Here is a 262,122-nt window from a genome sequence, read left to right on the forward strand (position 1 = left end):
ATTGGGGATCTGGCAAGGGCTGTGCTGTGGCACCCAAGATGAGAGTTTTGGAAGGAATATCTGAAGGACTGCTACCACCAAAGGGTTAGGACCTCTCTCTGCCTAATAGAAGCTGTTATCTTCCCAAAATTTGGTGTCGCTTATAGGAGCATATCACATCCCCTGACTTCTCATCATTATTTAGAGCTTGATGGGTGAGCTTCTTCTATTATGTTTGAGATACAATAGAAACTCCTTATCTATGGGGTCAGTCTCTACAGTTTCACTTACCCACAGTCAAAAATGTTTTACTCTCCACAGAATTGGGCCTGTGTTAAGTCCTTCAATAGTGATTCTATGTTATTCTTATGGCCTAGATCAGTGTTTCACAAATTGCTCCTCCAGGTGTTTTCAGCTCCCAGAAATCCCAGCAATCTTACCAGCTGTTAGGAATTCTGGGAGCCAAAGTCCGAAACATCGAGGAGCACAGTTTGAGAAACTCTGTCCTAGATATACCATTGAAACGCACTGAAGGACCTAGGAAAGCCCATTAAAAGAAGTGTTTATGGGCCTCTCTAGGTCATTCAGTGCAATTCTGTAGTATTCTTCAAGCCTAAATATAGTCAAAATATACAATTCACTGTTAACAACAATTTCAAGTACCCACATGGGGTCCTGGAACATCTTCCTTGGGGATACAGGGGCTGTACTGTATTACGAAGGAATCATTAAGTACTTTTTTGCATACACGTGTCTGTAATGCTTAAGTAACTAAATTCTTGCATGTGCAAACTGGGTCAGCGTTGGTTTCTCTTCTCCCTCCTGCAGGCTATTCATAAATACCGTGAGACAGAAAAATCACATTGGAGCAAGGAGAGCCATGAAATCTTGCAAAGGGTTCGGGATGCAGCTTTGCCACCAGGAGTACCACAACTCAGTCAAGTTCATGTTCTTGATTTGGCTAAAACTGGTTACATCAAGCCACATGTGGACAGTGTCAAGGTAACATAGCTGATAAGCGCTGCGTGTGTTTCTTACAGAATAGGGACCTCATAATGAGAATGGGATGGGGATGGAAATTGCATTAAAATACTCAACAGTTTTTGCACAACAATTCTTTTGTTGTTTGTGGAATTCACATGAAGAAAAACAAAATATCTTTTGTTTTAAAACACAGCTTTGTAATGCAAAATTAAGAAATAAAAATTATAAGAGGCAGTGTTTTATAGATCCTGCAGGATAACAATGGGATGACACAGTTGTTGATTTTCTTGCTATCAGCTCTCCTTTTGACTTAAATGTTTTAACATTATTAAGGGTGTGGGATAAAGTGGGTCTTTTTCTCCCGAGCAGATGTTTACAATAGGAATAATTTGGTTTCGCAATCTTGAGGCTGTGGTATAAAAGACTTCACTAATTTCCTTTCCTGATGCCCAGTTGCCTTTCTCATGAAATCTACCTGCCTTTTCATTGCTATTCATTTATAAGCAAAATATCCTTGGCCCTTATAAATTTAGATCTAGTTCTAGATCTAGTTGTGTGTGTGAACTTCGCTGTTTCAGAGTGCAGACAAAACCCTTCTTTAGTACAAAATTTTCCCCTGCAAACAGATTACAGTATGACCCCCATATCCATGGAACAGTACCCATGATTTTATTTATCCACGTCTGACAAAAATAACCTCTCAGGGCATTTTCTAGGTCCTTCAACATGATTCTATAGTATTTCTGGACCAGAAGTCCTTAATTTCCATAGGGTTTGCTATTATTTACAGTTTTGCATAACCATATGAACTCTGGGAATGTATGCCCCATGGATGTGGGGGTTGTACTGTATTAACACATGTGAGCTTTTGTCCAACCTTTTCTCTGACATTCTCATATTTGACCATTTGCTTCTTCCATTTCTCTGATGAGGCTTCAGTATACTTGATGTCCTCATTTTAGGACCATTGTTCCCTGTCATTCTTTCCTCCATAAGTTTTTCCCATTTCCATTTGCTAGTTCTGTGGCTGCGCCATTGCAGGCCTTTCCCTGTTGTCCTCAAGTGTGATGCGCCTGGTTCATGAACAGAATCCTCAGGACTGTCTGGATCTGCTGCTTGAACGCCGCTCTCTCTACATCCTCAGGTATTAAGAAACGTATAGATTACATGGTTGGGTCACATGAAGATTATGTCTATCAAGCTCAGCATCCTGGATCCAACATTGGCTAGTGAGAAAATAAGAGCATGGCATGTTGTTTTTTTCCCCTCTGTAACATTTCAATTACTTACCATATCTGGAAGTTTGATCTGTCTTCCGTGATAGACCCTTTTCTCCATTGCCACCTATGAGAGAGCTAGGCAAAATGCAGTCTTTAGCTGTTGTTAGACTGCAGCTCTCTATATCACTGGCTGTGTTGAGACAGGACAGAAGGGAATAGCAGTCTAGAAACACCCAGACCGTTCTCCATTTACCTTAATAAACATATATGTCCTGGCTTCCCAAATTATGCACTCTTGTGTTCTAACTGTTGCAGACTGAATTTGAACTTTCTGGAAGATCAGAATAGAAATGCACCTGATAACGATTGTGTCTGTGGTAATTGCTATCCTCCCCCTTTTATTTGTTTGTTTTCATGTCACGGGATGCAAAGGTTCCATTTGAGCATTATGGTCAAGAGTCCCAAGTAGACATCTCTCTTTCTGTGTATATAGTTAACGTTTTTTGCCTGTGACTTGATTTGTGACTGTCAATTTCACTGTGTTAGACTTTATACAATTGACAATCTCTTGTTAATCTTAAGACTATATATCCTACTATCTCTGACCATATTTGCAGAGATTTTGCAATTAACAAAATTTGAAAGATACCACAGTAGGATGGGTTAACATATTTTAGCCTCCCAGCTATTGTATGAAGAAGTTGCAGACTGCTTCGACTTTAAGACAAAATAGTGGCCTCCTTCTGCTTTCTTAAGCTTGTGCTTCATGAACTTCTCTCCTCAGATCTTCTTTTATGGATGCAGATTCACTAGTAAATCCAAACTTGGGAAACTGGTTGGCTTATCAGAATGAAACTTTGGTTTGAAATCCTGACTTGTTTTAACACCTTGCTTTTCTGTAATGTCTTTGATATAAATGGGGGCACCAGTTTGATTGAAAGTGGAAGCTTCCAGTCTCCTTGCAGGAATTAAGAGGAAAAGAGAGGAAGAATACATAAGCTCAAACCTTGTTCATGAAGTAGAAATGTATGGTTGTTTGCAGTGTTTTAGCCTATCCAGTGCCTTATAAATATTTGTGAGAAGCCATCATATATGTGAAATCATGCAAGATATGAAGTTGTATAAGATAGACCAGAGCTTAGATATAACAACTCCCAAGACCTTTCACTACAGCTTCCCAAAATATTTCCAAGCTCTGACATAACTATGGACTATATTTTGAACCTTCTCTGTATGTCTATGTACATGTATGTGTGTGTGTATGTATATATGTATGTATGTATGTATATTGAATTGAGATTTCCCTTAGGACTGCTGAAGAAAGGTAAATATGAAATGTCTGAATTTTAATATAGAGGTACAAGGCTTTTTTCTGCCTGAGTGTGTGTGTTATGATATATTTCTAATACTTGGAGCAAAATTCCTTCTGGATTATAGCAATATATTGACATCTTGTGTAATTCTTTCTTTGTGTGAAGAGGGCCAGCTCGTTATGAATACACCCATGAGATCCTTAAAGATGAGGATTCCTTTTTTAATGGAAGGAAGGTCCCCCGGGAACGAAGGATCTCTGTCATTTGCCGAAACCTACCGTTATCATCAGATCCATCATAACTTTGGGATTGACATTTCAGAGACTGAACATTGTCTCCAGCTGAAGTGTAACCTACTGATCCAGTGGAAGTGGAGCTGCCTCTGAATGTTAGCTGTGACTTTTTATATGTGGGACTCAGCTTTGTAACCAACAATAAATGAAAAGACTACCTCTCCATGAACTAGAAGGAACCTGAGGATGTCTGAGATTTCAGGAGATTGTGGCTCATTTGCTGTTGAGAAAGTTAAGGAAATTGATTGGTTTGTCAGAAACTAAAATACTGTTGCTCACAGGACAATTTTTTATGCTTGTTCTTTGGCGTGTGTTAATGCTGAAGTTAATATACATTGAACTTGGTTGCTGGGAAAAATCAGTTTAAGTCTTCTTGGTCTCTTTATTGTTGATGTTGTTGTGTGTCTTCAGAATCATTTCTGAGTTATGTCAACTCTGTCTTGAGTTTTCTGGGATTGAGAGTCTGCATTGCTCCCAAAGTTACCCAGTGAGTTTCATAGCCAAGCAAGGATTCCAACCTTGGTGTTCTGAGTTGTTGTCCAACACTCAAACCTCTACATCATACTGGTTCCTTGTGGGTCTTTTACCTCTGCTTTCTGTTACAGGCTTACCTCAAAGTAGTGAGACTGAATGGTATTCTTAAATGAAGAGCTGCAGCCTTCCCCACATGTTGTTCTTCAAGTTAGTTGGATGACAGCTCCCAGCATCCCCATCCAGCTTCAGGGGTGTTTGGGGATGTTGGAGATTGTCAAATAACCCATCTGGAGGATGTGGGTTGGGAAATGTTGCTCTTACCAGAGATGAATTATGGAGGAAAATCATATACTGGATCCATTGTAGCTACATTTGTGAACAGAATCTAAACTTTGTGCAGTGCTGCATGTCTGAATGTTCAAGCAGTTTTCTGGGGTGGTTTTTCCTAATCCAAGATAAGAGGCTTTGAATTTTATCTTTTTTTGCAACTTGTCTATATAATGTTTTTTCTATTTTGTGAATAATGTACTTCAGAAGAATCTTGTATCCATCTCAACAACAGCCTTAGTATTTATATATTCTGAAAATAATTCATTGGCTAATTCATTATGTCCTAACATGAGGTCTTGCCTGAACAGTAATGCAAACGTTAATAATAAAGCTAGTCTTCCACATTTACTTAGGTTAAAGCCATAGGATCTCCATGAAAGTGGGGAGAAAGTGAATAAACATCTTTTTTTAACACGAGAAAACATTTTGCTAGAAATATCTAGGCTCTTTAGTATGATCATAGTCACATTGGTGGATTTAGAGATTTCTAGGAAGACTATATTGATCAAATCTGTGAATAATCAATTCCACTAAACTGTAGATGAAGAAATGTCTACTGACCTGCAGCATCAAAATATGAAGACAGTTTTCAAAGGGAAGAGGAGCAAAAGGCAAGGGGTTCATTTATATGAGAAAATTGCACCGAGGAATGGGGCAACAGATAAAGCTCACCAAATTCTTGGTTAACTTGGGGTGGGGAAGAATTTGGAGAAAAGGTAGATCTAGACTAGCCATTTGCTTCCATTTCAGAGCAGGTGCCCATCTTTAATTCCAACCAGCAACAAATAATCTGCTTTTCATGATTTACTATATATGGTCATTTTTCCTTCTCTGTGTCTTATTTTCAGGGTTTTTTCCTTCTTAAAAAAACAAGAAAGACCTCACTTAAACCTTTGAAGGGTTCTTAACTGAGAATGTATGCAATGCGCACATTTTTTGTGAAACCAAAAGAGCTTGTACTGTTGGGATATCTGAAAAACACTTTACATTTTTTCTCAGTGTATGTCTTTTGCTTAGTATGTAGGCTTGTGACCAGAGCCTGTTTCTGATTTTTATCTGTAGAGAATGTCTAGTATGATTTAGGTGCTGAATAATAGCATTACTATTTATAAAGTATTGCTTTTCTTTCTTTGGAATTGTCTGGGTTACATTGCAACACTATTATTTGGGGCATTCAGTGGGGAGAGCTGTTTAGCCCTCATTACTATGAAACTATCAGAGATATTCTGTTCCCAAGAGGAAGCTCATAATCACAGAACTCTTTTGTATATTGCTTAGCATTTATTGTACTGAAACTAACTTGTACATATTTAGTCATTCTTAAAACAATTGTGGGGCTAATAATCTCAGCCCTCTAAAAAAATGAGCAAAAATAAATTAGGAAAAAGGGAGAGCTAAAATTTGAGAGAGAATTAGCACAAATGCTAGTTCCTCCTCAAATATATGGAAGAAATAAATTAAATAACTTAGAAATAATCCATAAATATCTCAGGTTGCTAAGCTCTCAGAGTGCTACCTCAGCATCCCAGGCCTAATGCATACAAGGTTCAGTCAAATCAGCAGCATGTTAGTTTGTAAAGTGATGCGGAGGAGGAGGGAGGATTAGACATGGCAGTCTCTTTTTCCGTTTTGTGAGTTGTGTACTTCAGAAGGACTTGGGCATTGTCTTGAGGTTTGGCTATGTACCTGCACTGACAAGATGCAGGAGGCCATGGTGGGCAACTCCTGTTAAAAGCGCACATGAGAGCCATGGCTTTGACGGATACAATGTAAGGATTGCTTATTCTACAGCTAGGACTATGAGTGCATTCCAAGTGTCTGCTTCCATTCCTCCTGCCTCCCACACCCAGAGGGCTTTGGCTCTCAGCCCACACAACTGCAGGCAGAAGCAGAGAGCTTCTCCACCTTGTGCCACTGGTGGTTGTCATCCAGGAAGGCCACATCCTCATAATATGTGGGGCGGCAGCAGAGGTCTCCCAACGCCAGAATCTCACTCTTCTGCAGGAGGCTCAAGAGGGTCAGATCATGGTTGCTGCGGGCCTTGGGGCAGCTCCCGCTGCAGTACTTGAAGAGGATGGTCTCCTCAGAGTTGTAGCCTAAGCCCAGGTCCTTGATCCGAACCAGCAGGCTCCGTAGCCGGCACCCTGGATCCTCAGGTCTCTCCCATGTGTGACGCTTGGGTCGTTTCTTTACCTGCATGGGAAATGGTCCAGATGGGTAGTTGAAGGGGCTGCTCTGGAGGCCTGCACCATTCATAGATGCTCCTTTGGCGGTCCATGCTTTTGTAATAAGAGCAAGAGAAAGAATGGTTGCAAGAATTAGCAACTTTATATTCTTACCTTCTCTTGGCACAACAATGGATTGGGATAGCCATTCGTAAGGTCAGGACCTAAACTAAACATGGTTCACACTGCTTCTCTCTGAGACAGGCAAGATCATTTATTCTGTCTGCAGGGATACCAGGTAAAGAGCAGCAAGTGATATTAGCTTTGCTTGGAATCTGCATAGAATAAACATGTGAGCAACATATGACCCCCAAAAGTTTTTGGTCTAGCAGCGCCCATTAACCCAATCCAGCATAGTTTATGGTGAGAGATGCTGAGACTGTAGTCCAAAAACATCCAGAGAATCCTAAATTCCTGTCATTTGATGTAAGTATTTTGCCAAACAATCTGAAGAGAAATCAGAGTATACATAACCATTGCTTGGTTACATTTGGATGTTTAAAACCATTCCATTTAGCTCGAGAGACATAGCCAAAAGACAATAATGTAATGCCTGCATAAGTGCCTGTTCGCTTGTCTACATGTTGCACAATTGCCTGTGACACTTTCCAACTGATTTAGATAGTTATAGTAGTCATCCTACTTTTTAATTGACATAGATACTTGTTTAGATAGTAGATATCACCAGATAAAACAGACAAGAAAGGGAATATCTGTTGGTCGATATTTTATGCTCACTAAAGTAGAGAGCAAAAGGCTAAGTGCACTAACAGTTCGGCTCTGTATGTGGTAGCATTATTACCAAAAGAAGAACCTCTCAGTTGGTGGTTCCCAATATGGTGCTTGTACTTTGTGACTTAATATTATTTCAGATCAGATAACTGAAATGCCCTTGTGATGTGCAGCCTGTCTGCATCAAAAAATGAATGACCTGGCTTTCTGCTTGTATAGCAGCAGAAATTCAATTTTTGCTGAGGTTAGTGGTGCTGAACCCCTGCAAAAGGAGACAATCCGTGAATATAGAGCTGCAATATTTTTTACTTGCAAGAACATCTCTCTAGGAATCTTTTGGTGTGACTATGGTCACGTTCTGGTGGATGTTGACTACAGAGTTGTGCTTAAGGACCTAGAGTTTCTTTGAGGTGTTCTTATAGGCCCTCTACCACAACTCTCTGATCAACTTCTACTACAGTTTTCCAAATAATCTGATTTCCTGGGATTGTAGTTCAGCAAAGTAGCTTTTTCCAAGCTCTGCCCTCAGTTCCTCTGCCCTTGTTGCTTTTAAATCAGACTCACCCCACCAGTCTGCAGACCTGCACAAATTACACAAGGTCATTAGTACCACTGGTAAAGCCAACTGTAAAGTTGAGAGCAGCTTCAAGCCCAGAGTGGGGGAAATACAGCCTATGAGTACATGTAGGCCTCACCCACCCTCGTTTCTAGTCTTCCAAAATCCCAGATCCTTACAACTAGAACAAATATTGACTTGACCGTATGGCCATATTTGTAATGTACAACCACACACACCCTGCATAAGAGGCCGAAAATTATCAGAAAATAAAGTATATAAAAACTGAATATAAAGGAGCAAAACATGGCAGAAAGTGCATCAAGCTGTCCCTGTAAGGTGGCATGAAGGGGCAAACGCTAGTGCGAGTTGAGTATCCTATATCTGGAATTTTAAATACTCTAGAATTGACCACATGGGTGGCTGAAATAGTGACATTTATGCTTTCTGATGGTTCAGTGTACATAAACTTTGATTCATGCACAAAATTATTGAAATATTCATAAAATGTTTACAAAGTCTATATGACATTCATTTTTAAACTCGAGTCCCATCTTAAAGATAACTTGTTATGTATATGCAGGTATTCCAAAATTTGGAATCAAATTGTGTACATGGCTTAAATATCATGAAGCACTTCTTAAATTTAAAATAATAGAAAAATAGAGTTGGAAGATCAGAGCCATTACTCATAATTCAATCATAGAGTTAGAAGAAATCCCAATGACCATCTAGTCCAACATTCTTCCACTATGCTTGAATTCACAATCAAAGCGTTCCCACCAGATGGTCACTCAGCCTCTGTTTAAATAAATATCATGTTTTTCTCCAAAGCAGCTCAAGCAGCACACAATTTTTTAATCCAGTCATCCACCATAAAAGTGAGTTAAATGTTGCAGTGCGAAAATGGTAGCCCTCAGATGTCACATCCATCATGGGCAGTGGTACAGAAGTATAAAATTTCATAGTAAAAAAACAACTGGAGAGCCAGAGCTTCTCCACCCATAATTTAAACCTTGTGGTTTTTAGTTTTGTCCATAACTCACCCAGACTTTGCTGATGCTCCATTTCGCTGTCTTTTCTCCCGCATCTAAGCTAGAGAGATAGGATGGTGCTAACCTTTGATATTTGAAGGATTGTGCATCCTTCATCACAATGTTTGTGGAGCTGTTTTGACTACAGGTTTGGCATAGTATATGTTGATTCAAAGACTTGTATCACGTACTGTTGTATGTGACCCAACCATTGCAACTCTGTGTAGCTCCTATGATATTGGAGTAGAGAGGATGGATTTCATTTTGTTTTTTCTATTTTCCAAAACTCCACCTGCTCCTTCCTGCAGCTATTATGCTCAACCCAGTGCTTTGAGGGACTGCATCTCCCAGAATTACCCATCAACATATGCACTGTGAAAGCTATAGTAAAAAAAAAAAAAACAACAACAACCCTACATTCCCAAGCATTAGTACAGTTCAAGTCACAATTGACAGGTTTCACATCATGTAGGCATTTCTGCCTAGGTTACTGAATTCAAGCATCACACTTTGGACTCTTAGCCTGCAATAACCTTTCTTCCACCATCCTCAATCTGTGACAGGACCAATTTCTTAGGGAGGAATACAAGTTAGGAGGACTCTTTTCCAGGGAGTTGTCCTACCTAGCAGCATCTGTAGCATGTTTCTGGTCCCGGTCCTTGCCTCCTGCATCATCAGGCTATGGCCTTCTTCAGTGGTCCATGCAGAAACTATCTGGATCATCAGGAAGAGAGAGAAGCCAGAGAAAAGCTGGGGTGCACCCATTCCTTCCTTAGTTAGCGGGGCCAGATTCTATAGGGAGGAAGACTCCCTTCTCTTGTTTATATCTTCTTTGGGATAGCAGATGGGAGGGGGAAATACCATGTACACCAGCAGGAGGGGTTGGAAGTGTTAACCCTTGTGTTTTAAAACGGTTCCAGATCCCACAAGTGGTTTTTCCTACATGGAGGGCTTAAAGGCTCAATTGAGTAAGTGCTCATAAATCATAAGTTGCTTTGATGAGATCCCCAGGTGCAAGATGCAGACTTCTCTCTTGCTTTTAACAGCCTATTAACCAAGACTTGAGATTGCACTTGTATCTTTCCCACCTTGAAATGTGGCAGAGAATGGTAGCTGCTCCTGGAGATGGCAGACATCTATTTCACTCCATTCTCTATCAATGGCAAAAGTAACCCAAATCATATTCTGAGGATACAGTGAAGCAAAGAGGATGCTGCATGTAGTAAAACATCCACTTGGCTAATTTATAGTCCTGCACATTTAGAGTATCTGGTTAATAGGATTCCTGATGTCACGCACCTGGATCGCATGATGTGTTTCCTTCAGGGCAGGTAAAGAATTCAAGCCATCACTGATACAGTATCAATACAGGAATCATGGGACTTGCCCTTGCCTCCTCATTTGAAGTGGTTAAAACTTTTAAGACAGCCCAGAATCCCTGAATGGAAATTCCTGCAGTTGATAATGCCCAGACTGTCTGTGACTGAAATGCTTTTGAAAGGATTTGATGATGGTGCAGGGGAAAAGAGGAAACTGGCCAATTCCATAAATTTCCATCTTGTGGAACATGCCGAACCGACTGGCTTGGCCTGAGCTTCAGAGATAATCCTCGCCAGCAGCTAATCTAACAAGATGTCCAGAAAAGGGGGACTCCCATTTTCAGCAATGAAGGATGGCTCAGATATGTAGCCAGGCAGCATTGGAAAAAGAGAGACTTGGAAGGTGTGTGAGAGTTTCTCTTTGTAAATATACTAGGATGTGTCACACAGGTCACTTCTAATCAAAGAGCTAAAGGGACCACAGCAGACAGTAGAGTCCTATGTTGGAAGCTGACTCTAGAATTGTGCTGGAAGACCTACAGATGCTTATAGAAGTGTTCTCTTGAGGAATCTGGGTCCTACAGCATGGCTCTATGGTCAACATCCAGCAGATGAATAGATTAGATTTCTAAACTCTGATGGAGAGGGATTATTTTCTTCTGCTTGCTGAGTAGCTAGGAGTAAGGTTAAGAGTGTTCTTAAGGCATTTGGAAATTTTAATTTAATCTGTTTTGATCCCAAACACTTGTGTGCATTCCAATAATTTGCGACATATTACCCTAGGGTAAATCTATCATAGCAACATGAGTTGAGAGGGGTTTGCCTCTCTGAGGCTGAGAATGTAACTTGCCCAATGACACCCAGTAAATCTTTGTGGACAAGCAAAGATTTGAACTCCAGTCTCTTATAGTCATAGCTCAATGCTCAAACCATTATACCATGCTGGGTCTTACACAAAACACAATTTCTTCAAAAAAATTAAATAAATAACCCTCCACTGCCAGCCATTGGTGATCTGTGTCTGTAGGATGTGGTGATGCACAATCCCATTGCTTCTACGGTTCTTGCCCTTTCTGTGTTCTGTGCTGCTTGGACTGGTGTGTGAATTACTCTGGCTTTGTAGTCCTCATATCTGCTTAGCGTTTTTGGAATGCTAAAGGAAAGGTCAGCAAAGGGGGGAAAGGAATTTGGGCAGGCAGGCCGCCATCGTCTGACAGTCTGTCGGCTTAGTTCTGTGGCTAATTCAACATCTTTTTGAACCTCCAAGAAGCTGGGAGGGGTTGCCTGTGGGATGACAGGGCTGATAAATCACCATTAAACTGTCCCAAGGGGGATCTCTGCTGTCTGTGCTCCATCTCTCCAAGCACATTCTTTCTACTTGGCTTCAGGAACAGCACAATAGGACCTGATGGGGGCTTAGCAGGAGAGGAAACTGTCTGGAGGACAGCAAGGTGGTGGAGGAGGAAAGTAACAGGCTGGTGGAAAAGCGAAGGATTGCCAGTGGGTAGCATCAGAGTAGGAAACCTTTGGCCTTCAAATTGTTTTCTACATTATACAATTCCACTTTAGTTGCTGTGGCATCCTAGGATTAAGGGAAGTTCAGGGAGGGTTGCTTAGAATCCTCAACCAGAGAGCTTCTCTAGTACTCCTGATCAAACTATAAGTCCCAGGATTCCATTGGATAGAGCCAGAAAAATTAGATTGCCAGTATAGTGCTATGCAGTTGACCCTCCACGTTCATAGGTTTAACTATTGATTATTCGTGTATTTGATTAATATATTATCCCTAGGAGTCTCCTAAGTCTTTTCACACTATAAAATTACATAGTTCGCCATCCACATTTTTGCAGGTTTTACTTCTGTGTACTTGATTATTAATACAGTATGTTATTCCTAGAAATATCTAGGTTCCTCCACTGTGTTTCGTCTAGCAGAAGATGACCATTAAATTATCCTACAGGATCAGCCCTGGTTAATACTTGGATGGGAGACCACTAATGAATACCAGGTGTTGGAGACTATACAGTAGAGTCTCACTTATCCAACACTCGCTTATCCAACGTTCTGGATTATCCAATGCATTTTTGTAGTCAATGTTTTAATATATTGTGATATTTTGTTGCTAAATTCGTAAATACAGTAATTACTACATAGCATTACTGTGTATTGAACTACTTTTTCTGTCAAATTTGTTGTATAACATGATGTTATGTTGCTTAATTTGTAAAATCATAACCTAATTTAATGTTTAATAGGCATTTTCCTTAATCTCTCCTTATTATCCAACATATTTGCTTATCCAACATTCTGCCGGCCCGTTTACATTGGATAAGCGAGACTCAACTGTATTTCAGAGGAAAGAACTTCCAAACCACCTCTGAGTATTTTTCACCTAAGAATATCCTGTGAAATTCATGGAGTCTCCATATGTTTTTTTTCATGTCAGGAGCAACTTGAGAAACTGCAAGTCACTTCTGGTGTGAGAGAATTGGCCGTTGGCAAAGACGTTGCCCAGGGGATAATAATAATAATAATAATCTTTATTTTTATATCCCGCCCCATCTCCCCGAAGGGACTCGGGGTGGCTCACAACAGGGACAAGCCCGAACAACAACAACATATTTAACATAAACTTAAAACATTCCAACAATACACTAAATAAAATAATGGACAAATACAATAAAATCCAAGCAGATAAAATCAGAGTAATTAAAAGCAACCCAGTGGGGGCAGGTTTCATAAAGTGCTGTATCATGGAAATAAGTAGCAGTGGTAAAGTGCCATATGCTTTCAAAACAGAAAGAAGTATTCTAATAACAGCTCTATTGGGCCTGTTCATTTAAACGCGCTCTGGAACAACCATGTTTTCAATTCCCGACGGAAAATGGGCAGAGAAGGAGCTAACCTGATCTCCTTAGGGAGAGAGTTCCAGAGCCGGGGGGCCACTGCCGAGAAGGCCCTCTCCCTCGTCCCCACAAGCCGCATTTGACACAAAGGCGGGAGCGAGAGGAGCGCCTCCCCGGTTGATCTTAGGGTTCGCGTTGGTTCGTAGGAGAGGAGGCGATCACGGAGATAGGCAGGTCCTGAACCGTTTAAGGCTTTATAGGTAACTAGCTGTGCCCGGCCACGCATTGCTGTGGCGAAGTCTGGTGGTATGGGAAATAAAGTATTGAGGAATTGGTGGCAGTTAAGGTAAAGGGTAAACATTTTCCCCTGACATTAAGTCCAGTCATGTCTGATTCTGGGGGTTGGTGCTCATCTCCATTTCTAAGCCGAAGAGCCAGCGTTGTCCGTAGACTCCTCCAAAGTCATGTGGGATGACTGCATGGAGCGGCGTTACCTTCCCGCCGGAGCAGTACCTATTGATGCACTCACATTTACATGTTTTTGAACTTCTGGGTTGGCAGAAGCTGGGGCTAACAGTGGGGGCTCTCTCCGCTCCCCCAATTCAAACCTGCGGCCTTTCGGTCCAGAAGTTCAGCAGCTCAGCGCTTTAACACGCTGCGCCATCAGGGGATATTATTTCCTAAAGGTTGTGAATATACAATATTTCTGATTGTTTTGGTTTTTTTTTTGTCTGTTGGAGGCAAGTATGAATGCTGCAATTAGGAAAAATGATTAGGATGTAATGGCCTTGCAGATTTAAAGCCTGGCTGTTTCCTCTCCGAGTAAATTTTTTGTTGGGAGGTGTTAGCTGGCCCTGATTGTTTCCTGTCTGGAATTCCCTTGTTTTCAGAGTGGTGTTGTTTGCGATATTTTATGTGCTTCTATTGTCTGTGGCCCTGAGAAAACAGAGGATTGGCCAGACTTTGATTATGGGAATCCTTTGTTGGGAGGTGTTAGCTGGCCCTGATTGTTTTCTGTGTGGAATTCCCCTATTTTCAGAGTGTTGTTCTTTATTTAGTGTTCTGATTTTAGTGTTTTTGAATACTTGGAGCGAGATTGTATTCATTTTCCCGGTTGACGGCAACACAATAATAATAATAATAATAATAATAATAGTAATGATAGTAATGATAGTAATGATAGTAATAATAATGACTTTGGTAATACACAGTGCTTCACTACCTTCTCAGCTTCCTTTCTGGAAGAATCCTTTCTTGGGAGGTGTTAGCTGGCCCTGATTGTTTCCTTTGTGTAATTTCCAATTTCCTTGCTTTATTTACTTTCTTTATTTCTTTATTTACTGCCCTGGTTTTAGAGATTATATTGTTCTGCATTATTCTATCCCAGAAATTATTTCATATCAAAGTAGAATCTCATTTATTCAACATTCGCTTATACAATGTTCTGGATTATCCAACACAGTCTGCCTTTTCATAATCAATGTTTTTGTCGTCAGTGTTTTAAATTCATTGTGATATTTTACTGGTAAATTTGTAACTACAGTACAGTAGAGTCTCACTTATCCAACATAAACGGGCTGGCAGAATGTTGGATAAGCGAATATGTTGGATAATAAGGAGGCGTTAAGGAAAAGCGTATTAAATATCAAATTAGGTTATGATTTTACAAATGAAACACCAAAACATCATGTTAGACAACAAATTTGGCAGAAAAAGTAGTTCAATACGCAGTAATGCTATGTAGTAATTACTGTATTTATGAATTTAGCACCAAAATATCACGATATATTGAAAACATTGACTACAAAAATGCGTTGGATAATCCAGAACGTTGGATAAGCGAGTGTTGGATAAGTGAGACTCTACTGTAATTACTACATAGCATTACTGCGCGTGGAACTACCTTTTCTGTCAAATTTGTTGTATAATATGATGTTTTGGTGCTTAATTTGTATAATGATTACCTAATTTGATGTTTAATCAGCTTTTCCTGAATCCCTTCTTATTATCCAATATATTTACTTATCCTGCCAGCCTGTTTATGTTGGATAAGTGAGACTCTACTGTATATTGATAATCTTATATTATCTGCTTAGAACTGGATTATATGAGGCTCCTTCTTCACATTTGTATAAAATGCACACTGAAGTGGATTATATGGTAGTGTGGAGTCAAGATAATCCAGTGCAAAGCAGATAATATAAGATTATAAATGGGTTATATAGCTGTGTGGAAGGGCCTTGAGTCTACACTGCCATATAATCCAGTGCAAATTAGATAATCTGTGGAAGAAGCCTAAGTGAGGCCTAAATTTGCCTGTCCCCTAACTGAACCCTGGCTGCCCTTTGGCTGAATTGGTTGCTAGGCGACGAAGTGGGCAGAGATTAGCCCTCTAAACTGGCAGCAATTGGATAAAAACAATTATTGCTCTCCCTCTAATTAGGACTTTATTTTTCTTTTCTTTTTGTTGTATCAACCCTGAGGCATGGGTGATGGGTTGTGTTGTCAAATTTCGAGGTTGGGGGGCCTGTACTTTTGTTGTTTTGTGGGTTGCCGTGATGCCATCACTCTTTTATATATATAGATAACCTGCACCTTGAATTGGGCCCGGAAACTTATTGGTAGCCAGTGGAGCTGTTTAAACAAAGGAGTTGACTGTTCTCTGTAACTAGCTCCTGTTATTAATCTGGCTGCTGATCTCTGAACCAACTGAAGTTTCCGAACCGTCTTCAGGGGCAGCCCCACGTAGAGTGCATTGCAGTAGTCCAACCTGGAGGTGACTAAGGCATGGACCACTATGACCAAGTCAGACTTCACGAGGTATGGTCGCAGCTGGCGCACAAGCTTTAACTGTGTGAAGGCCCTCCCGGCCATCGCTGACACCTGAGCATCAAGTGTCAGCGCTGAGTCCAGGAGGACCCCCAGACTGCGGACCTGCGTCTTAAGGGGGAGTGCGACCCCGTCGAGCGCAGGTTGCCACCCTATGCCCCGATCGGCCGCACGACTGACCTGGAGGACCTCTGTCTTGTCAGGATTAAGTTTCATCTTATTCACCCTCATCCAGTCCATCACAGCGGCCAGGCACCGGTCAAGGATCTGAGGGGCTTCCTTGGAGTTTGGTGGAAAGGAGTAGTAGAGTTGAGTGTCATCTGCATAGAGATGGCACCCAACTCCAAAACTCCGGATGACCTCCCCCTGCGGTTTCATGTAGATGTTAAAAAGCATGGGAGACAGAATAGAACCTTGCGGGACCCCACAGGTCAATGGCCAGGGGTCCGAGCAGGAGTCCCCCAGCTTCACCAACTGGGAACGGCCCTCCAGGAAGGAGCGGAGCCATTGCAAAGCAACACCCCCAATACCCATTCCGGAGAGCCGTCCCAGAAGGATACCATGGTCGATGGTATTGAAAGCCGCTGAGATGTCCAAGAGAACCCACAGGGTCACACTCCCCCTGTCAAGTTCTCTGCGGAGGTCATCCACCAAGGCGACCAAAGCCGTCTCCGTACCATGACCGGGTCTGAACCCAGACTGTGATGGATCCAGATAGTCTGTCTCTGTCAGGAACCCCTGGAGCTGCGAGGTGACCACTCGCTCCAGAACCTTGCCTGAAAAGGGTAGTTGTTAAGAACCGACGGGTCAAGGGATGCCTTTTTCAGGATCGGTTTAACCAATGCCTGCTTTAAGGTAGATGGAGAAAGTCCCTGATCCAGTGAGGCATTTATTATCCCCACGAACCAATTTGCCAACCCCCCACTGGCAAGTTTTATTAGCCAAGATGGGCAAGGGTCTGAAGCGCATGTGGTCGCTCTCATAGCTCCAAGGATCCCCTCGACGTCATCAGGGTGAACAATCTGAAATGAATCCATTAACACTGGACAAGAAGGTGCCTCGGTCACCTCCACAGGTACTGCATTAAGGCTGGTGTCTAAGTCAGAACGTATCCGAGCGACTTTGTCTGCAAAGTGATGGGCGAACTCGCCACATCGAGTTGTCAGGTGGCAAGGGGCAGCCCCCCCGTCCCAGGGGTGGAGGAGCTCCCCCACCACCCGAAACAACTCAGCTGGTCTGTTTGTTGCAGACGCAATGCGGGCAGTCGAGAAAACTTTCCTGGCTGCCCGCAAGGCCGTAAGAGAGGCTTTAGCCCGTGCTGGGTCGGATACGTCCTGAGATCTGCGCCAGATGCACTCCAGTCTCCGTCTCGTCCGCTTCATCACAGCCAGCTCCTCAGAAAACCAAGGAGCTGACCTGACTCTGCGAGACGATAGGGGACGTTCAGGGGCGATCGTGTCTACAGCCCTGGCCATCTCGGTGTCATAGAGGTCAACCAAGACTTCGAAAGGATCACCAGCCGCCGTGACGGGAAAATCACTGGAACATCGCCATTGTCCACCATTGCAGGAATTTTGATGTGGCCTTTAAGAACAGCTTACAATCGCTGTTGGCAGCCTTGTGGTTTGCTGCCCACCTTCTACATTGCCTATCCCCCTAAAGGACCTCCATTATTGGCTGATGCAAGGCCTTGTTGCCAGCTTGTCGTTCGGACGCACTGTGCACCTTTGCCCAACATCCAGGGGATGCCTGGATGTTTTGATGTTTTTACTATCCTTGTGGGAGTCTTCTCTCATGTCCCCGCATGGAGCTGGAGCTGATAGAGGGAGCTAATTCACGCTCTCCCTGGGTTGGATTCGAATCGGCAACCTTCAGGTCAGCAACCCAACCTTCAAGTTAGCTGTCCTGCCAGCACAAGGGTTTAACCCACTGCACCACCAGGGGCTCTGTCTCTATAAGTGAAGAGGTAATTTGAAGGCAGGTTCACACACACACACACACACACACACACACACACGGCATCTGTAAATGAAATGCTCTATTAGTTTGCTGACTTGATTCCAAAGCGAGGTCTGTGCCCCCACACAGGTGATATCTGAAGCAAGTTATTTTTAGCCAGGACATCTAAATGCTCTCCATGGATAGTGGCATGCAAACAACAATTTGAGAAATGCTGGGGCTGCTCCAGATTGGGTAGAGTGAAAATAATTTGCTGAAGATAAATCACGCCTGAATTTTCCTTGATGCTCCTGAATGGGTGATGGATGAGCACAAAGTATCAAAAGGGAAGGAAGCAATGGCTAGGTGATCTGAGAGAATACTGTAAAGAGATCATTTAAACTCACATTGTCTTCTTATGCCAAAGGCAAGAAGAGGGTTCTTTAGAAATGAATCCTCTGATGCTCAAGAGAGCTACCATTCCCCCTTGGTACAATCACTCCACCCTTCTTCTATTTGTGGCATATTCCTTAGAACCATACGTATTTTGGCCAACATCACTTTTACAAATTGAATTTTATATAACTGCCTGTTTGCTGTAGTGATTTCTGCACTGGACTATGACTCTGGAAGCAGGAATCTGAATCGCCTCTCAGCCGTGGAAACCCATTGAGTGATCTTGGGCAAGTCACACTCTCTAGGCCTCGGAGGACAACAAAGGCAAGCTCCCTCAGACCATGTCAAGCCAAGAAAGTCCCATGAGAGGTTGGCATTAAAGTTGCCATAAGTTGGAAACCACTTGCATGCACACAGCAGCAACAACAAAACACTATTGGCCCTGAGTCACCGGGGAAGATAGGACAGAATACAAATAAAGTTTTATTATTATACTATATATCCAATGAATCACTCTATTGGTTTGCCAAATTTATTACATGCCTTTCTATTGTACACTTCAAATGAGCTCTGGAGGTTTCGAAAAGTATCGAGAGCAAAGTTTGAACTTCACACAGGTCTGCAGTGGCAGAAGAAGAAAAGTCACAGTTCTGATGGTGCCAGATATATAATTATACCACTAGTTATACATCAATTCTTAAAATGTTCTCACACATACCTATTTACTGTGTCATTATGTCACTCCAAGCATTGTAATACATTCAAAATAATCATAACAAAGGTAGGCTCTTGAGGTATATTGGTGATTTTAGTAGATGCAGAGGACATTCTAGGCCTTTTTACACCATGCTGATTCCAATTAACTGCCATGGCATCATCCTGGGATTTGAGGTTTAGGGAGGGTTACCTAAAATTCACAACCAGAGGTTTTATTTGGTGCCTCTGATCAAGCTACAAATCCCAGGATCCAGAGGATGAAATTATGGCCATTAAAATGGAAACATGGAGCTACAATTGAGTTGTGAAAGGATCCTTTGTATTTGGAATCTCTGAATGTCAAGGTCCCAAGGATTTTAGATAAAGGGTGCTCAACCTGTTGTGCTTTATTTACCCTGTTGGTGCTCTTCATCTTTATGAATGGCATAGATAGAATCAAATTTTGCTGTAACCTTTTGAGGCTATGGAACAATAGTTTGAACAGGGCAGCCATGCGTATTCAGTACATAAATATCCATTACTGTTGATTTTGTCTGCTGATGCTTGTGAAAGTATTAAAAGGAAAGCAGTAAACCAAAGCAGCCAAGATTATGCATCTTTCTCCTTTTTCCCCCTGAGTGTTTTGGGTGAATTCATCCTAAAGTATTTTTCATATTCCCATAGAAGGTGATGATTGTCAGAGAGGGACTGGGAAGAGTACTTTCATCCCTTCCTCCCTCAAGAACCCAGAGGAGACGAGTTTGGGATGCTTGGCAGACAAGTCAGAGAATTTTTAGAAAAGTAGTCACAACATGTCATGAATCACATATGCAAATGTTAGAACAAGAGTAGAAGGAAACAGGCTGATTCTATGGTGTCTATGGTGGGAGTCAGGCTGATTCTATGGTGCATTTTGTGATCAAACAGCATTATATGGAAGTGTAGATCCAGCCTGATATTTCAGGACTCTTTTAGCTCACATACAACTTAATACATTCATTTGGCTCACATCCAACATAATCTATTCATGAAATGATGCCCATAAAAGCAGGTGTTCATAAACACAGGTATCAGCACCATAACAACACTTGTAAAAAACCAGTTGGTCCTCCACATGTACTAATTTATGTTTTGTGGATAATTGATTTAATTAATACGTTCTCTCTGTAAAAGTTGATCATAGAGGCATGCAGAGGACCTAGAGATTCCTATAGGAAATTTTCTAGGAATCTTAGGGTTTTTTAGTGCAATTCTGTGGTCAACATCCAGGAGGAGTTGACTATAAAATCCCTGTTGAGGACCTAGAGGTGTTATTTAGGGTAAAGAAATACAGTAGTTGTTTAATTCTCAGTTTTTCTATTCTCATCCCTAACCCTCGCAAAAGTGGAAGGCCAAGTATATATGGCCCATGGTGTCAAAAAGATGTTTGGAATCTAAATGTACATCCTTTAACTATTTTAAATAGTTGCATGGCACTTAATCCTTGCTTTGTATTTTTTTTGTTTATTTTATTAAATTCTTTCAATTCATATTACAAAAAAGGTTTTCATTTTCCTCAATCTTAGCAAAGGTATGATAACACAGCAACAAAGTTAAAATATATCCAGTCTCATCAGATCTCACACACAGTAATTTAACACACAAAAGGAATTCCTACAAAGCAGGGAAAGCAGGGGACTACAGTGAGGCCTCTTGGTAAATATAAAATGATGCTAAACCAAATTGTTCAAGATTATGCTTTGCCTTCATTTCTCTGGCTCACCTCAAATTGTAAGTTTCACAGACAGTGCGAATATCCAGACTGTCCAACTAGGAACATGTGGATAAGTTGATAGGTATCTTCTAGCTCTTGGCAATTTCCATGTGTGCTGCCAAAAGCAGAAAGGATATTACCTCCTTTTGGTGCAAGTTTGTGTTTTCTCTCTGCAAGCTGGATAACACTATGTAACAAAATTCTGTCCCTGTTTTGACATTGTTATTCTTGTTTAATTGGTCAGTAGTTACTTTGAAAGTACAGTAGTTGTTATACTCTGGAAACTTTGTTTTTGTGGCTGCTACAAATTATATTAAATTGGTTGAGACATATTCATTGAAAAACTGTAGCAAAATGTACTGCAGGATGTCCTGCAAAAATAAAACTTTTGCAGTTTAATAAACTTTTGCCATGTTTTTGATAGGAAATGACATTTATAACCCAGGAACAAAAATTGTGTTACATAGCATTATAGGAGTAAAGTGCTACTACACCACTGGCCATTTTGATAGATTACATTAGCAATTACCTACATGACCTCATTTCAGAATTTGCTAAGCTTTGAGCACTCCAGCCAAAAGTGTTTTGGTGTAGCTTTGTTGCTACATCCTCTCTAGCACAAAGGAGAGACATCAGGAATGATATTAATATGCTTAATGGCTCAATGCCATCTATGGGATAATTTCAGTATATAGTCCTTGCTGGTGGAGGAGATGAAGCATTTAGAGGCATCAGGACCACATTTTAGACCGTTCTTCATCTGTGATTGCTATATTGAGATTCACTTACTTCCAGGTGAGTTTTGCAATAGTTGGATTGCCAAACTTTGTTATAAGCTTAAGAATCAGAGAGGCTATACTCTTAACACAATCACCATCTCTAACACAAATCTGTTCAAAGTGAATCTGTTTCAAATGTGGCAAAGCAGTATATGGGTTTGCTAGGAATAGTAATATGCGATCTGCAGACATTTTAATCAAATGTCCTCCCATGGAATGCTTTCATTGAATCTGGGGATAATCATGGTAACGGGTATTAGTAGTATTTGATTATATTATAAAAATTGCACACACACACAACCTGACATTTGCCTGCCTGGCGCAAAACCAAACTGATCTGTGAAGATATACTTTGCTAGTATTCATGTCTGAGGCACTGAATCCCATGAACTGAGGATGCATTTCCCTTCTAAGGAGGGCCCAGAGATTTATCATTTTTATTACACTAGTGACCTCTTCTAGAGCAGTGCTTTTTAAACTGCATGTCCCGACCCCAAATGGGACTCCAACATCTCAGTGTTGGGAGTCCCAAAAAAATTGGCTACAGTAATAATTTCCTGAATGTCAGCTCGTGGCTCTTTTAGACACTGTACAAAGGCTAGCTTGGTGTTACTGTTTTCATGTTGTTTGAATAAATGATAAATTTCAGCCATTTGCATCTCTTCCCCCCTGTGTTTACTGATGCATATGGGTTCACTTGCTTTTAAGGTCTCGCATTAAAAACATTGCTTATAACAGGTTGTGTGTTGTCTATAAAATAATTACTAAGATCTTTATAGTTGGAAGCAAGTGTCTGGTTTGTTGGCAAGTTTCTTTTCAGTCTCCCCACATGTTTACATTCCACCATGTGCCACTTCCAATTTAGTAAGAGAGGAGCGCGGTATGGTAACAAGAGCATTCCTAATTTTTTCCACTTGTACACATATTGAGGGGAGAAGCCAGAGAATGATTTATCTGGGAATATGAATTGAATATTGCTAAACAAATTAGTGTAGTCCTTCTCCAGCAGATGCTTATCCCTCCAAATATTCAAGAGACATCCCAGACAGATCAAATTGTTACCATGTGTGGAATGTGTTGCCATTCTGTCTTATCTACCATCCATTAACATATTTGAGTCACCACCCAACAATAGTATGGCATTTAAACTGTATTTACAATTTTAATGTTTCTGTTATTTGGGATTTTTGTGGATGCTGCTCCGAAATGCTTGTCTGGATGAAGGCATGATCTGTAGCAACTACGAATGGAGTGAAGAAGTACAGAAGCCCTCAGCCAATGTATAGACATGTTTATGCCCATTTGGATCTGTCCAGAGCTCTGTCCAATGATGACACCGTTGCTGTAACCAGGTCAACCACAGGCCTAACACTCTGCACTATAACATAAAAGTATGTTACAAATAAGACTGCAATGGAGAAAAGCTGAATAAATTGTTTTCCCCACTACCCCAGCAATTACACCCAAAAGAAAATCAAAAAAGCAATTCCTCAGCTATTTTCATCCAAAAACTATCAAATGTTCACAAAGCACAAAAATGCATCTACATAGTTTGCATAATTTGTTTCCTCCATCGTGGTCAACTGTGAAATACGCACATATGGTATCCCTCAGCCTATGCTGACAGTTCACGGAATCTTCTAGAGCTCTCCTAGCGGAAGCCCCGCCCACTCTACCCCATGACCTATATATAGCCAGTCTGAGGGGCTGCCGCCCAGTTCCCTTTTTTCCGCTTGACAGTTAAGAGAAATTCAAAAATTCAACGACTATAACGGCCCCCCAAAATGGCGGCGGACGTCAGGATGGCTCAACTTTACCTCAGATAAATAAAGATAAGAATCGGCAATCCTCAGCACCATTGCTAGTCGTGGCTGCTAATGAGGATCAACAAATTAAGCCCTCTCTGACGCTCCCGGAAGAGGTGCTTGCACCCCAGCCTCAGACTGTTGAAAACCAGGAGGAAACAGAGGCTTCCCCGGGGGCAAAAGCCGAATCCCAGGAGCAAGTACAGGCTTCGGGCTCGACGCCCGCAATGCCAATCCTGGAAGGGCCTGAAGACCAAGTATCAAAATGGAATGGAGCAATGCAGGCTCCCTCCTTACCTATTGGGCTCCATAGCCCAGGAATGGAAGTTTCTCGCCTCCGCAAAAGGCATCGGAGCCGAAGCCCATCCCGAGGCTCCAAACGCCTGCGCAGAGGCCATAGCCACTCCCGACGCAAGCATAGGAGTCGTAGCCACTCCCACCGCTCCCATCAGCATCGACGTAGAAGGCCTAGCCCCTCCTCCTCCAGCAGCCACTCCTCGGATTCGAGCACTGGAGGCTTGTCATCGAGCTCAAGCAGCTCAGGAAGGGCTCGAAACCGAGGCAGGAAGAATTCAAGAAGGGAAAGGGACGAGCGTCCCCTTTCAAATCAATGGAGAGGAGTTCAATATGAATACCAGGGTCAACAGGCAAATCTGTGGCATATCTCCCCAGATGGACAATACTATTATTTTGGACCACCTGGCTCAAATGTGCCTCTTCCCCAAGGATTAGCCAATTGTAATCCTATACAAATGTATGAGGTTAACCCCTTAATTGACTCAGTCCCAAAAGAGGGCTCTCTAGAGCATTCCTTAGCAACAAGAGAACTGCAGAATGCTGGGGTCTCAAAGGAAAACACCAATAAAACTATAACTCATCAAAAATTACTTGCTCCCTCCTCTAATATTGAGAATAATGCAGCTACAATATCTAACCAAAATTTAAATATAGCTACATCAGTAGCAATGTCTGGATTAGGACTACCACAGCCACCAATACAAGCTATACCCAAGATATCAAGACTATTTCACTCACAACAAACAGAGATCTTGGAATCGGATTCAAGTGATAATACAGAACAATTACAAAGCATCCTTGTGGACAATGATGAGTCATTAACAACTTCTGAGGAGCTACATAGTTTCTCATCTCTGATGATCAGAATGTCTAAAGCACTAGCTTTACCTACCCCTAAAATACCTACCACTGTGGATGATCCTCTCTTTCCAGCGGCTCAACAAAGACCACCAGCACCAACAACATTACCTGCACTACCGTTTTTCCTTCAGCTGGCAGGTGCAATACCAACCGCGCCAGCAGCAGTACCAGCCATACCTAGATATGTAGACAACATGTATAAACTAGACACTTCCTCAGCAGAATGGCTGGCACGTCCACCTAAACCAAATTCAGTAGTTGCAGACGCAACTCATGCCAAGCGCCATAGAAGGCAAATGCCAACACCACCAGACAAAGAAGGACGCAAAATTGACGCCCTGGGTAGAAGAGTGCATACCTCTGCGGCATTATTTACAAGACTAGCCCACTATGGTGCATATATGGGGGCTTATCAAACCCTTTTATGGTCAAAAATTGAGCCTTTTATTAGTCTCTTGCCTCATGATCAACAAAGACTGGCCAGAGCATTCCACCTTGAGGCTATTTCTTTGGCTAAGCTGCAGAAAGACTTAGGGAAACATATGGCAGACTCTGCTGGGAAACTATTCGCTACAGCTACTTCGATTCGCCGGCATGGCTGGCTACGTGCATCAGGACTCTCGGAAGAAGGTCGTGCTGTTGCAGAGGACCTCCCTATGGACAATACAGGTCTTTTTAACTCAGAAACTGATGCCAATCTGAAACATGGCCAAGAAATGAGACAAACAATGTTTAAATACGGTTACCAGCCACCAGGGCCGGCCCCACCATAGAGGCCAGTGACGCCGCCGCCTCGGGCGCAGGTCCCGGGGGGCGCCGTCAGGCTGGGAGGGAGGCGGGGCACCGCTCTGACGGTGCCCCGCCGCCCGACCAGTGCGCCCTGGCCTTGTGGCTCCCTCTTTCGCCGCCCGGGGAGGGGAGGAGGGATCGCCTCCTCCCCTCCCCGGGCGGCGAAGCCTGCTTCTTTCGCCGCCCGGGAAGGGGAGGAGGGATCGCCTCCTCCCCTCCCCGGGCGGCGAAGCCTGCTTCTTTCGCCGCCCGGGGAGGGGAGGAGGGATCGCCTCCTTCCCTCCCCGGGCGGCGAAGCCTGCTTCTTTCGCCGCCCGGGGAGGGGAGGAGGGATCGCCTCCTTCCCTCCCCGGGCGGCGAAGCCTGCTTCTTTCGCCGCCCGGGAAGGGGAGGAGGGATCGCCTCCTTCCCTCCCCGGGCGGCGAAGCCTGCTTCTTTCGCCGCCCGGGAAGGGGAGGAGGGATCGCCTCCTCCCCTCCCCGGGCGGCGAAGCCTCCCTCTTTCCAACCCTGGCCGCGCCTCCCACGCTGCGTGGGAGGCGGGGCCAGAGCGAATAGCATGGGAGGCGGGGCCAACCCTGGCCCCGCCTTCCACCCAACGTGCCCTGGCCCCGCCTCCCACGCAGCGCAGGAGGCGGGGCCAGGGCACGCTGGTTGGGAGGCGGGGCCAGGGCGCAGGAGGCGGGGCCGGCGGGGGCGCTTTTCAGCGCCCCCACTTAATATTTAAATTTATCTCCGACCGGCCCTGCCAGCCACCATATCAACAGAGGGGACGCTGGCAGCCAATCATGCAACCCTTTTACAGGAGATCAGATAGACAACAAGGTGCAGGTTATAATAAATTCAAAGGGGCATCACAATTTAGATACAATTCTCAGAGAAAACAATCTTATCAGGCAAGAGGTCGAGGCACTGGTAAAATGAGGAATCTAGGTGGCCCAAAGCGTCGGCTTTAGCGACTCGCCAAAAATAAAAAACCAAGTTGACATTTCCTCATCCCGCCCATTGGCGGATTGTTTACCATTAGTTACAAAACCTATAGAAAATACATTTAAATTACCTGTTTTTGGTTCTAGACTGGCACCATTTATCTCAGTTTGGCGTGGGATCACGTCTGATAGCTGGGTGCTCAACATTATAGAGTTTGGTTATTTTATAGAGTTTTCTAAACTTCCACCAGTTGGTGTGGTTCGTTTAACTCCCCCCTCTCCTGCATTATGGGAAGAGATCCAAGCACTCCTAAATAAAGGTGCTATCAAACACCTTAACCAAGATATGTTACCAAATTGTTTCTTCTCACATTACTTCTTGGTGCCTAAAAGGGGAGGGGGACGTAGACCAATTCTGGATTTAAGGGAAGTAAATACTTTCATTATTTCAAAAAAGTTCAGAATGATTACTTTGTCATTGATTCTTCCACTACTAAATAAAGGAGATTGGTTTGCTACCATTGATTTGAAAGATGCTTATTTCCATATATCGATACACAAAGACCATCGCAAATACCTAGCATTTATGATTGGAAATCATGCATTTTGTTTTAATGTCCTTCCCTTTGGATTGACCACAGCCCCAAGAGTGTTTACGAAATGCATGGCCGTAGTTGCAGCTGCCCTCCGTTTACGAGGCATAACTGTTTACCCCTATATTGATGATTGGTTGATCGTATCTAATTCTCCTTCACAGTTACAAACTGATATTGACTCAACGTTATCCCTTCTCCAGTCTTTAGGTCTTATCGTGAACCTAGAGAAGTCACATCTCCAACCAACACAATCAATTCAATATATTGGGGCCGTCATAGATTCAATACAACAAAAAGCTTATCTACCGAAGGACCGTTTCCTAACCCTAAAAAATGCTGTGCAAATGGCAATCCAACAACCGAACATCTCTGCCAAACAGATTCAAGTAATTCTAGGTTACATGGCCTCTACCACGAACGTAACACCTCATGCTCGCCTGCGTATGCGAATCTTACAGGCATGGTTCCTCAATACTTTCAACCCCTTGGTGGACAATCCCAATATGCGATTGTACCTTCCACTGGAGGTGCGCAAATCAATGTTATGGTGGACCGTCCACAACAATGTCTGCGCTGGTCTCCCTTTCAAGCAGTCCGAACCAACTATATTTTTAACAACGGACTCATCCTTACGCGGTTGGGCGGCCCACACAGGGGAATTAAAAGTACAAGGCATTTGGTCAAAGGAAGAAGCAGGCGAGCACATAAACTACTTAGAACTTCTCGCAGTACAAAAAGCACTGAAAGCTTTCGAACCAGCTCTCACAGGACATGTCGTTCAAGTCATCACCGACAATACGACTACAAAGTACTATCTAAACAGACAAGGAGGAACGAGATCAAAGCGACTTCTTCAACTCTCTCTTCAATTGTGGAATTGGTGCATCGACAAGGAAATAGAACTAACGGCGATACATCTGCCGGGAGAAGAAAATGTCCTTGCAGACCAACTAAGCAGGACATCTTTTGCGAACCACGAATGGTCACTCCACGAGGAAGTAGTGAAGATGTTATTCAATTACTGGGGAGTCCCGAACATAGACCTATTTCCTTCACCACAAAATTCGAAATGCCCTCTGTACTGTGCTCGCCAACCTGCCAATCTGAGACCAGGATGTCTAGGGGATGCGTTCCTTCAACAGTGGAACGGCAAATTTCTATATCTGTTTCCACCAATTCCCCTTATCACGAAGGTGATTTCCAAAATACAGGACAAAACAAATTGCATTCTAATCACCCCGTGGTGGCCTCGACAGCCATGGTTTGCGAGCCTCTTACTTCTGTCCAAGAGGGAGTACATTCGCCTACCAAGCCGCCCGAATTTGTTATCAACCCAGGGAGGTATGGTCTGGCATCCGGATGTGCATCAGCTCAAGTTGACAGCGTGGCGAATTCGTTAAATGCAGTGACTCCAACATTATCTGCTTCAGTGCAAAAGATACTGTCAGCAGCACATAGAACGTCCACAAAGAGATCATACATGTATAAATGGACTCGATTTAAAACATTCGCTCAACATAAGGGAGTTCAACCAGAATCAGCTCCGTCTGCCATAGTACTAGACTTCTTGGGCTCACTTGTAGATGCAGGATTATCATTATCATCGCTGAAATGTTATCTTGCTGCAATATCCTGGTATAGGAGGAAAGCTGGTTTACCATCATGTTTCACAGACCCATTAATTGCACTATTTCTTCGAGGTTTTAAGAATCTGAGACCATCAGTCGCTCCTATAGTTCCATGCTGGAGTTTGGAATTAGTACTGTCGTCTTTAATGAAGCCTCCATTCGAACCCCTGGCTACTGCGGATTTAGCTTACCTGTCTTGGAAAACAGCGTTTTTAGTAGCAATTACGTCTGCTAGACGAGCGAGCGAACTGTGTGCTCTTCGGGCGGATGCCCCATATATAAGATTTCATAAAGATAAAGTGGTGTTGCGCACTGATGTCTCGTTCCTCCCAAAAGTAGTATCTGTGTTTCATACTTCCCAGGAAATAGTCCTTCCAGCCTTTTTCAAAAATCCATCAACAGCACTAGAAAGGAATTTACACATGCTAGATGTTCGAAGAGCGCTGGCTTTTTACATTGACAGAACAGCTGATTTTCGTAAATCTCCAAGATTATTTCTGAAATATCGTGAAGATACTAAGGGTGCACCAGTTTCCACACAACGGCTGTCGGCATGGATTGTAGCTACGATTCGATACGCGTACAAGCTAGCTGGCCGAGAGTTGCCAGAACATGTTAGAGGCCATTCAACGAGATCTATGTCCACCTCAATGGCCTTTATGAAAGGTGTGCCCATGGATGCCGTTTGCCGTGCAGCTGCTTGGTCCAATCCATCAACATTCATCAGACATTACAAGGTTGATGCAGTGTCTCGAGAGGATGCTGCGTTTGGAAGAGCAGTACTTTTTTCTACGGTGGCATGACTCCCACCAGCCAAGGTTAGTAGCTCGCTAATCTACCATATGTGCGTATTTCACAGTTGACCACGATGGAGGAAAGAAAAGGTTGCTTACCTGTAACCGTGTTTGTCCGAGTGGTCACCTGTGAAATTCGCACATCCCCGCCCATCCTCCCCACTATGTCATGCCTCTTACCTTGCTACTATCGCGGCAGGGAACTGGGCGGCAGCCCCTCAGACTGGCTATATATAGGTCATGGGGTAGAGTGGGCGGGGCTTCCGCTAGGAGAGCTCTAGAAGATTCCGTGAACTGTCAGCATAGGCTGAGGGATACCATATGTGCGAATTTCACAGGTGACCACTCGGAGAAACACGGTTACAGGTAAGCAACCTTTTCTTTCCATCTTTTCCGGAGACTAAAATTTGCAGCTTATTTTAAAAAAACTATAAATAAGCCAACATTTCTATGTTATTCTTATTGTAAATATATAAGTGAGCCAAGACTTCAGTTATTGCAGATGAAAAATAACTATGTGAATCCAGCCAAAGGAAACCATCCAACAGCAGGGTATTCAGAGACAAAGCTTTCCTCTGTTGGCCAGAATGTGCAGAAAATAACATTATGTGGAAATAAACTGTGAGCCAGCTTTTTCTGAATCTTTGCACTTCAGACTAACAGTAACAAGGGGAGAACAGCAGGTTGTAAACAGCTTCTGGAAGACAACAATTTTCCTACTGAGCTCTTCTAGGACAGGAATTAATGCAGGAAAAATATTATAAAAGACATCTTCGTATTTATTTCTAAAAATGGTAGTATGTCATTTCTGTGTTCTGAAAATTATCCTCCAGTCAAAGAGGCCATGTTTTTCAGACCCCACTATAGGCTCAGTCAATATCCTGACCGTCCACTGCACACAGCCTCGAGAGGACTCACAGGCTTTGTTCCTAGACCCACAGCTTCCAGGCAGACACAAGGGACTGAGAGCTGCCTGGGCAGACGGCAGGAGCTAAAGGCCAGTTTGTATTTGGACTCAAGTGTCAACCCTTCTCACTCTTTGAGGAAAAAGTGCATCTTATCATTGATGTTCTTGCGCTCGGGGTTGAGACGCTTAAGTATCTGGGCCAAAACGTTGACTGTCTGGTCACTGCTTAGCCCTGTCTTCTTGGTTTGGAACTTCTTCAGGAGATCCTTGGTAGTCATGGGTTTGCGGGTCAAGTAACGGCGGACAGCATCTTCTGTCAGCTGTACATCACTGCAAGGAAAGAAGAAAGGTTGAGAGACTGCAACATCACACCAAAAGCATGAGGAAAGACTTCAAAGGAGGACAGTTATATCTTTCCCTCAACCAGGCAGTTGGCAAATGCCTGTAATGTCCTAACACTCTTCCTTGGTGTCTATAACCACATATGATAAATACACATTTGAGAAGCATGGATGTTTATTTCTCAGCCTTGCCAAAAGCTCTTGTTGGTGGACCGCTACTCCTATCATTTCTCAGTGTTGACTATGCAAGCCCTAAACGATTCCAGTCCAGTTTATCTATCTGAACTTATCTTCCTCTATGAACCATCTCAGAGATTAAGATAGTCTGGGGAGGCCCTGCTATTGGTCCTGCCTCTCTTGCAGGTGTGGTTGGTGGGGACAAGAGACAAGGCCTTCTCAGTGGTGGAACTCCCTCCCTAGTGATCAGCACCTTCCCTCCTGATTTTTAGGAAAAGACTGAAAACATGGATGTGGGACCAAGCTTTAGGTTAATCTATCAGAGTGCAATATGTGAATTTGGAATGGTGCAATAATAACTGGAATAGCCTGGACTACGATATTGGATTATGTGATTTTAATAATTTTAATGTTGAAATATTTTTAGCGGTTGTTGTAATGTATATCTTTTATGTGCCAGATATGTGTTGTATGGCATCGAATTGTGCCTTTATGTGCACCTCTCTGAGTCCCCTTCGGGGTGAGAAGGGTGAGATATAAATATGGCAAATAAATAAGTTGGACCAGATGGGAGTTGCAGTCCACTGATGTCTAGAGGGCTACAGGTTTCTTGCCATAGGCTTTGCAAAGAACAAGCATGGTGTACTGGTTTGGGTGCTGGACTTTGAAGACCAGAGTCTGAATCCCGGAATGGCCATGGAAATCCACTGGGTGACCTTGGGGAAGTCACATTCTCTCAGCCTCAGAGGAAGACAATGGGTACCTCCATCTGAACAAATCTTATCAAGAGAACTCCATGATAAGTTCACCTTGGAGTCACCTTAAGTCAAAAATTACTTGGAGGCATACAACAACAACAAAGCTTTACAGCCCTTGGCTCCTGGATAACAATTAGCCATTTACGTTGCTTATTGCTTTATTGAGTTGTTGTATGTCTTTCGGGCTGTGTGGCCATGTTCCAGAAGTATTCTCTCCTGACGTTTCGCCCACATCTATGGAAGGCATCATCTGTCAAATAGGCAGGATATAACTATAACTATAATTTTTAAAAGAATCAGCACAGCGCCTGTGGTGCATTCAGAAATCCATATGCTATCAGGAATCCTTATAAACTTTTATGTGTTTCTGTTACCTTGAAGTTGATCCTAACTTATGGTGATTCTACTACCAGGTTTTCTTGGCCAGATTGATTTTGCCATTGTCTTTCTCTTAAGAATTGAGAGAATGTGACTTGCTCAAGGTCACACAGTCATGTTAAAAGCTTCCTTCTTTGAAGGCTTTCAAATAGGCTGGATAACCATCTGTCAGGGTTGCTTTGACTGTGTGCTCGTTCATGGCAGGGGCTTGGACTGGGTGCCCTGTGGTCTCTTCCAATTCTGTTATTCAAATATTCTCTCATATTGCAGATTGGGCGTGATGGCTTAGGCAGACCAAAAGAGTGGCACAAGTCAGGTTGGGATATGAATTGAGAAATTCCTCTCCACAACTAGGAGCCACTATATTAACTTCAAGCCAGACTTATAGAACGTTTTCTCAAACTCACATTAAGGACCCCCTGACCAATGCCAGTCTCCCACCACCAAGAGCTAAATTTGCCCTGTTCAACTCACCATGGGGCTATGAGAGCTACTATTTCCAGTACTTACCCACTGTTGGGAGTTGACTTGCCCGACTGTGGTTGGGGGGTAGATTTCCCAGAGGTTGTAGCAGCCTGGTTTCCACTTTCCAGTTTCAGCCGTTTGGCAGCAGGGAACTCACCAGAACCTCCTTGCCGCTTACCTGTTGCAAGGAAACAAAGCCAGTCAACTTCAGGAATCTAATCCCCAAGTGATTTGCTGTTCCATCTCTAGGGTTCAGGCTCAGCCTCTTCTTTATTAGCAGTCAAAACCAAGAAAACAGAACCCCACTCACAGGAAGTTGGAAGTTGCCCTATATCTGTCAGATTCAATGGCTCACACTGCTCAACACTCTCAACATAGGCTACAGGTTTTTGAGCAGGACTATCCCTAACCCTACTAGGATTAAACCTGGAACCTTTTGCATGCAAAGTATGTGCTTTGTCACAGAGCTACAGTCCTTATCAGTGGGGCTGACTGAAGCAGAAACTGAACTCTTCCATTCTTATCAAATGTCACCCCAAACAAATTTCACTTCTATGCAGAGACAAATAAGTCACACCTCCATATTTGCTGGTTGAAGTTTTGTGGATTTGATTGTTCACAGATTTGATTAATAAGTTGTTTCCAGGAATCCCCAGATCCTGTGCTGGAAGGTGACTATAGTCACCATAAAAAGTCTAGAGATTGTTAGAAAGAAAACCTCTCTAGCAATTTTTGGATGCTCCAAGGCAATCCTACAGTTAATGTCCAGGAGAAGGGGACCAGAGAGTGACCCTTGAGAATCTAGAGATTCCTAGAGGTGTTTTCTTAGGTAAAAACATAGCAGGTTTTTTTATTTGTGGCTTTTCCACTTTTGCAGAAGTCCTGCACCCCTAATTGCCACACAAACAGAGGACATTATATACTGATTTTTCTCAATGTTTGAATGTTCACAGGATTTGGAATTTCTTTTTAAATTGATACTAAGATGTACTGAAAGTAAGACGGAATGAACTAAAGATCAAAAAGAGGCAGTGGTCAGGAGATGTCCTTACCAAACCCTCTACAACAGTGGGGCCAAACTTGTGGACCTCCAGATGTTTTGGTCTTCAGCTCCCAGAATTCCAGGTCAATGGATATGCTGGCTAGGGCTTTTGGGACTTGGAGGGCACAAGTTTGACACCTCTGCTCTACAACAGGAGTGAGCAACCTTTTGGCTATAAACCCACAGTCCCCTCTTACTGATCATGCAGGTTAGGACAGACAGCAGCTGAAATCCAAAATGTCTGGTAAGCCAAAGTTTCTGCACGAATGCCCCCAATTCCTTTTGAAGGTGCAGCTTAATTTATCTCCACAGACATCTCTGTTGGCATGGGTTTAAAACATAAATGCCACACCGCACTTTTGAAGAATACATTCGTTTCAGAAATCACAATCCTAAAAGGTAAAGAATGTCAAGCCTTGGCAGACTTCTACACTTGGCCATACCTTGCTCCAGTTTGTTGGCTGCAGCCCGCAATGTGGAAGAGGTGCTGCTGGCATCCACCAAGGGAGTCCCTGGGCGGCTGTTCCCTTGTGAGCTGCTAGCAGAGCCCTTGCGCTCCTTCTTGGGAGGGGTCTTCTTTTTCTGTAAGGACAGGGGGGCAGGTTCAGTTGAGAATCACATTGCCTCTTAGGCTCCACTGTTCTAATGAGAGGAGGTCTCTTTTAAGCATGTTCAAAACCACCTACTGAGCATTAGTAACAAGAGCACAGGAATTGGTTGCCAGTTTCAGGATACAGTATAGAAAATAATTATTTTCTGTTTTCTGCTTATAGTCCAGGAAACAAAAAATAGTACAGTATGGCCACGTTTTCACTCATCTACGCTCAAAAAACTACCTCCAACCCCCAGAAAATGTTACTGGGCCTTTCTAGCTTTCCCAGTGCAAGTCTATGTTGGCTTCCAGCCTAACTACAGTCAAAATATAGAAGTATCCATAGTTTCAGGTATCCATGGGGGAACATATCTCCTGTGGTGTGAGGATCATACTGTCACCAGGCAGACTATGAATGTTTCATGGGCTTATAGATATTGCAAACCAATTCCTAAGGCTGTCTAAGTAAGTCAACAGAAAGGCTGCTGATAAAGTCAACAGAAAACGAGGGCAGTGGTCTAACAACAAAAAGATAGCTGAGATACAGACAATAAATGTCAAGAAAATGCAAATCTGCAGACTCCCCAAAAGCAGAGTCATGCTCAACACTGCAATATCAGGTTGCCCAATCTCATTAGGTTACGTACTGGTGGTCATCTTACAAACAGAAGTAATGTTTGTCAAGAAAGTTCCATCCACGGAAACCTGTCCAGACTGCAACCACACTTGTGAATGATTTGTGGACTCTCTTGCATTTCTCATTTGCCCTTTAATGGCAACTTAGAACTATAAAGGAGAAACTGGGATGGGACATAGGTTTTGCTGGTAAGTAGCAGCCTAATGCAGGGACTGGCATTTAATGGAAGGTGCTGGATATGGAGATGATGATGGTATCTCTCCTCTAACTTCAGTCCAGAGAACATTTAATAGAAACCAGGTCTATTGAAAAGACAATTGCTATGACTTGAGGCGTTTGGTTAGGAATGCTTCGAATCATAACATGACTATGCCCAAAATAAACTCCCCCAAAGAGATGTGTTTAATTAGAACTTCCACAGAGAAATCACTATAGAGCAGGGGCAGGAATCATGTAACCATTTAGATATTGAACAGAAACTTTCAGTAATCCTAGGCAGAATAATCAGCAATGAGAGGTGTAATTCATCAATATCTGGAGAGCTGCATGATACCTACCCCTGCTATAGAAAGTTGTTGATCAGTTGCATACAACACAATTGAAGACAGTGACCAAGGCTGTACTTTGATGGGAGTTGTTTGATGAGACATCAGCACTCTTTGGCAGAGAAAGCTGAAAATCTTGTGAAACTACAACTCCCATTAATCTGGAGCCAAATGCAGAGAGATCTCAAACACCCAAGGTAGAACTCCAACAGGACACTTCACATGTATAAAACAAAACACCGCCCAAAGTCCTGGTTAAGAAAGAATAGGAAGTGTAAGGGGAGAGCAAGAGCCCTAGTGATTATGGTGAAGATTTGCCACGCATCTTCATCCCTAGGAGGAGTAAAAGAGGCAAGAAAGAGCCAGAATTCTTTTGTGGTGCCTCAAGCAAAAGTGTACATGGTAGTTGGAAGTAAAAGTACTGAGAAAATATGTCCCGAGAAAGAGCAAGAAAGTCTAAATGTGAGATAGGATGAGGATGTGCTCACAAGACAAGCTCAGTGGTGGAAATGACAGTGTTTGGAGTAGAAAGGCCTAGGAACCAGAGTGTGGTCAAAAATGAATGGATCTGTGAGAAAAAGTGTTTGTCTGGTAGTAAGGAAGTGCAGTCAGCCAGAGGTTGGAATGTTCAACAGAAGTTTCCAGAAGAGTATGGCAGAGGCATGTGTGAATATCAGAAACACAGAAAGATAATGCAAGGAACCTGGAAGAAGTGTGACAAAAGAACATGCATGTCTGAATGCCAAAAGCACAAACATTGGATGTGTGGAGTTGGAGTTTGTGAGAAAGGAAAGAAACCTTTCAGTGACTGGAAAGTTCTTAAAAGAACAAAACTCCCACATGCTTAGCCAAGGGTTCAAAGGAAAATTTTGACATGGCTTAGGCCAGAATCTGAAGGATAAATTCTGTGCGTTGATGCATGTAAATAAAAATGTGTAATTGTAATAAAGATGCTTTAAAAGTGTGGGAAACTACAAGGAAACAGCAGACAGACAAAAGGTAGAAACAACACTGGCAGGATTCTTTGACATGAGAAGTCTGTTGGGAATTGAAACTGACAAAATGTTTCATACTGTAAAAGGTGACACATGTTTTCAGAAGCAGTTTTGGAGGGGATTGTGAGTCAGACAATGTTGTATTAATAAAAATGCAACTCCATGTGATTTAATGTGTATGTGAAAAAAATCTTTCTGAACATGTCACTGAAATCCACTGAAGGGTTAAGTAAGTGGTGATTTGTAACAAGTAGGACTGGCTAAAGAAGCTGTGTCATGGCCATGTGACAGGAATGAAAAGGTTTGCATCATTTCCTTTGACCCTGGGCATAATGGTTAACCAGTGTGGGTATATAAAGAGTGGAGACCCATGTGCTCTTCTCTCTGCATGTCTGATGCCTCCATGAAGGAGGGCCTGTCACCATGTTGATGGCTATGTGTTCATGAGTATCATGAAGCCTGAAAATAGACTGTACAAATGCAACAAGCTGAAAATAAAGCCTTCAAAGTACTTTTGGATGAACCTGAAAGTTTCAGTGCTTCAATAAAAGATAAGGTTCGGGAACTGCATAATATTTCACTCTGCTAATCACTAAGCTGCTGATAAAGAACTCTGCTGATGTTTGGCTATTTGGATCTGCTTGCTTTAGTACATTATGTATAAGCGCAACGTTAAGGTGATAATAATTGGAAGGTTACAAATTACATGCCTACCTGGTGGAGTTGTTGTGATTATTGATCCTAACCCATGCAAACAGAATCTGGGGCATTGACCCATGACAGTTAAAATGATGTAAAACTGCATTCATTCTACAGTCAGTACACGCCTAACCCTTCAAAACAAAAGGAAAGGATAGGTGGAGGAAGATACAAGAGTATTTTGAGGTACAATTGGGTGGGGAAGAGGAAGAATATAAAGCTCTTTTGACATACTAAATAATCCCTTGTAAATACAAAGGGAGAAAAGTTACCATTCCAACTACTTTTTGTTGTGTGCTCACTCTGAAGGAAGTGAAAACTGAAGAGTATTTTTAAAATTCCCCACACAGTGATCATAAATTTACAGTCTATGCTAGTAACTCATAAAGACCAAGCTTGAGTTAGGAATAATGAGGGAACTCCATAACAAAGCTCCAGATGATCCAGCCATCCACCATTCAAACTATCTGGAATTACCGTCATAAAGAGTGCTGAAGAGGCTTCGCTGTCAATGTCGCTGTCCTCAGATGTCTCAGATTCATCACTGCTATCTGTAACACAGTGTCAACAAATCAATCTAGGCTTTAGTACCTTCATGGCTCCCTGTTGTTTGGATCACTAGTAACCTGTTATCAGAAGTTCATACTTCTCTTACATCACCTGCTCAAGAGATCCTTCTTAGGTAACATCTCGCCATATCAGCTACTTCAAGATTGCTCTTGCTACAAATTACAGACAGGCTAGATACATCACTTCAGTATGTGAGATACCTAACTTGTGCAATAAGTGAAGTTGGAATATATGCAGTCATGATTGGAACGGCCTTCGGATCATGATTTCAGATTGTGTTGTTTTTAGTAATTGTTTTTAATGTTTATATGTTTACTTTTCTGTTTTAATGCATATGTTATTTTATGTTTATTTTTGTGGCATTGAATTATTGCCTATTGTAAGGCCGCTCTGAGTCCCCTTCGGGCTGAGTAGGGCGGTGTATAAATACCATAAATAAATAAACATTCAGCTCTGATTGATAGTTATGTGACTTGCCAGAAACTCTCAAAGCATTAAGAGCCTGCAAATATGCATGATTTCAATAAAAAAAACAATCTTGTTATGCTAGCCACAAAAAGAAGCTAACAGGACATGAGACCCTTCATCAAACAGGCACTGTCCAGACACACATTATTATTCATTACTGTAGCCATAAGAATGAGAACCTTTTCTCTTTAAACTGAAATTTTAGGAAAGATGAAGTGTGTAACCTAAATCCACAATCCGCACTTCTGTGAAATTGTACCCCAGGGCGCCTTGCCCTAGGCCTGATTTACATATCTCTTTCCTAACATTCTGTCATATTTGCTTCAGCATCCTAACTGTACTCACCTTTCTTCTTCTTCTTGTCCTGTGGAGTGGGGACCTTCTTCTCCTCCTCTTCCTCTTCTTTTTCTTCTGCAGGCTTTTCCTCCTCGCTCTCTTCACTACTTTCGCTTGCTTCATCTATACCTGCAAGAGATAAAATAAAGGAAGGCAAGCCATTAGCCACTGATATCTGAGCAAAGATTGCTCAGCAGCTTGCATGATGTAACCAGATAGAAAATAATGGAGCAGTCACTTAGCAACAATGCCTATCAATTTCCCAAACAGACCCTTTGCCAATGCTACTAAAACCGAAATCACTAGTTTCTGTGCCTTGCTGTTCCATTCTGCTGTATCTGGAAGGATAAGGCTAGGATTCTTTAATAAAGAATGATCACCATCCTCAACAAGCTACAGTTTCTACAATTCTTTTTATGTCTTAAGAAATATGGGATGTTTCAAAATGATGGACCCAATTTCAAAGCAGCATATTTCACAATGGCAACACGTTATGATTACACAAAAGGTTGCAAATTGTTGAATGAATTATCAAGTGTTACTAACCAATTTACAAATGCTCTATGCGCTCTCCACCTGCTGTATGTTTTCTGAACTGCAGAACACAATACGTCTTATGTTACAGCAGTGGTTCTCAACCTGGGGGCCCAAGATGTTTTTGGCCTTCAATTCCCAGAAATCCTAACAGCTGGTAAACTCGCTGGGATTTCTGGGAGTTGTAGCCCAAAAACATCTGGGAACCCCAGGTTGAGAACCACTGTGTTACAAGGTCACCATCCTGAAAATGACTGAGACTACAGGCTATTTGTGCACTAAGAGAGGCATCTAGTCCTTTGAAACTCTTTGCCTCACCCTTTCAAGGGGTAAGAGTTTCATTCATGGGCAGTTCATGGTTGCAGATACAGCGATTTTCCTTTCAAAACAACCTTTACACTAGGGTGTATTGTGGGGGGAATGGCAAATTAAAATATGTTTTATTTAAATCCAAGAGAACACTTTTATAGGAATATCTTTAGGTCCTCCAGTGTAACTCTGCTGGAGATTGATCATATTGTCGCTCTGGAAGACCTAGAGATTCCTAGAGAGACCAAAGTTAAACTCGCAAATGTAGAGGGCCAACAGTATACAGTTGCAGTATACAATTACATCAAATGAGAATAAGGTAGAACATGAACAGCTGATTTTGAATCTCAAAAACTTCTAAATCAAACACAAGTGCATGTCCTACAAATAATTCAGGCAAAGTAAATATTAAGGACACTAATTTAATATATATATCTATATATACCCCCAAGCTTTTGGATGGGTCTTCAGCCTGGTTGTTCTCTCAAAATTAGATTTGTTTATTCATATGAGTGCTGCTACTTCAGTTTAACCACATACCTTTGGGGATGTCTTCTTCATTGGTCGTCTTGGGCTTTCCCACCACTTCCTCTACTGAGCTACTGCAAGAAGATAAAAGGCAACCCAAATATGAGCGATATAAGACAACAGGGCAATCAGTGGAGAGAAGCAGCCCCCTATGGACATAGATACTAAGAAGCAGGAAGCTGGCAGTGTTGTGTGTGTCACATAGTTAATCTCACTTTAGCTAAGTCACCTTGCTTCCCTCACATGCACAGCAAACTGTCTTTTCACCACTGCTGAGAGAAACTCAGCTCCGGTCGCAACTTGATGGACTTGATGAGGGCAAACAAATTAAACTTAATCCAGACAAGACAGAGGTACTTCTGGTCAATTGGAAGGCAGACCAGGGAATAGGGACCCAGACTGTGCTGGATGAGGTTACAATCCCCCTGAAAACACAGGTCTGCAGTTTGGGGGTCCTCCTGGATTCAGCGCTGAATCTGGAGGCCCAGGTATCTGTGGTGGTCAGGAGGGTCTTTTCACAATTAAAACCTGTGTGCCAACTGCGCTCATTTCTTCAGAAGCCAGACCTGGCCACAGTGGTACATGCCTTCGTTACATCCCGTTGGGATTACCGTAACATGCTTTATGTGGGGCTGCCTTTGAAGAGTGCTCGGAAACTTCAGCTGGTTCAAAGAGCCTCAGCCAGGTTGCTCACTGGGACTGACTACAGGGAGCTGACAATCCTCCTGTTGCACAGCTCCTCTGGCTTGTTTCCAGGCACAATTCAAAGTGCTGGTTATGACTTTTAAGGCCCTAGACTGCTAAGGTCCAGGCTATTTGGCTGACCACATCTCCCTGTATGAACCTGGCTGGGCACCGAGATCCTCAGGAAAGGTCCTTCTCTCAGTCCCACCTCCATCTCAAGCTTGCTTGGTGGGAATGAGGGCCTTCTCGGTGGCTGCCTCACCACTCTGGAACTCCCTTCTTCCCAGGGAAGGCAGAATGGACCCCCTCCCTGCTGTCCTTCAGGTGGCAAGCTAAAACCTTTTTATTCAAGCAGGCTTTTAAACAAGAAGGTTTTTAGCTTTGAATATGTATTTACTGCCATTTTTAAAAATACCATTGATATTTAATTCTGTTTTAATGCTTGCATTTTTGTAGATTTTAAATTGTATTGAAATGCTTTTAATGTAAGCCACTTGGAATCTTCTTGCAGAGAATAATAATAATAATAATAATAATAATAATAATAATGCTTTCCCCAGCTGAGAAGAAACTATTCCCAATCTCTGGCAGAGCTCACCTAGAGCCATCAGACATATAGTCCACCTCCTGACCCTCAAAGTCCCCATCATCACTGTCTTCGAAGGCTTCATCATCAGATCCCTTCTTTTTCTTCTTCTTCTTGGTGAGAGGGGCTTTCTTCTTGGGTTTAGTTGGCTTTTCACCTAATAAGAAACAAAAGGCAAATAATTTCAAGGCATTCCACTGAAAATGGAGAACCACTGGTTTTATAACTGTGGGGACATTTTAGCCCAGAATCCTATAGAATTGAAATGCGGAGGTCTGCCTCAGAGATGACCACTCCGGGCAGCAAATTTGAGGTGTCACCAAAAGGCAGTAAACTGAAAACGTATATAATGATCATTATATGCAGAACATTGTGGATTGGAAAAACGTGCTTGTGGAATTTAACCCCATGTACTGAAATGATTTTGCTGACTTTAGGCACTCAGGTGAATGAGAGATGGGACACCACTGCATTGCTCCATCTCAGGGCCCAATACAGTCTGTTCTAAAGCAAGCCATTGAAAAGAGCCCTCTAAAAGAGCTTCCTGGTGGTAAGATCTGTTTGGCAGTGGAATATGCTGCTTCCTTGGGCTGTGGTAGAGTCTCTGAAGGTTTTTAAACAGTGGGTGGATGGACATCTGTCAGGAGTACCTTGAGCATATATTTCTGCCTGGCAGAATGGGGTTGGACTAGATGATCCCTGGGGTCTCTTCCAAATGTATGTTTCTATGATAAGCTGTCACACCCACCACTCTTTCATTCAACTTTCCATACCATCAGCATCACTGAATTCGCTGTCATCTGAGCTCATTTCCAGATCATCTTCCAAATCATGGATTTTCAAATCACTTCCTTTCTTTTTGCCTTTCTTCTCTTTCTCCTCCTCTTCCTCTTCCCCTTGGTCCTTCAGCCGCCGCTGTTGCATGATGCTAAAATGGTTCAGCACTTTGTTCCGTCTGCAGAGGAAGAAAACGGGTCACACTCAGCCACCAGAGGCACACGCAAGAAAGCTGGCTGAAACCTTCAGACTGGAGGCACATATACTACAACATTTCCATCTTTCTGGAACACTCTTTGAATTGGAGGTGCAAATAAAAGAGCTAAAATCAAACAGATGAGAATAGGCAACTTCAAACATTTTAGTTTATTTTAGGGCTCCGGCAGGTGAAGCTATGAACTACAATTGAAAAGATCTGACTGCAAAGACTGGGTGCAGCACAGTAGACAAATAGCAATCTCATATCTGCCATGAACTCACAGGTATCTTTGGCCCCATAAAAGATGACACTGATGTACCTTCCAAAATTCTTGTACAGATTAATAAGACAATTAATGTGAAGTGCTTTCTAAAGTGCTATCCAAATGTATACATCTTTACTGCTCTAGTTATATATACCTAAACCAGTGGTTCTCAACCTGTGGGTCCTTAGGTGTTTTGGCCTACAACTCCCAGAAATCCCAGACAGTTTACCAGCTGTTAGTATTTCTGGGAGTTGAAGACTAAAACATCTGGGGACCCACAGGTTGAGAACCACTGACCTTAAGTAGCCTCTCCCTCCATGCCAACTGTTTGGAGAAGAATGATACAACATGGGAGTCCTAGCTCCATCATGTACCAGCCTTCAGGCCTATATGGCATATCACCATACAATATCTTGGGAAGATATTAAGGCTCTGTACTCTCACCTCTCCCATTCCTCCTCAGCTTCCTCTGCCGTCAATGTACGGTGCTTGGCAATGGGAGTAAAGTTATACCAGTTATTAACTGGAAAGGCTTCAAAGGCACCATCTGGACACTGAGTGAAGATGTAGTAAGATGTGTTTTCTGTCACGCCACCCTTTTTCACACCTTTGAACCTGGGTGAAAAGAAACAGGAGATATGTTCAGAATTTAAAACAGAAGGACCTAGCATGGCATAGTGGTTTGAGCATTGGACTATGACTCCGCTCAGCTCTGGAAGCCCACTGATTAACCTTGGACAAATCACACTTTCTCTCAGCCTCAGATAAAAGCAACAGCAAGCCCCCTCTGAACAAATGTTGTTAAATGAACCCTTTAGGGCTGCCATAAGTCAGAAATGAGTTGACAGCAAAAAAACAATAAATCATTTGAAGACCGGGATTGAAAATTTTTGGCTATAGATCCAGAAAAGACACAAAGTGTGAGTTCATTGAATCATCAAAAAGCAAAGGTGTTACAATTTTGGATTTGGGGAGTATTTCAGATTTCTACATAGGGGAATATGCAACCTATTTTAATGGAAGCATTTATCAACATTCATATTTTCAGAAAGCTTTGACAGAAATAAGAGGTAAAAAAGCAGTTAATGCAAGTTTTGTTTACAGCATTGGTTCTCAACTTGGGGTCTCCAGATGTTTTAGGCCTATAACTCCCAGAAATCCCAGCCAGTTTACCAGCTGTTAGGATTTCTAAGTGTTGAAGGCCCAAAACACCTGGGGACCCCAGTTTGAGGACCATTGATTTACAGTATTTGATTTTTTTTTATTTCAACTTAAGAAGCATTTGTTTAGAAATCTATCTGATCTAGCAGACAAACTTTTTTTACTTCCATGTATTAGAGCCGAGTACCACTCTTGGACCCTATTACTGATTAAAATGGTAAATGTTTCTCCTTGACATTAAGTCTAGTCATGTTCGACTCTAGGGGGTGGTGCTCATCTCTATTTCTAAGCTGAAGAGCCCGCGTTGTCCGTCCGTAGATACCTGCAAGATCATGTGGCCAGCATGACTGCATGGAGCACTATTACCTTCCAGCTGGAGCGGTACCTATTGATCTACTCACATTTGCATGTTTTCGAACTGCTAGGTGGCAGAAGCTGGGGAAAACAATGGGAGCTCACCCTGCCCCATGGATTCAAACTGCCGATCATCTGATCAACAAATTCAGCAGCTCAGCAGTTTAACCCACTGCGCCACCGCGGCCTATGGTGTATTGATTACATCCACATAATTCCCAGAAACTTGCTACAATCTGGCAGCTAATGGCTCACAGAGCTGCAGGGTCTTTGGGCAGCAATTTCCTAGAGACAACCATGAAGATGTGTTTCTTTCCTCTCTCACATTATTAATGACCCAGGATCATCTGAGGAAACTGAATTATATGTGATTGAGCACAGACAGAAGTCCTTATTCATACAAAGCACAACTTAAAACTATGAAATTGGTTCCACAAGATAGAATGATAACTGCTAACCTGGTCAGTTTTAAAGGAGATTCGACAAAGTCTTGGAGGATAACGCTATCAGTGGCTACTTGGTGTTGTTATTGTTGCTATTATTATTTATCACCTCTATTGTCAGATGTAATAAGCCTCTGCATATGGTTTCTGGTAGCACAAGCAGGAAAATGCTGTTGCTCTGATGTCTTGTGAACTTCCAATTGGCATCTGTTTGGTTGCTCTGGGAGCAGGAGAATGAATTACGTAAGTCTCTGGTCTGATGCAGTCCAAGTTATGATCTTACATCTCTCATGAGTAAATAGTTCAACCCCCATATCAGGAGAACCAATATTTATGGTTTCATTGATCCGGTTCTCCTTATTCATTTAGGATATCCTGTACATGCCACACTCTCTTTTCAGTATCTCCATTATTTGGCCCACTGAAAATAATAGGTTTCTCTATTATTAATAATTTCAGGTATTAATGTGAAGTCTGGGAACGTATCCCCACAGATATGAGGGTTGTGCTGCATCTCATTCTGCACTTGAGAAATGTTTGTATCTCTCCCTACATGCTCCCACTCTAGCCAAGGTGGAAGAATAATGTCAATCATCCTCCAAAATCAAGACCTCTTCTTGACAAAAGAGACCACCATCAACTGCTTACTTGCGTCCAGCTTTGCCGTTGACTTTCAGGATCCAGGGCTGGTCTTCTGGCTTGAACTCCTTTAAGATGATACCATATTTCTTCCGCCGTGCCTCTTCTCGTAGCTTGCGGTTGAACTCACTCCCAGCTCCTGATTCAGGCATTTCTTCTTCCTGGTAGATCTTCTTATTGCTGAGATCTCGCTCCATCTTTGCCTATGGAGAAGCAGGAAAGAAAATGCTAAGGCAGTGGTTCTCAACCTGTGGGTCCCCAGATGTTTTGGCCTTCAACTCCCAGAAATCATAACAGCTGGTAAACTGGCTGGGATTTCTGGGAGTCTTGGGCCAAAAGACCTGGAGCACACAGGTTGAAAACCACTGTGCTAAGCCTGGTATGTTCCCTGATAAGCAGGGAATAACAGTTTCCTAAGCAGCCCAATACAGTGGTTTGGTAAAGTATTCTTTCCAACATCATTTTGGGCCTTCTTTTTGATCCAGTGGCTGTTATACCATGGTGACAACCAGGAATAACATTTAATTGAATGAATATTTAAGTCAACAAGGACTAAAGCAGAAGCACCACAGCTTGGCTGTGCAGAGATGTGAAAACACAGGATCTCTCTACGGCTGAAAAGTTTGTGTTTGACACTGAACGAACTTTTGGTGCTTAAGCCTGTGTTCCTCCTTGCACATTTCCTTCACACTGAGATAACCTGGTTGTAAGTCTAGCAGAAAAAAATAAACAAGGAATAGGACTGGCAAGATTTGAGTTTTGGCCTAAGATGCTAGAAACTAGGGTTCCAATCCCTACTTGGCCATGAAAACTTTGGGGATGTTGCATTGTCTGTCTCAGGGTAAGGCAATGGCAAACCTCCTCTGAAGAAATCTTATCAAGAAAACCCCATTATAGGTTTGCCTGAAAGTTTCCATGAGTTGTTATATTTGCTAATTTTGGATTGTTTCCCCTCATATGAACACAGGTTGCTATTGCCCAGATAGTCAGCATGTAGGATTCAATCAACTACTGGGTATAACCTGAACTCAAGTGTCCTACCTGGTGCCAAGTGGCAAAGTTGACTTTGTCGGCAGCATTGAAGGCCATAATATTATATTTTTTGGAGGTATTTCTATGGAAAGAGAAGAAAGGCAACCATGACTTACAATTTAATATCACACTGAGAAATAACCAAACATAACGTTGAGCAACACCTGCTTTAAGAAGAAAATTACAAATGGCACTTACTTGGGAACACGCACCACATATTCAGTTGCCGCCTGGCTGCTGGTTCCCTAAAAATAAAAAAGGCATTTCCACAGGTTAAGAAAGAAAGTGGAATGGAAGGAGTGGATTACTTTGCAAAGCATATAAGGAAATATATATTGTCTATTTTAACTAACACACTCCCTGCAGGAAAAGAAAGATGATAATAATAATAATAATAATAATAATAATAATAATAATAATAATAATAATACTTTATTTATATATTGCCCTATCTCTTTGAGAGGACTCAGGGCAATTTCCAACATAGCAAAAGAAACCATACAACAAATTAAACATAATAAAGAATAATAAACATGAAACAAGAACATACATTTCAAAACAAACACAAAAATTAAAAAAAAAACAGTTACGAAATGCTCCATCAGCAGAGCCAGATATAATGACCAGGGCTTCAGAGTGGGCAAGGCCAAGTATAAAGTGCTAGGCCAAAAGACCAAAGAAACAGTGACACTACAAAGAAGAATGAATTCCTAGTACAATCCAGTCCATCTTCCAGTATACTTCTTATAAACTGTAAGTCTAGCTTTGGTTGATCTACACATATTTTTACCAATGTACAAAATGTGAAGACCAAGGTATGGCTGCTTTTCCAATAAGGTGTTTCTGAAATATTTTGGACTTTCATTCAATGTGTATCTCACTGAGGTAGTTAAATACTCGAGTTTCTCTATCACTGCTGTAGAGAAAAAAACTGGACACAGAGAACTTTTTTCATCAAGCGTTGTTATAATATGCAAGGTGCCAGACGTTGGCTCCAAATCAAACCTCCAAAAAGTGTAACACAGGCCATTAGTTTGAGAGCAACTTTGCCAAAACAGGTCAGATGGGATTTCCAGGGATAATTGAGACTAGTGGTCTCAATTTGGGGCAATGTATTACGGCGGAAAATAGTGGCCTACTAGTGTATATACTGGGTGTTGCCTGGGTGTTGTTTACAGTAATTGGGATGCTCTTGATTAAGATGACACATGAATTTCAGACAACCTCAAGATTATAACAACTCACCAAGGAAGTCATTTCTGGATATGCTGTACAGGCATTCAGCAGCGACTCGGTAAAATACTAGCCTGAAGAAGAAAGAATGAAATAATCAGGTTTAACAGGATGAACGAAAGCTCTGTGAGTAAAGAAAGTCAGCAGAGGCACTGCAGAAAATGATGGCGGAGGGAGGGAGGACTGAAAATACCATATGGGAAAAGAGAAACAAGGAAAAACTTCAAGGACTGCCACATTTTGCTGCCTCAAATTCTGGCTCTCCGAGAGTATCTCTAGAAAAGTGCAGAGTGCGTTTCATCAAAGCAGATTTTTCTTTTAAAGGACAAAATGTCTCCAGGAAGTAAAGGCCGAAATGTCTAGGAGCAGAAGTGTTTTAGATTTTGGACACATCTTGGAGATGGAGCCCAAGCCTAAACACATAATTTATTTGTGCTTCCTAGATACGCATATAAATGTTTTAAGGGACTTTAACTTTGAATTTTTAAATACTGTTTATATTTAATTCTGTTTTAATGTTTGCATATTTGTATATTTTAAATTGTAAGCTAATGCTTTTGTGTTAAGTTGCTTTGAGTTTCCTGCGGGAGAGACCAAGTGGGGTATAAATAAATATAATAACAATAATAATAGTAATAATATAGCCTGAAAGGAATTATATATACGATATTTTTAAGGCAAACCTTATAAACATTGAACCATCAGAAAGCAAAGGTGTCACTCTCAGCCACACAATTTGAACTGTGGTGCCCAGAACTGGACACAGTCTTCCAGATGAGGTCTAATCAAAGCGGAATACAAAGGCACCATGACTTCCCTCAATCTAGACCAGTGGTTCTCAACCTTAAAACATATACAGTAGAGTCTCACTTATCCAACATTCTGGATTATCCAACACATTTTTTTAGTCAATGTTTTCAATATACAGTAGAGTCTCACTTATCCAACATAAATGGGCCGGCAGAACGTTGGATAAGCGAATATGTTGGATAATAAGGAGAGATTAAGGAGAAGCCTATTAAACATCAAATTAGGTTATGGTTTTACAAATTAAGCACCAAAACATCATGTTATACAACAAATTTGATAGAAAAAGTAGTTCAATATGCAGTAATGCTATGTAGTAATTACTGTATTTACGAATTTAGCACCAAAATATCACAATGTATTGAAAACATTGACTACAAAAATGTGTTGGATAATCCAGAACGTTGGATAAGTGAATGTTGGATAAGTGAGACTCTACTGTATTGTGATATTTTGGTGCTAAATTCGTAAATACAGTAATTACTACATAGCATTAATGTGTAATGAACTACATTTTCTGTCAAATTTGTTGTATAACATGATGTTTTGGTGCTTAATTTGTAAAATCATAATCTATTTTGATGTTTAATAGACTTTTTCTTAATCTCTCCTTATTATCCAACATAATCTCTCCTTATTATCCAACATAGATTTCCCTAGCCTAAAATGATACATTTTAATATATTGGTTTTATGATTCCCGTCCCCTTGATCTGGTCATGTAAGTGTGACTTATTGTTATAACTGTATTATTTTACTTTGTTTAATAATGTGTATTATGTTGTTATGTAATGTTTGTGTTGCTTTTATGACTGTAAACCACCCTGAGTCCCATCCGGGAGATAGGGCGGTATATAAATAAAGTTTTTATTATTATTATTATTATTATTATTCGCTTATCCAATGTTCTGCCGGCCCGTTTATGTTAGATAAGTGAGACTCTACTGTATATGCGTATCTTTGTTGTTTATTCATTAATTCGCTGCCGACTCTTTGTGACCTCATGGACCAGCCCATGCCAGAACTCCCTGTCAGCTGTATCTCTAGGAAACACAAATAAATTATGAGTTAAGCTTTGGCCCTATCTCCAACAGTGGAACTCTCCGCCTCGGGGTGTGGTGAAGTCTCCTTCTTTGGAAGCTTTTAAACAGAGGCTGGATGGCCATCTGCCCGGGGTGCTTTGACTGTGCTTTTCCTGCATGGCCCATTCAACTCTATTATTCTAGTCTATGATTCTAACTCCCACGATTCCATCGCCTTGGGCCATGGCAGGTAAAGGAGAGTCAACCCACATTACTATTATACTGTAGGTTTGGTTGGCCAGAGAGAGAGCCAAATCCCTGGTTTAAAGGCCAGCCTTGAGGCGAAAGAAAGGAGAAGGGGAGCCTCCCAAACGCAATCGCTGGCTGTCCTTAATGCCCCTTTCTTTGCCCCAGGCTGGGATGCCTGACTTCAGAATGGAAGGGAGGGAAAGGGAGGTTGGGAACAACCAAATCCACAAAAGAAAGCAGCACCATTCAAGACTCACCCTCTTCCAGGCAGCTTCAGCCTCCTCTAGTTCCGCCGCCACTACGCATGCGTTGAAACCCGGCGGCCGTCTTTACGTCTCTTTCTCCAAACTTCCGGTAGCCGTGTGTTTCTGTTCTAATCCTCCCTGCGAGAGGCGTTGGTGGCCGGCAGGGGTCGCCCTCGAGCTCTGGAATCAATCAACCCAACAGAGCGTTTGTCTCTATGTAGACATGCTTTTCAATGGCAGTTGTTCCAGGTTTCAGTGCGTCCAGAGTCGATGTTGCAATGTTTGGCGACTCCTGCAAAAAGGTACACAAGGGAAAACCGCTCTTCGGACAATAATTCCCAACATCCAACAAGCATGGGCACATTTCCAAGGAGAATCCAGTTTGTAAGATGGCACTGTTTCGGGAATGACTAAACCAGTTGGGTGACTTTAGGGTCAGTCACACTCTCTCAGCCTCAGGGCCCTTCCACACAGCCATATATCCCAGCATACCAAGGCAGACAATCCCACAATATCTGCTTTGGATTGGGTTGCCTGAGTCCACACTGCCATATAACTCAATTTAAAGCACATAACTTTAATAATAATAATAACTTTGTGTTGTCGAAGGCTTTCATGGCCGGGATCACAGGGTTGTTGTATGTCTTTCGGGCTGTGTGGCCATGTTCCAGAAGCATTCTCTCCTGACGTTTCGCCCACATCTATGGCAGGCATCCTCAGAGGCATCCTTACCTCACAACCTCTGAGGATGCCTGCCATAGATGTGAGCGAAACGTCAGGAGAGAATGCTTCTGGAACATGGCCACACAGCCCGAAAGACATACAACAACCCAATAATAACTTTATTTTTATACCCCGCCCCATCTCCCCGAAGGGACTTGGGGCGGCTTACATGGGGCCTTGCCCGATACAACAATATAATAACAACAACAAAACAATAAAACAAATATCCCAACAATAAAAACATTAGCATCAATAAAACAGTCATTAAAATCAACATACAGCATAAAATGTTAAAAACAGGAGACTAATACACAGATCTAGGCCAAAGTGCAGAATATTCCGAAATGGGGAGAGGTAGTTTTACAGCTAAAATGGACAATAAAGTGCAATGTAATAATGCAATGTAATAATAATGGACAATAAAGTGCAATGTAATAATGTGAGATTTTATACAGCTGTGTGGAAGAGGTCATAGACACTAAATATTTCAAATTTGGTTTTTTTTTTCGTGTCAGGAGCAACCGGAGTTGCTTCTGGAGTGAGAGAATTGGCCGTCTGCAAGGACGTTGTCCAGGGGACGCCCGGATGTTTTGATGTTTTTACCATCCTTGTGGGAGGCTTCTCTCATGTCCCCGCATGGAGCTGGAGCTGATAGAGGGAGCTCATCCACACTCTCCCCAGGTGGGATTCGAACCTGGCAGCTTTCAGGTCAGCAACCCAACCTTCAAGTCACTTAGTCCACTACGCCATCTGGGGGCTCCAACATTTCAAATGTACAGTAGTCTCTCACTTATCCAACGTTCTGGATTATCCAACATATTTTGTAGTCAATGTTTTCAATGTATTGTGATATTTTGGTGCTAAATTCGTAAATTGTCAGGACCCAGGCTGCAGGGCACCAATAACCATACACAGAGGCCAGAATCTATCTAATATCTTTATTGAAGGAGTATATAAAGTTAATAAAAACAAGTGTAGAAAATAGTCCAGAATTAGACCTTTCAGGAAAGGTCAAAATTAGTCCAAAGAAACAATGTCCAATATGAAATATTAAGGTCCAAAGTTGTAATCCAATAACCGAAACACTCACTTTGCCAGTCAAAGTGAGGGGAGATGACAAGGTCCTTTAGTCCATGAACTTGAACGAGGCTAGGAAGTAACTTGACTCTCGGAATAACAAGGCTTGAATACAAGGCAGCAAGGAACGAGGAACAAGAACAAGATCCGTGGTATTTACTTGGCAAAATCCGGGAAACAAGGCAAGGCTGGGTCTTGGAAAGCAAGGCAAAATCCGTGGAAGAACAAGGCTGGAAAACGAAGGCTTGAATCAGGAACAAAGGCTTGGAAGCGGAGTAGCTGTCCACACACACTACTCCAGTTGCTGACGAATTGACTCCGCAAGATCCCTAAATAGGCCTTGTTTTCTCCACCAGAGAACACTTCTCTGGGGAACCAGAAACGAAAGTCAATCTCTGTGTCCAGATGTATGACTCCCTAAATTTTCTCATGGGAACAGGCTTAATCATCTGAATGCTTTGCTGCTATTCTCAAACTCCTGCGATTAGCCTGTTGCACTCCTTTCTGCTGGAGAATGTAATTACGGCGCGAAAAAGGGGGAGAACTCGACTCCGGGCTTGTTTGGGAGATTTCTGGAAGACAAGCCTCCTGCAGGTGCAAAGGCTCAATTTCTGGCTGAAATGGTTCCCTTTTTGGCTGAAATGGAGGAAAACCCAAGTTCTCCTCTTCGTCAGTCACAACAGCACTAGGAATGGGACTACATGGCCCATGAGTCATCACACTATCCCCCTCCTCAAGCCCCCTCTCAAACCGGGACTCTCTCCCCGAGGCGCGAGGCCGCGGCTTGGCGGGATAGGTCTGATGGAAGCGGCGGGTTAGATCAGGAGCATGAACCGTGGAAGCGTCTTCCCAAGAGCGCTCTTCGGGGCCAAAACCCACCCAGTCAATGAGATATTGTAGGCGGCGGCGGTGAAAGCGAGAATCCAAAATGTCCTGAACCTCGAACTCTTCTTCTCCGTCCACCAAAACAGGGGCGGGGGCCGGCCGGTCTGCATCAGGGCGCACACCATCCGCCGGAAGGAGCAGGGAGCGATGGAACACTGGATGAATGCGCATAGAGCGCGGAAGTTGGAGTTTGAAAGTCACGGGGTTAAGTTGCGCCACCACTGGATAGGGACCAATGAAACGGGCATCTAGCTTCCGGCAGGGACGGTGGGAGGGCAAAAAGCGAGTGGACAGAAGAACCCGGTCTCCTACCTTGATTTCGGGGCCCGGCTGGCGATGCTTGTCAGCGTGGCGTTTATAGTCCTCCTTGGCTTGGTCCAGTTGCTGGAGCAAAAGTTGCTGCACTGCTGTGAGTTCCTGCAGCCAGTCCTCTGCTGCGGGAACTTCTGAGGTTTCAATGACAGGAGGAAAGAAACGTGGATGGAAGCCATAGTTTGCAAAGAACGGGGTTTCCTTAATTGAAGCCTGGACCCCATTATTGTAGGCAAACTCCGACAGTGGTAACAGAGAAGCCCAATTGTCCTGTTGGTAGTTTACATAACAGCGAAGGTACTGTTCCAAAGTGGCATTGGTGCGCTCAGTTTGCCCATCTGTTTGAGGATGATGAGCCGAAGATAAACGAGAGTCTATGCCCAATAGTTTTTGTAGTGCCTTCCAGAAGCGAGAGGTGAATTGGGACCCACGGTCAGTGACCAAACTCTTGGGCAATCCATGCAATCTGAAAACATGTTGGAGAAATAGATCTGCAGTCTCTTTGGCCGTGGGAAGGCCATCACAGGGAATAAAATGGGCTAACTTGGTAAAAAGGTCCACCACCACTAGGATCGTGGTGAATCCACAGGAAGGTGGTAGATCAGTTATAAAATCCGCAGAGATTATTTCCCATGGGCGAGATGGGGTAGGAAGGGGATGCAGAAGCCCTGAGGGCTTTTCCCTTCTTGTCTTGGAGCGCTGGCATACTGGGCAGGTGTTGACATATTTTTCTACATCCTTGCGGATCTTGGGCCACCAGAAATCTCTTAGGATCAAATGCATAGTTTTGAATAGCCCGAAATGCCCTGCTGGCTTGCAGTCATGACACAAACGAAGTGCCTTTTCCCTGCCCGGTCCTGGGGGGATGTAAACATGATTTCTATAGCAAAGCAGCCCATCCTTAAGCGAAAAGGGGAAATGTAGTCCTTGGCGAAGTTGATCCTGCGCCCAGGCATCTGCTTGCTGACTAGCCCTGATTTCTTGAGCACAAAGGGGCCCTGGAGTAGAGGGAGTTGATTCAATGGGAGTGGATTTGGTGTTCCCCACTGTGAGCGTGGCAAAGTTCCCGGGTTGTAGCAGCTGGGACTCAAAGGTCTCCTTGCGTCCTGCAGCGTATTCTGGTTTCCGTGACAGAGCATCTGCTTGCTTGGTCTGGGCTGGGGTTACATAATGAATTTGGAAGTTAAAACGTTCAAAGAATAAGGCCCAGCGTTGTTGTCTCTGATTTAGCTTGCGGGCAGTTCTTAGATGCTCTAGATTCCGATGATCAGTATGGACTTCAATGGGAAATTTGGCCCCTTCTAACCAATGTCTCCAAGTTTCAAAGGCTGCCTTTATGGCCAATAGTTCCTTTTCCCAAATGGTGTAGTTTCTCTCTGGTGCGGTCAATTGACGGGAATAAAAGGCACAAGGATGAAGATGATCTCCCACCGGTTGTAGGAGTACAGCCCCAATTGCTACATCGGAGGCGTCCGCCTGCACAACAAAAGGGGTTTCAGGATCTGGGTGCTGAAGGATTGGCTGGGACGTGAATAATTTCTTTAGTTGCTGGAACCCTTTCTCTGCTTGATCTGTCCAGCGGAAGGGCTGTTTCCCACGGATGCAGCTGGTGATTGGATCAGACCAGCGGGCAAAATCTGGAATGAACTTGCGGTAATAGTTCGCGAACCCCAAGAATCGTTGCACCTCTTTTTTGTTGGTTGGCGCCCGCCATTCCAATACTGCTGAAACCTTTGCCGGGTCCATGGAGAGCCCTAGTGGCGAGACGCGGTACCCCAGGAAATCTACCTCTTGTAGATCAAAAGCACATTTTTCCAGCTTGGCATAAAGTCCATGATCCCGCAATCGTTGTAACACCATTCTGACGTGGTTCTCATGTTCTGATTGTGATCTAGAAAACACCAAAAAATCGTCCAGGTAGATGATCAAGAACCGATCTAGATAATCCTGAAAGATGTCATTGACAAAATGCTGGAACGTTGCGGGAGCTCCACATAATCCATAATTCATAACTCGGGACTCGAATAATCCGAATTTAGTCTGGAAGGCGGTCTTCCACTCGTCCCCTTCTCTGATGCGAACTAGATTATACGCTCCCCGAAGATCCAGCTTGGTGTAGACCTTGGCTCCTCGAAGTCGGTCTAGTAGGTCCGAGATTAAGGGCAGGGGATAGCTGTTCCGCTTAGTGATATTGTTCAATGCTCTATAGTCCACCACCAAGCGTAATTCCCCTGACTTCTTTTTCACAAACATCACTGGGGAAGCGGCTGGGGATTGAGAGGGTCTGATGAATCCCTTGCGAAGGTTTGACTCTATGAACTCCCTGAGAGCTTCTTGCTCCGGTTCAGTCAGGGAGTAGAGATGTCCTCGCGGGATCGGGGCCCCCTCCACCAAGTCAATGGCACAGTCATAAGGTCTATGTGGGGGTAATCTCTTGGCCTCTTTTTCATTGAATACATCCCAATATTCTGAGTACTTCTTGGGCAAGGTGATAATGGGTTCAGTGTCTGTGGCATGGCAGATCTTGGCTACAAGGCAATGGTTTTGGCAATATTTTGAAGCAAACTGCAGTTCTCTGTTGGACCAGGAGATGCTTGGGTCGTGAAGTGTCAGCCATGGAATACCCAAAATCACAGGGAAATGGGGAACCTCGGTAACAAAGAAGGAAATCTCTTCCATATGTTCCCTTATCCACATTCTGGTGGGTTCCGACCACTGACTTACGGGACCCGTCTTGAGGGGGCGGCCATCGATGGCTTGCACCACACGGGCGTTCTTGAAGTCATGATATTGTAATCCCAGAGAGTCGGCATACTCTCTATCAATGAAATTGTTTGTGGCTCCTGAGTCTATCATGGCATGGACCATGACGGGTCCTTTTTTTGCTGACCACAAGGTGACCACTAGGAGAAACAGGACCCCAGTTGGTGGCTCTTGAGTGGGTTTTTTGACCGGGTTGGCGAGCCTCTCTACGCCCGGTCGCTGGCTTCCCCCGCCGGCTGTGCGCCAGCCGCCTCAGACGTCTTCGTCTCCGTGGAGGACGCCGCCGCCAGACGGGCGGCGGGCTTCCCTTTGGCTGGGCACTCTCTGGCGAAGTGGCCCCCGTTTCCGCAGTACCAACAGAGATTTAGGCGTTGGCGGCGGGCCTTCTCGGCGGCGTCTAACCTGGGACGCACATTGCCCAACTGCATCGGCACCTCCTCGCTCCCTCTGGGGTATGGGGCTGGTGGTGGGGGTCTCCATGCTGGACGCGGCTGGACGCTGGTGGGAGCGGGAGGTTTCACCCCAGCTCTACCGCTCTGGCCTCGGACCCATTGTTTTCTGTTGGCCAGCATGACTTCAGCCCGTAAACATTGATCAATGAGTGCTTCAAGAGAGTGAGGGGGATCCACTTTGGAAATTTCTTCCAACATCTCGATGTTGAGACCCTCCCGAAATTGTCCTCTGAGGGCTATATCATTCCATCCGGTGCTGTGGGCCAGCACTCGGAACTCGGCTATGTACTGGGACAGGGGTCTGTCCCCCTGAGAGAGGCGCCGGAGTTTATGGCCGGCTGCCTCCAAATTGTCTTCGATCCCCCAAGTTGCCTTAATGTGATCCAAGAAGTGTTGCGCTGATCTTAGGTGTGGGGAAACTTGGTCGAACAGTGCCGTCGCCCAGTTGGCCGCTGGCCCGTCTAAAAGGCTATAGATCCACGCCACTTTGATGTCTTCTTGGGGAAACTCGGCATTGCGGGCCTCTAGATAAGCTTGGCATTGGCGACGGAAAACATGAACCTTAGAAGCTTCTCCAGAAAACTTGGTTGGCAATGCCAGGGCCGGGAGTCGGATTCCGCGTTCCTTCAATCCCTTTATTTCTCCCTCCTGCGCATTGAGCTTATCACGGATGCGGTCCACTTCCTCCTTGTCGATGGTGTAGCTGAGCGGCTGGCCTCCCGGTCCGGCTCCGGTAGACATTCTGGCTTAGGTTAATTGGTGCTTAGGGTGGCGGAGTCAAACTGTCAGGACCCAGGCTGCAGGGCACCAATAACCATACACAGAGGCCAGAATCTATCTAATATCTTTATTGAAGGAGTATATAAAGTTAATAAAAACAAGTGTAGAAAATAGTCCAGAATTAGACCTTTCAGGAAAGGTCAAAATTAGTCCAAAGAAACAATGTCCAATATGAAATATTAAGGTCCAAAGTTGTAATCCAATAACCGAAACACTCACTTTGCCTTGTCGGTCCTTTAGTCCATGAACTTGAACGAGGCTAGGAAGTAACTTGACTCTCGGAATAACAAGGCTTGAATACAAGGCAGCAAGGAACGAGGAACAAGAACAAGATCCGTGGTATTTACTTGGCAAAATCCGGGAAACAAGGCAAGGCTGGGTCTTGGAAAGCAAGGCAAAATCCGTGGAAGAACAAGGCTGGAAAACGAAGGCTTGAATCAGGAACAAAGGCTTGGAAGCGGAGTAGCTGTCCACACACACTACTCCAGTTGCTGACGAATTGACTCCGCAAGATCCCTCCGGGAGCAAGGAACCTAAATAGGCCTTGTTTTCTCCACCAGAGAACACTTCTCTGGGGAACCAGAAACGAAAGTCAATCTCTGTGTCCAGATGTATGACTCCCTAAATTTTCTCATGGGAACAGGCTTAATCATCTGAATGCTTTGCTGCTATTCTCAAACTCCTGCGATTAGCCTGTTGCACTCCTTTCTGCTGGAGAATGTAATTACGGCGCGAAAAAGGGGGAGAACTCGACTCCGGGCTTGTTTGGGAGATTTCTGGAAGACAAGCCTCCTGCAGGTGCAAAGGCTCAATTTCTGGCTGAAATGGTTCCCTTTCTGGCTGAAATGGAGGAAAACCCAAGTTCTCCTCTTCGTCAGTCACAACAGCACTAGGAATGGGACTACATGGCCCATGAGTCATCACATAAATACAGTAATTACAACATAACATTACTGCGTATTGAACTACTTCTGTCAAATTTGTTGTATAACATGATGTTTTGGTGCTTAATTTGTAAAATCATAACCTATTTTGATGTTTTAATTTGCTTTTTCTTAATCTCTCCTTATTATCCAACATATTCACTTATCCAACGTTCTGCTGGCCCGTTTATGTTGGATAAGTGAGACTCTACTGTATTTAGAATATTGAATTGCAGTGGCCAAAAATGAACGGATTGCCATACTCAAATGTCTTTCGCTTAACAAGCCAAAGTTTGTGGTGAACAATAATATATTTTTAATCTTAAAATACAGTGTTACGAAGTATTCCCTTTGGCATCCAGACTGTGTCATAGTTTCCAAAGATACTATATGTGTGTTAACTGAAAAATCAAATGCATGAAGCCGATTGGCTGAGTTGCAAGGACCTGGGAATCTGTTTGCAACTGTTGATGTTCTGCTGCTGGAGAACCAGTTTGAACAGGTTTCTCTCTGTGTGTGTGAGTGAGTCTACTCAGTACTGGTTGGAAAGAAGATGGCTATGTATTCAGAAAGGCCTGACTATTTCTGAGGCCTTGTTCGCTGCTGATCTTCACTGAAGCAGATTTATGGACTAAGAAAGGGCTGCTTATGACTGCTGATTTCTGTAAGCAATCAGAAGGACTATTGTAAATACTATTGTTCTATTGATCTCTTGGACTTTGTAAAAGTTCCTGTGTTATTTGTTCTGCAAAACTGAGTGGTGCATCATTCTGCAGGGTGACTCTGGGTTCATGGGCACACGTAAGAGCTTCTACCTATCATCCTCAATCCCCAACAGACTGCACAAATCAATCCCAAATTGGAGTTTGTGGGCAGCATAGGGGGAAAGGTTAACATATTGCATTGAAACATGCTATTAATTACATTAAGATACTAGTGTATTGACCGGCGTTGTCAATCCCCCCCCCCCCCCCGCTTTTGTCACAAAAATATGATGTGCAGCTTTGATAAATGTGGATGAAACATGAATATATAGTTTGAATGAATTATTTGGAAGGAAGGAATAAATGAGAGCTAATAATTTTGGAGACACCATTCTAAAAACCATCTAACAACTCTAACAACTATCATGTCAGACTACACAGAGAAGCCATTGAAATCCACAGGCATGTGGTCAATTTCAACAGAAAGGAGGAAACCATGAAAATGAACAAAAGCTGGATGCCAGTATTAAACAACTTCAAAATCAGGACAGTAAATAACGAACACTCTGAAAACAGAGGAATTTCCCAGCACCCAACCTGGGAAAACAGGCAAGACTCAATCAGGGGCAGCTAACACCTCAGAACAAAGGATTCCCCTAGGCCAGAAGAAGCCAGGCCATGAAGCTGGCAAGGCCATTAATGCTAATCAAGGTGATTAATTACAACATTCACACTAGCCTCCCACAGACAAGAGTTCTTTCTCCCACCCTGGACCTTCCACAGATATATAAACTTCCCTTGCTTAGTTTTCCAAGCTACCTCACAACCTCTGAGGATGCCTGTCATAGATGTGGGCGAAATATCAGGATATAATGCTTCTGAAACATGACCATACAGCCTGGAAAATGCATAACAACCCAGTGATTCTGGCCATGAAAGCCTTTGACAACACCATTCTAAAATATTAAGACCTGCAATCATTAACTGCCTGCTCAGGAACTGTAATTAAAAGTTGCTAATGAGAGCTGAAATAGTTGACTGGCCTGCTAGCTATGATAAAAACTGTGCAAGTGATAAGAGAAATGTTTACATCTGTTTACATCTGTCAACATTTGCTGACTTGATGAACTTTTAGGGCCCAAGAAACAAAGGCTAGATCTAGTTTGCAAAGTGCCAACTTCCAGCCAAGGGCAAGCAGAGAGGCACAGAACAAAGTGTGAAAGGCCAGGTGTAGTTCTTATCAGTGTTGACTATTCCTCGAACATAAAAATCACAATTCACAATCACAAGGTAACCCCCACACTTACCTTTCAGTACCTTGTGTTGCCCTAAAGGTTCGGCTTTAGTTTTCTCTTTCAGCTTTTCTTTTCTTTGAAAGGGTGGATCATCAAGTGAAAGAAGATGTATTTCCTTCTCTTCTTCTCACACCATAGACTAGGCCAAGTGTGTGTGTATCTGTATCTATCTTAAATTGACAATTGACTAAGGATATCTGGACAAGTATGGCATAACGTTTTTTTTCTCTGATCATCCCAGACCAACAACAGTCCAATGACAAAAGCACCTGCCTGCCAGCTTTACCTGCCTCAGTTCAGGGGTCTGTGACATCAGAAAGACAGCAGGGGGGAGTGATGTGTCAGCCAAGCTCAATGGGAGAGATTAGTTTTCTACAGGAGCTCAAAGTCTGCTGTGCCCATGGCCTGGGTTGAGCCCTCAAGATGGGGAATTGCCAGAACAACCTTCCCAAAAACCCCAAGCCCTTGAAGCGTGAACTCAAAGGTAACTGGATCCCGTTCTGCCTGTTAAGCACACATGATAGGCTTTCAAAATGGTAAAGTGAAAGGGATATTTTTATAACTCTTTCAGATTCAGTGAATTCAGTCTGATAGCAAATTGTCAACAGCACTTTTTTAAAAGACACAGTGGTGTCATAGAACCATAGGGCTCTTCCGGACAGGCCCTATATCCCAGGACCTGATCCCAGGTTTTCTGCTTTAAACTGGATTATATGAGTCCACACTGCCAGATAATCTGGCGTAAACAGAAAACCTGGGATCAGATCCTGAGATATAGGGCCTGTTTGGGGCCCTTTCCACATAGCTGAATAAAATCTCACATTTTCTGCTTTGAACTGGACTATATGGATTTCTGCCTTGATATTCTGGGTTATATGGCTGTGTGGAAGGGCCCTGGAAGGGCCCCTTGTGTTGGAAAAGACTGCCCAGGCCCATCCAGCACAATCCCTTTCTTCCATGCCAGAACACCCAATCAAAGCACTCTCAACAGGTGACCATCCAGTCTCTGCTTAAAACCTCCAAAGAAGGATACTCTGAGGGCCTTTCCATACAGCCCTATATCCCAGAATATCAAAGCAGAAAAATCCCACATTATCTGAGTGTGGACTCAGATAACCCAGTTCAAAGCAGATATTGTGGGATTTTCTGCCTTGATATTCTGGGATATAGGGCTCCCCAAAACAATTTAAAGAACTTGATAGAAATGTCTTGCATAACCATGTGGTGGCAGCGACTGAAAACAAAAGGCTATGCCATACAAAAGCACTTTACAGTAAAGGGCAAGCACATGGTGAAGATTAGGTCTGAAATTTTCACATATGAGTGGTTTTAAGTTGTTTTATCTGTTTTTAAACTATCCAAAGAGTTAAAGAATTTGCCTTTTTATTTTTTTATTAAATACAATTGCTTTAAAGGATTCAAAATGATTTTATTGTATCCTTGGATTCAGGGCAGAGTATGAATAACTAAGGCAGCCAAGCAAGCATGACACCTTAAACGAATTTAAAGAAAGACATCATGTAACAGTCCAATAAATAAAATAGCAAATACTGATTCACTATTTGAAATGCCTGTGACTAGAAGCATTTTGAATTTCAGATTTTGAAATGCCTGTTTTTGGATAGACATATCTAATAAGATGAAGGCCACGGTGGCGGAGCTGGTTAAACCAATGAGCTGCTGAACTTGTTGACCCAAAGGTTGGCAGTTCGAATCCAGGGAGCAGGGTTTGCTCCGCTGTTAGCCCCAGCTTCTGCCAACCTAGCAGTTCAAAAACATGTAAATGTGAGTAGATGAATAGGTACTACTCTGGCAGGAAGGTAATGGCGCTTCATGCAGTCATGCCAGCCACATGACCTTGGAGGTGTCTATGGACAACGCCGGCTCTTCGGCTTAGAAATGGAGATGAGCACCAACCCCCAGAGTTGGCAATGACTAGACTTAATGTCAAGGGAAAACCTTTATCTTTTATCTAATAAGACATCTTGGAGATGAGACCCATGTCTAAGCATGAAATTCATTTATGTTTCATATATACACATAGCCTGAAGGTACTTTTATGCACAATATTTTCAAAGCAAAATTTGTGTACATTGGAACCATCAGAAAAATCAGTTAACCACTGATTTTTTTGGTGTGCTTTGAATTTTGGGCTTCCAAAGATGGGATGTTTAACCAATACAGGGTTTTTGTCACTTATGGCTAAACAGAACCAGACTGTGGGAGGTGTGTGTTTGTTTGTAAGTAAGTGTGTATGCCATCTGTCGGGGATACTTTGATTGTGCTTTTCTTGCATGGCAGGGGGTTGGACTAGAGGACCTGTGTGGTCTTTTCCAACTCTAGTATTCTATGATTCTATGTCCCCTTTAATAAGGCTCCCTTCCTTTTCCTGCAGAGAAGTTGCAATCGCCCATCATCATCTTCACGATCGGCGGCCCTGGTTGTGGCAAGGGGTCCCAGAGTATGCGAATGGCTCAAAAGTACAACTTCACCCACTTGGCTGTTGGAGACCTGCTGCGGGAAGAAGCCATCAGGCCCACCACCAGAGCCAAAGCTATCAGGGATATCATGCTGAACGGGGCTCTGGTGCCCTCGGTAAGAAGCCCCAGAACTCTTCTCTCTGCAAATGTTCTTTCTGTTGGAATGCAGGGCTGCATCCAGGACTAGGACTTTATCACACAAGGCAGGGAAACCGACACTGATGTTGCATTTTTTCCTTTATCCCTGTTCCTATCACACAACACTGTGTGCGTCCCACTGCTGGTCTGCCTCCTCCCTGTGGTGAACCTGTCCCCCATCAACCTATAAATAGTTCACAATCCTGCAACAGATTGGTGCGATGGGTCCCTTCCGCTTCTGTGCTGGTATGGCAGCAGTAAAGTGACATCACGGTGTGGAATTACCCTCCTCCACGCCATTTCCCACCCCCATCTCATTCTTTCCAACTTTTCTTCAAATTTATATAAATAAAAATGAAATGTCAGTTTGTGAGGACCTCATATCTCCCAAACTATTTCACCGATTGCTACGAAATTTGGACCCAACGTAGCATTTGAACTGATTAGTGTTTTAAGCTATTCACATACCTACTATCACAAAACTGTCACACCTGAGACAGGTAAAACTATATCCTTTAGCAGTGGCCAATCAGTCTCCTACCTTAGCAACTGCCAAGCAGTACCCTCCTCCCTTAGCAATTGGTGTAGCAAACAGCTCCTTCCCTTAGCAACAACAGTAGCAATGGCCAAGCAGACTCCTCCCTTTAGCAACCGGCATGGGTGGGACCACAAGGGACGGCTAGGCCCACCTCATCGCCACTCAGTTTGGCTTGGCAAGTTACGCAAAGCCGAGGCTCAGTGGCTAGCCACAGAAAGGAGGGATTCAGAGTTAAAATCCCTATCCTGGACCCTAACGGGTTGAGCGAGAGATATCACTACTTATTAAATTATAATTGAATTACATTATTATTATATTTTATTATTATATTATGATTTTATTATGATAAGATATTATTATAAGATATCTTATCATAATTGTATTATAGTACAATTAAATGAAATAATTATATAAATATATCTGTGGAAGGTCCAGGGTGGAAAGCAAGTGTAAAATTTGCAATTGGCTAGCTTGATTAGCATTGGGATCGCTCCCTGGGAAGGGGCTATGGCCTCTTCCAGTAGAAAAATAACATGACGACATGGCTAACGAGAAAGCCATGCCCCCGGCCATTCTTCCCAAGGGGAGGCAGAGAAAGAAACTTCTCTTTATATATCTGTGGAAGGTCCAGGGTGGGAGAAAGAACTATTTTCTGCTTGAGGCAGTGTGAATGTTGCAATTGGCCAGCTTGATTAGCATTGAATAGCCTTGTAGCTTCAAAGCCTGGCTTCTTCCTGCCTAGGGCAATCCTTTGTTCGGAGGTGATTAGCTGGCACTGATTGTTTCATGTCTGGAATTCCTCCGTTTTCAGAGTGGTGTTCTTCATTTACTATCCTGATTTCAGATTTTTTTTCATACTGGTAGCCAGATTTTCAATAATAGGGTGGAGGAAGCACTTTGGTCATTCCCAGCAAGAAAACAGCACGATTCTCTGTCCTTTCTTTCCCATTGAACCAGACTGGGCTACAGCAGCGCATAGCCGGGTACAGTTAGTCAATAATATTAATGGAGCCACAGAAGTGTAGGAAGGCAGGGTTATGAGGGCAAAGACTAGGCAAAGATCATGCATCCCATCTGAAACTTCTCCCTGGCTCTTTGGATCTTGTAGTTTTGTGAGACCAAGGACCCGTCTGGCTGAGCATTATAGAGGCCCCTCCCCTAAACTATAAGCTCCAGCATTCTGTAAGAGGCAGCCACAGAGTTTCAAACTGCTTTCAGGATTTTCTATGTAATCATCTGCACATCAAATCGAAGCCTTTTTTCCATGCCAGTTTGAAACTGCATTAAATTGCCAATGTAGATGGGGCCTTGACTAGTGCTGGTACTGGTTGATAAGGACAAAATAAGCGAGCTGTATGAAATCTAAAGGTTCCTGACTTATGGCTCTTGTCAGGGAATGCTTTTGCTTGTGAGTGGCTGTTGCTTGTTAGGATGCCATCTATTCAGTGAGCACGAAAAATTTCCTGTTGGATTATCTAGATTCAAGGGTCTTGAGTCTTGAATCTGGGTAGCAATATTGCCCAAGAACAATATTTCTCCTGAAGTATCATTTATTTATTTAAAACATTTATATTCCACCCTTCTCACCCCCAAGGGGGCTCAGGGCGGAGCACAACATATGTATGGCAAGCACTCAATGCCGGGACATAAAATAATTATAAATATACAATAAAATAATTATAAATATACACAAACATTAGCTGGAAGATAAATCACATATCACTAGGATAGGTTTTCTTTGTCTTTTCTGTGACATAACCAAGCTTGTTTGGAATACCGACACCCTTCTCTCTGCAGGGCTTCATCATGGACCTGCTGATGGACAGACTGCAAAAAGTGGAAAATGTCAAAGGATTCATTGTTGAAAGCTTTCCCCGGGAAATCAACCAGGCCAAACTGTTTGAGGAACTTGTAAGTGCTACTGCTAGGTCAGAGATGAGGGAGAAGGCCTGTGGAGAAGATTTGGCCTGTGGAGAGCTGGGAAGGATGAATTCCCCTTATGCCCCTATCAGGCAGTATCATAGAATCATAGAATAGTAGAGTTGGAAGAGACCTCACGGGCCATCCAGTCCAACCCCCTGCCAAGAAGCAGGAATTCGCATTCAAAGCACCCCCGACAGATGGCCATCCAGCTTCTGTTGAAAAGCCTCCAAAGAAGGAGCCTCCACCAGTCCGGGGAAGAGAGTTCCACTGCCGAACAGCTCTCACAGTGAGGAAGTTCTTCCTGATGTTCAGGTGGAATCTCCTTTCCTGTAGTTTGAAGCCATTGTTCTGCGTCCTAGTCTGCAGGGCAGCAGAAAACAAGCTTGCTCCCTCCTCCCTATGACTTCCTCTCACGTATTTGTACATGGCTATCATGTCTCCTCTCTGCCTTCTCTTCTGCAGGCTAAAAATGGCCAGTTCTTTAAGCTGCTCCTCATAGGGCTTGTTCTCCAGACCCTTGATTATTTTAGTTGCCCTCCTCTGGACCCTTTCCAGCTTGTCAACATCTCCCTTCAATTGTGGTGCCCAGAATTGGGCACAGTATTCCGGGTGTGGTCTGACCAAGGCAGAATAGAGGGGTAGCATGACTTCCCTGCATCTAGATGGTATACACCTATTTATGCAGGCAATAAGTCATCCCTGAGTTTAAAAAGGAGTAACAGCAGATAATTTAGTGCAGTGGTTCCCAACCTGTGGGTTCCCAAAAATCCCAGCCAGTTTACCAGCTGTTTGGATTTCTGGGAGTTGAAAGCCAAAAACATCTGGGGACCCACGGGTTGAGAACTGCTGGCTTAGTGACATCTTCCCAACTTCCCAACTTCTAGCAGGGGTCCCCAACTAAGGCCTGCGGGACAGATGCGACCCTCCAAGGTCATTCACCCTAAACTTTAGACTTAGGCTCACCCAAAGTCTGAAACGACTTCAAGGTACACAAAGGGCCCTACTTAACAGACCTTTGCATTTGCTCAAGTGTAACCGAGGTGCTTGTTTCACATTACAGGTGGGGCGTCTCCCCAACATGGTGATTGTGTTTGACTGCTCCACTGAGACCATGATCCAACGGCTGCTAATCCGAAGCCAGATGGGTCAAAGGGTGGATGACCATGAAAGCATCATCCGGCAACGGCTGGAGACCCACTACACACAGTGTGAGCCTATCGTCGCCCACTACCTCCAGAAGGGAATACTCCGGAACGTAGGTCCTTGCGAAGCTGGCTGGGCCCTTCTTTTCTCCTGCCCCTGATGAACCTAGACAGGGTAGGCCTGCCTACTTTGCAGCAGGGCAGCAAAAGTCGAGCTTGATTCTGCTCTGGACCCATAATCCAGGCTATCCCTTTAGGCAGAGATAGGGTCTCTCCCATTATATCCAGAGCTACCTGTGAGCTTGTGCCCGCAGAGAAATGGCTTGAGGGGCTGATCAAATAACATGGAAAGGTGTTTGGATATGCATATGCCTTCAAGCTCTAACCCTTAGATCAGGCATGGGCAAACTTTGGCCCGCCAAGTGTTTTGGAGATTGATGGGAGTTGAAGTCCAAAACACCTGGAGGGTTGAAGTTTGCCCATGCCTGCTTTAGATACACAGGGGATACATTCCCAAACTTTGTGAAGTCCAAGATAATAACCAACACTGTTATTTTAAATGGAATGAATGATGGAGGTACTAAGAAGAGGTTATAAGTTGTAGAAGGCCTTAAGTGAATCAGTAATACCACAGATACATGAAACTGTGTTCTGTGGATATAGGGGTTGTGCCGTATTTGTCAACCAATTCATATTGTAAGGTTTTTCTTAGGCAAAGAGTACTTAGGCCCCTTTCACACAGCTGAATAAAATCCTACATTATCTGCTTTGAACTGGAATATATGGCAGTGTGGACTCAGATAACACAGTTCAAAGCAAATATTATGGGATTTTCTGCCTTGATATTCTGGGCTATATGGCTGTGTGGAGGGCCCTACGAGATGATTTTCCACTCCCTTACACTGAAATATAGACTAACAAGCACTAACAAGACTTCCAAGCACTAACAAGACTTGATTCTGCTTAATTTCCAAGTTTGGATGGTATTTGGCACTTAGTCAAAACCAAGCAGCCTAGAAAGCTACAATGTCAACCAATTAAGCAATCTTAAACAAAAGGGCTAGATACCTGACATCTACAATGCCAACCAATTAAGGAAACTGAAATACTTTGGTGATATAAAGTGCTCTATTGTGTGTGAATTAAACCAAGTTGATACAGATTGGATATAAATTGCGAATTGCAAAAACATATGCAACATCAAAAAAACTACTATGAATTGGAAAAAAATAGCTGGGTTTACAGCACAGGGTTTGATTGATGGCAAAGAACTAAGATTAGCAATGTGTTGTCAAAGGCTTTCATGGCCAGAATCACTCCTACCAAAAATATCTTTCAGTCCGATACAGCTTCTTCACATGGGCACTCCCTATCACTGAACTTCCATCTTCAAAGGCATACGTTTGAATGCCAGGAGGAAAGCTAACAGAGGTAGATCTTTGCCTTACTTATATTCTTCATCCAAGTATAGGATAGAAGGGCCTAAATCCTATTGTTACTGCTGACTAGTGCAACTAGTGATAGCTTCTTGACATTGTTCCTGTTACAACTCATGTTTTATACATTGTGTGAGCCCAGGGATCCTCTGCAATCTCCTGAGAAGAGGCCAATGCCAGCAATGGAAAGGATGGGCAATGGTCCCAGATGAGTTGCCGAAGAGCCCTTTGTTGTTTTTGTGATTACAGATCATCGGAGAGGAGCCCCCAGATATTGTCTTTGACAAGTGCTGCAGTGTTGTCGATGATGTGCTAAAGGGAGCAACCTCAAAGGCATAGCTATTTAATTCTACATCAAAATAAAGGTTTTAAGTTGCCGGTCTATTAGGATGCTTTCCTTAGAAAAGTGTCAGTGCAGATTTTCACTCCGCACACATTACTTGGCTTGCAGCTTTGTAAACTTCAGACACCTTTAAAAAGCCATTTTGAATGTGCTGGCTCATGCACATGTACAGGTGTCATGCAGAAAGATATATATGAACGTATTACACCATCCTTCATAGGCAAGGTGTAAAGCAGGCTGGAGGATACTAAGTCTCTGATTCACCCAGCAGTATGAAAGGTCCCCAGCTCAACAGCATTCTTTTTAAGAGTGGAAAATGTGATCTGTGTCAAATTTCTGTAGTGTGTCTTCAGTAAATTGTTAATGTTGTGCTTCTCTGTGTCTGATCTCTTATTTGAGGGTCTCCTTCTGTCTTCAGTCTGAAATGCTTTCCTTCTAGGATTTTTCCCTGAATTACAGCAGACACAGCCCTAGATGCCAACAGACAAGTGGCAGTACAACTTGCACTGGGACACACTTGGAGCATACATTCATGCTTGTCCACAATAAGTGGGCATCCTCCTGCCTTACAAATCTTTGAAGGAAAAACACACATGAAGCCAGACAGCTTTTTATAAATCCAGGGACAAATGCATGAGTATCCAATAGGATGCAAAGAAGTATTTTTTGAACAACAACCCACATCACCTTTAGCTCAGTCAGGTTCAAGAGCATCACATGTTCATCCCAGCAAGAAGGCAACTTTTAGAGTCAACAACTCAGCAATGTTTAGGTAGGAAGAACACAATCACAGTCCTCAATGTTCAATTTATCAGAAAGCAAAAGTATTGTATCAAAACACGAACCTGTGTTGCTTATTATTGACTCAATCACAGGGGGCACAGCTTGGAATATGATTTGAAAAGTAGTCTTATTCATGACTTTAAAAAAAGGAGCAAAAGGCACGTTTGATGGTAGTGTTAGATGTTAGAACTGTTGCACAAGCCAGTAGCATTTACTCAATCGTTTTAGAAATGTTACTTTTCTTTGGGGGCATTGTTAAATCGAATATTGAGATTAATGCATTGATATCGCATGTAACTTGTTACTAATCAGTAATGTGTAACTATTGCAAAACAACTGATGAGTGTGCTTTTACTTTTCCAAGATCTGGGCATGGCCATTAATAAATGGACTTCAAAGCTGCCACTGTATCAGGTCCTATGCTGTGGCCACTGAGGCAATCCAAATGAAGCTTTATAAAGAAGGGCCTCCCTTTTAAGGTTAGAAAGATCTAATAATACTTCTACTTTGGAGAAATTTGATCTTGCCATAGAGATGGCTGTAGCAGGTAGCAATTTGGGCAGCCTCTACAGCAGGGGTCCTCAGACTACAGCCAGTGGTAGGAAAGAGAGGGGAGGAGGAAACAATAAACATAAGTAGGTAGGAAAAAGGGAGGGAGGGAAGGAGGGAGAAAAGGAAGAAAGGAAGGTAGGCAGGAAATGGAAAAGAGAAGGGAAAAAGAAGAAAATAGGAAAAAGAAAGGGAAGGAATTCAGAAAGTGTGGTGTAGTAGTTTGAACCTTGGGCTGTGGCTCTGAACCCAATGGATGCCTTTAGGCAAGTCACACTCAGAGAAATCCCCTTTGAATAAATCTTGATAAGAAAGCTGTGATAGGGTTGCCTTAGGATCATCCTGAGTCTGAAATGACTTGAAGACGCACCACAACGAAATATAGCCCCCTCCCCAACAGTCTGAGGGACTGTAAATTGGCCCTTTATTTAAAAAGTCACTCAGAGACCTCACCTTTATAAACTGCCCATCCCGCTGTAATTTAAGACAGCAGCTTAAACATTTTTGAGCTGGGTCTGAAAGAGCCCCCAAAGCCTGCAAATTCCACCTGCTAAACCATCCCACCAACCGGCAGCTCATCTTTGCACAGCATTAGCCAAGGCTTTCAATGTTCTGCTCCTCCCCAGAGACCTTTGGTGAAAGGAGAGCAGCTCCTGGGGCCCCTACCTTTGGAAACACACACAGTTGCATCAGAGACTTTAAAACAAAAAAGCATTTTATTCAACAAAAAAAATGCACAAATGCTTGCTCAAACTATAAAAACACAGGAAGCTCTTAATTCATGACCATTATCAGGCTTTTACAACAGCTATATTGTGAACAAACATCAGCTTCAAAAAACCCTATGGACAGAAAGAGAAAGACAGACACCACCCAGCAGACACAGGGGGATGTTTTGTTATCATTTATTTGTGAAGTTAAAAACGAGCGGTAAAAAGTAAAAATTGAGCATACAATTGTTTTGTTTCCTCTTGAACAGACAAAAACACGACAGATCAGTCCCAGCAGTGGAGAAATGGAGGGGCGGGGAAGGGGTTGTCTGAAACACCGACACCTTTGTCCGAGGAATGTTCCAACTCTAACTAAAAAGCAGAGTGACTTTTCCTTGTAAAGTTTATTTTAAAAAAAAAAAACAGAAAAGAGGAAGTGTTACCCTGAAAACTGAGGTGTGTGTCAGGCAGGATGGGGTCTGGCGGCGGCAGCGGTTTTAGTCGGCTATCTTCTACAGCTGCTGGCTCAACATTAGGGGTCTGGAGGTCTGGATTTATTTTAAAGAGAGATTCTTGAAGGCGGCGGAGCCCAGATTTACTGGGAGAAACCCAGCAATCAGAGCAACAGGCCAGTTCCCTTCCCACCCCGTCACTTCCTGCAGCAGCCACCTCTCTTTCCAAAACAAAAAGGTTCTCAGAGATGGGGAGGATCACATTCAACTCACTGAGCCTGCGAGAAAGAGAAGAACATGATGGAAGGCCCGTTATTCAAGTTCAAAGCTTCAAGCGAGAGGGGCAAGCCTCAAAAGGGATCCCATGACTCCCTGTCATGATCTTTGATAGCCAAGAACTAAATGAAACCAGCTCTTCTGGCTAACCTTCCTCTTCATCTCCACCCATAAATCTTTCTTCGTTAGCGAAATGAATACTCCAAAATAGGTTGTATTTGGCCCAGCGTACTTCTGTGGCCAGCCCCTGTCAGAACTGCTTGCAGAGAATTAGCATTCGCTAAGAACACAAGGCTTCTGCAACACTGTCCATCTCCGAGGTTTGCCAACAACAAGCAGCACAATGTGCACTAGACTTGTCTGGCAGCGACTCGGTGCCTTCTGCAATACCATAACCATAGTGTGCGCGCGCGCGCGCACACACACACACGGTTTGCCATCAAGCACAACATTCACCTCTCTTAATATTTAGTTTATCAATGAGCTTTAATGCAATGATAATAAATTTGAAAAATACTAAGCCCTCTGTGATGTATCAAAAACTCAGCCTTTATGTTAGGCAAAATAGGAAATGATTCCAATGGCAGGAGCAGGACTGTGTACAAGTAGCCAATGCAGGCACATTTCTTAACATTTTACACAGGCTACAGATGAGTGTATCTTAATTAGGATTCACAAAACACATATGTTTTTGTCTTACCTCTAAAGAAAAAACAGTCTTGTATTTAGTTTAACTATGTGTGCTGTTTAGATTGCTAGTAGTCAAAGACAGAGAAGTCAGCCCTGTGATCAGAGCTAACTTGTGATTCTAAAGAGCAGGGAAACCTGGAGTAACCCACTCTCATGTGCTAATCGGTTCAATTGTTCTAAAAAAGAAATGTAGTCATGGTTGAATATAGTTCAAGATCCCTACAACAGAATCTTTTTTTGTTGGAGCCTGACCAATTTTTGAATTTCTTCCTCAAAACTGTATTGTTCTGTTCTCCCTTTCCAACTCCTTAAAACTCAAGCATTTTCTCATTTGAAAAATATATATTCAAGATGAAACAGAATGCCCAACCCAGAGATCTGAAGAGGGCTTCACCACCTCCAGTTTGTATTAAAAGTCATCCCCAGCTGTGTAACAGGACAACTATTCAAATTAAAAGCATGTGTTGGCTAGTAATAAAACTGGACTCTGAAAGGGGACAAGGGGAATTCAAATCAATCCCTTTGTGCTGTTCACAAGCACACAGTTCATAAAACTACGAGTGCTGATATAAGCTAACCATCTTATGGTGGAAAGCAATAATGTGTAAAACTAATCTCTTTTCTGGTGTCCAGCTTGAAATTAATCCAATCTGAAAACAACATGGTTGGGTTTCCTAACACAGAGTTAAACAAGCCAATGTTTGGACTCAAAACTGATATCAGAAAGGATTTTTTTTTAATTATGGAAGATGGGACAGGTACCAGGTTGCTTGCTGGGAAAGGCCACAGATTAACAATGGCGTGCTCCCAAAGTTATGCTTTTATCCATGTCACTTTCTGGGGGGGGGGGGGGGGGGAGCAGGATGGCTTAGTCTTACAACTGAAATTATCATAGCACTTGCTCTACTAAGAAGATAGGAGTAAAGTCAAAAGTCATATGAATGTGTATTTTTTTTAAAGAGGGGTTATCTAATGAAACACCCAATTGGTTTCTGCAACTCACCTGCTGTCCCTGCTGTGTGGGTGGTGGCACTGGTCCACCAGCGCCAGGCGTCTGTCCATAGTAGGCAGCTTGTTGTCTGTAGTATTCTGCCCAGGCTGCGCTGTAGTCTGGCTGAGGTCCTGGTGGTGCGGTTGGCCCTGCCCCAGTAGCTACTTGGGCTGCTTTCAGAAAGAAAACAGGGACTGACAGGGCTGTCTTACACATGTTATCTTAGAAGATGAAAGCCTCACTCACTGAGTTAATGAGACTCAACTGCAGGTTAACTGTGGCAAGTACAGCAGCCTAGAGCACACAAGGGAGGCACTCCAAACCTAATATTATTGCCAAGGTCCTGCTTTTAACTCACCTTGCTTCTTATAATATTCCTCCCAGGCTTTTGTGTAGTCCTGCTGTGGTGGAGCTCCGGGCTGCTGGGGCTGCTGGCCTGTAAGCAGAATCAAAGGAGGACAGGATCCTGAGCTTAACATGTCTGCTTGGGGCCTGAGGTCTTCCAAAGGTAGTAATGAAGCTCAGAATAGCCATGACGTTTAGAGACCTCCTCAATGAGCATCATCACAAGATGGAAGGAAATTCAAGTGGTACTAGCTATGTCGAGCCCACCACTTCAAGCAATGACAAGGTGATGCCCGCATTGCGATTTAGCATTGGAAGGAGATCTGCCCTTTCGTTTCCACTCTGCAGTATGTTTAGGAAAGCCAATTAAATGCCGACAAGGAAATACTTCCCCAAGAAAAGCACTGCAACAAGGCAAAATTACTCTGAAAGGGAATTCCTCTGAACTGCACAAATTGAATTCTAATTTACAAGACATCTGAAGTCAAGCAAGACTTTTTGGGACTGTCTTGTCGATCTAACCAAGCACAGTTCAATAATAGAGTACCAGAAGTCGGTGCCCCCCCCCCCCCCCCCCCCGGTACCCACACTGCAGTCCTCGGCACAATTTGGAAACCAGCTTGGGAGAGTTTCCAAGCCCTCTTAGAGGCAGCATTAGATAGAACTGAAGCTGCATGGGGTAGGGAGATTGCCTCCCTTCTTGATGCCCCTCATGGAGCAAACATAATGGCAACCTTTCACTGACACCGCTGTAGGCTGGCAGCACCTCAATGGATCTTGGCCAGCATTCACTAAAGCTTGCTTGTAATTGCTAGTACCTACAGGACTGATGCCTGCACTTTCATCTATCTGCATCTGAAACAGTATGTCAGCTTTAAGATTTTTTGAGGTCCTTTAGGTCTGCAAAACCTGTGGCCCTTCCAGGTGTTTTGGACTTCAGCTCCCAGAATTCCTGTCCATTGGAAAAGCTGGCTAGGACTTCTAGGAGTTGGGTTTCCCAAAATCTGGAGGGCTGCAGGTTGCACAGGTCTGTTTATAGTATGCTTCTGCCAGAAGTTACTTAAAAGTCACGCTGGCAGACCTAACAAATTGCTAGAGAGGATCTCTCTAGGAATGTTATAGTTCCTCCAAGGCAGTGGTTCTCAACCTGTGGGTCCCCAGATGTTTTGGCCTTCAACTCCCAGAAATCCTAACATATAGTAAACTGGCTGGGGTTTCTGGGAGTTTTAGGCCAAAACACCTGGTGGCCTACAGGTTGAGGACCACTGCTCCAGGACAACTATGGAAACTTCCAGTGGAAGTTGTTTATTTCAGTAGGGTTTGGTATTACTTTCTTGTTTTAGCAGTACATTCAGGAAAATATCCTGATGGACACAGGGGTCATTTTGTAAGTCCAAGTTATAAAGGAACTGGCACTAGCCACCATAACAAATATTAAGTAGTTGCATAAATACTGAAAGCAAAAGAAAAAAACCTCAAGGCATTTTAGTCAACACCGTATTTATTCATCAAGGGAGGTTTGCGAGAAAGAGGTTGTTCAGTTTGTTTTTTCCAACCCTTTGTAACCCTACCATTTGGCTGCTTCTTCGGCAAAACAGGATGAACATTAAGTCAGTTACCTAGTTTCTTGTAATATTCCTCCCAGGCCTTGGTGTAGTCCGACTGTCCAGTGGGGGGCGGCTGCGGGGGCTCTCCTTGCACGGGGGGCGCTGTGGGGGCTGGTGGGGCTCCCGGCACGGGGCCAGGCGGCTGCTGGTAGTAATGCGAGTAATAAGCGGCCCAGGCAGCGTTGGGGTCTGCAGCAGCGGCTTTGCCTGGAAGGGGAACAGGACAGAATGCTGCACGGTTTGAGCACCTCGCCATCATGGCTCCACATGTCAATACAAGTCTCAGATACACAACTGGATTTTGCATGCCACCCCCCTACTGAAAATCAGTATAAAAACCTCATAAATACTCACTTGGATCATGAGGAGCAGGAGGCTGCCATTGCGGGTAGGCATTTCCCCAACCTTGGGGTGGATACTGTGGAGGCGGTGGCCCCCCAGGGCTGAAAAGAAGAAGGAAAAGTCATGGGAGGGATTCATATAAGCCAATGTGGAACCAACCAAGGGTCAGAATTAAAGCCAGCTGAGTAAAAAATTGTCCTATAAAACAACTGCTTGAAAAAGCTGGAGCTTAAAAAACTTATGGTATTTTAAAACACAAGAGTCAAAGGACAATCAATGCAAGACAGGTTCTTATGCTCAGAAGAGAAGAACTGGAACAGCAAAAACAAAACAAAACAAAACAAAAACCGCAAAACAAAACAAAAAACAAAACAAAACAAGGACAAGACACCGCTAAGATTGTAGTATATCTTTCTTAGGCCAGGACCTGTAATTGCCAGAATTGGGTCTATGCCACGTAACAGAAGAACAAGTACAGTAGCGTCTCGCTTATCCAACCTTCGGTCCTCCAACGTTCTGCATTATCCAACGCAGTCTGTCTCCCACCCGGATCCACAGCTGTTTCTCTAGGCAGCAACGCGCAGAGGGCCAACACGCCCAACAACAACACAAGTGCAGCCATGCTCCCAAACAAGTGGGAGACTTGTAAAACATGATGTTCGGTGCTTAGTTTGTAAAATCTTAACATAATTTGACATTTAATGGGCTTTTCCTTAATTCCTTCTTGTTATCCAACATTTTCCCTCATCCAACATTCTGCCGGCCCATTTATGTTGGATAAGTGAGACTTTACTGTATGTATTTAGACATGCTAACTTGAGAGAGTAATAATTTGTATTTTTATTAACACAATTTATCAATGACAACAAAGTAATCTAATAAAAATAGCACCTTATTTTAAATAATTCCTTAGCAACTTCCCTCCTTATGGTGATAGTAATTTACCAAGTTTCATATTTACAAAAATTGTTAATGGGATCATCAGTCCTAACTCTTATTGTAAAAGACAAACAAGAAAACCAAACTTCTCCACAAAAGATGATTTACAATAGGAAACACAGCAAGACCCGAACACCCTTTCTTGGCTAATGCCAGATGACTGTTAACCTACTCTTTGTATAATTCTTTAAAAACAATTCTTGCCAGTATTACTGGGGGAAGGCAAAACAGCCAAAGCACTATGCAAACATGGTACTTACTGAGGTGGTGCACTGGGTGGCCCTTGATTGAAAGGCCCGGGGTTGAAAGGGCCCATTGGTGCTGGTCCAGGAGGCCCTCCAGGCCCAGGTCCTGGGCCCACGGGACAGAGAGGACCCTAAAGAAGGAATGAAATGGCCATGTGAGAACTGCCACATCCAGAACTGCAGCACCCCATGAGAGATCTGCAATGCAGAGAAAGGCACCCAGCTACCTCAATCTTTTCCTCAATGAGCTGCTTGGCATGGTCAATTTGCTGAGGTGAGCCACGAATGATGAAGAGTTTGAAGTTGGGGTCTCCGTTAGGTGGCAGTTGCCGGGATATTTCTACAAAGGCTCCCGTCTGCTGATTTATGGCCTTCACGTTTTCTCCACCTGAAAGAGTGGGGCGGTACCAGTTGGTGACTTGATTTAGACCAATTCGGGCAATGTCAGGGAGCACGGGAGACAAACATACCTCTGCCAATGACTAGCCCACACTTATGTGTTGGGATGGAGAAGGTCATCTCTCCTCCAGGAGGCCCCCAGTTACCCTGCCCCCTTCCTCGCCCTCTGCCTCCAGGAGGCATTCCTGATCCCGGCGGGCCTGGGGGGCCACTCTGCAAGGCAAGCACACAAGGCTGATGAGGGGAGGACATTGGAGACAGCCTTCGAAACATCCCGTGGGAACCACATGCACGTCTACAGGTACACAAAGGCACATTTTCATTAAAGTAATATGATTCCCAGAAGGTGAGTTTGCAAACTGCAAACAATGGAAACCTTGGATGCCGAAGGAGGGCCTGAATGAGGAGATCGCCAATAATAGACAACCATCCCCAAAGGACCTTACTATGGACCATTTGTTGCAGTGTGTAGCCAGAGAGAAGTGTTGAATATATTCTAATGCAGCAACAATGTTATGTAAGAAGTCTGGCTACGGTCTGACTCAATTAATCTTGCATTCCAGAGCCTTTCCCAGAAGCATGTACAACATGCTGGAGAGCTATAAACAAGGCAATATGAAAAAGATTCCATCCAAGATGAGTTTGAAAATATGCTGAGAGGAATGATAATTCCTCAGGAATATGTAAGACAATTCCATATTCGTAAAGAAAGGAAATCTCTCTCAAGGATGTACATCAGATTTATGCTTAGACTAGTATCCACAAAAGTTTCAAGGGAATAAATTGAAGATGCTTTTGCATCTAATTAGCCAGACACAACTGAAAAAGATTACTCATTGAATGCAGTTCTTGGATGTCACACAAGAAGTGAAATAAACTCATATAGCATCTCATACCCGGAGACTCTGAAGAAGATCATTGATAATCCTGGCAGCATGTTCACATCTGTCAGGAGGACCCATGATATGGGCAATTTTTTCAGGACCCGTGCCATCATCTGAAATGAGTAGTGGGAAAGGGGATAATCAGATTTGATGTTTTATTCAGAGTTTTAAGACCAAGCTACTATTTGAGCTGCTGGATGTAGCAACCAGCAGCAATATACAGCAGCAATTCACCCTCAATAAGGACAAACATTCACACAGCGCCCCCCATCAGCTGCAATAAACCACTCCAGTTCCATAGAAAATAACCACAGTACTATAAAAAATACAAGAGGAAAAGACAGACACGCATTAACACCATTCTTCAGAAAATGGGTACCAAAAACAGTGCCAACTGATTGGAATATGGCAATAAATTGTGATCACTCTCTGTGTATACTCTGTCCAGTATTGCCATGTGACAGAAAAGCTATGTGGAAAGTAATTCCACACTATCATGGACAAAAGCACAAACAGATAGGCCACAAGCATGCCAGAAGGATCTAGCAAAAAAAGTGAAACAAACCATATGCACATTCAATAGGTCTTGATGAAGGAGGAAGAAACAATACAAGTGTCTCACCTTGCTTGAACTGTATCCTAACTCCAGCGTCATTTTGTATTTTCTTAATCATTTCGCCACTACGACCAATAACCACCCCAACAGAATGCCTGGGCACAGGGACCTGTACAAGTGAGATGACGACATATACAACTAGGAATAGCTGAGAGTGATGTGAACAAGAAATGTTAGGACCATGAGCTTTTGCCACATTTTTGGATTTTAAGAAGGCTAGGGAAGGGTCCTATACTTGGGGAAACGTAAGATATACATTAAACAAATTTATATATAAATGAATAAAATTAGGAGGGATAAGATCTTTCTTGAAACTACCCTTCCATTGACCCAGCCAATGCTCTTACATCAATTCCTCCGCCAATCCTGGAACCGTATTCATTCCGGTCACCAAAACCTCCCTGGTCCCGCTCTCTTAAGATGTCCATTACCATTTCACAGGCTTGCTGCAAAGAAACATGAACATGTATTCTGGAATGATTTGGGTGCCTTCCACAGAGCATTTCTCAAAACTTAGGCAGGTAACATAAGGATGTTCAATGAAACATCGCTCTTTTACATCAAGTACTTGAGAATGTTTGGATTTAAAAGCATGTGACTAAAAAGGGGGAGGAAATTCAGAGAAAGCCCACAGTATAAAGAAGAGTAGGAGATTTTAAGATGGTTGGGTATGGTGACCTGGGACAATAAAAATCATAGAAAGGGGTATAAGGAGAGAAAAAAGGATGCAAACGACTGAAAGGAAGGGGCAACATGGTATGAAGGGTGAGACAGTAGTGGTTTTGGACAGTGATGCGCCAAAAAGAGGGCAAGGAGAATTTGTGAGGCACTGCAGGAAGTCTCCAAAGCATAAAATAGTTGTTTATATGAGATGATAAACAGTTGTAATGCTATTGTATAACAAGAGAAGTCTGGCTAGTATAAAAGAAAGATCAATAGAAAAATGAAATATTAAAAATACTGTATTGCCATTTTGCAATGTTGATTGGGATATTTCATTATTGCTCAATCTTTTGTTGCTATCAGAACCATGAAATATGTTTTCATCATTTTTTGCATAAAACAATCATTCTTTGTGTAAAGAATTTTACACAAAGCAAACATAATAATATAGAAAGTTTTTTTTCTCTTTGGCTTTTGTTTAGGAATGTCAGAAACAGAAGTAACAACATTGTTTAAGAAATATCAGCTTTGAAAGGCATGCATCCTGTTTACCAGCAGCTCCCAAGGCAGTTTGCATTACAAACCAAATTAAAGGTGGAATTCTTGGAATAAAAGGCATTATTTGTGTTTGATAAGGTAATAGAAAAATGAGGTAACTGTCAACAATTCCACAAGGAACACAACCTCTGCAAAATAAGAATAAGTCCATTTCACGCATTTCTTCAGTGAAAAATACCTGATTCAGTTATATACACATTCAAAAGCTAGACAACCCACTTGAGCCATCTCTCAGCAGATCTCCTGTCTCCTTCAAGACACAAATTATTACTATAGGAAATTAACTGATTCATAAAAAGCCCATAAATGACAACCTGTACATTTTAGATGTGCTATTTGTACCTAGCTAATATAAAGAACTTTAACTATATCCCAGGAGCAAAGAAAGAAAAGTGCAGTAATTGCCCATTCACTTTTCCTCACACAGACTGAGGTTGTCACTCAACCTCAGCTAATCTCGTGGAACCCCCGATGGCGCAGTGGATTAAACCCTTGTGCCGGCAGGACTGATGACTTGAAGGTTGGGTTGCTGACCTGAAGAGTGCTGGTTTGAATCCCGCCCAGGGAGAGCGCGGATGACCTCCCTCTATCAGCTCCAGCTCCGTGCGGGATATGAGAGAAGCCTCCCACATGGACGGTAAAAACATCTGGGCGTCTTCTGGGTAATGTCCTTGCAGACAGCCAATTCTCTCACACCAGAAACAACTTGCAGTTTCTCAAGTTGCTCTTGACACGAAAAAAGAAAAGCTAATGCAGTAACATACTTTACCTGCACTTTGTAGGGGTCGCCAATTATCCGAAGAGGCTTATCTACATTTGTGTTTTGTGAACCGTCCTGAATTAAAATCATTTTCACTCCAGCCCGCTCCTGTGGAAAAGAAGATTGGGGGGGGGGGGGGGGGAGCGAGAGAGGGAGAAAAGTTAAAGGAGTCATTATTGCTTAGGGTTCTTACAAACTCTTTCACTCAGATATAAATTAACACAGTCCTTAGATTTTAGAAATCTCTAATCTCAGTCAGGAGCTATCACCGAGAGAAATTCATCCTTGCTCCAGAGAAGGAAAAAGGGCAGCAAGAAACACATAAAAATGAACACCAGCTTTGAGGGGGAGAAATCAAGCCAGAGATGGTATGTAGCACACACCTGCAACTGTTTGATGGTCTCTCCGCCTTTGCCGATCACCAGGCCTGCCTTCCCAGCTGGGATCATGATTTCCTGCACTGTACCATTTTGCCCATTGGAGTTATCATGAAACTGGCTGGGTGGCCCACCACGCCCTCGAGACACGATGTCATCAAGCATCATTTTTGCCTTTCTGCAGAGAATGGGGAACACAGCCGGCACAGCAGTGAGCGATGAGATTTACAGCCTGTTCCCTGACTAAGAGATTATTAGCCATTGACATGGGACCTCCCTGACTGCCTTTCGACCTCAAGTCATTTGTAAGTGGGAGCATCGTTCCACAGCACAGGTAACTAGATCTGCTCTAATTCTGAACACAAACACTTCAGTACTGCTCTGGCCAGCTAATCATACCTTGGTGGATGGGAGAATATGAAACTGTGCTGGGAAGCCACCTGGACAGAGTGAGGACATTGTGGAAAACGGTATTGGGTATCTTTCTGCAATGGACCCAGATGTATATGCACCAGTATATGTCACCAATAAGACTCTAACCTGTGTTTATATCCATCTTAAGTTCTGGAGGTGGGGGACATTGAGGATGTTTCCTGCTAATTTAGAAAACTCTAAAGGGCTGTAACTGCCAATACCCAAAGAAAATTTTGGTTCAATTTCCAACTTCATTAAAGCCAGACCTCAGTAGTAAAACTAAACTGCAACCCATAAATGTAGCTCCCTTATTTGTTTGTATGGATTGTGCACATTTCTATCTCACCCCCAAGATAGCTTCCACTACAATAGTGAGATAAAAAGAATATACTGTATATATTCATGTACAAATGGAGAGCAGATTTTAGGGCCAAAATTATGAGTTTTGATATGAACCATGGATAAGTTTAGGGTCAAAGGAGAAGGGAAAGCACCAATAGTGACTGGGGGGGGGGGGGAGTCAACCTTTGCAAACATCACTGCCATAATCCAACCCAGGCCTGAAGATACATCACAGGGAGAGGGTAGAAGGGGTCTATGCTTCTTTTAAGGTTCTCTCAGAATGGATTAAGCTCTTGCCTTTCATCACTATATTCAAAGAAGGGGGTGGTTCCTTTTTCTTTAAGAGTTAAGATACAGTACTGTCATTGATCAGTGGATAAGCTGAACCAGGTTTTTTTGGGTTGATTTTTTAAAATAAAATTTTTAGACTTAGTATATAGGGTAACCATTATATCACTAAAATGGTAATAAGAGAATAAAACAGCTCAGTCAGTTTAAAATATAGTGCCAGAGCAGGTGGCTAAAACAGATTAAAAGCACATTGAGGAAAGTCTTTGCTGCACTCCTAAACTTAAGAAGAGGCCAAGTCAAAACACATGTCTGGAGAAACCTCCAAAATTCACATGCCTCCATTAATAAGGCCTTGCTGTTCTCCTGACTATGCTGGTGTCATGGTAGAAACTGCAGTGGTGCAAATCTCCCTTTGCCTTCAAGTCTGTATTCACCACCCCAACTCACCCACACGAATGCAGCCCTGCTAACCTGCATAGCAGTCCTTGGATTATGTTGTCTAGCCACCAGACTTCACTGGAACACCAGCCCCCTGCCCCCTAATCTTGTTTTATATCTTATTGAAATGACACTTTGACAAAGGGCAAGAGGTTACTCACTGGACAGATTCTGGTGATCCTGTCAGAGACACACTCCTCTCTGGCAAACCTCCACTGTCTGTAGGAGCAAAGACAGGTAATCAGGAGAAAAGATCTATACATGCGCATCTCCCCAGTGTGAGCCAGCCCTCCCTCCAATCCTAGATCAGCCTAAATCCTCCGTCAAACTTGTTTAGTGTAGACTTATTGAATTCATTAAGGACAATATCACATTAGCATTCCAAAGCGGAGATGCTCGCTTTGCTATCGTGCTGCTGTCTCCTGCAGAATTCTGGGAAATGTAGTTTTGTAAGGAGCCTTTAGAATTCTCAGATAGAGAGGTCCTTGGTTTCTTTAAACTACATTTCCCAAAATTCCGGAGAAGATAGTCAGACAACAGCAAAGCGGGAGCACTCATTTTAGAATAGTTATGTGAATTTGTTCTTTATCTATCTGTTTGCTCACCATTCAGTAACTGATTGAATATGTCTACACGAATTAGGACTAACGAACAGGATACTAGCCATCATCAGTAAGGTTTGAATGAACTAACAGAGATCAAAGGCAGGTCCTTCAAAATCTACACAGTAAGGAGTGGCTTGCATCTCCTTAGAGCGAATGCTATTAATTAAATTGATCATTCAGTGTGTTTGGCAGTAACAGCATGCAAGAACTGCTAGTGCAACAGCTGAAACTTGAGCATGCAACTGTTAGAAAGCTGCCTTGAACTACAGGTCTCATCATGCCTCACTAATGCCCATATAGTCTCCACCAAAGATTTATTATTGATATTGCTGAACTGGAAGTAAGAAATTCATGCCAATTACTGGAAATCAAGAGATATGTACCTCAAGAATGTTCTACAGGTTGAGCATCCAAATATTCTGAAACTGTCCACATGAGTCTGCACTTTCTGATGATTCAGTGTACACAAACTTACTGACACTTTAAAATATGGTATATAAAATGACATTCAGGCTATGCATATAAGGTATACATGACACATGAATGAATTCCATGTTTATACTTGGGTCCCATTCCCAAAAAGTCTTGGTATGTATGTATATATATGAAAATACAGGCATTCAAAGATTCTCCTCCCCAATCCAAAACACTTATGATACAAACATTTTGGAAACTCAACCTGTATCTAAATTACCCTTAGGCTGTGCTCCTCCACTTTATACCTACCTGGTGAGATCTGTACTTTGCACCCAGAGTCTTGTTGTATTTTGTTGATCTGCTCCCCTCCTCTTCCTATAACTGCAAAGTAAGGAGAGGTGCACTAAGACACTCAAGATAAAAATGGTGTTAATCTCTAAGAATTGACAACTTTTCACTTTCCTTGGTTTCAAGAGATGGGGAGGAGCAAGAACAGGCAGACCCACAGTATATAGAAACTGATCGTAATACTTTTTGTTCCCCTTGCAGACACAAGACATTCTGTAAATTAATCTGAGCACAAAAAACATGTAGGAAAAGCAGTAGAAAAAAATACATAGTTCGCTCAATGTCACAGCTTATACTATACATTTTGAAGAAAGGGGGCCAGAATTGCTCATCCTAAAATTCATTTCAAACAACAGGAAACAAAGTACTCAAGGGTCTTGGAAGCCATAAAGGCAAGGCAGTCTCAAAGAACCAGAAATGTCTGACCAATGTTGTAGCCCAAACTTCTCTGCTAAGCTATCAGCACTTGAATAACACTCTAATTTATAACTAGGGTTTTGTGGAAACAGATTCTCTCCAGCTTAGTTAATGCTCTGCTTCAGGCAGTGTTTTGCAGCCACCATTCCTTCTGGCAAGGGCCTACCTAGGATCACTCACCTAAAGTTAATAATCCAATGCAAAGGCCATAAGCAATAATAATAAAAAGAGCTCTGAAAATCTGCAGCACTCTTAGCCTATGAAGTGTCCAGAATAAATCTGTACTGCCCTTGAAGTCCTGCTCTTTGTGGGAACAGCTCACACGACACCAACCTAAAGAAGCCCTTCGCAACTAGCCCATACCATTGAAAGAAGAGAACTTCTGCCTAACTGTTTCAGAGTGGACGAGATCCTCCCCCCCCCCCCCCACCTTGTCAACATATACAACTCAAGAGCACATTAGACTAACTCAAATGCCTGTAATCTCAGAACATAGACAAAAGAGATCAGAAACCAACCAGCCTGCCTGAGCCTTCCCCATGGAAGCTCAGCCTACAGGCACTGAGAAGTCAGGAAGGCACTGGTTAGTAAAAGTAAAGTAACAGACTTTCCACTATGGCATCAGTGGGTTTCTCCCCTCTCTGTCTAATACTCACTGAGTCCAACCATGCCATCAGGTACTCTGTACTCTTCAGTCACTGTAGACCTGCAAGGAAAATGGTCAGCAGCTTAAAGTAAGGAGTGGGAGGGTTACAGAAATGGACCTGGTGTTCACCAGCATCCACCAAGAAAATAAAAAAATTAAAAATGGAGAGGTCTTCCTGCTCCTGGAAAGTCAGACAGGAAGGTGGCTGAGCAATTATGCACCGCTCTGAGGAGATCACCATGCTCCAGGTCAGCCTGGTAAGACCTGTAGTCAACTCAAGTGGCCCAAAGGCCCACGACAGCAGCATTTGCACACAAGACTCTTAGGACATAGGGCCAGAAACAAAAGCCATGAAACCAAAAGCTACATAAGACATCCTTCATTAATTGTCAATCAGCACAACCTTTCTCTACATAAATAGGACATATAAGTGCCAGGAGTGACTCATGGGTCTTCTAATCATATGTAGCTCACCAATCTGGATGCTGACCTGCACCTAACAAAGGCAGCCTTCTTGGTGTGTGTCTGTGTGCGTGTTTGGGTGCACTGCAATACTGCCCCATTGCAGTCAAACTGCATTCACAAGTTAAACACTTTGCATTTCATTTACCATTTCAATTCATGTATGTTTGGGGAGAAAGGAAACAGCTAATTTACCTAGGAGGAGGATGGATCGGTCCAAGCTGAGGGGGTGGTGGCATGGCTAAAAAGCAAAAAAAAGAAGAGATTGTCATATTGTGGAAGATAAGCTATAAGTACACTATAATTCTCTTAAAAAAAAAAAGACAGCCACAACAAAATTAATGCAAGCTTCACCTTCAATTCCATGGAGCCCTCTAAAATAGTTTACTTCTCTGTTTTTCAGTATTAATATAAAAATGAGTAAAACTATTGTTAACACAGATTACTCCCCAAACTAAACTGAACTTACGTTCTGGCTGAGGGGCCATCTTCTTGCTTTCTGGCTGGTCTGTGAAAACAAAAACAAAGAAATGAATCTAAATTTGTTTCAGCAATTAGAAGACAGCCACCACAATTCTCCATTACTTCAAATCAATCTTCAACTACAGGTAAAGACTATCCTAGAAATGTCATGAGCTTTTATGATTACTATAGGTGTTGATGAATCTACGTCAGTTTACAGGCAATTGGGGAAGGCAGCTGTTGTGTTTCCCTGCATTCATTTCAGTAAGATCTATTGGGGATGGATAAGCAAACCCTGACAAAGCAAATGGAACTTCGAGCCATGCTTTAAGGGACAGACTCTGCATGTACTAAGTCTGGTACATGTACTCAGCAAGCTGTATGTGCAATACGCTGTGTGTGTATGTGTACAAACTAAACAGTTGTACATTACCTCCATCCTCCAGTTGTCGCTTTTGACCACCAAACCCGAAATCAGGGGTAGTGTTGTTCACTGTTGTGGCAGAGTCTCCTCCAATTTTAGCTGCTATCTGAAAGCAGAATTGACATTGCAATTACTGGAGGGAAAGCATTTCAAAATCCATGTGGAAAGAAGAGCAAAAAGTCATGCACACCTCAGGAACATCACATTATCAAGTATATAATGCATGTCATTCATTTGCAAAAGGCACACTATTCAATTTAAAGTTGCATGTTTAAAATATCATAAAACTTCAATACAACCATTCAGACTCATTTAAAAGTACTGAAATAGGGTCTACTTGAGGCAGCCCTTAAGTTGTTCAGGAACACAATGTGGGAACAACAGTTTACATTATTTCACCAACTGATCTGAGTCTTCACGACCTATCTTCCTATCAAAAACATTAACCACTCTCTTACACTTCAATCTTTTGTGCAATACAGCATTGCGTTTTCATTTTAATCTAATTAATTTTACTCTTGTTGCAATAAAATCAAGACAGCATTATGAAATATCAGTTCATAATTACAGAATTTGCAAACTGTTTTTAACGTATTTTAAGACAAAATGTGGCAATAGGAAACATTTCTGTTCAGGGTTCCAATGACTTTAATTTGTACACTCTATTCCTCCACACCAGTATTCAGTCAGCTCTCCATGTCCACTGAGGATGGTCATCTATACCGGCCTGATTTGCTTCACCTCCCTCTCAGATAATACCCACATAGAAAATTCTTATATCTATGTATTTTCCTTCTCAGTGGCCAGTTACTTCATCACATAGCCCTGCTCATGTAACTTTCATTTTTTTCTTATACTCAGTCACTCAATTTTCCACTGAGTTCATATGGTGCAGTTTGGGGATAATCTGTTTAGCTTTTATGCTCCCTGGCTGCCACCCTGACCCAAGCAAGATTTATGGAGCATAATCTCTGGAGGTCTTTAAATGCAAATTGGATGGGCCACTTTCAGGAGTGTCTCAGTTGAATATTCCTACATAATGGGGGATGGCCTAATGGCCCTTTGTGGCCCATTCCTATTCCTTGATCTACAAGTCTGAAAGTCATTTCAGGTTTGATAATATTGTTCTCTTGTACACTGATGCCAATGTTTTGCTTAAGTACACAAATTCAAATAAAAATAATAGAGGGGAAAGTGAGATAATATAGAAAGAACCATAAACCCATAAGAAGTGAGCATCTTTTATCTGGAATGCCACCCACCTGAGCTGTTTCTTTTTTGCCTTTCAAAGCTTTTCTGGGGGGTGGAATGGACTACTCTTGTATTTTGCTGTATACAGCTGTGATGAAACAGTTGTACTGTAACTTCATTATCTAAACCTATGCATAAAACATGGCTACTCAGAAATTACATGCTTTTTCTGGCATATTTACTTTTTCTTTAAGAATAATGTAAATTCTTATTTATGACCCAAATTGTCTTTATGACAATTATATGATTACAGTACCAACCAAACCATTAGCTCGCTAAGTCTTCTAACAATGAAACAAAGTTTTCTGACTTTCTTCTCTGTGAAACCTTCATTTCACAGCTGAATTCCAGGGATTTTGACCATTACTTTACCACTAATGTACTGCAAGACATGTCAGCTTTTCTTAACCACCAAGACTGATTCTTTTTTCACTTTAAAAATAAGAGATTTTCAAAGAGCCTTTTTCGTCATCATTACAGCTCTGAAATTCACTCTTCCATAAAAGATATTGAAGTTCAACAGTTGGCTATCCTGTTCTATATTACAAGAAACGCATGTGTGCCTAATATGCAAGCAACTGCTCATCAAAGTACCAGCCCAATTCCCCTCATCATTGTGCTCAGGCCTACAGAGTCTAAGCAATGACACCAGGAAGGAGGAACAGATCCCTATTTTGTGCTCATGTAGTAAATGCTGTTAAAGCATAATGTCCACCACAGCTGACAAGACAGACATGGGCAGAGAACCAGAAGCACTGACTCTCCTCTGAACACCATCAAAATGGTTCTTGCATTGGATCCACTATCCCAATTGGATGTTTATCAGTTAGATAAATCAACATGGACTGCTCTATTCATACAAATAGAACAGCAAGGACCCCATTCAGACTTACAGTATTAAGTAACAAACTAGAGTAACAATCTTTTATATACAGTAGAGTCTCACTTATCCAACACTCACTTATCCAACGTTCTGGATTGTCCAACACATTTTTGTAGTCAATGTTTTCAATGCATCGTGATATTTTGGTGCTAAATTCGTAAATACAGTAATTACTACATAGCATTAGTGCATATTGAACTACTTTTTCTGTCAAATTTGTTGTATAACATCATGTTTTGGCACTTAATTTGTAAAATCATAACCTAATTTGATGTTTAATGGCTTTTTCTTAATCTCTCCTTATTATCCAACATATCTGCTTATCCAACGTTCTGCCAGCTCATTTATGTTGGATAAGTGAGACTCTACTGTATTGTATTTTACTATGTTATTATGTTAGTAGTGATCCTTCCAGTTGTGTAAGCTGCCCTGAGCCCCTCGGGGAGAAAGGCGGGGTAGAAACATTGGAAATAAATAAATAAATAAAGTCTATTAAAGTGAGTTGTGGGTAGAGAAACACAGGAAGAAAACTAGGCAAGTGATGCCAGGGTATAGAGTTCTGACAGCAAGGAGTAATAAGGTAAGAGTGGCAAACAAACAAAAGGAGACTTAGGGTGCACCTACACTGTAGAATTAATGCAGTCTGACACCACTTCAATTGTCATGGTTCAATAGAATCACGAGAATTTAGTTTTACAAGACCTTTAGCCTTCTCTGCCAAAGAGTGCTGGTGCCTCACTAATCCATGTCTTCCAGGATTTCATTGCATTAAGCTGTGGTAGTTAAAGTGCTGTCAAACTGCATTCATTCTACAATGCAGATGCATCCAAAATGGGAGAGGTGCAAGAGGGAGGAAAAACTGAAGAAAGAGAAGGAAAACACTTGAAACATCAATGTAAATTTTAAATGAATATAACCAACAAGAAGAATATATTAGGAAAGTTGGTAATTCAAGAGATAGGAGAGCAATTATGAGAAAAGAGAAGTGTGCATACATTTAAATACCAAATGAAAAATCAATTTTAAATAACTGATTGTTAAGAATAGCTGTAGTTTAGTGGGTGACTTTAACACTTTAATGCTGCAGTATTTTGCCAATTTTAATTCTAATGGGACTATGGTGGTGCTTAATACCATAACATAAGCAATGCATATTTTAACTCTAGCTTCTATCACATGCTTAAGGAGCCACTTCTTTTTTAAAATCAAAGGTACTAAAAGCCCTAAAATAAAGATAATCTGATTCTTTTAAAAAAAATCAAAGTTAATACATTGCTTGTTACGAATAAATAGGCAATGGAGAATTGGGCAAATCAGTAAGAAAACATACAGTATAAAGGAAAAATTCATATGAAATGCAATGTGATTTCAAATACACAGAGACTGAGGCTAGAAAGTTATTAATTGGGAAGCCTGACATGTCCTTTACTAAGAGAACAATGCTATAAAAGCTAACAAAGTTATACTTATCCAAAATTATACATGCATAGGGCTGTAATGCGCAGATCTAAATATATGGTAAAATAAAACCTAAAGTGGTTTAAGAAAATCGGAATGGAACACAAAAAGGGGATGCAGAGACATACACTTTGCATTGTTCCTTTTTTGAGAGCCTTATAACAGACCCCTCTCCAGAAAAACCCCCAATTTAGACAAAATATTCAAAGTAAGAGTAAGGAAATAAAAGTAAAAATGTTTTTGCCAACTCATAGACCCCGAAGCTTATTCAGACTCCCTTGGGGTCCATGGAGGGCATTTTAAAGGGAGGGAAAAGAGTAATAGCTTAAAGATCATAGGAAAGCTTCTTAACATTGTGCTCGTGGGCATCACTGTGTCAGATGCGTCCCATGGGAGCGCCCAAATCTTTCATTTCTCCTCATTTATTTTATAATTCAGGTCCCAATCCGATGGCCCTGGGACAATATCACAGAGCTGATCAGATCTGTTCAAAGCTCTGATTTCAACGCTACTCTCTTGGCTTCATTTGTTTTAGTTTAGGGTAAAGTATATTATGGAGTGTGGTGAACAGGAGAGCAAGGAGGGAAGAGATGCACATCTGGGCTCATAGACCTAGAATTGGCATAAATATTTTCTTCCCAGCAAGCACAATTGGAGGGAATTATTTTTTATAAGGAAATGAATAGCTGGAAACAGCCAAATAAAAAGGATACATTTGCAGAACTATTGCCTAACCAGTAAGACTCCATCAGAACAGTGGTATTTCTCCATTTTTATGTCTCCCATCTCAATCAGACTGCTCTGTTAGGGGAGGTAAGATAAGGCTAAATTAATGAAGGGGAGGTATAGGAAACAAAGTGCATGAAAGAACACACAATTCCTGAGTCAAAAAGGATTGCAGGGCTAAATATCTGTATCCTTTGGTGTGGAAAAAAACATCAAATAAGTTAGAATGAATAAGATTTTTTTGGATTTTAGAAGTCACAAGTTCTGAAGGAATTTTAGTTTGTATGGAATTAATTAATGCACTTTATTAATAGGCCTCAGAAGGCACTGATACGAAGTCTAGGAGATATGCTTAAGATAGGCATCAGGTAAAGATGCCTGACACCAGGCTCCTTTCCTTTTATGCACTAATTTGTTCGTGATTAAAACAAAACTAATGCTAATATTAAATCATGTCTTATACAAGAAGAAGGAAATTTCATTACATGCTGATGATGTGGCATCCGGCATACAAATAACAATTTATTTGCTACAAAAATGCATCAATATTAGATTAGTTTTAAGTACAAGTGAATGAGAATGAAAGAGATGACTAAAAGTGTTTCTGGTTTAGGAAGCTACGCTGAAAACTACTTCTGTTTGATTTAACTTCAAGAAAAGTATTACAGAATAAGCAGAACCTTTTAATATTAACATCAATATCAAAATAATATACTAGCAAATACTGAGATAACAATCTTGCACATATGTGACTGCGGACCTAGACAGTTGCAAAGTCTACTTAATCATTAACATAACCAATACTATCAGAGCGAAGTGTTTAGTTGACAGAGAGGGAATCTCTGGCTGCAGAGTCCCATTTGTTCAATTCCCCCATAAGAGAGCTTCTCCAGGGAAATAGTTATTTCATTTTCTTAGGCCTTCTAAATATCTTACACACTTGTCTTTGGTTCGTTTTCCTTACTGCTTTGAGATCTTGACAGACACATCTTTAGGAATATATTTTTCTGTTATATAAATGATTATCAATTATACAGCTGGTCCTTCACATTTTCAGTTTTGATGTTTTTGGACTTGATTAAAATGTTACATCTATGTATCTCTAGGTTCTCCATTCTAATTCTATAATCAATGTCATCTAAAGTTTATCATGGAGTTACCCTCGAGGGCCTAGAGCAGTGGTTCTCAACCTGTGGGTCCCTCAGATGTTTTGGCTTTAAATTCCCAGAAATCCTAACAGCTGGTAAACTGGGTGGGATTTCTGGGAGTTGTAGGCCAAAACACCTGGGAACCCACAGGTTGAGAACCACTGGCCCTAGGTCACCCATAGGAATTCTATGGTCAGCTTCTGAAAGATGACCATAGAATTGTCCTGGAGGACCTAGAAATTCCAAGAGAAGTATTCTCTCCCGTAAAAAAGAGAGGAAGTTTTTCATCAGCATTTCATCAGCAGCTATGCCCCTGGCCACCACTGAATGTGGAGGGTTGACTATACAGTAGAACGCCGGTTATCCGATTTAAACGGGTGGACCGCAACTCAGGTTACCCGGATTAATCGGATAACCCGACTGTGGGCCCAGGCACCTAGCGGAGGGAGGAAACTTCTCCCTCCGGCAGGCGCTTGGACCCAGGGTAGTGCGAGGCATGCCGCTGCTTAACGATATGCCTCGCGCTTCTCTAAAGGCCCAAGTGGTGGGTGAAGGGAGAACTTTTCTCCCTTCGCCCAGCACTTGGGACACAGGGAAGCGCGAGGCATGCCGCTAAGCAGCGACACGCCTCGCGCTTCTCTAAAGGCCCAAGCGCCGAGTGGAGGGAGAAAACTTCCCCCTCCGCTCGGTGCTTGGGCCCAGGGAAGCAGGCCATGATTGCAGGCCGCTTCAACCTGCCTCGTGAGAGGAGAGGGAGAGGCTGGAGGAAGCGGCCTGCGATCGCTGCTGCTGCAGCAGCGCTTGTGGCCTACTTCCCTGGGCTGAGCCCTCGCCCCTTGGGAAGCAGCCCACGAGCGCTGCTAGGCAGCAGCGCTCGTGGGCTCCTTCAAAGGGGTGAGGGCTCCTTTGGGAGGGAGGCCCGGCGGCCCCTCGGATAATCCAGAGCCTCTGTTCACAGGGGTTCAGTTTACCTAGATTTTACTGTACTTATGAAATAGAGAATGCTGCAGAAATATCTATATCAAACCTTTGAGAAAATGGATGAGAGGATTAGCCCATCATACAACATCAAATATGGCGCTGAATATATTACATTGATAGAGGGATCACTTGGTTAAATCTCTGAATGCTTCTTGCCATGAACATTTGCTTATTTATTATTTGTTTTCTCCATAGCACTGTAAAGATAAAACACATTATAATCTTTTGTAAAACAAACTCTATACAAAACATAGTTATAAAGGTAACTATCTAAAATGTGGTGTTTGATATGTTACGCATGACTAGGGAATACTGGAATAATTGGAGGAGAAATTTAGGAGTTCAAAGCAGAATGCTGGTCTGGAAATATGAGTCAAAGAAACTATTCCCACCAAAATAATTTCAAAATATCATCTACAGGTAATTGTGACTGGATACAACAGAAATATGTTAGAAGGGGTAGACTGTCAAATATATGAGACTACAAGTGTTTCCAACCCTTGAGAGTGGAAGGTGTAGTCTTCAAATGGCTGCTGCAATGGGACAGCCCATCACAAAATACTCATTACACAAATCTATTCCTTGTTGTTTGGTCTATCTCAATTGTGTTAACCTGCAGGTTTCCTCAGCTGGTACTGTGTGCTTTACAACTACAGTGTTCCCTTGCTATTTTGCTGTTCACTTTTCTCTCCCTCGCTGTTTCACGCGCGGGGGGCGGGCGCGGTTGTGGTCCAAGGCGCTCTCAGAATGCCTTGGACCTTATCCAATCAAAAATGGTATCTATCTATCAAACTAACCAATTAAACAACACAAAGCAACTCACAGAGGACTAGGCTGTGGTGGCGCCTGCCTTTCGCACATGCGCTCTCGTCCCACTCCCTCTTTCAGGAAGGCTTCACTGGCTTGGGAGTTGCAGGTTTACAGCCTTCTCTGCAAAATTGCTGCCTGCCTCACCAAACTAAAACAACTATAGTTGGGCTTGCGAAGGAGAGAAAGGCCACCTAACTACTAAATATAAGGTATAAATATTAAAATATAGTGTCCCTACTTCACAGATTTTCACTTATTGCGGATGGTCCTGGAACGCAATCCCTGCAATAAGTGAGGGAACACTGTATTCCTATCCAAGCTTTTCTGTTTTCATACTCTCCTATCCCAGCTCTATACTAGTGGCCTCAATGCCATCACCTAGTATATTCCTAATACCAGACAGTGGCAATGACATCTGTCCTCTCCTTTTACTGTCATTACTGTCACAACAATTCTATACATGAAGCAGATAAAATATTTGGCTCATGTGAACATGCTGTTGAAAAGTGGATATGGTACAGCAGATGGTGAGAGATAAGGACAATGGGCGATGACCTGACAAAGGTTACTCCAATGAACTGATGCAGAGACACTAGGCTGATTTAGATGCAACATCAAACCATAGTTTAATGCTATGCAAATGGGCCTGTGAATACATAATGCACAATCAACTTAGGAGCAATTCTTACATTTTTGCCTGGGAATGAAACTACGCTCTGCCACAAAATCTCAGAAAAATCAAGAGTTGATCCATATGGTGCCAGATCGTGGTTAGATGCTGCTCCTGAACTGTCCTTCTATAACCTCAAGAACAGCAGCAGGTCCAATGATAGTACAAGAATTACAATATAAAAACCGTATCATATTTCTAGCCAATGTAGACTGTAATAGCTGAAATTAGGTGGCTGATCAAATAAAGGGCATGCAGAGGGCAAAGAGCCTGAAACAAGAAAGTCAATAAGCTATTTAGGCATCAAGGCACACAACGGAAACAGTAAGGAATGGGTTGCAATGATTCCACCAGTCAACCACAGTCAAAGCTGGCAGATGATACTGTGAAAGAGAGAAGGCTGCGAAACAAACAAACAAGCTAAAGTTTAATAAAATCAGAATGAAGCATGGAGTCTTCTGCCTTTTTCTTTCATGAGTCTGCATGGGTCAAACACCAATGACTGTGCTTATATAAGAGATCTGTTAATTGGACTTCAGCATTTCAAAATGGGATATGCTATCTGTTTTAAAAATTTGCTTCTGAGAACTTAAATTTCATCACAGTGCTAAAAAAAATCTGATACATTGGTTTATTTGTCCCACAATGATGACAGGAATATTTTACAAGATGGTAGCATTCTAGAAACATCTTTTACATGACAGTATTCTAATCACACTGTGTCACCTAAACAAAGCTGTTAAGGGGTTAACAGACATCAGTAAAAAAGCCCTCTTAAATAGTAAATTATTTAAAATATTTCTAACACAAAAAAATCAGCATTATATTTTCAAAGATCCCTGGTATATAGCACTGGCTAAGTTGGTTTTCCACCCAGAGATGAGCATAATGACCCTACTGCAAATCCGTTTTTACAACGGATTTAACATAGGTACAAGCAGAATTTAGAAACCGACACAGTAAAAGGTCAGAAATGGGTAAGCTACACTTTTAGACATTGTTAGACTCACTATACTGGTATCTGTGGTGGGCCAAATGTTCTCACTTCAAATGAAAGCAGATGTCGCAGGTGGCAATTTTCTGCAACGCCATATGTCACATCTACTATGATTTCTTTTTATGCAGTACTCCCTCAAAGTGATCGAGGAACAGATAAATTATTGAAATTATAAAACTTCTCATTTAGACAATTGAGAAGTTCCTGTTTCGCAATGGGATTTACTACAGAGCTAACCAAAACCAACAGGACTATTTCGTGCACATGTCTGTATGTGGGATGCTATATCCAACTTTAAGTACAGATAATCTACAAGATTTTATTGCACTACAAGATTTTATTGCAATAGCTTTGGTCTAGTGGGCAAATGCATATAAAGGTCTAAACACAACTCAAGGAACTGCTATAATTACAATAATTAAACCTTCCTTCTGGTGTCTAACACACTAGTATTTCTGTAGAGCAATCTTCCCCAGTCCAGTGCACTCCAGATGTTGGATTTTAGTCCCTATCTTTTCCAGCCTGTGCTCTTTTGACTGGCGATGTAGCCCAAAAAATATCTGGAAAGTTGCAGGTTGCCCACCTGTTCTCTTCAAAGGTGGTTTGAGTGTTGGACTATGACTCTACAGACTGGTGGCCACAAAGCCCACTCTTTTAGCCTCAAAAGAAAGCGATGGCAAACCGTGTCTGAACAAATCTTGGCAAGAAAATATTGTGATGAGGTTCACCTAAGGTCAACATAAGTTTTTAACAACTTGAAGACACAAAAAAACTCTTGGAAGACATGTGAAGGAAAATACAGTACCCGTTTTCTGTTCCCAAATGTCACATCCTTCTCCCCCAGCAACAACTATTTAGCTGCCTCAAAAGCTGATTTATAAAACAAGACACAATGAAAGCAACTGCAGGCAGTCCATAGTTAAGAACAGGAGTGAAACAACAGGAAGTGGGAAAAAATCTACCTCCAGGAAGGGAAATTCACTCCTGCAAGTGTTATCATGGGAAAAAGGTATCTCCACTGAAGCTTTCTCACCAATCCTTGTTTCCAGTGGTCCCGGGGATAGAAAGTGAGGGCACAGACATCAAAACAAACATTAAAGGGGTTTTAACCCTTCTCTATGCCACCCAAAACTAAAAGAAAATGGCTGGAGTTATACTTCAAAATGTAGCTGTTACATAAAAATTAAATTTAAGAACAAATTTACAGACAATAAGGTAAAGGTAAAGGTTTCCCCTGACGTTAAGTCCAGTCATGTCTGACCCTGGAGGTTGGTGCTCATCTCCATTTCTAAGCTGAAGAGCCAGCGTTGTCTGTAGACACCTCCAAGGTCATGTGGCCGGCATGACTGCATGGAGCGCCAGATTATGGACAATATCTTGTCCATAATCCAGGGACTGTCTGAACCTGGAAGTATTTGAACAGGTACTCCATAGTGGTTAGCAAAGACATCTGAATATAGGTGTTCTAAAAGAACACTGTAACTTTTGACGGAATCATATCAGCATGCTTCCCTATATACTTACTATTAATCCCCGCTCCCCTCCCAAATTATAGGACTGTGCTTTTCACAGAGCACCAGGTTTTCTTCCTTTTCTGGGGAAACCTAGACTTCATCTATGCATGCAGAAAAATAACATAGCAGAATCTTGAGACGGCAATATATATCATTTCAGGCTGCCAATGGGGTCCAATTGTTTCAATATCTTCACTTCTAAACTGACACACACATTCCTTACAAGTGCAAAAATGTAGTGCAAAGAAAGAATAGGTAGATTTACCAGAGGCATCTTCCTAATACACATTTTCTATTTACAAGGATGTTTTAAAATATTTTTTTCAATAGCCTTCAATTCAATTAAGACATAAGGGCAAACCAGAACAAACAGCTCATATGCTCCTCTGAATACAAGGGGAAAGGACAGCAGAACTAGTCTTGTATTACAGCCACATTTCGTAGGTAGCCATGAAAAAATGATATTTACATAAGCAATGGAATACCATGAAGTATATTAGCTTAGAACATCTCCCACTTCTTCATCTGTGCTTCAATTTTAAAAACTTTGCAAATCACATTTAAAAACAAGGCCCAGCATTCAAAAAGAGGCACACATCTCTCCTGCAATTTGAATTGGTAAAACCCATTCTATTGCTTCTTTCAGATATAAAAGGCAAGTCCCAATTTTCTCTACACATTTCACAAGTAGTGACAGTAGAATGACAGGGATGACTTTTGGACTATTTGTACGTACGTTGGAACAGGTACATTTTTATGTGTAACTACAACCTCCCTCCCTCACTTTCTAAGCTTTGGATAGCACAGGGAAGGGTGAAAACCCCCGTGGTGTTTGTTTTGCTGTGGGTGCCCTTGTTCAGAAGATTCCCCTTTTCTTTCTGTCCATGTGATCATTGGATTTTGAAAAATGTGGCTTGCTGTGGAAACAAGGTTTGGTGAGAAAGCTTCAGTGGAGACCCCCTTTCCCCATGATAACTCTTTCAGGAGTGGATTTCCCTTCCTAGGGGCAGATTTCTCTCACTTCTTGTTGCCTTAGTCCCGTTCTTAAGTATGAGTCATTTGTAATTCGGATGTTTGTAACTTGGGGCCTACCTGCACCTCAACTTTACCCCTCCTCCATATTTGACCATGTCACCAAACACGAGAAATTCAATGTAATCTGCATTTTCATTCTTATAAACTCTTCTTGCCATGATAAGAACCACATTATCATAGTTTGAAAATACCACAACCCCCTGCCATGCGGGGAAAGCACAAGCCAAAGCACTCCTGACAGAGGGCCACCCAGACCCTGCTTAAAACCTCTAGAGACACCTCCACCACACTCCTAGGCAGTGAATTCCATAGCTGAACAGCAATTATGGACAGGAGGTTCTTCCTAATTATAATTACAAAAGCATAATAAATATTATTATGATAATGTTTTAGATCAAATCAGGGGTGCTGTGGTTTTTAACTTTGAACAGGTTTTAATAGTTTTTAACTGGGAATTTTCAATCCTGTTTCTATTTAATCCTGTTTTAATGTTTGCCTATTTGTATATTTTAAATTGTATGCTGATGCTTTTATGTTTAGACGCTTTGAGTCTCCTGCAGGAGAGATAAAGCAGAGTATAAAGAAATAAAATAATAAAAATATCAATTTATTCCCAATAGGAGTCAAGGTTTATTTTTTACTTATCGTGTCAGAACCGAATTGAGAATACAATTATAATGTATTAAAAACCACAAACAAATTTAAAAACTTGGCATTATACTAAATTTCCTTTGTCCAAAAGCTGGCCACTTTGAGTGCCTCTGTAACATTTTATATACGTGATTGTATATGCTTTCATGGTTTAAACCTGAATTGCTTTTAATATTAATGTTCTTTAATACCATTTCAATATTTGTAGATGAGTACTGAAATGCTTTTAAGTTGTGCGCTGCTTTGCGTCTCCAGATGAAGACTCAAGCGGGATATAAATAAAGATCATAATAATATCTATGGCCTCTTCCACACAGCTGAATAAAATCCTACATTATCTGCTTTGAGCTGGAATATATGGCAGTGTGGACTCGGGGCACTTCCAGATAGGCACTATGTCCCAAGATCTGATCCCAGATTTTCTGTTTATTCCAGATTAACTGACACTGTGGAGTCATATAATCCAGTTTAAAACAGAAAAACTGGGATTAGATCCTGGGATATAGGCCCTGTCTGGAAGGGCCCCCTTAATCCAGTTCAAAACAGATATTATGGGATTTTCTGCCTTGATATTCTGGATTAAATGTCTGTGTAGAAGGGTCCCCAGACATGCCCTTTATCCCAGGATCTGATCCCAGGTTTTCTGTTTATACCACATTATCTGGCAGTGCAGACTCATATAATCTGGTTTTAAACAGAAAACCTGGGATCAGATTCTGGGATACAGGGCCTGTCTGGAAAGGCCATTAAAGAACCCAGTTCAAAGCAGATATTGTGGGATGTTCTGCCTTGATATTCTGGGTTATATGGTTGTGTGGAAGGACCCTATATCTAAAAATAAACACTAAATCAAAAATCAGAATAAAAGTTAAAAAAATCTATTCTTAACTATTTGGAAACCAAACACAACTGAATCAAATCCCACATTATCTGCTTTGAGCTGGGCTATATGGCAGTGTGGACTCAGATAACCCATTTCAAATCATATATTGTGAGATTTTCTGCCTTGATATTCGGGGTTATAGGGCTGTGTGGAAGGGCCCAAAGTGAAATCTACTGGACATAAATCAATAGAATTTATGTAACTGCCGCTTTAACAGTGGAGTGTACCCACTCTGGGTGTAGGCCTCAAAGGGACTAAGGGCCATTCACACAGTAGAGTGAAGGCAGCCTGACACTGGTCCAACTGCCGTGGCCCGATGCTATGGGATCCTGGGAGCTGTAGTTTCCGCTCTCCCTCATGGCCGGGCCTCCTCCTCCCCTTCCTCCTCTCCCTCAGTTCCCTCACCTGCCGGGCCCGCTGGACCGCATCAGCGAAGGCGTCCTTGCGGATCCCACCTGGTCCCGGGCCGGCCGCTCCCCCGGCCTGTCCTCCTCCCCCGCCACCTCCTCCTCCGCCACCGCCGCCGCCTTGGTTGGGAGGCCCCGCAGGCCCGGCTCCTCCACCTGCTCCTGCGCCCGGCGGCCCAGCGGAAGGCGGTGGGGGCCCGGCGGCGCTGTAGTCCGACATGGCGACAGAGACGAAGGCTCGACGCGGGAAGCAAGGCCTCAAGCGCGCGCTCGTTCCTTCGCTCGCTCTCCCCCCCTCCCTCACTCCCTCACACACACACGCAGGCACGCACGCGCGCGCGCACGGCACGCTGGGACCGCGAGGGGTGGGCGGGACTTTCCCGCAACCTACCCGCCTTCTCTTGGGAGGCCAATTGTCCGAGGGATCACATTGACAGACAGCTACGAGAAGCCAATGGGCATGAAAAAGAAAATAGGCTATGGAAAAAACGAAAGTGGCCAAAGCCTACCGCTTATAGAATCATAGAGTTGAAAGAGGCCTCGTGCGCCATCTAGTCCAACCCCATTCAGCCAAGAAGCAGGAAAACCGCATTCAAAGCACCCCCGACAGATGGTCATCCAGCCTCTGCTTAAAAGCTTCTAAAGAAGGAGCCTCCACCACAGTCCGGGGGAGAGAGTTCTACTGCCGAACAGCCCTCACAGTGAGGAGGTTATTCCTGATGTTCAGGTGGAATCTCTTTTCCTGTAGTTTGAAGCCATTGTTCCGCGTTCTAGTCTGCAGGGCAGCAGAAAACAAGCTTCCTCCCTATGACTTCCCTTCACGTTGCTATCATATCTCCTCTCAGCCTTCTCTTCTGCAGGCTAAACATGCCCAGCTCTTTAAGCCACTCCTCATAGGGCTTGTTCTCCAGACCCTTGATCATTTTAATCGCCCTCCGCTGGACACCTTCCAGCTTGTCAAAATCTGCCTTCAATTGCGGTGCACAGAATTAGACACAGTATTCTAGGTGTGGTCTGACCAAGGCAGAATAGAGGGGGAGCATGACTTCCCTGGATCTAGATGCTATACTCCTATTGATGCAGGCCAGAATCCCGTTGGCTTTTTTAGCAGCTGCATCACATTGTTGGCTCATGTTTAACTTGTTGTCCATAAGGACTCCAAGATCTTTTTCACACGTACTGCTGTTTAGCCAGGCGTCCCCCATTCTGTATCTTTGCATTCCATTTTTTCTGCCGAAGTGAAGTACCTTGCATTTATCCCCGTTGAACTACATTTTGTTAGTTTTGGCCCATCTCTCTAGTCTGTTAAGATCGTTTTGAATTCTGCTCCTGTCTTCTGGAGTGTTGGCTATCCCTCCCAGTATGGTGTTGTCTGCAAACTTGATGATCGTGTCTTCTAACGCTTCGTCTAAGTCATTAATAAAGATGTTGAACAGAACCGGGCCCAGGATAGAACCCACTCATGACTTCTTTCCAAGATGAAGATAATGGGTTCATTCACTTAGCCAATTACAGATCCATCTAACCGTAGTTTTGTCTAGCCCACATTTTACTAGTTTGTTTGCCAGAAGGTCGTGGGGGACTTTGTCAAAGGCCTTACTGAAATCCAGGTATGCTACATCCACAGCGTTCCCTATATCGACCCAACTCGTAACTCTATTGAAAAAAGAGATCAGATTAGTCTGGCATGACTTGTTTTTGGTAAATCCGTGTTGGCTATTAGCAATGATCACATTTGTTTCTAAATGTTCGCAGACCACTTCCTTAATGATCTTTTCCAGGATCTTGCCTGGTATCAACGTGAGGCTGACCGGAAGGTAATTATTTGGGTCGTTCTTTTTTCCCTTCTTGAAGATAGGGACCACATTCGCCCTCCTCCAATCTGCTGGGACTTCTCCTGTTCGCCAAGAACTCTCAAAGATAATTGCCAGTGGTTCTCAAATAACGTCAGCTAGTTCCTTCAATACTCTTGTTTGTAGTTGATCTGGCCCTGGGGACTTGAATTCGTTTAGAGCGACCAGGTGTTCCTGGACAACTTGTTTCCCTATTTGGGATTGGATTTCCCCTAATCTTTCATCCATTTCATGTTGCTGAGGTTGAAGATGGCTTTTTTTTGGTGAGAAGACCGAGGCAAAGAAGGCATTAAGTAGTTCTGCCTTTTCCTTGTCCCCATCACCCCGTCTTCTCCTCGCAGAGGCCCTATCATCTCCTTGTTCTTTATTTATTTATTTATTTATTATAAATAAATAGACCAGGGATATGTCACCCAGCAAACGTAACAGAGCAGGTTTACCTGGGGATCACAACCAGATATAGTGAAGACATCTGGCCTTGAGCTTTTCTCCTCTACTGCTGAATATGCATGCCCAGCGTGGAATACATCTCACCGCATTAAAATAGTGGATGTGGCTCTTTAAAAACATTTTTAAATTAATTTTTTATTAAAATTTACGAACATGTTAAATACACACAGTACACGTAACACACGATATCCACACTACAACAGGTAATATCTGTATTGCCCACATCCTACACAAAGTTAACCCACACACCCGTGCACCCCTCATCTTGACTTCCGTCCCTAGTCACTGTGGTACCTATAACATTACTTATTTACCCTTTTATTGTGTTTGCATGTGGCTCTTAATGAGACATGCCACATTATCACAGGATGCCTACGCCATACGTGGTTGGAGAAATTATATCGTCTAGCCCAGTGGTTCTCAACCCGTGGGTCGTGGCCCAGCAGTGGGCTGAGTGAACGAAAATCCGATCCGCAAACCTCCTTCCTCTTTATTAATTTTATTTCTCCCCCTTCCCGGAGAGCTAACCATTGCATTGGATAGACCACATCAGGCCTAGATTATTAAATATGGTTTTCTGTGAGTGAGCAGATGTTGACTACTGGATGGCATATGTTCCATTTCAGAAAATAGAGCTGATGTGGTCTATCCAATGCAATTTTTTGAATCAGCACCTCAAATAACCAAACTGAATCTAAAGTTGACCAAAAATTGATTTGTAACCCTTTCGTTACTAATGTTGCAGAGTGATTCCTGGTCAACATGGGCCCTGGTCAAGTGCGCTCTGGTCAAAAAAGGTTGGGAACCACTGGTTTAGTTAGTATTGCACCAAATGACATCCATAAGGAAATAGCAGCCTCTAATGAAAGGACCAAGGCATTGGCATCTCCAGCCCATCCTCTGTTCAGATATCAGCCAGCACACCAACACCTTAAATCAAGAAACAGCATCCTAAGATCTATAGAGATACTCGCAGGAACACCTCAGCAAGTGAGAGTCCAAAAGTGGCAGGCTAAAATCGGGAATCTCAATCAGTGGCTGATACCGGATGAGAGACTCTCCCCTGGGCACACAGAAGACTGGGCAACTTGGAAGGCGCTGAACAGACTGGGCTCTGGCACCACAAGATGCAGAGCCAACCTTAAGAAATGGGGCCACAAAGTGGAGTCCACGACAAGCGAGTGTGGAGCAGAGCAAACCACAGACCACCTATTACAATGCAATCAGCCCTGCCGCATGCACTATGGAAGACCTTCCTACAGCAATACCAGAGGCACTCCAAGTGGCCAGCTACTGGTCAAAAGACATTTAGTACAAAGCCAAGTTTTTAACTTTGTGTTTTTAAATACATTACAACTGTACCCTCGGTACGCCTCTGTCACAATAAATAAATACATAAGCAGGAAACTGCGAAGAAAGCGGCTAGAGCGGCAACACAATGAAGCACGTAGATCCCCAAAGGCGGTAGGAAGGGGAAGGGAGGGGGAATGAGAGATAATTCCACTTCCGCCTGATTTCCTCCTCACAGAAGTCATACTCCCATTGGTTGAAAGCATACGAGAAGGCGGAGATACAGTGTGATTTGCGTTCTTTTTTGTCAGTAAGGACACGGAGAGCGTTTCCATTTTCCCCTCGGGTTGTCATAGCGATGGTTACCGGAAGAGGCCTCTCGCTCACTCACCTCTCTTCTGCTCAAAGATCGCGGACGGAAGCCGCTCTTGTTGAAACACGTGGGAAGTGGTACTATTAATAATAATAAGGAGAAAAATGCCATGCTTTTCTCCAAGGATGCATTTATTATTATTAATGTTATTATTATTGGGTTGTTGTGAGTTTTCCGGCCTGTATGGCCATGTTCCAGAAGCATTATCTCCTGACATTTCGCCCACATCTACGGCAGGCATCCTCAGAGGTTGTGAGGGCTGTTGGAAACTGGGCAAGTGAAGTTTATATAGCTGTGGAACGTCCAGGGTGGGAGAGAAAACTCTTTGTCTTTTTGAGGCAAGTATGAATGTTGCAATTGATCACCTTGATTAGCATTGAATAGCCTTGCAGCTTCAAAGCCTGGTCGCTTCCTGCCTGGGGGTATCCTTTGTTGAGATGTGATAGCCGGAAAACTCACAGCAACCCAGTGATTCTGGCCATGAAAGCCTTTGACAACATATTATCATCATTATTATTTGTGCCCCTCTTTTCTCCAAGAATGTATTATTATTTTATTTTATTATGACACAGCAAACAAGATAGATATGCTGGATTTCGTATCACAAAATCACAAGTCGAACACTTCCCAAGTGTCTAGGACTGTGTGATGTATTTTCGGATGATGCGTGCAGATCCCAGTAGGGTGGCCTTTTGCAGTTGGCAGATCTTGATTTTGTCAATGTCTATTGTTTCCAAATGCCGGCTGAGATCTTTTGGCACGGCACTCAATGTGCCGATCACCACCGGGACCACCTGCACTGGTTTCTGCCATAATAATAATAATAATAATAATAATAATAATAATAATAATAATAATAATAGAATTATGGTGGAAAGGCAGCAGCATCTAGGTGTGGCTGCCTGTCTCGACTTGCCCACAGGTCATATCAAATTCCATCCTTTTGGCCCAAAAACCTGCCCTTGTTTAATATGAGGTCTACCAAGCCAGTCTGGGATCTGTTTCCATGTGCTTTGCAACCAGTGTGTCACGGGTGCCTAAGGGCACTTCTGGTGGGACTTCTTTTCCACAGATTGTGGAAAAATGGAAATCCAAAATGGAACCCAGATTGTGTTTTCAGGCTTAAGATGGCGACAAACAGGGGAAACATGGGGAAAGGATGTGAGATGGCTGGCCATTCCAAAAGTTGGACCTCAGCGGTAAGGAACGAAGTAAGACGGTTCCCTCTGCTTTCTCTGCCTTCCCCTGCTCATGAGATGAGGTTCTTATACATGAACATGTACAGTATATATTCCTTCCCTAATCTCCTTAAACAGGTGAGAGAATTTCCGCATTGCATATTGACTTACGAACAACCTTATTAGTTCAAATTTCTGTCTTTCTCAACCCTAAAATGCATTCTTATCTGGATCTAAATGACCAGCTGGGAGCAACTGTGGTTAGTACGTAACCCATACAGTGAAATGAGATCTCCAGTGGCTGTTTCTAGATCTCGTGTTTTGGCCCAGAAACTTCAGGGCTTGAAGCAATCCTTAATGGCCACCTTATTTTGTGTCTGGCTGTAAAATGTAGCTGAGAGGAAGAGTATAAAAGCATTTGAATGTTTCTGCAGCAGGAGAGCTCTCTACCAATACAGTAGAGTCTCACTTATCCAACATCCGCTTATTCAACGTTCTGGATTATCAAACGCATTTTTGTAGTCAATGTTTTCAATACATCATGATATTTTGGTGCTAAATTCGTAAATGCAGTAATTACTACGTAGAATTACTGCCTATTGAACTACTTTTTCTGTCAAATTTCTTGTATAACATGATGTTTTGGTGCTTAATTTGTAAAACCATAACCTAATTTGATGTCTAATAGGCTTCTCCTTAATATCTCCTTATTATCCAACATATTTGCAAAACAACAACAACAATAAAAGAACAATACAATATTTAAAATTTTTAACCAACATAAACCTATCAGGATTTCAATGGGAAGTATGGGTCTGTTTCTGGCCAATGAGATTGTCAAGTTAATTAGAATTGTTGTTGTTGTGTGCCTTCACATCATTTCAGACTTGGGCGAGCCTAGGTCTAAAATTTATTTATTTATTATTGATTTATTTACTACATTTATATCCCGCCCTTCTCACCCCGAAGGGGACTCAGAGCAGCTTACAAATTATATGTACATACAATATATTATATTATTAGCATAGCACAATATTAGCATCATATATTACTATGTTGTACTATGCCACTGTTCTGTAATATTATTAGTAATATTATATTTAATATATAATATATAATTAATATTACTATATGGTATTATTATATTGTGTTATATCATAATATTATCAATATTATATGTATATACAATATATTATATTATTAAAACATATAAAATATTATATTTTAAAACTGAGAGCGGGGGCCAGGTAAATGACCTTGGAGAGCTGCATCCGGCCCACGGGCTTTAGTTTGGGGACCCCTGCCTTAGACTGTCAAAATAACCAATAAATGCAAGCAAGAGCAACTATCTGTCTGTACCACCAAGCTCTTGCTTGGATAAGTGGCCTCATGATGTTACTGGATTGGCTAGGTGAAGTGGCCCCCGTGACATCGCCGGGAAAGAAAGGTGACCTGTGTCTGAGGGGAAGGTAGGAAAGAAGCAAAGAGCCACAAAGAGAGCCATGTTGTTATGGAGACATTGTGGTGTACGCTCTCTCAGAGCTGGAGAAGGAAGAAAGAGTAGAAGGAAAGAAATACACATAGAAAGAAGAGAAAGAAAGGGAGGGGATAGAAAAAAGGAGGGAGGGAAGAGAAAGGAAAGTGGAAAGGGTATGAGGGGATGAAAGGAAAGGAAAGAAAGGATGAAAGCATGGGGACAGATATATATATCCTAATCCTCAATTAGAAAAGAGGAAGACCTCATTATGTTTGGATAGGCTCATGGAAGCAAGCCATAACCCTGGGTTTTCAAGGCCTGAGCAGGGCTGTTGATGAAATGGATATCTTGGAAGTGTCTCATTCAAAGTCTAAGCTGACTTGAAGACACAACTCCAAAAAGCTCTGATGAGGTCAGTAAAGGGTTTCTGAACAGGAAGATCTACTAAACCAGAAACAAGTCAGCAAGCAAAACAATATATATTTAAAAAGAATGGTATTTAAATGCTTTCTGGAACACAAGGTTTTTGGGTCTGGCTAGGCAGGAAAGAAGTTGTTTTTGCGTGGGATGAAATGTGAAGTCACTTGACATATGAAAGGCCACACTGGATTAGACTAAAGCTCTGTCCTGTCAGGATTTAATTTACACAGTGACCAGACGCCCCAATGAGAAGCTTGTTAATAGAGCATGAAAGCTCTTAATAGAATGTGCTTCTTTTGAGATCTTTGATAAGTGTATGGTTCAAATGTGCAATAAATTATATATCATCCTGGCCATCCAATTGGAATACAAAGGCGTAAGGACCCGTGGAAGTGGTACGTTGCCACCAGGACTAGTAGCTATTGGTAGTCTTTATCTAACATGATGTTCTCAAATCTATTTTTAAAGACACCCAATATGTTTGACTATTGTCTCTCAATTCTACACCTCAATCATGTGCTGCATGGAGCACTTTCTTTATCTCTATCTTGAGTCTCCTATCATTCAGCTTCAGCAGATTACCACAAGGTCCCAGTATTATTAGAGACTTGGTCTCACATCATAAATATACATACTGGGGTTATGATATAGGTAAAGGTAAAGGTTTCCCCTGACGTTAAGTCCAGTCATGTCTGATTCTGGGGGTTGGTGATCATCTCCATTTCTAAGCTGAAGAGCCGGCGTTGTCCGTAGACACCTCCAAGGTCATGTGGCTGGCATGACTACATGGAGTGCCGTTACCTTCCCGCCGGAGCAGTACCTATTGATCTACTCACATTGGCCTGCTAGGTTGGCAGGAGCTGGAGCTAACAGTGGCCGCTCACACCACTCCTGGGGTTTGAACCTGGGACCTTTCGGTCTCCAGCTCAGTGCTTTAACACACTTTGCCACCGGGACTCCTTATATATGATAAGGCACATATATATGATATAGGCACATTCATTATCAGTTCCTTTCCTAATGATCTTCATCATGGAACGTGCCCCGTTTTTTGGTCACAGGAGCCGTATAATGCTTCAAAAAGTCTATGCTATTCAGACCATATAAATGTGCATTTGTTTAATCATTTGCTTGATAAAGAATCATGTAAAAAGTGTATAGGAGCCCCAAGTGGCGCAGCGGATTAAAATGCTGAGCTGCTAAACTTGCTGACCAAAAGGTCGCCGGTTCAAATCCAGGGAGCTGAGGGAGCTCCCGCTGTTAGCCCCAGCTTCTGCCAAGTTGATTTCAGCAGCTCACTAAATGGATTATCCCGTTTAGGTGGCTGTATTTCAGCCATCTATAAATCAAAAGCCTATATTAACCCTTAGGATGTTTGAAAACATGCAAATGTGAGTAGATCAATAGGTACCGCTCTGGTAGGAAGGTAACGGCGCTCCATGCAGTCATGCCAGCCACATGACCTCGGAGGTGTTTGCGGACAAGGCCAGCTCTTTGGCTTAGAAATGGAGATAAGCACCAACCCCCAGAGTTGGACACAACTAGACTTAACGTCAGGAGGAAACCTTCTCCCAAGAAAATGTGATCCAATAGAAAGGCAATTCCTTTTTTACGTACTCCTTTGGTTTGGGGACTTGCTGAGGCCTTCGTGCCACCCCAGAGGTGCTCCAGGATCTATTGACCACTCCAGGATCTAGATCCCCAGATACTTTATTTTCTTTTAGACCATTTGGACCCCACCTTTCTGTCAAAAGGTGGCTTGCAGATTGTGAATTTGACCATTCCCTGCCTTTAGGCTTACAATCTGAAAGAAGGGAAAGGGGATGGCAGTGGGGGAAGGAAAGGATGAAATGCAGCAAATGTTGTCTGCTCTTTCCTCTCTGGGAGTTCAGCGCATGATTTTCTGGTTATGTGTTGCAGCTGCTTGTGATGGCAAAATCACTTGTGCTGAGCACAAAGAACGGTCTATTTTGGTTTGATTGAGCCGCACCATTTCACATTGCAGCTGGGAACTTATCCCATGACTGAAGGCTTTTCTATACAAAAATTGCAATTCCAAGCAATTACCAGACTGGAATATTTAGAAATCCTGGACAGTACAACTCACATCTCATTTGATATGGTTAATATTTATCAATGGTAAGATTTAAATGTTTTCTGCACAGTGGGACACAAGGTTTCTGGGTCAGGTGAGGCAGGAGGTTATCTTTCCATGGGATGAAATGATTGTCTTTAATGAAACGAACCCTTTGAATTATCTCAAGATTATGACTCCCAGTCAATCATATTTTTCCATATGGAGACGTTGACAGGTTTTTTTCCCCTGCCTGGCAGCTTAACATTTATATCTCCTCTGACTTTCAGCCATCACTTGGTTCACCTTCACTTGCTGAAATAACCTTGAGCTCTTTTAGAATATCCAAATTTAGTCAAATGGCCAATTTGGAAACTGTCTTTTGGGGTTTTTCCCTTGCATATCAGAATGCAGAAACAGATCTTGGAAGTAATGTGTTAAATAGTGGCATTACTTGAAACATTTTACTTTTTTTAAAATAAAGAAGGGCAATAATGTTTGTTTTTATCGTACTAACCATAATAACATACATTTCAGTTTTTTGTGTAATGAGCAACATTCACTTGCTATGGCCAAAATGTTACTTGGAGTATTTGGGAAAGCATTTTGTAATTAATTTTTTAAAAATAACATCGTTAACATGTTATTTGTAATAAATGAATGGTAAGCAACAGACTGTTTTAACATCTCCCAGCTCTATATAGAAATAGTTGTGAAGACTGGAATGCTGATGTGGGAAGAGATGTCTTAGCTGCATTGCCATCAAAACTCCTTCTTTCTACTAACATAATTGTTATTCTAAACCATGGTCTAGATTCTGGAATGACTTAGCCGCATCCTTGGCAAGTTGTGATGCAAAAGTAAAACAGATGACAGTGGATCCTTTCTTTAAAATGCTTGTACTTCGAATCATTTTCCGATATAAAAGCAAGAAACACCAAGGAAAGTTTAGAAAATTTATTAGCTTGTGTTTTGTTTTCCCTTTGAAATATCAACACAAAACATAGCAGCAGCAAATGTACAGAAATAGCCTTGGCGAAGCTAGATGTAGGCAAGATTTATTAAAGAAAAGAGTGCAGGATGGTGGAATGGCTGTGGGTAGGACTTTCTAGCTTCTTCAGCCCACAAACAATATACTTAGAAATCCAGAACGGTATGGCCCTGGATGAAAGTGACAAAAGTATTTGGTTTCTGGATCTGCAGTCAGTTCTAATATCATCTGACCATTACAGTCATGTCTTTGCTCAAAGAACCACACATCTGGCTAGGTAGCAGACTGTTCAGAGCCTCAGATGAGACATGCATTCTCCAGGTGTTTGAAGCACTTCAGAAAAGACCTGCTGGATCAGACTAAAGGCCTGTCTAGTCCAAGTAGGTGCCAATAGGACACCTAAAAGTAGACCTTGAGTATGGCTGCATTCTCCTTCTCACATTCCCAACAAGAGATACCTTGGCTCCTGGAGGCATCATATCAGAATAACGTATTGCCATTGAGATTCATATCCCCAAATAATCTGTTTAGTTTGTTCTCAAAGTTGATAGTCATCATTAAGATCTGTACTAATCCCTTCCCAGTCTTCATAATTGGATTCTCCCTATCCCCACCATGTTTCAGGTAACATCCACTTGAACCTTTTCACCATTAAGGTTGCTATGTTGCAGATGCTCTCCAGACCTTTCAGAATACAGTTACATGAAGCAGTAGTTAGGTCTCCTATTTTCTATTCAATATTGTCATCTCTCCCCTTTCTCTACCTTCTGTACAGTATCTTCAGCCCAAAAAAGAGGGTGCAGGAGTTGAAGATGGGTAGTTGGAACTTCCAATGGCTTTTCTACTATGGTGACTTTGCAAGGCCAGAGGGCACTTCCCAAGACAGCATGTCAATCCTATTGGGAACCTCCCATTGCCATATGTTGCAGTAGGAGAGTGACAGCAGCAGCCAAAACATTTAACCTCACAGATCCCATGGATGACTATTTATGACTAGTTTTGAAATGTTATTTGCTGTTTGTGGGATTCTGAAAAATTGTAGTCCAGAGAAATAATTGATCTAAGCAGTTTTTTAACCTTTTCCTCAATATTACTAAAATCAAAGTACCACTTACTTTTCGATCTCCCAAGAAATGTCTTAATTTCTCCCAGACAAAAGCTTTCCAAAAATGTGTTCCTCTCCCAAACAATGATGCATCATTCTACATTCTCATTTGCCCACTGAGTTCCCCACTTTCCTTTCTCCTCTGGATCTCTATATCAACTGTTCTTAGACATTTCATAATTAGGATAGATATAATAGAATGGGAGGATGGTATATACATGCACTTCCTTCCTTTGTCTTTATATGATAGATAGGTAATTTGTAGCCCTAGATTTTTTGGCCTGTAACTCAATTACTGCTGCTAAAATGGATGTGAGTTACAGGCCAAAAAAAAAAAAAATCTAGGGCCACAAATTACCTATCTATCATATAAAGCAGTAATTAACAGTTAGGGATGATGGGAATTCCAATCTGCAGCTAGTAGAAGGTCACACATTCCCATCCCATTCTAACATGCATCGATTACCATGCCATGTTTTATTCTTAAGAGAAAAACTATGCCAAATTGATGCTTTTTCTACCATTCCCACAGGAAATATTACTATATTAATGGTTCCAGTATCCTTCTCAAAGCTCTTGAGTGCACCTGGAAGCCTTGCATTGCTTGTAATTGGTTTGCCCTGATCATTGGGAGATTCCTCTTGGCTGCCAAACATTTAAGACACCAGCTCTTGATTTCCATTATTTTCTTAGTCACTGGGGACTTAAGCAAAGGGAGAATACTTGCAAAAATCCCTCTTCCCCTTTAGCCTCCATTTAGTGAAGGGCTTCTTTCTCCAACAGACCGTTGTTTTAGTCATGGATACAGGTGAGAATCTCCAATGCTATTAGACAGCAATTCTCAAGAGTCCTCACCACTGGCCAAGCTTTGTGGGAGCTGCAGTCCTACAACACTGGAGAACCACATAATTCCCACCCTTTCTTTAAACGGATGTTCTCATGGGGTTTTGCAAAGGATCTGCCACAAGAAGGACTAAACTGGAACCTGAAAAATTAAGCTGTCTGCTGGATACATCCAATTCTCCTGTCTTCCTCCACAAGGAAAAGCAATACAACTCTCATATCCATACTTACTGTGGGAGCAATAGATAAGTCCTTCTGAAGGACATTAATTTGGGAGTGGCTGTGGAACCATACTGCCTTCTGAAATGGAGCCTTTGTTGCTGATATGGTATGCTTTCAAGTCATGGTGACCCTATCACAAAGTTTTCTACGGCTGAGGGTGTGAGAAGTACCCAAAGTCACCCAGTGGATTTTCGTGGTGGAGCAGGAGTTCAAATGCTGTGGAGAAACTTTAGTCAGCATCACTTATTTGCTCTCTGTCAGCATACAGCTAAAAATATGGAAGGGTAAATTCCAGGACTGTCTACACTAGTAGATTCCATTCCTTTACTGCCATCTTTCAAATGGAAATGGGAGGATGTTGTGTCTATCCTGTTTCTTGTAGATGCTTTTCAGAACAATGTATTTTGAAAGAATCTGGATAAATGGCTACCTCCATTATATTTCAACCTGTCAATAAACAGACAGTGATACAAGATTGGGCCAAGGAAAGCAAGGACACCTGTGGCTTTGGGGGTGTGGAGGGTGGCATTTCTTAAGCAATAGAGCCGGTGTGGTCAGTGCAAATATCTCACAGTGAGCCGCAATGTGTGCACGCAAGAAACTGAGAGACCGCAGGCAAAGTGCAGCGACGAAAACAACAAAAACAGTAGCCCTTCGCAGGTTCTTTCTGCATTCTCCCCCACCGCAGAGAAGGGAAGGGTACGGAAGCAGGCAAGAATTGGGGTGAAGGAGGCTTCAGTTCTGCTTTTGAAGACTTCTAGGTAGACAGTGACAAGACATCTTATAAGTTAAAAATAGTTCATGTGCAAAATATACAGACACTTTTCATTGAATGGGGAAGGTAAAAATGGAATTGGGCTGAAATGCAAAGACCTAGGGCTTTACAGCTCTCCTGGATCTGAAAGAAAAGCAAAAGAAGGATCAAATGTGTTTTAAAAGTAGAATTCAGGATGGAGGCAAAAGCAGGAAACCGCCTGTTCGAATCCTCAAATCCCGATGCTCATGCATCTTGGACTCTTGGTAGCAACTTCAAAAAATAAGTATTTTTTCCAGTGCAATTGACTGTCCCTGAATGCATTGTTTGTAGATTTAGAGATAATTGATTGATCGGAGGAGGGGTCACAGCCTCTGGCTTCGGTAAATGAACATCTTTTTATCTGAGATTTAACCATGTATCCATGACAGTGTTGGCAGGATTGGCTTCCACAAGACCTTGAAGAGGCTGGTAGAAATATGCAGAATACAAAAACATGCTGCTGGTTTTCATGTTGGAGAGCAGCCGGGAAGAAGACAGACATGCAAAGAGCAGAAAAGGAGCACTGGCTCAAGTCTGCGTTTCAGAGGACTATCTCCAAAGTCCCCAAAATGTAGGTGGATTGTATAGAAGTCTCTGCTTCAATGGGGCCATGGTGCTTTGCAGCCATAGGCTACTGCAGTGGAAAAATTGCTCTTTGTAAGTGAGTTCTTCCTTGGGGTTCCTTGCCCAAGGGAAGACTCTGATGTTGTGAAGTTGAGGAAGACATAGGCCCAACCACTTTAACATGCTGTAGTCCCCATTCTCCTGGAGATGAGGGCCCAGAGGACTAGGGCTATGTCTCTGCCTATGACTGACGCCATGCTGCCTGTAGGAATAGCCCTTCTTGAGAGGTAGGTCCCATCCACAGAGTGGATGAGGCAGGCACCTCTTCATCTGGACGTCACCCCCAGAGCTCGCTTCATGTTCTCGTACACAACGTAGCTGATACTAACGGCAGGAATCACTTTCATGAAGTTGGGAGCAATGCCACGATAGAGGCCAAACACCCCTTCCCGGGAGAGGATGTGCTTGAAGAGGCCCAGCATGGAGAACTGAGGGGCACCTTCAATGGATGCTACAGAGAAAGAAACAAAGAGATCAGGGACAAAGCAGAGCAACCCAACCCTACCGCATCACTGTAGCACACCTAAATACTGTTCTAGTGGTTCTGCCTCCTTCATGGTACAGTCACAAAGGACATCCTTTGAAGGAAGCTAGCTTGTCTGGCCTGGGGAATACAACTGCAACTAGTAATGGAACTAAGAGAGCATCGTGCAATGGATTCATAGAATCATAGAATTGGATGAGACCTCGTGGGCCATCCAGTCCAACCCACTGCCAGAAACAGGAAATTAATTTATCAAGATCAGCAAAGGAACTGAATTGTGCTGACAGCCAATCCAGAACACCAAAATACAGTATGATACGATTAGGGATGCAAGATCCACATGAAAGTGAGAAAACTGTGAATAAAAACCCACTTTTTAAAACCCAACTTCTTTAGATCCTCCAGTGTGACTTTATGGTCAACTTCACAGAGCCTCACTGGAGGACCTAGAGAAACAATATTAATCAACTATGTGAATAATAAAAACCACAAAAGTTAAACCCCCAAATGTGGGGGTCTGACTGTAAATGGAAAGGAACCTGGATACTAAAAACAATCACACACGATACACATATGACTCTCTTATTTTGGTTTATAATATATTTTGGACATTTTCTGTCTTTTGTGGTCCTTTCTGATGTGGTTTCTAAAGCCTACCCGATCTTGAGTGACACATGCCTCCAGAGACAATGAGGGCAATGTTATTCTCACGATGCTTTCTGAGCCACCTGTTGAGGTGGGGAGAGCAATCTTCCTGTAGGCACCACAAATTCAAAGGTAGGTGCTTCAGGCTAACCATATACTGGACAAGGTGCACTGTCCCATGTCATCATCACTTTGGCCAGAAGCAAACACAAGCCTTGCAAAATCTGGAAGTAACTTCTAGGCCATTCAGGATTATTTACTCAAATCTAATGCTCATCTTTTTTTGGCTAAATTGCCTTGCCAAAATTAGGGTGTGCATTAGATTTGCGTAATACAGAAATCTTAGCACTGAGCCAAAGCAATAGGGGAAGCTGCTTCAAGAATACCTGGAGCTTCTCTTTGAGGGATGTCACCTGTAATTTAATTGTCATAGCTCAATGCTATGTAATCCTAGAATTTGTAGTTTGGTGAGGCTCCCACATTCTTTGGCAGAGAAGGCTTAAGACCTCATAAAATTACAGCCCCCATGATTGCATAGCATTGAACCAAGGCAGTTAAAATTGATTCATTTTACAGCATAGATGCATCCCAAGTTTTCTTTTCCATTGCTGAAAGCTTTGGTGTTCAAACACAATTGTTTTTAAATAAGAAATTCTAACCAGACAGCAACTGTAATGGGAATATTACAAAGAATGCAACTTTTGCTGCTGTGTATGACATTCATCAACAAATACTTTTTTTTTGGTTTCAGGGTTTTGAAAATCAAGATGCACATTAGATTCAATGGCGCATTAAACTCGAGTAAATATGGGCAATTTTTTGAAGTTTTTTGTACTTGCAGTGGCATCCCACAGCAGGACAGAAATGTTCCCCAGAACTCACTGATTTGCCCCTTCTTTTCCAGAATAAATGGAGAAAGAAAAGCATACATGTATGACAGATTCTGAGACTTGTGCTAACTGTAAGGTGGAATGGTTGCAATAACAGGACCAGAATGAATTCCCTTCAACACAATGGGTTCTGATTCTCACAGGATATATCACAAGAGGGATTGAAGTGAAACCTCACCCCTTTCAGACTCAGTATTCTCAGAAACTCCCATTTATTTCCCCCCAGCTTAGTGTCTTCTCTCTCATTGTTACAGGGATTTCCTATTTAATGTGTTTGCCAGTAATGGTGCCCTAAGCCCACGGCCACTGATAGTGCTCACCTTGGAGAGAAGACTGAATTTGGGAGAGACAGATGGTAGAGATGGTAATTACATGTAATATTATTAATATTACAATATATAGATATAGTACAATATGGTAATTTATTGCCAGTATTGTGCTATGCTAATAATATAATATTGTATGTAAATTTAGCTTGTAAGCTGCTCTGAGTCCCCTTTGGGGTGAGAAGGGCGAGATATAAATGTATTAAATAAATAAAATAAATAAATAGAGACCCCGCCCTTACCTTGCGCCTGCATTCGTGTCCGCACCAGTGCTAAGGGGTAGCTGGCAATCTGGCCGCAGGTGCTGGAGACTGTGCCGCAGCCCAAAAGCACCAGAACGCCTGGGTCAGCGGTGTTTTTGCTGTACTTCTGCAACCAGGTATTCTTCAGAGTCTGTAGGAGAAGACATGCAAAAGGCCATTCAGGGCAGAGAGACAAGCATCATGGAGCACAAAAGAGGTGGGAAGGAAGCAGCTTTCTTGCCAAGCCCTGGATTCTGGTTGAATCTCCCTTTTGCTACAGAGCTAAGGATTGGGGGCCAGATTATCTTTGGAAAGAGTCCAGAGAAAAAGTGCTAACAGGAATGGAATTTCCCCTGACAAATTGCAAGAAAGTGGGGCTCTTCCTCTGCTCATGCTACTCTCATAAAGCACCAACCTCATAAACTGCCAAGTCAATGCCAGCATAGGGGATGATGCCCAGCATGTTAGGCAGGTAGCCCTTGTAGAAGGCACGGACCCCTTCCTTTTGCAGGACCTTCCTGGCACAGTCAGCTACTCCTGAGTATTGGCCTGTCTTGCGGAGGGTCAGCCGTGTCTTCAGAACCTGGTGGGAAGGGAAAAGCAGGTCAGTGGAAGAGCACAAGGGGGCCTCTTTCATCTGACACCCGCGAGGAATGGTCTGTGGAGGTAAAGCAAGACACAAAGCAGAAGAATAGGGGCAGGCAACCTACAGGTCTCTGCCTAAATTCATGTGGCCCCACAGCTTACATTCATGCATTCCCAGCTAATTTCATTTGGCCCTCTACAAGTAAGCAAGCAATTCAGACTACTGTCTTTTTTTCTCCTGGAAACACACTGCATATGCAAGAGCCATAAGAGAAAGAAACACAGAAGGAAAGGGAGTGGCTCTAGCAGGAACACTGCGGCAGTGAACAGAAAGGGACCCATTTTGGCACTGGTTCTTGCCTACGGTCAAGTTCTGTTTCAAGTTGACTTAAAAAAATATTCTCCAAGACATCTTGTAATGGTATTTTTGCAAGACTAGATGCTGGAAAATTAAACATTTTATCAGCACATTCACAAAATGATTATTTCCAAGATGGCTTGAGAGAAGCCATTACTTTTAAGCTAGGCCCGGGCTGTGGCGCAAGCTGGAGGGCAGCCAGCTGAAACCAATCACTCTGACCAAGAGGTCATGAGTTCGAGGCCAGCTCAGAGCCTGCATTTGTCTTTGTTCTATGTCAAGGCATTGAATGCTTGCCTTATATGTGTAATGTGATCCGCCCTGAGTCCCCTTCGGGGTGAGAGGGCGGAATATAAATACTGTAAATAAATAAATAAATAAATAAAATCTATACAACCTCATTGCTGCAGTGGTACCCATCATAGTTTGCAGACACCAAACGTATTATGTCAATCTCTATTGCTGCCTCCATTGTATGACTTGTCTTTCCAGTGACATCACCTCCTTTATAATTTTATCTGGATATCACCTGTGGTCATATTTGCCCACCTCTCTGCACCTTTATTCCTGCAACCACCTGCATCGAGTAGTAATGGTAATTCAAATGAGAAGGAATTCAATTCTTTTGTAATACAGTGGGCCCTCAGTATCCATGGGGATTTAGTTCCAAGACCCCATGCAGACAGCAAGAAATGCAGATGCTATTAATAAATGGAGTAGCTCACAGTAGAGACAGTATCAAGCCCTTGCTATCAAGTGAATCACCAGACATTCTTAGGGCTTCCTTGCCTCTAGGGAGGATGATAACCACATGCTTCTCCCTTCGAGGTGATCTTTGTTCGTTCAATTGCAAAGCAGAAGTGGATGGCTGCCGCCTCTGCTGTGTATCTATGGTGGGTTGAATCCGCAGATCCTGAGCCTGTGGATACAACGGGACCACTGTACACAGATACAGAGGGTCCATGGTTTGGATCCTTTTCCCCTTGTGGATATTAAAACCCATGAATGCTCAAGTTCCATAGTATACAACAGTTTAGTAAAATGGAGTCCCTTATCTGGAATGGCAAAATCAAGGCTTGCTTCCTGGATTTTTTGGAAGTGGATGGGGTAGACAGTTGAATCTATAGATACAGAATCAATTGATACTGAGAACCAATTGTATAGCATTTTGATTCCCCTTTGATTGCATGACTTCTTATAGAGTGCAGGAGTTTGTGGTTTGGACTGAGGCACCAGATGAAGTAAACCTCCAACAACAGATTCTCAATGCCCCTCCAGCAATTACTAATCCCAGGATCCCATTGGGTGTTGCCATGGCAGTTAAAATATAATTGTGTAGCACTATAATTGTTTAGTAATGGAAGGGCCCTCAGACGAGAAACCAATTGATCAATTTTATCAGCCAGAACAAGAGTTCTGTGTATCTTTTGTTATTTTTCCAAGGAGGCGCCAAAGAGGCTCAACTCCAATAGTTTGCTGCTACTCAAAAGTAGCTTCCAGCTGAAATTATTTCTTTATTCCACCTAATGGCCACACCAGGGCAAGATGAAGAATTTGGTCCTCAAGATCTGTGGTAGCAAAGAAGGCCACTGGTCTTACCTCCATAGGGTAGATTATAGTCTGTGCTGTGGCACCAGCTAGTGAACCAGCAATAAATCTCTCCTGCACCCTCAGGGTCTCTTGCTGTCCACGAATTGCCCGTTTGATCTGCAATAAGAAACAATGGCTTGAGATCTTGCAGAAAACATATAGGGAGCCCTTCCTAAACCTGTTCAGAGTGACTAAAGGCAGTGAGTGTGAACAAGAAAAACTGAATTGTATTTTGCATCGGAGTAGTGATCCTTTATTGCAGTGTGATATCAGCATATTAAGAGAATTTCTTATTAATGTGGAAAGCTTGGGCTGGAGAGGAACTTTTCCTCTCCCCCAGACACTGATAAACTATTACTTCTATCATGCATTGACCAGATTGACTAGGGTGATGGGAACTGGAATTCAACAACACCTGAAAGATCACAGATGTTCCCCACCACATCTCATGGCTTAGCACTGTTACATATTGTAATAACATTGACAGGTTAGCTTACAGGACAGAAATATTACAGGTAGTTGTTGCTGTGTTGTTGTGTGCCTTCAAGTAGCTTCTGGCCTATGGCAACCCTAAGCTGTATATAGCTTGGGGTTTTCTGAGGATGAAAATATGACTTGGCCAAGGTCACTTGGACACTGGAGTTTACCAGTAGATAACAAGGGCTCACTGGACATATAAGCAACTTCTGAGTGATTTTATAAATGTTGTTAATTTTAGTGTCCTGAGAAAGTTACTGACAAATTAAAACATATTGAGTAATTTACATATGAATAACATACTGATATTTCTGAAAATTTCCAAAAGGCCCCCTGGATGAAATCCTGCATGTGTCTCCTACATATAATCAAGACTGAATTCATCTCAGCGGGGCTTCTGATTGAGCAAGGGATTCTTGCTGGTGGAATGAGGTAGCTGACAATCATTGTCTATTGCTCTCTTTGCAATTTTCTATATACTACCAATACTCCAATTCTGTTCTAGAGGGTTATCAGACATTTTACAAACTGTGAGTGTTGAGGTCACTGAGGGCTGTAGGGATGAGTGTTTGATTCATACATCTGGTTGGAGCATTGTGCTCAAGGAGGGTTCTCAATTAGGGTTGCCAGGCTGAAAGCATCCTAGGCCTGACAATTCATGGCCAAACCCTGAGATCAAGGGATGATTCCTTGTGATCTCAGAAGAGACAGGCCCCGGAAATGTAATTACGCATGATACATTAAGACAAGACACTTCAAGGCAGTATCCCTGTTCTCAGATTCCTCCTCCGTTCCCTGAGAATTGGCGAAGAAAGGTCAGACACTGATATATCAACAATACTACTCCCAGTCACAAAAAATCCAGACCTGACCCACCATTATGGGGCACAATTGCAATCTTGTGCAATTCTTGATCATTTATGCAGCTTGCATAAAAGAACTCACACACTGAAGTGTCTTAAGACCCTAACTTCTGCAAAAGTATTTATTTCTCACAGAGTACTTTACAGCCATCTTTCAGATTAAATATCCACCAGAACTCTGGGGAGAGAAGGAATTGAGATTTATAGATTCAGTTTTGGAGTAAAGACATGCATAGGGTTCACCCAGTGCACCTGTGTGTAGAAATACAGGATCACTGTAGAGTCCCTAAGTGAGATAATACTTGAAGTAGTCATGTATGTAAGCCTGGTGCTTACAAACATAAGCATGGCCACTCCAAGTTAGAGTTGGTATTTCCATGGGTCCATACCTGTTCGTAGGCCATGAACTTGATGGCAGACTCAGGTGCGATTTTGAGCACGTTGATGCCATTGCCTCGCCATAGTGAGCGGATGCCTCCTTCACGTATCATGCCTTGCAACCCCCCCAACACATTCATGTTGTTGCTCTTCGAAGCGTGCACCTACAACCAGGAGGAACCATAGTTTCAGTACCTGGACAGGATAAGGAACTTCCAATCCTCTCCTATAAGCAAGGTGAACACAAATCACTGTATTTGATTGCATATGTGTCCAAATGGGACCAAAGAAGCATTGCGGCAGTCCCATCCAGCATCTTTTACCCCAAGGGCTCTCTCAGACATCACTGTATAGCCCAGGAATGAACATGCTCTGGAGAGCGGTGATCCACAGACCACCCATTCTTCTGGAGCTTGAGATTCACACTATGCCACTGTGGTCACCATTTTGGGTGACTGGAAGTAATATTACATATACTTCCGGTCTCCTTTGGGGCTCTTTTGGGGGTGGGGTGAGGGAGGGAGAAGAAGTTATTTCTGTTTCACACCAAGGAATATCTGCAAACAATATTTCAAATCCTGTTTAGCAGCAGAGGTGGATTTATTCTTTATCCAAAACCATATTTTCCACTGAAAGTCTTTTTGGGAGGGTCAGGAGTGCTTTGGTAGGGTCAGTGGGAAATATCAAGGTATGCAATTGTCCACAGTCCAAAGGTCCACATGTAGTTGAGCGACTATCCAATCCAAAGATGTTGTGGAGCCAAAGGGAAGCAGGGTTGAAAAGTGTGGAATGAAGGGCTTCAGTACAGCATCCATTTCTATTCTTGGGTGCAAATACACAGAAATTCAGTATTGCTTAGTTCAGTAGTAGCTCAGGGATCAGATCATATTATAATGAGTAACTTTCTTGGAAGGTTGCTTCATACTCTTTGTGAGGGATGAAGGAGAGGCCTGGGCATGTATGTCTTCTCTCCTAAGCAGTAGCAGGGCCAAAAAACCAACAACTTCCTCCCCTTTCCTTGATTCTCTGTTTCTCAATAGGAGCAGAGAGCAAAAGGGTGAAAATCTTCTTGTGGTTTCTTTTGTAAGTGAGCAAATAAGGAGAAGGAACTAAACCAGTGACTCATTCACCAACATGATCTGTGGAAGTCATACTGCTACTGCCAGAGAAAAAGAGGAGAATGAAGGAATGCACAAGACAACAGACTGTGCAACAGTAAAGTGTTGATTTCTTAGTTGCTGCTTCCTAACTACTGTACCAGGAAGAGATGCTTGAAAGATTTTCTGTCTTATGGGCTGAAATAATTTTGCTAGCTGTGGCAACTATGCAACTTGCCTAGGGGTAGATCAGGGGTCCTTAAACCTTTTAAGATGAGGGCTGATTCATGGTTCCTCAGACTGTTGGTGAGGCAGACTATAGTTTGAAAAAAAAAAAGAACAAATGCCTATGCAAATTGCACATATCTCATTTGTATTGCAAAACAAAACCCGTGGAAGAACAATACAATATTTAAAATGAACAATTTTAACTAACATAATTTAATTTCAGTGGGAAGTGTGACCCACTTTTGGTTGATAAGAGAGTCAAGTTAATGAGGATTGTTGTTATTGCATGCCTTCAAGTCAGTTTCAGACTTAGGGTGACCCTAGGTCTAAAGTTTAGGGTGGGGACCAGGGAAATAACCTTGAAGGTCCATATCTGTAGAGAATGCCACTTGTTGTTTTGCCCCAGGCAGAAACATTTCATATGCAGAGCTAGAAAGCAAGTTAAATCTCAAGAGTAGTAGAATGCATCAGACTGAAAATCTTACTTTTGGGGGGTGTAATGAGTAATATTTTCTATTTACTGTGTAAGGGCATCCTGAGGTGTTTTTGGATGCCCCGAAACTTTAATTTTTCATATTATATGCCATCCTCTTAGGTCATAAAGATATTTTTAAAAGGAGTAACAAAAAAGTAATTGAAAAGTCCTTGGGCAAAATTTCCCTGCTGCTCATGATGTCAACACTCTGGGGAAAATCTATGCCCTTCCCTGTGATTGTGGATGCAACATAAAAGATGGCTGCACAGGGCTTCCTTTATATCCCTCAAAACTCTCTTTTCCAATAGACTCAAGGTTCAAGACTGGCCACTCCACCGCAGTCCTGACCCATTCAGATGAGAAATGGACTGAAGTGAGTGAGAAGGCTTCCATGTATAAGAGAACCTTTTCACTTGGAAGAGTCTAACTTAAAAAAATACAAAAAAGTCAGAAAAGTTTCTTGTCCTTGTTGTAACAGAGATCTTGAGAAGGAAAGATGACTGAGGGAAAATCATGGCCCTTAATAGCCATTAGGAATGAAGACTGACCTCACCAGAGATTGCTCTTATTATAGTTCTATACCATTTGTACTTATCAGGTCTAGATAGGTGAGCAACCAATCTTTTTCCTAGATGTTCAACAATTCATGGCTGGGAAATGACTTGACAGCAGTAGCATCATTCAGTTAGTTCCCCCCAGTTGCTACAACAAGTTTGAAAAATTGTTAAAAGAGACAAGCTGGGGAAGTTAACATGGGAGCCAAGTGAAGTGGAGAAGGTTGCCAGAGAGGAAGAGAGAGGGAAAGACTGGACCCAGAGGACAGCCTGGGACAGGAACAAGTTAATTATTTTGAATGTATGACAGTAGGTTGGTTTTTCTGAAAAGGCAGAGCTTGCAGGCCTCTCTAGCCCTTCTACTTCTCACAATGTCTAGTCTTTCCCTGAAAATATATTTCTATTTGCTTACTTAAAATGCTGCAGGCATGGTATTCCAAATGTTTTACAAACCAATGATGACTGGAATATTGTATCACACTTACAAATGTGAAAACTATATTTAGGAGCTACATAGAGACGGTGAAAGTTCCCCGGTCTGTACTTACTAGGAAGCAGCTGCTGTGATTGACTCGGATCGGTTCCCTTTGCTTGGCTGCCATTCCCACCCTCTTTTCCATGATTGTGTCTGGTGTGAGGGCCCTTCCACACAGCCATATCACCCAGAATATCACAGCAGAAAATCCCACAATATCTGCTTTTCACTAAGTCCACACTGCCATATATTCCAGTTCAAAGCAGAAAATGTGGGATTTTATTCAGCTGTGTGGAAGGGGCCTGAGATGAATTTTAACAGGGATCCTATTTCTGTGCATCGTGCCAGATATGACTTACAGGAGGGAGTGGAAATGGCAATCCTATGTTTCTCTAGCAACATAAGAATGGGCCTGTATTGATGACAGTGGCTGCTTCTTGGTAAAAGGGATACATAGGGATTGAAGCAGTTGGGCAGAAATCACGACATAACACCAACTTTATGGTTACATAGTACATAAGTATTACAGAGGATTCCAGCCTTCAAAATCATAGCCTACTATGCATTTGAACATATGAACTTTGACAGCCCATGGAGGTAGCTTTGTATAAAGCCAAAATGTAAATCACTGTAACTTTTGCATGTAGTGCACCATGCAAAAAACTATTTCCAACACCTCAAAAAGGGTATTTTGTCATGGAAAATGCCTGGAGTCATTGTTCCCACCCAGACCCTGATTTTGCTGCAGAACAAAATATTATTCTTCTGAAAAATTCACCCCCCATCTCCACACCAAAATGTTTACCTGCATGAACACTTTCAGCCGGTCCAATGGTGCCGTTCCCGTCCTAGAGACAGCACCGGCCATAGCGCCAGCAATAAGTTGTTTCCACCACATCCCAGTTTTCTTCTCTTTCTCGGAAAACTCATCTGGGACAGTGAGGCACTCACCAATGTCAAGGACCTGCCAAGGACCACAATCGGAATAAGCAATCCAAAAGATGTTTTGGTTCCATATAATGGAGAAATACATGTTAGAAAAGCATCTCTAGATACAAATTGGAGCAAATACCTCATATATAAATATTCCAATGCCTCACCAAACATTGGATTCAAACTACAGTATTTATATTCTGCACTGGAAATATTTATATCAAATATTGAAACTTGTCAAATTGAATCTCTGACTAGAAATTCAATGTTTATACTGGGACTATCATACTTTTGATGTGTCACAATATGTGACTCATTGGATAATATGAGAATGTGTGGCAAAAATGACAACAATACGAAATAAAGAAGACCGCATTACAGGTGGATGGATTCAATTAAGGAAGCCACAATCCTGATTTTGCAAGACTTGAGCAGGAATCATAGAATCAGAGAGTTGGAAGAGACCTCATAGGCCATCCAATCCAACCCCCTGCCCAGAAGCAGAAAATCGCATTCAAAGCACCCTTGACAGATGGCCATTCAGCTTCTGCTTAAAAGTCTCCAAAGAAGGAGCCTCCACCACACTCCAGAGCAGAGAGTTCCACTGCCGAACAGCTCTCACAGTGAGGAAGTTATACCTTATGATCAGGTAGAATCTCCTTTCCTGTTGTTTGAAGCCATTGTTCCGCGTCCTAGTTTCCAGGGCAGCAGAAAACAAGCTTGCTTCCTCCTCCCTATGACCTCCCCTCACATATTTATACATGGCTATCATGTCTCCTCTCAGCCTTCTCTTCTGCAAGCTAAAAATGCCCAGCTCTTTCAACCACTCCTTGTAGGGCTTGTTCTCTAGACCCTTGATCATTTTAGTCACCCTTCTCTGGACACATTCCAGCTTGTCAACATCTCCCTTCAATTGCGGTGCCCAGAATTGGACACAGTGTGATCTGACTAAGGCAGAATAGAGGGGTAGCATGACTTCCCTGGATGTAGACACTATACTATTTATCTCATTGGCTTTTTTAGCTGCCGCATCACATTGTTGGCTCATGTTTAACTTGTTGCCACGAGGACTCCCAAGATCTTTTTCACACGTACAGCTATCAAGCCAGGTGCCCCCCATTCTGTATCTTTGCATTTCATTTTTTCTGCCTAAGTGGTGTATCTTGTATTTGTCCCTTATAAACTTCATCTTTCAGCCTATTGCTCTAATCTGTTAAGATAAGTTTTGAATTCTGCTACTGTCGCCTGTCTTCTGGCTATTTGGTGTCATCTGCAAACTTGATGATCATGCCCTCTATCTCTTCCTCTAAGTTATTCATAAAGGTGTTGAACAGAACTGGGCCCAGGACAGAACCCTGCAGCACTCCACTCGTCACTTCTTTCCAGGATGAAGAAGACGCATTGGTGAGCACCCTTCGGGTTCATTCACTTAGCCAATTACAGATCTACCTAACCGTAATTTTGCCTAGTCCACATTTGACTAGTTTGTTTGCCAGAAGGTCATGGGGGACCTTGTCAAAGGCCTTACTGAAATCCAGATATGCTACACCCACAGCATTCCCTGCACTACCCAATGAGGACTATTGGTGTGACTGTAGCTATTCAATGCCTGTCATTTATAGGGTCACCATAATTCCAACCTTGACTTCTATCTTCCTTCAGGTCAAGGATGGACAAAGTGCTTCCTGACAGTCCCCAAAGCTATTTTATAGGCTCTATAGTCAACAGGGGCGGTCTAATGGCCTCCTATGCTATGTGAAAGGCATTTTCACCTCATTAAGAGGGCTTTTCCATCACAGTTGGAGGACTATATGGAGAGCTTTTCCACCATGTTTGGAAGCCACCTGCTCACTCCAGGAGTAAAAAGAAAAGTAAAAACTTCTACTTTAAATATGTTTTTCTCCAAAATTACCTCTAGGGGGCATGGAGGGCTTTTCTACAAAGTTTTGGAAGCCTTCTTTGAAGTGGGAAATTTTTGTTCACTCCCTGGGTTTTTTAAAATAAAGTCATGGTTCCTCAAAGTCCCAAAAGATGATGCAAATACTTGCTCCTCCATGCTTCCTAATGTTTAGGGCATTTGGGAGTAAAAAAACCCAAACAAACCCTTGCAATTTCTTTTTGTGAAGGTGTGTTTGGTCACATTCTCTTGGGAAACCAGTGCACCTTCTTGGTCTTTCAGAGTTGCCCACCTTTGTTCTAGATGCATATTTTGCCCACCATCTATCAAGAATGGAGAAATGCTAGATGCACACACTTCAGTACAGGCAGTCCCCTGGTTGCAAACATCCAACTTACAAACTAGTCATAGTTACAAATGGGGTGAGACAACATGAAATGAGAGAAATCTACTCCTCAGAAGGGAAATTTACTCCTGAAAGAGATATCATGGGGAAAAGATGTTTCCACTAAAGCTTTATCACCAATCCTTGTTTCCACAACAAGACATTTTTTTTTCAAAATCCAATTACCACAGGGATAGAAAGCGAGGTGAAATTTTCTGAAAAGGAGCACAGACAGCGAAACAAACACCACAGGAGTATTAACAGTTCCCTATGCCATCCAAAGCATAAGAGTGTGTGTGTGTATAATGGCTGGAGTTACACTTAAAAATGTACCTGTTCTGACTTACATACAAATTCAACTTAAGCACAAATCTACACAACCTATCTTGTTCATAACATGGGGACTGTCTTTATATTTGGTTTAAACCTTTCATAGTCTTCAGATCCCTCGTTTAATATAGTCATGGACAGAACCTGGCAAATGTTATTTCACACCCTAACTATATGAGATTTTGGAGGCTGAGTCTTAAAAAAAAAACATTTCAAGCTCTGGTTGTTGATTTTGTATTTCAGCTGCTTTTAAAAGAATGATAAACAAAGTAAGTGAACAAAAGGAAAAGAAGCCACCATTAAGATTCCTTGTATGACTATAACACACTGGACTGCAAATGTTGCAAAACAACTGCCACCATATCCATGCTGAGACAAAATGCACAAAGCTTTGCTTCTGAAAGGGTTTTTTTTTAAAAAAAGACCCTAAAAAGTGGTAACACACAAAACAAAAGTGATACTACAGCTAGGATGAAAGACCTAATAAACTACTTCAGACAACAAGAAAAAATGATTGAAGTATTAAAATGTTAAATCAGGTTAATGGCTTATCTAGGCCAAAAAGATTTTCACAGTTCACCAACAGCTGTATGAAAATCTTCACAGACAAATATTGGTGTAACTGCAGGCTTTTCTACATGGAGTACAAAAAAATCACATTCCCCTCATAGGAGCTCTGATCATGACACACAATGCTTTTGGCAATTCACTTACAATGTGTTTCTTTCAGAAGTACTCTGTTTCAAAAACCCTTGCCTTTTATCCTTGGGTTTTATAGACAATGGAGTTTTAGGCATGTGGCCAGTCCTCCAGGAAGCATTGCTTCGCAATATCATGGAGGAGAGCAGTTAGCTGTTGGTTTGAGATGAGCATTCTCGCCAAGAAGGGTTCTTTTCCAGGTTGAATTTTATGGGTTTTTTTTAAAGGTGTGTTTGTTTGTATTTTTGCATATCAGTATATCAACGTATATCTTCTTGACAGAAAATATGCTTATTTGCATGCATCAGTGGAGCGGAGTGGGAGGGAAAAGGAGAATCCATTGCTGTGTGTTTGAAAACAATACAAATGCTGGAAATGTGGAATGCTCCCTAACAATGAGGTGAGCTTGGCATGGGGAAAAGTATAGCAATCACAGAATCATAGAGTTGGAAGAGACCTCACGGGACATCCAATCCAACCCCCTGCCAAGAAGCAGGAAAGTCACATTCAAAGCACTCTCGACAGATGGCCATCCAGCCTCTGTTTAAAAGTCTCCAAAGATGGAGCCTCCATCATACTCCAGGGCAGAGAGTTCCACTGCCAAACAACTCTCACAATCTTGCCACAATATATGTATAGTGTCAACAGGGTCACAGCAGAGTCGATGTGGATCAGGAAATTCTGGTGATCAGGAGCCCCCAGTGGCAGAATGGGTTAAATCCTTGTGCCGGCAGGACTGCTGACCGACAGGTTGGTGGTTCGAATCTGGGGAGAGCAGAGCTTCCCATGCGGGGACATGAGAGAAGCCTCCCACAGGATGATAAAACATCAAAATATCCTGGGCGTTCCCTGGGCAACATCCTTGCAGATGGCCAATTCTCCCACACCACAAGTGACTTGCAGTATCTTAAGTCGCTCCACACACACATACTCACACACACACACACAAAAGTTAATTTTGGTGCCAATCAGATTTTTTTCCTACACTGATTAAGTAAAGGCACACTGTTCCTAATTCAGCAGGTGACATAGAGCTATCTTGACTAGTAGAACTCTCAGCACCATTATCTATGTATCCAGTCTTCTTTCCTGTAGTATAATTATGCACTGTGTAAACAAGGCCTCCCTTGTAATCACTCTGAATGTCCCACCATTTCGCTTCCCCGGATGACCAGGCTGATACGCTGGGGAGAAAAGCTTTTACCTGCCCACTTTCTCCATGCCATAAATAATTTTATAATGGGATAAGCACCGGGGAGATCCAGGCTTAAATCTTTTCTTTATCATGAAACTCAAAGAGTATTTTGGGAGAGTCTTTTTCAGATTAATCCATCTCAAGAGCTGTTGTGGAGATAAAGCAAGGTGGACAGAGAGGAGCAATACTACACCTTGCAGGAAGGGTGGTATACAATTTTAAAAGTGGTGAATTTGTTTGAAGTTAATTGTAGGAAGGTTGCACATAAAAATGACAATTAGCCCAGTGCGCATCAAAGACAGATGAGGAAAATATAAAGATCACACAGCACTATCTCCTTTCAGCACTAGGCACAATCACGGTGGGGTCCCTAGTACAGGGGCTCTGATCACAACACACAATGCTTTTGACGCTTGAGGCTCAGGTGTCGGCGGTGGCCAGGTGGGTCTTTGGACAATTAAAACTTGAGCGCCAGCTGAGACCATACCTCGAGAAGTCTGACTTGGCCATGGTGGTCCATGCCTTGGTTACATCCAGATTGGACTATTGCAATGCTCTCTACGTGGGGCTGCCCATGAAGACGTTCCAGAAACTCCAACTTGTTCAAAGGTTGGCAGCCAGGTTTCTAACCGGAGCTGGTTATAGGGAACATACAACGTCCCTATTAAAGCAGCTCCACTGGCTGCCTATAAACTGCCGGGCCAATTCAAGGTGCAGATGTTGATCTATAAAGCTCTATATGACTTGGGCCCTGCCTATCTCCATGATTGCAACTCCCCCTATGAACCTATGCGGGCCCTGAGATCGTCCAGGGAAGGCCTCCTCTCACTCCCACCTTCGTGGGGACGAGGGAGGGGGCCTTCTTTGTAGTGGCCCCCTGGCTCTGGAATATCCTACCAAAGGGGATTAGGCAAGCCCCTACTCTGTCCTCCTTTCACAAGGAGTTGAAAACCTGGTGGCTTTGCGGGTCTTTGAATAATTTTCTCTGGTGTACCACCTACCCCTGGCCCTGAAACATGTTGTACAAGGATAATCTATCCCTAATAACAGACCATGTCAACCCATCTGATTATGTATTCTGTTCCTTCTGGTTGTTGTGATTGTTTCTTATGGTCTTCACTGTTTTACGAATTGTATAGGTCTTTAATTTTGTTTAATAATGTGTGTATTGTGTTGCTTATGTAATGTATATTGCTGCTTTTAGGCTTGTAAACCGCCTTGAGTCCCTTCGGGGAGAGAGGGTGGTATATAAATAAAGTTTTACTTACTTACTTACTTACAATTCACTTACAATGTGGTTATTTCAGAAGCACTCTTTGTATGGCAAAGAACCATGCACAACCACAAACCTCCTTCTGTGCTGATTGAGAGAATCCATAAACATACATTCCTGCCATAATTCCAGCCGACTACACTAGACTGATGTATAGTAGCTTGTGCTAGCCATGGAAACTCACTGGGTGCCCCTGGGAAAAACACATTCTTTCAGCCCAAGAGGAAGGCAATGGCAAACTCCTAGGAATAAATCTCACCAAGACAATCCTATACTAGGGTCTTTGGCTTGAAGATGGATATAAAGCCATCACAGCCATTCCTGGACAGTGGTTGAGTTATGGGATGCCTGGATTGAACCTTCCCCATAGGAGGGAAACAAAGCCTAATCACAGTGGTTTAGAAAGCAATATAGACAATCCTCAAGTTATAAACAAGATAGGTTCTGTAGGTTTGGTCTTAAGGTGAATTTGTAAGTTGGAACACGTACATTATTTAAGTGTAACTCCAGTCAATGTGTGTGTGTGTGTGTGTGTGTGTAAGTTTTGGATAGCACCACCCTGTGGTATTTGTTTTGATTCCTGTGTCCCTGTTCAGAACATTTCACCTCACTATTTTTGTTCCTGTGATAATTGGATTTTTAACAAGTTGGTTTGTTGTGGAAACAAGGATTGGTGAGAAAGCTTCAGTGGAGGCACCCTTTTCTCATGGTAATTCTTTCAGGTGTGAATTTTCCTTACAAGGGGCAGATTTCTCTCACTTCCTGTTGTCTCACCCCTGAGTCATTTGTAAGTAGGATGTTTGTAACTCAGGGACTGCCTGTAGTGTAATATTCAAAGCCAATATGGCATAATGGTTTGAGTGTTGGACTATGATTCTGCAGAACAGGGTTCAAATTCTTGCTTGGCCATGAAAACCCACTGAGTGACCCTGAGCAAGCCACATACAGTACTCCCAGCTCCAGAAAATCCTGTGATATGGTTGCCTTAGTGTTTCCATAAATCAGAAATGACTTCAAGGCACAGAGCAACAACATGTAGTATTCGCCATATGAGTCCCTGAAGCCCCAATCTAATTCAGAATCCAACAATGCATCTGTGTTGATCTATATCAACAAACCAGTTATAGCAGTTCTCATTCCCAGCATGAGCAGACCTTTTGTCAAGCTAATGCGTCTCAAGTGCCCACTCAAGACCACCCCCACCATCAGCACTCCCAAACAATCTACATTACAATCAGGACAACTCACAACAATATGTTTTTTGGGGAAAATCTATCTCCTCCAGTATGAATTGCCAATAGAATCATAGAATAGTAGAGTTGGAAGAGACCTCATGGGCCATCCAGTCCAACCCCCTGCTTCTTGGCAGGGGGTTGGACTGGATGGCCCATGAGGTCTCTTCCAACTCTACTATTCTATGATTCTATGATAGGTTCAGAAGGGACAGGTAAGCCAAGGGAAGACCAGAAGACAATCTGTGCAAATCAAAATATCCTGGTGATTCAATCCCACAAGTTCTGGGTTCACTAGACACATTCCTAAGAGCAGGGAAAGGAAGAAAAACTCAAAGCACTACAGCCAAGAACTTAATGGAACATTTAGCATTCCCAGGCAGCCAGTAGAGTTGGAAAGAGGAAAGAAAGGAAGCCTTTGGAGCAAATAAGGTTAACCCTACCATGTCATGCTCTCCCATGACGGATTCCAAGCCTCTGGGAAGCCAGAAGTCTGCCTCCCACTGCTCAGCCAGGGCCAGCAGTTTTGCATCCCCAAGGACCCTTGAAGACCTCTGCCCATTTGAGCCTTCTTTGCCAGAAGAGAGTTCTTCCATGTCAAGATGCTGCAGAAAGGTGAAAGCGTTGCCAGGAAGTCAGGCAGTAAACCTGCCGGCAATCTCCTAATGGGATTGAAGGGCTAAACAGTGGGTGAAAGAGAGGGGATGGACTTAGGAGAAGCCACTCCCACCCAGCACGTGTAGTTTATGGACATGGAAGATGCCCCAAAGTCAAGCAAAGAATCAGGTCCAGAGAAAGAAACAGAACCACATAAAAGGATCGTTGATGACTTGAATTGATTTGGCTTCAAGTCCAAATGGTATCCACCTCTCATGGGACCAAATCTCTCAGGAGGGTTCTTCTAAATCCTTTCACTGTGGTGAGTAGGGGTGATGCACTTTCACACTCAGATGCAAATCCTATTTATCAAAACAGAACTTGTAGAGAACTTTCCCACCTATTAAAGATCCATTTGACGCCTTCTTTGCCACCCTTCAAAAAATTTGGCATTTGAGGGAGACCATGAAGCTTGCTGCATGGTAGGGCCTGACTTTTTTCCATCATAGTTTGTAAGATCTACAGAGATACTCTCAGGAACACCTCAGCAAGCGAGAGTCCAAAAGTGGCAGGCTAAAACCCAACACCTCAAGCCATGGCTGATATCGAATGAGAAACTCCCTCCTGGGCACACAGAAGACTGGGCAACTTGAAAGGCACTGAACAGACTGTGTTCTGGCACATTGAGATGCAGAGCCAACCTTAAGAAATGGGGCCATAAAGTGGAGTCCACGACTTGCGAGTGTGGAGAAGAGCAAACCACAGATCACCTATTACAATGCAGCCTGGAGTTCTGCCACATGCACAATGGAGCACTTTCACAGCCACTCCAAGTGGCCAGCTACTGGTCAAAGGACATTTAGTATAATGCCAAGTTTTTAACATTGTTTGCATTTTTAAATACATCACAGTACCCTCAGTTCGCTTCTGACACGATAAATAAATAAATCTCTTGATATCTGCCCTTGGCTAACCACTGGATTCCCCAGCCATGTGCCCACTTTGACTTTGATCTGTGTTGACCCCCAGTAGCCCTGAAATAGTGCAAAAAAAGAAAAGAAAAAAGGAATGAGATATGTGTTGTTATGTGTGTTGGGCTGGATCTGAAAAGCAATGTAGCACTGAAGGGGTATCTGCTGGTGAGAGCCAACCTTGAAATCAGGCAAGCCCCCACTCTTCTAGCCTTTAGGAAAGATTTAAAAACATGGCTCTTCCGGTGTGCTTTCGGAGAGTAACTGTTATACACTTCTTTTGTTACTCCCCCCAACATCTATCCTCTAGACTGTTTCTCTATCTTATGTCCCTGTTCCCCGTGGTTTTTATTCTTATCTCTTTCTCACCCCAAGTTTTAACTGAGTGTTCATGCGGCCCGCCCTGTTATATTGCTTTTTTGACTTTGTGTTGTACTGTACATTATTATTTATTGTATTGTTTAATTGTATTATGATATGTTGTTTTTATATTTTGTTATATTGTATTGTCCTGGGCATGGCCCCATGTAAGCCGCCCCGAGTCCCCGTTGGGGAGATGGTGGCGGGGTATAAATAAAGTTTTTTTAAATTATTATTATTATTATTATTATTATTATTATTATTATTATTACCTTACCATTAGTGAGGCAGCTGCCTCAGGCAGCAGACACAGAAGGGGCAGCTGTGTCTGGGTTCCCAGTTGTGGGATCTGCCTTGCAGCAAGGTTCCCCCCATCAGCATTCAATTGCTCACCCACATGGAAGTGCAGATGAGGGGTCAATTTGACCTTTCCCTAAGGCAGCAAAAATTCGGGACAGCCCTGCTAGAGGCCTACCCATCCCTTGTGACCCCCAAATCCATCCTCACCAGTCCCTCCACCTCAAATTAATAGCAGAGTCCAGTAGGCCCTGTTTATTTCTCTCTCCCTCTCCCCCCTCACTTGGGGGGCATGACATTGTGTTTAAATAGAAACTTTAATCTGCCTTGTTCCGATCTGCTGATGAGATTAGCGTGGCTGAAACAGGAGAGTGAAGAAAGAGGACCTTGGCAAGAACCCAGCACCTGGGGAGCTGAACTTTTACCGTTCTTCTTATATCTACCCAAGCCCATCCACCGTAGCCAGTTTCTGCAGAGTTCAGAAAAGGATAGATGAGGAGGTCAGAGACTCAGAGGAGAGTGCCTTCCTTGCTAGCTTGTTTCTTGGATAGATGTGGCTTGCGAATGCAGTACTTTTGACTGGGGGGAGTTGACTACAACTCTCCGAATACGCCTGGGGGTTTCTGGGAGGCTTTGTTCAAAAAAGTAACTTTTCCAAGCCCCAGCCAGGAATTTACCGAAGGATGGGAAATCTTTGTTTTGGTTCAGGGAAGAATCCCTTTCAAGTACTTATCTGCTTGGATTGCATGTCAGCTGCAGGGCATGACCTGAAGATAAAGGAGAGCTCACCTCCTTTCTTGTTCTCTCTCCATTAGTCCCTCTTCTCTCTTTCAGATCTGTTTGATAGTACACAACTGTAGAAATCTGATTCCACTTGGACTGCCATGGCCCCATCCTACTGGACTGTGGGATTTCAGTAATTTCGGAAGAATTATTTAGGAATTATTTGACAGAGTGTCTTCCTAAACTACAATGACTTGGGTTGTGAAAGGCTTTTGTGGCCGGAATCACTGGGTTGCTATGAATTTTCTGGACTATATGGCTATGTTCTAGAAGCATTCTCCCATTATGTTGAGAACACAGAAATGCTGGACCACTCTAACAACCACCATGTCAGACTACACAGAGAAGCCATTGAAATACACAAGCATGTGGACAATTTTAACAGAAAAGGGGAAACCATGACAATGAACAAAATCTAGCTACCAGTATTAAAAAAACCTCTAAAACCAGAACAGCAATAAAGAACAACACTCAGAAAACAGGGTGTTTCCAAACAGGAAACAATCGGGGGCAGCTAACACCTCCCAACAAATGATTCCCCCAGGCAGGAATCGGCCAGGCATTGAAGCTGCAAGGTTTTTCAATGTGAATTAAGGTGATTAATTGCAACATTCACACTTGCCTCCAGCAGACAACACTTCTTTCTCTCACCTTGGAGATGAGCAAAAATGTTTTGACTTCTCTGTAAAAAAAAAACCAACCCACCCTTTTGCTACTATAAAGAGTGCTTGCTTGGAATAAAAAGATTTTCTTTAAACTCTTCCCACACTGTTTTTCACATGCCTGCTTGGTGGCATAGGGTTCTCATCGCCCACACAGAACAAGGAGGGAAAGTCTCTGCAGAGTCAGAGGTGAAAGTGCAAGTCAAAGCCCTCACTAATTTCCCACTGAGCTACTAGATCAAGTGGGGCAAAATCAGTGGGTAGAGGCAGCTGAAGATTTCAAGGAGTCACATCTCCGTCTCCAGAGCTGTAGGGGGGCTTTTTTGCAACCTTGAAAAAAAAAAACGTAATCAAACAAACTTTTCAACAATTGATACAAGAAAAATAACAGAAAGAATAATAACCATGTTTGCAGCAACAAATGCATTTCTGGTAGGCCCTTCAAGTTGAAAATGGTGAAGCTTTAACCTGTTCAGTAAGAATCCACTTTCCAAACTGCCATGTATCCACATGCTTGCCCTTCTGTATTCATTGTAGCCAGCCATTCTTTCAGGAAGCAGGGTAGAAGAGAAAGAGAATAATCCAGCTTACTGTTGAGTGCTTCCAGTAGTGTACAATCTCCTCCATGTTCTCCAGGGGATTGAGGATAAAATGGTCCCGCCATTCGTGCCAGTCAATGGTCATTGTGCCATCCTTGTCTATGCTGCAAAACACACACATACACAATCAAGCCTGGATAAAGGTGAATGAGGCTTGGGAATGTTTCCCAAGTCAGGGTCCCCTTTCTGCAGATGTGTAACCTTTCCTAGGCATGTCTACATAGAAATTAGTTACTGTATTGGCTATATCAGGGGTCCACAAACTTTTTAAATGGGGGCCAGTTCACTATCCCTCAAACCGTTGGAGGGCCAGACTATAGTTTTTAAAAAATTATGAACAAATTCCTATGCACACTGCACATATCTTATTTTGAAGTAAAAAAACAAAACGGGAACAAATACAGCCTCAATGTTAATCATATTTATTTATTTACATCACTTTTACCCCGCCTTTCTCCCCGAGGGGACTCAAAGCGGCTTACAATAAATAGGCAAAAATTCGATGCCTAAAAACAATGTAAAAACAACAATTCATATAAAACAATCTACAAAACAACAATTCATATAAAACAGATATCATTACAAAATAAAATCACATAATAAAAAAATAAAGAGGAAGAGACCCCTTCGGCTTTTGTGCACCAAAACATAATCAAACCACCCCTGACAGATGGCCACCCAGCCTCAATGTTAATAATAATAATAATAATAATAATAATAATAATATCATCATCATCATCAAAATAATAAAGAGGGTTGGAAAAGGCCCCTTGGACCATCTAGTACACCCCCCTTTGGCTTTTGTGCACCAAAACATAATCAAAGCACCCCGGAAAGATAGCCACCCAATCATCATAATCATCATCACCACCGCCACCACCATCATCATATAAAAACACCGTAATAAACAGGGTTGGAAGAGACCCCTTGGGCCATCTAGTCCAACTGCCTTCTGCCTTTGTGCACAAAATACGCAAGCAAAGCTTCCCGACAGATGGAAAGTATGCGCGAGGCAAGTGAGGAGGCGGGAAAGGTGTGCGTCTTTCTCTCCTCCCTTGCCCCATGCATGCCTTCCTTGGCGGCGGTGGCAGGAAAGGTGCACATACGGCGAGGGAGAAGGGACAGGTGCACACCTTTCCTTCTTTCTCCTTTGCGCTGCATGCGTCTTCCTTGGTGGAGGAGGAAGAGGGAGCCACAGCCATGGGGACAAACCTCGCTGCTGTGGGGACAAACCCACAGAACAGGCAGCCGCAGCAAGAGCCAGATAAATGTTTTCAGCGGGCCGCATGTGGCCTGTGAGCCATAGTTTGAGGACCCCTGGGCTATATGAATAATGTATATGCTCATGTATAAGTCATTCACATGTATACATCATGAGCAGGTTTGGAGGCCAAAATTTTGAATTTTGATGTGACATGTGACTTAGTCACAGTTCACTGCACAGAGAGGGAAAAGTACCAAAACAGTCTTAGGAGGCCAGTCGGCCCAATCATGTTCATTCTTCCATCCAGACATTTTAAAAGGCCAGAAGCGGCACAATAGCAGAGAGAATAGGTTGATGCTTCTTTTAGGTTCTCCCAGGACAGTCTAAGCTCTTCTCTTTTAGCATTCCACTCACAGACATCTCCTTTTATGAGAAGAGTTAAGGTACAGTACTTACATTGACCCATGGATAAGACAACCCAGTTTCTTTTGGGTTGATTCTTTTACTAAAATGTCAAGACTTATATACATGAATATATATGGTAATACAAACACAAATGACAAGAGAGAGCAGCAAATGCTATCATTCTGCAGTATGGATACAGCCTAAGACACTTGGGTATTCACTGCTATTTGAGAAGCCAGGCATCTTACTTCTTGGCAGGGGGTTGGACTGGATGGCCCACAAGGTCTCTTCCAACTCTATGATTCTATGATTTTATATGTACACAGATCTTAAGGAAATTACTCTTCTGGACTACAGCCTCCATAATTCATGCTGGCTGTGGGATTCTCAGAAATATGGTCCCTAGGCAACATCAAGATGTAACATAATTAACCCAGAGCCCTAGTTGCTTCCTGATCCCCATTCCACTCACATCTCCAATTCTGCAACCACTTCCCCAGAAATGAATGTAGCTTTTACTTGCACAACCCTGCTAACTTTAACACCACATTGTGGAGGCGATGCCATGCAAAGATAGCCCCAGCCTCACCTGTGCAAGATTTTCTCCGCTTGCAGGAGGGAGATGTAAACCCCCAGACCGTGGAAGGTTTGCTGGATCTCAGAGACATCAATCTGGCCTACAGCACAAGCAGAGGGACAAAGAGGGTGTCAGTTGATCTGGTGAAGAAACCAGGGTGCACTCCACAATGCTGTTGAATCAGGTGAAGCTGGGGTTCTTGGGACGTCCCTGAGTGGGTGAAAGTGAGCTGTGCCCAAATCTTTGAGGAAGGGGGTGCAGAGGCAGGGAGCCAAAGGATCAGCAGTTTTTGAGGGATTTCTCGAAGGAGCAAAAGTGGATTAGTGAGGGTGACAGCGAATGAAGGGTTGGCTGGGAAGGGAGGAAGTGCATACTGTAAGAGCAGGGAGGGGAGACACCATGCTGTCAGCCATACCAGCCTTCTGGATTCCCATACTCAGCCCCCTGCCGACATCACACCTGGAAAAGAGACAGAAAAGGGGGCTGCAGGGCGCAGGTGTCTTCTAGGTCCTGATGTGCAAGAAGGCATAGCTCTAAAAAAATGATGCCTACGCCATTCAATGGTCTGCATTTCAGAAATATAAAGGTTAGAGCCAAGTGTGGGTATGTTGCTGTTTAATATCAAGACTACATACCCCTTCATCCCCAGCCAACATAGCCAGTGGGTAGGGGATATGGGAGTTGTGGAGCAAAAAAGTAAACTTCTGAAACTTTGGATCAAGGGTGAAGAAAGCAAGAGGCGAGAAAGGCTGAAGGGACAAACCGCACAGCCAAGCAAGCAAGAAAGCTCTCAGTGCGAGAGCTGATAGCCAAGGGCCTCCACAGTGGGAATAGGGGCAAACCCAATTCAGAGCCATTTCTGCAAAGCCCATGCCATGCTCCATCCTCTGTGAGCAGAAAACACAGTGACTTCAAAAATGACATTGGTTGGGTCCTCAGGTTTGTCTTGTTGACACTGCCTTGTTGACACTGACTCCATATGTCATCCCTGTCCCCTTTGCCTGGATCTTTGATAAGAAAGGAGTGGGTCTTCTAGCAGCGGAACATGATCTCAAACCACCCCACTTCCTGCGCTAAATTTCCATGGTGTTTCTTTTTTCATTCGGAACCTAAAAGAAAGCATGTATGGCTTCATGGTTTGGAAACAGCATGAGTGTTATTTTGCGAGAAATGCACAGAATGGGAAGCCGCTTGGGGCTAAAGAAATCCAAAGCAACCATAAGTTCAGAAGCAGCAAGACTACAAGTGGGGAAATATGCACACCTGTGCACGTGGGTATGTAGGCATCATTGGTATGAATGATTAGTTGCCAGCATCACCTTTCCAAACTCTGCCTCCTGGTGGCAAACAAGGAGAATCGTTTGCTATTTTGCACATTATTGGCAGGCCACCAAGGAATCCCAGGTACTGTAGGTTATACGCTTTGCCCTCTATCTCCGTGGGCTCTGCATTTGTGGATCTCACTACCCACAGCTTGAAAATACTCCCCCAAAACAAGCCTGGATTTTGTCATTTTCAAAAAAGGAATACTATTTTACTGCACCATTGCATATAATTGGACTTGAATATCCATGGATTTTGGTATGTAAAGGGGGTGAGGCTTGAACTAAACTCCAGCAGATAACAAGGACCCACTATATTTCAGATAAGAGAACTGGGGGAAAAATATCCCCAATAATTCCTTTGCTTTTAAATGGATACTCCCGTTGCTCTCATCAGCAACTGTGGGACAACTGGCCAGTGAAGAGAGATCATTCTCAATGTTTGGAAATATTTGCTACAAATCCCAGAATCCCCCACCTATGGCCCACTCTGTTCTCTTTCTGGTAACTCTCCAGCCTTTGCTTTATTTCTGGTGAGGTTGTGAGGATGCCTGCCATAGATGTGGATGAAACGTCAGGAGAGAATACTCCTGGAACATGGCCATACAGCCTGGAAAACATAGTACAATCCCATAAATCCCCACTGGGAAGCAAAGTCTCTTCTGGCTATTTAACAGGCTGCAGAATTGGGATTCGGTTTCTTTTGCCCTGGAACTCTGAATCCTCAAAATGGGTGAAAACTAGCTTACCATAGTAGTAATTTGCCTTAAGTAAGAAGGGGCCAGCATTGGACTATGACTCAAGACCAGGGTTTGACTCCCTGCTAGGTCACGGAAACCCACGCCAGTATCTTTAGTGAGTCACACACTCTCAGCACCAGAAAATCCCATGATATGGTTGCCATAAGGCACAAATGATTTGAAAGCACACAACAGAATGGCCCCATTTATTCTAGTTGTTTTGATTACTAGCCTTATGGTCCAAATATCCCAAAGGCACCAGATCTCCTCTGATTTTGGAAGGTAAGTATCGTTAAGCCTAGTTAGTACTTTGATGGAAGACTACCAATGAATATCAGGTGCTGGAAGCTATATTACAGAGGAAGGAACTGGCAAAACCACCTCTGAAGAGTCCTTGCCTGAGAAAGCCCTATGAAATTCATGGGGTTGCCACAAGTCGACATGCAACCGGAAGACACATACACCTAGAAGTATAGGATTTCTCTGGCTGCACGGCAATAGCAGTTGCATTTACCCCCTGCTTGGAGTAAAGCTTTTTCCAGACCAGGCTGGGAGCTGAAGCAGTGGTCTCTAGAAATGTCACTATTTGGGAGAATAAAGCTTGCAAAATCCTGCATTTAGAATAGTCATTCTGGGCTGCACTATTCTGGGAACTGAATTCCAAAAAAAGCAAAATTCCCAGAGAGAGAGAAAAAGAGAGGCAGACTATCGCCTGTATCTAGTTGTCAGCTGAGTGACAATCCATGTGTTTCAAATCAAATAAAATCACACCCTGTGCCATCTATTTTAAACGGATTATAAATGCCAGAGTCATACACTGAGAGCATTTCTTTGGTAAGAGTCAGGGGTGGAATTGCAATCCAATATTAGAAATATAATCCAGTTCTTATCAGTTTAATAGGTATGTACTGCAGCCTTCAAATTAATGTAGAAGAACATATTAAAAGGATATATATATATAAGCATCATGATTTCTCCCTAAATGACCTCTATAAGGAGTTATTAACTCAGTTGGACACAGTGAGCCAGCACTGCCACTTTTTTTCTTGCCACCGTTGGTTGCTAAAATTAATAGGATCCCAGCCAATACTGGACTACTTGGCAGGGTGTGTCTGTAATACATAGCCTTACCCTGGAATTATTTGTTTTACATGTACTTAGAAGACAGTTAAATTTATTTAATGCAAGCAAATGAGTGTCAATTCCAGATGTGTTGAACTACAATAGCAAGGAAGGGAAGTCTGCCTTATCCATATCATAATGTTTTCAGGGTGAAGTTTTCAGCTAGGCTAATGCAACGCTTAAAAGAATTTGAGTCTGGTTTGAGCACAGCTAGGAACAGTTCTTTTTAAAACCGTTACCCTTAAGGAAAATAAAAGGGCATTGGCCACCTCTGTTTTTCTACCTGATTCTTCTGAGCCCAATAAAGTGACAAAGGAATGAAGAGAAACAGAGCACAAACACAGACCCAAACACTTACCATGGGGGTTAGGTTCCAGGACCACCCGCAATAAGTTTTCTTTTTCGTGTCAGGAGCAATCTGATTCGCTTCTGGAGTGAGAGAATTGGCCGTCTGCAAGGACGTTGCCCAGGGGACGCCCAGATGCTTTTGATGTTTTTTTTTATACCATCCTTGTGAGGGGCTTCTCTCATGTCCCCGCATGGAGCTGGAGCTGATAGAGGGAACTCATCTGCGCTCTCCTCGGGTGGGATTCGAACCTGGCAGCTTTCAGGTCAGCAACCCAACCTTCAAGTCACAAGGCTTTAGTCCACTACGCCATCGGGGGCTCTACCCGCAATAAGCGAACATCCATGAAGTAGGGACACTATATTTATTTAAATATTTATACATTATTTTAGTAGTTATACACTATTTTAAGTCTTTATCAACCAATCATGTGTTGATAAATCGCCTCCTTCTCCTCCCGTTGCTCCTTGGGCTCCTTTTCTCTCCCTTCAGCTTCTCCTTCCTCCCTTCCTTAGGCTGTAAATTGTAATTGTTTATGATTTATAATCTCTATATATAAAAGAGTGATGGCATCAGGGCAGTGGACAAAACAACAAAACTACATGACCCCCAACCTCGAAATTTGACAACACAACCCATCATCCACGGCTCTAGGTTGATACAACAAAAAAGAAAAGAAAAATAAAGTCCTAATTACAGGTAGAGGAATAATAGTTTTTATCCAATTGCTGCCAGTTTGAAGGCTAAGTTCCGCCTACTTGGTCTCCTAGCAACCTACTCAGCCCAGGGGACAGGCACAGTTAGGCCTCACTTAGGCCTCTTCCACAGATTATCAGATTTTAACTGGATTATATGGCAGTGTAGACTCAAGGCCCTTCCACACAGCTATATAACGCATTTATAATCTTATATTATCTGCTTTGACTGGATTATCTTGACTCCACACTGCCATATAATCCACTTCAGTGTGCATTTTATCCAGCTGTGTAGAAGGAGCCTCATATAATCCAGTTCTAAGCAGATAATATAACATTATCAATATACAGCAGAGTCTCACTTATCCAACATAAACAGGCCGGCAGAACGTTGGATAAGTGAATATGTTGGATAATAAGAAGGGATTCAGGAAAAGCCGATTAAACATCAAATTAGGTCATCATTTGGGATGACAAATGGGAGTAGATGAATAGGTACTGCTCCGGCAGGAAGATAACGGTGCTCCATGCAGTCATGCCGGCCACATGACCTTGGAGGAGTCTATGTACAACGCCAGCTCTTCGGCTTAGAAATGGAGATGAGCACCAACCCCCAGAGTCATACATGACTGGACTTAATGTCAGGGGAAAACCTTTAGCCTTTACCTTAACTACCACCAATTCCTCAATACTTTATTTCCCATACCACCATACTTCGCCACAGCAACGCGTGGCCGGGCACAGCTAGTATTCTTTTAGAGTTTATTGAAAAACTGCAATACAGTGAACCCGCAAAAAGTGAACCGCAAAGTACTGAGGGAACACAGTATGTTGTTGTTGTTCACTGTGTATAAAAGGAATTAAATGATTGCCTCCCCTCTGGGAAGATAAAACAAAATATATATATAAACTAGCTGTGCCCGGCCACGCGTTGCTGTGGCTTAGTCTGGTGGTGTTGGTCAGTCTACCTTAGGTTGTATTTATGCTGTGACCTCCACCCTTCTTTATACTCACATTAGTAGTAGTATTTGAAGTCTGTTACCTTCTTCAATTTTTGTGTTGATTGATAATTGCTTGAGATCCCTGTTGTCTTTGGTTTGTTGTTAATCGTGATGTCTGATTCTGCTGAGTGCGGTTTACATCTTATTGTGGTACAATAGTCTTTTTTTTTTTGCCTGTGTAGGTGTTTATTGTTGTTGTTGTTGTAGTGGTCATGAAGGCTGGATAAGTTAGATGCTACTGTATTGTTTTTTGGAGGCCCAGTGTAGCACTGACTGGCCTCTCAGCCTCAGTCCCTGGCTGTTTCTTGCCTGTGATGGTGTTGATTCTTATTGTTGTAGTTGTTGTCATTGTTATTATTGTAATTGTTTTTTTGGAGGCCAAGTGTGAATGTAGGGATTGGGGAGGTGGATGAGTTGTGTTGTCAAATTTTGTATTTGTTATAGTCACAATGCGTTGTTGTGAGTTTTGTGGGTCCGGATTCTGGTTTTGTGGTGTGGTTGTGTTGTTACAACCGAGAGGCAAGGCTTTTGTGTTGTGTTGCCAAGTTTTGTATTTCTGGGGCGTTTAGTTGTGTGCCAAGTTTTGTATTTCTGGGGCGTTTAGTTGTGTTGTTATAGTCACGATGCATTGTTGTGAGTTTTGTGGGTCCGGATTGTGGTTTTGTGGTGTGGTTGTGTTGTTACAATCGGGAGGGAATGCTTTTTTGTTGTGTTGCCAAGTTTCGTATTTCTGGGGCGTTTAGTTGTGTTGTTATAGTCATGATGCGTTGTTGTGAGTTTTGTGGGTCCGGTGTGGTTTTGTGGTGTGGTTGTGTTGTTACAACCGGGAGGCAAGGCTTTTGCATTGTTTTGCCAAGTTTTGTATTTCTGGGGCGTTTAGTTGTGTTGTTATAGTCATGATGCGTTGTTGTGAGTTTTGTGGGTCCGGATTGTGGTTTTGTGTTGTGGTTGTGTTCTTACAACTGGGAGGCAAGGCTTTTGCGTTGTGTTGTCAAATTTTGTATTTCTGGGGCGTTTTGTTGTGTTATAGTCACGATGCGTTGTTGTGAGTTTTGTGGGTCTGGATTGTGGTTTTGTGGTGTAGTTGTGTTGTTACAATCGGGAGAAAAGGCTTTTGTGTTGTGTTGTCAAGTTTTGTATTTCTGGGACGTTTAGTTGTGTGCCAAGTTTCGTATTTCTGGGGCGTTTAGTTGTGTTGTTATAGTCACGATGCATTGTTGTGAGTTTTATGGGTCCGGATTGTGGTTTTGTGGTGTGGTTGTGTTGTTACAACCTGGAGGGAAGGCTTTTGTGTTGTGTTGCCAAGTTTTGTATTTCTGGGGCGTTTAGTTGTGTTGTTATAGTCACGATGCGTTGTTGTGAGTTTTGTGGGTCCTGTGTGGTTTTGTGGTGTGGTTGTGTTGTTACAACTGGGAGGCAAGGCTTTTGCATTGTGTTGCCAAGTTTTGTATTTCTGGGGCGTTTAGTTGTGTTGTTATCGCATGATGCGTTGTTGTGAGTGTTGTGGGTCTGGATTGTGGTTTTGTGGTGTGGTTGTGTTGTTGTAACCTGGAGGCAAGCCTTTTGCATTGTGTTGCCAAATTTTGTATTTCTGGGATGTTTAGTTTTGTTGTTATAGTCACTGCGCCCGCAACTTTATCCTTTTATATATATAGATAAAATGTAATAATATTGATGATGATGATGATGATGATGCGTGTTTTGGTGAAAGTTTATGTATTTTTGTGTTTTTATCTATGTAATTTATTGTATATAGTTTATGTTCATATGTTTTTTGACTTTGTTGTACCCTGCCCTTGAGCCATCAGGAGAGGTGGGTAATAAATAGAATTGTTATTATTCTTATTATTATTAACATAGGCACACATGCCAAAGCAGGATTAACGCCTGACTGAGAAATATAGGGCATGCCTCTTTTAAGATGCTGTTTGCTGTTTGTAATTGCTAGTATTAAATCTGTATTTAAAAAGTCTGCTGCCCAGTTAATTTGATGAATGAGAGTGGTATTTAAAAGTTATATTAGAAACACATCATTTAAAACTGATACATGGTTCTGAAAGATAGTCCAACTGAGGTCCTCTCACAGTGCATTCCCAACCTGGAGTTCCCAGATATTTTTGGCCTTCAACTCCCAAAATTCCTAACAGCTAATAAACTGGTCTGGATTTCTGGGAATTGTAGGCCAAAAACATCTGGGGACCCCAGGTTGAGAACCACTGATTTAGGGTGTTTTGCACCAACTTATGGGCTGCTTTCTGGGGTGACCTGAATAAAACTCATCACAGTAGTCTAGCCTTTAAAAAAAGCAGCTGGGAGTTGCTAGGTCAGCATCACAACTCAGTGGACTCAATGTTTGCTTCTATGTACATTTGCTTCTATGTGTGCACCAAACCTGGAACAGCACACACAACTATTTTTAGAACTATATCTACTTTGGAGAGAGCTGCCTCTCCTTGGAACTTTTCAGCCCAAAGCTACTCCCACACAAATACATGTAAGCACATAGTCCTCTCCTACTCCTTAAAATAAGAGGAGCACTGTATAGATTGCTCCATAGGGAAGGATGCAACGAGAAACCCTAAAACTGCTGACAACAAGGCAATTGTCAATTAGTAGATCTCAATGGCCTCCACTGCAACTTGGGCCAGAAGCAAATATCTTCGAGTGCATCTACACTGTAGAATTAATGCAGTTTGACACCACTTTAACTGTCATAGATCAATAGTATGAGATCATGGGAGGTGTAGTCTGATGAGACATCAGCACTTTTGGGCAGAGGAATTTAAATACAGTAGACTCTCACTTCACCAGAACTCAAGCAACCAGAATTCTCAAGTAACTGGCAAACATTATTGACTGGTTGTATACAGCATTCACAAAGCTATTTTTATAATACAATAAAACAATAAAACTGTTATATTAAGTTAAATTTGTCTCTGGGTTGTTGTATGTTTTCCGGGCTGTATGGCCATGTTCCAGAAGTATTCTCTCTTGAAGTTTCGCCCACATCTATGGCAGGCATCCTCAGAGGTTGTGAGATTTGTCTCTATTTGTGTTAATTTGCTTTTAATTACTATATTTCAATATTAATATCAATACATATAGTACATTTTATGATATGGTATAATATAGGTTAGGTTTATTTTTAACAGTCAGTAACCCTCAAGCAGCGGCTTAACCCAGTGGCGCAGCAGGTTAAACCGCTGAGCTGCTGAACTTGCTGACCAAAAGGTTGGCAGTTTGAATGTGGGGAGTGCAGTGAGCTTTGAAAACATGCAAATGTGAGTAGATCAATAGGTACTGCTTCAGTGGGAAGGTAACGTCACTCCATGCAGTCATGCTTAGAAATGGAGATGAGCACCAACCTCCAGAGTTGGATACAACTAGACTTAATGTCAGGGGAAAACCTTTACCTTTACCTCAAGCAACTAGAAACTACATTGGGTTGCTGTGAGGCCATATTCCATGTCACCTTTGATCCTTTTAGTTGCCCTCCTCTAGACTCGTCCCTTCTCTTCTGTAGGTTAAACAGACCCAGCTGTTGAAACTGCTCCTCATAAGGATTGATCATTTCCAGACCTTTGATCTTTTTAGTTGCCCTCCTCTGGACCCATTCCAGCTTGTCAATATCTCTTTTGAATTGTGGTACCCAGAATTGGACACAGTGTTATTCCAGATCTGGTCTGACCAAAGACAAGTAGAGGAGCACCATTACTTCCCTTGATCTAGACCAGTGGTTCTTAAACTTTGGTCTTCAAGGTGTTTTGGACTTAAAACTCCCAGAAATCCCAGCCATCTTACCAGTTTAGGAATTGTGGGAGCTGAAGTCCAAATCACCTGAATGACCAAAGGTAGGGCACCACTGGTTTATAGTCTCTATCATTCCCACTCTTCCTGTACCTGTTACAGTGTTTGCTGTCCATCTGCTTTTTCCATTTGTCTCCTCCACAGCAGCTGCTTGCATTGCATGGGCAGGAGATCCAGAAGATCACAGTCAACACAATTCCTTCCCTTTCTACCCTTTGAGATCTTTTCCATGGAACAAGCAGCTATTGATCTTTTGCTTTAATTCTCTCCCTTTGACCCCCAGTTTGGTTTCTCTTTGCTCTTCTTTTATCCTCTTAGGGTGCTATATCAGAGATGTATATTAAACTTAAAATTTGTTTTTTAAAATGTCCTATCCTTTTGCCCCCCCCCCCCCCCCGTGGCGCAGCGTGTTAAAGTGCTGAGCTGCTGAACTTGCGGACCGAAAGGTCGCAGGCTCGAATCCGGGGAGCGAGGTGAGTTCCCACTGTTAACCCCAGCTTCTGCCAACCTAAAAGGTTTTCCCCTGACGTTAAATCCAGTCATGTCTGACTCTAGGGGTTGGTGCTCATATCCATTTCTAAGCCGAAGAGGGGGAGTTGTCCGTAGACACCTCCAAGGTCATGTGGGCGGCAAGACTGCATGGAGCGCCGTTACCTTCCCACCGGAGTGGTATCTATTGATCTACTCACATTGGCATATTTTCGAACTGCTAGGTTGGCAGAAGCTGGAGCAACAGCGGGCGCTCACTGCCAACCTAGCAGTTCGGAAACATGCAAATGTGAGTAGATCAATAGGTACCACTCCGGCGGGAAGGTAACGGTGCTCCATGCAGTCATGCTGGCCACATAACCTTGGAGGTGTCTACAGACAATGTCGGCTCTTTGGCTTAGAAATGGAGAGGAGCACCAACCCCTAGAGTCGGACACTTAACGTCAGGGGAAAACCTTGATCTTTTACCTATCTTTTTGCTTTCCCAGAAAAGAGGCAGCCAAATCCAAGTAACAGAAAGGAAAAATACCATTACAGCTATCCCTCCACTCAGACATTTCTAAAAAGGACACGTCTTTAGAGATCTCTAGATCAGGGGTCCCCAAACTTTTTAAACAGGGGCCAGTTCACGATCCTTCAGACCGTTGGAGGGCCGAACTATAGTTGGCCACCGAGCAATAATAATAATAATAATAATAATAATAATAATAATAATAATAATAATAAAGAGGGTTGGAAGAGACCCCTTGGGCCATTTAGTCCAACCCCCCTTCTGCCTTTGTGCACCAAAAGCACAAGCAAAGCACCCCTGACAGATGGCCACCCAGCCTCAATGTTAATAATAAGGGTTGTAAGAGAAGAGACCCCTTGGATCATTTAGCCCAACCCCCTTCTGCCCTTGTGCCGTGGGGGCCGGAAAGATGGCTTCAATGGGCCGCATCCGGCTCCCGGGCCTTAGTTTGGGGACCCCTGCTCTAGATCTTACAATACAATTCTATGTACAGAAAAAGTTATCCAGAGGAGGAAATAACAACAGTCAAGGACTCAAACACTCTCTCTGTGTATATAGTCTTTCCATGTTTGAGCTAAAATTTCAATCATACTTCACCAATGGATATGCTGGCTGGGGTTGATGGGAGCTACAACCCAACAACTCTTGAAGAATGACAGTACGCAGCCCTGATCTAGTTAACTTGGATGCTGCAGAGTTAATTGAGGCTTGCAAGGTCATAGAGGGACGGGTGGGGATCACATGGGATTATAGTTTAACACATTAGTTGTCACTGTTCTCTTAAGTCTCTTGATCCAGGCTTTTTAAGATGGATTTCTACACATCTTTACAATGTATTAATTCGAGCCCACCTGGCCATGACCCACAAGGATTTCTGAGTGCAGAGGACCTGTCTTCTCATAGCTTCTGCTTCCCATTAAAGTCCTGGCTATTGGGATCGAAGCTCATTAAGGGAGCGTTTTTCCTTCTCTAAAGCCAGGACTTCCATTCAGACAGGTTTTGGCTGGATGGAAGGTGTTAAGGCATTAAGGATGGAGGGAAAGTGTGACCCAGGGCAAAGAGAAACAGAGTATTATGGAACTGACTGTACAAAACATGGTTTGGAAAGAGCAGTTTGGGGGTATTCCAAGTTTGCTGGACATGATGTACTCTGACACATAGTCTCTGTACTACATTCTGAGTGTTCCTTTCTGCTTGACATGTCTCTTCTATCTTTACATGCTGACTTGTAAAGATCCCATGAATTTCATAGGATTCCTTAGGCAAGGAATACTCAGAGGTGGTTTTTCCAGTTCCTTACTCTGAAATATAGCCCTCGCCATGTGTTATTCTGCTTTTTCTGTCCATTTGTTGTAAAACACGATGTTTTGGTGCTTAATTTGTAAAATCATGAAGTAATTTGACACGTAATAGACTTTTCCTTAATCCCTCCTGATTATCCAACATTTTCATGTATCCAATGTTCTGTCGGCCCGTTTATGTTGGATAAGGGAAACTCTACTGTATACTTTTTCCTGCTGGAAATAGAAAAAAGCTAGATTTCTTGCATCATGTACCAAAAAAGAACAAACGGCATTTTGAGTATCTTCGAGCAGTAAGCAATTTCACCTGGGGAAGTTGTTTTAGGCTCCATTTGTTCTTCGGCCTCAGGCAAAAACATATCTTGGGATTGTCTTGGATACATTGAATGATCATTTCTAAGGCTCAAGAGCTAACTGTTTAAAATCAGGCAAGCTAATAGACACAAGATATTTTTTAAAACGTTGAGCTTTCTTTCCATCTTTTAATACTTTACTTTGATGCCAGAAAAACCTTTCATGCTTAATGTTTGCACAGCAGGGAATTGTTCAAATTTGCAGCAGAAAGGGTAGTAAACAATTGGTAACCTGAGATATAAACCTTCTGTGAGAACATAATCAGTTTGTTGAAAAGCAGCATGGATATACAATTAGTCTTCCACATTTGCAGGTTCAGCTTTTGCCAGTTTGATTGTTCATTTGATCAATATATCCTCTGTAAGAATCTCTAGGTCCTCCAGCATAATGTTAGGGTTGTCTGCCTTCCTAAAGAGGTTCTCTCAGGTTAAAAAAAATAGCATTTTAAAATTGTTTCCCCACTTTTGCGTGGGAGTCTTGTGCTTCTAACCCAGCAAAAGTGAAGGGCAAACTCTACATAGTATCTGTGGGTACTTAAGAGAAATTTAGACAGAAAGTCCATACATCATAATGACAATATCACAGTAGGAAGGATAGAAGTAGTGAAGAGACAGGCTGGGGTTTGACTTCGCCTCCAAAGTATCAATGTGCTCTCATCAAACATCTCTTCAAAATGACTAGTAACCATGCAGAAGTTTCTTAAAACTAATCCCCATTCCTTGCAATGATATTACATCTTTCATGTCAGCCTAACACCCTTCAGACGTCTTGAACCACCGGAGATGATGGAAGCTGCAGTTCAACACACTTGAAGAGCACTAGATTGGGGAATCCTGAGATATTGTGTGGCTTATTATGCAAGCACCAGTGGAGCCCCCGATGGTGCAGTCGGTTAAACTGCTGAGCTGCTGAATTTGCTGACCGGAAGATCAGTGGTTCAAAACCAGGAAGTGGGGTGAACTCCCACTGTTAGCCTCAGCTTCTGCCAACCTAGCAGTTTGAAAACATGCAAATGTGAGTAGATCAATAGGTACCACTTCGGTGGGAAGGTAACAACGCTCCATGCAGTCATGCTGGCCACATGACCTTGGAGATGTCTACGGACAATGCCGGCTCTTCGGCTTAGAAATGGAGATGAGCACCAACCCCCAGAGTCAGACATGACTGGACTTAATGTCAGGGGAAAACCTTAAAAACCTATTCTGCAAGCAACACAACACATGGTGCACTGTTCCATGTGTCTTTTAGTTACTGACGGTCGACTTTTATGTGATGGCTATAAAGTAGCAGGAAAAAGACACTGTTTGGTTACAGATTCAATAATGTAAACATCTAGCTTATAAAGAGCTTGTAGGTTTTTCATTCAGTGAAATACAGAAGCAAATTTTAATACAAACTGAACATGCCTTATCTGGATTCCCAAAATCTTAAATGCTCCAAAACCTGAAATGGCCCACATGGGCAATTGGGATAGTGAGCCCTCTGCTTTCTGATGATTCAGTATACTCAAACTTTATTTCATGCACAAAACAACTGCGTATATTTTCAGTTTATGCATAAATAGTGACTATGAAACATCAATGAATGTTGTTTTTAGACTGTTTACAAGGTATCTTGTAATGTAGATGCAAATATTCCAAAATCTGGAAAAAAATGAAAGTCCAAAACATTTCTGGATAATGGATACTCAAGCTGAATCATAAACTAGAAAGGAGTCACACTCTTAAGGGCCAAAATAAATCCTTGGACATGCAGACCTCAGTTATGAGCTCCATAAGCTTATTCTGGGTCAGATGCAGAGCAGCCATTAGAAGATTTCCAGGTACAAGACAACAGCCTCTATGTTGTCCCACATAACCTAACTGGAGAGAGAAGAATATAGAGGCAAAGGTGAGGTCAGTTCCCACTGCGCACAGGCCTTTTGAACCCAGGGCCGCATTTAAACCTCTTCTGAGATGCTTTGCTACATCAGATAGTCCTTGAGGAGCAGGAATCTCCCCCAATCCTCCCATAACAACTGTCTGCTGGCAGCAATGCAGCCTGGCTTACATCTGATTAGACCAGAATGGGAGAGAAAGCAGCCATGCAAAGCTTGGCACCTGGGGACTCATGTGCCTGTCCAAGGATTGTTCGTGAAAGGGAGCACAACACGGAGGAGAGCCAGCTGGAAGGCTTTGTAGTCATCAGGTAGGAATTTGAAAGCGCCGGGAGTGGGACAGCAGGAGGCATGGCCACCCACTCCCTGCGGCCAGAGACTGCCAAGGAGGGAGGCGAACTGCAATTGGATTTAATCTGGGAGCTGTCTTGAAGCTGTTAATCAGACAGTTCCAAGAGAGCTTCGTTAAGGAAGGAGAACAGTACAGGAACTTCCTACCTCTCTCTAAGAGCCCTACTGAGGGACAGAAACTCCTACATCCCCACCTTTGCCTCCCAGGATTGGCAGCAAGTACAGCCTGAGTGGAGAGACTGACAGGTGTGCCGAGGACAAAGGGGGCGAAGGACACAATTAAGGCATTACCTGGAGCCCCGGTGGCGAAGTGCATTAAAGCACTGAGCTGGAGACTGAAAGGTCCCAGGTTCAAACCCCGGGAGCGGCGGGAGCGGCCGCTGTTAGCTCCAGCTCCTGCCAACTTAGCAGTTTGAAAACATGCCAATGTGAGTAGATCAATAGGTACCGCTCCGGTGGGAAGGTAACGGCGCTGCATGCAGACATGCCAGCCACATGACCTTGGAGGTGTCTACAGACAATGCCAGCTCTTCAGCTTAGAAATGGAAATGAGCACCAACCCCCAGAGTCAGACATGACTGGACTTAACGTCAGGGGAAACCTTTACCTTACCTGGGTCCTATAGCTGTTCTTTTGGTCTCAGTGAGGACAGGAATCTTTGTAATATTTCAGCCCAAGTTTTAAAACTGATGATCCCATCGCCAAAACAGGTCTAGTAGCTGGGGTATCTCCTTTCAACTTTAGAGGAAAACCTGGTGCCAATTCAAAGACTTAGAGCTGCTCTCTCCATGGAAGGACTATTAAGGCTTCCTTTTAAAGGTTAGGCAGTAAGGTGGATATTAGGGCATTCTGAGACTTATTTGCTACTTGAGGTGAAGACCTTGTGCAAAAGCCAACCAGACTGGCAGCCAAACAGTTTATAATTGCTGGCAATGGAATAGGATACAGATATAAGGACAGTTTGGGGGAACAGAGGAAGCCAAACAGCATACACACACGGCCCTATCTTCCAGAACTTTGTTGCCACCCCCTGGGTTTAGCAACTGTCTCACTATCCCTAATGGCCATACATAGATAAAGTGGTTCTGGGAGGCATGTGTATGTCTTCAAGTCGCTTGTTGGCTTATGGCAACCCCATGAATTTCATAGTGTTTTCAAAGACAAGGAACACTCAAAGGTGGTTTTGCCCTGAAATACAACCTACAGCACCTGGTACTCAATTGATGCCTTCCATCCAACTAACCAGGAATGATTCTGCTTAGCTTCCAAGATCAGATGGCATCTAAGGCCTTTAGAGTATTTAGGTCAGGAGGTTTGAACAAACAGATTTATTCCGATAACGGTCTGGGCAAAATAAAGTATGAAACTAAAATTGAAGGTTTATGTAGGCCTGATACAAGAGGTACAGAGTGAGGTACATAGCTTCACAGTTAATAGGTCCTGGAAGTTGCTGGAAATAAAAGCAGAATTTTTTTTGGAGGAAGTTCACCGATGTGACCCAGTGGCCCAAGCTGCTGTTGTCAACAGGAGACATTGGAAAAGGGTGCAGTTAAAGATCAGGGAAAGTTACAAGCATGTTGAGTGAAAAACAGATGCTTGAATCCTGCCAAGCAAACAAGAACACAGCTCAGAAACATTGGCAGGTTGGTTTTTTTTTTTTTTGGAGGGGGGGGGGGTACAACACTCACACCTCCACCCCTGATGGTAAGGCCACTGGCCTTGCTGGCTGGGGTATTCTGGGAATTGTTGCTCACAAATCAGTTTTTCTAAACTGTGGGGGAGATGCTGGTCACTGACTGGGGTTCTAGCAGACATTGTCCTAACTGAGCAAGAAAACTTCATACCATCATTGTTGCGGTCTAGGCTGTGGAACATCAGCAGCAGCTTGCGTTCGCGCTCCTGGAGATAGCGTGCAAATTCCTCAAAATTAAGTTGCCCATCATGGTCTGTATCCCCCACACGTAGGATATCCTGCAAGCAAGAGGGAAACAAAGTGATTTTTAGAAGGGAGTTGCAGAGTGGCAGAATGCAAATAACAACAAGACACATAAAAAAGTAGTCTCCCTAAGAGGCTTCACAAATATTGTTACTCTTGATGTGTTTGGATTAGTGGATACATTTGTGGACTTTGTTGCAATAATTTGCACCCCTCCTTGAGAGTGGCAAATGCCAATGAATGCACACATGCACAGTACTCCACATGCTGCCACATTTCTATTTATTTTGATTTGATGGTATCAGTAAAGTACAGCATTCATGTCACCACTACTTTATTAGAAATTCCTTACTGTGGTCCACATTGGGTGATGGGAGTGGGACTGATGGGATTGATAGTCCAAAAATATCTTAAAACTAAGGGTTCCACATCCCAGCTCTAAAGTATTCAGATAATAATATATAATAAACCTGTACGGTCGGGCAGAACTAGAGATGGGAAGACCTTGAAAAAAAACCCAGAAAAATTGGTTGGGGGGGGAATGGACAGGATGAGTGGTCCAATTTTTTCCCAGGCCTTCCCATCTCTAGCCAGAACTATAATCCCCATATTACAGATGGTAGCAAGAGGAGGTGTTATCAGGTGGAGATAAAAACATAACCTACCCAATTTTAACTTAGTATGGTTCTGGGAGGTGATACTCATATTTTCTGACTCCTAGTGTTATCTTATGACAGCAAGCCGTACTAAGTTTCACATAACGGAAGACCCATCTCTTCCGTCATGACTACCCAGTCAATTTTCAATCATTAGTTTTGATTTATATTCCATTGTTGCTATATGTTAATTCTGTATATGTGTTTTGTGTATGTTTTTTTATATTGGTGTGTTTTTATTTATGTATTTTATTGTAGGTATTTTATGTTCATATGCTTTGACTTTGTTGTACCCTGCCTCGAGCCATCAGGAGAGGCAAATAATAAATAAAATCCATTCCTCCTCCTCCTCCTCCTCCTCCTCCTCCTCCTCCTCCTCCTCCTCCTCCTCCTCCTCCTCCTCCTCCTCCTCTTCTACTTCTTGATGCAAAAGAGGACAATAAGATCCCCCTATCTGTTCGCAGCCATGTCCTGGTTACCTGAAACTAAAAATATGACTGAATGCCATTTACATGACTTCAGGTCCTAGCATATCATAAAGTTGTACTGGAGGACTTAGAGATTGCTAGAGAGGTATTCCTCTAGTAATTTGCTAGATCCTCCATTTCAAATGCACACCATAGGATCACACTGGAGGACTTAGTGAATTCCTAAACATACTATTTTTTCCATAGATGTGGACCTTACTGTATAATGACCAGAAAATGTCAAGAAGGCAGCTAGGCTGGAACTTGTATTAATGTTTTAAGTGAAAGGGCTGGCTTTTGTAGAGAGCAGCATTCCTTCCTAGAAGTTCCTGCCATGGTCTGGGACTGCTTCTGAGGAGATGTGGACTCAACCTCTGACACCTCCACTTTCAGCCCTGAAGAGGCACAGCTCAGACACAGGCTGACCACCACAGAGAGAATGCTACCTTGGATTCAACACAGGTATGGCCCACAGAGATGAGGGAATGACCTGAGTGGAGGCTGTTATGGAGTGGTTGATGGGTCCATTCCCTATCTCAGCAGAGACAGACGTTGGAAGAAATGTGTGGGTGGAATTACAAGAAAGAAGGGGAATACCCTTGGCATTAGGTGATGTGCTCAGGACTAGAAGAGAGACAAATTTAGCTGTCCTGTCACTCATGTCTTCACAATCTAGCTAACCTATATTCACTTGTCACTTTCACTTGCTACGGGGTTTTTTGCATTGCGGCTTGATTTACAAGAAGCTTAAAAGAAACCTGACACCTAAAGTGATCTCCTTGGAAAAGACCAACTCCCCACTCACAGATTACCCACTCTCCCACACATACCTAGAATTAGGTCACTATCTCCTCGGTTTTATATAGCTGGATTGCTAATTTGATTTCAATTTTTTTGTTGGAAACAGAACATAAATAACATGATGCATTTTATTTCTTGTTTTTGTTTGGCAAGCTCAAAAGCTTGCAAAATGTTCCGAACATCATTGTGGTATGATGCAGGCAACATCTCTGTGGCTATGAAGGCATTCAGTGAAGGGGGAGAAATAGCATGGTGTTTATTTATAGATGGACAAAAGATATATCTTGGACTATAATTCCCTGAATCCCCAGGCAGTAAATGCTGGTTGGAAGACTCTAGAGTTATAGTCCAAAAAAAGTAACATTTCCAAGCTCTGAAATGCATGCATAGATGAGGGGAAACAGTTGCACCCTCTCCCATTTATACTATACAGATGACCCTTCACATTCGTTGCGTTAGGGGTGCAGGGCCCCCCAAAAAGTGGAAAAACACATATTGAAAAACACCATTGATTTTACTTGAGATAACGTCTCTCTGGGAATACAGGCAGTCACCAAATTATGAACAAGTTAGGTTCTGTAGGTCTGTACATTTTAAGTGTACACCCAGCCATAGCATACGGCAGGGTTAACCCCCCCTCCCCCCGTTGTATTTGGTCTGCTGTCTGTGCCCCTCTTCAGAAGATTTCATCTCACTTTCTGTCCCTGCAATAATTGAATTTTTTTTTTTAAAAAAATGGCTTGTTGTAGAAACAAGGATTGGTGATAGTCTTAGTGGAGACACCTTTCCCGAATGATAACTTTTCCAGGAGTAAATTTCCCTTCCAAGGGGTAGATGACTCTCACTTTGTGTTGTCTCACCCCCATTCATAGCTATGAGTCTGATGTTTGTAACTCAGGAAGACTACCTATATCTAGATCCCCAGCATGACTCTATGATCAACCTCTGACCACAGAATTTTACTAGAAGACTACAAATACCTAGAGAGATATTTTCTCTAGATGTCTTAGGTTCTCCATAGAATTATAGAGTTGGAAGAGACCTCATGAGCCATCCAGTCCAACCCTGTTATGGTTGAGCCTTCTGGCTCCGGTACTAGGAGACGGGGTCGTAAGACTCCTTGAGAGTCAGACTCTTTTGAGGAGCGTGAAAGGAAACGGCTCCAGGACTTATTTGCAGAACCAACAGATGAAGATTCATTTGAGGGTTTTACCGAGGGAATGGAGGAAGAGATGGTTAGCTCAGAGGAGGATGACATGGAGTGGACTCATGTGAGGGAGGATTTGGGTGTCACTGGCAATGATAGCATGGGAGGCGATTGGCGGGTTGCAGGATCAGACCCATGGATGGGCTGGAGGGATGGAGCGGGATCCACAGCTGGGGATGCTGTGGGGCGTAGTCAAAGGTGTTTTAGCTCTGATGAGGATGATGATGATGAGGCACCTGGAATTAGGATAGCAGCTGACAGCGATGAGGAGTTATGAACTGGGATAAAATGGGGTTTAGGATCAATGGCTAATTGCGTTGGGCAAGGTAATCTGGACGAACGCTTGGGCTCTTGTTGGGGAACTTCCTGAAGATGGGTGTGATTCGTTGCTGGATACGTAAGTTACCAAGGACACTGGGCATAGACGGCGGGAGGAACTGTGTGGGGTTTTTCTGTGCAACTTGTGTTTAATCTTGATAGCTTGGACCACCGTCGTCTTTTTGACGGACATTAATTACCTACTCTGGATTGACGCTGGACTGACTGACTGACTACGACCTTGGACTATCCCTTCTGTGGCTATCGGTGGAACTTGTGGAACTTTAGACGTCTGCACTTGGCTTTCGACCTTGGACCGGATTGGGACCCTGCTGACCGCCGTTACCCTGATTGATGTGCCTGGACCCGGATTTCGCTCGTTGCACGGAGGAGTAAACAGCCTGAGTTACTCATCTGTAGCTTTTGAGTAGCAGAGAGGAATCTGCTGCCAGCTTTTTGTGTTCATTTTGACCTCTGTTTACCAGCTTTTGTTTGTTTAAATTGCCAGGCTGAAGTAAGCACTTTTGATTTAATCCGGATTAAACTCCTGTTTAATCCGGTTTATCCTTTCAAACCGTTTTAATTCAAACGGAGCTGTTTCTGTTACTTTTCACACTGAAGACAAGTGTTTGCCTAGTCCTTTGCTTCCTACGGGTATTTTTTAGTTCTGTAACTTCAATAAACTGTGTTGTACTCTATTTGGTGGCGTTCTGTCTTTGACAAACCCCCTGCTGAGAAGCAGGAAATCACATTCAAAGCACCCCCGAAAGATAGCCATCCAGCTTCTGTTTAAAAGCCTCCAAAGAAGGAGCCTCCACTCCAGAGTGACTTATGGTTAATTTCTGGCCTCACTTTATTCTAGGGCAGTGGTTCTCAACCTGTGGTCTCCAGATGTTTTTGGCCTACAACTCCCAGAAATCCTAGCCAGTTTACCAGCTGTTAGGATTTCTGGGAGTTGAAGGCCAAAGTTGAGAACCACTGCTCTAGGGCTCTGCGGGAGGACCGAGAGAGAACATTTTACTCATATCCACGAATAATCAGTTCTGCAAAAGTGGAAGGCCAACTGTATGCTCTCCAAGTAAGGTTTGAAATGTGAAAATGAACATCTTGCAAAACCCTTTAAACAGCTCAAACCAAGGAAATAGTTCTGTGGCTCTCTTGCTGAAGCACCTGGGACTGCCCAACATTGCATAAACTGTTCTTTGTAATGAGCAGGCAGCTCTTGGGCAAGTGACTTGATGCAATTAATATCAGTCTCCCAACTTGGATGGGAGGAAAAGAGAAAAGGCATCACACGCCAGACTGCTGGGAACACTTTGGCACTGGCTTCATGCAACTGAAATCCAAACCACTAAAAGCAATATACTAATTAGGTTGTATAAACAGACAACCTCAAGGGACCATTTGTACCAGCAGGTACAGCAACCCAAGGAAACAAATCCAAAAAATGCCTCTTTACTGGAACTAGATATTTCCTTGAATGCTGGGGAATAAGTCACCTCCCTCCCTGATCCTGCGTTTGCCCTCTTTATAACAGTGCCATCGATTGCAATGTTCAGCCTTTCAGTTCCTTCCCACATGCTATGTCTCCTTATTGTTCTCTTTCTACTTTCTTCTGCTTTCTTTTTACCACCAGCTGCCACTTTCTGCCTCTTCTCTTCTTTAATATTCAATGCAGAATCCCTGACCATCCTTCTCCACCCGTTCAACTAGCAATTATACAAATGACTAATCTCCAGGATGCAGGCAACTGGGCACAAAGCCAGCTCCAGATTTCAGCAAGCTTGGCCATTGGCCATGGCCCACCCAAGACCAGTCCAACATCCCAGCAACACCCCTAACCTCTCTCTGAGGAAAGAATCTAAGGCAGCTACTGTGCAACAGGAAAGAGTCCTCCCCTCTCTCATAGGTTAAAGTCCCCTTCTAAATCCTAACTTTGGCAGTGGACAGGAAAGAACTGAGTAAACCTTAGTCTGCTGGATGTTTTTTTAAGATTTCAACTCTTGTAAATCTCTGCAGCATAGCAAATGCTAATGGATCATGAGTGTTGTAGTTAAAACACTTAAAGGGCAAAGGATTTCACAGCCCTCACAATGCACTTTTTTGCCCAGCAGTGACAGGAAAATGAGAACCGACATGTAGAGAGATGGCACCATTTTACACTAAACAGTTGAAAACCAACTCACTAATGCCTTGAAAGATCTCTCCAGCTACTACAAAGAGAACCACCTGAAGCCTAACCCTTCCAAGACACAAGTGTGTGTTTTCCACCTACGTAACCGTGAAGCCAACAGGAAACTGAACGTTACCTGGGAAGGCCAAGAGCTCGAACACTGTTTCCATCCTAAATACCTTGGTGTCACCTTAGATCGAACACTAACATATAGGGGACACTGCATGAACACCAAGCACAAAGTAGCTGCACGCAACAACATCTTCCGTAAACTTACTGGCAGCGCATGTGGTGCAGACCCACAAGTAATAAGAACATCAGCCCTGGCCTTGTCTTTCTCAACTGCAGAGTACGCCTGTCCTGTTTGGCACAAGTCTGACCATGTGAAGCAGGTGGACATAGCACTGAACGAAACATGCAGAATAATCACAGGATGCCTTAAATCTACACCTGTTGATAAACTCTATAAGCTAGCTGGCATTGTCCCTCCTGACGTGCGACGGGAAGTTGCTGCTAACAGCGAGAGAAATAAGGTCGAGCATTGTGAAAGCCACCCACTACATGACTATCAGCCTCCTCCCACCAGACTCAAATTAAGGAAGGGCTGCATGAGAACCACCACTCCTCTTGATGTTCCTCCAGCAACAGCAAGAGTGTCCCTCTGGGCAGCTAAACCAGGCAATCCCAACTGGATGGCCCCCCATGAGGGTCTTCCTCCAGGGGCAAACCAAGAATGGGCAACTTGGAAGTCCCTAAACAGACTCAGAAGTGGAGTGGGCAGATCAAAAGACAACTTGACAAGGTGGCACTACCTGGAGGAATCCTCCACCTTGTGTGACTGTGGAGCAGAACAAAAAACTCCGCATATGTATGCTTGCCCACAATGTCCTGCCTCATGTACGGAGGAGGAGTTGTTTAAAGCTATGGACAATGCGGTCGCTGTTGCCCGCTTTTGGTCTAAAACTATTTAGTTGCTTGTGATTTCCTTTATTTCATCATTTTTAAATGTATTTATTATGCAATGCTTTTGACACGAAATAAAATAACACTAACCATAAAAGAAAATGGGTTCCCTGGAACTACAAAGACAAGTATCCAATGTTATAGTAATACAGACATTTTTTGAATGTCATTAAACCTATATTTAGTTCAATGCATCAATATGAATACAAATACAACAAAACATTTCTATATAATAAAACAAAGGACTGTTACATTCAAAGTAAAAATAATATTTTTCTCTCGAAGGATGAACTGACTCCTCTTCTCGTAACCAATAATTGTTCTTTACTAGGAAGTAGTAGACTCCAAAACCATAACCGGTTTCAACTCAAGAGAGTTTTCATCAGGTAGAAAGTAAGTTGTTTTTCTGAGTTTTTTTTTATATGGGAACATATATAGTGGCTAAAGGTTATTTACAATACACATAGTTACATGAGACATACAAGATACATAACAAAGATAATGTAAAAATTTTAGTCACAGAAAGATCTATTTCTTAACATACACTAAAGCAGTGGTTCCCAACCTGTGGGTCCCCGGGTGTTTTGACCTACAACTCCCAGAAATCCCAGCCAGTTTACCAGCTGTTAGGACTTCTGGGAGTTGAAGACCAAAATATCTGTGGACTCAGAGGATGAGAACCACTGCACTAAAGGGTCCTGTCTTTGTTCATAGATTCAAAAATGGGAAGAGGCGAGCAGGATCATCCAATCTAATCCCTTCTGCCATGTAGGATCACACAATCCAAATACTCCTGACAGATGGGCATCTAGTCTCTGTTTTAAAAAGAAGGAGACCCCATTACACCATGAGGCAGCATATTCCATTATCGACCAACTGGATAAGGTCATTTTATGATAATCTGCAAACCTAAAATCTGCATGATTTGGGAGTTTGGTCTCACATAAGAAATCTTACATGGAGCGAGAGTTGTCAGATGTCCAAGCTGGGTTTAGAAAAGGTAGAGGAACGAGAGACCAAATTGTCAATATCCGCTGGATAATGAAGGAAGCCAGGGAGTTTCAGAAAAACATATATTTCTGCTTTATTGACTATTCTAAAGCCTTTGACTGTGTGGATCATAATGAACTGTGGCATATGCTTGGTGGTATGGGGATACCAAGTCACCTTGTCTGTCTCCTGAGAAATCTGTATAAAGACCAAGTAGTCACAGTAAGAACAGATCACGGAACAACAGACTGGTTCAAGATTGGGAAAGGAGTGCGGCAGGGCTGCATACTTTCACCCTCCCTATTCAACTTGTACGCAGAACACATCATGCGACATGCGGGGCTTGACGAATCCAAGGCTGGAGTTAAAATTGCTGGAAGAAACATTAACAACCACAGATGATACCACTCTGATGGCTGAAAGCGAGGAGGAGCTTAGGAGCCTTATCACCAAGGTGAAAGAAGAAAATGCAAAAGTAAAAAGTAGAGACATCACACTGGTAACGAAGGTCCGCATAGTGAAAGCAATGGTATTCCCCATAGTAACCTATGGATGTGAGAGCTGGACCATAAAGAAGGCTGAGCGAAGAAAGATAGATGTTTTTGAACTTTGGTGCTGGAGGAAAATCCTGAGAGTGCCTTGGACCGCAAGAAGATCCAACCAGTCCATACTCCAGGAAATAATGCCCAGCTGCTCACTGGAGGGAAGGATATTAGATGAAGTATTTTGGCCACATCATGAGAAGACAGGAAAGCTTGGAAAAGATCATGATGCTGGGGAAAAAGGAAGGAAAAAGGAAGAGAGGCTGGCCAAGGGCAAGGTGGATGGATGGTATCCTTGAAGTGACTGGCTTGACCTTGAAGGAGCTGGGGGCGGCAACAGCTGACAGGGAGCTCTGGTGTGGACTGGTCCATGAGGTCAGGAAGAGTCGGAAATGACGGTGATTGAAGAAGAAGAAATCTTAATTTTGCTCAGAATGGCCAAGGTCTATCACTTCCCATATGAGAAGGAGGCATCTGCCCCAGATCTTGGACTGGTCAATTCAATTTTGTGAATTGAGAAAGGAATCCAGGCATATTCTGTTGCTCTTGTGTGCCTTCAAGTCATTTCCAATGTATGGCAACCTATAGTAAACCTTTCATGGTGTTTTCAGGGAATCAGAGTGTGTGGCTTGCCTAAGGTCACTTCGAGGAGAACCAAACCCTGGTCTCCAGAGTTGTAGCCCAGGGCTCAAACAACCATACCATGTTGGATCTCTCTGACTCCTTTACTCCCAGTCTTTTCGTTGCTCAAAGTAGTTGGCAGGGGGTGTTGTCTTCAACACACACTTTCAGTCTGCTCACATGACTAGCCTGGACAGGAAAGGAAGACAGGCAGGCTTAAGGAATGTAAACACAGAAGTATGAAAATAGCCTACTGCCACATGGTTGGAAACAAACTCCATGAAATGCTACGGACTGAAGAACTTCCAGGCTTCCATCCATTCCTCCACCCAGGTTCTAAAAAATGCAATTTCCTCCACATAGATATGTCATGGAATTATTACAATTCCTTACTTACTTAGTCATTAGGATTCTGGGGGCCATTCTCCCAGCTATTGGGCTAAACAGGGTCAACACCAGGAACATAACTGGGGACCATGTGATGGATCTAAGACCTGTCCCATCATGTCACACCTGTGACTACCAATTCCTATAAATGCAGCCTATCAGCCCATGCTGATTTAGGTTCATGGTAGTTGTTATCCAAAATGACGTGAAGGTCACAGGTTTCTTAGTTCTTACCCTACTGGATACTCTCTAAGTTATGTTAATTTGTTCTATATTGCCCACCCCACCTCTCTAACCATAGCAAGAATATCCAATATTTATTCCAAACCCTGTGACAGATTTGCCTCCAGGTCACCATATGTTGTAAACAACACAAATAAACTCAACAAAAACAAAGGATGGTACTACTCAGGGAAGGTGATTTCTGAGGGACAAGAGACAACACCAAACAATCTTTGATGCACACGCAGATAACTGAATGAGGCCCTGAAGGAGATAACAGACCTGTTTCAGCAGAGACAAGAGATTTCCAAAGAAGCATGTTTCAGTTTTGCTGACGAAAACCTAGCACTAGCTAGTGGAAGATTGTAATGACTAAAGCTAACTACTAGAGACATTACTAGTGGTCTAACTCAATGAACTTTGCTGTTTTAGGTAAACAAAAAGATGGCGTCCTCTCCCACTCCATGCACAAATGCTGAAATGCTAGCAGACTTTTACTTCAGTACAGCTAGTGGGACACCATCTTCCACCCAAAGGCCTCCAACCAGATTAGAAAGTGCTGGTGTCATTCAGAGCTCTATCCAACATCCTGTTGCTGCTTCCCAGCATCTGCCACCTGAGACGTCCCCCCCCGCCACTCTGCCTTAGAAATTATAAATATCCAACTCATTTGAAACCAGCACACTTTTATTTTTTCTTGATTGATTTGCTGCAACCACATAATCTGCAATCGTAAGTGCCGAGTACTGCGAAGGGTGCTGTATGCAGGTTAATGGGCTAAAAATCCAGAATGCCTCAAACTGCCTTTCTGTGCATGCACTGGCACACGGACACTCTGTGTGCTGTGATAGTGAAAGCTGTCACAAGTCGGGTATTAGCCAAAGAACAGCTGCTGGCAAGTGGCTTGAGACAAAGAGACAATGGGGTTAAGCGCTTGTTCAGCTGCTGCTTGCATCCAGAAAAATCTTTCAGGGGCAGTACCATGGCTTACATGGTTACACTTCTCTTCTTCAAACCTCTCCAAAGCATTACGCTACAGAGAGTGAAAAGTACCTGACCTCTGCTCCATGCATTAATTCTACATTACATCTGACAGTCCACATTCTATAATTATTTCATCAGTTATTACAGAATGAGTGATGTACCAAAATGTATGCATAAGGGGAGAAAAAGAGAAATGGAAAATGGGAACTGTAAACAGAATCAAAGAACTCAGACCAGCAAAATCCAGGGAGAAATTTGAGAAATTGCCATCTACACATTGGTCAGCAGAGCTATGCAGGCAGGGACACATGGGTCTTAGGATAAGCAAGGAGTGGATTAAGGTGGGAAGGGGGCTCTGTCTTGGCTGATAACACCCACCCACTCAGTAGGCAAAGATATGCAGCAAAAAGCAGCAGCAGCAGAAAGCCCCAGCCTTTGTATCACTGCAGAAAACATGATTTACTAGACAGAAGTGCCTGGCAGCTTCCTGCTGAATTTTTTTCTCTTCCTAACAAGGTCTTCTGAGGACAGTGTGCTCAGCAAAGGTACTGGAGGAGGAGGGGAAGGGCTTTCTGTACTCCAGCTTTAGATACAGACTAACTAGGAGACTAGAACTGCAGTGCTAACCCACAAAGAGAGTTGAAAGGGCCAGCTTGAGCCCACGTTAGGATAGGTGAATCAGGGTTCAATCACAATGCAGAAATTATTTAAGAGTACTCTTGCCTTGACCTAGTTGTGCTAGCTTCCTGGTTGTTTCCTGGGCTGAGGAGTTATATCCGTTTGGATCTGATATAACTCTGGTGCTTCCTCATTCTGTCACTTTTTGGCTCTTCTGCTATCTAAGATCAGCCAACAAACAGTTGTACTGGCAGACCTTTCTCTGATCTCTGAACTCAACAAATGCTTGCGGAAGGCAATCTTTTCAACCAGCACAAATGTCTTCTGTGTATTCCTTACCTGCTACACCACTGACTTGAGATTGCACAATAGGGCTGTACTTGGTGAATTAGGATCAAATCCCACTAAAACCAGCACGATTCCTTAAGGAACATGCATCTGAAGTTAGTCTGTAAGGAAGGGAGTGACTTCTATATTTAAGCAGTATTTTAGATGTGACTGTGTATTCCATGCATGCTCACTTCAGAGAAGGTCCTTAGCTCAGTGTCAGAATGTCTATTTTGCATACAAAAGATTCCAGGTTCAAATCCTGCCATCTTCAAATTAGAATTGAGAGGGACTGATGTGCCTGAAACCCTTGAGATCTGCTCCCGGTTCATGTCATTCAGATACACTGAACCACAGCCCCCATCATCCCCAGACAATGAGCACACTGGCCACAGGATGGAGAGGTTATGGATCTTCCCTGAACAGTTATGTCAAAAACAGAGTTTCAGCAGATAGGGCTAGCATAACAACATAAACCTCTATAGCTATTAAAGGTACAAAGGTACTGTTTTCTTTGTCACACAGCCACTCAACTGGCACATGACAATATTTGTATCCACATACACATGGTTAGACATTAAAAAGGATTCTGACATCTGGAACAGTTACGAAGGAAATAAGATCTCAGCAAGCATGTTAGTCGAAATCCCCTCTTCTCCACAACTGTTGGAAGGTCCAGGAGCCTTGCTTCTTTTGCATATGGCTACCCTAGTCCCCAGATAAAAGCAGTGATTACAACTACTTTGATAGCCTAAACTCCAAACATTTGCCTCTGTTGCTTCTGCTGGATCTCTCATCAGCATTCAGTATCAGCATTCGTAATGTCCTTTCCGGATCATTTGGCCATTGGGGACACTGTGCAGCAGTGGTTCCTGACATTTTGATATAAGATAAGCTAGTTTACCAGCTGTTAGGATTTCTGGGATTTGACAGCCAAAGTATCTGAGGACCCATAGGTTGAGAACCACTTACCTATGGGGTCCCACAATGCCCAGTATTGCTCTCTTTGCTTTGCAATATCTACATAAAGCCACTGGGGCGAGAGTCTATCTGGAGTTTGGGATTGGATGTCATCAGTACGTGAATGCTACTCAACTATGTCTCTCTTTTACAATGAATGCCAAGGAAGCTGGAGAGTTCTGAATCATGGTCTGGTGTAATGAAAGCCTGGATATGGCAGAATAAATTAGGCTCAATGCAGACATGACAGTTCTTCTGGTCAGTATAAATGCAATGGATTGGATTACAGTCTTATCTGGGTAGAGCTTCTTCTGCAAGATCACAATTGTAATTCAGGGGTGCTCTTGGACATAGTGCTGCTCTTGAAAAACCAGGTAGCCATTGTGTATCTTTGTCCAGTTTCAGTTGATGTACTAGCTTTTTTCTTAGGAAGGGTAAATTAGTCCAGAGTCAGTTGTGCTTTAATTACATCCTCCAGTGGACTTCATTATTCCATGCCTTCAAATCACTTCTGACTGATGGTGACTCTAAGACAGTGGTTCCCAACCCTTGGTACTCCAGGTGTTTTGGACTTCAGCTCTCACAATTCCTAACAGCTTTCTGGGAGTCGAAGTCCAAAAGGTTGGGAACCACTATTCTAAGATGAGCCTATCACAGGATTTTCTTGGCAAAATGTGTTCCAAAGAGGTTTGCCATTGCTTTCTTCTGAGGCCAAGGGAATGTGACTTGCTTAGCAACAATTTAATGTTTAAACTATTTTTATCTACTGTACATCTTGGGGTCCTGTTGGGTTGAGAGGTGATGAACAAATTCATTCATTAAATAGAAATGAAGATAACATTACCTCCTTGTGAAAACATGATAAGAAAAAACAGCACCCATTAAAAAGAAGTCACTGTTTGCAAACACTGAGAGAGAAACAGGCACACAGATGCCTATGAGTGTTCTCATCTTACTACTTCTGATTACAAAAGGCTGCAAATCATTGCTTCTGTGTGGCTGATATTCTCCAGGGCTGTGGAGGCCACTTCCGCATCTGTCATCTGGCACCCCAGAGGCCATTTCAATTTAAAAAAGCCGTCAGGGACAAGTTAAAAATAACTCTAGGGGCCATGAGCAAACCTCTATTTATAACTTCCTGAGTTTGTTTGGGTGTTTCATTCCCTCACATCTAGCCTCTCTGGAATGCTGGCTCAGTGGCCTTCAACTTTCCACCTTCCCAAAACACATTGGACCATGACTCCCATTATCACCAGGCAGCTTAGATGTAGCAAGCAATCCAACACAACTGGAGGTGACCAGGTTGGAGAAAGCTGATTACATCAGCCCACAGTCTTCCTCCAACCTCCAAAGAACTGTGAGTGCCCTTTAACCATGAAGTTTCTACCAAGCAATAAAGTTTCTGGAGATCACAGAGAAAATAACTTTGCCATGCATGAAAGGGAGAACCAGTGTGGTGTAGTGATTTGAGCACTGGACTATGGCTCTGGAGCAGGCATGAGCAAACTTTTAAAATTGGGGGCTGCATGGTGGGCTGGAATGGGACGGGCCAGGGGGAAGGGGGTTCTCTCCAAGTCCCATCTCTGCCCTTTCCTCCCCTTCCTCTTCTCTTTCAGAGGCAGAAAACGAAGAAAAGTCAGGAAACGTTTGGATCTCAAAAGGGTTGGTCTTGGTCAGGATGAGATGTTGGACAAGAGAAAAAAAATGTGTAAACCCTTATTGCCTACTCCTGATATAGAATCCTAGAGTTGGTAGAGACCCCAAGGGCCATCCAGTCCAATTCCCTGCCATTCAGGAAGGCACAATCAAAGCACTCCCAATAGACAGCCTCTGCAGAACAGAGAAGGAGACTCCACCACACTCCAAGACAACCTATGATACTCTCCAGGAAGAAGGGAAGGGGGAAGGAAAGAGAGAAGGAAGGAAGGATAGGATGGTGTGAGGAGGGCCTGAGAAAAGAGCCCAAGGGGCTCTGGCATCTGGCCCCCGGACCTAGGTTTCCCTATACCTGCTCTGGAGACTAGGACTTGATTCCCTGCTTGGTCCTAGAAACCCATTGGCTGTCCTTGGGTGAGTCTGATATTCTCAGCCCCAGAAAATCCTGTGACAGAGATGTCGTAAGTTGGAAACAACTTGAAGACACCTATAACAACAAACACATGGATTGTATTCACGAAGAGCCAAAAGGGGAAAAAAGAGCTTAGAGCCACAGCTGCTTCAAAGAGTTTCTTAACTCAAACCACCAAAAGCCACACTTCCTATTTAGGAACGGAGGTCTCAAGCATGAAGTGATCCAAGTTATTCAGCTGCAAGAGGAGAAACTCCATTGAAGATGCTGTTTTTATATGTATTTTACTTTGTTTATCATTTGTTTTTGGGCTTGGCCCATGTTAGCTGCCCTGAGTACTTGCGGGGAGATAGAGGTGGGATAGAAAAATAAAATTGTTGTTGTTGTGCTAAGTTACAACACAAGCAATTGTGCATGAAACCATAGCACGAATCACTTCAGTCTTATTTTCCATATTTCAGGGCTAATAAGTCTTCACATTTTTAACTGGTTCCCAAAACTCAACCCACCAAGTCACCATCCCAATTCAAAGGGGCAAGGACACTGACAAACTGGAACATGTCCAGAGGAGGTAAAAGATCTGGAAAATGGTATAAGATTTGGAAGCCAAGCCCTATGAGGCTTAGAGAGCTGAGTATGTTTCGCTTGGAGAAGAGAAGGTTAAGAGATGATAAGACAGCCATATTTAAATATCCCAAAGAATCCTGAAATTTGTAGTTCGATGAGGGGCTTCAAATTCTCTATTGCATTCTCTTAAACTGTAGTGCCAGAACTCTCTGGTCAGGAGTTATATGCCCTCCCTGAAACTACAAAACCCAGAATTATATTGGATGGAACCATGGTAGTTATAGGAGAATCAAAATGCTACATTAGTCCAGTGTGGATGCACCCTAGGAGTTCTTTCTGGTTTCAACTCTATGAGGAAGTAGGGATCTGAAAAGACGGAGCATGTCAGCTCAGCCACCAAGTTGGTTACATTTCTTGCAACAGGAACTAATCTGATTTCTTCATCAAATACTGCTGTGGTGTCATTTGGAGTTCACATACCAACTAGGTTTTATTAACATTTTGGATGCAAACACTGCCTATTGTGCGCTGCAGGCCATCACTCACTCACTCCACATTTTTTCTTGTCAGTAGGTTTTCTTTACATAATTTATACCCACACATTTCTAAGAAGTGGGCACTAGAACACATTGCAGATGGGCTCACATACAGGTTAGGGGTAAGATGGGCAGGTTGCATGTTACAGAACAATTTAAATGAATGTATTAATTAAGGCTGTTAGGTTGAAGTTGTCACACTTTCATATTATATATCATTATTATATCTCTATTTTGTTTTATAGAATCATAGAGTTATAAGATTGGAAGAGACCTTGTGGGCCATCCAGTCACTTCAATCAGAAGCTGATCATACAATTGTGCTGGAGGATCTACAAATGTCTAGAGAAATGCTCTTTTTAGGAATCTGCAATCCTCCAGTGCAACTCTATGGTCAACCTCTGTGAATAATCAAATCTGAAAAAGTGAAACTCCCAATGTGGAGGACTGACTGTATATTGCAATCATTTTTCATTTATAAGGTGCTTTGAGTCCCACTCTGGGAGAAAGGTGAGATTATCAATAAAGATGATTATAATGATGACAACGACAGTAACAACCACTACAATGTCCCCTTAAGGTTTCAGTGAACTACAACTCCCATTCACTCTCACCTTAAGGCAGGTTGGCTGTGACTGATGGCCACTAAGGCCTGACAGAATCTGGGAAGGCACAAGTTACCCAATACTGCGATTGTATGTATGTGCGGTCCTAGCCTTCACATGTACTCCTGTGCTTTTGGAAGGGAAGAAGCATACTCATAAAAGAGTAAAGTAAAAGGCTTCCCACTGCTTTTTCAAAAAGCAAGGTTCAAAGATGTTCAGAGAAGGAAACCCCGTTCCTTTTCACTATAAAAAAAATATTTGCGATGTTCAATTGAAACCTGCACAGCCTGACAGCCTCCTTCCAGAGGTTACAATTTTTTGTTGCTTCCACTACATTACAAGGAGGAGCATTTATTGGAAATGATATGGAGAAGATCTGCTAGTTAGCCATCTTGTTTGCAACCTGAGCCAGAAACTAACTACACCAGCAACAATAAAACTGTTCTGGATTATCTACAAAGCAGTTACATTCAAACAAAAAAAAAGGTGTAGTTCAGCTTGGCACTGTTCAAATCATCTGAGGCACGTGTCTCAGTTCATGCAGTCTAGCTGCATGCAGAGCCTTTGGCCCATCTTGAATGGCATTGCTGCAGATGTCTGACTGCATGCTGAGGATAAACACTATTAACATTCCTTTCCCTTTCTCACAGCAAAGGCCCCTTTGCGACATATTGAGAAACAGGATGCTAACTGCACACTTTGATAAGGACAAACAAGCAAAAGCTGTCCTAATAATAAAACTCCCCAACTGCAGTGATGCCATGAAAAATGTAAAAGTTATTTGCAGTATTTCACTTTCATGTAGAACCCCTACAAACATGTAGGGCTAACTGTACAAAATATGAGGGTTTCAGTTTGCTCATTTTGGCTTAAGAAGATTTAGGATTGATTTGCTCTTGGACCCATTTATTTGCCTTTTGGACAGTGTGTGCTTTCCACAGAATCCCATAGGACTGCATAATTTCTTCTGAGGGCCCTTCCACACAGCCATATAACCCAGAATATCAAGGCAGATAATCCACAATATCTGCTTTGAACTGGATTATCTGAGTCCATACTGCTATGTAACCCAGTTCAATGTGGATTTTATACAGCTGTGTGGAAGGGCCTGAGTCACCATGCTAGGGACTGCATTATTAGCCTCAGTGACAGAACTAGACAGAGGTCCTCCTGGTCAGTCACGAGGCCGATCAGGGTATAGGGTGGCAACCTGTGCTCGATGGAGTTACACTCCCCCCAAGAATGTGGGTCTGCAGTCTGGGGGTCCTCCTGATTCTTAAGTATCGGCGGAGGCTGGGGGGCCTTTGCAGAGTTAAAACTTGTGCGCCAGCTGCAACCATACCTCAAAAAGTCTGACTTGGCCACGGTGGTCCACACCTTAGTTACATCCAAGTTGGATTACTGGACCGCACTCTACATGGGGATGCCTTTGAAGACGATCTGGAAACTACAACTGGTGTGAAGATCAGCAACCAGATTGCTAACTGGAGCTAATTAAAGGGAGCGGACGACACCCCTGTTAAAACAGCTCCACCGTTTGTTGATAAGTTTCCGGTCTCAATTTAAAGTGCAGATAATCACCTATAAAGCCCTAAACAGTTTGGGCCCTGCCTATCTTCATGACTGCATCCCCCTCCCATGTACTTGCGCGGGAGTTAAGATCTGTTGGTGAGGCCCTTCTCACGGTCCCACCAACGTCTCAAGCACAGTTGGTGGCGACGAGGGAGAGGGCCTTCTCGGTGGTGGCCCCCTTCCCCATGGAGATTAGGCAGGCCCCCACCATATCTTCCTTCCGGAGGGAACTTTAGACAAGCCTTTGAGTATCTAGCCCTATGGTCTGCAATTATGATACAGCACAGCACTTTTATCCCATTCCCTTGTTCCTTAGTTACAACTTGCACTCTCCCTTTCCTTTCTTCTTGTTTACATGTTTTTATGACAGATGACACTATAGGTTATTGGGCGCTGTTCTGAGTTCAAACTGTTGTTTTACATACTCGTGGTTTTATTTTGTATTGTACTGTCTGTTTATTTTATGCGTTGTTTTAGGCACCTTGTGCCATATGTAAGCCGCCCTGAGTTCCTTCGGGGAGATGGAGGCGGGGTACAAAAATAAAGTTATTATTATTATAACTAGTACAGATCTCTTACCTCTAGCTACTGCTTACTTTTTGAGCTTAGAAGATATCAAATTGTACATCCTAGAAAAAATGTTCTAGAATATGTGCCTGTGTTTCCAGCTTTAGGTTCTGATCCTGACCAAGGATTTTACAAACCAAGCTCTTTTACTCTAGACACCACAGCCTACCAAGGCTGGTCTGATCAACGTGTTGGATTAGGCTGCCTTTCTCAATCTCTTTTTTAAGCTGCTGGTTTCCTTGGCAACCAATGGCAACTTGCTTTGAATACTGAATTCAAAATAATGATTATGGATAGTTAAGTAGCAGTTTTGCTTCAAAACAGTGCAGGCTCGGACTACGCATTATAGAATTCCATTGTATTGCTTGAGATACATCTCTCTTTTAAACTGAAGTTATCTCTCCATATTCATTGTGGTTAGGGTGCAGGGCACACTTGAAAGGGGAAAAATTGTGAATTAAAATCAATATTTTTAAACCAACTTCCAATAGAATCATTTCTGGTAGATCTATAAGTGCACAGAGAAGTGTTATCTTTAGGAATCTCTAGGTTATCCAGCATAATTCTAATTAATTTCTATCTAGAGACTGATCACAGAGTTGAGCTGGGGGATTAGAGATCCCTAGAGATAACATATTAATCAATTCCACAAGTTATTAAATCAGCAAAAGTGTAATCCACAAATGTGAAGGGCTGACAATACATATTCCTTTACAGTGCTCACAAAAAGCAGTACCCTCCAGGTGTTTTGGCTTCAGTTCTCATCAGCCACATCTAAGATGACTAATAGAGAGGGACTACGGGAGCCAAAATACAACAGAATGTTGATGGTATCAGCTTGGGGAAGTTGGCTTTAAAGATAATGGTGGCTGGTAGCTTTTATCTCAACCAGGCAGTGGATTTGTTTTAAAGTTCACCTTGAATGTTAAGGGACCAGTCCAAGGTACGGAAGGCATCTGGGAATGAGATTCAGTACTTTGGAGACAATAACATGGAAATCATTCTTTACTGTTGTCAAAAGGCCAGTTCCCTGCTATCCTAGAAGGTAGAACCAGGTCTAATGGTTTGAAGTTACTCTCCAAAGCTACTTTGAAAAGTAGATTTCAACTGAACATTAGAAGGAATTTCTTGACAGCTAGAGCAGTTTAAGAGTGTAACCAATTGATGGTGGTGGGGTCTCCTTCTTTGCCTCAAAAAGAGGCTGGACAGCTCCCTGCTGGGGATGCTTTTAGCTAGCGATCCTGCATAGAGCTAGTGATTGGATTCATTGGTCCATGAGACCTCTTCCAAATCTTGGACTGACAGTGTCCTCCATTTTGTAACATCAGGCTTATGTTATGTTTGTAAATATATATATATATTTTAGTTGTCTACATCTTCTTCAATCAAACCAGTCATGCACAGATGATAACTGTAGTATGAAGCCAACAAATAAAGCCATTGCAGGCTAATCTAAAGGGAGTGTATCTACAACGTCCTAGGTGAATTCAAACACAATGCGTTCCAGTTCAGGTAAGAATCTCCACTAGACACTCCTTTTACATCTCCTACTGCTTTAAGTGTCCTTACTAAACCTTTGGTCACCACTGAAGGCTCTGCACTATTCCCCCATGGAAAAAAACCTCAAATAGATATGACTTAGACTTGTGCAATTTTTAAATGATGTTTTTATCATTGATATTTTAATTATCTGTTTTAATTGTAATTGTTTTTATAACTGTTTGTTTTGGCATCTAATGACTGCCGGTTGTGAAGCTGCCCTGAGTCCCCCCCTAGGAGTGAGAAGGATGAGATACAAATGTATGAAATAAATAGATAATAAATAGATTTTGTTGTACTACGGGCTCTTTTCAAAAGCAAATATAATGTCGTGGTTTGAGTGTTGGACTACAATTCTGGAAACCACGGTTCAATTATCTGCTCAGCCATGGAAACCCACTGGGTGGCCCTAAGTAACTCACACTGTTTCAGTGTAAAAGTTCCCCATGATAAGTTGGAAATGACTTAAAGTCAAAACAACAACAAATTGACTTTTCACAATAGACAATTATAGTGCTGTAGTTTCACTGTAACTGCCATGGCTCCATCCTGTGGCATCTTGGGATTTGCAGTTAGGGGTACCTTCTGGAGCCCCCGATGGCACAGTGTGTTAAAGTGCTGAGCTGCTGAACTTGCGGACTGAAAAGTTGCAGGTTCAAATCCGGAGAGTGGAGTGAACACCTGCTGTTAGCCCCAGCTTCTGCCAACCTAGCAGTTTGAAAACATGCAAATGTGAGTAGATCAATAGGTACCACTCTGGCAGGAAGATAAAGGCACTCTATGCAGTTATGCTGGCCATATGACCTTGGAGTTGTTTATGGACAACCCTGGCTCTTTGGCTTAGAAATGGAGATGAGCACCATCACACAGAGTCGGACACGACTAGATTTAATGTTGGGGAAAACCTTTACCTTTTACCTCTGGAGTTAGAGGTACCTTCTGGCTCAGGATTCTGAATGCTTTTCCCTAAACCGCAAACCCTAAGTTCCCATAAGACAATGCCATGGTAGTCACAAGAGAATTACAATGCTATAGTATGGAAGGGCCTTGTTAGATATTTTTTGTACATCTTTGTCATTCCTTAACTTTTTCACTGAAACAAGAAAAGGAAAAATGTTTCAAATTGCTTCGCACAATGGTAAGCAAAGAATGTCCTTCAAGATGCTGTTGTACTGAAACTCCCAACATTTCTTACTATAGTGCTTTGCTAAGTAAATCGGATGAAGCTGCAGCCAGACGATATTTTCAGAACTGCATTTTACACATACAGGTGAGAATTTTGGTGCCCAAAGATGCAGCTGACTACAGCTCCTATTAGCTCTACCCAATATAACCAAAGGTGAGGAGTGCTGGGAGTTTCAATAATACTGGCGGTGGGGATGTGAGGGTGGGACACATAGTTTATATTCTGGGTATACAAAAAGCTTGGCCCAAAAGTAGACCTGGATCTACAGAAACACCTTTAGCCAATCTGTAGCAGATCAGCAAGGGTTTCTCTAAAGTTTAAAATAGCAACAATAATTAGCATTGCATACTCTAAATTAGGCCACTAATTTTGGGGGGAGGGGGGAAACCATGAATTGTGAATGTTAGACAATCACAAACTGAGTTCTGTACTGTTACCAAAAAGAACAGTAAAAGAAATATACTGTTGCCTAATTCTACATGGAAACCTCTATTCCTCTCTCATCTAATTATCTCAGTTGGCAGATGTTGGATGAGTGAAAATCAAAGCTAGACTTTTGCCCACTCTTGTCCTGCCAGCAGAGCTAAATCAAGTTCAACTGCAGCTACCTGAAGAATAATCACACACATTGCCTTGGGTGCTGTTTAAATGCACTCTGAAAGAACCTTTGGAGGATGCTAATGATCTTTTAATGGCTCCAAAAGGGACATGGCACAAAACATGCCCTGGGGACATACAGGGGGAAGGAAGGCAGCAGCAAACCCCAGAATTAGATTCCTTTCACCAGCGGGGTGGGTGAACAGAGGCATAATGCTCTTTTGGAAACTCCACAGATGACATAAATAAATAAAAATAAACTTTATTTATATTCTACTCCATCTCCCCAATGGGGACTCAGGGCTGTTAGCAACATACAGCGGCAAATATTCAATGCTGTAAAGTGCAACCAACAGTAAATACAACTACCATAAGTTAAACAATAACACATTAAAACCTTGACATCACACAATAATAGAACATTACAATCAATTAAACACCACACTAAAATTACATTATAAAGTAGACTATTAGGCCTGGAAATTTCGTGAGGTATGAGTTTCAGGACTCTTCATGTAATATTTTTTTGGATAACCTGGGACCATATTTTCAAGGCATTTTTAGTTTCCCCAGAGCAGCATTTCTCAACCTGGGGGTTGGAAGCCCTAGAGGGGGGTCACGAGGGGGCTTCAGAGGGGTCGCTGAAGACCATCAGAAAATACATATTTGGCAGAGAAGGTGGAAGATCTCTCTGCCTGTCCTTTGGCCCAATTCTATCGTTAGTGGGGTTTAAAGGGCTTTTTGATTGTAGGTGAACTGTAAATCTCAGTAACTACAACTCCCAAATGTCAAAGTGTATTTTCCCCAACTTCCACCAGTGCTCACATTTGGGCATATTGAGTATTCGTGCCAAGTTTGGTCCAGATCCATCATTGTTTTGAGTCCACAGTGCTCTCTGGATATAGGTGAATTACAACTCCCAAACTCAAGGTCAAGGCCCACCAAATCCTTCCAGTATTTTCTGCTAGTCATGGGAGTTCTGTGTGCCAAGTTCGGTTCAATTCCATTGTTGGTGAAATTCAGTAGGTGAACTATAAATCCCAGCAACTACAACTCCCAAATGGCAAAATCCCCCCCCCCCCAACCCTAACAGTATTCAATTTTGGGCGTATTGGGTATTTGTGCCAAATGTGGCCCAGTGAATGAAAATACAGCCTGCATATCAGATATTTACATTACAATTCATGACAGTAGCAAAATGACAGTTATGACATAGCAACTGAAATAATTTTATGCTTGGGGGTCACCACAACATGAGGAATTGTATTAAAGGGTTGCGGCATTAGGAAGGATAAGAACCACTGCCCCAAAACTATTCAATGTCATAAATGAACCCATGTTCAATGAGTACATGCAATAGGTGGGCTAATTCTTTAATTAAGAATAGTAACAATATCCCCAAACCTCCAAGTCTGTAAATCCACACCTCCCTGCGGGCCAGTAGAGACCATAAACAAGTCTTCCGCAATCTGGTGTCCTCTGAGTTTTCTGGACCACAAATCCAATCAGCCCAAAGTAGCCTTGGTTGAGCCTCATATGTATTGTAATTAAAAACATCTGCAGGGTGTTGGGTTGTGAAAGAGTGAAATTCACTCTTCCAAGTAATGGTTTGTCGCAGACATGCCTCTTACACAAGTAGGTATTTTCCTTATCAGTATCATGACCCAATCTTGATGGGTGCCCAGGACCAGAATAAGAGTAATTTGGTACTCTGTAGGCTCTCCTATAAAGAGCCAGGGTGGTATAAAAGTTTGACCATTGAAATATGATTTTGGAGACCAGGGCATGAATCCTCGCCTAGACATAAAACCTAGGCGGGGATAACCTTGGGCAAATCAAACTCTCTTGGCCTCTGAGGAAAGAAAAGCAAACCCCATCTGAACAATTACTGCCCAGAAGCCCCATGACAGTAAGTCAAGAATGACTTGAAGGCACATAACAACAAAAAGCCTTTCTATGTAGTTTCATGTAGCTTGGCATTTCAAGACTAGAAAGAGATGGGGCAAGCAAACTTTACTGTGAACAACATGCAAAAATCATATCTACTAGGAGAAGTGATGTTTCGTGTCTGTACAATTCAATTTCTTTTGCTTGGTTCTCACCTATACAGCTTTGAGGACCCAACCTTTATTTCTCTTCAGATGCTATCCATAGGCACCTGGTATGCTAGCCCCAGGCTAGTGTGGGGTACAATCAATTGTTTAAGGACTCTTTTCTACTAGAGTTATGCTCAGAATTTGTTCCTACTGCTTTTACCATTTCTTTTGTGTCTTCCGTTTCTTCGGGACCACGAAATGGGAAGCCCCCTCACTGCATGAAAAACTACTCAACGCAAAAGCCTGCTTTCGTTTGCAGCCAAGCGCCTCCCAGAACTTGCCTCCCTGCCTTGGAAAGAATGTCCGTGTGTGGCGTGCAGGCCTAGAAAGTGCACATGCCTGCTAATACAGTACCTGTAGCCAAGCACCTTTTACTCTAGAGTAAGCAGCACTCAGCTATAGGCCTGCATGCCACACACACATTCTCTTTCCAAGGAGACCACATATGTGACATGGTGTTTAGGCAAGCCCAGAAAATGTGTGTGCCAGCAGCCAATCACCTCTTACTCTAGAGTAAGATGTGCCTGGCTGCAGGCATGCTCTGGGCCTGCCTGCACCCTACCCCATACATGCACTCTCCTTCCAAGGAGAGTGAATGTATAGTGTGGCATGCAGGCAAGCCTGGAAAGTGTGCACCTGCCAGTGTCTGCAGATGAACGCCTCTTACTCTAGAGTAGAAACAGCAAGTAATAACTTGAAACCTCCTTAAAGTGCAAGCTGGGAAGGGGAGCCTAGGTGGGAAGCCCCCCCCCCATAACGGTCTGATTTTCGGGGCCCCAAACTAAAAACAGATATCTACCCTCCCAATTTTGGGAGGCTTCCAAAAATGAATCAGGGCCCTCAAAGAAAGCTGGTACATGGAACGGGGCAAGGCTTACCCCAAATGCACAACCCTAATTTCTACTATAGGTTGCATAACTCCTTTCTGAAATGTTTGGAGACAGCCTAATCTTATCTTATATCCATGATGTGTGCCAGTTTTTGGAACCAAACGGAGTCTCAGTGAAATCTGAAAGTGCAGCCAGTTGTATCAGAACACACTTTCATTGTGCAATTGCACTGTCTCATTCATTGATTTTGTGGGGAAAATATCAAATTGTAGCTCTCCTGTTTATTTGCTTCCATTGTTTTGTTCCTTCCTGTTTTTTCTTACAAAAAAAATTCTTAAGGAAAAAAGCTAGAATACTTGTACTACATTTTTAATATGAGACTTCTATCCGGAAAAACCCAGAGATTGGGTATTTGCAGAGATTAGCATCAATCTCTCTACCCCATGACATCCATGATCACTGTACTTAATTGGGCAGATATTTTACACATTTACTGAATTTTCTCAGATGGTACTTTCCCTCTTGCTTTGTCATTTGGTCACATGGTTTAAATCCCCCCTCCATCTCCCATGTGCATAAACACACATGCAGAAAGAAAGCTGCCAAGTGAGCATAACACTCTCCGCATTTGATGAAATGGATGCCGGTTCGCAGGAGCTTATGCCATAATAAATCTGTAAATTCTTCAATGGCGCCACTTTGCTGTTTTGCTTTTTTCCACAGCAGACATACAATGCCAGGTTTCTTACAGAAATCTATACTCATGACAACTCCTATTCTGGGTAGCATGTCTAAAAGCAGGATTAGCTGACCTGGACAGTCTAGCATCATAACCCTGCAACCCCTCAGTTTAGGACTCCTGGTGTTATCCCACACATACATCTGTCACTCAACTTGGGTATCCTCAAAAATGTTAAATGTTTGACGTTAAAAGCCATCTCCGAGGTTCAAATCTATTTAATATCTACAATCTACATCTTGCTATCTCAGTGAATGCATTGCTCTTTGGCTGTTTGGGTGCAAAAGAAGAGAAGATTTTTGTAAGGACACATTCTGCTTGTCCAACTGGAGTAAGCCAAAATTCATCCTTTCCCAGAGTTCAGGCCTTTTCCCCATCTAAATACTCTTGTGCCCTCTTCCATATTATCTTCTCCATGAAAATGCACCTACCTACCTATCAGAAGACAGTGTTGTTTAATGGTCTGAATACTGGACTAGGACACTTTGAAACTAAGGTTCAAATCTCCGCTCAACCATGAAGCACCCCCTCTGAGTGACCTTGGCATGTCACACTCTCCCAGCCTCTTTTGCTCAAATCTAGCCCCAAACCCCTGTGATAAATTTGCCTTAGGGTCTCCATAGGTAAGAGATTTTTTTCATGTCAGGAGTGGCTTGAGAAACTGCAAGTTGCTTCTGGTGTGAGAGAATTGGCCGTCAGCAAGGATGCAACCTATTGCACCGTTTGCTACTGAGCCTTGCTACATAATTGTGGCAACATCTTAGTGCCGCATTTAAGTCAGAGGCTTAAATTATTCGGTCATTTTTCTGAGAATGGGATTGATGGGGAGGGGGCGGGAGGAGTGGTAAAGAGCTTTTCTGGTCCCGAGTGGGAGCTAAAGTGGGTGACTCAGAAGCAAAACCTCCCTTTCATTGATGTGCAAGGAGGGATTCGAACTATCCTGATGAATAGGCTCTGCAACGCCTAAAGCAAGCCATAGAGGGACCTAGGACGGGAAAAATTGGAGGCCACGGAGGGAGGGAGGGAGGAAAGGCCTGTATTAGTGAGTCAGATTGGAGAGAGGGAGAGAGAGAAAGAAAGATGGATGGACTGTATCAGGGCCGGCCGGAGATATTTTTAAATGTTAAGCGGGGGTGCGCACAGCCAGATAAGCCATTTTTGCCCTTAGTTTGTTGACTAAGGGCAAAATGGCCTAGCTGCTTGTCGCGGTTTGGCGTGGGCGCGGGGATTGAAGCCCCGCGGGCCCGCGCCAACACCGGAGGCGTCGGTGGCGCTACGGGTCGCTGTCGACGCCTCGACAGCGCCCCTAGCGGCCAGCGCCCGAGGCGGCCGCATCAGCGGCCGCCTAGTAACAACCGGCCCTGGACTGTATTAAGGAACAAGGTTTGAGCCAGAGAAGTAGGTAAAGGTTTGAGCCTCTCTGACTCTGGCTGGAGCCAAAGGGGGAAGGAAGGACTGTATTAGGGAGCCAGATTACAGCCAAGGATGAAAGGAAGAAATGAATCATAGGGTCTGAAGAGACCTCATGGCTATTCAGTCCAACCCCCTGCCAAGGAGCAGGAAAATCACATTCAAAGCACCCCCGACAGATGGTCATCCAGCCTCTGCTTATAAGTCTCCAAAGAAGGAGCCTCCACCACACTCTAGGGCAGAGAGTTCCACTGCTGAGCATTTCTCACAGTGAGGAAGTTCTTCCTAATGTTCCAGTGGAATTTCTTTTCCTGTAATTTGAAGTCGTTGTTCCACATCCTAGTCTCTAGGGCAGCAGAAAACAAGCTTACTCCTTCCTCCCTATGAGTTCCCCTCACATATTTATACATAGCCTTCATCGTGTCTCCTCTCAGCCTTCTCTTCTGCAGGCTAAACATGCCCAGCTCTTTAGGCCACTCTTCATAGGGCTTGTTCTCCAGACCCTTGATCATTTTAGTTGCCCTCCTCTGGACACATTCCAGCTTGTCAACATCTCCCTTCAATTGTGGTGCCCAGAATTGGACACAGTGCGATTCCAGGTGTGGTCTGACCAAAGCAGAATAGAAGGGCTTCACTGGATCTAGACACTAGAGTCCTATTTATGCAGGGCAAAATCCCATTGGCTTTTTAAGCCACCACATGACATTGTTGGCTCATGTTTAACTTGTTGTCCATGAGGACTCTAAGATCTTTTTCACATATACTGCTGTCGAGCCAGGCTTCCCCCATTCTGTATCTTTGCATTTCATTTTTTCTGCCTAAGTGGAGTATCTTGCATTTGTCTTTCTAGGAAGGACTCTATTAGAGAGCCAGGTTAGAAGGAAGGAAGGAAGGAAGGAAGGAAGGAAGGAAGGAAGGAAGGAGGAAGCCAGGTTAGAGCTGAAGGAAGGGGGGGTGGGTGGGGGAGATGGAAGATTCACATTAGAGTTGAAGGAAGAAAGGACTGTATTAGAGAGCTAGATTACAGCCAAGGACGGAAGGAAGGAAGAAAGGACTCTATTAGAGAACCAGCTTAAAGCCAAAGAAAGAAGGAAGGAAAGTATTAGGGAACCAAGTAAGAGCTGAAGGAAGTGTGGGGGGGGGGGGGAAAGGAAGGACTGACTCTATTAGAGAGCCATGTTAGAGGCAAGGAAGGAAGGTAGGTATTAGGGAGTCACGTTTGAGCTGAAGGAAGGAAAAAAGGAAGGAAGAACTCTATTGGGAAGGCAGATTACTGGCAAGAAAGGAAAGAAGGAAGGAAAGTAAGTAGGTATTCAGGAGCCAGGTTAGAGATGAAGGAAGAAAGGAAGGACTGTATTAGGGAGCCAGATTACAGCCAAGGACAGAAGGAAGGAAGGTATTTGGGAGCCAGGTTAGAGATGAAAGAAGGAAAAAAGGAAGGAAGAACTATATTAGAAAGCCAGATTACAGCCAAGGAAGGAAGGAAGGAAGGAAGGAAGGAAGGAAGGAAGGAAGGAATTAGGGAGCCAGGTTTGAGCTGGAGGAAAGAAAAAAAGGAAAGAAGGAAGGACTGTATTAGGGAGCCAGGAAGAAAGGACTCTATAAGAGAGCCAGGTTTAAAGCTGAAGGCAGGAAAAAGGAAGGACTGTATTAGGGAGCCAGATTACAACCAAGGATGGAAGGAAGGACTCTATTAAAGAGCCAGGTTAAAGCCAAAGAAGGAATGAAGGAAGATATTAGGGAGCCAGATTAGAGCTGAAGAAAGGGAAAAAAGAGGGAAGAAAGGATTTATTAGGGAGCCAAATTACAACCAAGGAAGGAAGAGCCAGGTTAGAGCCAAAAAGGAAGGAAGGAAGATATTAGGGAGCCAGATAACAGCCAAGGAAAGAAGGAAAGACTCTATCACAAAGCCTTATTAGAGCCAAAGAAGGAAGGAAGGAAGGTATTATGGAGCCAGGTTAGAGCTGAAGGAAGGGAAAAAAGGAAGGAAGGAACATAAGTATTAGGGAGACAGGTTAGAAGTGAAGGAAGAGGGGGAAAGGAAGGAAGGAAAGACTGTATTAGGGAGTCAGGATTACAGAAAGGAAGGAAGGAAGTTATTCAGGAGCCAGGTTAGAGATGAAGGAAGAAAGGAAGGAAGGGCGGATTGTATTAGGGAGTCTGATTACAGCCAAGGACGGACAGACGGAAGGAAGGACAGACTCTATCAGAAAACCTGGTTAGAGCCAAAGAAGGAAGAATAAAGGAAGGAAGGAAAGTATTAAGGAGCCAGGCTAGAGCTGCAAAAAGGAAGGAAGGACTATATTTGCGAGCTAGATTAGAGACAGGGAAGGAAGGAAAGAAGGTATTCGGGAGCCCGGTTAGAGCTGAAGGAAGGGGGAGAGGAAGGAAAGAAGGACAAGTCTACATAGGGACCACCAAACACAGTGCACAAACATGAGTCAAAGAACATGAAAAGCACTGCAGACTCACTCAACCAGAGAAATCAGCCATAGCAGAGCACTTGATGAACCAACCTGGACACAGTATATTATTTGAGAACACAGAAATGCTTGAACATTCCAACAACTATCATGTCAGACTACACAGAGAAGCCATTGAAATCCACAAGCATGTGGACAACTTCAACAGAAAGGAGGAAACCATGAAAATGAACAAAATCTGGCTACCAGTATTAAAAAACTCAAAAATCGAAACAGTAGATGGGAAGCAACACTCTGAGGGCAGAGAAGCCCCAAGGACGGCTAATGACTCTTAACAAAGGATGCCCCCCTGGCAAGAGACAAACCTTTCCAATGCTAATTAGGGTGATTAACTGAAACATTAACGCTGGCTTCCAACTGACAACTCTTGTCACACCCTGGACTCTCCACAGATATATATTTTTCCTTCCTTGCCCAGTTTATCCATGCCTCACAACCTCTGACGATGCCTGCCATAGAGGTGGGTGAAACGTCAGGAGAGAATACTTCTGGAACATGGCCACACAGCCCGAAAGACATACAACAACCTAGGACAGACTCTATTAGAAAGCCATGTCATAGCCAAGGAAGGAAGGTAGGTACAGTAGAGTCTCACTTATCCAACACTCGCTTATCCAACGTTCTGGATTATCCAACACATTTTTGTAGTCAATGTTTTCAATACATCATGATATTTTGGTGCTAAATTCGTAAATACAGTAATTACTACATAGCATTACTGCGTATTGAACTACTTTTTCTGTCAAATTTGTTGTATAACATGATGTTTTGGTGCTTAATTTGTATAATGATTACCTAATTTGATGTGGCGAAGTGCGTTAAAGCACTGAGCTGGAGACCGAAAGGTCCCAGGTTCAATCCCCGGGAGTGGCATGAGCGGCCGCTGTTAGCTCCAGCTTCTGCCAACCTAGCAGTTCAAAAACATGCCAATGTGAGTAGGTCAATAGGTACTGCTCTGGCGGGAAGGTAACAGCGCTCCATGCAGTCATGCCAGCCACATGACCTTGGAGGTGTCTACGGACAACGCCGGCTCTTCGGCTTAGAAATGGAGATGAGCACCAACCCCCAGAGTCAGACATGACTGGACTTAACGTCAGGGGAAAACCTTTACTTTACCTTTAATTTGATGTTTAATAGGCTTTTCCTTAGTGCCTCCTTATTATCCAACATATTCGCTTATCCAACATTCTGCCGGCCCGTTTATGTTGGATGGGACTCTACTGTATTAGAAAGTCAGGTTTGCGCTGAAGGAAGGAAGAAAGAAAGAAAGGAAGGAAGAAGGACGGATTCTACCAGAAAGCCAGGTTAGGGCCAAAGACGAAAGAAGGAAAAAAAGGTATTTGGGAGCCAGGTTAGAGCTGAAAAAAGGAAGGAAAGAATTAAGGAAGGAAGGACTGTATTAGGGAGCCGCATTAGAACCAGGGAAGGAAGGAAAAAATTCATTAGGGAGTGAGGTTGGGGACAGAGAAAGAAGGAAAGAAGGCAAGAAGGACTGTATTCTTGAGCCAGGTTGTAACTAGAAAAGGCACCTTTCTATCTCCCCCCCCCCCCCCCCGCACATACACATCCCGACTCACCTGCTCGGCGTGGGCCCCGGCGTTCATGCCCATGCGGGCCAGGCCCTCGCGCAGCTCGTTGATGTCCACGCGGCCGTCCTTGTTGGCGTCCAGCTGGTCGAAGAGCCGGGCCCAGCGCTGCTGAGGGTCGGGGTCCGGGGCGGGCGGCTGGACCCGCCGGGGTTCCACGCCGGACGCCAGCATGCTGCCCCACGCCGGACTCCCCGCTCAGGACCCCGCCTGCCCGCTCGCCCGACCCATTGCTTCCCTTTGCGGAGCAGAAGCGGGGCCTGCCGCCAGCGTGAGGGCATTTAACAATTGCGCTGGTTGGCGTCGCCGCCCACCGCGGTCTTACTCCCTCCCTCTTCCCGCCCAAGAAAGCCTCCTAGTCCGTGAGGGAAGAGAAGGGGTCGCGCGCCTCCTGGGGAGGCGGGGCTTCTCGCAGCAGGAGCCGGGGGCGGGGCTTCTCTCAGGGTGACTGACACTCGGAGAAAGCTGGCGCTCCCGTAACCGGGACTCTCAAGCAACCGGCCAATAAATAAATAAATAAACAGACAATAAATTAAACGAAACACAAGTATACTAGAGTCAAGCTGATGTACGGGAAGTTATGTTCGCCTTCATGTGCTTTAATATCAACACAGAGTGTATGGTATAATTTATTTGTTTATTATTTATTTACAGCATAGAACATAGAATAAAGACAAGACACACATAGGCTCCGAGCGGGTCTCGAACTCATGACCCCCCCCCCCCCCGTTTGGGGGGAACTGACCTTCCTTTCTGGGAGTTGTAGTTCACCCACAACCAGGGAAACTGTGACCTCCACCAGACCTGGACCAAACTTGGCACACTGAACCCCCATGACTAACTCAACCCACTGGAGGGGTTTGAGGGGACTGATTCACCATAGTGGGAGTTGTAGTTTACCCTACACCCAGAGAGCACACTGAATCCCACCGATGATGCATCCAGAACAAACTTGCCCAAGATTACAAACTTTAAGTGCTGATGGGGTTTCTCAGGGTTGACCTGGCATGATGTCAGATAATCCAGTTCAAAGCAGATATTGTGGATTATCTGCCTTGATATTCTCGTTTATATGGCTGCGTGAAAAGGCCCTGAGAGTCTACTGTACCTGGATTTAGGTTCAGCAAATTATAAGGAGAGGTCTACCCCCCTATTGAAACAGCTCCACCGGCTGCCTATAAATTTCCAATCCCAATTCAGAGTGCTGGATTTAGCTATAAAGTACTAAATAATAATAATAATATTGAAAAATCAGCTGATGACCCAAAATGCAGACTGTGCAAGGAAGCTGACAAAACCATTTATCATATCCTCAGCTGCTGTAAGAAAATCACACAGACAGACTACAAACAGAGGCATAACTATGTGGCCCAAATGAGCCATTGGAACTTATGCCTCAAGTACCACCTCCCAGCAGTAAAGAACTGGTGGGATCACAAACCTGCAAAAGTATTGGAAAATGAGCACGCAAAGATACTGTGGGACTTCCAAATCCAGACTGACAAAGTTCTGGAACACAACACACCAGACATCACAGTTGTGGAAAAGAAAAAGGTTTGGATCATTGATGTAGCCATCCCAGGTGACAGTCGCATTGACGAAAAACAACAGGAAAAACTCAGCCGCTATCAGGACCTCAAGATTGAACTTCAAAGAGTCTGGCAGAAACCAGTACAGGTGATCAGCACACTGGGTGCCGTGCCAAAAGATCTCAGCTGGCATTTGGAAACAATAGACATTGACAAAATTAAGATCTGCCAACTGCAAAAGGCCACCCTACTGGGATCTGCGCGCATCATCCGAAAATACATCACACAGTCCTAGACACTTGGGGAGTGTTCGACTTGTGATTTTGTGATACGAAATCCAGCATATCTATCCCGTTTGCTATGTCATAAAATAAAATAATAACTTTATTTTTGTACTCCGCCTCCATCTCCCCAAAGGGACACGGGGTGGCTAACATGGGGCCAAGCCAAGACAATTACAATAAAACAAAATAAAATGCATACAAAACTAAAACAGTAAAGCAATGAAATAGTAACAGTAGCACAATAAAGTATTAAAAATACAAAAAGTTTAAATGAAAGCAAACTGGGCCAAAGTGCAAGGAGTGAAAATTATAAAACCCGTGGTATGAGGTAGATAGATAAAGTGCTGCGTTTAGTAAGAAACTCGGGGTGGGATAACAGGTCCAGTCTATCTTTGTGATCGCATCTCCTATTAAGAACCTACACAAACTTTACGATCTACAGGGGAAGCCCTTCTCTTGCTCCCACCACCATCTCAAACGCAGAGGGTGGAGACGAAGGTGAGGGCCTCCCAGCTTTGGAACTCCCTTCCGAGAGAAATTAGATTAGCTCCCACCCTGGCCTCATTCCGAAAAGATTTGAAAACCTATTTTTTTCAAGCCACCTTCGATTAAGATGAACAACTGACTGAGTCCCTACCTCCACTCATATCCTAGCCTCTGCACTTTATCACTGGCCCATGTTATTTGTACTCCTAATATACTGCACAACTATAATTTTATTCCCCTGCTTCAATATTGAATCTCTATTGTGTTGCTCTTGGCTACTGGCTAGGCTTTTATTATGCGATGTTGTGATTTTATAGTTCTGATGTATTTATTTGTTGTTATTGGAATGTATTTTATGTTGGTGTACTTTGTTGTATATTGCTGGGCTTGGAACCCATGTAAGCCGCCCCGAGTCCCCTTGGGGAGATGGGGCAAGATACAAGAATAAAGTTATATTATATGATAAATGCACCAGATTCCATTTGATGTTGGGAGCTCAGCAGGTTCGGCCCCAGTTAGTGTTTGTATGAATAAGTGGAGGAATGAATGTGACCCATGGGCCTATGTACAGTAGAATCTCACTTATCCAAGCTTCACTTATCGAAGGTTCAGTATTATCCAAGGCAGTCTGCCTTTTAGTAGTCAATGTTTTTGTAGTAAATGTTGCAATGTTTTGGTGCTAGATTCATAAATACAGTAATTACTACATAACATTACTTATGATGTTTTGGTGCTTAATTTGTAAATTCATAATGTAATTTTATTTTTAATAGGCGTTTTTCTTAATCTCTCCTTATTATCCAAGATTTTCGCTTATCCAAAGTTCTGCCGGTCTGCTTATCTTGGATAAATGAGACTCTACTGTACCTTAAAGCAGAGTTTTCCAAACTGTGTGTGGTGATACATTTGTGTGTCAGCTGCAGTGTGTAAGTGCATCGTGCAAACATTATAAGAAACCTCTGAGCCTATGTGAAATAAGTAATAAATTATATCATAAAAAATAGAAATGAAAGGTTTTCATGAGATACTGTCCCCCCATTATAACAACTTATACATCTGTCCATATCTCTTATAAGGGGATGGTTTAATCTTTGGTTTGCTGACATAACTGAATTACCGTGTTATGAATTGATGTCTAAAAATGTGCCACCAACATGAAATCTTCAGAGAGCTCTGCCATAAAGTCACTAGATCCTGTCTGTTCTTGGATGCTAAACAGGATCAGTCCAGGTAAGTACCTAGGACTCTTCCACACAGCCATATAACCCAGAATATCAAGGCAGAAAATCCCACAATATCTGAGAACTGGGTTATCTGAGTCCACACTGCCAAATATTCCAGTTCAAAACAGAAAATGTGGGATTTTATTCAGCTGTGTGGAAGGGGCCTTAGATGGGGAATCACCAGGTAATACTAGGTGCCATAAGCTCTATTTCAGAGGGAGGAACTTGCAAAACTACCCCTATGTATTCCTTGCCTAAGAAACCCCTATGAAATCATGAGACACATGCACATATATTCTTGTCCTTCGCAACCACACATATGATTCCCAACCCTGCACAGTATGATCCCTTTAGCTGTAGAATTTGAACTATTACATTTATCCACTTCCAACAAAATATAACCAACCAAAGCATTTTCCAGGCCTACTCAATGATATGCTTGGACCCGAACACTTTCATTTCAGTAGGACTTGCTATTACACTATGTAACAAAATTTGAAATAAACTCTGTTCCTGGTTTGAAAGTATCATTTCCTGTATAAGTGTGTGGTACTGACTTTGAAAGTAGTTGTTACACTCCAGAAACTTCATTTTTGTGGCTGCCACAAACTGTGTTGAATTGGTTAAGATTCGATGAGAGATTCATTGAAAACCTACAGCAAGATGTGCTGCAGGATATGCCGCAAAAACTTTTTTTTTTGCGGTTTAATAAACTTTTCCTGTGTTTTGATGATCGAACCAATAAGGAAATTACATTTATAACCCAGGAACAAAAATCATGTTACTTAGTGTGATCTGCAATTTCATATAGTCATTAAAAGTGCAGAAATATATTCCCCACAGATACAGGGGTTGTACTGTACCAATGAAATCACCCTGGAATTCATTCCAGTCCTCAGAGGAATGGCTTGTAGATTCAAGTTAAGCAGGACTGCCCAAAGATATCTTGCTGCCTGAGGCAATTTATGGGACAAGGCACGTTCGTGCATGCACATACACACTTTATTGCACATATAGGAATCAGCTGGACTGGTGGTTGAGCCTAACTACTGTATAAGTTGCCTTCTAAATTTTCTCATGAGGAAAAGTGATTATGTTATACTCTCTTGTTCGAAAAAAGTTCATAACTAACTCTTGATCCTTTATCTTGACCCCATAGATATATTGCCTGAAGTTGCTGCCCCATTCTCCTTCATGGTGAAGCCAACCTTGAAGATAAAGATGGTTGCAGATCTTAAAAGATCCTATAGCTGGCATTACACATTTCAGGTCAAGATCGCTCCTTTACTTTGCAGATCAGACATCTTCTGTGGTTGAAGGGTTGAAAGGCTTCAATTTTGTTAAATATCCCCCAGGCCTGAGCCAATGAGAAGTTGCCGCAGTTATGCTTTGCCTTCCTGCAAGCTGCTATCTATCTAGCTTTCCACCTTCTGTTTTGAAAACATAGCTAATTATTACAGAAAAAAAGAGAAGACCGTACATACTCTGATACTACAGTAGACTCTCACTTATCCAACATAAACGGGCCAGCAGAACGTTGGATAAGTGAATATGTTGGTGTCAAGGACAGAACGCCACAAGATTCAAAGTAACAGAGTTTATTAGATTACAGAACTCAAAAATGCCCGTAAAACACAAGGGCCAGGCAGTTTTTGCCTTTAGGAGCAAAAAGGGGCAAAAGTAAATGTTCAAAAGATAAACCGGATTAAACCGGAGTTTAATCCGGGTAAAAACAAACTGCTTGCGTCAGCCTGGGTATAAACGAAACGAAAGCCAAGGAACAAAAGATACAAAGAATGCAACTAATTGGCAGCAGATTCCTCTCTGCTGCCAACACTGTGCTTAGAGTAACTTGCGTCGCTCCCCCACACACACAGCAGACAGGATCTTCAACACGAGTAAAACAGCCAAGGATTGTAGCAGTTGAGTAGACCAGTTCCGTTCCGTAGATCAAAGCCAGAAGCAGACGTTTGTAGTTTTTCCAAGTCCAAGAAGGGGGGAAGACAAGCCGTGGTCAGTTCAGTCCGAGTTCTCAAAGCAGGAGATGGCGTCCGTCAAGAAGACGACGGAGGGTCAAGCTAATAAGAGTAAGCACAGGTTTGCACAAACAAATGCCCACACAATCCCTCCCGCCGTCTGACCCTGGATTCCAATCAACTTACGTCACAGCACAGGAAAGCACACAAGTCTTCAGGGAAGCGTCCCACACACACACGGATCCCAAGCGTTTGCCCAGATTACCTTGCCCAACGCAATTTGCAATTGCTCCCAAGCCCCATTTTATGCCAGTTACAAATCTTCATCACTGTCAGCTGTCCTCCTTAACCCGGGCGTTTCCTCATCACTTTCCTCGTCAGAGCTGGAACACCTCTGACTACGCCCAACAGCATCTCCAGCTGTGGATCCCGTCCCATCCCTCCAGCTAAACCATGGGTCTAATCCTGAAGGTCCCCATTCATCTTCTGTCCCATCATGGCCAGTGGCACCCACTTCCTCCCTTACCCGAGTCCAATCCATCTCATCCTCCTCTGAGCTAACCAGCCCCTCCTCCATTCTCTCCGTAAACCCTTCGAAAGACTCCTCGTCAGAAGGTGCTGCAAATATGTCTCGCAGTCTTTTTCTCTCTCGCTCCTCGAGAGTATCTGACTCTCGAGGAGTCTTACGCCCACGTCTGTCAGTAACAGAGCCATGAGGCTCAATCATAACACTATCCCCTCTCACAAAGGCCTCCTCCCCCGATGGTGGAGAAGTGGCAGTGATACCCTCCGCTATAGCACCACGACGACTAGAGGTATCAAGTTTCAACAGCGAACGATGAAAGACTGGATGAACCTTTAAACTAGACGGTAAACGCAAACGAAACGCAACAGAAGAAATCTTTTTAACGATAGGAAAGGGACCCAAATACCGAGGCGCAAACTTTCCCCCAGCCTGTTTAATATGTTTGGAAGATAACCACACCAAATCCCCTTCTTCCAACTCCTCCCCTGCCTGCCTGTGGCGGTCAGCCTGAGTCTTTTGCGTTGCCTTAGCTTCCAACAGTAAGCGACGGGCAACATCATGCAATGCAGCCATTTCCGAAGAGCGGTACACAGGGTCCGAAGAGACCACATTGGTCGACGGCGCCACACCTCCCCGTGGGTGAAAACCATAAGTTAGCTCAAATGGCGTATGCTGACTAGACGTGTGCACCGCATTGTTGTAAGCAAATTCCGCCACCGGTAACCACTTTACCCAAGCCGTGGGTTGATCTAAACAAAAACAACGCAGATACTGCTCTAAGAGCCCATTAACCCGTTCCGACTGTCCATCCGTTTGCGGATGGAAAGCTGAAGACACGTTTAACTTAGTCCCCAAACACTCATGGAAGTGTTTCCAAAAGCGTGACACAAATTGCGGAGCCCTATCTGAAATAATCACCTCGGGTGCTCCGTGCAAACGATAGATGTGCTTTGTAAATAGTAAGGCCAACGTAGGGGCCGCCGGAATGGTTGAACAAGGAATAAAATGAGCCAGTTTACTAAATAAATCCACCACCACCCAAATACAAGTATAACCCCCAGACTTAGGCAAATCTGAAATAAAATCCATGGAAATGATTTGCCATGGCCTCTCCGGAACAGGTAAAGACGATAACAACCCTCTAGGGCGCCCAACAGGCGTCTTACTCTGCTGACAAACGGCGCAGCTGTCACAAAAGCGCAGAATGTCTTGCCGCATCTTTGGCCACCAGTAGCTCCTGGTGATAAGCTGTACGGTCTTGAACCTGCCAAAGTGCCCAGCCATGGGTTCGTCATGGTGGGCTCTAATCACCTCCAACCTGAGGGTCCCTACTGGTACGTAAACCTGCCCCCTACGCACCAATACCCCGTCTTGATCCTGGAGATGCGGCAGTATGGTACGGTTACCTGCAGAGAGCAGCATCAGTTGCTCCTGAGTCCACACATCATCCTTCTGAGCCTCAAGGATCTGGTCATGTAACCCAAGCTCATTATCTACAACACACAGAGAGGCAGTAGGCAAGATGGTCTGACATACTACCTGCTCATTGGTCTTAAATTCCGGCTTGCGGGATAAAGCATCGGCCCGCAAGTTTGCCTTCCCCTCCACGAACTGCACCTTGAAGTTAAACCTGGAGAAAAACAAAGCCCAGCGGATTTGACGCTGGTTTAACTTCTTTGCTGTTTGCAAGTGCTCTAAGTTCTTGTGATCAGATCTGACCACGATCTGGTGCCGTGCCCCTTCAAGCCAGTGCCGCCACACCTCAAACGCCACCTTAATCGCCAACAACTCCTTCTCCCATATGGTATAGTTCTGCTCGAAGGGTGTTAGTTGCCGCGAGTAAAATCCACAGGGACGCAAGGTCCCTGAGGAATCCTTCTGAGACAATACAGCCCCCAACGCGTAGCTAGAAGCGTCCGCTTCTACCACGAACGGTCTGTCAACATCAGGATGGGTTAGTATGTTGTCCGATTGAAAACTAGACTTTAGTTGTAGAAACGCCTCGTGAGCTTCCCGCCCCCACACAAATGGCTGTTTCTTGCGCAGAAGCTGCGTCAAAGGTACCGTGAGCTTTGCAAAATTCGGAATAAACTCCCGGTAGTAATTAGCGAAACCCAAGAACCTTTGTACATCCTTCTTAGTCTTCAGCTCCTGCCATGAGTTGACGGCGTCAACCTTATGTGGGTCCATTTTAAGTTCCCTACCTGACACTACATGACCTAGGAACTCCACTTCAGGCACATGAAAGACGCACTTGGAAGCCTTGGCGAAAAGCCCATTAGCCCGCAGTCGGTGCAGAACCTGCTTGACATGTTGACGATGTTCTTTCTCGTCCTTAGAAAAAATCAAGATATCATCCAAATAAATCACTAAAAATTGGTCAATTAGGTCCCTGAACACATCGTTCATGAACCTCTGGAATACCGCAGGAGCATTACAAAGCCCAAAAGGCATGACTCGGAACTCGTGGCATCCGAAACACGTGTTAAATGCCGTCTTCCATTCATCCCCTTCCCGTATACGGATTAAATTATAGGCCCCCCGCAGGTCAAGCTTGGTAAAGACCTTAGCCCCTTGCACCCTTGATAACAGTTCCGAGATTAAAGGGAGCGGGTACCTATCCCGAATGGTGTATTTGTTTAGGATCCGATAGTCACAGACCAGCCTAAGTTCCCCAGTCTTTTTGGCTACAAAGAATACTGGTGCCGCAGTTGGAGAACTAGATGGGCGAATAAACCCCTTGGCTAAATTTTCATCTAGAAACTCCCGCAAAGCTTGCCTTTCCGGTACAGTCAAGGCATACAGCCTCCCTGCTGGCAGTTTCGCACCTTCTGCCAACTTGATGGCGCAATCATATGGCCTGTGCGGTGGTAATTTGTCCGCTTCTCTTTTACAAAATACATCCGAGAACTCCCCATACTCAGCAGGCACACCCTCCATATCAGAATGAGTAACATTTAGAGTGCAACAGTCCTGCCTCTTTAAGATCACTTTACGTGTTGCCCAATCTACTTGTGGGTTTACTACAGCTAGCCAATCCATCCCCAGGATCACATCATATCTAGGCAAGCTCGTAATATCCCACACAAACGTTCCCGTTACTCCCTGCACCTCCCACGTTACTGCTGAGGTTTCATGGTTAACCACCCCAGTCTCCAGCAGTCTCCCATCTGCTCCTTCCACCCACACGTCGCATGCCTTGCGCACTCTAGGAATGCCATGCTTCTTAGCAAACTCAATATCTACATAGGAGACCGTAGCTCCTGAGTCCAGCAGTGCCAAAGTAGAAACAAGTTCCCTTCCCCCAACAGATAATGTAATGGGTACGAAAACATGCTTCCTCCCCTCAGTTGACTGCTTGAGGAGCCCTAGTGCGTTGGACTCACGTCGCACTAGGGCTGGCCTTTTCCCGAAAGCTGGGAAGGTTTCACATTACAATTTTTGGCAAAATGCCCAGCATTCCCACAGTACAAACACAAGCCCAGCTGCCTCCTACGGCTCTTTTCCTCTGTAGACAGCTTTTTAAAGACCCCAAGCTCCATGGGCTCTTCCCCCATCACCACAGGTGCCCTGGTTACATGCATGGGTGGCGCACACATTGCTTTTGAGTGTTTACGAGCCTCGAACCTTGCGTCTAAACGCAGCACCTTAGCTACTAAGGCGTCCCAGCTTTCAGCCGGCTCCAAGCGTGCTAATTCATCCTGGAGCATATCACTTAACCCGGCAGTAAATAAAAGCATGAATGCATTTTCCCCCCAATCCAGCTGGTGGCGATACAGGTTAAACTTATTTAAGTAATCCAAAACAGTCCCCTTTCCCTGTTTCAACCGATACAGAGCCCACCCAGCGTTCTCCGTGCGGAGAGGATCCCCAAAAGTATCAGTTAACAACTTTTTGAAATTATTCAAATTGTCCTTGACTGGGTCATTTCCCAAAATTAAATTAGTGGCCCATTGTCCTGCGGGACCGGTCAACAAACTCAAAATAAAGGCCACCTTGCTAGTGTCTGTAGGAAAAGCATGAGCACTGAGCTGAGAAAAATAAAGCTCCACTTGTGCCAAAAAGGTTGGCAACTTGCACCTGGTTCCGTCAAAGCGTTCAGGAGTCAAAACATGTCCTTTCACAGCCTGAGCTGTTTGGCTAACGGTAAAAGCCGTTTGCAATTGGTCTACTTTGGCCCGTAACTCATCCATCGTCTTCCTGACGGGTTTATTGCTGCAATAAACTTTTTATTGGCGTTGGGCAATCTGTCAAGGACAGAACGCCACAAGATTCAAAGTAACAGAGTTTATTAGATTACAGAACTCAAAAATGCCCGTAAAACACAAGGGCCAGGCAGTTTTTGCCTTTAGGAGCAAAAAGGGGCAAAAGTAAATGTTCAAAAGATAAACCGGATTAAACCGGAGTTTAATCCGGGTAAAAACAAACTGCTTGCGTCAGCCTGGGTATAAACGAAACGAAAGCCAAGGAACAAAAGATACAAAGAATGCAACTAATTGGCAGCAGATTCCTCTCTGCTGCCAACACTGTGCTTAGAGTAACTTGCGTCGCTCCCCCACACACACAGCAGACAGGATCTTCAACACGAGTAAAACAGCCAAGGATTGTAGCAGTTGAGTAGACCAGTTCCGTTCCGTAGATCAAAGCCAGAAGCAGACGTTTGTAGTTTTTCCAAGTCCAAGAAGGGGGGAAGACAAGCCGTGGTCAGTTCAGTCCGAGTTCTCAAAGCAGGAGATGGCGTCCGTCAAGAAGACGACGGAGGGTCAAGCTAATAAGAGTAAGCATAGGTTTGCACAAACAAATGCCCACACAATCCCTCCCGCCGTCTGACCCTGGATTCCAATCAACTTACGTCACAGCACAGGAAAGCACACAAGTCTTCAGGGAAGCGTCCCACACACACACGGATCCCAAGCGTTTGCCCAGATTACCTTGCCCAACGCAATTTGCAATTGCTCCCAAGCCCCATTTTATGCCAGTTACAAATCTTCATCACTGTCAGCTGTCCTCCTTAACCCGGGCGTTTCCTCATCACTTTCCTCGTCAGAGCTGGAACACCTCTGACTACGCCCAACAGCATCTCCAGCTGTGGATCCCGTCCCATCCCTCCAGCTAAACCATGGGTCTAATCCTGAAGGTCCCCATTCATCTTCTGTCCCATCATGGCCAGTGGCACCCACTTCCTCCCTTACCCGAGTCCAATCCATCTCATCCTCCTCTGAGCTAACCAGCCCCTCCTCCATTCTCTCCGTAAACCCTTCGAAAGACTCCTCGTCAGAAGGTGCTGCAAATATGTCTCGCAGTCTTTTTCTCTCTCGCTCCTCGAGAGTATCTGACTCTCGAGGAGTCTTACGCCCACGTCTGTCAGTAACAGAGCCATGAGGCTCAATCATAACAGTTGGATAATAAGGAGAGATTAAGAAAAAGCCTATTAAACATCAAAATAGGTTATGATTTTACAAATTAAGAACCAAAATATCATGTTATACAACAAATTTGACAGAAAAAGTAGTTCAATATGCAGTAATGCTATGTAGTAATTACTGTATTTACGAATTTAGCACCAAAATATCACGATGTATTGAAAACATTGACTACAAAAATGCATTGGATAATCCAGAACGTTGGATAAGTGAGACTCTACTGTATTTTGATTGCTGACAAAGTATCATCCAGTCCGAGATGTTACCCTTAAAGTCTGACTTATGGAGACCACAGGGTTTTACGAAGCTGAAAGAGTGTGACTTCCCCAAGGTCACAACTCCATTTTCCAGTCATAGTCCACCACTCAAACCATTATGCCCTTCCCAAACTAATCTCATAGAATCACAGAATCATAGAATAATAGAGTTGGAAGAAACCTCACAGGCCATCCAGTCCAACCCCATTCAGCCAAGAAGCAGGAAAATCGCATTCAAAGCACCCCCAGCAGATGGTCATCCAGCCTTTTCTTAAAAGCCTCCAAATAAGGAGCCTCGACCACACTCCGAGGCAGAGAGTTCCACTGCTGAACAGTTCTCACAGTGAGGAAGTTCTTCCTAATGTTCAGGTGAAATCTCTTTTCCTGTAGTTTGAAGCCATTGTTCCATGTCCTAGTCTCCAGGGCAGCAGAAAACAAGTTTGCTCCCTCCTACTATGACTTCCCCTCATGGCTATCATGTCTCCTCTCAACCTTCTCTTTTGCAGGCTAAATATGCCCAGCTCTTTAAGCCACTCCTCATAGGACTTGTTCCCCAGACCCTTTATCATTTTTGTCACCCTCCTCTGGACACATTCCAGCTTGTCAACATCTCCCTTAAATTGAGAATTGGACACCGTGTGATTTATTTATTTATTTATTTACAGTATTTATATTCCGCCCTTCTCACCCCGAAGGGGACTCAGGGCGGATCACATTACACATATAAGGCAAACATTCAATGCCTTAACATAGAACAAAGACAGAGACAAACGCAGGCTCCGATCTGGCATCAAACTCATGACCTCTTGGTCAGAGTGATTTGTTGCAGCTGGCTGCTCACCAGCCTGCGCCACAGTCCGGGCCTGATTCCAGGTGTGGTCTGGCCAAGGCAGAATAGAGGGGTAGCATGACTTCCCTGGACCTAGACACTAGACTCCTATTTATGCAGGCCAAAATCCCATTGGCTTTTTTGCCGCCGCATCTCTAAGCTTTTAAAACAAATTAGCCTAGTATATGAGTGGAATGTATGTATGTATTTTTTTAAAGCTTTTTCCATTTCAAGCAGCAAAATGTCTGGAACCAGCTGTGTCTGGGTTTAGCTCCTAATTCTAGCCTTAGTCCACTGAAAAAATAATGGGCAGCCTTGATTCAAGGAAGCTGTTTCAGACTGGGCCAGAGAGAGGCACTTCCATTAGTCAGGGTGAGGCCACTTAAAAGGACAGCATGTTTTTATGTATTTATCACAGACCTTGGAAATTTCATTAATCATGTTCCAAGGATGCTGATTTGTTTTACTTTCAAGTCATTTCCAACTTATGACAACTGAAGCCCTAGACAGTCAGTGTGACATAGTAGCCTAAGTGCTAGATTAGGATTTTAAGAGACTAGTGTTTGAATCCCTACTCAGTTATGGAAGCCCAATGGGTGACCTTGGGCAGGTCACACTCTCTTGGCTTAAGATCAATTGGCAACTTCCCATTGGCTGTGTTAGGTCCCTTTCTACGTTGCTATATAAAATCCAGATTATCTGCTTTGAACTGGATTATCTGGCAGTGTAGACTCATATAATCCAGATCAAAGCAGATAATCTGGATTATACGGCAGTGTAGAAGGGGCCTAAGGGCCCTTCCACACAGCCATATAACCCAGCATATCAGGGCAGATAATTCACAATATCTGCTTTGAACTAGATTATCTGAGTTCACACTGCCCTGTAATCCAGTTCAGTGTGGATTTTATACAGCTGTGTGGAAGGGGCCTAAATTACCCAATAGATTTCCAGTGCTGAGCAAGGATTTAAAATCCCAGGCCCCTTCTACAGTGCCCTAAAATCCAAATTATCAAAGCAGATAATCCATATTATCTGCTTTGAATGGGATTATATGAGTCTACATTGCCATATAATCCAATTCAAAACAGATAATTTTGATTTTATATAGAAGGGGCCCTGATCTTCTAGAGTTTAATTCTTTTCTCAAGAACTAAACTCTGAGAGATTAGTACTACAAATAATGAGTAATTTTAAGCAATTACTCTTAATTAGGTTTATTATTATTGACATCTTTTTACTAATGGTGGCAAGGCAGAGGTAATTGTGGGATTGTGAAAATACATTACCCAGACTGCATTATTGTGGAGCTGGACATCAGTGGAGGAGAGAGTGCTTTCTTCAAATCAGGCTTCAACTTTTCTGGTCCACTCTGGGACAAAACTGACTGCTGAAATAGCCAAAGCTTTCTGAACAATATTTCAAGCAAGGGCCTTTAGTAGCATACAAACATTTAAGACTGAATACTTATCCCTTCTATTGTGGGAGCCTTATAACCAAGGTGAAAGAAGAAAGCGCAAAAGCTGGGTTGCAATTAAACATAAAGAAAACCAAAATTATGGCAACCAGACTGACTGATAACTGGCAAATAGAGGGAGAAAACATGAAGGCAGTGACAGACTTTGTATTTCTAGGCGTGATGATTACTGCAGACGCAGACTGCAATCAGGAAATCAGAAGACGTTTACTTCTTGGGAGAAGAGCAATGACCAACCTCGATAAAATAGTAAAGAGTAGAGACATCACACTGGCAATGAAGGTCCGCATAGTTAAAGCAATGGTATTCCCCATAGTAAGCTATGGATGTGAGAGCTGGACCATAAGGAAGGCTGAGCGAAAAAAGATACAAGGGTTGAATGAAAAGTAATGCTTCCACCTTTGTAACTCAACAGATGGCAGTACTGGTATGCAGCAGGTACTGATTTGTTCAGTAGACTCTCCTCTACAGTTCCATTTGGCCGGAAGCCTTAGCATTGAACGGTTGTGTTGTTAAAGTGTGAAGTATGGAACCCTGCTTAGACGGTCAGTCAATGTGACTTAAGCAACGTGCAGTCATTGAATTCTTGACAGCAGAAGGTGTCACCCCAAAGGAAATTCATCAGAGAATGCCAGACCAAGAACAATCCGAAGATCCAAAGACCTCAACGGCGGAGCAGGTGGAGGATAACATGGTACATGTTACAACGGCTGTGAAGGCGGAAGAAGGCTGCAACGGACTGAGAAGCCACTCTCGTTGTGTTAATCACACCACTGCTGGGACCTCAATCTATGAAGACTGTGTGTTGACCGGCCGTGCACCGACCTCCACACATTAAAAAAAGTCACACACAGGCATCTTCCAAGAAATGGAGGACCATCATCCTCGAACTACGAGGGATCGCCTAAGAATGGTGATTGTGTTGATGTGAGTACTGTGCATCGTTGGGCGAGTAAGTTTAAAGATGTTGAGGTGGGAAGATCTGACTTGTGTGACAAACAAAAATTTGGATGTCCTGTGACAGCAACCACTGAGTTTCATAAGCAAAAGGTTGACACTTACACACTTACATGCTTTTGAACTGCTAGGTTGGCAGAAGCTGGGGCTAACAACGGGAGCTCACTCAACTCCCTGGATTTGAACAACCAACCTTTCGGTCAGCAAGTTCAGCAGCTCAGTGGTTTAACTCACTGCGCCACCGGGTGATCCTAAAGTATAATAGTTTGTCTTAATCCATTATGGCCATCAAACCCCTCCAAATATGGGTGGGAAATTTCCAAAAATAAATCAATATGTGATATTGCAAAAATAACAGTAAATTTTAAAATGTAACACATAGTACAGAGTCAGAAGGAACTACAAGGGTCATCTAGTCTAATCCCCTGTCATGCAGGAATATAAAACAACAATTAAGCACTCCTTAAAGCCATCCAGCCTCTGATGAGTGGCATCCAAAGAAGGAGGATCCAGACCTATGAGGTAGTCTACTCACTGTTGAATATTTCTTACATTCAAGAAGTTCTTTCTAATGTTTAGGAAGAATTTCATTTATTGTGATTTTAATCCATGACTCCATGTCCTAGTTTCCAGAGCAGCAGAAAACAAGTTTGCCTCCTCCTAAAGGTGACATCCTTTCAAATATTTAAACATGCCTATCATGTCTCTTCTCAGGCTTCTTTTCCCCAGGCTGAACATACCCAGCTTCCTAAGCCACTCCTCATAGAATTTGGTTTCCAAACTTATGATCATTTTGGTTGCCCTTCTCTGGACCCATTCCAGCATGTTAATAACCTTCTTGAATTGTGATGCCCAGAACTGGACACAATATTCTAGGTGAGGTCTGACCAAAGCAGAATAGAGTGGAACTATGACTTCCCTCAATCTAGACACTGGTCCCTTATTTTACTCTATCAACAGGTATGTTCTGCAAATGCTATTTTCAATGGCTTTGTGGAATTGTTCAAATTGGGAAAAGTTAAAATTTTCTTCTTCTGCACTAGACTGAAGACATAGTGTGTCTCCCACATAAGTGTGTGTGTGTAAACACATACCTTGATGCATGTGGAAATGGGGGAGTCTACAATTTACCACTTTTTCAGAATTTGGAAAACTTACTTTGGTAACCACAATTCCCCAAATTACCCAGACATCATTGTTGGAAGTCTTGGCAAAATTGCAGAATTGTGATCTGCACTTTTCCCAGTGCTACCCTTTAACAAATCCAACTGTTCAATACCCCTTTAACAATAGAACCATGCACACACAAACACACCATTACACTATGGACCTTTCAACACAGCCATAAAACCCAGAATAACAAGGCAGATAATCCACAGTATCTGGGTCTGAGTCCAGACTGCCATATAATTCAGTTCAATATGGATTTTATGTGCCCTGGTGGTGGCACAGTGTGTTAAAGCGCTGAGCTGCTGAACTTGCAGACCAAAAGGTCCCAGGTTCAAGGCCCGGGAGCGGAATGAGCGCCCGCTGTTAGCCCCAGCTCTTGCCAACCTAGCAGTTCGAAAACATGCGAATGTGAGTAGATCAATAGGTACCGCTCCGGCAGGAAGGTAACGGCGCTCCATGCAGTCATGCTGGTCACATGACCTTGGAGGTGTCTATGGACAATGCCGGCTCTTCGGCTTAGAAATGGAGATGAGCACCAACCCCCAGAGTCGGTCACTACTGGACTTAACGTCAGAGGAAAACCTTTACCTTTACCTTATGGATTTTATATAGCTGTGTGAAAGGGACCTATGTAACATGATTTTTGTTCTTGGGTTATAGATGTCATTTCCTAATTGATTCTATCAGAAAAACATTTAAACAGTTTATTAAACTACTACAACTTTGTTTTTGCAGGACATCCTGCAGCATATTTTGCTATAGCTTTTCAATGAATATCTCATTGAGTCTCAACCAATTCTGTGGCAGCCACAAAAAATTACGTTTTTGGAGTATAACAATAACTACTTTCACACAGTTAAACAGGGATAACACATTCAAACCAGGAACAGAAAATGTTTCAAATTTTATTACATAGTGTTATTTATTTCCATTTTGCCCCAGGAGTAGAAGTACAGTAGAGTCTCACTTAACCAACACTCGCTTATCCAACATTCTGGATTATCCAACACATTTTTGTAGTTAATTTTTTCAATATATCGTGATATTTTGGTGCTAAATTCGTAAATACAGTAATTACTACATAGCATTACTGCGTATTGAACTACTTTTTCTGTCAAATTTGTTGTATAACATGATGTTTTGGTGCTTAATTTGTAGAATCATAACCTAATTTGATGTTTAATAGGCGTTTCCTTAATCCCTCCTTATTATCCAACATATCTGCTTATCTAACCTTCTGCCGGCCTGTTTATATTGGATAAGTGAGACTCTACTGTACTGCTAGAAGCTGTCGGGTTTCTGCATTCAACCTTTCAAGGGTCTCAAAAGATAGTGAAATGTATTTGAAAGGAAACAATGAGGGAAAGTTGTGATAACACAAGGGAGGAAACAGTAGAAAGGATCTAAAGAAAAGGAAGAAAGCAGGAAAAGGATCCAGAGAAAAGGGAGAGGATATGAGAAAAGGTCTCTGTGCTAGGAAAGTGAACAGTTAAAATAGCCACTGAGGGCCTGCCTATGAATGGCTGGGTGGGAAGGCAGAGTTTGGCTTACTCCAATCAACGCCTTGGGAGGCATCAGGCAGGCTCCTTGAGCAATGCCTTGGTTCACATTTCTGTTTCTCTTTCGCAGCAAGGTGGTAGGGAGGACGTTGGGTGTGCATCACACCAATCGCTTGGCCCAGTCTCCCCTCCTCTCCAACCAGACAAATTTCCCTTCTAGAGGAGGAGGAGGAACAAACGGCCCATTCAAAGCTGGAGGATTGGGAGACAGGGCATGTACGAAAGCAGGATTTAAACCTGGAAGTGCTTACGACACTCCCACGACAGCAACAGGCAGGGGGTGAAAAAGAAAAATCTCTCCATTTCTCATTGAAAACTTGTGTTCAGCTAATAGCGGGAAGTGATTATCTTGAGCGTCAATGAGCAGGCAGGGAGGGGAGCAGCCACTCTGGCTCAGTTTGACCCCAAGAGCTTGGATTCAGGTTCACAATAGCCCACCATCCTTCCCAACAACTATTCTGCTCAGGCAGAAACTCCTTGACAATGTTTGAAGGAGGTGGCCCCAACATAACAAGGTTTCTGTCTCTCCATCAAGCTAGGCACTCAGAGCCACCTATGCATTTGAGCAAAAGCTGGGGACACTAAGGGTGCATCTATACTACAGCATGAATGCAATTTGATACCACTTTAACCACCATGGTTCAATGCTATGGAATCATGAGATGTGCAGTTTGGTGAGGCACCAGCACTTTGGCTGAGAAGGTTGAAGACGTATTCTGACACACACACACACACACACACACACACACACACACCAAACATGGAAGCAGGCCTGTAGTGAGGGGGGGGGGGGGTTTAGGGGTTCAACCCCCCCCCCCCAAATTTTTCAGGTTAAAAAAAACCCTGGTTTACTCATGAATTTTAACTGGTTAACAAAATCCCCATGCTAAGTCTATGAGACATAAAACATTAAGAGTCCCTCCAGGCACTAACTATCTCAAGCAGATATTGACAGGTCTGAACCCGGGGGGGGGGGGGGACGGGACGGGTGGGTCAGGGGTTCAACCCCCCCCCCGAAATTTTCAAAACCCCTCCCGAAATTTTTTTCTGGCTACGGCCCTGCATGGAAGCGAGTGCCTTCTGTGTAATGGTAGGACTCACCCTGGTTAAGGGATAGATTTTGTTGTTGTTTATTTGATCAGTCACTTCTGACTCTTTGTGACCTCATGGACCAGCCCACGCCAGAACTCCCTGTCAGCCGTGGCCAACCCCAGCTCCTTCAAGGTCAAGCCAGTCACTTCAAGGATGCCATCCATCCATCTTGCCCTTGGTCGGCCCCTCTTCCTTTTTCCTTCAATTTCCCCCAGCATCATTCTCTTCTCCAAGCTTTCCTCTGATATCCTTCCCTCCAGTGAGTAGCTGGGCATTATTTCCTGGAGTATGGACTGGTTGGATTTTCTTACGGTCCAAGACAATCTCAGAATTTTCCTCCAACACCACAGTCCAAAAGCATCTACGAGGGTTAAATGAAAAGTAATGCCTCCACCTTCGTTACTTGGGTTTGGATGGGAATATTTTAATAAATGAAATGCAGAAATAATCCTTAGAATGTGCTCTTTAACTACCACTATTCACTTTTCCACATAATCACCAGACAATTGGATACATTTCTGCCAACAATGAACATGTTTTCTGAAGCCATCACGGAAGAAGTCAACACACTGTTTCCGCAACCAGCGTCTCACAGATCCTATCGTGCACAGATCTTCCGATAGCCAAGCAAAGCAATAATGTGACCCACACGTTCTTGTGAAATGCCGATTATACTTGAAATTTCTCTCTGAGTGATATGACAATCATCCTGAATCAATGGATTTTGCTGGCAGTGCTGGCAGTTTTCAGGCAATTTTACCACTTCCTAAAACAATTTGTAAAGAGATTTGGGGCTGCATACTCCTCATAGACCCTACTTTCTCCACTCTAATCTAAATCCTACATGCCTACAAGCTGGATTGTAATACTCAAATGGGAGGCTGCTCTGTACATAGAAGTCTTTACTGATCAGTATTTACTGGATGGCTGACAACCAACCCTGTTTGGACTTTCAACAGATTCCTTTGAAGATGGGAGGCTGCCCAAGAGCACAACTGGAGAGCCACAAATTGTGCCCCCTTCCGGTTTACAGCATTATTAGAATTTTAATAAAACACATGAAAAGCACTGAACACTTGAAGGAACCATAAAGGTAATGTCGACTAACAAATTTATTATTAAGTGACTAGGCACTGATGCCAGCATGACAATGTTTTCCTTCCTCACTATGTTTGATATTCCCCAACTGTCATGATTTGGCAGGAACAATTTTCAGCTGCTTTGAACATTTCCCACTTTCACTCTTCTCCTTCCACTTTCCTTTTTTATCCTTGCCTTATTTCAAAATGCTGCAAACTGAGTTTAACGTGCCCAAAGTAGGGTGCATTCACAGCCATATAACCCAGAATATCAAGGCAGATAATCCAAAATATCTGCTTTGAACTGGAATATCTCAGTCCACACTGCCATATAATCCAGTTCAAAGGAGATAATGTGGGGTTTTGTACAGCTGTGTGGAAGAGGCCTCAATTGGCTCACTCAAAAACAAACTGCTGCAGCCTCTTCTTGTGTGCCCATCTTCATTTATATTTTTGCAATCTTGTCCACAACCTGATGCTGCTTTGCCCCCATATCCTGATTTTCATCTGCAATGTATTGGAGTGTATGAGCTCAGCCCAATATGAAGTAGCAGCTTCTCTAGCCCTTCCAACATCTGATATCTAAGCAGAGGCAGCACCCTTTTACCACCGGTCTAGTTGAGTTTCCACTTTGAAATGAATGCTAAACCTTTTCTTTCCGACCTCCAGCTGGCAGTCCATTTGTTTACAGCCCAATCCTATGAGTAGCTTATGCGTGCCAAGGAATGCAGCCTTAGGGACAATTCCCAGAAGAGCTTCCACAATACCTTCTTGAAGTGAGCCCAGCAACGTCTTGCAGACTAACAAATTGTGGCGTGACTTTCCTTTTCCATAGACAAACGTCTACTTCACTGGGGGCCATGGTCTACACAAGCGTGTGTCATAATTAATTGGGTGGCATTTCAGGTATCTTAACCACCATCTGTGTGTGTTTATTTCTCACGGATATCAGTGGGTCGGGCTGCCAAGTACTATACATTGAATTGACTATAGTTCTGTAACCAGATTCTATGCAGAAATTGTGGGGTGCATAAGGATAAACCTGTTTTGTTGTTGTTGTTGTTGTTGTTGTTGTTGTTGTTGTTGTTGTTGTTGTTGTGTGCCTTCATGTTGTTATGGTGAACCTAAGTACATAACATGGTTTTTTTCAGGGCTAAAAATATGTGAGTTGCCCAAGGTCATGCACACTGGCTCTACACTGCTCTATATCACAGGATCTGGTCCCACATTATCTGCTTGGAACTGGATTATATCAGTCTACACTGCCGGATAATCTGGAATAAGCAGATAGTCAAGGATTAGGTCCTGGGATATATGGCAATGTAGATCCAGCCTCGGTGGTTTTCATGACCTAATGGGGAATCGAACCTAGTCTCCAGAGTGGTTATGCAATGGTCAAACTACTACACACCATGCTGGCTTTCTATAGAAGGAGTTACTGAGCACAAAATAATTATTTTTCTCCCCCTGGACACCAACTTTGGGCTTGACTTAATTCATGATTCATGACTTATGGCAAGTCTAAGACAGATCTTTCATGGGGTTGTTTAGAGGCAAGTTGCCCTTGCTTTCCTCTGAGGCTGAGAGAGTGTGACTTACCCAAGGTCACCTAGTGGGTTTTCGTAGCCAATTATGACCTTCTTCTCCAGTCATAATACAACACTCAAACCACTGTATCACACTATCACTTGGAAACAAACAGTATCCTGAGATGAACAACACTGCAATAAAGAACAGAGCCGGCCCTAGATATTTTTCAAGTGTAGGTGAACAGAATTTTGGCACCCCCCCAAAACCAATCACTGAAAAATAAAAGTGTTGGATAAGCAAAAATGTTGGATAATAAGGAGGGATTAAGGAAAAGCCTATTAAACATCAAATTACATTAAGATTTTACAAATTAAGCACCAAAACATCATGTTTTACAAGAAATCAACAGAAAAAGCAGTCTCGACTGCACCCTCGTATATTTTGTGCCCGAAGCGACTGCTTAATTCGCCTCATTGTTGGACCGGCTCTGATAAAGAACATCCTATGTGAGGAGTGACCAATGATAGAGTGAGTAAATCTTGGAAAAGTTATTACAGCTCCTACTCTGGCCAACATGTATTGTGGCCCCTTCTACACTGCCCTATTTCCCAGGATCTGATCCCAGGTTATCTGCTTTGAACTGGATTATATGAGTCTCCACTGCCAGATAATCTGGGATAAGCAGATAATCTAGGAACAGATCCTGGGCTATAGGGCAGTGTAGAAGGGGCCTGAGCTGTCCCCCGAAAAATAACTTTCTCAAATTTTGAAAGTCTTAGGGTACAACCCAGCTTTCACGGAAAATGCATGCTATGTAGCGCCCAATTATGAATACAGTAGAGTCTCACTTATCCAAGACTCACTTATCCAAGGTTCTGGATTATCCAAGGCATTTTTGTAGTCAATGTTTTCAATATATCATGATATTTTGGTGCTAAATTCGTAAATACAGTAATTACAACATAACATTACTGCGTATTGAACTACTTTTTCTGTCAAATTTGTTGTATAACATGATGTTTTGGTGCTTTTCCTTAATCCCTCCTTATTATCCAAGATATTTGCTTATCCAAGGTTCTGCTGGCCCATTTAGCTTGGATAAGTGAGACTCTACTGAAGTTCAACTGGTACAACTGCTTCAGCCTCCGTTCAGTTTCTCTCACTTGTGATTCATGGCACAATGTTTTATAACCTCTCATCATGGAAGCATCTCAAAGTTTCCACACTTCTCCACAAACTGATCATCCCCATTGGGCAATTGTCTTGCCTCATCTCTGTTACTCCAATGTGATACTGTAAATGTAACCTAAAATCATCACATAATTATCTGGAGGAAGGATTATACTACGTAACAAAATTTGAAAAAATGCCTGTTCCTGGTTTGAAAGTTTTATATCTTGTTTAATTGTGCAGTACTTACTATGGAAGTAGTTGATCTACTCCAGAAACTTCATTTTTGTGGCTGTCACAAGCCAGGTTGAATTGGTTGAGACTATGTCAGATATTCATTGAAAAACTATAGCAAAATGTGCTGCAACTTTTTGCAGTTTAATAAACTTTCCCCATGTTTTTATGATAGAACCAATTAAGAAATGACATTTATTTTTGGATAATGAATGCCAGTGTATGTTTTGTGGGATGTAGTAGAAAATTGCAACTGTCCTCCAACTGTCCCAGTTTGGCCTTGTCCTCCCATTTTTTTCAAATGTTTCTATTTCTCTCTCTTTTTCCAACTTTGCCCCTTTGTCCTTGGTTAACTTCCATTGATATAGAGTTCCAAGTGCAAAAGCAGTTTACACTCAACAGAGGGTGGAGAGGGCAAAGTGGTGCCCTTCCTAGTAAGCTCATGCAAAATGCTGCAAACTCTCTTAGATTATGTTTTCTTCCCCATTAATAATTTTTGATCTATTGATGACACACTGATGTTTCCTGGCCACATGCCTCCCAGGTGGAATATTGGAAGGAATGTAACTCAGACTGCCCTCTGAGCCAGTATTAGCAACTCTATTATTGGGGCGGATCACTGTTTTGAGTGCATGGGTCACCTTGCACCTCTAGGGCCCTTCTGCCATTGATAGTGAAAAACATGGGAAATTGTAACTGATAGCTGAAAACTGCAATTAGAACTCTACTTTTGAGATGTTGTGTGGCTTCCGGACTGTACAGCCATGTTTCAGCAGCATTTTCACCTGAAGTTTCACCTGCATCTGTGGCCGGTATCTTCAGAGGATCTGATAGTAGTAAAACAAGTGCAGTATATATACAGTAGAGTCTCACTTATCCAACATAAACGGGCCGGCTGAACATTGGATAAGTGAATATGTTGGCTAATAAGGAGAGATTAAGGAAAAGCCTATTAAACATCAAATTAGGTTATGATTTTACAAATTAAGCACCAAAACATCATGTTATACAACAAATTTGATAGAAAAGGTAGTTCAATATGCAGTAATGCTATTACTGTATTTACAAATTTAGCACCAAAATATTTAAATGTATTGAAAACATTGACCACAAAAACATTGACTACTAAAAATTGACTAAAATAAAGATAGAATTGCATAAAATGAACGTACAGTAACAAGACTGTTGGAAGTTAAATCCGTAAAAAGTTCAGTGCTTGCTGCCTAGTGAAACAGCTGTGGATCCGAGTGGGAGGCAGACTACATTGGACAATCTAGAAGGTTGGATACTGTATTATTATTATTATTATTATTATTATTATTATTATTATTATTATTCTGCTTTTTCTCTCCATAAGGAGACTCAAAGTGGCTAACATTAAGCATTACAATACAATTTAAAATATAATCTATATATATAAATGAGTGATGGCATCACAGCGACCCACAAAACAACAAAACTACAGGCCCCCCAACATCGAAATTTGACAACACAACCCATCATCCACGCCTCTAGGTTGATACAACAAAAAGAAAAGAAAAATAAAGTCCTAATTAGTGGGAGAGCAATAATTGTTTTTATCCAATTGCTGCCAGTTTAGAGGGCTAATCTCTGCCCACTTGGTCTCCTAGCAACCCATTCAGCCCAGGGGACAGGCAGAGTTAGGCCTCACTTAGGCCTCTTCCACACTGCCCATAAAATACAAATTATCAGATTTTAACTGGATTAGATGGCAGTGTAGACTCAAGGCCCTTCCACACAGCTATATAACCCATTTATAATCTTATATTATCTGCTTTAACTGGATTATCTGGACTCCACACCTTTACCCTTTACCTTAATTACCCCCAATTCCTCAATACTTTATTTCCCATACCACCATACTTCGCCACAGCAACGCGTGGCCGGGTACAGCTAGTAGTAGTAGTAGTAATAATAATAATAATAATAATAATAATAATAATAATAATAATAACAGCAACAGTCTATATTCCGCCCTATCTCCCCAAGAGGACTCAGGGTGGATCACAATACACATACATGGCAAACATTCAATGCCGTTGGGACAGACAGGACAGACAGAAAGGAGGTATGTTGTATCAACATCAGCTTCGGTACCTCTGATGAAGAGCCATCAGGACTTCCTCCTTCCATTTGGTCACTGACAATTTCTAGTCTTTTCTTTATGCCGTAAAATATCTCCCCCACTTTTTAGTAGTACCTAATTTTTCTATTTACAGCTCTAAGCTGTTTTCAAACTGCTTAGGTAAACAGTGAGGTGGGCTGACAGTCGGGTGCTCACGTCGACCCGAGCTTCGAACTGGCAACCTTTCGGTTGGGAGATCTTATTGCTGCTGGTGAATTGTAAGCTGAGCTAAAGCCGCCCGAATATTTTAATATTTGTATCTACAAATATACGAATATTAAAACATCATTAAACACCATTAGTATTAAAAACAATTCAGAGTAAATTCATAGAGCTGATGTAGTCTATTCATCAGAATCTTATGTGTCCTAGTGTTATTGTGTTTGAGAAAATATGCTCCTTTGAGATCAAGGTTCAAATCCCCTTTCAGCCATGGAAGCCTGCTGGATGACCCTGGGCAAATCATACTCTCTCAGCTTCAAAGGAAAACAATGGCAGACTTCCCAGGGGCAAATCTCGCCAAAAAACCCCTTAAAATAAGATTGCTATCTGCCAGAGTCAACTTGAACGCAAATCACTTCCTAGAAGTATGGTTGCTATCTATGCTTGATGTTTTACAACCCAATGCTAGTGTGATCTGTGCAGAAGTTGAGTGCTACTGATTCATCATAACATACTTTGATGTAAATGGGTTTAGTATTTTTTTCAATCTAAATTGTTTTTAAGCCTCCAGTTCATAACGTATAATCAGCCTCTGTGCGGATCAGTAGCAGTCACCGAGATTTCGCCCTCCTGATGTGTTGCATAATTTGTATTAGTTCTTAAACCAGATTTGATTTTCTGTCCTCTGGCATGCTGATAACATTCATAAACAGAGTGCGGCTTTCCTCCTAGCTAGCTGTGTCATTTTACAACGTATGAGTTTAAATCTGAATGAATTCCAGTTAATACTTTGTCAGCTGTGTGGAAAAAAAGATCCAGAATATTATATCATTTCATTGCCTTTATATGTTAGAAATATTGGGGTGAGGGAACAAAACTGAGTTATAAATGTTGTAAGTGCAGTAAAAATGTGTGAGTCTCCAGAGGATTCTGGATATCTATCCCTCACACGTGGCTATATTGGCTAGAGTTGAAGTATGGCAACACAATCTGGGTCACAAATTGCCCACTCCTAGGGCCCTTCCACACAGCCAAATAACCCAGAATATCAAGGCAGAAAATCCCACAATATCTGCTTTGAACTGGATTATCTGAGTCCACACTGCCATATATTCCAGTTCAAATTAGAAAATGTGAGATTTTATTAAGTTGTGTGGAAGGGGCCCTAGTCTAAACAAATAAATGATACAAGTTCTAAATAGAAGACCAAATCAGCCTCTAACACTCACTAGACATGTTTGCATAATATGCTAAAGTTATAGTTTATGTCAGCTGTGGTTCGTTGCTGTAGCCACAGTTTTGCCCTACAGATAAACAAGGCACAAATAGTTTCCTCCGAGTGCATCTATACTGTAGAATTAATGCAGTTTGACAACTGTTTTAGCTACTTGTTCAATATTATAGAATTATGGGAAGTGTAGTTTTGCAAGGTCTGGAGCCCCTGGTGGCACAATGGGTTAAACCACTGAGCTGCTGAACTTGCTGACCGAAAGATTGGTGGTTTGAATCCGGGGAGCGGGGTGAGCTGCTGCTGTTAGCCCCAGCTTCTGCCAACCTAGCAATTTGAAAACATGTAAACATGAGTAGATCAATAGGTACTGTTCTGGTGGGATGGTAACAGCGCTCCATGCAGTCATGCTGGCCACAGGACCTTGGAGGTGTCTGTGGACAATGCTGGCTTTTCGGCTTAAAACAGAGATAAGCACCAATCCTCAGAGTCAGAGATGACTAGACTCAATGTCAGGGGAAACCCTTTACCTTTATTTTAGTCTTCTCTGGCAAAGAAAACTGGTGCCTCACCAACTACATCTGCCATGATTCCCTAGCAGATCGAGTATGCTATCACCATCCTGTTTTTGTTCTACACTGTGGAGTTAACACAATTTAACTGCCATGGCTTAATGCTATGGAATCTTGGGAGTTGTAGTCTGACAGAGAAGAACAGATCTTGTAAAACTACAGCTCCCAGGATTCCATAGCACTGAGCCATGGAAGTTAAAGTGGTATCAAATTGTATTAATGCTGTACACCTGGCTTATTGTGGAAACAAAGATTGGTGGTATAGCTTCAGTGGAGAAACCTCTTCCCCATGATAACTCTTCCAGGAGTAAATTTACCTTCTGAGGTGTAGATTACTCTCACTTTCTGTTGTCTCACTCTGTTCTTAACTACAGTAGAGTCTCACTTATCCAACGTTCTGGATTATCCAACACATTTTGGTAGTCAATGATTTCAATACATCATTATATTTTGGTGCTAAATTCGTAAATACAGTAATTACTACATAGCATTACTGTGTATTAAACTACTTTTTCTGTCAAATTTGTTGTATAACATAATGTTTTGGTGCTTAATTTGTAAAATCATAACCTAATTTGATGTTTAATAGGCTTTTCCTTAAATTGTCCTTATTATCCAACATATTCACTTATCCAATGTTCTGCCGGCCCATTTATGTTGGATAAGTGAGACTCTACTGTATAGTCATTTGTAAGTCAGATAACTCGGGGACTGCCTGTTCTTTCTGCAGCAGTATTAATCATAAAGTTTCAGTTTGAAAGAAGAAAAACTTCCTATTGCAACATAATATCTCAGGAAGTTGTTGAGTTCTTCTGAAACTTTGTTTATCAGATCAAGGCATTTCAGGGAGAGTTTAAGACAGGACTGGAGAACTCCTGGGCCATGGGCCAAATATAGACTTCCGGGCTCTTCGTTCAGACTTTTGAACTCCCCCCCCACCCTCTTCTGTGTCCCTGGACTTTGCTCCAGCCAATGAGCCATTCCTCTTTGACTCCCTGCACCAGTTATAAAGTTGGGAAACTTGCATCGGCATGAAAAACAGGATCCTTGAATGCATATTCTTTGGGCATTTGGGTTTGGTTTTTTTGTGCTTCTAAACCATACCCTCCAGCATTTCACAGATGAAAACTGGGGCACATATGGCCTAACCTCTGAGGATGCCTGCCATAGATGTGGGTGAAACGTCAGGAAAGAATGCTTCTGGAACATGGCCCCACAGTCCAGAAAACTCACAGCAACTCAATATCAAGGTGGTCAAGATGACAAAAAACCAAAAAACTACACAGTCCAACATTTTTTTCTCGGTGTCTTGATTTTTAGGGCTCTTCCTGGGGTTATCTGAGGGTCCTTCTACACTGCCATATAATCCAATTCAAAGAAGATAATCTTGTTTTTATATGGCAGTGTAGGCACTGATGCAGAAAATTGCATTGGATAGACCACATAAGCTTTAAGTTTCTTTGATTATCATGGTTAATTAATCATCTAGAGGAAACTCTATGGCCCCTTATACACTGCCATATAAAATTCAGGTTATCGACTTTGAACTGGATTATATGGCAGTGTAGATTCATATAATCCAGTGTAGAAGGGGCCTAAGAGAGTGTAGATGCAGTCTTCTTCTCGCGCATGGTAAGACTGGCCCATACAATCCCTTTCTCTATGATTAGAAATACAGTGAAGCCTCCAAACTAAATTATTTCCACTTTAGGGCAAAATGATATTTCCTCTGTGCTAACAAATTCCCAGTCTGAAAACACACTCTGGGCCTTGCTTCTTCTGGGGATAAGGATCTTAGAGTAATTCCTATTTGGCTTCATGTTCAAGTCAAAAAATGCAAAAAAAGTGGAAAATACAGGCACTGTAAATCTCAGATTGTTTTACAAAATAGTTATTTGTTGCTTGTGGTGCAAATATATGGTAGTGTGGACTCAGGGCCCTTCCACATAACCATATAACCCAGAATATAAAGGCAGAAAATCCCACAATATCTACTTTGAACTGGGTTATCTGAGTCCACACTGCCATATATTCCAGTTCAAAACAGATAATATGGGATTTTATTCAGCTGTGTGGAAGGGGCTCCAAACAGCCCAATTCAAAGCAGATATTGTGGATTTTCTGCCTTGATATTCTGGGTTATATGGCTGTGTGGAAGGGCCCTGGGTTATCAGAGATCACACTGCCATATAATCCAGTTCAAAGTAGAAAATGTAGGATTTTAATCAACTGTGTGGAAAGGGCCATAGTCTCCTTACTTCCAGAGGTTCATACTGATTTGAAAGACCGAGGGCCCTTCCACACATCCATATAACCCAGAATATGAAGGCAGAAAATCTTACAATATCTGCTTTGAACTGGGTTATCTAAATCCACACTGCCACATATTCCAGTTCAAAGCAGATATTGTGAGATTTTCTGCCTTCATATTCTGGGTTATATGGCTGTGTGAAAGAGCCCTGACATGTTGAGTTCAAAAACGTTTTTATTAACATTTTGGCATAACTCTGTGAATAAAATGAAGTTTTTGCTTCTATATCATACACGAATGTCTGGACATATGTTTTCCAAATCTGGAGCAGATGTTTGGGCTATGAAGGCTATAGGCCCTTCCATACAGCTGTATAAAATCCACATTGAACTGGATTATATGGCAGTGTGGACTCAGATAATCCAGTCCAAAGCAGATATTGTGGATATCTGCCTTGATATTTTGGGTTATATGGCTGTGTGGAAGGGTCCTAGGTTTCACACTAACAAATGTTTTGGATATGTAGGTTATGTGACCCACTAATACAGTGGTTCTCAACCTGTGGGTCCCCAGGTGTTTTGGCTTACAACTCCCAGAAATCCCAGCCAGTTTACCAACTGTTAGGATTCCCGGGAGTTGGAAGGCCAAAACATCTGGGGACCCACAGGTTGAGAATTACTGCACTAACAGATTAATGTTGAGAAGAGTCTGATACTCTCCCCAATAGGGTTGTTGTGTGTTTTCCGGACAGTATGGCCATGTTCCAGAAGTATTCTCTCCTGACGTTTCGCCCACATCTATGGCAGGCATACCTCACAACCTCTGAGTGTTGTCGACCGCTTTTTAGGGGATCGGGGCCCTTGAGGAGAGACCCGATCCGGTCCTGAGAGAACGGACCTTGGCGGAGCCAAAAGGAAAATACGAGCCGCAATACAACCTGAAGCCAAAATGAAGAAGGTCCGCCAAAGTTGAAGGAAAATCCGCCAAGGAGTCTTTATTGAGCAATTCAGCTGAAGAGGACTCTGGTAGCGATCATTCGACTTACCAGCAGTCCCATACAATCAAAATAAAGCCATACTTATACAAAATTTCAGTCTGACAGCCCTTTGAATTTCCCGCCCTGCTTCCCCGCCTATCTGGTCGTTGATAGGCTAGAAGGTTGAACGAGGCGGGTTTTCGTTTCCCGCCTCGCTCCGTTGGCCCAATAGGAAGCTGCCTTACGTCTCCACTCGGGCCAATCAGGAGGGAGAAGGTGGGAGTTAGCGAAACAATGAGGTGACGGGGACAGGAACCAGAGGATTAAATCCTGCTAGACTGATTTCTAAAGGGTGCTTATTTTATTAATGGCAGCAATCAAGGATGTCCGGGTTTCTGTCATGTATACAGATTTCAGATATGCCTTGGGGTGTCAGAGATGGAAGCAAAGATGGGTGGTGATGAGCCATATTGACAGGCTCTGCAGGGCGCCTTCCTGAGGTGTCCTGGGTATTTCTTTGGGTGATCTATGTCAATGTTTGCCTTGGGGCGAATCACCTTTAGGTCAGCAACTCCGAATTCGGCGACTCAAGCCCTATATTGTCCATGCAATTTGAATTTGATTGGATTTAGCGGTGGCAGATTATCCTTTTGTTTTTTGGGAAAGGAAGCCTGGGTCATAGGAAATGGGGTAAGTTCTGGGGTTCATGCTGAGTTCAAAACATTTCCTATTTGATTTCATGATTTGACAATTATATGAAATAAAATGAAAAATAAAATAAAGTTGGAATATAACCCAGGCTGGGAAAAATACATATTTTCCGGGGATTCCAAAGAGTACAAATACATATAGGCAGATAGATAGATTTCATGGAAATAAGGGAGAATTCATAAAAGTGAGTTACATTTCATAAAGGGGAATCATGAATGATATAAACAATTGAAAATATTTGATAAGAACGAAGTTCATAACATCTGGAGAACCCAGCATGGAAATTCATAAAAGTGGAGTTTTAGCAGCATGATTTTACAATTCATGAAGTTGTTATCTCTTGCCTCAGGCTAAAAGGTCAAACACCTTTTGTGCAGAGAGTTTTAGTAAACCACAGTAAACTCCAGTAAAAAGTCTCAATCACCTTCTACTATAAATATATGGAATATAGAACATAAAGTCTTGATTTTTGAACTATCTTTTACAAAGTCCTGGGGGGGGGGGGTCACCTCGATCACATGAGGATGCCTGCCATAGATGTGGGCGAAACGTCAGGAGAGAATACTTCTGGAACATGGCCATACTGCCTGGAAAACACACAACAACCCTGTGATCCCGGCCAAGAAAGCCTTCGACAACACACTCACCCCAATATTTTTTTTTCATTCATAGAGATTCCCATTTTTTTTATAGTTGATTGAAAGTGGTGAGCTTTCTTAAAGACAACATTAAAAAAATCCTCCAGAGAGTTGAAACTGAACAATTCATGATGTCTGTAATTTTCCTAGCACAACGTGATCTATAATTAGCTTAAACACATAGCATTACTAATTTGTATCTATGGATTTCAACAGTCTGTGACTTGAAAACATTTTTTATCTCAAAAAAAACAACCTTGATTTTGCCATTTCATTTGACTGAACCACTCTCTGTAACAGGGCTTGAGTATCCATGGAGCAACCCAGCGGATGCCAAGGGCCCACTGCAATTCTCTCTGTATTCAGGGCATATCACACACAATACGTGGACATTGCCTGGAATACAACAATATTTTCCCTTAGTTTTGTTACAACAGCTAGATCTTTTGTGTTTTATTTCCTCTTCTGCCAATAAACCTCCTTCCAGGTAAGGCAAAGCACATTTTTATGCCACCAGGGGGAGACGTTTTATAAAAAAAAACTTCATTAGTCTCAAGTTAGTTTTGTGGTAAAAGAGCAAAACCAATTGCCATACACAGTAATGCAGTTTCTGATGCCTGATTATCTGCTTCGAACTGGATTATATTGCCATGTAGACTGGGATCATATTCTGAATTATATGGCAGCACAGATCCAGCCTGAGTTATCATGAGATCATTGTTCCTCTCAGAATAAAAACTGATTATAAACATATTCATTCAAAAGGAAACCTTATATCAGCATGGTCAACATACTATATAGTTAGCACTCTACATATCCAGGATTGACTTTTGTGGGTTTGATTATTTGCAGTTGATTAAAATGACCATTCTTAGGATTTCTACTATGTCCTTCCAGCAGGCGTTGCCCATAAAGTCATGCTGGAGGACCTAGAGATTGCTAGATATTTTTTTCAGGTTTAAAAATATAATTTTTCCTCCTGTTTTCCCAATTTTGTGGGGAATCCTATGCCCTTAACTCCAGGAAACGTAAAAGGGGGCAGACTACAATAGTCTACAGGCTGGGCTGTGGCACAGGCTGGTTAGCAGCCAGCTGCAATAAATCACTATGACCAAGAGGTCATGAGTTCGAGGCCAGCCCATGTCGGAATGAGCACCCGACAATTAAAATAAAAAACCTAAGCAACCCGAAAGATAGTTGCATCTATCAAGTAGGAAATTTAGGTACCAGTATGTGGGGAGGCTAATTTAACTAAATTTACGACACCATAAAACTACCACCAGCGTGCAGAAAGGAATGAGGAAGTCGGCTTCACAGTGGATGATGAAGCAGCTGCTCCCCCTGTGGCCGGAATTGAGCATACCCTCAGGAAACTGGAAGCTGGAGAAGGTTAAATTGCCTCTGTGTCTGTCTCTGTCTTTGTCTCTATGTTCATATGGCATTGAATTTTTGCCTCATATGTGTACAATGTGATCCGCCCTGAGTCCCCTTCGGGGTGAGAAGGGCGGAATATAAATACTGTAAATAAAATTAAAATATCTACACTGTGATGGATTCTAATGCTGTGGCATCATGGGAGCTGTGGTCTGGCAGAGCACCGTCACTCTTTGGCAGAGGAGGCTAAGACCTTATAAACCAACTCCCATGGTTACATAGTGTACAGCCATATCAGTTCTAGTGGTATCAAACCACATTAATTCTACAGTGTGAATACATTCTAAAGTTTGGATTAGGACCCCTTCCACATAGCTGAATAAAATCCCACAATTTTTGCTTTGAACTGGAATATATGGGAGTGTGGACTCAGATAACCCAGTGCAAAGCAGATATTGTGTGATTTTCTGCCTTGATATTCTGGATTTTAAAGCTGTGTGGAAGGACCCTTGGACTCTCAGAAGACCAGGGTTCAAACTCCTGTTCAGACACATCTGAGTGAACCCGGGAAAGCCACTCTCAATCAGCCTGGAAGGCAGGCAATGATAAATCTCTTCTGAATACATCTTCCAGAGAAAACTCTATGGGCCCTTCCACACAGCCATACAACCCAGAATATCAAGGCAGAAAATCCCACAATATCTGCTTTGAACTGGGTTATCTGAGTCCACACTGCCATATATTCCAGTTCAAAGCAGCAAATGTGGGATTTTATTCAGCTGAGTGGATGGGGTCTTTGAGAGGATTGACATGAATCAGAGTCAAGACGAAGGCTCATGACAACAGTAATACTATGTAACATGATTTTTGTTCCTGGGTTAGAAATGTCATTTTCTAATTACATGTGAAAGGTTTATTAAATTGTGAAAACTTTGTTTTTTGTGGGACATTCTGCAGCACATTTTGCTATAGTTTTTCAATGGATATCTCATTGAGTTTCAACCAACTCAACATACTTTGTGGTGGTGACAAAAAGGGATTTTCTGTTTATACCCAATTATCTGGCAGTGCAGATTCATATACAGTAGAGTCTTGCATATCCGACATAAACGGGCCGGCAGAACGTTGGATAAGTGAAAATATTGGATAATAAGGAGGGATTAAGGAAAAGCCTATTAAACATCAAATTATGTTATGATTTTACAAATTAAGCACCAAAACATCATGTCTTACAACAAATTGACAAAAAAGCAGTTCAATACATGGTAACATTATGTAGTAATTACTATATTTATGAATTTAGCACCAAAATATTTCAATGTATTGAAAACATGGACTACAAAAACATTGACTACTAAAAGGCAAACTTCATTGGATAATACAGAACGTTGGATAAGCAAGAGACTACTGTAATCCAGTTTAAAGCAGAAAACCTGGGATCAGATCCTGGCACATAGGACCTGTCTGCAAGAGCCCTATGGGAGATGCAGGTAAACCACTTTCAATAGGACTTCATTCCCTAATACAGTAGAGTCTCACTTATCCAAGCTAAACAAGCCGGCAGAACCTTGGATAAGCGAATATCTTGGATAATAAGGAGGGATTAAGGAAAAACCTATTAAACATCAAATTAGGTTATGATTTTACAAATTAAGCACCAAAAGATCATGTAATACAACAAATTGGACAGAAAAAGTAGTTCAATAAGCAGTAATGTTATGTTGTAATTACTGTATTTATGAATTTAGCACCAAAATATCATGATACAGTAGAGTCTCACTTATCCAAGCTAAACGGGCTGGCAGAAGCTTGGATAAGCGAATATCTTGGATTATAAGGACGGATTGAGGAAAAGCCTATTAAACATCCAATTAGGTTATGATTTTACAAATTAAGCACCAAAACATCATGTTATGCAACAAATTTGACAGAAAAAGTAGTTCAATACACAGTAATGTTATGTTGTAATTACTGTATTTACGAAATTAGCACCAAAATATCACGATATATTGAAAATATTGACTACAAAAATGGCTTGGATTATCCAGAGGCTTGGATAAGCGAGTCTTGGATAAGTGAGACTCTACTGTATACAGAAAACATTGACTCCAAAAATGCCTTGGATAATCCAGAACCTTGGATAAGCGAGTCTTGGATAAGTGAGACTCTACTGTACCTAGCTGTCCTTTCTGAAACTGCTCTTGTGCATTTTCTCCAAAATAATTGCCAATGAATAAAGAATAGATAACACTAAGTAACAACATTTTGAAACATTTCTGTCCCTGGTTTGAAAGTGTTTCATTCTGCAGTACTTACTTTGAAAGTGGTTGTTACACTCCAGAAACTTTGTATATCCTGGGATCAGATCCTGGGATATAGGGCCTGTCTGGGGCCCCTTCCACACAGCTAAATGAAATCCAACATTGTCTGCTTTGAACTGGAATATATGGCAGCGTGGACTCAGATAACCCAGTTCAAAGCAGATGGGATTGTCAGCCTTGATATTCTGGGGGCCCTTCCACACAGCCATATAATCTACAATAGCAAGGCAGAAAATCCCACAATACAGTAGAGTCTCACTAATCCAAGCCTCACTTATCCAAGTCTCTGGATTATCCAAGCCATTTTTGTAGTCAATGTTTTAATTATATCATGATATTTTGGTGCTAAATTCATAAATACAGTAATTACAACATAACATTACTGTATATTGAACTACTTTTTCTGTCAAATTTGTTGTATAACATGATGTTTTGGTGCTTAATTTGTAAAACCATAACCTAATTTGATGTTTAATAGGCTTTTCCTTAATCCCTCCTTATAATACAAGATATTCGCTCATCCAAGCTTCTGCTGGCCCGTTTAGCTTGGATAAGTGAGACTCTACTGTATTTGCTTTGAATTGGGATTTCTGAGGCCCCTTCCACACAGAAGAATAAAATCCCACATTATCTGCTTTCAACTGGTATATATGGCAGCATGGACTCAGAACCCTTCCACACAGCCCTATATCTCAGAATATAAAGGCTGAAAATCACACATTATCTGAGTGGACTCAGATACCCCAGTTCAAAGCAGATATTGTGGGATTTTCTACTCTGATATTCTGGGATATAGGGCTTTGTGGAAGGGCACCCTATTTTAAAAGGGTTTAAATATTTTTTTTGCGAAAACCTAGAGCCCTTCCACACAGACATATACTAACACAGAATATCAAGGCGGAAAATCCTACAATACCTGCTTTGTATTGGAATATATGGCAGGGTGGACTCAGATAAACCAGGGCCCTTCCACACAGCCATATAACCCAGAATATCAAGGCAGACAATCCCACAGTATCCATTTGAAATTATGAATGTGAAACTAAATGTTGTAAAAACTAATGAAAATAGAACAAGAGAAATGGAAGAAAGATGGACAAGGGTAAAGAACTATGTCATGAATATTATTATTATTATTATTATTATTATTATTATTATTTATTGTATTGCTCACTGTGTTGTGATGTGTTGTTCTTTTATATGCTGTTTATATTGTATTGTTTTGGGCATGGCCCCATGTAAGCCGCCCTGAGTCCCCGTTGGGGAGATGGTGGCGGGGTATAAATAAAGTTTTATTATTATTATTATTATTATTATTATTATAAATCAATCTGGAGATCAAGCCATAAGAAATAAGATACAAATGTTATTTAGTGTATAGGATGGAAATGGATAAAGATAAAGATATAAAGATTGTCTCACAAAGAAACGAATATGTAAAAAGAAAAAAAATCCTCGTGTTGGTGGTGGGAATTGTAAATGTTTTGTATGTCTACGGTATGTATTTTTTGTGTTTTTAAAAAAAATCTAAAAAAAAAAAAAGACAATCCCACAGCTTTGAACTGGGTTATCTGAGTCCACATTGCCATATATCCCAGTTCAAAGCAGAGAATGTGGGGTTTTATTCAGCTGTGTGGAAGGGCCCTGGGACTCCATGGAAAGTAGCTCCAAAGGAAGGAAAGGGTGGCCCTGCTACCCCGCCCCTCTGTGATGGCAGGTGAAAGGGGGCGGGGCCTCACCTGTCGCTCAGGTGCAGGCAGGGAAGTACCTGTCGCGCTGCGGAGGGGGTCACGTGGCTCGGGCGGCCCAGGAGGCGGGGCTCCACTCGCCCCATTCACTATTGCGGGGAAGTTGCTCCGTCCGGACGCACAGGTCAGTCCTTTGGGGGTGGGGAGGGTGGCAGAAACAAATCGGGGGGAAAAAGAGGTTTTTTTTTTTTTACATTCCTTGCCAAGAGCCTGCTTGATCCCAGGGAGGGCTTGCTGGAACACCTGTTGAGAGGGAGGAAGGCAAGTTTGCTTCTCTTTCCTTTCGTCTTCAGAAGGAGAAATCTTCTGATTTAGTTCCTCCTTCTTGAGAAGGGAGGCTTCTCCTTGATCATCAATAGGAGAAAAAGGTATGGCGCCCACCTCTTCCTTCTCTGCTCAGGGCCCTTCCGCACGGCCATATAACCCAGAATAACAAGGCAGAAAAATCCCACAATATCTGCTTTGAACTGGGTTGTCTGAGTCCACACTGCCATATATCCCAGTTCGCAGCAGAAAATGTGGGATTTTATTCAGCGGTGTGGAATAGACTCCCAACCTTAACATTTTTAGTTACTTCTTGGGAAAGTCCAGGAATCTAGGTGTAAGGGAAGACTTATTTATTTATAATTTCTTTATTAGAGACATTTATATCCCGCCCTTCTCATGCTGAAGGGGACTCAGGGTGGCTTACAAGTCATATGGACATACAATATATCATATTATTCGTATAGCACAATATAGGTAGGTAAAGGTTTCCCCTGAGTTAAGTCCAGTCATGTCTGACTCAGGGGGTTGGTGCTCATCTCCATTTCTAAGCCGAAGAGCCGGCGTTGTCCATAGACACCTCCAAGGTCATGTGGCCGGCATGACTGCATGGAGCGCCGTTACCTTCCCGCCGGAACAGTACCTATTGATCTACTCACATTGGCATGTTTTTGAACTGCTAGGTTGGCAGGAGCTGAGGCTGACAGCGGCCGCTCATTCTGCTCCCGGGGTTTGAACCTGGGACCTTTCCATCTCCAGCTCAGTGCTTTAACACACTTCGCCACCGGGGTTCCTATAGCACAATATAAGCATTATATATGCTTATATATACTATACTATACTATATAGTATAGTATAGTATACTATAACTATAATACTATATTGTATTATTATTATTATTATTTTCATGTAAGGAGCAACCTGAGTTGCTTCTGGAATGAGAGAATTGGCCGTCTGCAAGGACGTTACCCAGGGGACGCCCGGATGTTTTGATGTTTTTACCATCCCTGTGGGAGGCTTCTCACCTGTCCCCGCGTGGAGCTGGAGCTGATAGAGGGAGCTCATCCACACTCTCCCCGGGTGGGATTCGAACCTGGCAGCCTTCAGGCTTTCAAGTCACAAGGCTTTAGCCCACTCTGCCACCGGGGGCTCCGTAATATTATTAGTAATATTACATATAATATAAATATACCATTATAAATTATTTCCCTTTCCTTCCTCCTGATCTTGCTCTTTGGCCCACTCAGGCCTCCAGTGTTACCTTTCTGGTTGCCATCTGTCAAAAGAGGCCCCATTGAAGCCATGGTCCTGTTGCTGGCTCAACAGGTGACCCTTTTTAACCCTGCCTCCTTGGATTGTGCTTTCCTAATCCTTGAAGTTGGTTAACCATTGAGCAGCCTGCTTGGGTTTCTGATCACCCAGGGCCCTTCCATACAGCCATATATCCCGGAATATCAAGGCAGAAAATCCCACAATACCTACTTTGAACTGGGGACCCTTCCACACAGCCCTATATCCCAGAATATCAGGGCAGAAAATCCCACATTATCTGATTGTGGACTCAGATAACCCAGTTCAAAGCAGATATTGTGGGGTTTTCTGCTTTGATATTCTGGGATATAGGGCTGTGTGGCAGGGCCCTAAATTCACACTGCCATATATCCCAGTTCAAAGCAGAAAACATGGGAATTTATACAGCTGTGTGGAAGGGGCCTGAGTTTCTGATCACCCAGTCAGCAAGAAGAGGGGATTTTCAATGGATGCTCCCCTTTCCTTGTCTATTTATTCATGTATTTTTTATATCCTGTCTTTCTCTCAATTATAGGGACTCAGGACAGCTCTGATCCAGAAGGGAGTCTTGCAACCGGCAGAGATTGCACAGCAGTGTGAGTCAGAAATACTTCTGCGAAGGGTGCGGGAGGGAGAAACTGCAATCCTGATTGAGCTGGCACCTTGCAGTTGTGATGTATGTTCCTTCTAAGCATCCTGAGAAAAGGAAAAAAGAACCCTAGGATTGGGATGTTGTGTAGTTTCCGGGTTGTATGAGCGTATTTTAGCAGCATTTTCTCCTGATGTTTCAACTGTATCTGTGGCTAGTATCCCCTGAAGGATCCTCTGAAGATGCCAGCCACAGATGCAGGCGAAACCTCAGGAGAAAATGCTGCTAAAACAAGGCCATACAGCCTGGAAACCACATAACATCCTAGTGATTGTGTTGTCAAAGACTTTCATGGCCAGAATCACTGGGTTGCTGTGAGGTTTCTGGGCTGTATGACCATGTTCCAGAAGCATTCTCTCCTGACGTTTCACCCACATCTATGGCAGGCATCCACAGAGATTGTGAAGTTTGTTGGAAACTAGACAAGTGGAGTTTATGTATCTCTGGAATGTCCCCGGTGGGGGAAAGAACTCTTGTTGTTAGAGACAAGTGTGATTGTTGCAGTTGGCCACCTTGATTAGCAATGAATAGACTTACAGCTTCAAAGCCTGGCTGCTTCCTGCTTGGGGGAATGCCTAGTGATTCTATCCATGAAAGCCTTCGACAATACAACCCTAGGATTCCCATAGAGCTGTTGTTCTAAAACATTTTTGGATTATAGAATCCTTCCAAAGGTTTTCCCCCCCTTTACGGAACCCTAATTCTATCCCAAAATTTTTACAAAGCATTGGGAACCCACAGAGTTCTTCCTTTTTTCTTCTACTCCTATTGCCTGAGTACTTTGTATAATGTATTTGATTTGGAAATCAAGAGAAAACATTTTAAAATATGAAATCAAGCTTTTTTTTTGGTACAAGAAAATATTGGATATAACTACAAACCTTGGCTTCACACCTGAAGTTGTGAATGAAATTGTTTCATTTTTGTTCTTAAAACAGTTTTGAGATTGGAATTTATGTCCAGCAGCTGAGTACATAAATCCGGGGCAGTATCCAACTTACTCCTAAATTTGTTTTTGGTGTAAGCAAAATCTGAAAAGTGTTATTCATATCGATAGGTGGACATAAAGGGGAGCAGAGCTTGGGTAACCTTGGTTACGAATAGGTATACATCTATCAGTCCTCCCTAAAAGTCATTCAGTGGCACAGTTTCAATTTTAATTTTTTAAAGCAGATGACTATTGGATTTCAATAAGATCTTCATGCTCTGGCACTGACTTATTAAAAAGTTTTTTTAAGGGTTTAAATATTTTTTTGCAGAACCCCTTGCGGAATGGGCCCTTCCATACAGCCATAATGACCCAGAATATCAAGGCAGGAAATCCCACAATATCTGCTTTGAACTGGGTCATTTGAGTCCACACTGCCATATATTCCAGTTCAAAGTACAAAATGTGGGATTTTATTCAGCTATGTGGAAGGGGCCATAGAGAGCGAGTGTGGGTTTTGGTTGAACTGTGACACTGGAGATCAGGGTTCAATTCTCCATTGGGTGACCTTAGGCGAGTCACACTCTCAGTCCCAGAAGACCTTGTGATAGGTTCCCCTTAGGGTCACTGCAGGTTGGAAATGACTTGAAGGCACTCAACAACAACAAGCAATTCCATAGCTTACTGGCAAGTGATCTATTTTTAAAGACGTTGTTTTGTGTGTTTATGATGTACATATCTGTGTATATTTACACACATACATGCATGTCATGCATCTAAGCAAAGGTTGGGAATGTGACTTTTTGGCCTACAACTCCCAACCAATATGATCATTGATGATTCCAGGAGTTATAGGCCAAAATGGGTACCGTATATACTCGAGTATAAGCCGACCCGAATATAAGCCAAGGCACCTAATTTTACCACAAAAAAACTGGGAAAACATTGACTCCAGTATAAGCCGAGATATCAATAAAATTACATTAATTGAGGCATCAGTAGTTTAAATGTTTTTGAATCTTTACATCAAACTGTAATTTAAGATATGCCTGTTCAACTCATTATTTTCATCTTCAATGTAAATGTGCTTATGTATCCTTTTAATAATAATAGAGTGAAATAATGAATGTAATAATAATAATAAATGCAGTAAAATAATAAATGTAATAATAGAGTAAAATAAATGTATTAATAATAAAAAATAGAGTAAAATAAATGTAAAAGTAACAACAATAACAGAGTAAAATAATAAATGTAATAATAATAATTAATAAGGTAGGTAAAGGTAAAGGTTTTCCCCTGACGTTAAGTCCAGTCGTGACCAACTCTGGGGGTTGGGGCTCATGTCCATTTCTAAGCCAAAGAGCCAGTGTTGTCCGTAGACACCTCCAAGGTCATGTGGCCAGCATGACTGCATGGAGCGCCATTACCTTCCCACCGGAGCGGTACCTATTGATCTACTCACATTGGCATGTTTTCGAACTGCTAGGTTGGCAGGAGCTGGGGCTAACAGCGGGCGCTCATTCTGCTCCCGGGATTTGAACTGGGACCTTTCGGTCTGCAAGTTCAGCAGCTCAGCACTTTAACACACTGCGCCACCACCAGCGGCCCGTTAATAATTAATAGAGTAAAATAATAAATGTAACAATAATAATAATAGAGAATAATAATAAATGTACCATATATACTTGAATATAAGCCGACCTGAATATAAGCCCACCAGGACCCTCACCTGAGTATAAGCCGAGGAGGTTTTCTTTTTTCAGTCCTAAAAAACTAGGCTTATACTCGAGTATATACAGTACTTTTCCAAGCAGTGTATATAGAAGTGTTTATGACTATTTATATTTTAATTTAAAGTTAATATGTATGAACTTCAAACAGTTAAAGCTGTAATTACTCCTGTGTTAAGCAATCTTGGAAACTGTATGTACGGTACATTCTTTGAAGAATCAAAGGAATGACGGCACATACCAAAACTCCCTGCAGCTAGGCATTCTCAGCCAGCATTCCCACAATCAGTAGGCATCTATTGGAAACTGGTGATAAATGATGGACTGTGGCCGATCTTTTGCCCATCTTGTTTTATGGTGCCCACATGCAAAGAAGCATAGGTGTATGTGTGTCCCTTCAGGTTTCCTGTCGACTTATGGTGACCAATGGGTTTCTTTACAAAGAATAATCAGAGGTGGTTTTGCTGTTTCCTTCCTATAAAATATAGACGACAGCCCCTGGTATTCATTGATAGGTGTTCCATCCAAGCACCTATGAGTACAATTTGATGTTCTGGTTTTTAAGTAACTATTATGTTGTTTTTATCTTGTATTGCATTGTTTTTAAATCTCATTATTTTAGTTGATTGTGTGCATTGTATGCTATGTTGCTGTCATATCCTCATTGTAAGCTGCACCGAGTCCCTGCGGGGAAATGGTGGCGGGGTATAAATAAAGTTATTATTATTATTATTATTATTATTATTATTATTATTATTATCCTGCTTAGCTACCAAGATCAAATGGGATGTCATGCCTTTAGAATATTTAGGGAGAGCCAGCATGGTATGATGGCTTGGATGTTGGATTGTGATTCTGGAGACCAAAGCTTAATCCCTGCTCAACCATGAAAACCCATTTGGTGACATGATGATGACGATGTTTATATTATGTTCTGCTTTAGAGAATGTGACTGCTATTGTTTGTGAAAAAGGGGTAGAATGGTATCTCTCCTTATCCCATTGTGAGAGTTGATGGCAATTCTGTGCTACAACCAGGGCTGCTAGGTGGTTGGTTTTAAAACACAGCCTTGGCATTAGGCTTGTGCAATCCATTTTTGGTATTTGAATTTCGTTGGGCACCCAGATCCATTTTTGGGATGCTCCCAAAAATCAGCTAATGGAAATACCTGTTTTTGGCTAGGCAGCTGAAAGATCTGGGAAGATCCAGCCAATTGGCAGCAATGGGGAACTTACAAAGCTTCCCTTTCCATTCCTGGGATCCTTTCCTTTCTTGCCTTTAAGGGAGTCTGGGTTTGAGCAATGGGGTTAAGGAAGTATGCACCACGTACTTCTGAATAGAAGGGAAGAAGATGTGCACTGCAGCCATGTGGGTAGTTTTGGGCAAAATAATAATAATAATAATAATAATAATAATAATAATAATAATAAAACTTTATTTATACCCCGCCACCATCTCCCCGTGGGGACTTGGGGCGGCTTACATGGGGCAGAGGCCCAAACAACACAAGGACAAAATATAAGCAGCACAATACAATCACAATATAAAACAGATAAAACAGTAATGCAATATATCAATTAAAACAACAATACAGGATAAAAAATTACATTAAAAACACATAAAAGGCAAAAACAAAACAAAACATGGTGGCTGAGCCCTTGCTGTTACATGGCCAACCAAACAAGCCAGATTGGCTGAAAGGAACTGACCAAACTAATCTGTGCACAAGCCTACTTGGCATGGCCTGATCTACCCAACTACCAATGGAGAAGAAAACTTTGCCTGGCCCACCATTAGCACCATCTGGAATGGTTAGGGTCAGCATTATTTATTTATTTATTTGCAGCATTTATATTCTGCCTTTCTCACCCCGAAGGGGAATCAGGGCGGATCACATTGCACACATAAAGGCAAACACTCAATGCCATAACATAGAACAGAGACAGAGACAAGGCACGGGCTGGCCTCGAACTCATGACCTCTTTCTTGGTCAGAGTGATTTGTTGCAGCTGGCTTGCTTTCCAGCCTGCGCCACAGCCCGGCCCATGGAAACTTTTGGCTACATCCAGCTCTCGATGAGCACCTCTTGATAGTTTAAAGAATTAAATCAGGCTTTAAAAATGCATGCCTTCAAATGAATAGTTACAGTTGAGTTGGAATTGGCGTATTGCTAGGCAAGAGTCATTCTGACCTGCTATGATTTGGAGGCATTGTGTGGATGACATGCTAACTTTGTTTTTGCCAGTGGGGCACGGCCTCCCTTTGACTTGACTAGGCTTGTAACCTGCTTTGCAAATCTATAAACAGGAGGAAATGGAAGGAACATGTTTGTGTTTGTGTGGGTGTCTATCAGTTTCTCTTCTGCACCTGTAATGCAAGCCTGGAAATGCCTTGCCTTCCAGCTGTTGTTGGATAGCATCTCCCATCATACATTTACCACTGATTTGGGCTGATAAGAAGACAGTCCAACACTCCAGCAGTAGCTGAAGGGGCATATAGTCCCCAATGCTGCTTAATATTTTTTGTGAGGTCTTCATAGTATGCACACGCAAATATGTAGAAACACAAACACACACATACATTTTGTCTCTATCTCTCTCTTTTTTGTCATGGCGTACATTGCCCTATGCCAGTGTGTGACACAAATATGCTTCTGTGTGAATATACTCAATATTTTCAGAACTTGGTATCTAGAAAAACAGATGGATCAATTCAGATGTTTGCTATTTATAACTAATGTAGACTTGGTGCATTCTAGCTTCAGACTGCCATGGACTGAGAAGGCAAGTACAAGTAAGGCTCTAGCTTACACTAGGTGACTTCTAGCTGTTGGACACAGTTAAACTTTAGTTACTTTAGGATTACTTTATGCTGTGTTTGTTTTGGAAAGAAAAGTTCGAAGGTAGGGGAGATTTTCCTGCTAAGGCTGCAGAGCAAGGCCAAGACGTTTCAATGCTCATGGTTGCAAATCCAAAGGGCAGCACTGTTATTCTGGAGCATTTGGGTCAAAATTTGTATAAATATTATTCTGAAACCCATTCATATGGGTTGAACCTTTTCTGCTTTCATTAAGTGACAACCATCTGTACTTCTTTTGAATGGTGCCCAAAATCTGATCCTGAAGTTGTATTATATATAATGGTATACTAAAATGCTGTTCCTTACATAAAATGATAAAGCCAAGGTTTGTTTTTTTTATTTTTTGGAATAGCTGCAAACTATGGCTGTTTGAATCCATGGAGGTGGAGTACAGAGGGCCAACTGTATGCTTCGTGATTTGACCTGAGCCCCTTAAACATCCTGCCTAAACTGTAGTAGAAAGAAAGTGCATTCCTACCAAATATTGGTCCAGTTAGATTTTGTACATGGAATGGGGAAATCCTTTGCTTTAGGTAGCAAAAAGTCTTCGGACAGCGCCGACTAATTTCTTGATACCTGCAAATCCTGACCTAAACAAGTGCCTAAATAGTATAACTTTAATGTTTTTAAGGACACAGAAAAAGGGTACTAATTATTGAGCAATTATCTCTAATGGATTTTAAAATGTTATTCATAATCTACAGTATTTTATAATTCTGTAAAACACTATATTTTGTATTTTTAAATTTGTGTTTTTAAATTGCACATATGTATGACAGATTATGTGGTATAGAGCACTGCTTTTTAAAACTTAAGTCCCGACCCCAAATGACAATAGTGGGCTCATGAAAAAATTGACAACAGCAAAAGATTTCTGAACACCACCCATTTTTACACAAATCTGTTGGCAACAATGTGCAGAACTCTGCAGAAAATGCTTCAGCTGTACTCCACAAATAGGAAAATCAGCCTGTTTAGCAAGGCTTGCAAATGCTGACATATTATCAGTAAATGTATGATTTTTGATACCTGTTTTATACAGCTATGTACATAATAAAACCCTGGGCAGAAAGGGGTGATGAGTGGAATTTTTTTAAAGAATTCAAGTACTTACTCTATCTTGGCAATAATAGCAACAATGGTCAACTAATAACACAATGTAACAAAATTCCTGTTTAATTGTGCAGTCCTTACTTTGAAAGTACAGTAGAGTCACTTATCCAAGACTCGCTTATCCAAGGTTCTGGATTATCCAAGGCATTTTTGTAGTCAATGTTTTCAATATATCATGATATTTTGGTGCTACATTCATTAATACAGTAATTATAACATAACATTACTGCGTATTGAACTACTTTTCTGTCAAATTTGTTGTATAACATGATGTTTTGGTGCTTAATTAGTAAAATCATAACCTAATTTGATGTTTAATAGGCTTTTCCTTAATCCCTCTTTATTATCCAACATATTCGCTTATCCAAGGTTCTGCCGGCCTGTTTAGCTTGGATAAGTGAGACTCTAATGTAGTTGTTATACTCCAGAAACTTTGAGTCTTTGAGAAACTATAGCAGAATGTGCTGCAGAATGTCCCGCAAAAACTATTTTTTCACAGTTTAATAAACTTTTTCCATGTTTTTGTGATAGAACCAATTAGAAAATGACATTTATAACACAGGAACAAAAATTGTGTTACATAGTATAATACCAGCAATATAACTTAATGCTTTGTAAAATTAATGGTTGATTCAGCAGTATCGTTTTTTAAAAGGTCTTCTTGCTTTTGATATCTAGTTGTGGCTCATGCAGTTCACCATTTGTATCTTGGGACCTTATGCTTAAAATGTCTGGCCAAAATTTAATTGCTGCGCATCGCCTACCAGTTTTGAACTGTTGTGATATTGAATTAGCCAAATCAAATTCATACACATTTGTGTGCCATTTGAGTTGGCCTTGTTGCATTAATGTGGCTCCTCTTCTGAAGAAGGAGCAGCTCCATGCTGTGATTTCCTGCAACATGAAATGAGCGTATCATGCATGTGCTGAGTTGGTATCACCTCCCACTTGAGAAGTGACTCATAGAAATTTGCTAAAAGTCATGAGAATGAGTCTGCCTAGAAGCTGTCTTTCTGACCTAGGCTTCTAGTTGCTAGATTACAATCCCAGAAGGAAGGTAAGGGAGGAGGAAAGGCACTGAGTCAAGAAAAGTTCACAGCGGAAGAATTTCTGTTATATAAACCCTGGGGAAACTGGTTCTTCCTTGCTCTGTTTCAGCCTTCAGGAATAGAAGGTAGCATGCTTTTGAACCCTTGGAAATGTTGCTTTTTTGGACCACAGTTGTCAACAAAAGTAATTTTTTGAAGCTGTGATACTTCTCTAATTTCTCATCAACTGCATTCCAGCTTCTATAGGTGCATCTACACTGTAGAATTAATGCAGCTTAACACAACTTGAGCTGCCATGGCTCAGTGCTGTGGAATCATTGAAGTTGTAGTTGTACAAAGACATCATTGCCAGAGAGTGCTGGTGCCTCACTAAGAGACAACTCACATGATTCCATAACATTGGGCCATGGCAGTTAAGGTGGGATCAAACTATATTAATTTCAGTGTGGAAGCACTTTGTGCTTCATATTCCCCTCCAGCCCTTCACCCACTTTTGAGCTAGTCCTAGGCAGAGTCAATTGGGCTACCCTTGTATCAGATTTTGGAAAGTAGCAATGTGTGGTGGGGGCCAGGAGAGACAACCCGGTTCCCCTTAACTAAGCATGATGCCCTCAGATAGAATGACAAATGGTCTCCCATTGTCAAAATAGAAGCAGGTTTCTCAGTCCAGCTAGGGGAAAAGGAAAAACTTGAATTAATGAATTCTCTGCCACATGTTGAGGTTGTGACCATTGGCACAGAATGCTTTTTTAAATAACAGGAACTGGAAAAATTATTGGAGACTTACAGGCAGTCCCCAAGTTACAAATATCAAATGACTCATAGTTAAGAATGGGGGTGAGACAACAGGAAGTGAGAGAAATCTACCCCTCGGAAGAGAAATTCACTCCTGGAAGAGTTATTATGGAAAAAAGATGTATCCACTGTAGCTTTATCTCCAATCCTTGTTTCCACAACAAGCCAAATTATTCAAAACCCAGTTATCACAGGGGCAGAAAGTGAGGTGAAATCTTCTGAACTGGGGCACAGACAGCAAAACAAACTTTGCAGGAATGCTAACCCTTCCCTATGCTATCCAAAGCTTTTATGTACAGTGTTCCCTCACTACTTTTCGGTTCAGTTTTTGCTTCCCCACTGTTTTGCAGGTTTTCAAGAAATATTAATGTAACCATTTATTGTGGTATTTTTGCTGTTTCGCAGGTTTCTGTGCAAAGGGTTTTGGAAGGGAGGGAGAAATAAAGGGAGGGGGGAGGGTAGAGAATGGTTGAAAATAAAGGATTATTTAGCTTCCATTCTTTCTTCTCTGCTGGTGTGCTATATATTGTAACTGCTAAAATAAAGTATAGACTCCATTGTAGTAAGTGGCCTGTGGTTTGCTTTCTTTCACACATAGAATAAATATACTTCGCAAATTTTCACTTATTGCGGGTGGTCCTGGAACGTAACCCCTGTGATAAGTGAGGGAACACTGTATACACCTTTGTCTGGAGTTGCACTTCACAAATGTCCCTGTTCTGACAGACACATTCAACTTAAAAATAAACCTACAGAACCTATCTTGTTTGTAACTTGGGGACTGCCTGTACATTGTTCACCACCAGCTGTTAGTAATACTGGTTGGATATCACTTATCCGAAATGCTTGATGGAAGAAATGTTTTGGATTTTTTCAGATTTTGGTATATCTGTGTTCTGGAGCTGGGACCCAAGTTTAAACATGATATTCATTGATATTTCAACTAAAAGTAATGTTATATACAATATTTTAAATATTTTTTGTGCATGAAGCAGGTTTGTGTACATTGAACCATCAGAAAGCAATGGTGTCACTCTCCCACCCACCCACCTGGACATTTTTGTATTTTGTAGTTCTAGATAGGTCATACTCAATCTGTACTATAATGTTATTGTGTACATTCAAACTGCAGGCTTTGCCATGTCCATGTCTCAAATGTTCTCCAAGTTGTCACAACAATAAATGTCACTCCTGTTTTCTTTTCTTTTACATTTTGAGATGGGGACTAAATGCTGTAGCCTCAGCATTGGTCTTATTGCTGCTCCATCCCCATTCTTTTGCCATTCCCTGCTTTGTCTAACAAACTCCAAATATTGCTTGCTATTTGATGATGTTTGGCCTCTCCACTAAAAATGTTGTTTGATTTTGTGTTTTATAAGTGAACTTAGTTTACCTGGAATTTCAAAATCTGAAAGACTCCAAAACTGTCTACATGGGTGAATGATATAGTGACATCTTTGCTTTCTTTTGGCTCAGTATACACAAACTTTGTACACAGGTTTTTAAACATAAAAAGTAAAGGTAAAGGTTTCCCCTGACATTAAGTCCAGTCATGTCTGACTCTGGGGGTTGGTGCTCATCTCCATTTCTAAGCCGAAGAGCCGGCTTTGTCCGTAGACACCTCCAAGGTCATGTGGCCGAATATTCAGATTGTGTACATAAGGTATGTGTGAAACATAAGTGAATTTTGTGTTTGGACTTGGAACCCATCTCCAAAATATCTCATGATGTATATGTATACAAATACAGGCATTCCAAAATCTGAAAAAAAAAATCCAAAACACGTTTGGTCCCAAGCATTTTGAATAAGGGGTACTCAACCTTTTTGCTGACAAGGGCCTGAAAGGGTAAAGGAGGTGGGGTCCCCAACTGGCTGGGGACTGCATATCAGAGTAAGTTATGATTGGTCAAGAGCTTTGGTTTGTGGAGGCTGCTGGGACATGATTAAGTGAACCACATAGCTTACAGATCCACATAGCATAATATCCACCAGAAGTCTGCTCCTCCCCATCCATCCATCTTGCCCTTGGTCGGCCCCTCTTCCTTTTTCCTTTCATTTTCCCCAGCATCATTCTCTTCTCCAAGCTTTCCTGTCTTTTCATGATGTGGCCAAAGTACTTCATCTTTGCCTCTAATATCCTTCCCTCCAGTAAGCAGGGATGGCAATTTTCAGAATTCTCTGGCTAACAAGCTGTCTGGGAGACTCTGAATTTTTTGTATTGCCTGGATCTGAACTTTCATGTGGCATCCTATGGTTGGATGCAGGCAAGAATATCAGGCAAAGTGGACAATTGATCTGATTCAGCACATGAATTCTGACAGTCTGACGGTTATGCCAGGCAGTTTTGCTTTCCAAACTGGCAATGGAACAATGATTGACATGCACTCCCACTGAACCAGTCATCTGGGGAATGTTTGCCTGCATATGCAAGAGGAAAAAACAGTAACTCTGGGAAACCTGTTGTGGGTGAGATCAAGTTGAAAGCAGGAAGCAGTAGTGGTGAGAGAGCAGGGAGTGTTTGGAATAGTCATGCTTGTCATTATTTGCTTTAAAGTGTTCCGATGGAGTTTTCCTCAGTGAACACAGTGCTTTGCTGAGTGGAAAGGTCCTTGCCCAGGCATCTTACAGTATGAAATGTGGAATCAGAAGGGGGAAATACGAAGAAGCTGTTGTTTTACCATTTGAAAAGGATTCAACAGAATGGGAGTAGACCCAAATGTCTTCGCATAAGTCTTGTGAACCTTGGATATTCTGAATGTTTTGGACGTCAGCTCCCAGAAATCCTTGTCAGCAAGAACTGTGGCAATGGATTGAGGGAGTGAACACAACTGGAGGTCCAGAATGTATGCTGGGCTTGACAGCATACGTTGGGGTTTCCGGTGTTTCATTCTTTTAGAGGCGGTCAACATTTGGGGAGTTGCTCAGGAACACAGGACGTGGTTCAGGACTTGGCAGAAGACAAATGGAACAAGAATCCAGGAACAGTTGTGGTCTTGAATGATGGAATAGAGGGTATGCTTAGCAAATTTGCAGATGGCACCAAATTGGGAGGCAGGCAGTAAAAAGACAGAAGGACAAGAGGAAGCCCAGCCCCTTTGCCAGCCTTGTGCCATTCTCTTCCTGATCGGCCCTTCCTTCCATGGGCTGCAGGAAGTCCTTTGTGGGTATCTGACATGTGGATAATATGTTGTCCAGGCCTGGTCTAGATCAAGGGAAGTGATGGCACTACTCTATTCTGTGTTGGTCAGACCTCACCTGGAATGCTATGTTCAGTTCTGGACAGCACAATTCAGGAAGGATAACCTAGCAGTTCGAAAACATGCCAATGTGAGTAGATCAATAGGAAGGTAACGGCGCTCCATGCAGTCATGCCGACCACATGACCTTGGAGGTGTCTACAGACAACGCCGGCTCTTCGGCTTAGAAATGGAGATGAGCACCAACCCCCAGAGTCAGGCATGACTGGACTTAACATCAGGGGAAAACCTTTACCTTTACCTATTGATGGGAAAGGTTTGTTTTCTACTGCTCCAAAGACTAGGACATGGAGCAACAGATTCAAACTACAGAAGAACGGATTCTACCTAAATGTTAGTAAGAACTTCCAAATGGTAATAGCTGTTAGAAAGTGGAATATGCTGCCTCAGAGTATGGTTGAAGTTGTTAAACAGAAGCTGAATCTTCATTCATTGGGTGCCAATAGCTGGTAAAAGGATGGTGTGCATGTTTAAATGTTGGAATGGTGAGCACCAGCGGCTTTATGTGGGTTGAGTGTTGCATGAAAGTGGTACAATATCAGTGCCTTGGTGGATCAGATGTGGAATTGTGCTTGTTGCAGGAATGTGAGACCTGTGGTCTTCCAGAGAGGTTGCTGTGTTGTTAGCACTGTTGCTCCCATTAGATTGGACCAGTGGTCACAACATGGCTTGTTGGGAATCCCGACAAATCTGGACATCCGCACATCCCTTATTCTTGATTTGTGATGTAGAGATTTGAACATTGGATTCAGACTCTGGAGATCAGGGTTTGAATCTTTACCTGGGCATGGAAACCTACTGAGTGATCTTGACAAGACATCCTTTCTAAGCCTCAAATGAAGGCAAAGGCAACCCTATTTCTGAGCAAGCCTTGCAAAGAAACTTCACGACTCCTTCACCATTGGGTTGCCATATGTCAGAAATGATGGTACAGACACATATTTGGTTCAGACTCTTTGGAAACAAGTTGCACATTTTTGTAACTTCTCCCCTCCTCTCCAGAATGTCTAGCTCTTCTGAAATAGATTTTCTTTTCTTTTCTTTTCTTTTCTTTTCTTTTCTTTTCTTTTCTTTTCTTTTCTTTTCTTTCTTTCTTTCTTTCTTTCTTTCTTTCTTTCTTTTTTTTTTTTTACTTAGAGAGGCATATTTAAATTGGGGTAGAATTCAGGTAGACCTTTGTGGTTGGATTTCAACTCTTAGCAGCCCAAGTCAACACAGGGAATGGTAAGGAATGCTGTGAATTGTAACTTCGGCATGATTCATATTCATTATTGAATTCAACTAAGATTGTATTCTTTAACATACACACATCACATACACACATATGTGAACTCTGGAATTAGAGGTGATGGTGATTGCTATAAGTTTCACATTGCTGATCACACACTTATGGTGAATAGGATTTGTGCATATTTTTGTATTTTAAATATCCTGCCCTTCACTATTATTGGCATTCCCAGAATGGCTTATGGGGGTGCGGATATAATAAACATGTTGCTAACTCATTTCTGACTTATGGCAACCCTAGATGGGGTTTTCTGGAGCTGAAAGTGTGTGAATCGCTCAGGTACACCCAGTGGGTTTTCATGGCCTAATGGCAAGTTGAACCCGCACTGGCCATAACAGAAAAATAAAATTGTATACACGCAGAGGACTCCAAACTGAGTTGAAAGGTACAAAAAGTGTGGGCAGAGGGAGTGAAGAAAAAGAAGGCAAGCTTGTCGAGAAAGAAAGAAAAAAGTGTTGGTTGAGTCCTGTCTAAAGGTTTGTTTGCAGGTTCACAGACTAGACCAGGGGTCCCCAAACTAAGGCCCGGGGGCCGGATGCGGCCCTCCGAGGTCATTTACCTGGCCCCCGCCCTCAGTTTTATAATATAATATATTGTATATACATATCTATATATATAAAAGGATAAAGTTGCGGGCGCAGTGACTATAACAACAAAACTAAACATCCCAGAAATACGAAACTTGGCAACACAATGCAAAAGCCTTGCCTCCCGGTTACAACAACACAACCACACCACAAAACCACAATCCGGACCCACAAAACTCACAACAACACATCATGACTATAACAACACAACTAAACGCCCTAGAAATACAAAACTTAGCAACACAACGCAAAAGCCTTGCCTCCCGGTTGTAACAACACAATCACACCACAAAACCACACTGGACCCACAAAACTCACAACAACGCATCGTGACTATAACAACACAACTAAACACCCTAGAAATACGAAGCTTGGCGACACAACGCAAAAGCCTTCCCTCCCGGTTGTAACAACACAACCACACCACAAAACCACAATCCGGACCATAAAACTCACAACAATGCATCATGACTATAACAACACAACTAAATGCCCCAGAAATACAAAACTTGGCACATAACTAAATGCCCCAGAAATACAAAACTTGACAACACAATGCAAAAGCCTTGCCTCCTGGTTGTAACAACACAACCACACCACAAAACCACAATCCGGATGCACAAAACTCACAACAAAGCATCGTGACTATAATAACACAACTAAACGCCCCAGAAATACGAAACTTGGCACACAACTAAATGCCCCAGAAATACAAAACTTGACAACACAATGCAAAAGCCTTTCCTCCTGGTTGTAACAACACAACCACACCACAAAACCACAATCCGGACCCACAAAACTCACAACAAACCATCGTGACTATAACAACACAACTAAACGCCCCAGAAATACAAAATTGGACAAAACAATGCAAAAGCCTTGCCTCCCAGTTGTAACAACACAATCACACCACAAAACACAATCTGGATCCACAAAACTCATAACAATGCATCGTGACTATAACACCACAACTAAACGCCCCAGAAATACGAAACTTGGCACACAACTAAACGCCCCAGAAATACAAAACTTGACAACACAATGCAAAAGCCTTGCCTCCCGGTTGTAACAACACAACCAAACCACAAAACCACAATCTGGACCCACAAAACTCACAACAACGCATCGTGACTATAACAACACAACTAAACGCTCCAGAAATACAAAATTTAACAACACAACACAAAAGCCTTGCCTCCCGGTTGTAAGAACACAACCACACCACAAAACCACAATCTGGACCCAGAAAACTCACAACAACGCATCGTGACTATAACAACACAACTAAACGCCCCAGAAATACGAAACTTGGCAACGCAACACAAAAGCCTTCCCTCTCAGTTGTAACAACACAACCACACCACAAAACCACAATCTGGACCCAAAAAACTCACAACAACGCATTGTGACTATAACAACACAACTAAACCGGATGGCCATCTGTCTGAGGGGTTTGGGTGGGTTCTTCCTCCATGACAAAAAGAAAGAAAGGGGTTGGACTGGATGCAAACTACAAATCCCAGCACCCCATGGCATGGAGTCCATGCATTTCAATTAGAGGCCTCTTCCTTTTCCCTTTCCCCGCCATCCAACCCATTGACCCAGTTCCATGGCTCCGCAGGCAGGAAAGGCTGGGACAGATAGAACGAAGGAAGGAGGGAGGGAAGGGAAGTGAAGGAACGCCAAGTACAAGAGCCCTCCCTCTCTGCCCGGAAGGCCAAGAGCAAAAGGGAGAGAAAGACCACTGATCCGGTTATATTTACCCTCCTTTCTGACCAGTGTGTTCTTATCAGCGAGCTCAGAATCGGAGCAGAGAAAGGGAACAGCATAGGAATAAAGGAAACAAGGAGAGCACCCACTCTATCTATCCATCCACTCATCTATCCATCTACTCACCCACTAATAATAAACACCTACACAGGCAAGAATCAGCCATGCACTGAGTCTACAAGGCCATTCAGTGCTCATCCACCTCCCCAATCCCTACATTCACACTTGGCCTCCAAAAAAACAATTACAATAATAGCAATAACAACAACAACAATAAGAATCTACACCACCACAGGCAAGAAGCAGCCAGGCACTGAGGCTGAGAGGCCAGTCAGTGCTACACTGGGCCTCCAAAAAACAATACAGTAGCATCTAACTTATCCAGCCTTCATGACCACTACAACAACAACAATAATAAACACCTACACAGGCAAAACAAAAAAAGATTATTGTACCACAATAAGGTGTAAACCGCACTCAGCAGAATCAGACATCACGATTAACAACAAACCAAAGACAACAGGGATCTCAAGCAATTATCAATTAACACAAAAATTGAAGAAGGTAACAGACTTCAAATAGTACTACTAATGTGAGTATAAAGAAGGGTGGAGGTCACAGCATAAATACAACCTAATGTAGACTGACCAACACCACCAGACTAAGCCACAGCAATGCGTGGCTGGGCACAGCTAGTAATATTTATAATAATATTATAATGTAATACAATATAACACTAATAATATTACCATATAATAATATTAATTATATATCCTATATTGCATATAATATTACTAATAATATTACAGTATAGTGGTATAGTTCAATAAAGTAATATATAATGCTAATATTGTGCTATGCTAATACAGTAGAGTCTCACTTATCCAACATAAACGGGCCGGCAGAACGTTGGATAAGCGAATATGTTGGATAATAAGGAGAGATTAAGAAGAAGCCTATTAAACATTGAATTAGGTTATGATTTTAAAAATTAAGCACCAAAACATCATGTTATACAACAAATCTGGAAGAAAAAGTAGTTCAGTACGCAGTAATGCTACGTAGTAATTACTGTATTTATGAATTTAGCACCAAAATACCATGATATATTGAAAACATTGACTACAAAAATGCGTTGGATAATCCAGAACGTTGGATAAGTGAGACTCTACTGTAATATAATATATTGTATGTACATATAATTTGTAAGCCCCTCTGAGTCCCCTTTGGGGTGAGAAAGGTGTGATACAAATGTAGTAAATAAATGCAGTAAATAAATAAATAATAAATAAATACATTTTAGACTTAGGCTCGCCCAAAGTCTGAAATGACTTGAAGGCACACAACAACAACAACAACAACGACAACAATCCTAATTAACTTGACTATCTCATTGGCCAGAAGCAGGAGCACACTTTCCATTGAAATCCTGATATATGTATGTTGGTTAAAATTGTTTTTATTTTTAAATATTGCATTGTTCTTTCATTGCATTGTTCTTGTTGTTGTTGTTGCACTACAAATAAGACATGTGCAGTGTGCATCGGAATTTGTTTTTTTGTTTTTGTTTTTTTTTTTCAAATGATAATCCGGCCCCTCAATAGTCTGAAGGATTGTGGACCGGCCCTCGGCTTAAAAAGTTTGAGGACCCCTGGACTAGACTTTCCCCCATTCCTTGGTTGGGTGCCAAAACAGGAGGACGTGGAGCCAGAAAAATAGATCCTGTGGAGCTGTTAAGCTTTTAAAAAATGCTACTAGTCCTTCTCTCTCTCTTTTTCCCCTCCCTCTGCATTTGTAAACCCACAGGCAGGTCACTGGGTTGGTCCTATGCCAAGTTCTGCCATGTGCCTCTCTCCTGACCTCCTTCCCCCAGCTTTATTGCTCCTCAGGGTGATTTTGAGCTTTGTTGCTGCTGCTGTATGCCTTCAAGTTGTTTCTGACTTATGGCGACCCTAAGGAGAACCTGTCACGGGGTTTTCTGAGGCTGAGAGCATGTGACTTGCCCAGTGGGTTTCATGAACCTTGGTCCCCAGAATCATAGTCTAGTCCTCAAACCTCAACAACACGCTGGCTCTCTTTTTCAAAGAAGTAGCTATTTTCCTGCAGCATAAAAAGAAGGCAGAGAGGGAGAACAGAAACGAAGAAATATGGCAGCACATCTACGACAGAACTAATTTTTATTTTAGCAGTAGCTTGGGTACCCGGCTGTCTTGGGTTATTTGAAAAAGACATTATTTGTTTTGTGGTGTTAGGTAATATCATTTAGTTAATTAGTAACAGTATTTCTTAGAAAAAAGCCATTCTTTGATTTCATTTTTAATCAATGATCCCATTAGAAAATACATAATGATGTGGATGTTGAGTTTGTGTGCCCAGTTTGGTCTAGATTCATCTTCAGATGGATTCAGTGTTCTTTGAATACGGGTGAACTATAACTTCTGGGTGTCAAGGTCAATCACCCCCAATCCCCACCAGTATACAAAGTTGACTGTGTTGGGTCTGTGTAGCAAATTAATTCCAGATCCATTGTTGGTGAAGTTCAGAGTGTTCATAGATTGCAGTTAACTAATGATAATAATAATAATAATAATAATAATAATAATAATAATAATAATAATAAAACTTTATTTATACCCCGCCACCATCTCCCCAACGGGGACTCGGGGCGGCTTACATGGGGCCATGCCCAGAACAATACAATATAAACAGCATATAAAAGAACAACACATCACAACATAGTGAACAATACAATAAATAATAATATCCATTACAATGCAAAATCAAGTAAACAATAAAAACAAGGGCGGGCCACATGAACATTAAATTAAAACTATACATCCCAGTCCCTACAACTCCTGTAAATCATGGTGAATTCTACCCAAACCTCTCTCTCTAATATGTTCAGTTGCTGTATGCCATAGAAAAGAATAGGAAAGGGTTAAGGGAGAGGCAGTGGGTGGAGTCATGCAAATTTCACACCAATTGAGGGAAAAAGGAACACTGGGATGTGGCTCTCTGTAACCTGCAATGTCCTTGGAGGGAGGGCTTTTGTGACTCCTCACCACTGTGGGTTAAAGCAGTTTGTGGAGGCCGGAGGCTGTCTGTGTAAATGGACACCTTCACCACATACACACATACAGATTTTCACTTTTATTATGTGTATAGATACAGTAGAGTCTCACTTATCCAACATAAACGGGCCAGCAGAATGTTGGATAAGCGAATATGTTGGATAATAAGGAGGCATTAAGGAAAAACCTATTAAACATCAAATTAGGTTATGATTTTACAAATTAAGCACCAAAACATCATGTTATACAACAAATTTGACAGAAAAAGTAGTTCAATACTATGTAGTAATGCTATGTAGTAATTACTGTGTTTACGAATTTAGCACCAAAATATCATGATGTATTGAAAACGTTGACTACAAAAATGCATTGGATAATCCAGAACGTTGGATAAGTGAGACTCTAGTGTAGTTTAAATAGTATGACAACCTTCATGTGCACAAAGTTCCAGTGTCGATGTGTGGTTGCCATTTTAGTCTATGGCAGCAGAGTCCCTATGACATCTTGGAGGCTAATGAGTTTTATTATGGTTCTGTGGATTGCAGCCCTCTTCATCAACTGCTTAAATCAGAGTCTCACGTGGCAGATTTTTAAAAATATTATTGAGTGGAGAACGTACTCTGAACATTAACAGAGAGTAGTTGGGTAATAACACAGACATCCCAGCATATATAAGTCTAAGCACAAAGTTCTTCTATGTTTCATATACACCTTATACGCACAGCCTGAAGGTAATTTTGTACAGTATTTTTACTATAACTGCTACTATCACTGCCAACACATATTTTGGTTCCTCAAATGTTAGATCTTTTTCTGGGTGTATTTGAGTTGCTGATTCTAAAAATGGCAGTAGTTTCCCCCTATCAGCTCTAGATTTTGAAATACAGAACATATGCCATCTATTAGTCTTCACTCTGCTTGCCTATAGAAAATTATTATAACAATGGCTGAGAAACTAGAGCTGAATCTGTCTATCCAATGCAGTTTTCTGAATTAGCACCTCACATAGCCCCTAAAACAAAGACACCAAGAATTTTTTTGGTTTGACTATGTAATGCATGGGGCCCCCCAGTGGCGCAGCATGTTGAACTGCTGAGCTGTTGAACTTGTGGAATTGAAGGTTGCAGGTTCGAATCTGGGGAGCGGAGAGAGCAGCCGCTGTTTGCCCCAGCTTCTGCCAACCTAGTAGTTCAAAAACATGCAAATGTGAGTAGATCAATAGGTACCACTCCAGCAGGAAGGTAATGGCGCTCCATGCAGTCATGCCAGTCACATGACCTTGGAGGTATCTACGGACAATGTCAGTTCTTCAGCTTAGAAATGGAGATTAGCACCAACCTCCAAAGTTGGACACGACTGGACAGGGGAAAACTATGTTTACCTATGTAATGCATGAAACAAGGTTTGTGCACACTGGATAGGGCATGTATATAACTAAACAGCCAGTATAAGTAAATGCAAGTGAAAGTTATTATTATTGTCCTGGTTTTAATTCTGTTGATGTGTTTTATTGTGTTATGTAGCTATAATGTTTTTAATTGATTGATCTGTGTTTTAACTTGTGTTGTTGGGCTTGTCCCCATGTGAGTCTCTTCGGGGAGATGGAGGCAGGATACAAAAATAAAATAAAATAATAATTATAATTATAATTATAAGCATACATACTGTATTTCATCACATAATTGCTGGCGACTTAAGTAATTTAATGTTTTGGGTGCCACACTTTGTATTTTAGGATTCCTTGCATAGTAGTCGCACCCATGATTTAGACAGTTTCTGTGATGTAACAAGTCTAGCATTCCCTTCCACTTGTCTTGCTGCCTCACCCTAAAGAGCGTTAACTGCTAGCTCACCCCCTTTCAACAAGGGTGCATCACTCACTCACCCATCTGCTCACCCATTCATCCACCCAGAGACCCATCCACCTACCACTTCACTCACTTGCATGCACCCATATTTGCTTGCTTACCCACCCATCCGCTCACTTGCATGCTTATCCATCCACTTATTCATCCTTTTTCAGACATAGAATCATACAATCATATAGTTGGAAGTGACCTCATGGGCCATCAAGTCCAACCCCCTGTTCATGTTGGATGAACAGATGGATGGATGTGTGAGTGAGTGGTTGGTGGGCAACCAAGTTTGGGTACATATGAGTGAGTGAATGAGTGAGTGTATAAGGTATCTTATTTTTCTCAGTTCTGGAGAACAACCACCTTATGGAACAACCACTTAGAATATGCCCCCCATGTCCTGTACCATCCTAATAAGTACAGTATAATCTCATAGTACTAATAATTAGTTTACTGAGCAAGAAAATAAATACTGTTCCTACTTAATAGCTGAAGGGTGTGGTGCTGTTCCCTATGGAAGATAAACCCAGAACATTGTGAACCAGGTATTTGCTTGGTTCAACTGTTTTTTTTTTTTTTGGTCAATCTGCCTGGGTTTGTTCATTTCCTGCAAAATCATTTGGCGGGTGCTCCTAGTCTGATCCTTGGAAGTACAGTTCAGACATCTTTGGCATATGGCCTGGGTTTGTTACCAGTGGTACATTTGGCAAGGTATGGCATAGCAGCCAATCCTGGTTTACTGCAAAAGTGATGCTCCAGTTTGCAAACACATACTATATTTAGGGGACATGTTTTTAAAATCTCTTACACATAGAGCTCCAAAAATGAAACATGTACAATTACAGTAGAGTCTCACTTATCCAACACAAACAAGCTGGCAGAACGTTGGATAAGCAAAATGTTGGATAATAAGGAGGGATTAAGGAAAAGCCTATTAAACATCAAATTACGTTATGATTATACAAATTAAGCACAAAACATCATGTTTTACAACAAATTGACAGAAAAAGCAGTTCAATATATGGTAGCATTCTGTAGTAATTATTGTATCTACGAATTTAGCACCAAAATATCACAATGTATTGAAAACATTGACTACAAAAACTGTGTTGGATAATACAGAACATTGGATAAGCAAAGCTTGGATGAGCGAGACTCTACTGTATGTGTGTATATATATATATATATAAATGGAGAGAGGGGGGGGTAGGGGGAGAGAAAGGGAGACTAGAGCCAGAGTTACACTTTACGAAGTCCCTGTTTCTGACTTACATACAAATTCAACCTAACAACAAACCTAGAACCTATCTTGTTTGTAACTTGGGGACTGTCAGTACTTAACAAACAGACATCTTTTCATGGGACCAGTGTATGATTTGTGTGTGTGTGTTGGAAGTGCACTTACCACTAGATTGGGTAAAAGTTGTCTCCTTAGATGGCAAAGTATAGAGCAATGGTTCCCAACCCATGGGTCACAAGGCAATGGTGAGCTATGAGTATTTTTAAAAAGGAAAACAAAACAAAATAAACTGCACAGAAATTTGTTTCTGTAAACATGTAACGATCTTATGTTTGTCGGGTTAGCTTGTTATGCGGTCCATGCTCACGCACAGTTTGGTGATTGGCTCTACGTAATGTGGGTGCTGCTCAGCTTGTGATTGATTGAGTGCCTAGTCTTGTTTCCTGCAGGTTGCAATGGTTTTTCTTTGATACCAGCAAATTCTGTTAAATATAATGAATTGTTTGTTGATATGAATCGAATGATCCCACTTCCAGGAATCTGATGCCCAGCATATCACATTATTTCTCTTTTTTGGCCAGCCGTGCAGCCAGCCAAGAACAGTCAACTACAAGCCGAGCAGTCGTCACTGTAGCTAATTTTTAATGTTTTGGGGTCATGGGTCACCTATTTTTAATTTATTAGGGTTGCAGGCCACTTTGCCTCCATAAAATGGAATCATGACTTGAAAAAGATTGGGAACTGCTGGTGTAGAGAATTGAATTGTGCTGCTCTAACTAATGGACCCCTGGTGGTGGCGCAGTGTGTTAAAGCTGATCTGCTGAGCTTGCAGACAGAAAGGACTCAGGTTCAAATCCCGGGAGCAGAATGAGCACCCGCTGTTAGCCCCAGCTCCTGCCAACCTAGCAGTTCAAAAACATGCAAGTGTGAGTAGATCAATAGGCACCGCTCCGGCGGGAAGGTAAGGGTGCTCCATGCAGTCATGCTGGCCACATGACCTTGGAGGTGTCTACGGACAATGTCGGCTCTTCGGCTTAGAAATGGACATGAGCCCTAACCCCCAGAGTCAGTCACGACTGGACTTATCATCAGGGGAAAACCTTTACCTTACCTAACTAATGGGAAGCTCTTTCTGTTGCTGCTTTGACCTCCTTCCCAGCTCCATTATACCCCTCTACTTGCCTACTGTTCCCTTCCTCTCCTCCTCCCATTACGGCAGCTGTCCTCATATTTAGAATTATAACATCATGGATGGAAGAATTGCATTGGCTTTCTTAATTGCCCGCATCACACTGTCTTACATGCAACACTGCTGGAGAAATCATACTGTTTAGCTGGTATTGCACCACTTGATAATATGCTGGGAAGTAGCAGCCAGCAAGGAAAGGACCAAGGCATTGACATCTCCGGCCCATCCTCTGTTGGGATATCAGCCAGCATGCCACTGACTTAAATCAAGAAATATCTTTCCTAAGATCTACAGAGATACCCACAGGAACACCTCAACAAGTGAGAGTCCAAAAGCAGCAGGTTAAAAACCGGAATCTCAATCAGTAACTGATGCCAGATGACACCATTCCCCTTTTTGTCCAATTCCTTGTGTTTTACCCCTTAAAATACCTTTTTTTTAATAGTTTTTTAGATTTTATGTACATGTTTCTATGAGACTGTACCCCACTTAGGCTGGTCTATGACCGTAATAAAGATTTTGATTTGATGCCGGATGAGAAAATCCCTCCTGGACACAACAGACTGGGCGATGTGGGAGGCACAGAACAGACTGCGCTCTGACACCACGAGATGCAGAGCCAATCTTAAGAAATGGGGCCACAAAGTGGAGTCCACGACATGTGAATGTGGAGAAGAGCAAACCATAGTTCACTTACTACTATGTGGTCTGAGCCCTGCCACATGCACAATGGAGAACCTTCTTACAGCAACACCAGAGGCACTCCAAGTGATAAAAGGAAATCTAGTATAATGCTAATTTTTTTAACTTTGTGATTTTTATACATTATAACTGTATTCTCAATTTGTTTCTGACACTTTAAATAAAATCACACTGTTGACTCATGTTCAGCTTCAGCGCCACTTCAAATGAGTTCTGCCTTTCAATGGTGCACTCAAAGAGAAACTGCACAAAGGAATCTTCAAGAGAAATACGACTTTCTAACCCATGTTTCTTACTTCAGTTGTTTTCATGTTGTGTGCCTTCAAGTCATTTCTGACCTTGGGTGACCCAGAGGCAAACTTATCATAGGGTTTTCTTGGCAAGAGTCAGAAGGTTTGCTTTTGCCTTTTTCTGAGACTGAGAGAACGTATCTTAGGTCATCCAGCAGGATTCCACGGCTGAGCAGGGATTTGAAATCTGGCCTCCAGAGTTGCCAGTCCAGTGTTCCAACTGCGACATTATACTGGCTTTGTCTATTTCATTATGAGGTGATGTAACCAATTCAGAGAAAAGTAACACTTCTTGTCTCACATACTTTATTTCTGTGTCACTTTGACAAAACCAAAGTATCCCAGCCAGGCCTTGGTGCACAGTGAATTCTTTGGGAACTTACATCCTCTCCGTTTTGGACTTGTTTTTTTTTATTATTATTCCTCATAAAAAGGTAATTCACCAGGGAGTGATTTGCAATTCTGATTTTTACTAGATTTGACATAATTTTTCTACCTGTTCTGAACAACCAATGAAGTGCACCGCAGACCGAAACAGTCAGGGTGGGTTGGGTGTGGGGACTACTCTTATCTGTAGTACTGCCTAACAAGATATTCACTGTTATCACTAGATTTGAAAACCAGTCAAACACAGTTGTTATCATTCCATTCTTATAGGCTGGGGACTGCGAGACAAAGTGACTCGTCCAAGGCTGCCCAAAAGGTCTGAGGTAAAGCTAAAACTGGAACCAATATATCTGGGGGCCAAGTGCAAGCAACCTCCTTACTTCTTCATCACCAGGAGGTAGGATAATGTTTCTCCCTCATTTTGGTATAGAAACTTGGTGACGTTGGTGGTGTATTATTGTTTTGAATTTCCTTGTGGTTTCCATAGATTGCTCTTAGACTGGACAATTCTCTTCCACGGAATGACAGATTGGCTCATACTTGTTGTCCTTCCATCAGCAGGCTAATATCTATTTATGCAGGCAGATGTGTGGGATATTTGGCCATTGATGATGCTTTACCATCCTTGTGGGAGGTTTCTCTCATGTCCCTGCATGGGGAGCTGGAGCTGACAGAGGAAGCTCACCCACTCTCCCTGGCACAAAGGTTTAACCCATTGCGCCACCAGGGGCTCCTTAAAAGTAGGTGCAAAAGTGGGAGGACAAGGATTCATCTGGATTATCTCTGACAAATCAAGACTGGGTCTTGGAAAGGGCTTATTTAAAGGGGTGCTGTCCTAAATGTTGAAATTATGAGCCAGAATCCCATTGGTGGTATACACCACCAATGGGATTAAGTGTAATCACTTAAGGGTGCTGGAAAGTGTAATCTTTTTGTTTGGCTGCAAAACTGAAACTAGAGGGCATCTGGGAGCTTTGGGCACCTTAACTTTCAATTGGCATAAGAAGCAGAAAGGTAAGGTCTAATAGAAATACAGGAGAGTCTCACTTATCCAAGCTAAACAGGCTGGCAGAAGCTTGGATAAGCGAATATCTTGGATTGTTTTTTTTCGTGTCAGGAACACCGGAGTTGCTTCTGGAGTGAGAGAATTGGCCGTCTGCAAGGACGTTGCCCAGGGGACGCCCGGATGTTTTTGATGTTTTACCATCCTTGTGGGAGGCTTGTCTCATGTCCCTGCATGGAGATGGAGCTGATAGAGGGAGCTCATCTGCACTCTCCCCAGGTGGGATTCGAACCTGGCAGCCTTCAGGTCAGCAACCCAACCTTCAAGTCAGAAGGCTTTTATCCCCTAGGCCAGGGGTCCCCAAGCTTTTAAAACAGGGGGCCAGTTCACAGTCCCTCAGGCCATTGGAGGGCCGGATTATAGTTTTTAAAAAAATACATATGAACAAATTCCTATGCACACTGCACATATCTTATTTTGAAGTAAAAAACAAACAAAAAGGGAACAAATACAGCCTCAATGTTAATAATAATAATCATTATCATCATAAAAATAATAAAGAGGGTTGAAAAAAACCCTTGAGCCATCTACTCCAACCCCCTTCTGCTTTTGTGCATCACACTATAATCAAAGCACCCCTGACAGATAGCTATTCAATAATAATAATAATAATAATAATAATAATAATAATAATAATAATATCACCATAATAAACATGGTTGGGAGAGACTCCTTCAGCTATCTTGCCCAACCCCCTTCTGCCTTTGTGCACCAAAACATAAAGCACCCCTGACCAACAACAACAACATTAACAACAACAAACAAACAACAACAACAAAAATAATAACATTGTAATAATCACGGTTGGAAGAGATTGCTAGCTTTCAGGAAAAAAGAATCCACAACAGGGCTGCAGAGTATTCTTTCAGTCATTCACACTGGAATGACTGAGGAGGGAGAGAGGCACATGCGGACTCCCTGCCTGTGTCCTCCGCGACAGCAAGAAAGGTGTGTGCGTAGCGAGGAAAAGGCCTGCGCCTTTCTCTCCTCCCTCGGCTGGCACGCACCTTTCCTGCTGCCTTCCTCGGTGGCAGCGGCGGGAAAGCTGCCTGCGGGGCGAGGGAGGAAAGGCACAGGCCTTTTCCTCGCCCCATGTGCATCTTCCTTGGTGGCAGCGGCGGCGGTGAGAAAGGTGCGTGCAGGGTGCACATGGTGCAAGGAAGGTGCGCATGGTGCGAGGAAAAGGCCTGCGCATTTCCTCCCTCGCCCTGTGGGCAGTTTTCCTACCCCCACCACCGAGGAAGGCAGCGGGAAAGCTGTCTGCAGGGCGAGGGAGGAGAGAAAGGCACAGGCCTTTTCCTCGCACCACGCGCACTTTCCTCGGTGGCAGCAGTGGAAAAGCTGCGTGTGGGGTGAGGAAAAGGCCCGTGTCTTTCCTCGCTCACCCTGTGGGCAGCTTTCCCGCCACCACCATCGAGGAAGGCAGCGGGAAAGCTGCCTTTGAGGCGAGGGAGAGAAAGGCGCAGGCCTTTTCCTCGCCCCACACGCACCTTTCCCGCTGCTGCCGCCACCAAGGAAGATGCACATGGGACAAGGAAAAGGCCTGTGCCTTTCCTCCCTCGCCCCGCAGGCAGCTTTCCCGCCGCCACTACCAAGGAAGGCAGCGGGAAAGGTGCGTGCCGGGCGAGGGAGGAAATGCGCAGGCCTTTTCCTCGCACCATGCGCACCTTCCTCGGTGGCAGCAGTGGAAAAGCTGCGTGTGGGGCGAGGAAAAGGCCTGCGCCTTTCTCTCCTCCCTCGCCCGGCACGCACCTTTCCCACCGCCTTCCTTGGTGGCGGCAGTGGGAAAGCTGCCCACGGGGCGAGGGAAGAAAGGCGCACGCCTTTTTCTCACCCCATGTGCGCCTTCCTCGGCGGTGGCGGTGGAAAAGGTGCGTGCGGGGCAAGGGAGGAGAGAAGCGTGCACGCGCGGGCTGGGTAAATGGCTCCGACGGGCCGGATGTGGCCCGCGGGCCGTAGTTTGGGGACCCCTGCCCTAGGCCATCAGAGGCTCCATGTGCCGTCGCGCCTGGGGCTGTAAACTCTTAGTGAAAGAGGCATGGACGTGACATCTTTCCCCAGGGGATTGCTTCTTGCCCTCCTTTAGGGAAACTGGAACTCCCAAGGACCAAAACACTGTAGATAACTCAAAAACTGGGTTTATTGTTCACAAAGGGGGTAAAAGAAAATATACATTACAGTCTTTGATTGTTTAAGTCCATGAAGCTTGTCCAGATCCCTCTTTCTCTGGCTGTGAATGCCGGAGCAAACTCAGCCTCAGTCCAATGACCTATATCTGAAGACAAAAGTCTTCCTCTGTTGCCAAAGGACTGATGTGAAGGCGCTTGAGACTCCTCAACGTTGTTCAGGTTGGCCCTGAACATGAAGTGTGAGTCCCAAGGGTAAGAACCTCAGAATTGGTGCTGAGAGGTAACCTTTGAAGGGCTTTTTGAGCCAAGCCTCTCTTTCACGTCCATCCGATAGAGAACTTGCTGATGGAATGAAAAGGAGGAAACACAGTCCTACTCCAGGAAGAGGTGGAGCCAAACAGTTTTGCTGAGTGAGCAATATAACAGGTACAAACAACATTGATTGACAGATATAAATAACCAATCCAACTACATTTACAGGGTAAGGGCAAAATCAGGCATGATACAACAATTCAAATCTTGCAACTTATAGTTCAACATATAGATGGCGCCACTCGTGCCGTCACACTCCAATATCTTGGATAATAAGGAGGGATTAAGGAAAAGCCTATTAAACATCAAATTAGGTTATGATTTTACAAATTAAGCACCAAAACATCATGTTATACAGCAAATTTGACAAAAAAACTCATTCAATATGCAGTAATGTTATGTTGTAATTACTGTATTTACGAATTTAGCACCAAAATATCACGATATATTGAAAACATTGACTGCAAAAATGGCTTGGATAATCCAGAAGCTTGGATAAATGAAGCTTGTATAAGTGAGACTCTACTGTATGACTGAAATTATTTTATGCTCTGATAGCACTAATAATCCTTGCAATCGTGTATTTACATGTACTTGTGTGCATTTTTATTTAGTTGTGCATTGCCTTTTCTGCATGAAAAGGGGGATATAAATCAAAAGAGTAAAATGTCCTTGTCACACAATACAGTTGGTAACCAGACATTTACTATCACCATTGCATTATTGCAGGACTTCACCTACTGAGGACCAGGTCAAGACATTTGGAGGCTGCTGAAGTGCAAAAGGGGGCTATTGTAGCCAGAAATACATACTTTAGGGGTGAAGGAAGATTTTTGCTCCCCCCGCCCTCCTTGTGGCTGGGAGGCGGGCAATGGCACGCTCAGGACAGCTTGCATTCCTTCTGACAGCATCTCTCCAGTCTTTCTTACAACCTGCACTGGCTCAAGGTAGGTATTCTTTGCACCACCATATATAATGTCTCTTTAAAATACACTATATATATTCAAGTATAAGTTTAGAAATTTTAATCAGAAAACTGACCCCCAAAAAACTGGGTCGACTTATCCATGAGTTAGTGTATTTACTGTTTCTTAATTCTTAACAAGAAGCCTGCGGTAGTACAATGGGTTAAACCCTTGTGCTGGCAGACGGCTAACTTGAAGGTTGGGTTGCTGACCTGAAGGTTGCCGGTGCAAATCCAACCAGGAAGAATGCAGATGAGCTCCCTCTGTCAGCTCCAGCTTCATGCAGGGCCATGAGAGAAGCCTCCCACAAGGATGGTAAACCATCAAACCTCCAGGTGTCCTTGCAGATGGCCATTTCTCTCACACTAGAAGCAACTTCTCAAGTTGCTCCTGACACTGAAAAAAAAAACCTTAACAAAAAGAAATCTCTTGGGTTTGTGAAGATAAAACAGTGAGGAGAAAAAAAATTGCAACTAAATTTTCTTAGGGTCTTTAGAGGAAAGGTGGGCTATAAATGGAGAGGTGATCAGAAACAAGTGTTGGTTTCAGGAGGGATTGAAGCTTTTGGCACCTCTTCTGGGTTGTACAGTAGAGTCTCACTTATCCAACATAAACGGGCCAGCAGAACGTTGGATAAGTAAATATGTTGGATAATAAGGAGGGATTAAGGAAAAGCCGATTAAACATCAAATTAGGTTATGATTTTACAAATTAAGCACCAAAACATCATGTTATACAACAAATTTGACAGAAAACATAGTTCAATACGCAGTAATGCTATGTAGTAATTACTGTATTTACGAATTTAGCACCAAAATATTATGATGTTTTGAAAACATTGACTACAAAAATGCGTTGGATAATCCAGAACGTTGGATAAGTGAGACTCTACTGTATCTTGCACTCTGTTTTGCCAAAAAGATATCACCCTGGGACCAAAAGGCAGGATGACTAAATCACCTTTCTCTGGTTCAGTAGAACCTTTGAATACTTGCTAAATATTGTCGTATGCCAACCTTCTCATATTGTCCAGCATAAAACTTGGCCATTCTATACTGTACACAATAAATAGTAATTTTAGTGCATTATAGCAAGGACGGAAAGACTTGTCCATGGTGGGAGAAAGAACTCTTGTCTGTTTGAGGCAAGTGTGAATGTGAAAGAAGGAAAGCAAGAAAATGAACAAAATCTGGCTACCAGTATTAAAAAAACTCTAAAATCAGGACAGTAAATAAAGAGCAACACTCAGAAAATGGGAATTCTAAACAGGAAACAATCAGGACCTGCTAACACCTCCTAACAAAAGATTATCCCCAGGGAGGAAGCAGCCAGGCTTTGAAGCTGCAAGGCTATTCAGTGGTAATCAAGGTGTCCAATTGCAACATTCACACTTGCCTCAAGCAGACACGCATTCTTTCTCCTGCCCTGGGCATTCCATAGATATATAAACCCCACTTGCCTAGTTTCCCACAGACCTCACACTCTCTGAGGATGCCTGCCATAGATGTGAGCGAAACGTCAGGAGAGAATGCTTCTGGAACATGGCCGTATAGCTCACAGCAACCCAGTTATTCCAGCCATGAAAGCCTTCGACAACACTTGAAGTTTCTAGGATCCGATTTTTAAAAATCTAGAATATTTTCTTACTCTGGATAGCAGTCCCAGATGACATTTCTCACTGCAGGGCATGGTTTAAGTTTGGAGAACTGCAGTTGTGAAAAAGCTAGGAGGCTCAAGATGCTTATCGCTCCTAAGTGTAGTTTCAGGGAAGATCATTGAGAAACAGAACTGAACTCCTTCACCTAGGAATGTGCCAGAGGCCCTGTGGCTTTTTTTGAAGTGTTCCTTCCCTCCAACTAGACCTCGCCTGAGAGCAAAAAACACTTTCTGGGTGTGGATTAGGCTCCTTTTGTCCAAGGCGTGGTCTTTGGATGACTCACTAGTGCCATCTCCACTGAGTTTTTTTAAACGAGAGGAAAGGTGGAGGGAACCTGGTTGCTCCTCCACTTTGCGGGGTTGGAATAGTGCCCAGCCTGAAATGGAAACTGAATGCCCGAGAGTAGCAACTGCCTAAACATGAGCCACACCTACCCCAGGAGAGATTGAAAGTAATGGGGTTTAGTTCCGCTTCTAAGTGAATGAACAGAAAAAAAAGATAAGATTCAGAAATTCAGGCCTCAGGTGCCCAAACTTCATGTCTGCCCAGCGCCATTCTGGGTAGTGTGGAGCAAGGACTCCATGGGCTAAATTTCTCTCTCTCTCTGTGCCCGCCCTCCTAAATGTGACTGCTATGGCCAAAAGGTCCCAGGTTCAAATCCCGGGAGCGGAATGAGCACTCGCTGTTAGCCCCAGCTCCTGCCAACCTAGCAGTTAGAAAACATGCCAATGTGAGTAGATCAATAGGTACCGCTCCGGCGGGAAGGTAACGGCGCTCCATGCAGTCATGCCGGCCACATGACCTTGGAGGTGTCTACGGACAACGCCGGCTCTTTGCCTTAGTAATGGAGATGAGCACCAACCCCCAGAGTCAGTCATGACTGGACTTAACGTCATGGGGAAACCCTTTACCTTATGGCCAGCATCTGTTTACAAAAAATGTGTTATGTATATAAATGCAGCATGAAGCCACCAGGACTCTTGAGTGTGTTATTCAGGGCTGGGAAATAAGTGGCATTTGAAGATTGCAGCTCTAATCAGTTATAGCCAGCATAGCCTGTGGTAAGGTACAATGGGAGCTGTAGTCCAAAATGTTGGGGATTGTGGATGATAAATGGAAGCTCTCACGTGTGCCCGTGAGCCTAGAGACACCCTGCAGAATGATGCACCACTCAGCTTTGTAGAACAAATAACACAGGAACTTTTACTAAATCCAAAAGATTAACAGAACAGTGGCACAGTAGAATCTCACTTATCCAACATTCGCTTATCCAACATTCTGGATTATCCAATGCATTTTTGTAGTCAATGTTTTCAATACATTGTAATATTTTGGTGCTAAATTTGTAAATACAGTAATTACTACGTAGCATTACTGCATATTGAACTACCGTATATACTCGAGTATAAGCCGACCCGAATATAAGCCGAGGCACTTAATTTTACTACAAAAAAACTGGGAAAACATTGACTCCAGTATAAGCCGAGGGTGGTAAATTTCAGAAATAAAAATAGATACCAATAAAATTACATTAATTGAGGCATCAGTAGGTTAAATGTTTTTGAATATTTACATAAAGCTCAAATTTAAGATAAGACTGTCCAACTCTGATCAAATCATTTTTCTCATCTTCTTCAACGTAAATGTGCTTATGTATCCTTTTAATAATAATAGAGTAAAATAATACATGTAATAATATTAATAATAATAATAAATACAGGAAAATAATACAAGTACAGTAATAATAAATAGAGTAAAATAATGAATGTAATAATAATAATAATAAGATCAGAGTAAAATAATAAATGTATTATTAATAATAATAAAATAGAGTAAAATAAATGTAATAGTAGCAACAATAATAGAGAAAAATAATAAAAGTACCATATATTCTTGAGTATAAGCTACCCAAATATAAGCCAACCAGGACCTTCACCCGAGTATAAGCTGAGGGGGGCTTTTTTAGTCTTAAAAAAGGGCTGAAAAACTAGGCTCATACTTGAGTATATACAGTACTTTTTCTGTCAAATTTGTTGTATAACATGATGTTTTAGTGCTTAATTTGTAAAATCATAACCTAATTTGATGTTTAATAGGCTTCTCCTTAATCTCTCCTTATTATCCAACATATTCGCTTATCCAACATTCTGCCGGCCAGTTTATGTTGGATAAGTGAGACTCTACTGTACTATTTTTAAACCAGAAAGAACACCTCTCAAGGAATGTCAAGGTCCTCCATTATGACTCCATAGTTACATTTTGCTGGACGCTGACTGGAGAACCTAGAAAATCCTAAATGTTTTAAGAAATTCTGCAAAAGTCAAATTTAACAACAGTTAATTGCTTAGAAAAATTGCAACATGAATGGTAATGAACTAATTTGTGTGGGTGTGTTTGAACTGTAAATAAGTAACTAAGCTCTGAGTTTGTTAAAAGACATCATGGAAAGAGATCATTCTGTTCTATTCTACACTGCACATTTTAAGAAGGAAAAGAGACTGGAATATCTTGATCAGGAGGAGATCAAGTATGATTAAAGTTATTGAAACTGAGTTATGTAAGGAATGACCGAAAGAGTAGAGTGTGTTGCTCTTAGTGAAGGTTAAGCAGGTACATGATAGCAGTCTTCTGTTATGCAGAAGATGGAGAAAACCTGTTTTTTGTCACTGCAGAGGGCAGGCCTGGAACCAGTGGGTAGAAATTACAGGGAAGCACATTGCACAAAAATGTGAGAAGAAATTTCTTAATGGAAAGAGGGTTTTTTTTGTGTCAGGAGCGACTTGAGAAACTGCAAGTCGCTTCTGGTGTGAGAAAATTGGCAGTCTGCAAGGACATTGCCCAGAAGACAGCCAGATGTTTTGATGTTTTTACCATCCTTGTGGGAGGCTTCATGTCTCCACATGGAGCTGGAGCTGACAGAGGGAGCTCATCCACACTCTCCCCAGATTGGATTCAAACCGGCAACCTTCAGGTCAGCAACCCAACCTTCAAGTCAGCAGTCCTGCCAGTACAACGGTTCAACACATTGCGCTCCAATGGAAAGAGTGATTTGAGAACAGAACACTAGTAGGCAGTACATTCTCCTTTGCAGGGATATTTAAGCAGAGGGCTAGGTGAATAACTTTCTGGGATGCTGTAGTTCTGTTTGATATTTCAGTGCAGCACTGAGCAGCAGGGTGAACTTGGTTACTCCTCAATTTATCACCCTCCTCTCAAGTATTTAAGGCAATCAAATGCTTCTACCATTTATTTGTATTATTAACTGTCTTTTATTGTGTCTCCAAATCAAGGCGGCTCAAATAGCAGCACAGTGGGAACCACAACAACGACAACTTCTGTTCCATACAGCCTTTCGGTATGTGTGTCTTTTTCAGAGTCCTTTTGGGTGTGAGCTAGATGAGGAAAATATTTCAATAAGGCTCAGAATACTAATTCTCTGGGGTTGGGGAGGGGTAGTAATTCCTGTGGAAGGGCTGATTATAGTTTACCTTGATTTAGCCATCCTTCAACTCCCTGCATTTTGCTAGGTAGAAATAGAATCCTAGAGTTGGAAGAGACCTCACAGGCCATCCAGTCCAACTCCCTGCTAAGAAGCAGGAAAATCGCATTCAAAGCACCCCCAGCAGATGACCATCCTACCTCTGCTTAAAAGCCTCCAAAGAAGGAGCCTCCACCATGCTTCAAGGCAGAGAGTTCCACTGATGAACAGCTCTCACTGTTAGGAAGTTCTTCCTAATGTTCAGATGGAATCTCCTTTCCTGTAGTTTAAAGCTGTTGTTCTGAGTCCTAGTCTCCAGGGCAGAAAAAAACAAGCCTGCTCCCTCCTCCTTATGACTCCCCCGTACATATTTATACATGGCCCTTGTCATGTCTCCTCTCAGTTTTCTCTTCTGCAGGCTAAACATGCCCTGTTCTTTAAGCCGCTCCTCATAGGGCTTGTTCTCCAGGCCCTTGATCATTTTAGTTGCCCTCCTCTGGACACCTTCCAGCTTGTCAACATCTCCCTTCAATTGCGGTGCCCAGAATTGGACACAGTATTCCAGGTGTGGTCTGACCAAGGCAGAAGAGATGTGTAGTATGTTATATTTAACTATAGTTTTATTTTAATTATGTTTTTGCTTTGATGGATTGCTGTATTTGTGTCTGTGGGCATTTTGTCCCACATGTAAGCCACCCCGAGTCCCTTTTTGGAAGATGGTGGTGGGGTATAAGAATAAAGGAGTAGTAGTAGTAGTAGTAGTAGTTGTTGTTGTTCTTAGACAACAGACAACATTTGCCTTGCCCTAAGTGGAATATGTTCACTGCACCTGACTAGGTGCTATTGTTTATGTTTTAGTGTATTAAATGTTTTATGATTTTATGATTATATGTTTTTAATGTACAGTAGAGTCTCACTTATCCAAGCTAAACGGGCCAGCAGAACCTTGGATAAGCGAATATCTTGGATAATAAGGAGGGATTAAGGAAAAACCTATTAAACATCAAATTAGGTTATGATTTTACAAATTAAGCACCAAAAGATCATGTTATATAGCAAATTTGACATAAAAAGTAGTTCAATACGCAGTAATGTTATGTTGTAATTACTGTATTTACGAATTTAGCACCAAAATATCATGATATATTGAAAACATTGACTACAAAAATGCCTTGGATAATCCAGAACCTTGGATAAGTGAGTCTTGGATAAGTGAGACTCTATTGTATTTTATTGTGTATTGCTGGGATTAGTCCCCATGTAAGTCGTCCTGAGTTCCTTCGTGGAGATGGGGCGGGATATAAGAATAAAGTAGTTATTATTATTATTATTATTATTATTATTATTATTATTATTATTATTACACTTATCCAACATAAACGGGCTGGCAAAAATGTTGGATAATAAGGAGGGATTAAAGAAAAGCCTATTACATGTCAAATTAGGTTATGATTTTACAAATTAAGCACCAAAACATCATGTTTTACAACAAGTCTACCAGTTGTTTGGGAGTGTGGCTGCACTTGTGTTGTTATTGGGTGTGTTGGACCGCTGCGCGTTGCTGTCTAAAATAGCGGCTGTGGATCTGGGTAGGATAATGCAGAACATTGGATAAGCGAGACACAACTATATTATTATTATTAATATTAATATTTGTTAAAGTTGTCATTTATTAAATTCTTCTTCTTCCTTTATATTTCCCATTGGCAGAAGTCTGAATTGGCAGCAGCCATAGCAGTGCCTTGTGTCTTTGTAGGCCTCCTGCTGATCGGCCTTCTGGTTTTCATGGGACTCAAAATCCGCGAGAAGCGCCAGACAGAAGGCACCTATCGGCCCAGCAATGAAGAGCAGGCAGGTACCCGGGTGGAGGCCAACTCCAACCTTAAGCTGCCCCCAGAAGAGCGACTCATCTGAACATGGGGGAAAGGCTCTGTTCTCCGACCCCATCTTAGAAGGAGTTAATCTGCAACCCAGACTGTATGGAACAGAAAGGAAAGCAAGTAAAAAAATATGGACCTTCTGCTGCCATGTTTGTTTCTCAGCATTATATGAATTGAAAATGGGAGAGTTCAGAAATGTCTCAAGAAGGGTTTTGAGAACCCTCTGGTGCTAACTTAGCAGTGATGAAGAGACCGACAATCCTTTTGGATTATTTCTCCTCAGAAGAAAAGGGATACCCTCCCCGTCATGGGATGCCAGTGCCCCAGAACTGCTTCCTCCGTCTGTCCATCCTCTTCAGAAGAATGAACTTTTCTGCCTGTTGTAAGAGGAGTGGAATGGATTATCACAGCTGTCTGAAAAGGAAAGCAGGAGCTGGGACTGCCACTGGGTTTTAATGTTGAGCTTGAAAAGGTTCCCCTTTTTGTCTACCGCTTCCAGATCTCCCAGTTAGTATGGTGCTTGGGAAGGGGAATACTGATGCAATTGGGGACCTTTGCTGAAGCTCTGGTTTTAAGCAGCCCTACATTACGGGATTTGGGGCAGGATTGACTTTTTTTAATGCGAAAGAGTGTAGTTTGCACTGTGCCTTTTAAAAATGCCACTATTTAATAAAGACTCATCTCACTTCTCTGGTGGGGTCAAAGACACTGGTGCCAGGGAAATGCCATTGCCGCTGGCTGCCTTGGACACTAGGTTTTCTGCCGGATGAAATTTTTTAAATGAACCATAGGAGGGCAGCACTGAAAACAGAAAGAAAACTAACCAAACCTCAAAAGGTTCAAAGCTCAAAACTTCAGTCTTCAAGTAATCCAAAAAATCTATGTTCCAGGCATTTTGATTGGGTCCTTTAATCCTTCCCCATAAGGCTATTACTGTAGCAACATTAGGTAAAGGTAAAGGTTTCCCTGACATTAAGTTTAGTCATATCCGACTCTGGGGGTTGGTGCTCATCTCCATTTCTAAGCCGAAGAGCTGGCATTGTCCATAGACACTTCTAAGGTCATGTAGTCAGCATGACTGCTTGGAGTGCCATTATCTTCCCAGCAGAGTAGTACCTATTGATCTACTCACATTTACATGTTTTCGAACTGCTAGGTTGGCAGAAGCTGGGGCTAATAGCAGGAGCTCACTGCGATCCCTGGATTTGAACCACCAAGTTTAACCTGGTGGCTCCATTAAAGCAACATTAAATTACCAAAATTATAGCAGCTATTTCTAGAATATATATATTGGGCTGAATTTGCTTTCTCTGGGTGGAAAGTCTCCATCATGCCTGATTTTGGGGGTTTCCACTCCTTCTGGTATAGCATTATGGCTGTTGTGTGTGGATGCGCTCATGTGGGGAGGAGATGACAGCAGAGGCTGTTCTATGTGTTGTTGAAGGCTTTCATGGCCGGGATCACAGGGTTGTTGTATGTTTTCTGGGCTGTATGGCCATGTTCCAGAAGTATTCTCTCCTGATGTTTCACCCACATCTATGGCAGGCAACTTCAGAGGTTGTGAGGTATGGAGAAACTAAGCAAGGAAGGTTTATATATATCTGTGGAAAGTCCAGGGTGAGAGAAGAACTCTTGTCAGTTGGAGGCCAGTGTGAATGTTGTAGTTAATCACCTTAATTAGCATTGAATACCTTCACCTCCTGGCTTCTACCTGCCTGGGGGCATCCTTTGTTCAGAGTCCTTAGCTGCCCTCTGAGGATGCCTGCCAAAGATGTGGGCAAAATGTCAGGAGAGAATACTTCTGGAACATGGCCATACAGACAACAACAGAGTCTGTTCTGTCAATACAGTTGTGCCTACTTAAATCTAGATCCAGTCCACAATGCTTTAAAGCATCCACGTCATTTTATACCTATTTATCTTCTATGGGCCCTTCCAGACAGGCCCTATATCCCACGATCTGATCCCAGGTTTTCTGCTTTAAACTGGATTATATGAGTCCGCACTGACAGATAATCTGGGATAAACAGAAAACCTGGGATCAGATCCTGGTGTGTAGGGTCTGTCTGGAAGGGCCCTTAGTCTGCAACCATCCTGTAAAATAAATCAGTATTATTATCCCCATATTGCAGATTGGAGGACTGAGGTTGAGAAAACATTCTTTTTTAGTGAATTCATGACATGTTTTATTCTTCTTTTATATATTCTCACCAGGCCTGGGTTCCTTCAATAGGAAACCTGCTCTCTCTTGGGGCTGCTAAAGTTCTGGATGTGACAGAATAAAACACTGATTCTCTTTTATCTTTATGTATTCCTCGAAAATATATATATTTGAAAAAATATGTCCCTTTCTTATAGCATAGTTACCATTTCTGTTATATTTCTGAATGAGTAGTAATTTTTTAAACTACAGAATGACAGGGGATGTGTAGCTCTCCAGATGGGGATTGCAATCATAAGCCTTAAGGAATGCTGGGAGATGCAGTCCAGTCAACTTATACACTCCCCATACGTAGTATCTCTATATCATATAATATATATGTGTTTGTGTGTGTGACGGAAAAAGAGACATACAAATTCACCCTCTTACAAACAGTTTCCCCTCAAAATTATGAATCTATTAGCTTGGGTACCCGGAGTTGCCCGGGTTATTTGAAAAAGTCAATTTTAATTGTACAAATGCACAAGGTTGTAGATTAACTACAACTGACACCATACCAGTTTAACCCCTAGAAATTCCATCAGTACTTAAAGTTTGTTATGTTGGGCAAGTTTGGTCTAGATGCATCATCACTGGGGTTCGGTGTTGTCCCTGGTTGTAGGGTAAACTACAACTCCCACTATGGTGAGTCAGTCCCCTCAAACCCCTCCAGTAGGTTGACTTAGTTATAGGGGTTCTGTGTGCCAAGTTTGGTCCAGGTCCATCATCGGTGGAGGTCACAGTTTCCCTGGTTGTGGGTGAACTACAACTCCCAGAAAGGAAGGTCAGTTCCCCTCAAACCCCTCCAGTAGTCCAATTTTGGCACATCAGGTATGTGTGCCAAGTTTGGTCCCGATCAATCAGTGTTTCGGTTCATAGTGCTCTCTGGATGTAGGTGAACTACAACTCCCCCAAATCAAGGTGAATTTTCCCCAAAGACCTCCAGTATTTTTTGCTGGTTATGGGGGCTCTGTGTGCCAAGTTTGGTCCAATTCCATCTTTGGTGATGTTCAGAGTGCTCATTGATTCCAGGTGAACTATAAATCTCAGTACCTACAACTCCAAAATGTCCAGGCCAATTCCCTCAAAATTCACCATTCATATTTGGGAATATTGTGTATGCATGCTAAGTTTGGTCCAGATCCATCATTGTTTGGATTCATAGTGCACTCTGGATGAAGGTGAACTACAACTCCTATAAATCCCTCCAAAGGCCTCCAAATTTTTTTGTTGGTCATGGGGGCTCTGTGTGCCAAGTTATTTCCAGGGCCGTCGTTGGTAGAGTTCGAATGCTCTTAGATTGCAGGTGAACTATACATCCTAGTACCTAAAACCTCTATAAATAATGGTGAAATCTCCCCAAACCTCTCTAGTATGTTCAGTTGCTGATCAATAGCAAAAGTGTTATGGGAGAGGCAGTGGGAGGTGTCATGCAAATTCCACACTAATTGAGAGAGTCAGAAACACTGGGTTGTCTGTGGTGGAGGAAAAACATAACATCTAGGATGGAATTGTTCCTGTATGAAAACCTTCACTTTGGTGGTGGGCAGTATAATGTTTGTGGAGGACATTGGCAGGGCTCTTGGACATGTTCAAGGCATTCTCTAGAACCTGCAATGTCATTGGAGGGGCCATTAGTGTCTCCTGAATAGTGGGAGCTATAGTTATTTGTGAAAGTGGGATCCTGTCTGTGTAAGTGAACATCACAGCCACATACATACATATTTTCACTTTTATTATGTGTATAGATGAGGCACAGTAGAGAATGTAGACCTCCAAGATATGGACAGACCTCTTTTTCCTTCACAGGCACTAGGGGGCAGCACAATATTGGGGAATTCCTTTAAGAAGATCCTCCTTTATGAAGGCTGCTGCAGCCTTATAAGAATTTCCTTACAGATAAGGAAATCCAAGCATGCAGACCTTGGCAATGCAGAAGGAGCATGCAGAATTACAACAGTTTCAGTCCTGGGTTAACCTTCGGAGACAGACAGGATATTTCTTGATTTCAACTAAGGCTGCTCCGAAATACTGAGACAGAAAATCCAAAACAACATTAATAGAATTATAGAATCATAGAATAATAGAGTTGGATGAGTCCTCATGGGCCATTCAGTCCAACCCCCTGCCAAGAAGCAGGAAATCGCATTCAAAGCATCCCTGACAGATGGCCTTCCAGCTTCTGATTAAAAGCCTTCAAAGGAGGAGCCTCCACCACAGTCCAGGGGAGAGAGTTCCACTGCTGAACAGCTCTCACAGTGAGGAAGTTCTTCCAAATGTTCTGGTGGAATCTCCTTCCTGTAGTTTAAAGCCATTGTACCGTGTCCTAGTCTCCAAGGCAACAGAAAACAAGCTTGCTCCCTCCTCCCTATGACTTCCCCTCACATATTTATACATGGCTTTTATGTCTCCTCTCAGCCTTCTCTTCTGCAGGCTAAATATGCCCAGCTCTTTAAGCCGCTCCTCGTAGGGCTAGTTCTCCAGATCTTTGATTATTTTAGTCACCCTCCTCTGGACACTTTCCATCTTGTCAACATCTCCCTTAAATTTCGGTGCCCAGAATTGGACCCAGTGTGACTCCAGGTGTGGTCTGACCAAGGCAGAATACAGGGACAGCATGACTTCCCTGGATCTAGACACGATACGCCTATTTATGGAGGCCAAAATCCCATTGGCTTTTTTAGCTGCCGCATTCTGCCGCATTTAGCTGCCGCATCGTCCCCCATTCTGTATCTTTGCATTCCATTTTTTCTGCCGAAATGAAGTATCTTGCATTTGTCCCTGTTGAACTTCATTTTGTTAGTTTCGGCCC

At 42.6% G+C, this 262,122-nt stretch overlaps 6 protein-coding genes across 16 annotated transcripts; 2 read left to right on the forward strand and 4 right to left on the reverse strand.

The window, feature by feature from the left end:
* The first annotated feature begins 841 nt into the window (after positions 1-841).
* On the forward strand, positions 842-68,470 carry LOC100555519 (adenylate kinase isoenzyme 1). Of its 4 annotated transcripts, XM_003216749.4 has the most exons (7): positions 1,981-2,107; positions 50,609-50,801; positions 59,526-59,768; positions 61,680-61,879; positions 64,238-64,351; positions 65,424-65,618; positions 67,191-67,655. In XM_003216749.4, the coding sequence occupies exons 3-7, from the start codon at positions 59,708-59,710 to the stop codon at positions 67,278-67,280; spliced, it is 660 nt and encodes a 219-aa protein (XP_003216797.1). In that variant the 5' UTR covers positions 1,981-2,107; positions 50,609-50,801; positions 59,526-59,707; the 3' UTR covers positions 67,281-67,655. The 4 variants fall into 4 exon arrangements, with proteins under 4 accessions (XP_062827575.1, XP_003216797.1, XP_062827574.1 ...); XM_062971505.1 differs by lacking the exons at positions 50,609-50,801; positions 59,526-59,768 and adding an exon at positions 842-981 and having other exon boundaries at positions 1,983-2,107; XM_062971504.1 differs by lacking the exons at positions 1,981-2,107; positions 59,526-59,768 and having other exon boundaries at positions 50,233-50,801; positions 67,191-68,470.
* On the reverse strand, positions 5,876-7,064 carry pspn (persephin). Its single transcript, XM_062971508.1, has one exon. It carries the CDS (start codon positions 6,847-6,849, stop codon positions 6,457-6,459), a length of 393 nt encoding a protein of 130 aa, XP_062827578.1. The 5' UTR covers positions 6,850-7,064; the 3' UTR covers positions 5,876-6,456.
* gtf2f1 (general transcription factor IIF subunit 1) lies at positions 30,153-49,531 on the reverse strand. Of its 2 annotated transcripts, none has more exons than XM_008103711.3 (14): positions 49,383-49,531; positions 47,061-47,122; positions 46,014-46,060; positions 45,825-45,897; positions 44,793-44,986; positions 42,631-42,801; positions 41,719-41,900; positions 40,958-41,102; positions 39,688-39,746; positions 38,314-38,433; positions 37,408-37,481; positions 33,906-34,044; positions 32,466-32,598; positions 30,153-30,631 (listed from the first exon to the last, which is right to left on the reverse strand). In XM_008103711.3, exons 2-14 carry the CDS (start codon positions 47,070-47,072, stop codon positions 30,427-30,429), a joined length of 1,554 nt encoding a protein of 517 aa, XP_008101918.1. In that variant the 5' UTR covers positions 47,073-47,122; positions 49,383-49,531; the 3' UTR covers positions 30,153-30,426. The 2 variants fall into 2 exon arrangements, with proteins under 2 accessions (XP_008101918.1, XP_003216798.1); XM_003216750.4 differs by having other exon boundaries at positions 39,688-39,749; positions 49,383-49,530.
* An 843-nt stretch (positions 68,471-69,313) lies between the features above and the next one.
* khsrp (KH-type splicing regulatory protein) lies at positions 69,314-98,479 on the reverse strand. Of its 4 annotated transcripts, none has more exons than XM_008103708.3 (20): positions 98,149-98,479; positions 84,746-84,842; positions 84,320-84,358; positions 84,046-84,091; positions 83,399-83,448; positions 82,287-82,358; positions 81,117-81,174; positions 79,477-79,648; positions 79,103-79,201; positions 77,460-77,558; positions 77,119-77,221; positions 76,509-76,609; positions 75,684-75,825; positions 75,441-75,601; positions 75,229-75,344; positions 74,042-74,130; positions 73,700-73,894; positions 72,094-72,171; positions 71,748-71,908; positions 69,314-70,056 (listed from the first exon to the last, which is right to left on the reverse strand). In XM_008103708.3, exons 1-20 carry the CDS (start codon positions 98,368-98,370, stop codon positions 70,048-70,050), a joined length of 2,109 nt encoding a protein of 702 aa, XP_008101915.1. In that variant the 5' UTR covers positions 98,371-98,479; the 3' UTR covers positions 69,314-70,047. The 4 variants fall into 4 exon arrangements, with proteins under 4 accessions (XP_008101915.1, XP_008101914.1, XP_008101916.1 ...); XM_008103707.3 differs by having other exon boundaries at positions 73,700-73,918; XM_008103709.3 differs by having other exon boundaries at positions 71,748-71,905; positions 98,149-98,478.
* A 2,089-nt stretch (positions 98,480-100,568) lies between these two features.
* LOC100557872 (mitochondrial adenyl nucleotide antiporter SLC25A23) lies at positions 100,569-182,779 on the reverse strand. 4 transcript variants are annotated; one of them, XR_010003210.1, is made up of 11 exons: positions 182,372-182,779; positions 151,672-151,798; positions 135,925-136,012; positions 133,719-133,830; positions 122,319-122,477; positions 118,696-118,848; positions 116,976-117,083; positions 114,849-115,016; positions 114,434-114,584; positions 101,653-102,196; positions 100,569-101,593 (listed from the first exon to the last, which is right to left on the reverse strand). XR_010003210.1 is itself a non-coding variant. In XM_062971502.1 (10 exons), exons 1-10 carry the CDS (start codon positions 182,552-182,554, stop codon positions 102,051-102,053), a joined length of 1,395 nt encoding a protein of 464 aa, XP_062827572.1. In that variant the 5' UTR covers positions 182,555-182,779; the 3' UTR covers positions 100,569-102,050. The 4 variants fall into 4 exon arrangements, 3 of the variants coding, with proteins under 3 accessions (XP_062827572.1, XP_062827571.1, XP_062827573.1); XM_062971502.1 differs by having other exon boundaries at positions 100,569-102,196; XM_062971501.1 differs by lacking the exons at positions 100,569-101,593; positions 101,653-102,196 and adding an exon at positions 110,722-112,297 and having other exon boundaries at positions 182,372-182,776.
* Positions 182,780-219,255: 36,476 nt separating this feature from the next.
* On the forward strand, positions 219,256-250,002 carry LOC100557673 (crumbs cell polarity complex component 3). Its single transcript, XM_016991138.2, has 4 exons — positions 219,256-219,432; positions 221,398-221,458; positions 245,897-246,023; positions 249,860-250,002. The coding sequence occupies exons 1-4, from the start codon at positions 219,271-219,273 to the stop codon at positions 249,903-249,905; spliced, it is 396 nt and encodes a 131-aa protein (XP_016846627.2). The 5' UTR covers positions 219,256-219,270; the 3' UTR covers positions 249,906-250,002.
* The last annotated feature ends 12,120 nt before the right edge of the window (positions 250,003-262,122 follow it).

Source organism: Anolis carolinensis, chromosome 2 (genome assembly GCF_035594765.1).
Source record: "Anolis carolinensis isolate JA03-04 chromosome 2, rAnoCar3.1.pri, whole genome shotgun sequence".
NCBI lineage: Eukaryota > Metazoa > Chordata > Lepidosauria > Squamata > Dactyloidae > Anolis > Anolis carolinensis.

Bases quoted from the DNA above. Each gene is read 5' to 3' on its own strand.
- LOC100557673 (XM_016991138.2), top strand. From the start codon at position 219,271: ATGGCAGGTGAAAGGGGGCGGGGCCTCACCTGTCGCTCAGGTGCAGGC. The intron at 219,433-221,397 runs GTCAGTCCTTTG...TCTCAATTATAG, and splicing joins TGCTCCGTCCGGACGCACAG to GGACTCAGGACAGCTCTGAT. The intron at 246,024-249,859 runs GTAGGATAATGT...GCATTATTGCAG, and splicing joins TACTTCTTCATCACCAGGAG to GACTTCACCTACTGAGGACC.
- LOC100555519 (XM_062971504.1), top strand. From the start codon at position 50,687: ATGTTTTTACCATCCTTGTGGGAGGCTTCTCTCATGTCCCCGCATGGA. The intron at 61,880-64,237 runs GTAAGAAGCCCC...TTCTCTCTGCAG, and splicing joins ACGGGGCTCTGGTGCCCTCG to GGCTTCATCATGGACCTGCT. The intron at 65,619-67,190 runs GTAGGTCCTTGC...TTGTGATTACAG, and splicing joins AGAAGGGAATACTCCGGAAC to ATCATCGGAGAGGAGCCCCC.
- pspn (XM_062971508.1), bottom strand. From the start codon at position 6,849: ATGAATGGTGCAGGCCTCCAGAGCAGCCCCTTCAACTACCCATCTGGA.
- gtf2f1 (XM_003216750.4), bottom strand. The intron at 44,987-45,824 runs GTAGGACACTTG...GCTTCTCCATAG, and splicing joins ACTTTGCCACTTGGCACCAG to GCAAAGATGGAGCGAGATCT. The intron at 41,901-42,630 runs GTGAGAGTACAG...CTTCCTCTGCAG, and splicing joins GCTGAGGAGGAATGGGAGAG to ACGGAACAAAGTGCTGAACC.
- LOC100557872 (XM_062971501.1), bottom strand. From the start codon at position 182,554: ATGCTGGCGTCCGGCGTGGAACCCCGGCGGGTCCAGCCGCCCGCCCCG. The intron at 133,831-135,924 runs GTGAGGCTGGGG...TGTGTTTTGCAG, and splicing joins GCGGAGAAAATCTTGCACAG to CATAGACAAGGATGGCACAA. The intron at 112,298-114,433 runs GTAAGGGCGGGG...CTTTCTCTGTAG, and splicing joins GACACGAATGCAGGCGCAAG to CATCCATTGAAGGTGCCCCT.
- khsrp (XM_008103707.3), bottom strand. From the start codon at position 98,370: ATGTCGGACTACAGCGCCGCCGGGCCCCCACCGCCTTCCGCTGGGCCG. The intron at 79,649-81,116 runs GTGAGTAACCTC...CATTCTCTGCAG, and splicing joins GGATCACCAGAATCTGTCCA to AAAGGCAAAAATGATGCTTG. The intron at 74,131-75,228 runs GTAAGTACCATG...TCTTCTTTTCAG, and splicing joins CCACCCAGTGCACCACCTCA to CCCTGGGGGGCCACCGCCTC.